Genomic DNA, 288,358 nt, shown 5'->3' on the forward strand with positions numbered 1-288,358 from the left:
ACATCCAAAACAGAGTATTGACTGGTCGAGTAACATCTACTCAAGTCACCTTTGTAAAGTATTATGATTGACGATTTACGATTTTGAGCTAGCCCATTATACCTTACCCAGTTTATTCAAAAGAAGAGACATAGAAGAAAAGGGTACATTTATTTTGGTTTCATTGTGATTTTACCCGAAAATGTCTTATCTACCATGTTACTTAAACAGTATCCTAAGTAGTGGTATTGATACTGGATTGAATTCCTTCCAGGTATTGGGCCGACGGATACCACTCCAGCTCCCCCTTCTATCTAGAAGTTTGTCTCTGATAGATTCCATCGCTCTGGTCCAATTCACCTTGGTTATCAGTATTTGCTGATCTGGAATTTGTGGTCTTTTCCAGTTTGTTGCTAAAAGCGTTCTTGCTGCTGTCAGGATATGTGTGGCTAGTTTACTGGATTGTTTGGAATTTATGGTCCTAATTTTCATGCCTAAGAGAAATGTGTGGGGGTTCGTTTGGATAGTACAGCGTAGAACCTCGGAGAGCAGAGTCGCTACCATCTTCCAAAACTCCTGGGCAACTGTGTGTAGGAAGGATCCTTGCTCCCCAAATCCTCTAAAGCAAGTGGCATGGTGAGGGTTACCGCTAAATCTGCTGATAGGTTTAGGAGTATAGTAGTATTGTATTTTGTTATAAAATTACTTGTTCTTACTCCATTCACAGTGCCTCTGCAATTGTGAATCAAAAGAATATGGCATGCCGCAATATTATCTATTATATACAATTTACCAGCAATCTCATTATGCAACATATCCAAGGCTATTGTGATACTTAAATCTATAATTAGTATAGATGTGGGTATATATCATTTATGTGAGGGAATGGAGGGGTCATTGTCAGTGTGTGTGTGTGTGTATATAGATGCTGGGTTTCATTTGGAGGGGTTGAACTTGATGGACTTTGGTCTTTTTAACTGTGTATATATATATTATATAAAATATAATACCTCAGAAATGTAGGAAATGTAGGAATACCTCTAGCAATGTTAGCAGAAAACAGTGTTTCTTTGCTATCAATAAATATGTATACAGGTATAGTTTCTTTCACTTAGGGGCATATTTATTATGCTTTGTAAAATGAAATTCACTGTAAAAAATGATAAAAGCTGTGTAAAATAAATAGCAAGTTCAAGGTGTGTTTTATTTTACACCATGAGAATGGCAGATTTGTCGCCATTATTTTACATTGCTTATGATGGACTTCACTCTAAGAGGCATATTCATTATGTTGTGTAAAAAACAGTGGGATAATACACCACACATCGCCAGGCTTTTCTGTGTAAAATTGACATTCCAGAAGGAATGTAGATTAACGGTGGCAAACTGACATTCGTATGGTGTAAAATTTCACACACCTTGATAAATTTGCCATTTTTTTTGCACAGCTTTTTACACAGTTTTCTCAGCGAATTTCGTTTTAAACAGCATAATTAATGTTCCCCTAAGAGGCAGAAAAAATCATGCATTTTCAAAGCTGTTTTTTACATGGTGAAGTCTGGTGATGTGCGGTGAATTATCCCGCCAGATAATACATCTGGCCCTTAAGCTCCCCATAGACGCGACGATTCTTCTTGCCGAACGACCGATTTTAGGGAAGCTCGACCAATCCTTCGAAATTATCGTGCGGTTAGTGGGATTCGAACGATCGTACATCTTATGATTTTTCGGCCGACATCTGTCAGGAAATTGATCGGCCAGGTCAAAAAATCTTTGTCGGCCCCAGTGCAATCTATCTATGTTTGCAGGGCCAAGCAGGCAGCTCCACTTTGTTTTCCTGGCAAATTGGTCTTTTTAGTTGATGATTAATTCGTACGATTGTACGATCGTTGAGAAGATTGTGGTCTCACGATCAGGATCTGATCTTTTAAAAATCTCAACATCTATGTCCAGCTTTAGACTGGATGGGCCCTTGTATTTACATATGTAAGACTTGTTCACCTCAATTGCAACCCATTGTTCTATTATTTCAAACAATTATACTGTTTAATTAAATAATAGTCTCTGTAGTGACATTGCCATTTTTCAAAGCATTCTGAAAAGGTTTAAGGATAATTAATCGTATGGCTTTACTGTGATGAAGCCTCTGTCGTCCCTGTATTGTATTGAAGTTGCATTTCTCTTAATAAAGCCTAATAAATAATGACTAATTCTATATTATATTCTACATTTTTATAGGTTCAGCAAGTCTCATAATTGAATTTCTGGGTGTCTGCTTCATGATTAAAGAATGAGTTAGACATATGCGCCATTTTTTATTATAGAAAACAATTGCTGTATTTAGATAATGTAGACCCACCCTAAACAACTTAGGAATCAGTTTTGTGTCCCAATTCATAATTCTGATTTCCTGCTGTGTGTCTATGGAATACACTATAGACAAAAATATCCAACTTATATGTTGAAATGTGCAGAAAAGCTAAAGTGCACCTAATAAGAACTGTGCACCTAGTAAGAACTGTGCTCCCAATGTATTTTCTGTTTATGCTAATATAACTGAAAATCAATTCAGATAAATACTGGGTATTTGCACAACAATAATGAGCAATTTCCAGAATAACTTTATTTTTGTGTTTCTACTTTAAGAACCCTGTTCTGCTTTAGCTTAAGGAACAGAAGTCTGGAGCACAGGACAATGCAAGCATTTGAAACTTCCTTGGCAAGATATGCTGCATGCTGATATTCTGATACATGACTTTCTCCAGCAGACTCAGCCAGTAATTCAGCAGAGTCCAAGAAAGCTTAGTCTAGAATGAAGTGAGGCATTAATTTATTTGCAAATATAAAAATTATATATCCTGGTTGTATAAAAAACTTAACAGAAATATCAATGTATTCACCAGATTGCTCTGTGGTATATTTCTATATTGTGCATGGAAGAACAAACTTATAAAAACATGAGGTTCTACAACCGGATTTTATAAACAGTTTTATTTTTAAAATGAATGAGTTTGGTTATCTCCATACAAGACTGCAAAAAAATTGCAGGCACATTTAGGTAGAAATCACCTATTTTCTGGAGGATTTTGGAGACTTACCTACATTCACACCACATTACTGTCATCAGACTGTGTTGTGCAGCCTCTATTCTCCCATTAAGTTGCAAGGTTACTAACCTACAGGAATCTTTGCAACTACAATTCCAGCTGGAAAATCTGTTTTTAAAATCCACCACATCACATCATTCTGGATTGCATACAAGATAAATATTGCTGTGCTTCAAGGTTTCCAGAATCCTTCACCTATTTCCCACAGACTGTAAGCTTACAGAATAGGTATTTTCTAGCAATTAGGCTAGATGATAGCTAGTTCTGCTAAGAAGCCAGTTACACTGTAATCCATAGATTATAGTGGCATAGGAGACAACCATCTACACAAGATCCTTAGATTATTCACAGCTATTTGTGGCTCTACCAGGTAATCTATCAAAACAAAAGTGCATTTCCTGCACATATCTGTCCATTTTTTAGTAACTGTGTGTTGCCTGGTAAATGCCACCTACAACATTTTCTTGTTAAAGTCGCTGGTGAAACTTCCCATCTGGATACAGAGTAGCTACAACAAACAAGGGAAAGTTGTGCTCACCACTAATTTTTAAAACCATTAGGCGGGGGTGCAATGAGGCTGTGACCACAAAATACATATAGACAAATACAAGAGTCCTCTGCACTCAACCCATTATCAATATATTTAAGACAGAGACATTTTGTGCATACTGCTACTGAAAAATGCCTTACCTTTTAAACAAAACAAGGATTGTTTGTCCATATATTGCAATATATTTAAGATGGCCAACTACGTCAAAGTCATCTCATATCTGGCCAGTCCTATGCTCAATTTTCATCTGATTCATTAAGAATTCCATTCTTCATTATACATTTTACAAAGGGACTAAGTTTTACCTGCAACTTACTCGCTGCTTTCAAAGTAAAACTCCCAAACTTGGTTGCCCTTTTATTAGACACCAGTGGGATCACCTGACTATAGCTGGGAAGGGTGGGAGCTACAACAAGGAGCTGGTCACTGCTCCTGTTTAACTATAACAAACAAGGGAAAGTTGTGCTCACCACTAATTTTTAAAATCATTAGGCGGGGGTGCAATGAGGCTGTGACCACAAAATACATATAGACACATACAAGAGTCCTCTGCACTCAACCTATTATCAATATATTTATATTTGAGTGCAGAGGACTCTTGTATGTGTCTACAGAGTAGCTACAGTTATTGCAGAAAATTCTAGGATATAGCTAAACCACCATTTGAAAGTCTTTCATCTGGGCCTGGCTTAAGTGATAACTCCAGATGTGCCTGTGATAGTGTAGGTAATGGTTTATATTAAACTTGACCCATTACCATGCTTCTTCATTAAAGGCATCTCTTTCTTAGTTTGTATAACTTTTTCAGTCCAACTTATCCACAGGGATGCTACTTAAAGGGATACTGTCATGGGAAAAAATGTTTTTTTCAAAATGAATCAGTTAATAGTGCTGCTCCAGCAGAATTCTGCACTGAAATCCATTTCTCAAAAGAGCAAACATATTTTTTTATATTACATTTTGAAATCTGACATGGGGCTAGACATTTTGTTAATTTCCCAGCTGCCCCAAGTCATGTGACTTGTGCTCTGATAAACTTAAATCACTCTTTACTGCTGTACTGCAAGTTGGAGTGATATCACCCCCTCCCCTTTCCCCCCCCAGCAGACAAACAAAAGAACAATTGGAAGGTAACCAGATAACAGCTCCCTAACACAAGATAACAGCTGCCTGGTAGATCTAAGAACAGCACTCAATAGTAAAAACCCATGTCCCACTGAGACACATTCAGTTACATTGAGAAGGAAAAACAGCAGCCTGCCAGAAAGCATTTCTCTCCTAAAGTGCAGGCACAAGTCACATGACATGGGGCAGCTGGGAAATTGACAAAATGTCTAGCCCCATGTCAGATTTCAAAATTGAATATAAAAAAATCTGTTTGCTCTTTTGAGAAACGGATTTCAGTGCAGAATTCTGCTGGAGCAGCACTATTAACTGATTCATTTTGAAAAAAATTTTTGTCCCATGACAGTATCCCTTTAAAGTATATAACCTAACCTATATAAATGTATCTCCCTTTTATTAGATTAGCATGGGGCTTCAATCAATCAGGGACTATAAGGGAGCTGCATGACCCCCAACCCTGCTTCATTCACTTTCTCAGTTCATATTAACAGAGCCCCTGTATTACTTCTGCTTCAATTTGAAGCATAATTTACTGTGTATTTTTATTGGAATTTTCTACAGTATTTAGAATACATGAGCAAAGCACTTAATAGGATTCCCTAGTACAATATTTAATAAGTTTACTCCTTAGGGCCACTACCCAAGAACTTTTTGTGCACAGTGATACAAGCTCAAGTGACAATATTTAAAATGTATATACAGTATAGCTAGGTATTAACTGGTTAGTAAATAAGCCGAGAATGGATTTTTGTAATTTTTTGTTGTTTAAAAGGAATTGTGTATCTGTGTTTGCAAATATGGAGAATTAATTTACACCTATATTAAAAACATAGTAACTCTAATAAATGTACTTTTATGAATGCTGCCATTAGTTTCCATGCATATTTTGTATTGTCATCATTTATGTGTCTAATATTCCATACTGAGATTGCACCACATTGCACCTCAGTAAACCTTTGTTATCCATTGAGTCATTGTTCAGATTGTTCTGAATTATGAAAAAGGGTGTCTCCCATATACTCCATTTAACCAAATAATCCACAATTTTTAACATTCATTTCCTTTTGTCTGTAATAATAAAACAGTACTTTGTCCTTGATCCATGCTAACATATAATTAATCCTTTTTGGAAGCAAAACCAGCCAATTGGGTTTATTTCATGTTCTAGTAGACTGAACCTTTTCCCTGCCATCGATCATAACATTTACGATCACATCAAAAGTGCACCACCACGAAATTTAGTAATTCTGATTCCGACCTAGAATCTGACTCATCATCTGTCAGAAGGTAGCGGTAGCAGTAGCAGTCTGGCTTCCCCAGAAGTCCCCTTGGAGACAGATGAGGTGAAGGAGGAGGCTCTGCCCCCCTATTACTGGAGTCCCTGCCGTAAAGGTCAATATGACTAACTTTGACCTTCTCGATTTCTTCCATATATTTGTTACAGAGGCAATCCCTGAGGATATGGTTCTCTACACCAATTTCTGTGCTGAGTAGTTTATTGCCAAAAATACCTTAGGCAAACATTATAGAGCTCAGCGGTGGTGTCCCACAAATATCCATGAAATTAAAAGGTTCTGGGCACTCACCTTAGCAATGGGGCTTGTAAAAGCCAACACCATAGAAGCCTACTGAGACACCACAACAGTACTTACCATCCCTCTCTTCTCGGCCGTCATGCCCTGAAACCGTTACCAAATTTTACTGCCGTTTCTTCACTTCAACGAAAATGCCACGGCTGCCCCCCACAACAAGCCCGGTTATGACAGGCTGCATAAAGTGAAGCCCCTTATCAATAGTCTCTCCCAGCACTTTGCAGAGCTTTACACCCCCTCCCAAAACATATGCATACATGAGTCCCTAATGCTTTCCAAAGGGGAATTTCGCCAGTACATCCCGAGTAAGTGTTCTTGCTACGGGATGAAACTCTGCAAAAGCAGAACTGGGTACACCCAAGCGTTTTCATTTATAAAGGCAAGGACTTCAGTTTAGACTCCTCAGGCTGTCCACTTGGATTGACTGTAAGTGGCAAAATTGTCTGGGAGCTAATCACTCCACATCTGGGCCAAGGTTACCACTTATACGTGGATAACTTTTATAACTGTATAGCCTTGTTTAGAGCCCTCCACTCTTGTGGCACCCTGGCATGCGACACAGACAGGGGTAACCGAAAAGGCTTGCCCAGGGAACTAGTAACCGAAAACCTAAAGTGCGGGGATACATATGCTCTAAGAAGCAATGAGCTCCTGGCAACAAAATATCACAACACCAAAAATGTGCTGATGCTTACTAACATTCACCAGGCCTGGATTTGTGAAGGCCCGGGCCTAGGGCGGCATGCTGCCCAACCACACCCACATTGGTTCAGAAACACTGTGGATTCGCAGGAGATAAAATAGTTTTTTAAATTTCCTGTGCACCAATCCCCATTGCTCCGTTCCAGACAATGGAAATTTCCATGAATTAAAGGGAGGGGACGGGGGCGGCGAACGTCAGAGGGCCTAGGGGTGCCTGGTATGTAAATCCGTCCCTGTCATTCACAAAGACAGCATCGTTGTGCAACACAGAAGCGGCAGTAGGTCCCCTAAATCTAAGCCGCTGTGTAGCCAACAGTAAAGCAAACATATGGGTTGTGTGGATAAAATGGATCAAATGAAACACTAATATAATGCCACGCGACAAACAAAATCCTGATATAAAAAAATGGCAATTTACATGATCCAAATGGCCCTTTACAATTCATACGTTGTCTACAAGGCAACAGCACCAGGTGCCAAATAGTCATGTTATAACTGCCAGCTGCAGCTGCTCCCTGCCCTGCTGTTTGGAGATGGGGAGGAGGCCCAAGAGATTGTTGCTAGTGAGAATGGCCCTAGGCTGACGGATAAATATTTAAATGACCACATCCCACCCACACCCAATAAGCAGTATCCCCAAAAAACCTGTAAGGTGTGCTGGAGAAAGGGGAGTTAGACAAGATGTCTGCTACTACTGCCCAAGTGCCCCAGCCGGCCGGCCTTATGTTTCAAGCCGTGCTTTGAGCTGTACCACACACGGGTCCACTACGAGAAGGATTGAGGCTAGTTATAGAGTACATATTTGGTTTTTGTTCCCTCCCATGAGCCACCGGGAAAGCAGTGTTGGAAGCCTGGCAGAGACGCACATTAAACCGCCTAACCGCCCGCCCGCTGCCAAAACCCCACACCATTGCCAATGCTTTCCTTAGGGACTTCCAGGTGCAAGCAATCCCACCCTCCATCCACTGAATAGGAGCATCTGCCTACGGTTGTGAACACCTCTACCTGAATGCTCTCCATCCAATTCACAGACTTCCATTCAGCCCGGGGAAGGAAACTTTCTACCTAACAACACATGCTCCCTGTCAGTGGGACTGTCCTATGCCACCACTCAGCCCAGCCATGAAACCCCATGGAGCAGCCATTAAGTCCTTTGAAGCGAATATTAAGCCCGGCTGGTGAGCCTTAGGAAGCAAACATTAAGCCTGGCCATTAAGCCACGTGGAGAGAGCATTAAGCCCGGCCCCAGAGCCCTGGGGAGTGACCATTAAGCCCGGCAATTAAGCCCCAGGGAGCAACCATTAAGCACGGCCATTAAGCCCCATGGAGCGGCCATTAAGCTCAGCCCCCGAGCCCCAGGAAGCGACCATTAAGCACGGCCATTAAGCCTAGAGGATCGACCATTAAGCCCGGGCGCTGAGCCCAAGGGAGCCACCGTTAAGCCCGGCAGCTGAGCCCCAGGGAGCGACCATTTAGCCCGACCATTAAGCCCTGCGGCCGAGCCTCGGGGATGGACCATTAAGCCCGACCATTAAGCCGCCGAGCCCCGGGGAGGGTCCATTAAGCCGAGCCAATAAGCCCCGGGGAGTGACCATTAAGCCCGTGCCTGAGCCCCAGGGAGTGACCATTAAGCCCTGGGGAGCGGCCATCAGCAGAGGCTAGCGTGGCCTTCCATGCTAGGAAACCTAACCACCAAATTGCACAAGTTACAATGGCCTGCTAAACAACTTGCAGGGGATGATGGTCACCCGGCTTGGAGGCCCCCGTAACTACTTGCACAGAGGATGCTCTCTCTATTTCTCCACATGCGCCACACCCCAAATGGCCCCTGCACTGGGAGGTGCAGGAGAAGCAGGTTAAATTTTCACAATATGACTGGACATGAAACATAACAAGTCCCTCTGGGGGAAAGAAAAAAAAGGTCAGGGGAGAAGACACCTTCAACCCCCAAACAGTGATAGAATCACCCTACCAGGCACCAACCTCTCCCCCCACGGAAAAGGAGAGGAGAGAAAGAGAATGGACCCCTGTCAGGGGTTCTTACCGCTATTGCTATAAGCAGGGTGGGAAAACCCTCTGCTAGGCACACACATCTCCCTTACCTCTCCCCCCACTGAAAGGAAGAGAGGAGGGATGAAGCTTATACTCCCAGCAGGGGGTTCCACTCACTTCTGACAAAAGCATCTAGAGACACTTTACCAGGCACACATCTCTCCCAAACCTCCACCCCCCTCACCCACAGAAAGGAATAGGAGGGAAGAAGCATGCAATAAGGCCCACAACCATTGCCAGGCAGAGGCTAAAGGACAGAGTAGATAGATAGTGTGTTAAGTAGGGCCAAAGAAGAGAGATAAGCGACTACAGGCCTTACTCCAATCAGACACCTGCTCAGGGGAAACAACAGCACAGGGCACTCACACACAAGACAGAAACCCACCTCCCATAGCAAAGGAGAGGGAGTCCAGGACCTGTCCCAACACATGGCAGGGGCCAGTAGCACTACAGGAGTGATTCAGGAGCATCCACTCCATCCATTTACAGCATCCCTGCCAGGAGATAGCAAGGCAGAGTGCTTTCCCCCCACAGGAGCAGTGTACCAAACCCAGACATGGTACAGAAGTGCTGCAAGGTGTGTTGGAAGAAGCCATTATGCCCATTTACAGCAGTCCCGCCAGGAGGTCAGCAAGGCAAAGGGATCTCCCCACCAAGAGCACAATGCCAGATCAATCTGAGGGACTGAGACTTGCAGAGTCTTCCAGGCCAGCCGGGGGCTCTCACACCACGGCTCTGGGCTCAGGTGTCGAGAGTCAGCCTCCCCCTACCTTCCTGCCCACACATGGCTGAAAAACATAGCATGGTGGCACCGTGCAGGGGGCCCAAGAGGCAAATTTATCCTCATCAGGACTTCCGCAGGAGGGCATCCAGGGGCGCCAGCCCAAGAGGACCAGGGCCCGCCATGCAAGTCAGCTGAAGCGCAACACTTTGAGAAATTTTCCTCAGAGCCCTGACGTACCCCAGGAAGGGCCTGTTGCCACGACAAAGAAGGCCCAACACTTTGAGAGTGTCCCCTGGGAACTTCCAGGAAAGGGCATCAGCTGGCGACAATGGGAAAACCTTCTTCCCCTGCACAGGCTCCTGAAACTCATGGTCAGGCTCCCGCATGTCCCCCGGAGGACTTCCCGGAAAGGGCATCAGATGGCTGCTCCCTACTATCCTGCTGGCACATGCTTGGAAAGAGTAGCCTGTGGCAGGGGCCTAAGAGGCCAGGCTGCTGGCTCCTCTCCCCAGGCTCCTGGAACTCCGGCCTGGTCGCCCGCAGGCGCTTCATCCTCATCCAGACTTCCATGAAAGGCCATCTGCTGGGGATGGGGGGAAAGCCAATCTGCTTACCAAGGAACGGTGCACTTGCAGCTGGACACATTTTGAACCTGGCCCCATGGGGGACTTCCATGAAAGGTCATCTGCTGGGGACAAGGGGGAAAGCCACTCTGCTTGCCCAGGAACAGTACACTTGCGGCTGGACACATTTTTCATCTGCCCCCCTGGGGGACTTTCATGAAAGGGCATCTGCTCGGGACAGGGGGGAAAGCCACTCTGCTTACCCAGGAACAGTGCACTTGCGGCTGGACACCAGCTCCTGGAATTGTTGCTGCTTTTGAATATGCAAATTCATTCTCACCCACTGGGATGTGATATCACTATCCCTCTCTGCAAGGACAGCATGGCTGTGCTTGTTCCAAGGGTTGGGCCTGGCAGTGTCAGAAGAGCTGGCAGTGTTTGGCAATAAAAGGATTATGGTATGAAGATCCAAATTACGGATCAATCTGTCCCATGCCTGTATAGAAATATGGATCTTAATATATGGTTCCTGGGGGAAAGACAATGTTTCGAGCCCTTGGTCATTGGTTGGGGAAAGTGTACCTAAACAGAGTCCCAACCTGTAACTATTGGCTCAAGAATGTCCCCATTTCTGCTGTATAGGAGCTGATTTTGAAAGCAACAGCAGTATGTCAGAAGCAGCAATTGGTTGGGAGCCATTATTATAACATGTTGTCATATTTATTTTCTGTTTTTTATTCAAGTCTGGAAAAGTCTGGGGGAACAATAAAAAACAATACTTTAGACTTATAATTAAACTTTTATAGCTGTCCCCATATGACATGTTGAATATCTGGTCACCTTATCTTAATAGTCCCAGAATGATAAATTATTTAGTTTAAAGGGGAAAAAAATGAATGTTTGTTTTTGATACCTGTGAAAAGTATCAAATAGTTAGAATAATTATTTGGACATGGTATGGCGGCATGCCAGTTTTATGATGTAACTAAAAACCTATTATTTATTCACTTGGAGAGAATAAATTACCAATTTAACATGGGGCCATGGAATGTGCATTGACCAATCCCCTCCTATACTGTATGCATAATTGTCTTTTTCTCACTAAAAAATGCTTGAATTTTATCAGTATAGAGAGCTCATACTATGCTATTCTAGTTTAATTTAATAATTTCTCATCACATCATCATTCACATCAGTCCCTGATGCAGTGGAGCTTACAATCTTAGGTCATCCGATCATATTCACTAGGGATGTAGCGAACGTCGGAAAAAAAGTTCGCGAACATATTCGCGAACTTGCGCAAAAATGCGAGCGGTTCGCGAACGGTTCGCGAACCCCATAGACTTCAATGGGAAGGCGAACTTTAACATCTAGAAAAGACATTTCTGGCCAGAAAAATGATTTTAAAGTTGTTTAAAGGGTGCAACGACCTGGACAGTGGCATGCCAGAGGGGGATCAAGGGCAAAAATGTATCTGAAAAATCTGCCTGTGTGTGCTTGGAAGAGATAGTGTAGGGGGAGAGCTGTTAGTGATTTCAGGGACAGATGATAGTAAGTTTGCTGGCTAGTAATCTGCTTGATACTGCTCTGTATTGGAGGGACAGAAGTCTGCAGGGATTTGAGGGACATTTTAGCTTAGGTAGCTTTGCTGGCTAGTAATCTACTGTTCTCTTTAAACAACTGCCATACGTTGACCTTGTAGGCATTGTTTGCCCAGTTTTTTTGGACGCAGCCACTGAAGCACAGTTGCCATAAAAAATATGCCATATAAATGCTGAAAATAGTAATTTTTCGCCATACGTTGACCTTGTAGACATTGTTTGCCCAGTTTTTTTGGTTGCAGCCACTGAAGCACAGTTGCCAGAAAAAATATGCCATATAAATGCTGAAAATAGTCATTTTTTGCCATACGTTGACCTTGTAGGCATTGTTTGCCCAGTTTTTTTGGTCGCAGCCACTGAAGCACAGTTGCCAGAAAAAATATGCCATATAAATGCTGAAAATAGTCATTTTTTGCCATATACGTTGAGTCAACGTATGGCAAAAAATGACTATTTTCAGCATTTATATGGCATATTTTTTCTGGCCTCTGTGCTTCAGTGGCTGCGGCCAAAAAAACTGGGCAAACAATGCCTACAAGGTCAACGTATACACTACTACAGCGGTGGATACGGATTACGTAAAATATATGAATGCTGCTTGAAAAAAGTCACTCCGGTGTTTTTTCTGGAGACGGTAATATTATGGATATTTAGACAGAATGGGAACAAGGTCACACAGCTCGATGGCGGGTTGAAGAAAACAGTGTGCAAATAATGCCTACAAGGCCAACGTATACACTACTACAGCGGTGGATACGGATTACGTAAAATATATGAATGCTGCTTGAAAAAAGTGACTCCGGTGTTTTTTCTGGAGACGGTAATATTATGGATATTTAGACAGAATGGGAACAAGGTCACACAGCTCGATGGCGGGTTGAAGAAAACAGTGTGCAAATAATGCCTACAGGGCAAATAATGCCTAAAAGGTCAACTTATACACTACTACAGCGGTAGTAAAATAAAAAAAGTAAAATAAAAAAAAAATGAATATTAAAAAAAAAAATTAAAGTTGGTGCTGCTGAACTACTAGGAGCAGCAGATTAGCACACCAGTCCCACTCCCCAACACTGCTAGACTAATAGCACTGGGCTCTTATAGTAGTAGTAGTAGTAGTAGTAGTAAAACAACAAAAAAATAAATAAAAGCAGTCCTTACAAGGACTACTGTTATTGCAGCAGTCAGCAGATGAGATCAGAAGCAGGACAGCTGCCCACTGCAGCTACATACAGAGCACTGCAGTAGAAGGTAGATTACTAGCCAGCAAAGCTACCTAAGCTAAAATGTCCCTCAAACCCCTGCAGACTTCTGTCCCTCCAATAACAGAGCAGTATCAAAACGATTACTAGCCAGCAAACTTTCAACTGTCCCTGAAATCACTAACAGGCAGCAGCTCTCTCCCTACACTATCTCTTCAGCACACACAGGCAGAGTGAAAAAACGCTGCAGGGCTTCGGTTTTTATAGGGAAGGGGAGTGGTCCAGGGGAGAGCTTCCTGATTGGCTGCCATGTACCTGCTGGTCTGGGGTGAGAGGGCAAAAAAAAGCGCCAACAATGGCGAACCCAAAATGGCGAACGTCGCGCGACGTTCGCGAACTTCCGGCGAGCGCGAACACCCGATGTTCGCGCGAACAAGTTCGCCGGCGAACAGTTCGCGACATCTCTAATATTCACACACACAAAATAGGGTCAGTTTTATCAGGAGGCAAGAAACTTGCCTGTATGTTATTTGGAGTCTGAGAGAAAACCTCAGGCCTCAGTACCAAGAGTAAATAGACAGGGGAACACATACAAACTTCCTACTAATAGTGTAAGCTTCGGATTCAGGACCCCAGCACTGCTAACCACTGAGCCACCTTTTTATGTATGTCATCTAAGGACACTGTTAAAGTTTCCTTCATTGGTTCTATGCTACAAGTGTTCATATTTTTTTGTTGTTTGCACTGATTTAATTCTGAATGCAAACTGATTTATAACTGTACAGTATGTCTCTGTTCAGACATTTCCTTTCCATGTCCTGTAATCTAAGGTTCCTCTTCATTTGCATTATACAAAATGGAAGAAGAGAGTTCACTTTTTTTATTTATTTATTTTTTTTTGCTCCCAGGCCCCATTACCTGTGTTGGCCCTTGTGGATTTACCTTCATGCATCTGCATCCAAAATCTCCATTCAGATTTAATGGCACAGGCAATTTCCCAGTTGGCACAAATGAATAACTGGCTCAGACTGTTATTTACCATGCCAGCTTGAGGATGAGTTGCATCAACAAACCCATTCAGCTTCTATTAAAGTGACGGCAGATGGTAAGAGTAAAATATGCAAAGAGCTTGAAAGTATGTTTCTTGTCTTATCTTTCAGACACAAGCTCATGGAGCCCCTAAACAGTCATTATAAACAATTATTATACAAAAGGATAGAAAACAGTTTAATTCAAAATATAACTAGTAAAGAACTGTTCTTCACCACTCTGAATATAAATAACATCCATTTAACATTGAAGTTATTGTTAGAATAATAACTTCCAAATGCTGAACAAAACATACTGTACTTCTGTAAAAGCGCTTTGGGTAGAAGCAAGACATTCCTCTATACATTACACACAACTTACAGTATGTTGGATGCTACTTAGTAGACACAATGACCTTGGAATTCAGATCTAAGCAGTACTGTAGCAGAGATCTGTAATGGATATGAAACTTTAAGCACAGCTTTAAGCACTGATGTGCATACCAGGTGCCTATGCCACTCATTTGCATAGTATTAAAGGGAAAGTGTACCCCCCTTTTCAAGGCTTGTGCTGAACATACTTGTTTGCCTATTCTTTTAATTAGTAAATATTTATATGATTTTGATTATTTCCTGCTCTAAAAAGGGCAAAATTAGAAAATGAAACTAAAACCACATTTTGTTTCTTGATCCCAAAGAGCAAAGTTAAAAAAAAAACAGCAGCCCGCTGTAAAGTCTCTACATAAATAAAATCCTCCCTTCCCCAGTTGCAGCCTGTTCTCTCTTTAGATCTTCATTTCACAATTGCAGAAATAAATCAAAATAAATTAGTAAATTAGCCAGCTATGGATATCTGTGATCCAATAGTAAGAAGGATAAAGCATAGATTACTATAGCACAGTAGTGGAGATTAGGAGTCCTGTAGGATATATGATGAGTCCCTGCCATATCTAATGCAAAATGGAGAGATTTTTATGTTGTTATTTTGTTTTTGTTCATGTTACCTATGAAATAGGCTGTCTCTTAGTAATCTAATTATATTTCATAAGTAAAAAAAAACGCAGAAGGCATTTTAGGAGCTCTGGATTTGACACCCAACAGCCTCCAGTGGGAAAATATAAATATCCATCTAGTCTCAACTTTGTCTGTATGTGCTCCTCATATTTAGGATAGACCTGTAGGGTTCAGAATTAATTAGTTTGGTTCAGAAATTTAGGTGGGCATATTTACAGCACAGAAGCATTTTTTAAAGTGATAAAGCACAACTATACTATTGTATATCAGTTGATATAGCATAAGCAATCAAAGAATGGTGGCATATAATTCTGTTCTGTGCATTTCCATTATAAATAAGAAAATTTGAACTGAAGTTTGATCAGAACTAAGCAGTTAAAAAAAATGTAAATTAAAAAGTGTTGGTTTTATAAAAGAAAGTATGTCTCTATAAATGATTTACATTTGCAATATCTTTATGTAGTATCTAGGACTGTACAACAAAATGGCATACACAAAATAAAAAAAACATACCCCATTCCCCTTCTCTGTACTGCTTTCCTTTAAAATGCTCTTTTTCTAGAACATGCCTTCAGTTTTTACAGCCCCTATGTCTTTCTTCACCAACTGCATTCAATATTAGCAAGGGCTTTTTTTTGTCTTTTTTTTTTACATCAGATTTTTATATATATATATATATATATATATTATTTACATCCTTCAGGGAATAATGTGTAGTCCAAGTTAGAAACATATCATTTTGTTTGGTTTGTTATTCAACTTTTTTCACCTGTCAAAATGTTCTCCTTTATCACTCATTAACTAAACCAGTTCTGTTCTTTGGGCCCTAACAACATTTTCCAATTGCCAACAAACCAGGCTCACACCCCACAGGCAGAGTACGGCACACACAGGCAGCTTAGGCTAGGCAGAGTAGGGCACACACAGGCTGCAAAGGGAAGGAGAGTTTGGCACACACAGGGTGATGATACCTTTTTTTTTTACTCAAAATTTTTTTATTGAGTTTTCAAATGAAATAAATAAAAATAAAATAAAGGCACAATCACAAACTTTACATTGCTCCATACAAAGCCTCATATATTCTGTATGCAATACAATATAATTGGCATAAGCAATCCTATATTTAACATAAGTTTAAGCAATGTAGCAATAATCTCCAATTAGAAGAGAAATGCAGACATAGAACAGATAAGAAAAGGAAGAATAAGAAGGAGAAAAAAGGATCAGAGAGTAGGGTCCCCCACATTCGCTGTTGGAAAATACTGCAATACCCATTGAACACCCAACACAAACCAATTTAGCATACAATTCTATAAAACAAACTGCTTGTTTGCCATATAACTGATCCACAGAGCCCAAGTTTCCATAAATCTGTCCAAAGTTCCCTGAACTCGAGCTGATAACTGCTCTATTGTATAGATAACCTGTATTTTTTTCAAAGTCCGTTGCCATGTTATGTCTGGTGACAACCAACTAATGGCTAGACTCCATTTTGCAGCCGAAAGAATATGCTTGGCTAACTGCCTGGATTGTTTATGTAAATCCTTGATTGAAAAATTATGCAATAGTTCCCAGGGGTTCAATGGGAATGACACAGAAAATATCTCTTGCAGCAACATATGTACTTTAGTCCAGTGAGCTTTTGCAGTAGGGCAATCCCACCAAATGTGTACTGTGATGATACCTTTTAAGGCTTACACAAGGTAAGCAATCACAGCTGCCAAACTTTCATGTGGAGGGTCACACAAGGGGGGGGGGTCACGGACCTGAGTTGGACAGCACTGCCTTAAATCAATCTTAATAACTTGTGCCTTAGCTGAGTTATGATCTTTGTGCTCTAAATCTGTAGACCTAAACACAAAATTAAGTATTTCCCAATTCAGACAAAAATACTTATTGGGTTGCATCATAAAACATTAGCTCAGCAAGGAGAAAGTCAACATTGCATGACAGCAATGTGCGATCGAGACAGCAGCAAAAAACAAACAGCAAAGTAGACAGGAACAGGAAGTGTCAGGAAGTAGAAACTTCCTTAAAATGAACACGTCTAAGCAGAAACCGAGCTAATACTTGAAGACCTTGACAGTTGAGATATAATGTAAATTTAGATCTTTAAGTACCCTGTCCTTGTTTTGAACAGTGTTTTTCCCCAAAATTAAATCGTTTTTGCACAGTCCAAATAAGATTGCTATATATTCACAAACCAGTCTTCAATCCTTATTAAAGCTGCATGTGTATATCCAGACAGCAGCACAATGCCACATTTTACATTAATATTTTTAATGAATGTTTATTCTAATTGCTGATTCTTCCCCATTGGTTACTGCATTTGGGAAAGCTTGTTTCTGTTGTAACATATTACCATGTGTTACAGGGTGGGGGTATACATGATCTTTACTTGCTTACCCATTACTACCATTTTATAATAAATAACTCTTAATACTAAAATATTATTTGTCAAAGATTTTTTATCACATATAAGTTATGTGTATAGACACATAAATGCCATATAAACACTAAATAGCTACTGAAGTAATAGAATTATGGGTAAATCCCAACATTTTACAAAGCTATTTAAATATGAGGGGCCTATTTGTTAAACCTCAAATTTATTTGTTGGAGGTTTTAAAGGGGAAAACTCAAATTTTAAAGGGGAAAACAAACTCGAATTTTTAGAGATTTATTATACTCCAAAGCTGCTAAAAATCTAATTCCGAAAATACTCCACCTTAAACCTGTCTCGGTCATGTAAAAGTCAATGGCAGATGTCCCTGAAGTTGTTTCTTGACATTGTGATCTGTGCTGGATAATCCGATAAAGTCAGGGTTTTGTCCGATAATCCAATAGAATCGAGTTTCCCAAGCAACAATTTAAGTTTTCGGATCATCAATCATACTATTTGAATTGACATTGAATTTTGTTGTGACATTTTTTCAAGGAGAATTATTGATAAATGAGTTCAATTCATGAAACTTTGTTTTAATAAAAACATGAAATAAACTAGTTTTAGTAAATTACCCCCTTAGACTATACTGCCTGTACTGTAATGTGATTCTATATTGTATAAAATAATATTTTATATAATAATATTTTTATAGAAGATCACTTACATTATCACATTTTCAAGTAAAAGATAAATGTTGGGTTGATTGCTCCAACCCAAAACGACATTTATTAGGTAAGAAAAGTCATGCATTGTGAAAATAAAAAAGAAGCAGAAAAAATATTTCTAACCTTTTAACCTAGACACTTTCCCAAATACAGAGGAGGTAAATGTAGAAGAAAAACGGTCTTTCCCTTGTTACTTAGAAACTTTCCTATATAAATAGGGGGTAAACTTAGAAGAAAAACTATGTCTTGACCGTGTAATTTAGACACTTTTCCATATGTACTGTATATACACTGTAGGAGATAAAGGTGAACATTTAGATCAGAGAATAACAATAAATAATTTTACCAAGAATTTCATTTGAAATGTGTTTTTAGATTACAAATCAAGTTAGACCTTATCGGACAATGCCTACTGGAAAAAAAATCCAAAAAAACTCTAAAAGTCCAAATTGATTTCAAGCGGTCCAATAGCATCAGCGCAGCTCCCACTGACTTCTATAGGACAATTTTTACCTGGCAACGTTTTGTATTAGTGTTTTTCATGTTTTTTACACTTCCTAAATCTTGAATTTTTAAAGCTTTTTTACAAAATTGAGAAAACCACAAATGTTTAAAGATTCATAGAAAAATTTTAAATTTCATTGTTAGTAAATGGACCCCTAACTGTAATAAAATGAAAAATGTTTATATGATGCAAACAGGCAGTGGTTTAGGTAAGGGACTATAATAAAATTAGGGATTAGGGATGCACAGAATCCACTATTTTGGATTCAGCCGAACCCTCAAATTCTTTGCGAAAGATTCAGCCGAATACCGAACCAAATCCTAATTTGCAGATGCAAATTAGGGGTGGGAAGAGGAAAACATTTTTTACTTCCTTGTTTTGTGACATAAAGTCATGTGATTTCCCTCCCCACCCCTAATTTGCATTTGCAAATTAGAATTTGGATTCGGTTCGGCTGGGCAGAAGGATTCGGCTGAATCCTAATCCTGCTGAAAAAGGCAGAATCCTGGATTCGGTGCATACCTAAAAATAATAAGAGGACAGAAATATAAAGATATATAATAAATGTACCAATAACAATATTGTAGCAAGAGCAATAACATTTATCATAGTCCTTATCAAAAGTAGCCATCCACAATCAGTTATCTGTTCCTTTTCTCAATGGCTCACATATATGCTTTACCCTGAATGGTTGACACATCAAATAATTCTGGTAGATTTATGTAGTCTTGTTCAGTCTGAAAAAACATATGGACCTAAAAGTGGGGTAAGGAAAAAATGGGGACTCCAATATGTATACAATGACACCTTACAAAGTTTGACAATTACAGCATATATATAATACATATTAAAAATAAACTTTATCAGTAATTTCTTGCCACATCTATGCCCTCTTTAAATTACCCAATTTGGCCCTTTCCTGGCCAAAAATAAGATAAAAGATAAAACTAGATTTTATTAAAAGTGAATTGGTGGCCCCTTTGTCTACTTCGACGACTGAGTTGTTGATTCAAGATTCATGTGTTCACGAGGCTTGTTGGTTTATGTTTGAGTGGCTCATCAAAAAGTACAAAGATTTACTGGTTAAAACATTGTTGCATCTATATCTTACATTTTTATCTTATTATTATTTACTTATTTTTTTTTTCAGCAGGTATTTCTTGGTATAGCCACGCAGGCAATTTTTTTGGTGCACTGAAAGCTAGTGAACTCTTTGGGGCAAATTTACTAAAAGGTGAAGTGATGTCATTTCGGAACTTTGCCGATTTAATAATGCCGGCGCAACTTCACTAGCGAAGAGGCTGCAAAAGAGTGCAATTTATTTTTTTGGGGTAACTGGCTCCCCCCTTCATTTCCTAAAATATGGCACATAAACTATACACTGGGCTCATGTGTAGGGCAATATAACAAATCTATTTTCTTTTATTAAGGTTTCCCGGACTTGTGTAGTGTAATTTATTTGCTTGACTGCTTATTAATATTCAAAATAAATTACTAATATGTATTCCCCTACAGTTAACTAGTTATAAGGTCTCTGAATATGTTAGGACTCTAAGGTGACTTCTTATATCCAAACAGTTTACAGATAAAGTCATCTTTATACCTGCTTAGAAACTCTTCTAAAAATATTCAGTTCAGCTATCAGAAAAGTTCTGCTTAGAAATATTTCTAAATGTTTGTTCCAGCCATAATTTTGCAGTTGGATAACTCTATCATGATATGTCACACATAATTCACACTTGTATCAATAAATACATTTATGCTTTTCAGTCAATGGAGGAACACATTCTTACTGTCTAGATATGATGTGCCTAGCTTACAACCTATTTATACTGGTAAACCCCAGCTCCCAGTATCCACTGACTGCCTTGTATTTTTAATGTTAAAGAGGCAGAGCTGGCTGCACGTTGAACATGAGGTCACTACAATCACTGCATATGACAGCCCATGACACCAGTTGATGAACCTTCATTGGAATCCTTGAGCTATTGTTCCCCTTATGAGCCCCTCACATAGATGCAATTTCGTAGCTGAAGACAACACACACAAAGTAATATTTATTTCATTTTTTTACAGTGATTCCTTTGTGGTATTCACTTTGGCTTAACTTTCAGGCAGTTGTAAATACTCTTGTTGTAGTTGTGTGGCCATCTTACTTGACACCTTAGTTTCTTTTCTTGCTACTGTGATCGCACCATGTTTATGTAGTCATCACTGGTGCACCTTATAGTTGACTTAACCCCAGCAGTAAGAAGGGGAAACCTAATTTAACAAAACCTGGGTCATGTTTATGCACATGACTAATAGGAGCAATCAGACTTAGCTTTCTTTCACACACCAAATCGGTATGTATGAACACAGGCCACTGAGACTACTGTGCTTCACTATGAATTGAGACAGGTCGCCCATTCATAAAACTACTTCAAAAGACCCATTTTCTCATCTGTTCCTATTTACACTGCAGATTCTTGTTCTTTGGCATACTGTTTGTATAAACCTACTTACAAAGTATAATATAAAAGTAGACATTGCTCGTTACTCTAAATGCTACAAATTTAAGCTATCCATGTTAGGTAAGAGGTTTTATGTTTAAAAACAAGCCCCTGTTGTGCTCATGGAAATAATAAAATATTCACAGATGTGCATGTAACACAGATCACACACATATTATATATGTATTTTAGAAGTAGACTAGGGAAAACATTATTCCTACAAAATGTGGTGATGCTAATTTTCATTGCTAGCAATGAATTCCAATTTTCATAAAATCTTTGTTTCACTTACATTTCTGACAAGTTGTGCAGGTGTTTGTTCTGATAAAACATGGCTACTTTAGTAAAACAGTAAAACAGTATGTTTTTAATATACCTGTGAATTGGAAAACATAAGGAGAGAAAATGTATTTTGATTGAATTTTATGCAGTTTACTAAAAAGTGAAAATTATTCTAAAAAATATTGTTCATTTACTAACCCAAAGTACAGTCCCAAAAAATGGTGTCTATCCAAATGTTATGCATCAAGATATTTATATAAATGAATGCACCTATATACTATGTGCAGTATACAGTAGAATTGTTTATGACCCATGTCCTGTGTGTTCAGTTCACATTCTAGAGATCCTCATATCTACATATAAGTGGCACCTTTAAAGGTACATAGAAAATGTCTCATATATGTTTACCATGTGCCTAATAAAAAATATACCAAGGTGGTAGGTAGTTGTTCTCTGTCAGCTACAGCAGCAGGACCTGACTAATACTGATTGTAGACCGTGCTGTCAATGAAGCTCTGTACATGGCAGCTTAATTTTGTGTAGAGTACTCAGTTTGCAAAGAATCATTCAGTGTTCCAGTGGTTTTCAGGTTTTTTTTTAGTTCAAACCCCCTATGTAGTTCAACACTTTGTACTATAACTAGATTACAGATATCTGAAAATGCCATGTGTCCACAGTTCCTAAAATATCTGGGACAGATGGAATTTCCGTATTTACAGTAGAAGAGCAGGAAGACATTGTGCCCAAATCTTGCCATAATTTATATTCAGTCTAGGCCCTCCAGTAACAGGGCTGTATCAACTGAAGGAAGGGCTTCTCTACACCAGTATCAATAGCCATATCAGCCATATCAATACCTGTATTTACATGTAGTTGTAGTTATCCAAAGTGAATAGATCTACTATTGAGTGAAATAGAAGGCAGGAAAAAACAATTTGCACACTAAGGGGCAGATTTATCAAGGGTCGAATTTCGAAGTGTAAAAAACTTCGAAATTGGACCATCAAATTGCATTACTTCGATATTCGAAGTCGAAGTCAAAGTTTTTTTTAATCGAATTTGGCCATATTTGGTCAAAGTAAAATCGTTCGATCATACGATGAAATCCTTCGAAACGAACGATTCGAACGATTTAATCGATCGGTCGAACGATTTTACTTTGACTTCTAAAAACTTAGCCAAATGTTGACTATGGGTTCTAGGAGGTCCCCATAGGCTGACATAGGTTTGAGGTGGCAAAATGAAGTCGAACTTTTTTAAAAAGACAGTACTCCGATTTTCGAAGTTGAACTTTTTTACTTTGAAACGTAAAAAAGGACTATTCGATGGTCGAAGTGCCCAAAGAATAGTTAGAAATTCAAAGTTTTTAAATTCCAAAATTCACTTCGACCCTTAGTAAATGTGCCCCTTAGTATGATGTATTCAGTTTATGAGAAAATTTCTCAAGCAACTCAGCACTCATTTTTTTTTAATTTGTTATTCTTTCCCAAAAAATATGTTGGCTGCACAATATATTTTTAACACCGCAGGAGGATGAAGCAAACATGCAAATGCAAGCAGGAAACAAGACATTTTTCTAAGAAACAGACTGCAATTTGGAAGTGCTTTTCAGTAGATTCTAAAATTCTAATTTTACGTTTCTGTCACCTTTTTGAAAATTACACATTTTTTGTTACTGAAAGCTTTTAAGGCTTGTGCTCTTTAGTCCTCCTGGGGTCAGAAGACCACAGCTAATGTGTGTGCACTGAACTGGTTGCCTCAAAGTCAAGACTAAAGCTTCGATTTGACTTATCATGCTCTGCTGAAAAAGTAAAGTAAATATTAATGAAACAGAAGACTACCAACTGAGATATTTCTACAGAGAAGCTAGTTATTCATCATTATTATGGCTGGCGATGAGCTGAAATGCAAAAGGCAATTTTAGATTTTCTGTTAAATAAATTTGTCATTATTAACTATATATATATATATATATATATATATATATATATATATATATATATATATATATATATATATATATATATATTTACCTTACATTGCTGTTTAGCATAGGTATAACTTATTTCAAATTCTATAATGAAAAACTGAACTATGCAATATCTATAAAAACATTTCTCATTTCCCCTTATCCCAAAATGTTGAGTTAATAATAAGGAGGTAGAAATTAATGGGGCATACTGCACAGATCTAGCACATCAGAGCTTCATACACCTTCTTGTAGTAAGTATTTTATACACAGGGTCATGATATTAATAGCTACTTAGTGACTAGCGATAATATGGTTTTCTATCTGTGCATAGCAAGAAGGTCAAGTTTAGAGCTACTAGAACAAGAAGCAGACCAAATGTACAAAGGGTTCATCAAAGTGAAAACCATTCCTACACTTCAACATATTTAAACCCTATTACCTTACTTTATGTTACTATACCACTATCTATAAAAATGCCAGAACAAAACTCATACATTTCACCAAAACAACAAAAAGAGAATTAATGTAGAACTTTTCACTCCTTTTTTACTAGCTTGAACATAAAAATGAATGGCATTCCTTTCTTGCTGGATTTATTGTTGTTCGGAAGCCACTAAATTTATATAGCGTTTATGTTTATTAAGCTCGGCATTCAAAACATTTCATGGGGTAACAGAATATGTTAAATTGTTGCAGTTCAATATAAATGTATTTATTTATGTTAGATTTGATGAACTGGCAAAAACATGTTAAGGAACAATTGCTCTTTTGAAAAATACTGGATTGTTCGTAATCTTATTATTTTACCTTCACTTTTTTTTGGAACGGGGCAATTTTACACATTTGGAAGCAACATAAAATAAAATGGCAGTATTTTAAAGTGCAAATACACTGAAAACAGTATTCTGTGCACAACAAACTATTCTTATAAGGAAGGAACTACTTATAAACTAAAAAGACGTAGTAAACAAAAAATTAACTTTTTTTGCATTCTTTCTTTTTACAGTCATTATCCGATTCACTAATTTTATACAGTATGAGCAAACAGAGCCCAACATGTGCTTTATATATTAAATAAATGTACTACGCTTTCAAATTGTTTTGAAAACTTTTATATGTTGATTGGCATGATGATTTACAGATGTTACTCAGTGTGGCTAATAATGACTTCCATACCTTGCACACTAAACACAAATTGTAACTGCTACCTTTAAAGAAACATTCACTGCTGTAGCAGTGTGTGATTTGGGTTCAGTAGCTAAGTAAACAAAATGGCATACAATGAGTTCCACATGATTAGAATCCAGTAAAATAGGCACCAAGTAACTGGAAAGCCCTGTCTGTCTTGGTTGGATTTTGTATAAGTAAAATAATTAAATACATGGAAAATAATTGTGAAAATGGTAGGAAAATGTTAGTGGCCACAATTGTCCTAGTTCTGAAGTAACTGGTTAGTTGCTATGAGTTACAGAGCAAACTTTGTCTGTGTTTGTGCATAGCTTTGTACTTGCCTAGAGTGCAGTAATGCAAAGGTGGCAGATCACTGAAAGACCTGGACAGGGTCAAAAATGGTAAAGTCACAGAGTCACAATCACCAATAACCCATGAGCCAAAATCAAATGTTAAATGAGTTGGTGAGCAACGCAAGCATGAAAAAAATTCATGGGTGGTACCAAATAAGGGCTGTTATTGGCTATTTGGTAGCCCCTATGTGAACTGGCAACCTACAGGAAGCTCTGTTTGACAGTATTTTTTACAACCAAAATTTGCCAAAAATAAGCACCTGGTTTGAGGCCACGCGGAGCAACATCCAAGGGGTTGGTGAACAAAAGGTTACTCATGAGTCACTGGTTGGGGATCACTGAGATCACTGACCTAGAGAATCCCCTGCCAAAGTTCACTTTCCTCATTCCTAGACCAGAAGACCTGTCAAAAGCAGTGATTGCATTGGTTGTCTTTTTTTTCCAGTTTGAACCTGGGGGTTGGCTTTCTGCTTGATGAATCAACATTGCCATAATGAAGTGGAGCACTGCTTGCCCTTGAACATAGTCTATATAATAAGACAGATTCACACATTAAAAGAGTAATTATTGTGTTCCTCGTGAGAAGTAAATTAAACAGTTATCATGTATTATTTAAGCATGAAGTACTTTAATTGCTGATGACAAAATGAAAAGAAAACTGACTTTTTTTTGGTAATATGTATGTGATGACATTAAGTATCATTTCTGCTGTCAGTAGTCATGTCATATGTATTGCCAGAATAACATAGCTGATGACTTCTGAAAATCTTCTGAAGGATGTAAAGTTAATACTGTGTTTCAACTAATTCCCTGTGTTTTTGCTATTTTTGCTCTAAAATCGAATATTTCAGCAAAGTTTGTTTTCATGGAATATAATTTAAGGTTTAATGTTCAGTATGTGCTTCATATGTTTTTTTTTCCAACCACAATAATCTCAATAACTTTCTCTAGAGTTTCATTTTTGTATATTACAGTGTTTTGGTGTAACTAGCTTATAGTAGATTTTTGCTTATACTGAATCAGTTGATATTCCCTTAAGGTACAACACTACAAGAGAAGGGTAACCTTACGTTAAGCCTTTAAAGTGAAGCAGAAGAAAACCAAATCGCAAAACCAAAACTAGATCACTCACCACAGAAGAAGACAAGAACAGCCATAAAATCAGGCTTGAGCAATAATCAGCAACTGAGGAGACAAAATACACAGAAATATTGCACACAGCAATGTAGGAGTAGTGAACTAATTCTAACCAGCAGCAACAGGTTGGTGTAGCAACCATGCATTGTTTGTTTTGTAAAAAACACATCACAACAACAAAGATAAGGATGGAAAAGGACATCATGGTAAAAGTCAATATGCTTCAGTTCGTTGGTATTCTTGCACGGTAATCCTAAATACATGCAGTTATGCCACGTACGCTAATAATTTTGTGTAACATTGTTTTCTTAATTAACAAAAAATATGATGTATATATACAAAGTAGAAGCCCAGTATTATAGGAAGGGTTCATATATGATTTGGCTTTGTTCACTAGGATCTCAGAACTGCTAAATCCTTTTATTTGCTTCACTGGCTTTGAAGTAACTTATAAATCTTTCACTCACCTAGACTTCAGCCAGTAAATTTATTTTCCACGTGCATGCGTAAGTATGTTTTTAACCGTGCTGCTTTTTAACCATAGCCTTTTTCATCAGAAAGACTTTCTCAGTCCTTCCCAATAATAACTTGTTATTTATCTCATCGGCTATATGGGAAATGACTTTGTCTTGTGTAACTGCAAATCAGCTACAGTCTATCTGCTGCTTCATATATATTCTCAAGCGTGACTGACGAAATGCAGCTCTTTAAATTGGCTTCATTTACTGACACTAAGAACAGTCACTGTGTAGGAGCGTGAAATGTTCTGCACTTAAATGATTTTAGCTGGCTTTCAACAGTCACATTTTTCATATGTCCTTTCATCTGTTCCAGCCAATAGTACAAACAAAATGCAAAAATAAACTATTCAAGATGAAATACAGCACCCTTAATGTGCTATACACTAAGTTCGTGTTTCCAGAAGTTTGATTTTTCAGTGCAGCAAGAATTGCTGTATACTACACAGTAGCATTGTATTTCCAATCCCTTAAATGCCCTGTTGATTGGTTGATTGATTTACCAAAATGTAATGATTTGTGAAAAATGACTAGCTACATAGAATTTCCTCAAAAGGTTTGTTGGTTTTGGAGAACTTCAAATATTTTAGCAGGATTTTTAGCAGAAGTTTTATGGAGTTGTCTTCAAAAGTTATAAATTAGGTAGAATTTTTTTTTTGTAACTTCTGTAAGGAAATAGTATCATACAATTTTAATGTATATTTTTAAAGCAAAAAAAGGGACAGATTTATCAAAGTGTGAAATTAGAGGTCACCACAGCAAAACCCACTTTCTTATTAGTCTTATGGGATTTTTAGAAAAATGTATTTATTAAATGGTGAACTGTAACACCCATTAATAAATACACTTCTAAAAATCCCATTGCAATGAATACTTAAAGCATATATAGTGTATATGCAACTCCGAAGAATAAAATCTTTACGACTAAAATAGGATGATATAGTTCTATACTGGGTAGATTTCCCTTTTAGCAACTATAAAGCACTGTGCATGGAAAAATATTGAGGCATTACGGATAAACTGCACAGCTTCATGTATATGGTCTGTGACCAATTGCTTTTCACTGATTCCCATTCAATTGTTGGCCAAGAGCCAGACATTCAGATCAACCTGATACATAGTCAGATTAGACAGAGCCACTCATTTGCCAAGTTGGTCTTAAATGTAGAGCCAGCTTAAGTTTTAAAGGGAAATAATATCCCCCTTTTTGACACAAGCTCATTTAGTTGGGTAAAACAAAGCATTTCCATAATCTTCTCAGCACAAGATTGATAAAAAGCTTGGAGAAGCCCTGAAACATTACTTGAAAGCACTATACACCCACTGTGTTTCACAAAAAGTCCATTTGTGGAACTGACCTGGCTGCCACTCTTGCACTGAGGAGCATAAGGCATATGCATAGCTTCAGAGCTTAAAGAGAGTGTGGTTTTATACTGGGGTGTTTAGAGTAAAACAACACATAACCTGAAAGGAGAAACCTTTGGGAAGATGGTTACTGTGTTATAACATCTCCCAGGCAAAGGGGTAAATGTGACTAGGGATTGAAAGAAGGATTTGGCTCTAAATTCTGCTGAAACCCAGTGCTTTTCTACAAGATTCCCATTTTGCTTGTGTACATAAAAAAAAACATTACTACATTTTGGCGGTTATTTACTATACAGATATATAGAGCCCAATATAGTGAAGTGCATTTATTAAAAACTATATTTGGCTCGATATTTCTTATTAATGATGGCATGGATGAACATCTGAACAATCCTACAAGTTTGGGTGAGAGAAGGCAGCGAAATAGACTTTCCGATCTACATTCAATTGCATATCATTTGCTGAAATCAGGTGAGTAGGCTGGCTCACCGAATCAGTTGGTGGAGGAAAGTCACAATCAACCTTTTATTGCATCTGTGTTTCCCACAAAAAACACACATCTTTTATGTGGTTTTATCATGTTGTTCCTTTATTACCTTCCATTTGACATTTTTTTGGGATATATACAGTACACGTACTTGTTGCACTTGTTGCTAATCTTTCATTCAATTTACTACACCATGAGTTTTATATGCGCTTCCTTGAAGTTTTACTACACCTGTTTTGAATTTCGAATTCCTACACATAGGGGAAAATTTAGGGAATCTGCAATTTTTTTCATACTGAGCAATTCACACGAGAAGATCCAGATTAAGCACTAAACACAAATTGACCTGCAAGTAAGTACAGTTTGCTAACAGCTTTGGTTAACAGAACTTGATATCATTGTATTTAAAATGTAAATTGTATTGTGGTATTTCTGCAATTCCGCCTGGCTTCTGTTGCACAACTCCAGGAAATATACTTTCTAAAATAATGAAAAGCAACTGTAAACAATCAAGTATGGAAGTAAATCCCTTTATTCATTATAACAGTGAATCTTGCACATTGCTTTGGAATACAAATTAAAAATGTCTATATTAATGTTATGGTTTCATTAAGCTACTTCTTAGAGGTGCACCTTTACTTTCTAGGATCATTCCCGAACGTGTCATTAGCAATGCATTCTCACTGGTCAAATTTTAATTAGTTCATGTTTCACAAAATGCTTTTGCTTTTAACATATCATTTGCGGTTGAATTTTTACTGAAGTCTGTTGATTTAAGATTTACAAGGGAAAAAAATGACCTTTGTTAAGTGTTTGTTCTAGCACGTAGACAAAGAGATATTGTGAAAAAGAAATACAAGTAACTATCTGAGAGCTGAAATATAATATGAGGTGCAAAACTGCTAGGAGTTAAGAGTGTTACATGAATGCTATTTTAGCCATGACTAAAATAATACCATTTAAAAGTGGAGTGATGAATTGGACATATTGCATTCAAAGGACTTGGTGATAGTATGCATTAATAATTTCTCTCCATGTTTTCTAGTTTTTACAGTATGTCTGTTATAACAAGTCCGTATCATCACCTGGAATCTTGAAAACATTTTGTAAATTAACCTTTGTTTGCAATATTCTAGAACAGCAGGGTTTTTCAAGTCGGTATGTACAGTATATTTATAAAGCAAATTCCTTATTGACTACAATGACATATAATTGCAAGTGGTTCTTATAAGGTTGTGTGTAATGTGAGAAATGTTTTTCCTGGTCAAGCAAGCCAGAGCACCAATCAGCTTCAATCTGGTCAAGCGTAGTTACAATAATGATTTGCTGCAGTGGATCAGTGGACACATGGTAAACTTTTACAAGTGATCTGGAAGCTCAGGGATTAGTGCTAATTCCCAAAGCACTTGCTTAGAAATTAATAAATAGGGGGGACGCGCAGATTGCAGCACTGTTAGGCATCATGCAGCCCTATCATTACCGAATGCCTAAAATTGCAAACATGGCAACTTGCACCCTTTTTGAAGTTTCCAATTTGAGTAATACATGAGCATAAAATTAAATATCTATTCCAAACTAAACTTTATACATTCAGTGCACAAAAAAAACCGAGGGCTAATACATACTTGTCATATTTGTGATTTTTGTTTCTTGCATGTTTGTCCTTCTGCAAAGTAAATAGTAGATAGGCATGTTAGAATGACCTGGGCATTTACTTCTAGGTTTCCCCATTTTAAATTATTGCAAGTGGTATTATTTGATAAGCAATATATAATCCAAGAGGAAATACATCTAACAGATATAACACAGTTCCATGCATATAGCACACAATGCATAACATTGGTTAGCCAGTTTGGAATGAACATGACCTGTGTCTATTTAGTTCATTAAAATCTAATTCAAAAAATACTGTCAGCCTTTTTAAAAGTTATAAAAAACCTAAGCTGTTTACTCTAGTGAATTCAACTGATGTTGATATACATGTTTGGATTAATACGTCCTAAAATAAGATAACAGAGTTAGGTACTTAATCCTGGTGAGCGACTGTTTATTGCTGAATTACTTTTTGTTTTTTTCTTGGAATAATTCCAAAAACCCCAAGAGGAGGAAATAGTATTGTTTCAAAGTAACAGCACTTTAAAACCAAACAGCACTTTTAATTCTCTTTTTATATCCACGCATCTTATCACATGCATGTTTACAATGAATTTAGAGTGTATAGTAATACTCAATGCTTTATTACAGCATTAGGCGGATTGTGGTTATTGTGTTCTGTAGAGTATTAGTCAGCTGAAGTAAGCAATTTGGCAGTTGTTCCCATTCATAGATAAACTTTCCAATTTGTACAAAAGTATGACAACAGAACTTTGACAGAAAAGAATCCATGTTCTGTATGCAATAGTATACAGTTACAGTAACTGATTTTAACAAACAAAGAAATCATACATAGGGGGTTATTTAGTAAACATGAATTTATCTGGTCAGGCTTTTTGGGGCAAAAACTTGATTTTTTCAGGGGAATTATTAAACTTGAATTTTTCAAGATTTATTATACCACAGTGCTGCAAAAAAGCCCAAATCTGAAAATACACCATCTCAGACCTGTTGAGGTTCTGTATATATCAATGGGAGTGGCACTTATCTCAGTTTGTAATCTAAGTTATTGTGGTTTGCGCCGATTTTAGCTTTATAATCTGAAAAAATTGGGGTTTTGGCAAAAACAGAAAAATTCTGGAAAAAAGCCAGATATATTCGTACAATTCGAATTTTTGCTTGATTGTATCTGTTTTTTTCACATTCCTATTAAATCGTGTTTTTTTTTATAACAAATAAGCTAAAATCGGTCATGGGAGTTTGGTTGTGTTTTTTTTTTAATAAAATATGAAAAAAATTCAGATTTTAGTGAAAAAAAACATTTATCTCTCTCAGAACAGGTCAATACTTAGTACATAGCCATATGGGAATGATAAAAAGCATGTGACCACCATATTTATGTAAATAGGCAATCCAGATAACAGTTCTTATCTAAAACCTATATTGATATTAAACTTTGCCTAAATGGTTCATTATAGTTTAATTGACACATGCATTTCCTCACTCGTCAGCCATCGTAGCTTAATATCTGAACACTAGTATATTAACACGGACAAAATCTTCTGAAAGTAACTAGTATATGTGCTCTGTGAGCCAAATACCTAATACACTGTGGGAAAATAACCATAGATATTCCAGAATATGTAGAATCCTGTTACAGTTTATTTTTAATTTTATAGGCTCAATGTGATACCAGGTCTGAATATATATATATATATATATATATATATATATATATATATATATATATATATATATATATATATATATATATATATCTAAGGACAGTCATTTATGGAAATGGACAAGTAGAATTTCCATCCTCCAATGACTGCTTGAGGTTGTGGGGCTTTGGCTCATAGTTCTAATTGGTCTACCCATGCATTTCATGAGATTCAGTGGTCTGAAATTTCTCCAGTCTCAGTCTCAGACCAATCCCAATTTGGATAACCTGAGATAATATAATACTGATTTGGGAACCTAATAGGTAAGGCCATCTGAAAACATTTATGTGGCATTTATCTTCTACTCTAGTTACTGTCCCCTACTACTCTTTGGCTGAGCTAAGGCTGTTTAGCTACATAACCTCTCTCTCATGACCTACAATACACCAATTCATTTCTTATGACCACATAGTTATGGGCATATCTGTCCTGTTTTGCATTGCTGAAAATTCATGAAACACGAAAATTTGTGAAATGCATTGAAGTCTATGGGCGACAACATTTTTTGATGCTCAACAATTTTTTTTACCCATTGAAATCTACAGGCATAATTTTTGCTGCAAAACATTGCGAAAAATTTCGCTCATCACTCCATGGCACCCTGAGCAAATTCTAGACCTCAAAGGGAAGCCTGAACAAAAACATCTGAAATCCACTAACAAAGAGAAAGTGACATAATAATATCAGGGCTTGCACAATGACAGCCTATCATAAGATAGCATGCCCTTACCTTTTTACTCTATTCCTTTTCCTCTATTGGACTTTTGGTTTATTTATTAAGGTTTGACGAGTACTTATTTTCCTTTGATCAACACTGTATTTAACTATATTTTTAACGATATCCTTTGTTTAACATTTTAGACTGTTTCAATAAAAGTTATGTTTTAACCTTTTACAACTCTTAAACGTGGATAATGCACTCTTTGTTGGAATTTATTTTCTTTTTCTTCTATATATATGTGATGTTTTTTATGCAAAACATTCAGTGGACCCTTTTCTTAAAGGATGTTTTGTTGTGGCTGTATGCCATATTTTTCTCTCTTTAGTTCTTATTCTCTATTCTTTATATATTTTATGATTAAAATCAACCAACAACAAATGCAGATGATATCCCATGCCTCCAGGTTGTTCTGGCCTGACCTGTCACAGTGGTCTGAAAAAAACAAGGTCTGGTATATTGGAGGATAGTCAAACACAATCAAATCCCTGTATGTCTCCCATGTTTGTAGTCATGCTCCAAAATACAGAATAGACATCTTCTACAGTGTGCATTTTAAATAATTATTTTAAAACATTTACTTGTTGATGTTAATAGGTTACATAAATTCCTGTTGGTGGCAAAACAATCCTATTTTTTATATTTTAGTTAACACAAGGTATATTGATGTCAATTAAGAAAAATAAACCCCTTATAATAGAAAATACTCAATCCCTGTATTGTATTGCATTTATTTATATAGCATTAAAAATATAGAGTGCTTTACAAGGCATAAACATTAAAGGGTACACACTTTGTATTAAATAGTGAGCATAAACACAGAGTAGAGTAGAGTAGAGCTGAAAGAGATAAAGGGGTAGCTCAAGAGAAAAGGAGGAGCCTAAAATGTAGTGGATGGAGAGGGCAATGACCTTTCAGGCAAAAGAAAAGAAGCAATTAGAGACACTAAATTAAGGTGAAAAGAAAAGGGAAGAAATGAAGAAGAGGAAAAGAAAATGAAAGGGACAGAGAAGGGAATTAAAAGAAAAAGGGAACAGGAGTGTAGAAAAAAACTAGACAAAGAGAGGGTAAAAGAGAAACACATGGGAGATAAGATAATAAGAAGAGAAAGCGAGGCAAGCAAGAAGAAGCTAGTAAAATAGAAAATATTTTGATGCACTACAACAGCGCAGTCCAAATTTTTATACATCACAATATAAGGTTCTCTGCAAGGCTCAGGTGCAGTAATGCATAGAAACCAATATGTTGTTTATGCCTAAAGAGCTGAGATATAATTTCAGCCTACAGTCATTTGCAGGAAAAATCCCATTTATTAAAGGTACTTGCATCAACATGTGCCTTGCACCTTATAGCTGTGCTCAGCATTGCTGCTTGTCATCTGCTTCTCACCCAGCAAACACAATCATTGGAAAAGCACTGTGGGTAAGAACATAGAGATTGCATCCAGAATTGCACTTTGCACACTGCGTCAGCAGCAATGAAATCACTAATTATCAATTATTACACAACCCCAGAATCTAAATAATTATACAACACTACAAGAAAAACAACAAATAAAAGATTGCATCATAGTCCTGTGTTGTTGTGTTGCTCCCTCCATTGCTCGTGATTTTGGTATAATTATGGTCTTCATGGTGTGACTGTGTGGAGGTTGAGCTTCTTTGAATTACAAATAATTGGAGTATGCTGAAAAGTATTTTCATTTCTTAAACACATTACAAGTCATTTCAATGGAATTATAATGTTGTGGGGATTATTTCTTTTCTCTTCTGCTTTACATAAAGGGGCACATTTATTAAAAGGGTGGTTCACCTTTAAGTTAGCTTGTAGTATGTTACAGAACGGACATTTCTAAACAACTTTTCAAGTGTTTTTCATTATTTACTTTTAATAGTTTTTTTTAATTATTTGGCTTTTTCTTCTGAATCTGTCAACCTTTCAACTGGGGGTCACTGACCCCATCTAAAAACAAATGCTCTGTAAGGCTACAAATGTATTGCTATTGATACTTTTTATTGCTCATCTTTCTATTCAGGCTCTCTCCTATACATATTCCAGCCTATTATTGAAATCAATGCATGGTTACTAAGGTAATTTGGACCCTGGTAACCAGACAGCTAAAATGGCAAACTGGAGAGGTGCTTAATAAAAAGCCAAATAATACAAAAACTACAAATAATAAATAATGAAAACTAATTGCAAATTGTCTCAGAATTTCGCTCTCTATCATACTGAAAGTTAACTCAAAAGGTGAACAACACCTTTAAAGGTCAAATTTTTCTGGTTGGGCTTACTGTCTGAAAAAGTTTTTTTTGCTGCCATTTTTTTTTCGACAATAATCCCGACAAAAAAAATTATTTATTGATTTTTTTTTTTTTTTATGGATATGATTTATTTTGCAACAAAAATGCAGAAATGTAAAAGTCAATGGCAGATATCCCTTTTACAATTGGAAGATGTTTCTTGCCTTCATCATCTTCGAGGGTTTCTGGCATTTTGACAATGGTTTTTGTGTGACAATCCGAAAAAGTTGTGGTAGTCGAGCAACGATTCAATAAAGTCACACGATTTGAAAAACACAATTTTCCTGCATGTGCTTTTTTTCATTCTGATTTTTTAGTAAAGAAAGTCCATTTGTGGTTGGGAGTTTGGTCAAATTTTTTGTTTATAAAAATTAGAAAACAGTTTTAATAAATACCCCCCTAAGTTTGTGACATTTTGGCTGTACATCATCTACTGCTTCATACTCTTGGTGCCTCTGTACCTTAATAGTCTTTCTTTGTAGTATTTCTTATTATTTCATATATCTTACTCTGACCTTTACATTTCAAGAGTCAAGACGATTAGATACATCAGCAAGTCCATGGCGGGAAATAAATTAATTGTTGCTGCTGTGGGTAGAAGAGTTGCTAGTCATATAATCTGTGACAGTTGCATAGAAAGCAACAACAGGCTAAAACAAAGGCACAAAAATGATGTTTGTGATATATGGTTGCATTATTTTTATTTCTATCCCTTGAATGAAAAACCACCAAAACAAAATTGTCTGCAATTTGTAGAAAAAAAATTAAAAGGTCATATGAACAGTAAGAAGTAAACAACATTTTCCGAGTGAATTGTTTGCTAACTCTGCAAAGAACACGAATAATATAACAAACGTAAAATGAAAAAAGCCGTGCAGTCCTTATTTTCTAGAGCTAGAACTTATCAACCATGGCTGAGGGTAGAAACAGGCATTAATACAGCATCTGACAACCAGGGAACAAACTCAGTAGTCGTGATAACCATCAGAATTCTTGCTATTTGTAGTTTTCTTCTTTTTTTTATTTGTTCTCAGTTCCATTTAATCAGCAGGACAACTTGCCTTTGTAGCAAAACCTCTTAGTACCCTCCCACCACATGGGTATATTCAGGCCAAAGTATGTGCAAATCGTAAGAAACAGGTGGTGGCTTGGCAAAGATTTACCATTTTGATACCCATTAGTTATTTTTGAAGGCCTCAGAACGCTAACCAAAGGCAGTGCTAAATGATATTCCTTTAAGCACTTAAGGGCAGAGTTCTGCACAAGTATCAGAGATATGCATCAACTCTTTTGGAACTCAAAAAGCAGCACAGTCCTATGCAAAGTAAAATGAAATTATAGTTTTCCAGTAAACAATGCTGTCATCATTTTTATATTGCTTCAGTGACTGAATCTACAAAATCAAAATCTCAGACTGGCACAGTTAGGGTAGATACAGCCAATTTCCTATTCCAGTGTAATTTTTTCTCAACGTTATCATTTCCTTTGTTTTCATGATGCAGTCTTGATCTGAGCACTGTTTTACAACTTACCAGAAGAAGGCGGGTTTTGATGAACATTAAGAATAATGGAAACAGACTATAATTTGGGTTAATTAGGGCAAGAACAATAGTGCTCAGCAAAAAGACGGTCTGAAGATAAAACAAGAAACCCCATATTGTGTAATTTGTAGATGAGTTGTTATTGTGCACTCCTTTTTTCACCGCCTGTATGTGGCCGCTGTGATGCATATCTTGTGATATCCTGCCCTGAATAATGCAAATGGTCTTGTACAGTTTGAAGACCTCCATAGAGTCCAAGAAAAGAGGGTTTTACTGCCTGTTCAGTTGCAGATAGGCAAGAGCAAAACAAACTGGAAAGAAAATGAGTTGAATATATCTCTTCAAAGTCTATTTTTCCATTCCTTTCACAAACAACTCCCTAAAAAATCAAAAGCTGTTAAAAAGATAACTGAAAATATGTTTTTGCCAAACCAAGACTCCAGGGTCACTTATCAGTGAAAAAGAAATAAACGAAGCATAGGTTTCTCAGCTCATACATCACATTGCCACAGTCATGCTAACTGTTCTAATTTATTGTACACTTGTAAAGGAAAGGTACACTATATATTACCCTATTCTGACAGAAGTATAAATCATGTTGCTGTTCAGTGGCTGGCTTGTTTTGTATGTATAGACTTGACAATTATTTCTTAACTCCCGCTCATGAACAGGAATGGGCAGAATAGGATTTTAACCCGTTGCAACGTTTCAAAATTATCTTTCTGGGATGTTAGTCCTGGCAAAAATGGCAAAATTACTTTGTTGTCAAATACATGTTTTGTTCTTGTTTTTAATGAATTCAAATAACTGTCGGGGGGAAGTGATACAACTGTATGGATCTGTTACACTATCCTGGAAGGCTTGTAATGTAACAGAAATAGGTAGTCTTATAAATACATTAAAATGCAATTGTTTGTATGCAAAATCCAAATATATTACCTCCACAACAAGTAATAGACAATAGCTATTTAGTCCCATGGTACCCAGGCCAGAATCTGGCATAAAGCACACTCCTTTACCTATACCCACAATACTTAATCCACACCACCTTATGAATCCATAATCATAATGGATTTTGCATTGTGGTCTTCACATTAGAGGTTATTATTAGTGTCCAACAAAAAAGTCTTTGTTTCAATAACTCCACCAGTGTCCTCAGGGCACTGGTGTATTCACACATAGTAGACAGAGAAGAGAGAAGGGAGACCCTGCCTCACAACAGGCCACAAAAATAAATGTCACTCAGATTTCTTCTTTTAATCGTTTTTCTTTATATAACTGTTTATATTGGTTCAGTAAAATATTCCAAAAAGTATACATTTTAAATAAAATGAATTCTGCATATTAATATTTTAATGGTAAATTTATTTTGGTAAAATATTTAATTCAGAATGTATAATCAGATGGACACATCCTTATGCCACCTGCTGCCAGTATGTGGTCACTGCATGGGTTACCATTCTGCAGGTATCTTTATCAGTTGTAATCCCATAACTTTGAAGGAATCATGACTTAAAATAAAAGTTCAGATCAAAGCACAGACACTGCAGGTATAACAAGTATAGCTCGAGCGTATTTTTTTTAAGATCATGGAAATAGTTTATGGCATAGCCTGTTCTAATTTCTTTACAAGGTAGATAATGATAGGTATGGTGTAATCACCATAATTATTGTAATTCCAGAAGCATTCAGAACTTACATTGACAAAGGCCTTTCTGTGCAAGTGAGAAAGGTCAGGCTGTATTTGAAGGATTGATTGTCTTTGAAGTCACTTTATGACATCTTCCATCTTTTTCAACTTTACAGATATTTCTGGTCACTACACTTAATATATGGTATTTAAGGACAATGCTTAGGCAAAATGCTTATTACTAAGAATATATTTTCGTTAAATTAATTACATATCAATTTCGATACAATGTCTAGTGCATAATAGTACACATTTTCAACTGCACTAAATAAGAATAGGTAAATGTCCTTTAAAGGGCATGTCAAACAAACTTTGTCTAATAAAAGAAAACATAATTCTATGCAACTTTCAAATATGCATTCACTAAAAAATGTCAGTGCTTTTAAAATTATTTGTACATATTTGTTTGTTTACTTTTCAAAAAACTTAAATTGTGTTTTTTTGTGGAGTTCCCCTTTACCAGTCTGAGCCATCAGGGCAGAGAATAAAATAATATAATATGTGTTTATTAAAATGATTATTATTATCAGAGAATGCCTCTGAAACCTTTCCAATTTGCCTAAGAGGGGGAAAAACAATCTTGGATTTATTTAATGTATACATTATTTTTATCAGACTTAAGGCATGGTGATTCAAATAATGGCAAGATCCCTTATCCGGAAAACCCAAGGTCCCAAGCATTCCTAGTAATATATCCTATACCTGTATTAGCAAGGAACAGCATGCAGTAGCAACAGTAGTGAAGACCCCAGGATTCCTAGCTATAGCGCTCACAAGTAATACTTTATTTCTCAACCATCCAGACTAGCTTACCAGTGCTGCTAAAAAAACAAAAACATTTTAGCTCCAAACATGATACATGAGAGACAACATTATTTATACACACTACCTATGAAATTGCAAGAATCTCTTGCAAAGAAATCTTCTGTGGCCCTAACTGTGTTTACTGCTCACATAACTTGTCAATAAACATGAGACTCAAGTTCTTCAAATTACACAATTCAATATTTTAGCATCTTGCAGAAATTGAATAGAACGAGCCCATTTGCCCAAAAATTCTCTTCACTTAGGGGCAGATTAACTAAAACTCAAATTAATATATTTTTTTTTTGTTTATAATCGTTTTAATGGAAAGAAATCCGACCAAACTCCCTTACACAATTTTAACTCATTTATCAATATTTTTTCTCAAAAAGATTGGAGTGACAAAACATCATGACAAACTCGCTTCTTTCGGATTATTGGAAGAAACTCCCACATTTTTCAGATTAACCGGCGCAGTTCAAAATGTAAAGAGACAACTTCAGGGACATCTGCCAATGACTTTTACATGATCGTTTCAGGTTTGAGATGGCGTATTTTCAGATTCAGATTTTTAGCAGCATATGATTTTTCCCCCTAAAAACCTTGACCAGAAAAAATTGAGGTTTAATAAAAGGGCCCCTTAGTGTACTGCTGCATTTGTGGATGTTTTATCATTCTATGGCATGGGGTCCTTTATCCAACCCTGTTATCTCCACCAAAGTGAGACAAAAGTACCCTAAATCCACTTGTGCTCACAATAGGACCAAACATTTTATATGACCCTTACAGGTCAAAAGACTTTGCCAAAGTAGAAAAAAAATTAGGCTTACAAACAGAATCCAGCTGTTTCATTTGTTTTGTCTGCAATGGCATGTTTACATTACGTTTCATGTCATTTGAATCCCAATGGCCCTATTCTGTATGAATAAGAGCATACCGGAGAGGTTAGACAAGAAGTTGGACAGGAGAAAGAATCAGGAAGAATCCAATTGAATACTGAATAATTTAATATCCAAAGTGAATTGCTTCATTTCAAATGAACAATTTAAAGAAGACTTTTTTTTTAAAAAGAAAAACAGGAGAAAATACAAACAGATATTTGCTTGTACAAAGACTTTAATATTTTTTCCTTAAGCATTCTTAAGCAAAAGAACAATTTACATTTTTTAAGGTAGAGACAAGCAAGCAAAAAATGTTGAACCTTTTGGCCAATTCTGCCTAAACCGGCCAATGTCTGAATGTTTACTTCAAATTAATCAGAATTCAGATCAAAATCTGTATACAGTCTGATTCCTGATCTGGTTTTTGACTACAAAAGAGACTGTATCTGGACCTATACTATACATTTGTGTAGGCAAATGATTGGTACATGCATTCAAAAGTTTAAACTAACAGTTTTCAAACGTATTTTATATATTTGTGAGAATTTACTCGCTGCTGCATATTAGAAGTCACATCAGAGTTCCATGACCTGTATGAAAACATTTGGCCTTTGCCCTCATGTTTTTATATAATCATGGAAGTCCTTGTAGCTTATAATATCCTTATATTTTACAATACAGGCTACATAATTCACTATATTATTAATAGTTGCTGTTTATTCTACATTTACAATGATCCATTAAATGGACACAAAGAATTCAAATGTGGCTTTATATTAAAGGGAGCCAGTAACATCATACATGTCATGAATTAAGGGTCTTGGCTAAGGTACACAAGTATTGTCCAAAACAACAGCAGAGATTGGTGTTTTTGGACAAAATTATTGTAGTCATATTTGTAATATGGGCTAGGGTAGAGTTTCTGACATTAAGGCAATGACACACGGAATTTCCAAGAGTTTTGTCAACTGATCTTTTTTTAGCTTTGCAGGCGGGTGGCAAAATGCTTTGAATAGTCCTTCATTCATTAGGATGAGAATTTCCTGCACATGCAGGTGCATGCATGGGTCAGGCAATTATCTCTCAAAAATTAGCCAATGGTTTAGACTGGACCAATCATCTAATATTTAACTAACCTTTCTACAGAAGAATATTTTTAAAATAGTAACTGTCTTGTAGAGGACAAATAAAATGATTCTTGTTTAAATAGCAAAGGAATATAAGGAATAAGGAATATTTAAAACACTAGACATACGGTAGCTTGATGAAAACTTTTAAGGTTCACATCAGCTCCAACGTTACAGGATAAAGTCTGATGAACAAATGTATTTCTTTTATCTATAAGTGTTACATACATTGTATAGGTGTCACTAATTAATAGGTAACAACGGAAATAAGGTTTCAGACTCAACCAATGGATGAGTTATATCCTGAAAAAGACTAAGGGCCATGGCCCTTTAATACTTTTACATCAATGATGGTGGGAAAAGCATTTTGAGAAGATTCGTTTCCTTTGGTAGAGAAGATTACTGTGGGCAACAACTCTCCTCAAAAAAAAAGGAAAGTTATGTTCCCACTAATTTTTAAACCATTAACCAGGGGACAATGAGGCTGTGATCATAAAATCCATGCAGACAAATAAAAGCACTCAACCCATTATTAATACAGGTATGGGACCTGTTATCCAGAATGCTCGAGACCTGGGGTTTTTCGGATAACGGATCTTTCCGTAAATTGGGTCTTCATGCCTTATTTCTATTTCAATTTAAACATTAAATAAACCCAATAGGCTGGTTTTGCTTCCAATAAGGATTAATTATATCTTAGTTGGGATCAAGTACAAGCTACGGTTTTATTATTACAGAGAAAAAGGAAATACTTTTTTTAAAATTTGGATTATTTGGATAAAATGGAGTCTATGGGAGATATCCATTCCGTAATTCGGAGCTTTCTGGATATCGGGTTTCCGGATAAGGGATCCTATACCTGTATATTAAGGACATTTTGTGCCTTACGCTACTAAAAAATGCCTTACCATTTAAACAAAGCTGGTATGTATGTTCATGTGATGCAATATATTTAAGATGACCAACTACATCAGTCATCCCTGGTTTGACAAGTCATGTTACATCACCAGTAGGATAGTAATGATAGACTTGTGTTGTGTTGATAGTAAAAATGGTGTATAATTAAAGTAAAAGTGTATAATTACCCACAGAAAAAGCCCTAAGCCTTGTAAAATGTATCAAATCTAGATTAAAAGGCACCAATCTGTACTGGGTCACCACTCTCAAAGACTGAAAAGAAAGTTACCAGAAAAAAAATGATAACTTCTATAAAGTTACATTGGGTTGAAAAAGACAAATGTCCAAGTTTAAAATGACCCCCACTGCATAAAGCATTGAACTGGGGGGGGGGGTCCGTGCCCACAGCATTAGGTGCCTGCAACCCCCCCCCAGCGTATTCATTCGCAGACAGCCATAAGGAGCGGGTCTGGGTATAAATATATACAGTATATATATATATATATATATATATATATATATATATATATATATATATATATATATATATATATATATATATATATAATATAGTTCACAAGAAGAAAGCACTCACGACTCAATTTTCATAAAGATAAAAGACCTTTATTCCATTAACCACATGTCTACGTGTTTCGATCCCAGAAACGCGTAGACATGTGGTTAATGGAAATTTAAAGGGATACTGTCATCGGAAAACATGTTTTTTTCAAAACGCTTCAGTTAATACATTTCTCAAAAGAGCAAACAGATTTTTTTATATTCAATTTTGAAATCTGACATGGGGCTAGACATTTTGTCAATTTCCCAGCTGCCCCCGGTCATGTGACTTGTGCCTGCACTTTAGGGGGCAAATTCACTAAGATTCGAAGTTGCGCCAGGCACAACTTCGCCGCACTTCGCCAGGCGCAGTTTCGCCAGCGCTCCGCAAATTCACTAAAATCCGAAGTTGCGCACAGGGGTAGTGTAAGGTTGCGAAGTTGCGCTAGCGTTGATTCGCTATGTAAAGCGAAGTTACGCTAGCGAAGGCTAATTTGCATAAGGCGCCAAATTCTAATTTCAATGGAGGAATACGTATCAGCACTTCAAATGCCTAGAAAACCTTCAAATCATCAAATAAAATTTTTTATTTTGCCCTACACATGTGCCCACTGTCTAGGTAAGTTGCCATGAGTCAGGAAATGTAGGGGGGAAGGAGGGGAGCCCCAAAAAAATTTTGATCTTTTTCAGCCTATCACCCATAATGTAGAAAACACGCCAGCGTTTTTTGGGACTTAGAAAAAATTTGGACTTTTTTTGAAACAATCCCTATCTACTCTATTGCGCTTCGCCAGGTCTGAGGTGGCGAAGGAAGTCTAGCGTAAAAGGTAGCGTTCAGTACACTGCGCAAGTTAGTGAATTTGCGTAGTTACGTCGCAAAGGGAAAATTCGCCTGGTGAAGCGTGCGAAGTAACACTAGCGAAACTACGCCAGCGTTCGTTAGTGAATTTGCGCAGTAACGAAAATGCCAAACGCTAGAGAATTAACGCTAGCGTTCGGCGCTTAGTGAATTTGCCCCCTAGGAGAGAAATGCTTTCTGGCAGGCTGCTGTTTTTCCTTCCCAATGTAACTGAATGTGTCTCAGTGGGATTTGGGTTTTTACTATTGAGTGTTCTTCTTAGATCTAACAGGCAGCTGTTATCTTGTGTTAGGGAGCTGTTATCTGGTTACCATACCATTGTTCTTTTGTTTGGCTGCTGGGGGGGGGGGTGATATCACTCCAACTTGCAGTACAGCAGTAAAGAGTGATTGAAGTTTATCAGAGCACAAGTCACATGACTGGGGGCAGCTGGGAAACTGACAATATGTCTAGCCCCGTGTCAGATTTCAAAATTAAATATAAAAAAATCTGTTTGCTCTTTTGAGAAATGGATTTCAGTGCAGAAACATTTTTTTTTCCCATGACAGTATCCCTTTAAGTTAATGGTTAAAGTCTTTTATCTTTTATGAAAATTAAGCCGTGAGTGTTTTCTTCTTGTGAACTGTAAATACATTGGTGAGCACCCGGCACTTGCTATCTCGATTGGTATGTGCAGATAGATGGAGGTATATATATATATATATATATATATATATATATATATATATATATATATATATATATATATATATATATATCTATATATATATATATATCTATATATATATATATATATATATATATATAAATAATACCCAAAATTATACAGGATACAGGTGACTAGTGATGTCATCATTTATAAATGGTGAGCAGTGATGTCATTTTTGTCACATGACACTAATACTTGTGTACTATAATAAAGTACCCCTCTGAGTTCCATGACTGTATAAAAGCACTCGGCCTACGGCCTCATGCTTTTATATGGTCTTGGAACTCAGAGGTTACTTCTAATATCCTTATATTTTACAATAGGGTACTCTATTCACTATATATATATATATATATATATATATATATATATATATATATATATATATATATATATATGTAGTATACATCTGTATAATGGAAGCCTTCCCTACCTATAATCTCACCCTCCTCCCCTGATAAAGGATGAATCATACTAAAGATTAAGAGATGAACTGAATGTTATATTCAAGACAGTTGCATTGTAAAATTTGCAACAAATATTTATTGTTGTTTTTTTTGCCATTTTTGAATTATTTAAATGTTTTTGTTCTGCAGCTCTCTTGTCTGGAATTCAAAATACTATCTGATAGCTAGGGTCCTAAATAGCTTGGTAGCAAGGCCATAGTTTATATCGTACACTGAAAGAAATACACGAGAGGGCTTCATTACAATAATAGCATTACTATATGGTCGATATTTGGCCAGTCTTTATTGGCCTTGCAAAAATACATAGGCTGGTAATTTTACCACAAAAGGTGGCAACCTGTGCAGACACCAGTGGCCCTGCTTGACACTGCCAGTCCAGTCTGCCTATGATGACTGATAAAAGAATAACGAGCAGTAAGAAGTAATGGCGATATAGTCGCTGTCTTGGAATTTCAAACATGTATTCAGCGTCTCTGTGTTTTGACATAAAACTCAGACAGACTGGCTAGATATAGCGAGTGAGGAGAGAGTAATGGAGGAAGATGAGAGCTGTAAACACTACAGAACATAACCATATTTATTCACTTCCTGGTCGGAGCGTGTAGCAGCCCTATTAACAATACCGGCGCTTGGACAAGACCACTATTGTTCAAGGGGGTCGGACTGTCATTCTACATACACTGCTGTTATGCATTTCATCGTACAGCTACTTCTGGGATCACGTTACGCTTACCATTACACGCACCCCCTGTTGCTGGTGATTTATTTCGCTTTACATAAGGAGGAACAGAAGCTTTTGACGTGGGAGGCGGGCAACATAGATTTCCCTCCTCCCCCATTGTTCCGAGGGCTGCTGGTGTCTCGCCAACATGCAGAGGGCGGAAAGACCAGTCAATGAATGAGTGGGAAGTCCTCACTAAACCATCTCGGCGTAACCGTGGGACTAATGAGTTCATTTCACTTACTTGATCCAGCCTAAGGGAGGGGGCGGATCACAGCACATCAAGGCAGGTCTAGAGAAAGGGTCAGCCTAGCAGACTGTCTCGTCTGCATTAGTCTCTCATCACTGTCTTTATCTGACCCTGATCAGGTCACAGCACAGAAAGGAGCAGCCTGTCGCCGCTGCCTGCTGATCGCTTGGTTACTCGCCTGTCACGGTGTTATGTGGGTTCTGGATGCCCGTATTACACAGTCCCCAGCGCCTCCCCTGCTCTCTGGCCCCTCATAGATTTCACAGCCCCCCCTTTCCCCTTGATGCTGATGCTTGTAGTGATATTACATGGCATACACATAGATATAGCATACAGACCATAGTGAGTACACCAGAATTATGGAGCTGAAATTAACCCCATCAGTCCTGGTGATATTGGAGTTTTGCTCTCACGTGCTGTTTCAATGAAACATTTGCTCATTGGTAATGAAACATCTCTGAGTCTTTATTAGCCATTATTCAGTAAGGCAAGCATAGGAATAAGGTGTACACGAGCGGTTTCATTGGCTCAGAGTACTGGGAGTTGTTAGAGTCGGCTGGGAGTTGTTAGAGTCTGCTGGGAGTCCGAGATACTGGACCAGGACAGGGAGTTGCCAGGGAATGACTGAGCAATGGGAAGTCACAAAGGCTGTTTGGGCACATTAACCAGAGCTGACCTGGAGTTAAAGGGTCCCTGTGAGAGATTCATGGGATTAGGAGGCAGAAAGAATTGAGTGGAGTGAGAAAAGCTTTCTGTAGGACTGGAACAGGTAAGGAGTCCAATGAGAAATGAATGTGATTACAAGAGAATTGCTACAAGTGAGAAACACACAAGGGCACATAAGGTTAGAAGAAATCCCAGCATGGGACATGCTAATCAGATCCAGACACCGGTCAGTTGGAGAGATGGTTAGGAAACACGGGGCAAGCTAAGAGAATGAAACACTAGTAGTACAGAAAGTTTGTTATAGGATACTGGCATTGAGGAAAAAACGAAAACACTTAAAGCACTAATTCTGAGAATAGTTCGGGGGGCAGGTTTGGGGCAGTACTACAAAGGGAGAAGGGGATACACTGAATACATTTTGGATGAATAATAAAAAGGAAAGGGTTGTAGTTCGAGTAGAAGGAAGGTAAATCAGGGGCAGTTGAAGAAACCGAGTACATAGTGATGCAAGGATTGCAGAGTCCATTAGTCCAAGGCAGTATGGCAACATGCAGGACAGAAAGCACTACCAGCTGCAATAGATAATAGGTTTCATAAACTGGCATATGGACCAGGGGTTCGCAGTGCTGAGTCAATCACTGTCGGTCACCCAGGAGTGGGAATTATAGCCAGACCCTAGCATAGGCATATGGAGATGGGGGTGGGGTTGAGGCAAAGGAGGCCACTTGTCCCCGTTTTCCTCAGGGAAAGAGCAAGAGCCCCACATCCCCATGATGGTTGGTGTTTGAGATCATAGCAACTGCCGAGTCTGCTAATGTTTCTGGAGCTGCTGCCTGGTTAGGATGCAATGAAAAGCAAAGCACTCTACAGCAGGAAAATAAATTAATAGAAAAATCAGGGGGCCATTAAAATAATAAATGTAAATAAGTACAATATACAATACAAATAAATATATGCAATCTGATTCAGTGTGCTAAATTAGCTTTTTTTTCTCTCTGTTTGTGTATATTAGTGCCTGCGATTTTGTGCATTATGTGGAGCATGGCTGTGGCTGCTGCACCAAGGAAAATCCCCAAATAACAGTTTGAACTGTTTATTAAATCTTAACCAAAGAAGTGGGCTAGAAATGTTGTACATTATGTTTTGTGCTTTTGTACCAGCCCAAGGCAACCACAGCCCTTTAGCAGGGAAGATCTGTGTCTCCAAAGATGCCCCAGTAGCTCCCCACCTTCTTTTCTGTTGATTCACTGCACATGCTCTGTGCTGATGTTACTTACTGAGCTTAGGGACTGACAAAATATACAGTACACATACAATATAAATGTTACGATATAAGGCTGATTAGTAATTAATATAGATAATTACTACATGGCAGCAAAGAAACCAGTGCAACTAGCACCAGAATTTAATAATCAGCCTTGTAGCTTCAGCTAATATTATAGATCAGCCTAATTTTCTGATGGATAATTTGTGATGACCCCTAAGCTTAGCTTCTCAACAGCTGCTCAGAGCCCACTGTGCATGTGAGCGTCATAGTCACTTTCCAATATGGAGACCCCCTGTGACAAGTTTGAAGTCCTGGATCATTGCTTCTATTGAGAAGGTGGAACTTTAGGCTGGTGCAATAAGTTCATTATATAAAATATGGCATTTTTAACCATATTCATTTTTAGGGTTTAGTTCTCCTAAGGCAATAACACACAGTGGGGACATTGCACATCCTGCAGGCAAAATGCCTGAAAGTACATTTCAGTCATGGCTTGGATAGCTGCATAAGATACAGTTTGCTTCTGTTTTAATGTATGGGGTGGGTCCATACCAACTATAGCCCCCCCCCCCCAAACACACACACACATGGTCTCAGGTTCTGTTGTATAGTAGTTACGTCACTGGTTACACCCATAGCGCTTACATTAATACAGGTTTTGAATTTGTGCAGCCAGGAATAACTGGACTGAGGCATAATGATGAACCCTTTCTTCCAAAATGATGACACCTATTATTGTGTTATGTATAGGACAACTCATTTCTTTTTTATTTATACACTTTACTTGAGCAGCACTTAATATCTAGTGATTGTATAGCTTAGGAAAATAGTTTGCTTTTAGTTAATAACTTTGCTGCACAATGGAAAATGTCCTGTGGATTCCTAAGCTACAGTGCTAGTGTGAGATCAGTGGAGGTGCCACTCTCTGTCTTTTATCTAAGATCAGTGACCTCCCCTCCCATGATAGGATCAGTGAAAATCAACGCAGGCTGTCTGCACACACCCCCGACACAAGCAGCAGAAGCAGCAGCAGCAGGCTCACTGGAATCAGAATCGGGATGATTAAGGCACGCTTGTGTGTTGGGTTAAAACACTGGAGGAGGGGTACAGAGGAAGAAAATATAGGAAACGGAAGCCAACCAAAAGTGTAATAGTAGCAGCAGTCTGTCCAACAGCAGCACCAGCACAGGGACCCTCCTCTGATCAGCCCCCCCTACTTGTCCTCAGCCCCAGCAGTAATCATACTAGTTAACACTAGGTGAATCGCAGCCTGCTCTCTGTTCTTGACTCCTCACTCTAAAACCTGCAACAGTCTGGATGCTATAGGACCATGCACAGCTGCTTCTCCACTGGCAAGTGCCTGCTGCCAATGTGCCTCACCTTTCCTGGAATTTCCATCACATTTACTGGCTGGATTCTTGTTCTCTCTTCTCTGGTTCAAATGTCTCTGGCATCCTCATTCTTGACAGGTAAAGGATTTGTTTTAGGGGGGTATTAATAGTGGCAGACATTGAATATATGTTTTTATGTAATGTACTGAATATACTCTTTTAATGAGCCATTTGGCTCATTTAAACATGTTTTTTTTTTATTCTGACTGGTCCTTATGATGATGATCTTGCTTTATTTGGCCATGTGGACAATAGACAACTCTGTGCTACTGCTCTTCTCTCATGGGGATTTGCATGTTTCTGTACATCCCATACAGAGAATCAGAAACGGGTTTGTGTGTAATGATACTTTCTGGCAGTTAAACAAATAAATATGTTTTTAAAGCAAATGTCCCTGTGACACTATAGGCATCCAGAGGGACAGGGGGCAAGGTGGGGGTGACGTACCCCCTGGTTTCTCTTCTCAAGCAGGACAAGAGCAAGGGCCCCAGGTCCCCATAATGGTATTTGAGAAGTTGAGCAGTTGCTGATTCTCTCATTTTCTCTTGATAACATTTCAGGATCTCTATAACAGCTTGATACTTGTTACATTGTTTCTTTTCATCCAGATACTGGATACAGGATGCTGAGTGCAAGAGAGAGTGTTAGAAAATGTTTGTGCTAAATCTTTTTTGTTTCTGTGTGTGTGATTGTGTGAATTGGTGTGCAGTCTGCAAAACTTTTTGAGTGTGAATGTTTGTGGTTGCAATGTCAAGGGAACCCACCAATTCCCAGTCTTGGTTGCTCTTTATTCTGTTAGTAGAAGGTAGACTGTATTATTTGTATATCATTTCCCATGAAGTCAGAAGTCCTGCTTCTAAAGTTACCAATAAGACTGAATATAAAATAGTGACTATTACATGCACCTTTTCATATAACACATGTAGTGGAGTCTTTTGACTTATATACTATATAAGTTACAGCTGGGATAGCAACATAAGTGACTGTTTGCTTCTGGTTAAATGCTTTTAAAAGAGATTAATATCAGGTGATGAAAGAAGGACTTTTATGTGTTATTTTAAAAAAGCCCTTTTTCTTGCAAAGGATAGTTTTGATTGTTGTAGTTCAGCGGTAGCCTAAGGGATGCAGGTGGGCCTTTAAGGTCTTATTTTTTAAGTGGCATAATGTATTTATACTGACTTAGGAACCCTCTGGCTGCAATGTGTACCGTGGTACAGTTGGGCTGCGTGCAAATAATCTCATTTATTCAGCTTTCTGTGGATCTGGAAGTCCTGCCTGCTTCCACTGGAAGTCTTTCCCTTCTGGAAGCTGTAGCTCAGCTAATTCTTGGGCCCTTTTACTATGCTGTGTACCTTGTCAAGTATGCTAAAGTACAGGGAATGTAATGTGATTATTTTTGCTTTTTGTAGGTGCAATATATATTTATTTCTAATTAAATGCTTATAATTATGTAGGGTATCTTTAAATTGATCATGCAGAAGCCTGAACTTTATTGTGGCTGCACTAGCATGCCCTTTATAGTTAGTGTGGCTACCAAAGGTTTGTTGTGGCCACAGAGATGAGATATTGGTATTCTAGCTTACTGAAATATATTTATGTATTCATGAGTAGTATACAGGACCATACTTGCTTTTGAGATGTCACTGTTTTCTACTGAAAGTTGAACTATTTCATTTTCTCCTGCATCTGAAGAATTGAAATCTGTAGAATGTTTTCCCCTGCTGCCTAAACACAACGAGGGAGGTTTCTAAAGGCTTTTCTCTCATCAATTATTTGTATTTAGTTCTTCTGATTTTGTAGATGCTGGCTCAGCATCCATAAGGATATGATATAGGTCTTGAACTTGGGCACCCACGAATAACAGAACTGTGGCATATGGATAGAGCCTTTCTTCCCAAATGATATCACTCACTGTGTTATGTATACTGAAACACGTTGTTTTAATTTACATACTCTACCCAAAGAGCACCCCCAGTTAGATAATTATTGAAACTGTGTACTGCTTGCTGGGTTTTAACAAGAAATTGATTTCTTACAAATCATCTCTCAAATATGGCGTACCATAACAGTTAATTATTGTATACAGGCTTAGTCTAGGAAAACAATTTGCTTTTGGTTAATGATTCCCCCCACCCCTTACCCTGAAAAATTTCCTGCGGACGCCCATGCAGGCACCTAGGGCTATAGTGCAAGTGTGAGATCAGTTGAGGTGCCACTCTCTGTCTTTTATCTAGGATCAGTGACCTCCCCTCCCATGATAAGATCAGGGCAAATCATCGCTGGCTGTCTGCACACACCCAGACACCAGCAGCAGGCTCACTGGATTCACAATCGGGATGATTAAGGCACATTTGTGTGTTGGGTTAAATCACTGGAGGAGGGGTACAGGGGAAGAAAATATAGGAAACGGAAGCCAGCCCAAAGTGTAATAGTAGCAGCAGTCTGTCCAACAGCAGCACCAGCACAGAGACTGTCCTCTACTCTTATCAACCCCCCCCCCCCTTGTCCTCAGCCCCAGCAGTAATCATTCTAGTCAGCTTTAGGTGACTCGCAGCCTGCTCTGTTTTTGATTCCTCAATCTAAACCTGCTACAGCCTGGATGCTATAGGACCATGCACAGCTGCCCATCCACTGGCAAGTGCCTGTTGCAAATGAGTCTCAACTTTTCTGAAATTCTCATCACATTTACTGGCTGGATTCTTGTGCTCTCTGCTCTTGCTCAGATGTCTCTGGCATCCTCATTCTTGACAGGTAAAAGCTTTGCATTAGGGGCATATTTATGTATTATTTATGTATTTTGTATTATATGCATGTACTGTAGAGTAATGTACCGAATTTACCTATATGCCATTGTGTTTACGATTTTAAAGTACCAGTATAAAGCAGGACTGGTATTTGTTTTGATCATAACCCTGCATATTGCCATACCACATGCTTGGAGAATTAGATATCTTTGCACTAATGCTCTTATCAGTCTTTCCCATTTATGTATATTCCATACATGATGGGTTTGGGTATCAGGCAGTTGCAGAATTAAGTTCTTTTTGAAGGACATTATTCCTGTGGCACTTGGTGCACAAGAAAAAGAAAGAAAACCTACGTTTAAGCTAAGTAAGTAGTGCTGAGTTTCAAAATGCGATTGCAGAGTGAGATAACACTAAGTTGATCATAGGCAAGGTCAGGAGAGCTAAAGAGCTCTTGATGGAGTGCAAACTGGTCATTGATCATGAAACGTTTCAGGTTCAGAGCCAGTGTCCTGAGAGCCCTGTCTTCTTCTAAAAACTTCACTGTGCCTAAAAAAGAAACACAACAAAAAGAAGCATGTCATAACTACACACACTTTTTTTTCTAGACAGGATGTGTTTTGTTAACTAATTGAAAGCTACCATAGATCAGTCAGCTTGGCACAGTTATTAAAGATGTGTCTCTGAGCACCAGATGCCGTGTAGACATCCTGCTAAAATAGATATGTTTGGGGCATGTAATAGTAGATTCAAATATTTTGGTACAGAAGTTTACAGCTCAATTACTAATTTATGCTAAACTGTCTCAGTTCATTTTAGGCATTACATACATAATGCTACAAAAGTGATAAGAAAACTCTTTCTTGCTGTCTGACTAGGAGATAGATGCCTATTATTTCCCCATACACATTCTTTACTGATATTGTAAAAGTTGTGCTGTATACTAACAGGTTCTCTCCAACCTGCATAAGTCTGTGGTATAAAGAAGAACTACTTTTAACCTCTGCATTGCCAGTGGGTGTATAAATGCATTTCAATTATTGCTATCCTTTCTGCTGAGAATTGTATCCACCATGGGTACTGTCTCAGCTTGAATACTTTACTGGTCTTTGTGTAATTTGTTGTCTTTCTGTTATTCTCCAAGGATCGATCGCCAAATGCGAAAATGAGGGAGAAGCCCTACAAATTCCATTTATCACTGATAATCCTTGTATCTCTTGTGTGTGCCTGGTAAGTTTGGACATTATTATATTATTGGAATTCACAGCTGAAGCCATAACGTATAAGAGCTAGTGTACAAAACTCTAGCTGATTGATGCTTTGATGTACTATGTTTCTGCAATGAACTCACTGCCTTTTCGTGTGAAAGAGTTAATGCATGCCTTACAAAAGCCCTTCCATTCAAGGCAGAATGGAGTTAGTATAAGTTGTTTGCACTGCAGCAGATATCCGATCCATGGGAAGATATGACATAAAGTCTCCTACTTACAACCTTGGAATAGGAAAGCAACAGTGAAGCTATGTAAGCTCTGTCTAAAGAAAGACAATGCTTTAGGAAGAATTTGCTTTAAAGTATACATTCATAATTCAGTGCAAGTGTTTTCACTACCTTTTCCTGAAAAAAAATATATTTATATAAAATGCTTTTGCAAATGAATATGACTTTTTTTTTCTCTCCTTCTCTGTATATCTTAATCTGCAAAATAGCAAATAAAGGCAATGGAAACTTAAATAAATTACTGCATTGATTTCTACCTTGACCTTTGTATCCAAGGCTGTCTTTTTGTTTTACTGTTTTATATGCCTCTGCTTTTTAGTTTATGTGTACCTTTAGCCTTACATTGTTTTCATACTGATTTTGTGACGTACACCTTTTATATGCTGTGTATGTAAATGCAGAGGATGCAATATAACTTGGTCTTACACACAGGTGTTTTGTGTGTGTGTTTGATGCATGTTTTAGATGCAGGTTTGAGCTCACCGAAACACATGATTCTATTTTAGGGGTCTTACATAAGGGTGTTTTGTGTGTTTGACATGCTGGTTAGAGTACACATAAATGCATTAGCTAATTGATTCCATTATTTCCTGCCTGTTTGTACTCCTGTACATTTATAGCTGTATTACTGCAATCAAGTTTCATTGCGCTTTTTTTAACACAATGTGCTGCATTTCTTATATTTATCATTTTAGTGTTATTTAATCTGTAGACTTTGACAATAATATTCTTACTGTTGATGTTTAATCCGTAGCTCCCAAATCGGCAGCAGACAATGTGGGCTAATATAGATGTGAGTTAATTTATCTGGAAACCTGGTATACAGTACATATAGTTCTGAAATACAGTAATGCCAGTAACAGTGAAGCCCTATTTAAGCAAATAATTCTAATTTTTAGACTGATTTCCTTTTTTCTCTTTAATAATACACTACACTTGACTTAATGTGGACTAAACTGTCATAAGATTGTGGCACACCAGGCATGGTGATCAAAATTACTGAAAGACCCCTTATCTGGAAAACCCAAAGATCCCATGTCTGTAGTGAGTAATACTGGAGCTTTTTATGGAAAAGTATTGTTTTTTTTTATATTTTTCAGTTATGATGTTGTGAATCTTAGGGGAAAGTGTGGACTTAGTCACAGGGGTACATTTACTTACGTGCAAATTTTCACTTTGGAAGTCTCCCCCAGACTTCAGACAGCTACATCAGACGTTATTTTGTGATGAATATGCGTATTCATCAAAATACGCAATTATGTATCAGTAAGAGAACATTGGGCTACTTTCATCAGCGATGATTCGTTGGTGCGAAAATTGTTCTTCCTAGCGAAACTACGTAACGTAAATTTAAATTCAATGTGTACAGTATATAAAGGACATATGTATGTATTTATAAGTGATGTTGGTGAAATTGCTGGAAGTGGACACTTTTTATTAAAAATGTCCAAGGAAGCAAAATGAAGACAGAGATCCTCTATTGTCCTAGGCCATGAGCTCACCCTAAAACAAATGTGGCATGAGGTTCCAATGTTTAAAAAAGTGTAAACATGTTATTTTTAACAGTTACAAACATAATCCCACTTTAAATATGAAAAAAGGCCAGCTTTTTTACTTTTGCTTATGACTTTTTTTGGAATACAGGATATGATGTCACTGATATAATAATGTTGAGGATTTAGCTTCATTGTATTATTTTGCCAGTCAGAACCTGGTGATAGATTAGCGGATTTACGATCGTTTGCCTCAGCGAAAATTCGCCTGGAGAAATGCAGCGAAAGTTTTCCAGCAGCAGGGTAATTCGCTAGCGAAGTGTGTCACTCATCTTTTAGTAAACAGGCAATATCGCCACAAGTTTTTAGCGAGAATTTGCTCTGCTAGTTATTGGAGACTATTAGAATAATTTACAAAGAGAATGCTGAAAGGTGTAGTTCTGCCGTACATTTTTATGCCTTGTCTGATAATTAACTTCTAATCTCAACCATACACTCACTAAATGAAACATTTTATTGACTACCCCTGATATTGTGAATGACACTCCCATTGTCTAACTGCAGAACAATTTTAAATCAAACTGTACTTAAAAGAAATGTTTACAGAAGTTTTATCGGATGTTTCAATATGTGCTTGCTTGTGTGTATAACTTTAAGCAAACACTGTATTAATTATCCCTAATACTCATAGTATGGCTCATTTCTTATTTTTCCACTGCAGTTTATACAAACACCCAATAGAAGATAAAAGTAAACTATGCTAGTTATCCACCGTGCAGCCAAGTTTATTGGTTTATTAACATGTGTTAATGAGTAAGAGTCTAATTTTTACAAGTCATAAAAAGCTTTATTTTTTTTATTCTTTTCAACACAGTATAAATCTTTATAAAGACTTGTTAGGTAGGGAACACTAAAGCCAAAATGTTTATTGTTTAAATAATCTAGTTTTTGGAGTTAACAGCTAAAAAATAGACTGCAAAGAATTATGGTTACCAAAGACTTCTTGCTGGCATGCAACTTATACTCGTCAAAGGAAATGCACTCTCTTCGGTGTAGTGGAACTCTTTATTTCCCATTTTCCCATTTTACACTGACCAGCAAAGGGGACATATGCTTGTAATTTCTGTTCAGATTCATTCTTTTCAGATTCAGGTACTTTGAAAACACCTTTGTGCCACCTCAATGATCACAGAGGTTCTCTCCCTACAGAAAATCTGTTCTGCCTCCCTTTAGTATCTGGGGGAACCAACCCAAATGTGAAAGGTGTTGCAACTTTCTCCCACTACCCTTACAGTCAATTTTCATTGTAAATCGCTCTTTCAGCCAATGAATTGAATTAATGATTCAGAACAGATAAGCGGATTAGAGACAGTTAGCCATTGCCTCTGAGATCTCATCACACACTACTGTTCATTTTGCTGATGAGCCTAGCAAGCATATCCAGAGGCAATCAGCCAATGTGTGTCTAGGCTATGACAGAACAGTAGTATATCTCCCAGCATCCTCTAAAAACAAACAAACTCAAAGAGTCATAGTTTCACAGTAGTTACAGTGCCACAGGTTAGCAGTTGTTGATTGTAAATCATTTATCAGAATCTCTGTGGCTTATAAAAACCTTTGTTTTAACCAATAAAATATCCTTAACGTTATTCTACTGGTGTAAAAAATATTTCGATTTGTGTTTGTATTATAATAAGAACAAATGTGACTCCATATAATTAGCTTGTTTCTGAATAATGCAGCTCTGATGGGAGTGAATAAGAGAAGTTAGTTATAGACCTTTAGATGCAAAAAAATGTATTTTCTTGCTGCTCATAATTTGTCTGACAATCAGACCTGATGTTATGGCAGGAAAGGTAGCTTAGAGTCTTTGTGGCAACAGTAGAAAATGTCTTAGTGATTCAGTTACTCTGAATCACTAACATGTGTCTCAGTTAGTACATTCTTGTATATATGGTCTCATAGGGGCTTTGGATAACATTTTTAAACCACATGAATGTTGCACATCTGTCCCAAGCCAAGAAAAAAGAGACAAAACCATCAGGTTCTTCCTACTTCTCATTATCCTATGGTTGGAAATGGCAATTTTGCATAAATAAGCTGGCTGTAATTGTTGTCCGACATGTGAAAATGAGGTTGTAATACCTGATCAGAAGACCATGTTGCAAGGATCACTTTGACCACAAAACAGAACTTGTGGGTCAACGAGAACCCCAGGCAGTTTGCATTATGATTGCTACACACATGGCAGTTTAAACATCAACCATGCTCCAAGCAGATTTTTATGGGGAAAAAAACTTGGGTCTACATTTAGAGTTTTTAGTGTTCGATGTAAACAACTGAAAAAAAACCTGCATGAAAAAAGCAAAATTAACTTTACAGTAGCATCTTTTTTATATTACAGTCACCCCACAATATCCTGGACTGCCTTGGCACTTAATGAGTTAAGAGGGGAAAGACATTTGTAAATTGATTCATATCTTGAAGGTGTTGCTGCCCCCGCCTGAAGCAATTGCATTATTACAACACACAGATGCAGAGAAGAGCTGTTCTGTCATTTAAATTGCATAAATTGCATATCCCCTGGCAAAATGGTCAGGACCTCATTATATCACAATCCACAATTTTTTAATTTTACTGTATTCATCTTTTGGAAAGGAATCAATTATTCTTTTTAAAATTAAAGTGGAAGCCTGAAGGGAAAACATGGGACCTTCGGAATAATATAAAATATTAAAATGTATAATTACTTCCTTACTGTCTAAGGCTCAACATGACATCTCTGTCTTATATTAGATGAAAAATTAGCATTTTGTACTTTAAGGAGGACCTGGGCTGTTTTCAGATTCCATTTTACATTTTTTGCAGTTTTCAGTTGTTTTAAATATCTAGTTTTCATAAAATGTTGTTTCAAAATTGCTGTGGTTTTGGTTTACTTTCTGTTTCTCACGTTTCTTATCTAAACAATTAGTGCTATGGACATTTGTATTGCAAATGTCAGTTGCTGAGATTATCCACATGCTTTTGACTGCAGTGGGAAGTAACAAGATCACAGCTTCCCATAACTGCACAAAAATGACCCCCACATTATGCGGGGAGCAACCTGTTCAATGGCCACGGGTACACTAGATCTTCGAGGTTCTAAAGACTGCAATATTATGAATCATATATGTTCACATAGGATCTGTGAAGCTTATGGGTGAAGGATTTGCTATGTAGCTAAAATTTCATGTCAAGTATAAGAGGATTGCACAGAAATAACAATAGACATCCAATCTAAAGGCACCCTGGCACCTAATCTGGAAGAAAAAAGCAGCTGGAAATTTGGTGTACGTTGAAATATCTTGTCCTCTGCAAGCTAAAAGCAGCAAGCACATACTGTCTGATATGATTTATATTCATTTCTGCCAGTGGATATTTTGCAGAAAGGTTCCTGCAGTGTTGTTGAGGCAAACCCAGTCCAACTATTGCAATGCTGACAGCATATACTGACATGCTATCAGGCTACATAATTTGATGAAGTCATATATAAAATATAGAGAAGTTACTCACTATTCTAAACCATATATTATACTTGGATGGCTACATTAATCCCCTTGACCTCTTGTTGGACAGCCATAGACTTGGTGGCACAAAACTGTGCACCTTCGAAAAACAATTCTTTCAAAATGTTTAACATGTATGAAGCTCTTTCGTGAAATTATTTCTTCTATTTGCTTCTGTATAAATTGATTTCATGTATTCAACTAAGGCATGCATCACAATGTGACCAGATTGCCCAGTGTGGTCCTGTTTTTTTTTTAACAAGTTACACTTAGTAGTGCTTATCTACTCGTGTGCTATATTAAAGCCCTTTGTACATAGTGTGAGTATCTCTTTCCAGTGCAGACAAAGGCTTCAACAATGAGACACATGCTGAATTTGATTTTAACAAATTGATTTCTTCTATGTTGAATCTCTTTGAGAATATAAATTAACATTTCTGAACCTTTAATACAGTCTAACATAAATTGTGTTTTTGGTTTACTTATATTTCACTTATTTATTCTAGCTTAGTTAAAATATCCAAATCCCTTTTATCTTACAATTTTGTTTCTCCACATTCTGCCAAAGAGTGATGTAATTGCTGGCTCTCCATGTGGTCATCATGTTACAGGTACCATATGATTTGTTCTTTGGAACTTTAACACCTAAAATGTTTTATGAACATATATATATATATATATATATATATATATATATATATATATATATATATATATATATATATATATATATATATATATATATATAGCGCGTCAGGGCTCAGTTAAGAGTACCCAGCACTGATGTCACCCTGGAGAGAGAAGGGGGTAAATAGCAAACAAAAATAAGTAAATAAGTTAAAACATCTGCTTGTGTGAATACATATGTCACACTAAACCACAGTCTTTCAGAGTTCTGTCAGAAGACCACGTGAATGGAATGTTTTGTATAAAGCAAGTACCTCAAAAGTGGAAAGTTCTTGGGAGCAGCTACAAATTGAGAAAAACGTTTACAATGTCAAAGTGTATTTCGTAATAATTAATGGGTTTATGTATGAAACACGGTGCCTATTTTCTATTGCACCAAGGGACATTTGTAAAATATTACTACATCTCAAAATATAATCAGAAAATCTTCATTTTGCTGAGTATTGTTTTCCTATATTTAAAATCTTTTTTTCTTCCAAAATGTTGGTCGAAATACTACCTGAGTCATGTAAGGAGTTTCAGTGATTATAAAGTATTGGTGAATTACAAGTTAATACAGTATTTTATCACTGGCTAATCTTAGAAAGTATATTAACCAATGAGTATGACAGCATAGTATCTGTAGATGTGACTGGCAATAATTGGCCACAACCAGGCAATTATATTTATTGTACATTAAAGCACAAATCATCTTGTTCTTTAATGTAATAATATAAATAGAGTAGTTGAGGGGTGAAAGAGGAAAGGGAAATCGAATTAGAATTTTTTAAAAAAATTTAATAGAATTTGGATAATTCACCAGTCGAATTTAACAGTATAGACAATAAAAAAATTTGAAAATTCGAATTCTTATTTTTAATTCAACCCTTAAAGGGATAATGTCATGGGAAAACATGTTTTTTTAAAAATGCATCAGTTAATAGTGCTGCTCCAGCAGAATTCTGCACTGAAATCCATTTTTCAAAAGAGCAAACAAATTTATATTCAGTTTTGAAATCTGACATGGGGCTAGACATACTGTCAGTTTCCCAGCTGCCCTCAGTCATGTGACTTGTGCGCTGATAAACTTTAGTCACTCTAGTCTTCACTGCTGTACTGCAAGTTGGAGTGATATCACCCCCTCCCTTCACCAGCAGCCTAACAAAAGAACAATGGGAAGGTAACCAGATAGCAGCTCCCTAACACAAGATAACACCTCCCTGGTAGTTCTAAGAAAAACACTCAATAGTAAAAGGCCCATTGAGACTCCTTCAGTTACATTAAGTAGGAGAGATAACAACCTGTCAGAAAGTAGTTCCATCCTAAAGTGCAGGCACAAGTCACATCACTGGGGGCAGCTGGGAAACTGACAATATGTCTAGCCCCATGTCAGATTTCAAAATTGAATATAAAAAAATCTGTTTGCTCCTTTGAGAATTGGATTTCAGTGCAGAAGTCTGCTGGAGTAGCACTATTAACTGACGTGTTTTGAAAGAAAACACGTTTTCCCATGACAGCATCCCTTTAATAAATTTGCCCTTAAGTATTTAGTTTTTTTGGCAGGGTTGAAAAATAAACAAATAAATAAAATACATATATACATACAAGTACAAGAGCACAGCTTATTGTGTGCACATAACCTTTAATAACATTACACTTTATGGGGCACATTTACTTAACTCGAGTGAAGGATTAGAATAAAAAATACTTCAAATTTCGAAGTATTTTTTTGGCTACTTCGACCTTCGACTTCGAATCGAACTAAAAATCGTTTGACTATTCGACCATTTGATAGTCGAAGTACTGTCTCTTTAAAAAAAACTTCGACCATCTACTTCGCCACCTAAAACCTACCGAGCATCAATGTTAGCCTATGGGGAAGTCCCCATAGGCTTTGTAGCCAATTTGGGATCGAAGGAAAATCGTTTGATCGATGGATTAAAATCCTTAGAATCGTTCGATAACAGGAAATGCGGTAAATCCTTCGACTTTGATCGAAGGATTTTACTTCAACGGTCGAATATCGAGGGTTAATTAGAGTTTGCCTCTGCTTTGACATCCTCTATGAACTACAGAACTGCATCATTTACTGGGCATAAATTCTATCTGAGAATACCACAAAACTTGCAAGCAATATAGTAGCACAGTACTGTTTGCCATGTTTAGATGAAGAGACTATTTTTTTGTTGTACTATGTCCTTCTTTGACTGTCCTATGTCTGATTATTTATGCAATATGATCATAAATCATAGCCCAAATCCGTTGTGTCCAGCTTTGTTCTGGTTATCTGAAAATACACAGTGAAAATGTAATTATTATTGGATTAAATAGCAACACTGCACATCTACAGTCATTCACATCCCGGGAAGATTAACAGAATTGTGATATATAGGTTGATATATGAGCTTTTGTAATATCTGATTGGTAGGCTGCTTTGTTTTCATTAAGACAAAAGTTACCGTTTACAATAAATGCAGGAAATTGCTGTTACTTTGACTCTGAACTCTATGTGCATAAGTCTGCAAAATAGCAGAGCAAACTACCCATTATAAAATGAACGAATTGTTTTTGAAAACAGTGTAGGCCTCCGATTGTTTAGAACTCTCAGTACCTTTTTCCAGACAAGACATAATTGTTGCAATTATTTAAACATCGCCCTTCATTATAAACTCAAGTTTAATTGAAAACATATTGCTGGTTTTGCCCTGAAGATTCTGTGTGCCACACTGTTATTCCAAGATCCTATTTCCAGTTGTCTGTTTTACAGCACAGTTAAAAAGGTCTGTTACAGTTCCCAGATAACTATGCACAGATTCACTAAACAGTACCCTTCAGCTCTCATTTATTTCACTGAAAGTTGGGTAATGCAAAACCACTAACTTCTTACCTGACAGTCTGAAAGAGAGATCAGACTAATTTGCCAAATGTAGGGTTCTAGTTCCCCAGCACAAAAAGTATTTGTTTTTATTTCTTTTTAAAATTAATTATAACTATATTTGTCATAAGGGAAGTACACAAATTAGCTTTTTAGTAAAACAGATATTATTTTACTTCTAATAATCTATTTACTTATGAGTGGAAGATTGTATACTGCTTACTATGACTTATAAAATAAAATATCTCTTGAAATTATCACAAAAAGATGGGAGAATGCTTGTAACATCATTAGTCGTTTTTCCCTTCTTGACCAAACTGGCCTACTGACGTTCAATTTATCAATGTATGGGACCAAAGCAATATGATTTTTCTGTTCAGTATCCATTCAAAATTGGACATATGGCAGGGTGGATATTCTGATGGCTATGTATTAAGTATGGTATTGTAACCGCACAGGTCCATGTCATTCAAATTGTGTACCAAACATATCCAGTTTAGATCCCCTCATTTTTGACCAAACCAGCCCCAGTGCTACTCATTCATCTGCCAATCTAGTTTAGTGGATCTCATAGAGCATCATAGAGCATTGTCATCTTAGAACCAGCTTATTGAACAGTACCATACCAGTCGGACTGGGATGCCAGGGGCCCACCAGAAAACCTTAGACCACGGGCCCACTTTCCAAACTATTATTCCCCCTCTCCTCACTCAACCTCTTTATTCTCCTAGTCTTTTATCTCTACATACTATACTCAATTCTTCCATTATTAAGCCTCTTAAAGATTTAGGCAAGGACCATGAAATAGGCCAAATGATTAGAAGCAAAAGGGCCCACCGGACGTTTTCGTGGTATCCCAGTGGGCCAGTCCGACACTGGTACCATATAATTTTCAAATTTCAATTTACTTCTCAAAGGCAAAAGATTACGAGATCCAAAATATGTTTATCCCTGCTCCTGATGGCTGTGACTTCGTGCAACGTGGTTCCTTACAGCTGCATTACATTCAGCTTGTGAGCAGCAAAGTAGGGCACTGTTCTGGGGTTCTTGGTTTGTTTACAGCTAGGCTACTGTCTGCAAGAAATGTATATATTCTCTCTATGTCTGTGGGTCGGTTTCCTCCAGGTACCCTGGTTTCCTCCCACTCTCCAAGTAACATTCAAGAAGGTTAATTGGCTCCTGCTAAATATTATATGATATTGACCATAGTATTGGCCAGATTCAGTTCAGAAAAAGCTTTCTCATGAATAAGATTCAATTTGAGGAGAAAAAACTTTTCACCTAATTCAGTTCCAATTTTTTCATAAACCGTGAGATGTTTTTCTGAATTGATTTGCATCTCAAATTGAATTGCGTCCATGAGTTTTTTCATGATAAACCTTTTTCTCACTGAATTTAATTTGGCCCTATGTGTGAGAATGTGATAATGACCTTAGATAGTAAACTCAACTTGGGTCTGATATCAATGATGCATAATCTCAGTAAAGCACTGTGTGTTGGTGCTATATCAATAGAACATAATAATCTGAGCAGCTGCTAAAGGTTTTCTATACAAGGCAGAGGGCATGTAGGCTGATCTACAATGTCTGGTCCAGACACTGTTAGACTTTACCATAAGGACCATACATTTTTGTGAATTAAATTGTAATGAACTGTGTAATATTTTAAAATTGGAGTGAATGTTTACAAATATCTATGCCCTGTTTGTTTAGCAAACAAGGTTAAAAAAAGGTAAAAAATAAGGACCAAAACATTCACCTATTTTTGCCCGATTTTGCTTGCATTGCTCACTTCTTCTGCATGATGATGTAGTTTATTACAATTTTCCTTACAGTTTCAAGTGCATCACTGAACTTTTAAAAATACGTTTGCTTGATAGTCTCTTAAAATGTGCCAGAGGCGATTACATAATCATCTGGAGGGAAAGATGCACTTTCTGCTGCTACTATATTTGTCTGTGGCTAAACAAAGTTCATCTTTTTTCTCTGTCCAAGTGTAGCATTTTAATGTTTAGGTTAAAACTGTTCTTAAAGTAGAGAAAAAAGATCTTATTTGTCCACTCTTATTTTATTGTCTTCTTAATCTGGGTCTTATATTAGCACTGCATGCCATTTACTTCAGCTCAGATTCGGTTTCATGCAAAAGATGACATAACAATACTTGGCAGACTGATGCTGATTTCTGTGTGCCTTATGTTTATTATAAAAACGAGTGCACAGCCTATTCTACATCAGTGAGAAAAGCAATGCAAGTGATGTCCAACAATATCCTTAAGGTTAAGACACCTACTTATTAAAATGTGTTTTTTGTGGAAGAGCCAACTGTTAAATTTAATTTTATTAGACGACACCAAGTAATTACATCATTTGATGGAAATAACCTTTTGATTGTAAAAATTAAACTGTAAAATCTATTCCTACAAGCTGTTGTGGTGTCATTGTCTATATTCCAAGCTTAGTGATGTTACTTATGTCTCATGGCTCTTTGAGACATAATTCAAACTTGTGGATGATAGGAATTCAGTTTGCCCTGCTATAAAATATAAAGAAATTAGAAGTCACCTTGGAATCCCATCACCTGTAAAAAGAAACATGGGCTTAAGCCTTATGCTTTATATTCCTTAATAAACTACACTGTAACTCTTTATCTGCCCATCTACATTTTAAATAACATTGATGTTCAGAAGGTTAAAGTAAATGACCATTGGTGTGCGTTCATGTGTCACCACTGTTCCTCCTCTAGGTATAGGTATATTGCCAGTACACTCATAGATCCCAACCACAGTTTTTCACTAAAAGAAACCTCTTTCTTTAGGGGTAAAATCTGCACCTTCCAAGATTCTATAGTAAGGGAACAGTACAGCCATACCATACATGGACCAAAAATTAGGCAAAACTGTTTTAGAATACCGTACATATAAGGTATACAGTACTACAGTGAATTCAGCTTTTATAAAAAAAAAAAGTGCGAGAGCATTCATTAAAATCTAACTGTAGAAAAAAATGGAAAGCCCTAAAATACTTTTTACATTTCATAAATTACAGAAGAATGCTGGCAATATATTTTCATAAGTGACTGGGCTTTTGTGCACCTGATGTGCCAGTGGTATCATTAACTGTAATCTAGTGCCTGATGGTTATTCATGGGTCAGGAATCACATAAAAAGCAGGTACACTGGATTGGCATTATTGATTCATGGTGAGTTCAGTTCTGCCAAATACTATCACAGAATTGAAGCTCAGTTACTCACAAATAAAGCCCAATTCCATTCATAATAAGTCTAAAAAGAATCCAAACGCCATATGCCACACATCAAGATTTCACCTTCCCTGTTGTTGCAACAAGATGACTATGGGTTAAAAGCACAGATGAAAGAGTATCCAGTATAAAAATGCTATATATATATATATATATATATATATATATATATATATATATATATATATATACACACACCCCATCTGTACATACTGTACCACATTAAATTCATTAAATATTAAAAGTAAAACTATACCTTCAGAATGAATACTTAACCAACAGATACAAGTGACATATTAAACATAGATAGATTAGAGTAACCCATTAAATTGGCTTATATATGTCCTTTAACATCTTTTACCATGAAGTATGTGTTCTCCCCCAGAGATCACCTGACGGGAAATAATGCAGCTCTAACTGTAACAGGAAGAAGTGTGGCAGTAATAGCGCAGCTCTGACTATTCATTAGCTGATGTAACCTAGCATGTATATGTGCTCTTGGCTTGTGTGAGAGCACAGTAAGTCATTTGAGCTTGGGTCTCCTTTACCCGGGCCCGGATTTCCTAGAGCCCGCCATCTATGTCATGCACCCCTGTATGTGTGCCAGATTGCTGCAGCTCCCCAGTGCTAATTATGATGTGGCTGGGCCTGCCACTACCAGTTTAGTTTAACATCTGCATTCTTTCCAGCTGATTCATATCATTATTAAGGACTCGGGCCCAAAACTGCCAGCATACTCCAGGTGAGTTTACCAAGGACCTATTAACAGGCAAAATTACATTTTCATCCCATGTCCTTTTTAATGCAAGACAGCACTTCAATTACTTTAATAGCCACAGAATGACAGTGACTAGAGTTACACAGTTTGTTACCCACAAAAATATCCAAATTGTTTTCAATTAAGGAGGACAATTCAATACCATTTAGCATATAACTTATCTAGGATCATGTAGAAAGTACTATTTTATTTTTACTGAAAAATAAATTATGTATTTACAGTCACGATCATATGAATTACCTGGTCTATAATTAGTCAATTTATCTGCTTTATTATCTTCTTACCAATCTGCTTAAAATGGACTTTATGGGACATTGCTTTCCTGAAATAAAGTTGAACCATAATAAACAGCCCCTACATGTCCAGAAAATCTGTTTTTATCGCTAACTCCTTTTTTACTTTTCATTTTTGACCTTTCATAAATCTGCACAAAGATTTTAATTTGTATAAAGCGGGAAAGTCTTCATATCTTTGCTTTTTATCTAGTTATACTGTTAACAGCTGCAAAGAATTCAAAGAAAACTGTTCTGTAGTGATGGATCTATTTATAAAATGAGGGCACTGTGGGGAGAAATATAAGCATGGCAGCCTTCAGTTCAAAGGGATAGGCGTGGAGTAACTCTTTTGTCTGTAATTACAATGCAGAGTGTAAGCAAAACCACTGCAAGTAGACAAGTAATGACAGTGTTGTGTAAAAGATTATTTTTCACTTAGTCGACCAGCAGCCAGAAAGGGAACCTCTTCTGTTATCATGCATGGATAACTGTTGTTTTTCTTGTTTGTGTTTTTGTATGTACTGATGACTTAATTTCTAAGCACATAAAAATCACAAATGCGGTCATATTTATTATGGGTTTCATTTTGCATCCTACTGAATACATTTTAATGAAAGTAAGAAGCATGATAAGCTAAGGCTGAAAAGGAATAGTAAAGGAATAGTAAAATATACAATAATGATGCTGTAATTATAACATATAAAATTTACAGTTACATGAAATGGATGTTCTTGATAAAAGTTAATGTATTACCATAGGTACCAGATTACCATCAGTTATACAGCATTTTCTTGCTGTATAAAAAACTAGGTCCCTGACATATCTGAAAAACAACATAACACATGAACATATGTTTTGATGACCTTTACAAAACACCGTTTATTGGGTATGCTTTGTATACCGCCTCATTAAACATATTTATGGAAACTGAAGCTGCCCATACCAAATGGAAATAAAAACTTGTTGGTAGGATTAGGAATGTATATTCCATATTTGGTTTCTTTGGAAAAAGTTCTCTGTACCCTGCAGTTATTCTTTGAAAGAAACAAGAGTCCCAGTTAACATTTAACAACAAATGTCCTGCTTGCCTTGGGACAACATATTCATATCCATTACAAAGAGCATATTTAAGATAATATTACAGTGTCAATTCACAAGGTCAAAAGCTAATACTTGATTCTTTATCATTTTTATCCTGCCAGGTTTTCCATGTCATTATCCCTAGTCAATAATATGTAAAGTTATCCACTTTATTGAGTAAAAGATCTTGTAACATTGAAAATGTTTATAATTAAGACCATCTGTCTATTCACCTTGTGTTTTTGTATTCGAAAATTTATGTTGTCACACTGTCAACTTTTCTGTATAATCCCATTTAACCTAGGGTTGTGCAGCCCTCAGCTCTCCAGCTATTGTTGAATACTGGCGGAGGAAGCGCAGAACAGCTGCAGGTTTACTTCCCTTGAGTTCTAGAATTAAATTTGCATTCCCGTGTGGATATTTGGTGCCTTTCCTTACTTCTAATTTACTTTCTACTGCACTCTAAAAATGTGCTTCATTTTACAGTATCTTCACTACATTGGCAATAGGCACCCTATTAAAGCACAATGGATATTTTTAAAAAAAATAAGACTGTGACCATTCCATTTTCTTTGTTATGGCAGAAATCATTCCAAACTATTCCGAACTGAGAAACATGTTTCCAGTGAAAAGGATGGGCGGAAGAAGGGCATGACTAGGAGGCAAGGGGAAGGTTATACAGTTGGGTAAGGGGAAGCGGGAATATGATGTCAGGGAAAAGGAGGGGGTAAGGCAATAAAAGGAAAAGAGTGGGAGAATGGTACTTCCTTTTATGACCTGTAACTGTTGGAGCAGGAATGCATAGGAGGGTGTGAAGAACTGGTCTCCGGGGTGGTGCTTCCAAGAGTCTAGGGGTGCCCTAAGGGGGGTAACCAGTTGTCGCAGCGTATGGTAGCAAAATCAGGGAGTGAAGGGTGGAACTATGATGGGTTCTGGAGAGATGGATGAACAGTGTATAACGAGCCAACTCGGGCATGGCGTCCCTTGGTGGCAGAAGGGTAAATGCCATTGAGTTGATGTACTGCGGCTGATAGGTAAACAAAGTCATGATGAGTGCAGCTGTATGGAGGTGCAATTCACAGGATGGTAATCCAAGGACCATTTGCCCGAGGGAATAGGTAGGGTTAAAACAGGTCTGGATGTTATGGATGTCACAATGTCAATTCTGGGTTGTAAAAGGTTAATAATTACTACACATTCTTGGTGGTTTACTGTTGAACGTGTTAAATGCTAATAAAGAAGCTGCAGCCGTCATTATCCAACAGAACTTTTGGCATTTATTGGGGGAGAGGCTGTTGGAAGGGGGCAAGGCCGCAACTGGGTAGATGTGATGAAGGTTGAGTAAAGGGTTCTCCTGTCCCCTCCACTACTAGCCTTTCACAGTCATGGCTTACAAGTGATAGTGGAGCAGGATTCCATAGTGCTATGTCACACACTGTATTCAAAATTTCAACATGATGTTAAAACGCTAGACAAGCATTATTATAGAAAATGCTGTAATACATATACATTGCACTTGCTGATATCTGCCAAAAAAATCAAATCAATATCTATTAAAGCAAATGAATATAACTGGATTGCTGGTACATGGGGCATATAAACATATTAAGATGGTTGCTAAAATTAGTTAATATTGTTCTGCAACATTATGTGGTGTCATTATGTAATGTTATGTTGCTTTTTTACAAAATTGCTGATCTACCACTATTTAAAGCTCATTCTTCAGGTCCCTGTATTAATTGTAAGCATTTTACTGTGAGACATTTCTGTTATGAACATGGAGTGCTCAATTACACATTGCTACAAATGGTTTGTTGATATTGCATATTATGTTATTATGTGAAGCAATGCACCTGACAAAGCTCAGATTGACAAAATCCTGGTTGGGGGGGAGCTTGAATTAGTGTAGTGGTTTGTGGGATAGTATAACAAAATATGCCTGGATGATATACTTTTGTGTTTTCCACAGGCATCATTACTATAATAATGTAGCTTAAAATCTCAATATGTGACATAGTCCTTAGGGAGTGGTTAAAACCCTGCAGAGAAAAAAGTGCTGTCCTTAGTAATTTTGCTAATCACTTTTTCAAATGAATGGGATGTTGCTGGCCGAAAAAAAATTGCAGCAAAGTTTGCTGGGGGCATGGGGTGATTCTCAAATAGGATGTGTTGAACTGTGAAAGAAAAACTGCCTCGCCCATGTTTTAAAGTAGCAACTGCCTCGCTAATGTTTTAAAGTAGCAATCAGAAATTCCTATATTAATATCAGCTTTGAATATCGCCAACTATTTATAGCAAATAATCATGTATAAAACAACCTACTGACAATGGTTAAATGTCAATTTATATGTATTGAACTGAAAATATGAAATAGATGCCACATAGAGAAATAGCAGCCGCATACACGTTGTCTACCCATTTTATTGACAAGTGTGCCACTCATTTCTCTTTCTTTCTGACTTGATACCCGCCAGGTATCTAGGGGGCATCTGCACCACCATTGCGTTTGTTGTATGGGAACCAGTCAAGGCCCAAACAATACTTGGGCCTTTTTGTATCATTTTCTCAAGACATTTATTTCATGGTCTAAAGTAAATTATGTAATCATCATTGACCAAAATATATAACTGACCCCACTGCACCAAAAACACATTTGTGGCTAAACTACAAAGGAGATTTTGATCAGATTTTGTGATCCAAAAAAATCTAATGACCCATGCTGTAATGTAGGATGGAACAGATAAAGCTGGGTGGGTTGTTTTGTTTATGCATCCAACAATGTGTTTCAGTTTTTAGACGCAAACGCTGTATGCAGCATTCCCAATGATATATGTGTGGCGTCAAATGTCAAATCTTCCATGTAATTCACAAATCAGATTTTTATATCAGCCCCATTGTTTTTTGACCCATGCAACTATTTTTTGACCCTTGGGCAATTTAGTCCTTACACTGTTAAAAATTCTATGGTATAATGTTTACATTGATCAAAAAAAAAAAGGTTCACCCAGTGGTGTAATTTGGATATTACAGGGCCCCACAGCAAATTCAATTGAGCGTCACAAAAAATTGATAGATGGCCTTATTTTACCAAGATATATTAAAATTGCTTATTATTAAGGGCCTCACTGGGCCCTCTACACTTCAGGCCCCCCCTGCGGGGTCTACATCCTCTGTAGTTTAGACCCTGGGTTTTTCATGTGAAAAGTCATGGATGAGATTCAATTTGAGATGCAATTCAATTCAGAAAAACTTATCTCACAGTTTAACATGTGAAAACTCTATTGAATTCTATGACAAAAAAACTGTAACTGCATTAGGAGAAAAAGTTTTTTCTCCTTGAATTAAATGTCGTCCATGAGTTTTCATGTGATATATCATGAGATTACTTTTTCTCACTGAATTGAATCTGGCCCTACATTTCTTATCTTGCCTGTAAGTGGCAATCATAGTTCCCAGGCAAATAGTACTTTTATTAATTGTACGTATGGGTGCTATCTTTTAACGTATGACAAGGAAGGCAATTTTACAGCCATCACCTCGTAAATGTTCATTTAGAGAATAATAAAACAGAGAATCAGCATGTTTGGAGTGGAGTTTAGCACCCATGACAGAAGAATGTCAGAAGCAGCAGAGTCCATCATTGCTAGAGATACTGAGTATAAGGACATCAGAAAAGATTTTAAATATACATTTTTAACACATTTGACAGTGTGCTGGTGTGTGGGTGGACCCTCAAACCAGAGTGAGATAAACTGCATTTTAAAAAGAATTCAAAAAAACAAATTCTGTGTAAAGTTGTACAGCTGTGTTGTGCTTAGAACTGTTGATTTTGTAGGTGTATTTGTATACACGTTTCCATGGCATTGACTGCAGTTTCAACACCGTAACTGAATATGTAATACTGTATAAATGAAATAATAGGGTGATCGAAAAGTGAGATTATGATAGCTTTACATTTTATACACTCTCTGTTATGTCTTATGTTATGTATTATGTAATAAGCAACAGGTGGTCACAAGTGAATATATGATTTAAAGGAAAAAAGTTATAGTAACAACCATGTCCAAGTCTAATTTACCAAATACAACAGGGACGGATTGAGTTTTCGTATAATCAACATTCATCTTCAGTATAGTGTAATTGTATGGTTAAATAGAACTAGATTTGTTTCCTGCCTCAGTGACCCTTTCAAATCTAAGCCCAGATTGTGTCATGTCACAGATAAGCCTAAACTTTTCTTAATTCTTTTGAAAGTTAGCTGTTTTATTGCACAGGAAAACTGGGGTGGTGACTGGTTTAGGTGTTTTTTTTAAAAATATGTATTCCCATCTTTATTCCAACACTTAGGGGCACATTTACTTAGCTCGTGTGAAGGAATAGAATAAAAAATACTTCGAATTTTGAAGTATTTTTTTGGCTACTTCGACCATCGAACTGGCTACTTTGACCTTTGACTACGACTTCGAATCGAACGATTCGAACTAAAAATCGTTCGACCATTCGACCATTCGATGGTCAAAGTACTGTCTCTTCGACCACCTACTTCGCCACCTAAAACCTACCGAGCATCAATGTTATGGGGAAGGTCCCCATAGGCTTTCTAGCCAATTTCTGATTGAAGAAAAATTGTTTGATCGATGGATTAAAATCCTTCGAATTGTTCGATTCGAAGGATTTAATCGTTCGATCGAACGATTATTCCTTTGATCGTTTGAACGAACGAATATCGCTAAATCCTTCAACTTCGATATTCGAACTCGAAGGATTTAACTCGAACATTGAGGGTTCATTAACAAGCAGGCAGGGGCCATTTTTATAGACACTGTTATTAAGGCAAGCTTTGCATCATCTCAGAATCTTGTTTGTGCACCAGAATGGGGGACCCGATGTCCATCCCCATGCACTGGCTACACAATTAAATGGTTAAGAGAACTGGGGGAATGTGGGGAGTGCAGTGACATCTAGGAAGTGCTGAATGGAAAGTAAAAGTAATTGTCTGCCCCACCTCTATGCCTAAGGCATAGAGGAGGGGCAGGAAATATTTGATTGACAGCTAAGATTTTTAAATGAGTTTATGAACGCTTTACTAAAAAAAAATTTGGATTTCATGTTTAATTTGAAAAGGACTTTTATTATACAGCTTTTTATGTCTGGGTGACACGTCCACTTTAAAACAAACTCGACCAAATTCCCATCCACAAATTTAACTCATTTATAAAATAATCAACTCGAAAAAGTCAGTGTGGGAAAAGTCTAGACAAAATCGAATGTAAATTTGAATCTTACGACTTTTCCGAGTTCGACACCCCAAATCTATTTTTTTTTTGAGTTGTAGCCCGAAAACCCCAAAGTTTTCTGATTATTGCACAAAAACCCAGTGCAGATCATGACCTCTTCAAATTGTTAAAGGTACCTCTGCCATTGAATTCTACATGACCTTGAGAGGTTTTAGCTGGAGTATTTTTGGATTCGGATTTTTAGCAGCTTTGGGGGTATAATAAATCTCTAAAAATGTGAGTTTCTTTTTTTCATCTAAAAAGGTGAGTTTTCCCCATTAAAAACTAGACCATGAAAAATTTAGGTTTTATAAATAGGCCCCTTAAAATGAAATGCTGAAAAATTGCTCTCTTCCTAGGTGTTACTCTTTTATTTTATAGATTATTCCAATATGCAGGAAAAATTACATTCTCACTTTATTATCCTTAAAGGGAACCTGTCACCAGGCATATAAAGCTATATAATAAAAGTCCTTTTCAAATTAAACATGAGACCCCAATTCTTTTTTTTATAAAAACATCCCTACCTGTTCTAGACATATTTAAAAAGCTTGGTTTAATAACATATCCTCAAAATGGCTGCTGTCTGCTTGCTGTGATTGTGAATTCCAAGACTGAAGGTAACAAATATTTAAATAATTTACATAGTGTAAGTAAAGTTTATTTTGCTTAAGGGCATAGACACACACTCAGATTCGGGGAGATTTAGTCGCCTGGCGATAAATCACATCTTCTTCAGGGCGACTATTCTCTCCGAACTGCCTCCAGCTAGAATCTAAATTGCTGCGGGATGGCACTTGGAGCGATTCGTCTTCCAAAGTTGCCCGAAGTTTCCTTGTGAGGCAACTTTGGGTCGACTTCAGAAAACAAAGCGCACAAATTGCCATCCCATCGGCGATTTACATTCTAGCTGGCAGGAGGCAGTTTGGAGAGATTAGTTGGCCCGAAGAAGAGGAGATTTGTTGCTGGGCGACTAATCTCCCCGAATCTGAGCGTGTGTCTCTGCCCTTACAAACACACTAGGAAAGAATTAGGTAATATTTTTTAGGATGACAGGTCCACTTTAACTTTATTCTGTTGGCATTTCTACTTACTAACCTTCTTGTCCATATCCTTCAAAATGTGTCATGTGGTTAAACTTTAAGTCAACTTTTAGTATGTTATTGGATGGCCAATTCTTAATAGCAATGTTTAAATTGATCTTCATTTTCATGTTAGGAGTTATTCATGACCTCCAAGGCAGTATGTGAAAGAACAAAAGGCAAGTTACAGAAAACACCAGATTTTTCATTATTCACATTAGTCCTTGATCCAATGCAGTTTACAATCTAAGGACTATCACACCACTGGTTCAATTGTATCCAGTATAATGCACCCTTTTTAATATGTACCCCACATATGCAAAATACAGGACATATTATCAGCTATTAATGCTGCAATGGATGACAGTTAAGGCGTAAAAGCAGACCTGTATCACTCTCTTTTTTTGGTTTTTGCCAACATTTACTCTCCTGGTGGCTTCCTTTACATGGAACTGCCTAAATTTTATTGAGTTTCTAAGCAATAAATTTGCAAGGGAGAGGGTGTCACAGTGATTTTATTTAATTAATTAATGTTCAGTTCTCTACAGAGCTCATAAGAAGAGTTCAGTTAATGATGAGAGTTGCTGGGACTTAGTGATGTCTTTGGCAAGTGCCTCTTTTAACAAGAATTGTTAGGCAGATTCAATTCAGTGAGAAAAAGTTATCTCCTGTTTTATCATGTGAAAACTCATGGAAGGGACTCAATTCAAGGAGAAAAAACTTCAAGTAGAAACAACTAATTCAGTTCCATTTTTTACCCATAGACTTCAACCTTGAGATAAGTTTTGCTGAACTGAATTGCATCTCAAATTGAATTTCGTCCATGAGTTTTGACATGATAAACTGTTTTCTCACTGAATTGAATCTGGCCCAATATATGTTATTTTTTGTTCTGTACTACCTAGTAACTAAAAAGCCCAGCCTCAAAATTATAATAGTCATTAAGTACATAATTTGTCCACTTACTGGCACAGTAACAGAAATAAGTTGCAAAAATCAGCAAATAACATTGTAAAACTTTTGCTGTTTGAAAAGTGATAATGACCTACTGCAACACTACTGGCAATGCTATGTGTATATTTTTAAAATATAAGCACTCATATGGATACGAAATGTATGTATAGTTTTTAACATCATCTATATCAGATTGACAGTAATGATGATTTTGGAATTTTCTGTACGAATGTGTTTGAGTTTCCTCATTCTCACACTATACAAATGCCTATTATTCCCATAAGGGAAATGTGAGAATAGTAAACTACAGTTTGCAAACAAAAGAGTTTTATTACTTTTCATTGCTTCTAAGTTTTGCCATACGATTCCTCATTACAGATTCTTTCTAATTGCTCTTTACTTGTGCTGTCAAGCTGTACATGATTAGAATACAGCTACCATATGGTTGTGCATAACATAAACCCAACAGATTTAATCACTCATAACATTTTTTTAACAAAAGACATATATAAGAGACTTTGCAATCCTGTTAATTCCATAAAATATGTGTGCAACTTCTCGTTTGTGGCACATCCGTATGCAAAATTCTGCACATCAGCTGTTGCAAAGCTACTACAAAAAATATATTTGATAAAATCAGGGGGTGCTAATGAGAGTCCATCTATGCATTAGATTATAGGGAACAAAACAGTAGGGATCATTTACCTCTGCTTGCGCTTAAAATGTGCTCTTCATATATTGTGTTTGATGCCACTCAGACCTTCCTGACTAATGCTCTGATGTGGCTATTGATGCAGATGAATGTTGGAACTACCCTCACTTCCTGACTAGGTGGAAGCTCCAGGGTTCCCTTTGCAGTTGTCGCTTGCACGGCAAACACCAGAGATTACACCAACGAACACCAGCAATTTCACCTGACAGACTTTGAAAATAGTTTGCAAAGCTGTGCCCAGTTTGTGGCGAAGCGGATGTGCAGTTGCGTCCATTTTGGCATATTATCTGCAATTGTGTCAAGAGAATCACCCTAATCAGATGAAGTGTTTGCCGATTATTATTACTATAGTTGTTTGCTGCAACTATGTTGCTTGTTTCTACATCTTGACAGATCTATTTAAATCTTGTTAGTGAACCTTTTTATCACTATTTGTATTGTCTTTCAAATACTTGTCAGTATGTTTGTAATTTTACTCCAGACTTCAAATCATTGTGGAAATTGTTGACAGATTTGAGAAAAATACATAATGTGAAGAGTAATTTGAAAAATGAAAACTGTATCCTAAATAAACTTTTAAAATAATGAAGGAAGTAGTAAAATACACAGCCAAAGAATGTGTGTCCCCACTTGTGTGTCCCTAGTGACATTGTTTCAGGAGCTCCACAGAGGATCAAATTTTGACTACCAGCTCAATGACATGGAGGGGGTTATTTATTTTATACCTCGAGTCAGGATGAAAAACTGTAATACTCTAATTGATCGAATTCTTGGTTTAAAAAAAACAAATTAATCAAATTAATCGAGTTTTCGAGCAAAACCCACTAAAAAAACCTCAAACATCATAAAGGCTACAAACATCTTCAGATGGTTCAAGGGACCTCTGCCATTGACTTCTGCATGGCCTCAACAGGTTTCAGCTGGAGTATTTTTGGATTTGAGCTATTTCCAGCTTTGGGGTAAAATAAATTTAGAAAAATGTGAATTTTTTTTTTTTTCAACCTGAAAATTTGAATTTTGACTGAAAAATATACCCTCAATAAAAAACCAACTTGACTTAATTAAATGACCCCCTGAATGTTGCTGAACTATTGCTTTGCCTGACTGATAAAGGACTTTATATGCATTAAATGTATAATGTACTGTTACACTGTGCCAAAAAAATGGTATGTTTGCTACAAAAGTTAAGATGTATCAACACTCTATTTGATATGCAGCACTTTGAAGGAGTATTGTTTATGTGTTCTTTGGAAATAAATTAACTTATTTTGTAAGGAAAGTTACTGCTGCTTTACAGTCTGCATTTCCAAAGCTGTACAGTGAGTTGTTTTCAGTCTGACTTGCCCTTTGCCACTTTAGCCAAGTCCCAAGATACACGTGCTAATTTAGAATAATGTGTTTAAATTGATTTATTGCAGTAATGCATAGCGAGCAAATGTACATTTCATTATTTTAGCTTAAAGGGATCCTGTCATCGGAAAACATGTTTTTTTTCAAAATGCATCAGTTAATGCTATTCCAGCAGAATTCTGCACTGAAATCCGTTTCTCAAAAGAGCAAACAGATTTTTTTATATTCAATTTTGAAATCTGACATTTTGTCAATTTCCGAGCTGCCCCATGTCATGTGACTTGTGCCTGCACTTTAGGAGAGAAATGCTTTCTGGCAGGCTGCTGTTTTTCCTTCTCAATGTAATTGAATGTGTCTCAGTGAGACATGGGTTTTTACTATTGAGTGTTGTTGTTAGATCTACCAGGCAGCTGTTATCTTGTGTTAGGGAGCTGTTATCTGGTTACCTTCCAATTGTTCTTTTGTCTGGCTGCTGGGGGGGGGGAAGGGAGGGGGTTGATATCACTCCAACTTGCAGTACAGCAGTAAAGAGTGATTGAAGTTTATCAGAGCACAAGTCACATGACTTGGGGCAGCTGGGAAATTGACAATATATCTAGCCCCATGTCAGATTTCAAAATTGAATATAAAAAAATCTGTTTGCACTTTTGAGAAATGGATTTCAGTGCAGAATTCTGCTGAAGCACCACTATTAATTCATTTTGAATTTTTTTTTTCCCATGACAGTATCCCTTTAACTAGACCATCTAGATTGTTATATTAATTGTTATATTAATTGATGTTCAGGTGTAATATTACAACCCATACAAAAATAATCCACTGAGAGTTGAAAAGATGTATGGTGGGTAATCTTGGAACTACATTCTAAAGCACAAGGACCTAGTCTTTCCACTTAAATAAATCTGTGCCTGTGTATAGTAGACTTGGATTCATGAGTGGCAGGCTGGGGGAGGCACATAGTCCCCCTGCAGGAGGACTACCTTTCCCCCACTAGTGCTATACTCTGTGCCTTACACAGCAATGTCCCAGGTGCAAATGCTGGCTACATGAACACTTAGGCAGTTATTCACCAGATTTTTTCAGGTCAGCTTTTTGGGGCAAAAAGTCAAATTTTTTGTGGAAAAGGAAGAACTCGAATTTTTCTAGATTTATTATACCCCAATGCTGCAAAAAGCCCAAATCCGAAAACCTGGCATCTCAAACCTGTCAATGTCATGTATAAGTCAATGGCAGATGTCCCTATCCCAATTTGAAGATATCATGGAACTTTTAATGTACATTCATATTTTTAAAAGTAGTTTTTTAGTGTCAGTATCACTTTAAGTATTCTTGCATTTGCATCTGAGGCATTGGTTAATTACCCCTCCTGTATCTCATTTCCTTTTATTCTTTTAAATTATAAGGCATATCATGTACTGGCCAATATTTGTATGTAAACTATATGTTTCATATGCACCCATACAGTGCTGTGAAACAGCATTTCTTGTAATATATATATATATATATATATATATATATATATATATATATTTTTTTTTTTACAAGAAATGCTGTTGAACTCTAGGGACTTTTGCAGTAAAAAAAAAGCTTTATTAGAATCGACGTTTCGACCTTCGATGGGGACTTTGTAAAGATGACAAAGACCCCATTTGATTCTAATAAAGCTTTTTTTTTTTACTGCAAAAGTCCCTAGAGTGTAACAGCATATCTTGTAAACAATATAAATAATACTGTTAGCACCAGGGCATTATCTCCTTTCAAGTGTGTGTAGCAGCCTCACGGACTATGTATCTCTTCTCATCTACACCCAGTGAAGCACCAATCTTGAAAATGCTTCAAAAGCAAGCAAACGACATGGAGCATAATGACATGATCTACTTACTTGCCAAAACCTTGCTAGGAAGGCCTCAGAATGGAAATTGTCCATGGGCCGATTCTGTAAGACATATAAACTGCAAAAAAAACAGGTCTACAGTGTCAGTGGTGAAAAAGTAGGGAATACCATTCATGTCATATGAACCAAAATATAGCTTGCAATTTTTTAAGGTTAATATAATAATTTCACCCTACTAGCATAATGAAAATTAGGATTCTCACTAAAGTATGTAAGCTCACCAAGCTTTAGAAGGATAGTCTGGACTAAATTTCTTTTGTAGACTGTAAGCTCTAATGATCGCCTGTATCTGTATTCAAATTTAATCCATATCTTTAATGTATACACCCTTCTCTGGTTCAATGCTGAGATGTATTACTGCTTTATAAATTCTAATTAATTATAAAAATAATATTAATAATAATAATAATAATGGTGACATCTACTTCTATAAACTAAGGGTGATTGTGCTGAAAAGAAAGTGAAGTCCAGCTGCACAGCTGGTATCACACAATAAAATAATCCCGTACTTTTTGGAAACATGCAGCTGCTAAAACCCTACACTACTTTGCTTGTATTCTCTAGGATGATTTCCAAGTAAATATATTACATGTACGAAAACACTGTCCACCTGGTTACAAACAACTTGCACCATACAAATTTAGCTTTTTTCCTTCAGACTCTCGGTTTGATCACACAGAAAATTATGAAAATAAACAAATGTAAATTTTTAATTTTCCCTACTTTTTTTTGCAGATTTAGGAATGCACAGATGAAACAATAGGTTAGTTGTTTGATTCATATAATAAAAAAAGACCTCACAGATTTTATGTAACTAACCAAGGGTGCCAATGATAATAAGCACATTTACAGTGAGAAGTATTGAAGCTTAGATACTGTAGTGTTGAAGAAAAACTGTATAGCATTATTTCTGTGTCTCTATATTCAGAATTTAAGCAAGGAAAAGGCCTAGTAAAAAGCAGAGGTGTGTCCTTTCTCTGTGAGCTTTAAAAATAAAATAATTTAAATTAATTGTGCAAATAAAGTTCTGTGTCCTGAATGAAATGCTCCAATTATATTGAATATCAATACCATATTCTTTTGTTTTGTGGCCCTATGTACCCCTAGTAATCTCCCCCCCCCCATTGAAATGGATAGTGTGTTCCAAGCTGACTGTCTGTCATATTACCAGGTAAGAGGTAGGTAGGGCTTGGACCCTATTAAAGGGGTTTCTAACCTTTATTTCATTTTTTTTAATTTGTGGTTTTTGAATTATTCACCTTTTTTCAGCAGCTCTTCAGTTTGCAATTTCAGCTGTCTGGTTGCTATGGTCCAAACTACCCTAGCAACCATGCAGTGCTAGGAAAGGCCCTAAACAGAAAATTATGTGTTGCCTTAAAGTCCATTTGTTTTTAGATGGGGTCAGTGTCCCCCAATTTGAAACCTGAAAAGAATCCTAAGAAGAAGGCAAAACTTTAAAAAAGGAAAAATGTAGGTAAATTTAAAAGTTGCTTAGAAATAGCCATTCAATAACATACTAAAAGTTAATTGAAAGGTGAACCACCTCTTTAAGAGAGTGAATGCAATTTCCTTTACTGCATTGACCTCTACGGGGAGCAGAAGTCATCCTAGAGGTCCTTCTAAACTACATTGGAAAAACTGTTGAATTGGTTCTCAGTCTGATCTAATGCCCATCCACTGCCATACAATGTAAATGAAAAACAGCCCAGAAGCAGAAAGTATAGACAGCCAAAGCCAGCGATCTGGTTAAAAAATGGCAGGCTTGCTCGGACTCGTTTACCTCGAGTTATCTTATTAACAGTGGCCTAATGCAAACTTTTGTTTGCAGCAGGGCCTTCATAGAGCACCTCCTATCATCAAACTATTTTTTTTTGTTAAGAATAGCAAGGAAGAAGTCATCCAAAGTTGCACTGTGTTTGCCAATTAACTATACAAATATACAAATGTATATTTAAAAAACCACAAAGCCCAATTAAAGAAAATGTGTCTGAATGAAGCAAATTTCTCTCCCTGTTATTAAAGATCCTCCTGAATGTTAAGGTGCCAGTAGGAGAACTAGTATGAACCTAGTAGTGAGCGCATGGGACTAAAATACAACACTGCACTTGCAAACTACACTGCAAAGCTAAACCCACTTGATGTACCTGTGTCTAAGCGGCATTTAGTTGAAGCTTATTTTTTTAAGATATTTTATTTTATACCAGATTTAGCCACAAGTAGAGCAAACTGAGTGCGACCGGCAGTCCATTTCTGCTGCACAAACAACCAACTTGAAATTGTGATTTAGTTTTGGTAGAAATCATCTCACAAAAAAATACTGAAACAAATATTTTGTTTAAATCTAGATTCCATTTTAACACATTACAGTAGTGATTATGGATGAGTTCTTACCAGCTTCCAAGCCATTAGCCGCATTAAATAAAGTGATGTAGTTTTTTTATTATGTTTAATAATGTGCAGTATGCTGTCCATTGCCAGCTAAACTTTCTCTGTTTCAGCTGAGTATGTTACAAACCAGTTTGTTTTTTAGTTAAAGCATAAATACAAGCATTGTAGTCTGGGCCTTGCTGATGTAAAAAAAATATTTTTTAGTAGATTAGAGTTTATGACTTGCAGTCTGGACAGAGCCAGGCGTTATTTGCCCACATACATGTAAAACACAGCTCTATTCAGTGCATGCTACAGTTAGTGAATGAGTGCCAGGGGTGCAACTAAACAAAGCTCATTAAAGGAATTTTTCAGAGAGCTACAGCTTAAACTATTCCGTTAGTTTTAATTTCCCCAGGTGACCAATCCTCCAAATATTTCCGTTTTTTATATAAGGAAGAAAAACAGAAACACAAATAAGAGAGAGGATATGTAATGAAATTTAAGTTGGTGCAAAATGTGTACATGAAAAATGTTTGCATTTACTGCGTGTGTAGAGCTGCATTATAAATCTCTAAAGCTGGTGCTATTAACTGACAGTCTTCCTGTGGTAGCCACTAAAACTGAAATGAGGAAGGTGATACATCTATATCTCACATGCTATTTCATTAGTTATGTGAAAGTCAAGTACAATTTGATAAAAATGCCCACCGAATAACTTATTGTTTGTGTTTTAGTTCCGAATAAGAATTTACGAATTGAAGATAATGCTGAACGATTAAAAAAAAACCACAAAAACCTCTAAAAGTCCTAACTGATTTAAATGGTCCAATAGGATCAGTGCAACTCCCATTGCCTTCTATAGGACCTTGACTACTTTGAACAGGCAAAATTTTGTATCAAAGGTTTTTCGTGGTTTTTACACTTAATAAATCTCACATTTTTAGAGCTTTTAATGAAATAGGAAAACCACACATTTTTAGAATCTAAATTCTTTTGTTAATAAGTCAGCCCCTAAAAATCTTCTCTTCAATTTATTAATATACGTTTGCAAGTTACCTATAGGTAATGTTGATAATTTTTCACTGATAGGTCTGCTTTTGTAATGTTACTTGAAGTCAGACGTTCTAATTAAGTTCTGGATAAATGCAAAACAAATATGCAGCAACCCTTATACAGTAACATAGGGAATTGGATAGGTATAAGCATCGGGTGAAAACTGTTAAGGTGAAATTATAAAGTGCACACAAAGACAGGGTTGTAAAAAAAGGTTTCATCTCTGGTTTCAGTATTTAGTTAAGCACACAAATAACTTTATCCTGATGATGATAATGGAAGCAGGGATGAGTTTGACAAGAGGAGGTCCCTGGCAATTCAAAAATACAGAGACCAAAGATTGAACTACAACAGTGCTGTCCAAGTTCTGTGGTATCGAGGGCCAAAATTTTACTGGCCTGTGTGAAGGAGGGCCGATAATGGAAGTCAGTGTTGGTCACTCCCCCTTTTAAACCACACCCACTGTAAACCACACCCATATTACCACAAGAACTTTTAAGATCATATCCACATTAACGGGGGTAGTACACCAAAAAACCAAATGGTTGGTGCTCACTGCAGGGAAATCCCTCCTCACTCATATGTGAAAAATTGAAGTCATATTAAAAACATACCCTTAAATCCATATGCCTCATCCTCCCCTGTGGATAATACAACAACCCCCCCAACACATGATTAAACATCTTAGGGGTCCTTAACAACAATTTCCAAATGCTAATAACCCCAAGAACAAACCCCTAACAGGCTTACATTCTGCAGGTAGCATAGGGCAAGCAGTGAATGACACACACAAGCAGCACTGGGCAAGCAGAGAATGGCACACACAGGGAGGCAGGGCCGGGCAAAGGTATTTTTGCACCCTAGGCAAAGGCTTCAATCAGTGCCCCCCCACCCAGTCCTGCATTACCATTTCCCACCTTACCAGTCAAATAGCCCCCTGTACCTGTGCCAGCACCTATCATATTGCCTCCATTTGCACCTATGCCAATGGCAGTCAATCTCTCAGATTGCCCCCAGGCCCCAATCTGTACCTGTGCCAGCATAAGACAAAACATCCATCATATTTTTACCCCCAATCTGTACCTATGCCAGGGGCAACCAAAGGAATCCATCATATTGCCACAATATGCATCTGTTCCAGCAGTAGCCAAAAATTCCATCATATTGCCCTCAAACATCTGTGTACCTGTGCCAGCAGCAACAATATTGCCCTATGTACCTGAGCCAGCAGCAGCCAATCCCTTATATTGCCCCCAATCTGTACCCGTGCCAGCATCTGCCAAGAAATACACACTATTGCCTCCATATATGTATTTGTGCCAGCAGCAGACAAATATCCATCATATCATCCGTTTACCTGTGCAAGTAGCAGCCAAGATATTGCCCACAAATATGTACCTGTGACAGCAGCTGCCAAAAGGGAGCTGGGAGTGATTCTGTCTGGAATGGGGGGTTTATAAAGTTGAAAAACTATTGAAGGTCAAGCAAATCAGGGTTTAAAAAAGAAAGGAAATTCCCTTTAAAAGTGTGCCCCCCCCATGATTGCGCCCTAGGTGGGCGCCTACTCTGCCTGACCCTAGTTCCAGCCTTGCAGGGAGGGAAGGCAGAACAGAGCAGCAGACAAGGAAAGCTCTCAGTCTAATATGTACTACATACAGTGACACAGTGCTGGTGCCCCATTAGCATTTTGAATAAACTGTGAACAGGTGAACAATGTGGGCAGTTTCAGTCTGGATCTCAAGTGTGAACAGTACAGGCCTTTAGGGTATAAACAATAGAGGTGTTACAGGTGTGAACAATACAGGGAGATCACAGGTGTGAACAATACAGGGGATAAGAGTCTGAATTTGAGGTTTAAACAATGCAGGGTGCAGTTTATCTCTACAGTGATACCTTTTAAAGTTTACATATGGTAAACAGACACAGCATCTGGGGGGCCAAAGAAGGGGGGGTCGCGGGCCGCATGCGGGCCGCGGGCCACCAGTTGGACAGCCCTGAACTACAACTTCCCAGCATCACCCAACAGTGGGATACTGGTAGAGTTAACAGCAACTGGAGAGTGTGTTTCCTTTAAGCTAGATCTTCCTAAACGCAGAGGTGGGCTGGCACATAGACACCCCCTGGATCTTCCACCTGTTTTGTGCCATATATATGTGTAGGCTAGGGAACAACAGGTGACAAGTACATGGCTTCCTTGAGTCTAGTATTGAAATGCTCAGCAAAGATCCATTGCTTCAGATACAAGTGCTAAATCTTAATGCCAGTGGTGTAACTAGATATTACTGGGCCCCACAACAACTTATTTTTTTGTCAGGCACCCAAAATGTCTAGGGATTGACCTGTTTTACCAATATTTATTGAAATGGTACATTAATTAGTGTCTCATGAGGCCCCTATACCTCCTGCCCCTCCCCCCCCATCCTCTGTATTTACACCCCTGCATAGTGCTCTTGCACCATGGGCAGTGGTAAATGAGCTGTACTACAAATACATTCAAGGGTAATATACAAGGGTATTTTTTTATCTGGGATTAAACCCCACCTCTTTTTTAACCCTGGCCTTATATTGCCTAATATTGCAAATAATTACTGCATAGGCTTATATTTACATATGTAATTGATATACCATGCCTTAAGTCTACTAAAATATTTAACATTTAAAAAAACAATAGTAATGTAGTATAGGAGTAGTTAGCCTAAACACTACTTACACGTTTCTCAATTATTAATTATAAATGTTTTGGTTTAAATGCTAAATGTCATTTCTGTATATCTGGGCAGTAGATATCTGGACTATAAATCCCAAACCTGTACAGTAAAAAAAGTATCTAACATACACACTATCTAAAGTATATACCCTCCATTGTATCTGGGAAATATACATTTGGCAGATTTGGGCATTGGACTCTATCTTGCGTCTGTTACTGTTTAACCTAGCTGTTCATCTGCTGTCTAAGTTGTGTTGGAAAGCTGCTAACATGCTTCATAATGCTACGACATAAGTTCATCCTGCAGAACAATATTTCCTATTGAATGTATCAGCTACCACACAGCAGATTTCTGTTCCAGGAAATCTGCACCCCATGTTTAGTTCTCCCTGAGGTGGCAACAGGAAGTTAAGATGATTTCATGAAAAATACAGATGTGTCAAAGCACTAATCTGTCCATAGTAAGAATTTGAAGTGAAAAAAAGGCACACATCTGCTCTACTTGCCTCAAACGAGCCAGAAGACTGCTGGTCTCAAAAACGGTGGCTGATATAATACACCCGACAGAATAAGGAGTTAATTAAAAAACGTGACACGTTGTTTTTGAAATGTGTTTGAAATTAAAATTAATAAGAAATAAAGGGATGTTTTTTTACAAAATATTTATTGACAGCAGTTTCCAATGTTACAAATTATTGTAGCTTTCAGAAAAAGTGTCTTCTGAGTATTAACGAATGCTACATTGTAGGAGGCTATAATAATAAACTCCTTAACTATCCACATATGATTTATATGATTTGTTAAAAGCAATTACAGATGTATGATGAATGAAGATAAAGGAAGACATTACAGCCATAAACATAAAATATCGGATACTTGCTAGTTACTGTAACAAACATATCAGAGCACAGATTTGTAATCAACTGAACAGGTGTCAGGACATACAGATGGAGACCAAATTATTTTTTAAAACATTAATTCACATACATACACACCTCCCTCCTCCTGTCTCTTAAAGGGGTGGTTCACCCTATAGTTAACTTTTACAATGTTATAAAATGGGCAATTCTAAGCATTTTTTCAATTGGTCTTCATTATTTATTTTTATAGTTTTTAAATTAATTGCCACCTTCTCCTGAATCTTTCCAGCTTTCAAATGGGGGGTCATTGGCCCCTACTAAAAACAAATGCTCTGTAAGGCTACAAATGTATAGTTATTGCTACGTTTTATTACTCATATTTCTATTCAGGCCCTCTCCTATTCATATTCCAGTCTCTTATTTAAATCAGTGCATGGTTGCAAGGGGAATTTGGACCCTAGCTACCAGATTGCTTGAAATGCAAATTGAAGAGCTGCTGAATAAAAAGCTAAACAACTCAAAAACCTTTAAAAATTAAAACCAATTGCAGCCTTGCAAAGTCTTGAATGCAAGCATGTGAGGAGGTAATAAGAGAAGAGTTGAGGAGCAGGTCAGTAGAGAAGCGTAGTATGCGGTTGGGTGAGTATATAGAGATGTAGGGTGGGACAGAGTTATGAAGTGCTTTGAATGGTGATGGTTAAACACCTTCTATATTGACAAGATTCACATAACTTTACCATGCATATTTATTGAATACATTGCATATGACTAATTGTACAGTTACAATTTTTTAAAAAGTAAAGAGTTGTAAATTTTTTTCCACATGAAGGGTGAGGATTGTGCCATCACTGGTATCAGCTGGAAATCAGCAACTATTATTATGACTTACCATAGTAATCTATGTGGAAAATGTGGTGCCGTGTATGCAATCAATACAATGATAAAGAAATTGCTGCTGTTTTCCACCTGTAACAGTGGTGGTCAAAATACCCTTTGTGATATGAACCTAATGCTCATACCACCATGTCACTGCCTATGCTGCTTGCATTAACTTAACATCCTGTGCTGATAGGTAAATTTCATTCCCACATTGTTCATATTTCTGAGCCAAAATCCAAGTTAGTGAAAATATTACATGTGCCATTAGCCTAAGAGGAAGTAAAGATTTTTTTACAGGTATGGGACCTGTTATCCAGAATGCTCAGGACCTGGGGTCTTCCAGATAATGGAGTCTTTCTGTAATTTGGATCTCCATACCTTAAGTCTACAAAAAAACATTTCAACTTTAATTTAGGAATGCACCGAATCCACTATTTTGGATTAGGTCAAACCCCCAAATCCTTTGCGAAAGATTCTGCCGAAAACCAAACCTGAATTTGAATCCTAATTTGCATATGCAAATTAGGGGTGGGAAGGAGAAACATTTTTTACTTCCTTGTTTTGTGATAAAAAGTCACGCAATATCCCTCCCGCCCCTAATTTGCGTATGCAAATTAGGATTTGGTTCAGTCGGGCAGAAGGATTCGGCTGAATCTGAATCCTGCGGAAAATAGCCGAAAACTGCTGAATCCCGAACTGAATCCTAGATTATTATTATTATTATTAACATGTATTTATATAGCGCCAACATATTGCGTAGCACTGTAAAGTAACTGTGATTATACAACTACATCACATGAATTACATACATAGAATATATGGAGTAACAAACATCACAATCAATACAGGTACAAAGAGGTGAGGAAGGCCCTATGCCCTAAAGGGAAGGGAGTAATACACATTCAGTGTATCCCTACTTAAATTAAATCCAAAAGGATTGTGTTGCCTCCAATAAGGATTAATCATATCTTATCAGACACAAGGTACTCTTTTATTGGTACAGAGAAAAAAAAAAATAATTTTCTCAACTAGGTCAAGTTGTTATTATGGGTGACTTTGATTATACAGACATTGATTGGAGTAATGGGGTTGCCCAGAAAACGCCAGCAGGTTTGTAAATATGCTAAATGGCAACTTTTAATTTTGGGTAGTTAATAACCTGCTAGGAATGATTCTCTTTTGGACCTGGTAACAGCTAATAATATTAATAATACAGAACTTTAATTTGAAGCAGTGTAGGTCGTTCTCCACGGTGAGGACAGTGAGGTTGTTGAATGACCTGCGGGATGATGTTGTAAGGCAAATTCTATAAATGTCTAGTGGCTTGGATGATTTCTTGGACAAGCATAATATCATAGGCTCTTGTTATACTAAAATCTACAATTAGTATAGATATTGGTATATATATGTTTATGTGATTGTATGGAAGGGTTGGTGTGAGTGTGTGTGTGTGTATGTTTGTAGGTGCGCCGGGGTTTACTTGGAGGAGTTGAACTTCATGGACTTTTGTCTTTTTTCAACCCAACTTAACAATTTAACTATGTAATATAAAAACTGTGAATTGTTTGATTAAAATGGAGTCTATGGGAGATGTTTCTGGATAATGGGTTTCCAGATAACGGATCCCATACCTATATTGTATTGGATTGTCTGTTACCTCATGACAGAGGTAATTTTGGGGGTAATTTACAAACTACATGTCAGGGTGTAAATATAAAAAATATGGATGTAAACCGAGAAACCAATCTGCTGTGAAATAGTGGTAAAATAATTGACCCAGGTGCTACTGTGCAAAGTTGCATACAATAAATTCCTAAAAAGGCAAAATGCACACTGGGTACCTTTTTTAAAAAATATCAACTTTTATTAACCACATGTTAAAAAGGTCAATGTTTCGGTCTTAGGGGGTAAATTCGCCAGTGATGGCTTCACAGCCATCGCAACACTTCACCAGGTGAAAATTCACTCAGACAACGCAAATTTACTAAGGTGCAAAGTTTCGTCTTGGCCGACGAACACTGGCAAATCTTCTCTAGCGTTACTTTAGCAGTGCGAGCAAATCAAAGCGAAAATGCACTTGTTCAATTCTGCCTTGCGCAACTTCGTCTTGTGCTCAGGCTAATTTGCATACGGCAGGAAATTTAAGGTTGAATGCACCTTTTTATGTTACATGGTGCATCTAATACATTACATTTACACTAACTACACATGCCAAGAGAACCTTAATAAAGTCAAAAGAGTTGTTATAATTCCCTACACATAAGCATACTGTAAAATAATGTTCCCATTTGTCACCCTGACAAAAAGGAAAAGACACCAGCATTTTTGAACTTAGAAGTTTTTGCACTCAAAAAATATGATGTAAGTAACTGAAGATTGAGGAAGTTCTATACACTCCATTGCACTTTGCCTGGTCTGAGTTGGTGAAGGCAAGTCTGGTCGAAAGAGGTAACTTTCAGTAAAATCCGCATCTTACTGAATTTGCGGAGGAACGTCCATTCACCAGAGCGAAAATTCGTCTGGCGATAGAGCGTGGATCAACATTAGCATCTATCTCCTTTGCTAGTGAAGTAACGCTTGTGCCCGCTAATAAATCGGCAAAGTCCCTGAAAGTGCCATCGTAAGAGTTGGCGAAGGCAAGTCTGGTCGAAAGAGGTAACTTTCAGTAAAATCTGCATCTTGCTGAATTTGCGGGGGAACGTCCATTCACCAGAGCGAAAATTCGTCTGGCGATAGATTGTGAATCAACACTAGCATCTATCTCCTTTGCTAGTGAAGTAACTCAACTAGTAAATAGGCAAAGTCCCTGAAAGTGCCAGCGTAAGTCACTTCGCCCTTTAGTAAATCTGCCCCATGGTCTTGAAAAAGGTCTTAGGAAAAGACCGAAATGTTTACCTTTTTAACATGTGGTAAATAAAAGTTGATATTTAAAAAAAAAAAAAATATATATATATATATACAGTATATATACATATGTATTTCAAAATGTGTAGACAGTCTATTTTCTGTATGATTCTTTCCCTGGTCATTCTGTTTCTTCAGAAGTTTAAAGTTGACAGGCACTCCAACTCTTGACAACTATGGCTCCAACATTCCCCAGAAGAACTGCCCTCCAGTATGGGGGGGTGGGGTCAAAGGCTTTTGATGCATAAAGACCACTGTAGTTCACAACATCTGTGGAGGCTTCAGTCTTACATCCCTGTATTAATCAAAACTAATTATAATATAATTCTTCCATCCATAATTTACCTATGTGCATGTATATCTATCTGTATGTCTAGCACCTGTCTCTGTCTACTGTTTTAAACTATTGGGGCATAGGGTGCTTTGCATTTTTAAGTAGCCCAAAATGTGACACAAAATAGACATAAACTGTTACCAGTCTTGCATGAGATTTGTCTTGAGGTGCTGGTCAGTAATAGCTATGTTTCCAGATATTGGTAGTCTGAGCTCTAAAATACCAAACATTTTATTGTAAAAAATCCTAATTTTTTTGTCGTTCTAGAACAAAGAAGTTACCTGCAAACGAGAGAAGTGCCCAATACTGTCCAAGGATTGCGCTTTGGTTATAAAGCAGAGAGGAGCTTGCTGTGAACGCTGTAAAGGTGAAATTTAATATGTGACTTAGTTTTCACTGTGTTAGAGTATTTAATATACTTAGCAAACCAGTAAGAAACTGTGAATTTTATTTAAATATTTTAAATTATTACTACATGATGTGACTACTAAAATATTGTCCATTGTCATGTGGAGCAAGTTCCAGGTAGGTGAACACTAAGGGGAAGGCTCTTACTCCCCTTAGCGATTTAGTAATTGCTCCCCAGCTGAAGCACACAGATATGGTGTTTAGCAATGTTTCTTTAATAATTTAAAACCTGGATGATTTGTAACCTTATCATGGACATAGCCATTTAATTAATAATGATCCATGCAACTGTCATTAGCAAAATGTGACAACACTAAATGCTATATACAAAGTATCACAAGAGTTGCCCAGAAATAACCAAATTGTATGAAGCTTTGTATGAAGCGTTCTGTCAAACTTTTAGGTGTGGTTAAAGAAGGCAATGAACACTTGTTGATTATGATTTATAGTTTGCTGAGTAGCTAATGTCCTCACGTAACAAAGTGCCCATAAGCAAGTTAGGAGAAGATTAAATAAATGCTATTTATTAGCTGGGGTCATTAAAGATACTTTCTACATCTTTTATTATACAGAGGTTGTATCGGGTTTTAAAAGGGTCAAATGTGTTTTCCCAAAAATTCCCAAATACTTGTAATACTAACATATATCAGTAAATTATATCTGTAGAAATAAGTAAAGTCAACTGAACTTGTGTCTTTTCTTTGAAGACATTTCACTAGTCATCCAACTGGCTTTCTCAATTCTGAATTGATGCCCAGTGGTGTTTTATACCTAATGAGCAATCATTCTGTATAAGCAGTTGTGCAATGTTGATCTTTTGATAGCAATTACGAGTCTTAAGGGACAATTTATCAAGTCTGAAAGTATCAACAGATTTGTTCTAGCATGGACAATAATTGTCTTATTCCTTTTGTATGAATACATAAAATTAATTAAGCCATTTTTTATTACATGAAAACTGAACCAAATCAAATCAAACGGGAAAAAGTGAATTAGGAGAAAAGTTTATCTCATTGAATTGAATATGGCCCAATATATCTATGCTCTCCTTTTCCCTACTGCTCCCTGCATCGCACCCTCCTACTATCTCTTCTCTTCACAAGACGTTCCAACTTTATTCCTTATATATCATAGTTTCACCTGCATTCACCAAAACCTGAATTCATCAAAAAAGGATTGAGTTATAGCAGTGATCCCCAACCAGTAGCTCATGAGCAACATTTTGCTCTCCAACCCCTTGGATGTTGTTCTCAGTGGCCTCAAAGCACATGCTTATTTTTGAATCCCAGGCTTGGAGGCAAGTTTTAGTTGCTTAAAAACCAGATGTACTGCCAAACAGACCGTCCATATAGCCAACACAACCCTTATTTGGCACCACCTTATGGTGGAGTGTTACAAATGTTACATAAATATCAAAGAGAGATGTGTTGAAATTACTAATATTTGTATTTGGCCTTATTATTATTTGCAAAGCACGAATGGTAACATAAAAAGCCACCTTTACACAATAAAGTTAGCTTTTCGGTAATTACATTTGACATACATAAATGAATTTATTCCTTTAGATGAACTAAATTGCTTAACTGCAATAATTACTTACTTCCCCAATACAAAAGCACAAGGCAATATATTTCTATATAAAGTGTGTGGTTTGTAATATGAGAAGAAATTTGAAACTGATTGTGTTCGAAATAAATATGGTTTAAATGATTTGCATTCTGTAATGGTGTCCTTTTTCCCATTAGTTTCCTGTATTGTTGTGACCCTGTTAAGTAACTAATATAGACTTAGATCAAGTTACTACATCAAAGCATATGTATCTGCAGTATCCATCAAGTGGCTTTAAAACTGCTGTTGTAATTAAAGCTTGGTACACTAAAAATAGAAAATAATAATGATGTAGACCCTGGTTACAAATCAATCAAATCAAATTAAGGACACCTATGAGTAGATGTTATCTGTGTGATGTACAAACAGTGAACATATACACCACAGTGTCACATATCAACATTCACTATTAGTCAGACTCATAAACACATGTTAATCTTGGCATACGCAAACTCAGTAATTGCCAAAGTGAAATCCAGGTACAGTGATGTAATCAACTAAAATATGGCTGACTGAAGTCAGACTTGGACCATGACTGGTCCCATAATTAACCCACAAAACATGCGCTGCTTATTCAGTGAGCTGAGTAAGTGAGTAAGCTGTCATTAAATATACATTTATACTGGGATTAGGTTAGTTTTGTGGTAGAAGGCAAGATAAATTAAGCTCTGGTGTCCAAAGACAGAGTTGCATTAGGTTATTCATTTACATAGGTATGCACATGGGACTTCAGTATCATATATAACCGGAGGCTTTAACATACTAAAGTGAAACCTACATCTTCAGTAATGGTTCTGGAGTCTGAAAATGTTAATCAATTTCATAAGTCACTTCCATGAACTAAATGTAACCCCCCTTCTACTAGATAAACTCTGCAATATTATATATATATATATATATATATATATATATATATATATATATATATATATATATATATATATATATATATATATATATATATATATATTATATTGTTTATTCTTGTTCCATTGTTTCTTCTTGATTTGTTTCTGTTTGTCATTATCACCCTATTCGCTGAATAGTACCAGAGGCATGTGGTATTTTTTTTTTTGGAAAGCCCACATGCCTCTGGTACTATTCAGCGAATTGGGTGAAAATACAAACAGTATGACAAACAGAAACAAATCAAGAAGAAACAATTGAACAAGAATAAACAAATAAGGCCTGTGGCTAGAGGGCCTTGTCAGTCAAGTTTACAATCTAGGGGCAGAAGTTATAAATATGTTGCAATCATTATATTTATAATAGTTTGCTCCTAAAGGGCCATTTTTAAGGACCATTCAATATGAATGATTTTTTAAATATATGGGAGCTACAAGGGAATCGGTTACACACTGTAATAGACAGAAATCAAGAATATGAAAGCAAATCTGCACACAGTAGATTTCACATTGTTTTTGTCTAATAAATATATTGAGATCCCCCCATGCATCAATGATGTCTGACTGTATTTCTGCACAGTTTTAGAAAATAATGAAATAAGTGGTCTTGAGTTTCTGCTTGTCTGATAGTAACCCATATCAACCAATCAGTAGGTAGCATTTACTGATCAGCTGTTTGAAAACACATACAGTATTTTATTAGTAGCATGGCTTACTAGATGTGGGCAAACTTAACACTTTTATTACATCAGATACTATAACATTCAGGTTGAGTAGGGACAGTCAGGCTGTCAAAACAGGTTTAGGCACGTCAAGTAACAATTACTTACAAGCAGCCCTATCAGCGAAAAAATTATCAACATGTCTTACTTTTAGGGAGTTGTTTATCAAAGGTCAAGTTTGGGAGGTTTTTGAGGTTTTTCTTACCTCAAATAAACTTACAACTCAAATGTTTTCTAATTTATGAAAAAACTGGAATGGAAAAAACTTCAATCAGTGAGTTCAGAGTGAAAAACGTGAATACTCCAATCGATCGAGTTGTAGCCAAAAAAAAACTTGAATCGTTCAAATTAATCAAGTTTTCGAGCGAAACCCACTGAAAAAAACCCAGAACATTATGAAGGCTAAAAAACAACTCAGCCTTTAAAAGCCCCTTTAATGTACATTGATATTTTGATAAGTAGTTTTTTTTTGTGTCAGTATCATGTTAGACTAACTTTACAAATCCTGCCTTGTCACTTACCATTGAATTTCTACTGTTTTATAGTTTCTAAGGAACTCCTTTATAGAAAGCTTGGCTCCTTGCATATACAGTATATATATATATATATATATATATATATATATATATATATTATAAAACTATGGAAACATTAGTATTTTCCAGTACCCAGTTAAAAAGGTAAATGCTATCAGTTGTTTCAATAGGATGAGGTTAAACAGCTTTATTTGCATATGGCTGCTAAGGTCACAATGTAACAATGTGTGGCAAATGAGCATGCTCTAAGCTAAATATTCAAGGTGTGAACTGAACACATGTCTAGTTTAGTTTTTATAGAAAAGTTGGTGTTTGGTACATGTATGGGGTTATCAGCTGATCTGAAAAACATTCCCCCTCGCCCCAGTCATCCCTGATGCCGATCACTCTGATAGACAGTAGACATTTCCCATAGCATTAGTCTGCAAATTGCTCAGTGCTTGACTAATCAACCAATTTGTCAACTTGTTGAGTACTGCGAAAATCAGCCCATGAACTATAAATTGCAGGAGGGATTGCAGGTTTCGGGATTTAAATCAAGCTCTTGCCTGACTTTTAGTCCCAAAAGAAACATTGACTGGTTATATTGTTCTGTCAGGAAAAGTGTGTAAATACAAAAAATCTCTGTTGTTTTGTTTCATCAAGAAAAAAAACGAATCCAGCTGATATACTGGAAAGATAAAAGTTTACATTTTAGTATGTTATAGAATGCAATTTTCCTTGTAATTTGGTCTTCATTATTTTTACAGTTTTTGAATTATTTGCCTCCCTCTTCTGACTCTTTCCATCTTTCAAATGGGGGGGGGGCACTGACCCCTACAGCCATAAAATTATTGCTCTGTGATTCTGCAATTATATTGTTATTGTTACTTATCTTCACATTTAGTCCCTCTCCTATTCATATTCCAACCTCTATGAATCTCCAAGTACTTCTTTACAAGTGCATAGGACCAGGGATTATTCTTGTGATGCATTCAGAGATGCTGTGTAATGGTTTTGTTAAATGTGTTTTTTATATTTCGTTATTATATTGAAGGAAAGATACTGCTTTAAAAACACATGACATACAGTACTAGACACATTTAGAATGTTTTTGCAGTATACTGTTTGCGCCAGGGATGCACCAAATTCTGGATTCTGTTGAATCCAAGTAACTGGATGAACTCTAAAAACCATGTGACTTGGATTCAGTTCAGAATTCAGCTGAATATTGTGTTCAGGATTCTTTCAAACGATTTTTTTTAAAAAATGCACAGTTTGCTTAGTACATTTTTTTTTTACCTGTGATTAAACTCTTCAGTCACTATTAAGATTGGGCATGCTTACAAACTTTTTATGTCTTTCTTAAAGGTTGCAACTACCAAGGCAACCACTACAACAGCTCAATGAAATGGAGAGACTCCACACAGCCTTGCATTACTCATCAGTGTCAGGTAATAAGAAGGGATGAGATTATTTATACTAATATGCTTAAAACATCTATTGCTGCTGTGATTACAAATAAGTAGGAATAGTTTGTTTTAACATGAAGTGATACTGGGGGCTAAGGACAAGGGCAGACAGAGTTCTGGAGTTCTATTTCACTGCTCTCAGCCTGCATATTTTGTTTTCAGGCTGAGAGAAGCTGATTTTCTTTGTGCCCCATCTCCACTGATCTGCATAAGATCCACTTGATGTGGATCAGCAGTCTGCCTGAAAAAGCCTGATTTCAAGTGTTTGGGCTGACTCACTCACACACTGGTTCAGTTGTATGGACTAGGGCATGGAGTAGATCTGCTTCTCTCAGGCTAAGAGCAGTGGAGCCAACAATCCATCTGCCTTTGGCCTAAGGATCTAGGTACTCAGAATATGTTTATACACAAGAATCCTTGAACTTGTAGGTAAAGGTGGCCATACACGGGCCGATAAAAGCTGCCGACAGACCGAGTCGGCAGCTTATTGGCTGTGTATAGGGGCCCCCGACGGGCTTCACCGATCGAGATCTGGCCGAAAGTCGGCCAAATCTCGATTGGATGGGATTAAAAATCCCGTCGGATCGCGGCCGCATCTGTTCGTTGATGCGGTCCCGCGATCCGACCGCCCGTTTGCGTTCGCTAGGATCCGATCGTTGGGCCCTAGGGCCCACGATCGGATCAGCCCGATATTGCCCACCTCAAGGTGGGCATATCGGAGGGAGATCCGCTCGTTTGGCGACATCGCCAAACGAGCGGATCTCTCCATGTATGGGCACCTTAAATCATTGACTTGCCATACAACAAATGTCCAATGTGAATCAAACAACCCATGCTGAGCTATTAAATCCTCTTTACACCCTTAGAGCAATGGGAGGTCAAATGTATAGTTTTCTACCAAAATATATACGAGAAAAGGGCAAATGTGTATATCCATCATTTACCATGTAGATATATATTATGTAGATATGTTAAAACACCTTACCGGTATATATTTTTCTCTGCTTGGATGGGATTGCCTTGCTCTCACTTTCATTCTGCTGCCATATATGCCTTCATATCAGATTATGAAGTCTTGCCTCATGAGGGAACTTCGGGCAACTTTGCCAAAGAAATCCGAGTGCCATCCTGCCGGCGATATACAGTACATTCTAGCTGGTCGGGAAGGCATTTAGGTGAGATTAGTCATCCAAAGAATAGGTGATTTGTCGCTGGGCGACTAATCTCCCCCAGTAGCCTCATCTGTCACCACTCTTATAGAGGCAAACTGCTACATGGTGTTGTTTATTTAGAATGAGGTCACAAGAATGCTGAGTGTGCTGCTTTCAGTGATGTCTGGAGCCTCTGAGGAAATGCCCTTTCAATGGGGATTTTAGCAGAGTTTTTTCTTATGCTAATTTTTCACAGCATTATTTTATTATATTTTAAAATTGATAAGAAATAGCATTTTGACCACCATGGAAGTCAAAACACCTTTCCATGTCTATAGAAGATTCTGACTGAACTGCAAAAACAGCTACAGGTATATGCATGTATGTCATAGGGCTTAAAAGAACCATTAACTATTATCATACCAGCACAATGAATCCGGTATTAGGCCACACAGTTTTCTAACAGCAGTTTAATGTTCTTGATTGACAAACACAAAAATGTCCAAATTTACAGCTCACAAAATACCAACAATAATTAAATCAGACATAAAAACTTTCTCCAGTGAAGCAGTGCTTCCATTCAGGACAGGCCCAGGCAGAAAACTCACTTTTCCTAATGGTGTATACTTGTTATGGTATAATACAAGCTCACGACTCCTGCAAACATACAACTAGTAGCTCAGGAACTAATCATTTGCAGGACTATCAAGATTGGAATCACAGATAAAAGACTCCACTCTGAGAAATAACACAGTATTATCAGGTCTCATTTTGTCTCCTGCCAGTGGAGTGAGGAGGGAGTATGTTTGTGTCTGCTCATTTTACTTCAGAATGTAAGGTGTGTGAAAGGCAATCTGTTCAAGCAATCAGACAATATGCTGATAAATTGTAATCTCTGTTGTAAGTCAAAACACAAACTTCACTCCCATTTAAATCTCCATCTGTAAAGACACATGTCTGCATACAAATAAACAATAAACAATGGTTCCAATTCAGGGAATTCCATGCCACAGGCCTTTATTTTCTGAAGTGACTGGCTGGCACCATTTCGGTAAAAAGCAAGCATATAAAACTTTATATAAGCTTTTGTTTGACACATTGTCTGAGTCTGTTCATATTAAAAGTAGAATGTTGTGTTTTGATGGAAAAAGAGAAGCCAATAACGTTTTTCAGACTAGGGGACAGGGGAGGGGGTCTTGAAGCAATGGGAAGGTTGCCAGTCCAAAAGGCAGTCATGATGAGATTTGGTCTAAATGACAATTTCTTCTGTTACATGCTTTTGGAATATTATAGGCAGGGACTGTTATAATATTTCATATATCACTAATTGTTTTACCAGCCAAGACAAGGGTGTGGGGTGGGACCCTGCAAAATGTTTGTGGGGTGGGACCCTGCAAAATGTTTTTTGGTCTTGAACCCAAACAAATATAAATCTGTGATGTGCCATTTTTGAGTAGCCACCAAAATTAAAATGTTAACTAAATCACATTTGTTTTTCTTGACAGGAGGGTGTTATTACGGAATCTGAAGTTCAGTGCCTAGTCCACTGTAAGAATCCACTTAGACAGTCAGGATTGTGTTGCCCAACATGTCCAGGTGATGCATCTCTGTGGTATCCCTCTCACCTTTGTTATTTTACATATTTTTATTATTATTTTGGGAATAACTTGCAGTGGGTCACCTATTACATGTAGTACAGTAGTATACGTTTTTTTTCTGTGTACTTTGGTCTCCTCTCAGACTCAAAAAACATACAGGCAGATTATTTGGCTCTTGACAAAATTGTAGTGTGTGTGAATGTGATAGGATCTTAGTCTGTAAAATCAACTAGGGCTGGGACTTATGTGAATGATATAAAATCTTTGTAAACGCAGCTGCAGAAATGTTTCAGTGATATATATATATATATATATATATATATATATATATATATATATATATATATATATATATATATATACTGTATATATATATATATATATATACTGTATATATATATATATTCCATGAAATAAATAAAATAAAAGATTAGCTTAAAATGAAACCGTAACCATGCCCATGAATGGTACTACATAATATGGTCAAGAGCAGGTTAAAATCCACTTTCCGATTCGGGTTTTGGCCCATCCAATTTATTAGAGTTATTTTCATGATAAAGAAGGCAAAATCATGGATGGGAGTTTGGTCGAGCTTTGTTTAATAGCTTTGTTTAATAAAAAAATTAGATTAATTCGGATTTTAGTAAATAACCCCCAAAGATATCATGATCTTTATTGGGTTTTGTCTGATAATCTGAAAAATGTGGGGGTTTATTGTGATAAACTGAAAAAAACATGCCATTTGGATGTCAAATTTGAAAAAATTCATACGATTCGTGCTTTCGCTTAATTTTACTGAGTTTTTTCCCAACCCGACTTTTTTAAGTTATTTTGGTTTAGCTTGGAGATAAATTAAAGTTTTAGTAAATAACCCCCTAAATGTAACAAAGATCAAAGATTCTGTTTATGGCTTTTGTGCTGAAAAAAACTTGAATGATTCTTTCTCTAACCACTTCCTCTGTCTCTTTCAGGTTGCATATATGAGGGCCGACAGTATAAAGAAGGAGACGAATTTCGTCCAGAAGGGAATAAATGCCTTAAATGTTTTTGCATCGTAAGTGGTTACATAACAATGCAATGTAATTGAGTTCTAATTGCATATGTGCTAAGTAAAAAAATGGGATTTCTATCCAGTTAATTAAGATCTCGATTAGCAATTCCAGACAAAAAGGATTACGATTTGCATACTGATACTCTGCAAGCTGTGGCTTCCAAATCAAAATTTGAATCATGTACTGTCTCTTTTAAAATTTGACTTTGACCATTCGCCATCTAAAACATGCCGAATTGCTGTTTTAGCCTATGGGGACCTTCTAGAACCTATTTGGAGTCAATTGATGGACTTGAAGTTTTTTTTGGGAAAAACTTTGAATCAAATTCGATCTAATGCGCTATTCCTTCGATCTGTACAATTTGAATTTGGCCGAATACGGACCTATTCGATCGAAAATTGACCTATTCGTCCAAAAAAACTTTGACTTAATTTCGGTTGGTCTTTTTCAATTCGAAATTCCACCCTTGATAAATATGCCCCGTAATGTCATTATGCATTTTGCACTAATCCGCTTCTGTACACAGTGTAAACATTGGACAGATTTTGCCATGCACGCTTGAGCAGGGTAGGTTGGGGTGGATAGATGGAGAATGGTTTGTGGTTAAAGGTCAAATAAAGGGAAATGGATATTAGGCAAGCATTTAAACTGGTCCATCGTCTTAATTTAGTTTTTTCTATGGCCATTAAGTTTATGGTATATGTTTTAAAACCCTTTTTTTATTTTAAAAATTTAATTTTAATTTTGTGATCCTTCTACACCCAAGTTATTTGGTTTTGCATGACATAGCATAACATTTTTTGCATATTTTTTGTAAATGAATGTAGGATAAACCTACAAATTTGGTGAACAGTCCTTTCAAACTTTGAAAAATACCTCTAAATACTGTAATAACCCCTGTGTAGTTTGTAGTACAGTATTCAGGTTGGGGTGGACTGTGCCTGTGGGGGCTATTGACTAATTTGACTGCTTTTTTATTATAGATACTTATATTTCTTTTGCAGATCCGGCCACATGAACAGAAAGTTGTTGGTTTTCTGTTTTGTATGGGATCATAACATTCTTGGGCTGATAGCATGAGTTTACCACACATCTCTTTAGATGTTTATTTCAACTTCATGTTGCCTGTTATAAATATATGTTTTTTTTTACAAGACAAGCCATGTAAATATTGTATGTCTAATGTATTCCGTAGATATTGGTCCAGTCATAAAAAGAGTAGATAGGAAACATTACACATTTTTTCATTTGCCTGGGTTCTGTCATTGCTCTTATCTGCTGGTGCTGGTTTTACAGAGAATTCTTACTAGTTCTCCAGAATGCAGGGCCTTTGACTGACCTTTCCTAACACCCTCTTAAACATGACACAGTTATTAACTTAATGTACATCTTAGTCCACTAAATATTACAGCTTTAGTTATTTTTTATAGAGAGTCAAGTGCAGGCTTCTGATAAGAGTGGTTTACAAGAACGTATTTTCACTAGTGTTCCGTTTAAACAAAGGCACCAAATATAATGGTACCTGTTCTATATCACACTGATTTGATCAACCAGTCAAGTGACTTTTTTTTTTATTATAAGACATGAAGGCTTAATATGAGAAAAGCTGTTTACAACATGTTGCCTGTACTGTATATACCTTCTATATATGGATAACATGTATATTATTCTCTGTAATGAGCACTTCAGCTAACCTTTCAGCTTGACAGAACTGACAAAAGCATTATTATACTGCTGTAATACAGAAAATGAAATTTTGTACAAATGCAAATAAACCCTGCAGATGGTGATAAAGGGGAACACTGAAATTATTACTGCTTCAAGTGGTGCTGAAAACTGAAATACTTTACGAGACAGAATGACACATGGCAAATAGCTTTGTAACTGCCAGCAATTTTTTTACTCTGATATTTCTTGACACTTTCTTTATTCCTTTTAATTTTGTTGATTATATATTTTTAGCCTACTCTTTTTTACAGCATTCCCTGTTCACATTTCTGTTGTTACAGTGTCAATAGGCTATCAGCAGACTCGGTTACACATGGACCACACAGGCTTTACTTCTCTGCAAGTACATTGCACCATGCTATAGTGTGATTTCAGTCTTCCAAGCTCTCAGAATATTTGCTTTTTGCTAAAGTGCAAAGAATAACAAACTTAAAGCAATGCAATGCACTGAGACATCTATGAAATGATGTTGTTACTTTATTTGCAGTTTCGTATTTTTCTACACACTGGCACTGTTACTTTTGCAGGTTGTTTTATCTCAGTATATTTTTAATTGGAAAAGTGACTATGGTTGAGAAAACAGGCTAAATACAGTATGGATATCTGACGTCTTAACTGAATTATACTTGAAATATGGCAGGCATTTCATGAACATTTGGGGCACTTTTCTATGCATGAAAAATTGTGTGCAGTTCTGTGCTGGAATGGTCCATGTGAGATTTTAGGAAGTTTTCCTGGAAATTGGATTACTGATTATGTTTTTATGTGATTTAATAGTTTCTGATCTCTTCAACGCCAGGCTTCAAAGGGCTTCACAAGTTATAAGTCAGGTTTACATTTTTGTTTGTAGCAAAAAAAGTTTACTTTCCATTTAGGACAGATTTACAAACTCTTACAAACCAGGGAATTTTAAAGCACTTCCAACAGTTCTTTTTCACAGTATTTGTCCATATACCTTTCTGGCTCCTTGGAGTAAATATCAAGCACTGGTTAAGTTTCTATGATTCAGAAGCTCCGTTTTTCAATTTATTTTTTCAACCTCAAGGTATGTAGGCTGCTTTACTGCCTCATCCACTCTGTTGCATATTCTCCATCGAGGGGAACACACATCCTGACGCATTTTGTCTTGAATACTTCCTCAAACCCTCTGAGAAAAATCTCAGTATGAAAGGCATAAGGCAATCATCATACAGTGTGCCCCCACTGGAGAACTCCTTGCAGAATGGAATACACCAGCAATCTACAACCACATATTAGGAATGTGGTGAAAACAGATAATTGGACAAATATTTTATACATAAATTGTTTTAAATAAATACAAATTTACACTATGAGCATTTTATATGTCCTATAGCTGAAATGCATAAGAAAAGGGGTTTCTCTACATGGGATCTATACAGATTTAAGTGATCAAAGTGTGACCTTCTGTAAAAGTACCCATTTATGACCATAATCACACAATGAGATAATTAGAAATCAAACCTTCTGTGTATCCTTAAAATTAAGGAAAACACTATACCATATACATATCTATTGTCTGTTTCCTTCCAGAGAGTTGGCTTTGGGTATGGTGATTTATCTTCCAGTGATTAGGTTGAAGTTTTTACTTTCTAGAAGCCTTAAGGAGGCCATACATGCACAGGTATTATTGTACAAAATGAACAATATTGTACCATATTTGGTGTGTGTATGGCAGGAGACAAGCTGACCAATTTGACCAATAATACTTGGATTGGCTCGTCTGTTGGCCAATTTTTGATAGGCAGTTGAGCATCGGCCAGTGGAAACTGCTGAATCGTCAGACAGAGATAGAATTCTAATGTTTCTACCTGTTTATCTGACAATTCAGCTCTTATTGTTTGTAATGAAAATAAACAATGCCCTCGGTAATTTAGTGTGGCATTTCTTAGATCCTCATCCTTTAAGTTCCACCTTGAGCTTTAGGCAGTAAACTCTCAACAATGCAAGGCAGATCCAGCAAAAGACACATAAAGGCTTGATCTATATGATGAGGGTCAAACATTGCTTCAAACTAATACTCACATATATAACAGAAAATTATGTGCATTCCATTAGTGAAAAACATCCTTGAGGAGTAAAGGTTATTCTCTGGACTTGGTATGCTTGGTCTGCAAAAACGAAATAGAAAATATCCTGCGACTCAAAACTTATTTATAAAACCAAAAAAAGTTTATTCAAAGCATAATGATAAAAAAATACATACAAAGCCATGCTATTCTACTTTGCGCATTTCACATGCGTTGGCCTAGGTATGATCAGTCTGCAGCTCCCCAGCTTGAAACTCTGCATTGTGTAACATAAATCACTTGTTTTGTAGATACAGCTACATGGCTCTTCACTTTGCATATTGGAGCCTGTAATAAAGGATTCTCAGGCACCTAAATTTGTAACACAAATCTTGATCTGCTTTCCCATGTTTAACTAGCCCCAAGGGCAAACCACAGGCTGGCATCCTATAGAGTAAGTCACAAAAGTTCTTTCACACTCAATATATCATTATAAAAGATTTAAATTGTAATAACCATAAATATTCTCTTTTGAAGTTTCCTAAACCAAAGAAAATCCTGACAAGAAAATGACATATTGATAGCCGTAACCATGGAAAAGAATACGCTAAAAGGCAGCATTTAAACTCATAACTAAGCTCCTTGAATTACAAAACAGATTTTGTGCTCCATTGTTTCATGGACCATAGGCCTTGGGAAGTCTGGCATGCAAAGCATTTAGAGAGTTACATGGCATCATGCAGAGTGAATACTTAGGTCTATTCAACATTTGCAGACAATGCTCACCAAAACTCACCGCTCATGTTTATTGACCTTACATGAAACTTCCCCAGTGGGAGCACAATCACAATAGGGAGAGATTCATTGTTTGGATTATTATGTGACTAAACCATCAAAAGGAATTTTGTATAAATTATAATATAAAAGATACATTATTGTATTTAAACTGAAATTTAATGGGCAGGAAATGTCAGCAGCAATTGTACATATGTCTAAAACCAATATATATATATATATATATATATATATATATATATATATATATATATATATATATATATATATATATATATATATTTATTTATATTTAATACAAGTGTTCGAACTTTGCTTATTTCCTGAGTGCACGGTAAATCTGTGTTATAGATGTTATTTCAACATGCTATATAACTTTATTTGAAGAAAACTGGAGTGCTGGTCCATATCAAATTTATCTCAATATTTTCTTAAAAAACTCAGACCAAATCTGCAAGGGTTTTTTTCGGCTTATTAATTAATACACTTTACCGAAAATTTTGTTTGCAGGAAAAAATCTGAAAATTTTTTTTTTGCTGGTTTTTCGGAATTTCCAACTGAAAACTCAGATTTTTTCATATTTATGAATGAAACCCAGCGCAGATCAAAAAAATCTTTGGGACTTCTCCCATTGACTTATATGCAACCCCGATTTTCGGATTTTCCATCCTTGGATAATAAATTCTGAAAAATTTGTGGTTTTTTTTAAATTCTGATTTTATACTAAAAAAACACAAATTTTTCAGATTTTCGGCTACGGAGTAAATAACCCTAAGTGTTGCAATCCAAATTATGGTGAGGTACCTTATCCAGAAATTCCTTGTCCCAAGCATTCCGAATAATAGATCCTATACCTGTATGAATAGAGGGAGCAAAGAAAAAGAGGAAGAGGGAGCAAGAGATGGTTAATACTTGTTTAATTCTTTTATTTATTTACAATATTCTGTACATTCCGGCAAAAATGGCATGCAGAATTATGTCCCCCCATGATGCAGTGCAACTAGTGGTGGAAACTAGAACCAGCCTGGAGGGACTTTATGCAGCTGTAAAACATTAGATGGGATTTAGTGATGTAGACTATTCACACTTCCTACTGTGAGAGCCATGGAGCTACTGACACCTTCAATTTTCCGGTAGCTCCAGGGTTTCACAACATGAATAGGTAAGTGCAACTGTGTGTAAAGTGCAACATTAATATTGTTGTGTATTTTCTTAAATATAACTTCATTGAACTGTTAAATATATCAGAGAAGGCTTTATTTAAAAAAAACACAATTTGTATTGGCAAGGCAGCTATTTTCCAAGTATAATGCAAAGCATCCTTCGCATTCAGCAGCTACAGTATTTGTACTGTATTCTAGCACTTGTCTTTTGTGAAAATGAAAAAGTTAGACAACCAGCATGTTAAAGATTTTAATTAAGCTAAAACAATAACATATTACAAGATTCTTTTAAATATTATTGCTTTGAAAAATAAATACCACAAGTTTAGTGTAGGCTTTGTTATTTGATAAAATGAGAGAATTCGCCAATGGTCTGAATACTTTTACACTTTTAAAAGGCATTGAACTTCCAACTATCTTAGAAACAAGTCTATGTAAGCAAGTTTTTTTTTACTAAGGTTTTTTATAATGACCAAACACAACATTTTTTTTAAATTGTATTCAATAGCTCATTAGTTAATGTGAAAATCCATCTTAAATCCGTAGGAATTACCTTGCAGAAACACAAAGTACCTGTAGTCTGTAAGGAATAAACACAAACAGAATGATTGTCTGGATTGATAACTATTTTGAAATGCATCACAAATTGCTTATTTTTGTTTTAAGACAAAAATCAAAATATAAAGGGACTTGTATATATGCCACAAGTACAGTTTACAGATGAGACAAACACTTTCATAACTCTCCTGTGTATGCATGTTAATAATATACGTAAAGGATACTGTGCCAGTTATGTTTTGCAAATGAAATGCTTTTTCTGAAATGATCCAGTATGATATTATACAGTAAATAACTATAAATATGCAGTAATCAACATATGGTTGAAATTGCAAAGCTTTCGAATTTCACATGGTTCTTCTCTAGGCAAATATGCAAAATTTGCTCTTAATGGTCGACAGAATTTTATTTCAACCATATGTTGGTAGATTGAATTTATGGAAACCTCCTATACTATCTGTATATGACTTCAATACATCAGAGAGGACCTACTTATTTGCACATACTATATTTTTTCCTCAAGAGTAAAAAGATATTTACAATGGTTAGTATACTTTTTAAATAAATAAATATTAAAATTGCTTAACTGTTTTTGTAAACGAAGTAGAAGAACACTGTTTACTTATGGTTAGCAACAGGGAGGGATGGTATTTACAGTTCGAAATTCACTTTACAAGGACCCTAGAAATGAATTAACTGACCTATTTATTTCCTTCCTTTTTGTTTTTTTTCTTTATTTCTCCTTCTATGTCTGCTTCCCGTCTGTCTCTAACCAAACTGCCTCTTAATGTATTACCAACTGGGAAAGGAAAACATACCAACTAAGTAGAAAAAGGGATCTTTGGTTTGTTCAGTGCACTTCTACAAACATTGCAATTAATAAGGGATCATTCATTATTTGCCACTCATTTAAAGTTTTCTTTTCGTTTTGCATTATATGATTGTGCTTTGAAGGGACACATTTATACAGGAAGCTTTGTTAAAAAGTTAAAACAAATCTCTTTGGAAAAATATACTGTTAGAGCGTTGGCAATCCTATACATTTTTTGAGAGAAGTCTCAAAATGTCTTAAACTGTAACTGTGATAATTATACAGATTCTTGAGTTATACTTTTATACTAGATAAAAACTGGAAGAATTTGTTTTATAAAAGCTTTAAGACATATTTATTTGTACAGGTATGGAATCTGTTATCCAGAATACTCAGGACCTGGGGATTTCCAGATAATAAGGGGTCTTTCCATAATTTGGATCTATATGTCTTAAAGGACAAGGAATAGCTTTTTATAATTGGGGTGCCCAAAATTTAGGCACCCCCAAGTGACTTTTTTTACTTACCTGACACCCTGGGCCAGTGCTCCGATCAGCAGAAAACCGCACCGGCCCGAGGTTTTTCTAGCAAGCACCATGTAGAGATCCTCTTCCTGCTTCATCAGTTTTTCAAATTTAACGAAATAGCCATCTTTTTCATTAAAGTACGGCTTTCCTCTCTACTGCACATGCGCAACTACGAAAAGACCCGAAGAAGCAGGAAGAGGATCTCTCCATGTTGGTCGATAGAAGGGGTGTCAGGTAAGTAAAAGTAGTCACTTGGGAGTGCCCCTAAGTGTAAAATGCGATTCCTTCTCCTTTAAGTCTACTAAAAAATCATGTTAATATTAAGTGAGGTTTTGCTTCTTATAAGGATTAATTATATCTTAGTTTGGATCAAGTACAAGTTACAGTTTTATTATTACAAAGAAAAAGGAAATCGTTTTAAAAATGTTGGATTATTTGAAGGCTCGAGTTTGAGATGAAATGTTGGATAAAAGGTTTCATTTTTATTTTTCACAAAAGTCCTGTGTGTGTAGAACTTGTTTTATAATATGAATATGTAATATTCTAAGCACCCAGGATGTTTTTATTATATAGATATACAGTATATAGATATATATACACAACATATATAGGTGATTTAAATTCATGCTTTATCAGTGTACAAGGGATCATACACTGCATTGGCACATCTCGATTCTCTGTAACTGATTTTTTTATTCCCTGTAGCTGGCATTTTTCTACATTTTTGCAGATACAGTCAGCCTCTGTGCAGACACTCACAGCAGATATTTTTCGCACCGATATCTGCTCCATGCGTCTGTACACAGGCCAACATTTGGTGTATACGGTAAACATACAAGAACACATGCAAAAATGAACAATAACCAATACAAGAGTTATAGAGGGCCCTTCTCAAAAGAGCTTACAATCTGGAACAATAACATTCGGGGAGCTAAATCTTTGTTTTAATGTATGTGTGAGTATGCCTAAACAGTACTGCAGTTAATTTTATAAATGTATTTCCTTACACAAAATATCTTTATCTAATTTATAGATAATTGAATGTATGTTACAAGTTGTTATTAGTCACTGTCGCCATCTAGTGTCCAGAAGGCATTGCTGTCTTCATCCTATGGGAAATAATTTGGCAGCTGGCCTAATCCTGCTAAGAGTCAAGCAAATAGAGCTGTTATAACCAAAACTAACAGTTTAAAACATATTCCTGTAATCCATGAACATTATCTTGGAAATATGATTGACTTAACTTGCCTTAATTGTGGAAATAACAAATTCTTAAGAAAAAGTTTTAGAGATGCACACTTGAGAAAATAAACAGTCCCTAAAAGTTTGATAGTTTAGAGTATGTAAATTGCAACTGGAAAAGCTCAGATTTGGATCTTATACTATATGCTATTAAGAATGCATTCCCTTTGGTGTAAATTGCAAGCTTGTCAGAGTAACAGTAACAGAGTGTTAACACTTCAAAAGCTAGGAAGCATTTTTAGTTTTTGTTTTCTTTTGTACAACATGGGGCTGTAGTGGGTTGTACTAGGCAATGCAAGGAAAAAGAGTCTTTCCCACCCTTACTTCCTCTCTTCTTCCAATTCCTCACTGGATCAGTTTCCCCAACTACCCACTAAAGCTGTCAGCTGCACTCTCAAGTCGCTACGGCTGATGGAGCCCATACTCTTTTTTTTATTACACCACTTCTTTCTTATGGTTACCAATTACCATTTTAAACCAATTCCATTGTGCAGTACACTAGGCCACTCTAAATAAGTACTTAAAGGGGTGGTTCAACTTTAAGTAAACTTTTAGTATGTAATAGAAAGTCCAATTCTTACCACCCTTTCCATTGGTTTTCATTATTTATTTCTTATAGTTTTATAATTATTTGCCTTTTTCTTCTGACACTTTCCAGTTTTCAAATGGACGTCACTGGCCCCATCTAAAAACACAAATGCTCTGTAAGGCTACAAATATATAGTTATTGTTACTTTTTATTCCTCTTCTTTCTATTCAGACCTCTCCTATTCATATACCAGTCTCTTATTTAAATCAATGCATGGTTGCTAAGGGAACTTAGACCCTAACAACTGCAACTGAAGAACTGGCTGAAACTGCAACATGAGAATAAAAAGCTGAATAACTCATAAACCACAAATAATAAAAAGTGAAAAGCAATTGCAAATTGTCTCAGAATATCACTCTCTAGTCTCTCCTAAAAGTTAACTCACAGATGAACAACCCCTTTAAAGAACCAGTATGTCCCCCTTTTCAACTTCAGTTTAATAATGAACTATAACGACTTGTGCTGAACATACTTTTTGCCTGTTGTGTGGTTTTTGAAATTTCTTGCACTAAGCAGGACATCTGAAATTGAAAGTAAAGTACAAGCACAATCAAAACAAATCAGCAGTCCACTAAGAAGCTGTTTTATCTCATAGTCTAACAAGGGCTGAAACTGGGGAAGGGGCGGAGTTGTTTATACAGAGGTCTTTTTTGTGGACTGTTGATATGAAAATGTCAGATTTTAACATGTTTAGTGTAAGAAATATAAAAATATGTAGATATTCTAATTAAAACAGTAGGCACAAAGAATGTTAAGTACAATCCATATCATTGAACTAATGTTCAAAAAGGAGGTCCACAGCCCCTTTGAGAGATCTTCATTAATCTAATCCTGATGGTCATAATAAGTTTTATATACATAGACATGATTATCCTACCATTAAAATAGCTCAAGGGAAAAAGGCTGAGGGGAATATAAAATGATTAAAAATGTATGAAAGGTCTCAGCAGGGTTCTCAAAGAGACAAATGACAAATGGAGATTTGCACCCCAAGTTTTGAATCCAGTGGCTGTACTCACTGCCTCTCCCCTCCAATTACCAGTTCAGGTATAGGAACCATAATCTGGAAACCTGTTATACAGAAAGCTCCAAATTACGGAAAGGCCGTCTTCCAAAGACCTAATTTTTTATTCAAATAATTCACATTTTTTAAATGATTTTCTTTGTAATAATAAAACAGTACCTTGTACTTAATCCAAACTAAGATATAATTAATCCTTATTGGAAGCAAAATCAGCCTGTTAGGTTATATAATGTTTACATGCTCTTATACTAGACTTTAAGGTATGAAGATCCAAATTACATAACAATCCATTATCTGGAAAACCCCAGGTCCCTGGCATTCTGGATAACAGGTCCCATATCTGTACATCTTTCCTTCTGGGTTTAGTTTTAAACAATTCTGGTGCATTCACACACAAAACCTCCACCTATTGATTGTAAATAATGGATCCCTATTGTCTGGTTTAAAATAGAGCTGAATAATAGCAATGGTAACTAAGGTCAACAATTTCGCTCATCACTAATAACATTAGTAACAAGAGTTCTGTGGAGCCCCATATGGTAATGAAATGAAAATGATGAGTGTATTCCAGCTGTGACAAAATGTATTTGAACCAGTTGAGCACCACCTGTAGACCAGACCAGTAGAGACAGAAACCAGATAAAGGGCTAGATTCAATTCACAGACAAAATTCAATTTGAGACTCAATTCAGAAAAAGTTATCTCACGGTTTATTAAGTGAACAATCTACTGAAATTTATGTTAGAAAAATGGAACTGAATTTGGAGAAAAGTTTTTTTCCCCTCAAATGGAATCTCTTCCATGAATTTTCATGTGATAAACTGAACTGAATCTAGCCCAAAGTATGGCTATCTGTTCAGATTTTAAATGTGCTTGGTATGTATGGTTGTTATGCGAATTGTTCCTAGGCTGTTCAAGACATGATTCTGGTCTGCCTTTTAAAACAAGTATTTATACGCCAAGTTGCTGGGTAGTTCAGCAACTATAGCCTGAACCTCAAGAATTTTCACAGCTTTAACAATGCTTTTTAAATGAACAATCAAAACTTACAGTTTCTTGCATTACATTATAGAAATCCCATTATTTAAAGCAGAACAGCTGTTCTTGATTATTCTTTTATGATGTCAGCCTTGTAAGACTTTCTTCTTTATAAGCAGAAATGTTCTGGTCCCTACAGAAAACATCTTCAGTTGTCCTGTGGGTTGTAGACACTACTTAGATGCAAGCCTTGAGTTTTTATTACATGTATATCCAATAAATCACTGCACATCACGTCTCTATGGTAAACACTTTTTAATTTATGCATTTGAAAACTTTTAAAAATCCTGGGAATTTGTTTTGTTTATTTCAAGAGAAACTCTTGGACACACCTTTAGTCTCTTTCTTTTGTTATGGGAAATGAAGACCGTTTTTACTGTTGCCAAGTTACATAGAGCACGGCAGACAGCTTTCGGCATTTCATCAGGAGATATTGTTTATGTTGCAGAATCAGTCTTAGCACTATTACTAACATATAAATGCATGTACACATTGGCAGTACTGCATAATAATCAGCAAAGCAGATGTTTTCATTCTGCAGAATTAAATATAGAGCTTATAATAAGAGATTTGCAGTTACTATACCGAAGTGCGGATTAGAAGCAACCCACAAATAATGAAATGGGTAACATAAATGTATATTTTCCCAGTGACAGCACTCCAGATAGTTTTCATTAAAATTGACTTTAATTATCAATTATCGGCAGCAGGCTTTATGACAGTGACGGAACTAGGTGGGGGCGGGCCGTGCAGCCGGGCCCAGCCCCCCACCGTCATCCGTGCGACGCTGCAGCCGACTCCAGCCAGCGTGACTGCCGGGGGGCCCTGCGGGGGTGCGGGCCCTGGCCCAATTGCACCCCCTGCTCCCCCAGTAGTTACGCCACTGCTTTATGACGTGTACCCAAATAGAAAAGTGAGTTGAGGAGCAAGTGCAGATTGTTTGGAATTATTAACATAATAAGGGTCAAATTTACTTATAGTCGAATATCGAGGGTTAATTAAAACTCGATATTTGACTGTCGAAGTTAAATCCTTTGACTTCGAATATCGAAGTCAAAGGATTTACCGCAATTCGTCCGATCGAATGATCGAACAAAAAAACGTTTGATCGAACGATTTAATCCTTTGAATCGTTCGAACGATTTTTCTTCGACCAAAAAAAGATTGCAAAGCCTATGGGGACCTTCCCCATAGGCTAACATTGACTTCGGTAGGTTTTGGATGGTGAACTAGGTGGTCGAAGTTTTTTTTTAAAGAGACAATACTTCGACTATCGAATGGTCAAATAGTCGAACGATTTTTAGTTCGAAACGTTCGATTCGAAGTTGAAGTCATAGTCGAAGGTCGAAGTAGCCCATTCGATGGTCGAAGTAGCCAAAAAAAAACATTCAAAATTCGAAGTTTTTTTTATTCTATTCCTTCACTCAAGCTAAGTAAATGGGCCCTTAAATGTCTCAAACCTTGCAATAGGTCTAATAACTTTTAGCAACTGGTGATGGGCGGAATATTTTGCCAGTTTTTATAGCAAAGAAATTCTATTGATTTCCATGTATTTTGCAGGTTTTTGCTGTTTCATGGCTTTTTCAGCAAACAGGACAGATTCATCCACCGCTATTACCAACCAGTCAGATGCTTGATTTCAGCTTGCTACCAGCTTATTGGTTACTATTGGTTAGAATTTTTTCCAGCCTTAATAATAATCTTATTTATAATCTTTATTTTTCCCATTAAGATTTTAAAATGGGAGGGTGAATGCATGAAGTGGCTAGTTTTTTAAAGCACAGACATAGTTCAAAGAGTAAAGGATGAATGCAAAGCAGCCAGATTTTTTAACATGTCCTACAGGTTGTGCCTCAAGGAAAACCTCTTTGCACACCTAGAATAAAGCACGGTGACTTGTGCCACACTCTGTATGTGCACTGCCTGTATTCACCATGGAGGCATTTTGCCCCACTAGGTTGTACATCATTCATAATGTGCAATACAGGAGAACCAGGGATGTAAGGGAGCCCAATCTTACTGCATACTTATGACATACATTACATACAAGGTTCCCTTATACCTGTGAGCACTGTGGTGTGTGTTTTTTTTTCTGACAACTTTTCTTCAGCACTGCATCCTTAGAAGGCAGAAGAGGTCCACTGGAATGCCCTAAACTTGCACATCATTCAGAAATAAGTTAGCAAGGATTATTTGCACTTGACAATCCTGAGCTGTGCCCTTTGTTCCACATTTTAAAAAGGTTTGTCACTAGGATGTTAGTAATACATGACAAGAACTTGATATGATAAGGGCAGTGCCAAGCGCATCAGGAAAATACACCACCAAATATTACAATCAAATTTAGCCATTGTGCCTGTATTCTTTTTTGTGGTCCATTCCCCCAAGAAGACACAATCATGAAGACACAATCACGATATCCAGGTTTTTGGGATTTAAAAGGCCACATATTTTTATCTACATTTTAAGATATAGATACATAAATAACAACATATTAACCTATAAAACTAATAGTTATACAAACTTAAAACATAAAGAAGAAAAAACTCTTTTTCTAAGAACTGCTTGCCAAGTATCAACCACTATACACTTTCCTGGGTAAATGACATAGGGTCGGTGGGCAAGTGAAACCAGGCAACCAACTGTCACAACTCTTGCGGGACCCAGCCCGTCAAGAGCCTGCATTACTACCAGTCGGCTACTTAGCCATAACAAGCCGGGCCATAGATGTACTGAATTACTGAAGATGTGCAGCATTGTGCAGCTGTTTAGGGGAGAAACGTGACCCCTGCTTCACACCTATCATAAGGCTGTGCAGGTCTTTTCCTACCCACAGTCAAAAGAAATACAGGCATAGATCCAGCTAGAGGACAGAAAAATAAATCTTCAGCTGGAACACTTAATCTCCTCACATTCTCCAATGAAGCATTTCCCCCACTTTGAGTTGCAGATGAGAGCCCATTAATCCAGGAGACTTCCTATACTTACAACTAGCCGTTCATAGAAATTAAGGGCACATTTTGATCTGAAATCTCCATGAAACTGATTCATTTTTTTCTTTAATACTAGTGTGTGTTGGTCTTGGACATATGAAGATCGGTTATAGTTGCTGAATATATTAGAAGCCCAATGAATTAGGTCTGCCTCTTACAGTTCAGCTGTGATGCCATAAACTAAGCACATTTATCTTTCTTGTTAATTTGAAACACATACTGTAAATTCTTTATAATTCTCACCAGATGATGATGTGTGTCTAAGCACTGCTGTATAAACAGAATGCTGAGAGAGCTAAAAGCTGAAATTTTAAAATAACTGTGCCTGCGTGTGTAACTGTAAGTTTTCTAAAGAAGGAGATAGATAGCTTGGCCAGTTTTGTCAGACTAGCATCTGTGTGGCTGTAAAAGGATGAAAAACACAAAAGAAACAAAGGGAAAATATATGCATCCATGCTGAATCTCACACTGCAAAAATAACCCACCAACACTTACATTAGTTCCCAAGAATTATCTGTCTGCTTCTAGAGGATGTAGTCATCAATAAAATATTATTTATGTGTTAAATTTTGGCTTTCCCATAGATTATGCTGACTTGTTAGAGAAAAATGTAGTGACAACATCTCCACTTTGTACGTTGTATTCATTTATCTGTTCTCGTGAAGCGCTACTATTTATACACAATATAAACATACAGTTCTGTGATGAGTGAGGAAGAGAGTGAACTGAATCTTTATTTCATGTTAATAGGGCTTATTTACAAAAGCAGCATTATGTTGTAGAACAAACTTCTGAAGAAAGATGCTATGTTTTACCCACAACTGAGCATTAGTTGAAAAGTAGAAGTGGTTCAACATACTTATCTGTTGCTATGGTTTACTTGACATACACTAAGGAGGGTTCCAGCCTACTCTTTTAAACAGAGGTTTATCAAACCCCAACTTTCCCATGGAATACTGTAAAATATGTCGAAAGAGAAAGCATAAATACATACACTGACCTTAGCTAAATGGAACAGGAGTCAATACACTGGTGTGACCTTATAAAGACCTCCAATTAATCCTCCATCTACTGAAAGTTTGTTTTGGAGGCAATGGCTATTATCTTACTCTTATAAACACTTCACTAGGGATGCTACTCAATTCCTAGCCTAGTAGGGGCCTCTGATACATCTTATAATTAGGTGGTATCATGCCTTTGACCCCACTTATCCAACCTCATATGCAGCGAAGTGGAGAGTAATTAAACATACTGTGTGTGCTGTTAGGGACTCCCTATTGTCACCATGTACTATGTGTGGGAGGGTCTAGCTGAAAGAAGTATCACTTTTCCAGAATCATCTCAAATGGTTTTGTACACATATTCATCTACTCACTCTAAAACCCAGAGATTTTATTTTATGCAGGAAAGCACAAACAGCTCAACAAGATTCATGGAAGGATTTAAATACCATGGCTTTATTGCATTTAACTCGTTTCAGATTTACTGATTGGGTTACTTCATTTTAATCTAAGAAAATTGTTCATTATGTTACATGCTCATTTTGGCAATAAAAGAGTATACATTACAGTAAACTATTTTACTTTTTAATATGTCAGCCACTGCTCATGTCTATTAGGATTACTATTTAACATGAATACAATCCAACACTTTCCAGAAAACCAAAGTTATGTCAGCTATGTACTAAAGTACATAAAGCTGTCATAACTTTGCTGAAATGTCAGAAAGTTACATTCTCATTGTATGATGGAGCTTGTTTACCACAGGATTTGGATATTTTATAGGCTTGCTACCACCTGCTGTTCTACTCAATGAGAATGCTAGAGACTTTAATGAGCAGTAAGCTCAGGAGAGAGCTCAAATTCTTCCTCATCATAATGCAGGCTACTGGAAGTTGATGCCATGTGGTATATATCAAATAAGGATAGTGTTTCAGGTCATCCTATTTAAAATATTTTCTGTGTTGTATGAAGAATTGAACAAAATGCTGCTGCCAAGATATGCTCCAGTAAAACAAACTGGTAAAGGAAATATCTGGTGGCCTGTTGTGTTTCGGCTAAGAGCACCTGTGGAATGTTAGCTGAGAATAAGTCTTCAGTGCTAATTGTAGGAAGCACATTGGGTGTTCTCTATGAATTAAAGATGGTTAGATCTGTTGAAGATGTGCCATTTCTTATTATGTATCCCCTGTATTGAGTACTTCTCTTAAAAATAGATTTATTTTACACAAGGCAACAGACAATATTTTATTTTGTTTTTATTTGCACCATGACACTTTTGGCCTAGCTTATATACTTTGTTTGAAAAGGCCCTCTCTCCACAAATAGCCAAAAAACAAGATGCTATATTAAATAAATAGCTATGTTTATTTGCCTTTTTCCAAATGCACATATTTTTCATACTCGTCCATCCTGTAATAGCACCCAGGTCACCCTTCCATTACCATACACACTATATTTGTGTCAGGCCTAGGCTATAATGCTAATGAGTTCCTATCTGACAGCTTCTCAGAAATATACAAAGTGGTCACTGTAAAAAAATTAAAAAATATTCGGCCTTCACTTCATGAATACTGCATTGCCTAATATGGGCAGCACTGTATTCCTTATGTAATTGCAGGTCCTATCATTGTATTTTAGAGCAAAAGGACCTGCACCTATGGGTGCTAATGGCAGGCCAGGGTAGAACATACAATAACTTTGCAGCCTTCCTTGATGTTGATTAGTGATTCACTAGGGGCCATTTATCAACACGGGGCAAATTTGCCCATGGACAGTAACCCATAGCAACAAATCAAATTACTGCATTCATTGTTCTACTTGCAGCTGGCTTTAAAAAGCTAATCACTGATTGGCTGCTGTAAGTAACCGCCCATGGACAAATTTGCCCAGTGTTGATAAATGAGACCCACTGTGTTTCTAAATGGTGTAAAAATATGTTGTGCTCAATTAAGAAATGGAGTACCATTATAGTGTCAAAGAATTCTGCAGGAAACTGTAGACACTTGCAAAACTCACATTGTAGAGTGTAACAGAGGGTTTTCTTTTGGACGGAGCTGCCTGTCAGTTAGATGCAAAATAAAGATTAAAGAGAGTGTGGATGAGAGAGCTTGTTGAAGAGAGGTTATTATGTTTTTCTCTGTCTAATTAATCTAGCCAGCAGCATATGGTACATTGCAGGCTAAGTTTTATGTCAAAACATTAGCAATATTTACCCCCCCCATGAAATCTTGACTGTTCCAGTTTATTTCTGCTCATATGGGGATTGTTTATTCTCCTAAATAAAATGGCTAGGAGCCTGATTTAATATTGCCAGGTCTTCGTGGGAGAGGAACACAGGAAGCATCTGTAAGATATAAAGTAAGTGGGGGAACTTGATAATTTTTATAAAATTGTTTCTGGAACTATTTATAGTCTGGAACTGTAAGTATTGGCCCATCTTTGATGATGCGAGAGGCCTAAAATTGTCATCAACCTGCTGCTGTAAAAGTGCTGGAACTGAATTATTGTAAGGCTGCCTGTAATGCCATCTTACCTTTCGCTTTCCAGCATAACAATGGGCACCCAATAAGTTGAATGAATCACAACCTCCACACAGTCGGCTTATCGAATGCAAATTAATGTCTTTTTCATTTTGCATTAGCATTCAAATAATGTAAATTTCAGGACTAAGCGTCAGTAATGGAATTTGTGTACGATACTTAGCACAAATCAGTTCTGACATAACCCACCAAGGCAACCCTGGAATTAATACTTGAAATATTCTCACAGCAATTCAAGGGTCCCGTTGTGCCAATACATAATTCATCAGAGCAGGCTGATGGTGTAAAGGAGCATGGAAGCAAGTAGGTTTCTGAATTTAGAACTTTGCAGTTGTGCTTGGCTCCATAAACAAGCCCTTTTGCAAAACTATCATACTACTTCTTGTGGGAAGTTGCAGATAAAACTGCAGAGATCGATTCCAGGGTTTGGTTCAGAATCTGGTGAAATCTCAGCTCTATTTGAAAGATCTATATTTGGTAGAATTCTGTTTATTGGTCTGTTCCCAAATTTTAATGCTGCACGCAGGGGTGCTTCACCAATGAGGCAAGTTGAGGCTGTTGCCTCAGGCGGCAGCGCCCCACTAGGTGCCAGGGGCAGCAAAAATGCTGCTCCTGGTACTTTAAGAGCAAATTTCCAGGGGAGGGGGGGGCAGCAGCAACTGCTGCTGCCTCAGGCGCTGGAGGGGCCAGGATCGCCCCAGGCTGCACGCAGCTCATACCTGTACATCTTGCTGGGACAATTAATTGTGCCAGAGTAAAACTGTTATTTCTTGTTTTGAATGCCTGGCTACCAAACAACATATATTAGTTATTTGCAGGTATGAAAATATTAGGTAAAGATGGTACACTAATAATCTATTTAATAAGGCAAACTCAAAAAACAAATACAATAACCCCCTATTTGTAAAACAAATGTTAATGGAGGAGTTTTATATCTACAACTGTTTAAATGTAGCATATAGGGGAGGTTAGTAGTGATGGGCGAATTTGCGCAGTTTCGCCAAAAAATTCGCGAATTTCGTGCGAAATTCACGAAATGTCGAAAAATTAGCGAAACTGCGCCGGTGTCTCGTTTTTGACGCCGGCGCCCGTTTTGGCGCCGGCGCCGTTTTTTCTAAAAAAAAAAAAAATTTGGACACCGGCGAATTTTTGCAGAGAATTTTCGCGGGCGTTTCGCGAATTTATTCGCTGGCGGAGAAACGCGCAAATTCGCGCCTGCCGAATAAATTCGCCCATCACTAGAGATTAGAACAGATCCATGAGGAGCCTAATATGGGGAAGGTACAAATCAGAAATTTGTTAAGAATTGGAAAGGGAATGAGATTGGAAGAGTGCCAAAAGTATCTAGAAATTAGATGTTTTCCATGAAAAAATACCTGCTTATTTCAACAGGTCGACTATAGCTTTTTGTTTGTCGCTACATACTGTGTCTTTGCAGTATGACATATGAGTATGTACATTTATGAAATTCCAGGCCTATTTTCCCCTTGGCTTTTCTCTATAAGGTCATGTTTCAGTGGTTTACAGAGACTTTCCATGGCTTAAGTTATTCTCAATCGGAAGTGAGGTTATGTCCCAACTGAGCTTTTCCCAGGATAACCTCTAGATTCGTAGTACTGTCATCCAATGCCAATGCCTGAATTTGGCCCAGAAGTGTAGGGTTACTTCTGCACAGATAATATAGATAACACACTAAACATAATAGCAGATGGGGATTTAGATATTACATTTATATGATTCCATCATTGTAACTCTTTTCCAACAAGCATTTAGAAAACTACAAGTAATCCAAATGCAATATGCAGTCAATAGAGGTCTTTATGACTTCACTGTTTTAATAGATTCCAGCTATCCATAATACATATGGAGACATACATGACATATGCTCTTTCTCATGTCTTTGAGTCTATTCACAAAATAAGTAGAGATTCCTTGGCTCTTCAATTTCACTTAACCCTACCATGTTTATAGAGGAAATATCTTTCTGAGAGGCATAAACAACAGTCAACCTTATTTAGACTAAGTTTGTCCCAACAGCACCAATGTTTATTGTGAAAAAGTTTGTAGGTGTCATCCTAATTTATTTTAGGTCAACTCTTGGTTAGTTCACACAGATGTAAACCATATTGTGGAGATAACTATTTCATCCCAGTAAAATGAATGGGCTATGTACAGAAAAAAATAACGAAGACAAAAAGTCATGGGCAGATTGCATGAAGCAGCTGCTGTATTAATTTCGATAAGTGTTTGTTGCATTTCAAAGTGAAGTTCTAATGACAGGAATGTTCAGATTATTAACTCTTGATTTCATCAGCATCTGGTATTTTTCAGCTATGCCTTCTAAATCTCACCTCATTTTTCATCAATTCAATGAAAGTTCAATGTTGATTCATGACAGCTTTATGAGTGCTTTGCTGAGACTCCGTGTATTACATTTAGGTAGTTGTGGAAATACCGCTAGCTTTGGTTAAAGTTCCAACTCTTCTAAATTATTGACATTAGAAACTTGTCGTATGTTTCTCATTATCCATTCTGGGTTAGTTACTTGACTTTTTGCTAACATTTAAGTCAGTGTTGAATACTCTATGATGTAATGCCACACACTGCAACATAAAACACAGATGCTGTAAAACGATATAATAGGTTATACAACTATAGTAGAAGCTCCAGCTGGAGGGTCCAAAGAATGTAAGGACACATTTAAACAAAACATCTATCAGATCTTATGGTATAAGGAGGCATACAATACAAATCTGAGACATAGCTCAACAAATATTGATTATTAGGAGAAGTATGTTATACTGTATTATAAAAGTTATTACAGTCACCATGGGAAATGCAAAGGAAAATATAATTTAAATATTTTTGTGGGCAGGCAGTTGTCATGTTGACTTTCATTGTATATAGATTTCTTGAACTATTAATTGAATTGTTATATTTGTGCTTTTCTGTGTTGAGCACCATTTCCTCTGTTTGTGGATTCTGTTCAGATCTGGACTGGCAATTTGTGGATTCTGGCAAATGCCAGAGGGGCCAAAAGGGTTTCCAATAATATGGATACTATTATTTAGCTGTGATAACTTGCAAAGGAATTCCAAGATTAATAGTACAAGAGACTAAAACTTGGCTTGCTGAAAAATTGAGGCCAAGAATTAGCCCTACACTGGAATCAGCCATTTAGCTTGCCTGCATCTGGATAAATTGCATCGGCCTATGTACAGGCACACACCAAATTGTGTGCAGCCAATATAAGGGGCTGATCCCAGTGTAGGGGCTGATACTCTGCCTGCGTTTCCCAGAAGGCCAAGTTTTCTAATAAAAACACATTCTAAAATATTGTGACAATAATAATTCCTCTTATTTTTCCCTAGGGAGGCAGGACAGAGTGCATAAAGGAGGTATGTCCAATTCTGTCATGTCCCCAGCATCTTAGTCACATCCCTACAGGACAGTGCTGCCCTAAATGTATAGGTGAGTAAACTTAATTTACAATGGATGTTTGTCTAAAATGTATTTATGTTAGTGTGAAAATAATGGAAGGGGAAGATAAGCATATTTGCCTGGGCTTTGGTGTTAAAACTATCATAATACAATGTATAGGGGGTTATTTATCAAACTCCGAATACCCAAAACCTGAAAAATCACGAATTTTTCGGGATTTATTAAACCCTGAGGGCTAAAAAGCCACAATATAAAAACACGGCATCTGAAACCTGTCGAGGTTGCATAAAAGTCAGTGGGAACAGTGCCATTGAATTTTGGTTGTGTCACCGGTTTCGGGCAATTCCACAATGTTTTCGGAGCTTTCGGATGTAAACTCCAAAAAATTCTAAGGTTTTGGGAAAATTCCCCAAAAAATCGTGAAAATCTGAGCTTTTCCGACAAAGGTAATTTTCGGGAAAATGTAATAATAAATAAGCGTTAAAATCCCGAGCGTCTTAGATCGGAGTTTGTAGCAGCCGATATTGAGATAAGTTCGGACCTTGATTATTAACCCCCCTAGTATAGGTATATAGATATATATATATATATATATATAGCTATATATATATATATATATATATATATATATATATATATATATATATATATCTCTATCTATCTATCTATCTATCTATCTATCTATCTATCTATCTATCTATCTATCTATATATATATATATATATATATATATATATATAGATATAGATATATATGTGTGTGTTAATGGAAGGACCAGCATTCCATTTCTTGTGAATAATCAATGTGTTTATTTATGCTTATCCGATGTTTCGGCCCTCATTAGGGCCTTTTTCAAGGACAGTTAGCATGTGAATGAATACAGAGTTAAATACACCTCAATTTGGCGCCATTCATGATGTCATCAGCAGTGCAAAAAAAACTTACAAACAATTACCTCATTGATATAAACTTTGATGCAGTTAGAAAAACTCCAGTACAGTATTTTAATATTTAGTATTTTAGTACCATGATTCACTTTCATTCCCACCTTTTAATTGGATTTATGTTATGCCTAGAACAAAAATTTATAACTACCCCCGTTTACAAAATTGAGTGGAAGTTGCTTAGGTTCCGTATAAGAACGGCTGTGATTTCACTGATAAGTTTGTCAAGGTTTGTGGAAGACACCCTGCACTGCAGAGGTAGAAAATGTGACAGCTGCAAAAGCACAAGGGGCCAGATTCAATTGGAAAAATAAACTTTTTTCCTAATTCAATTTAATTACAAAATCATAATGATATAAACCATTTGTTTTTATTTCCATTGTGTGCTTGGTATAAATGTGTGTTTATATTAACTGGTAACAACTGGAAAAGCCCTCAGGACCCCCTCTCCCAAGCCTTTTTCCAAGACACCTGCCTTGCACTCTTATCTGTTCTGGTGCCTGTTTGTACCTACTTTGTCTAACCTGCCTGTGTCTCAATAAAGTGTATCCTGTTTGCCAAGTTTCTGTCTGTGCTCCAGTTTCTCCTTTATTTTTTGTCAGCACTCCAACCTGACATTTACTATTAACAGTTGTACCCCCAAATGTAATATTTGGCGTTATCGCAGCACGCATTCGCACTTTTGCGGGTATATTTGCGCTAAGCGGAATGCAATATTTTTCGCACAGATATATTACATAAGCACAAAACAGTAGCAAACGCAATGAAAAGATGTTTTCACTGGAAAAAAACTAATAACCATATACCTTTACCACATATAAAAAAAAATGCTGACATATATCTTTACCACATATAACTTGACCACATTTTTAAATTACATGAAGAATAGCGAAAAACTTACACAACGCGAATGGTGGAATTGCTCCACGAATATCTTTCTGCAAAAGTTGTACATACACCTTCTTCTCACAGCACTGATAGAAAAGTCACGTGAACACAATTACATTGTGAATAACATTTGCACTGAACAGTGACTACAGACACGACTCATTAAAAAACCAAGTGCAATATAAGCAATTTGCGATAAGAAGTTTTATTACATTGATAGCGCAACAGCGCAATAGAGCGCAATAACAAAAGTTCGCAAAGTGGAGGGAAACGGCGGAAACAGTCGCAAATGTAGCAGAACAGTCGCAAAGCGAATTATTACATACCCACTCTCGTGCGCAAACTACTCGCAATTCGATTTGCAAACAGTTTATGCGATTGCGCGTGATATTACATTCCCCCGATTGATTTTCTGTGATTGCTGAATTTTAGCCAACTGGAGTAACCCTATTATGCTGAGCTCTAATCTCATTGGTTTTTAACCGTCTGACCCCTGTATGCCATACATTTAAGGGTTGTGTGACTTGCTTGTACTGTATAAATGGTGATGATGAGGTAGCACTGACCTTATTGATATCATTCATTGATTTCTTCCATGGTCCAACTGTATCTCCAGCAAAGCAGGGGTTGTGAAATTAAATTTTAAATTAGCCGTAATCCCTTGCTCAGTGTATAGCATAGCTATGGGTATCCAGCACAACAATTTAGGCAAACATTCATTTCTCAAAATATTATGGCATAAGGCTTTATTCTTATAACTGCACCAAACATATGTGGCAACATACTGCATACAATAAAGGGTTATTTATAGGTTCAGTGAGGATGGCCATTTTAATGAACTGTATATTCTATATTGCAGAGTGCCTAATTATTGGGTGAGCAACAAAATGCATGAAATGTAAATGCTGCCCACAAGCCTGTGTCAACATTTGTCCCCCCCACCCCCCAGTGTCTGATTCTGTTTAACAGCAGTCACCAATTAACATTATTAAATATCTGACTTCCATATATCCACTTGACATTTATAGAATTTCTTATTGTTTAAAGTTACTTCTTTTTTTACCCATGGTCAGTAAATTGCTGTTTACACTGTACTGGAAAATGTTTAAGATTTGTGGACTTATCTACTCAGTTACTCTGAATTGTTAGCAGAAATTATATTTTATTAGTTTACTGCCCCTTTGTATATAATTAGAATAATAAAATAGAAGTAAAATAAAGTAAAAGGAAAGCGTAACACTGTTAATTACAGGTGTGTCCATTTTGGAAATACTATACCATTTTATTTTAGGGTTCAGATTACTGAAGTTACATTTTTTTCCAAAGAAAATAAACGATCTGTATGTCTTAAACAATCCTGGTCATATGCTTCTTGTAAACATTGGGAAATATATTGTCCTTTCTATCTGTTTGCTTTTGTCATTTACAGCATGCTAAGAAATACAAATAAAATGTACATTGTAGTACTGAAACATATTTGGAATTCTTTTCTTGTTAAATGGACCAGAAGTAAAGACTTAGGGGGTTATTTACTAAACTCTGAATACCAAAAACCCCAAAAATGTGTGATTTTTGTAAGTATTAAAATCCGAATTTTTAAAAAAAAAAAAACACAAATTTTTTAAGATTTATTATACCCTGAAGATGGAAAAAGTCAGAATCCGGCATCTCAGACCTGTTATATGGTAACATATAAGTCAATGGGATTTTTCGATCTGTAATAAGATTCAGGGTTTTTGGGCAAACATCCGAAAAATTTGTATGATTCGTAATTTTCAGGTTTTTCCCACAAACAAAAATTTTGAATAAATGTATTAATAAATAAGGCGAAAAAAATCCATGCAGATCTGGTCTGAGTTTTTTTCAGATAAATTCGAACTTATAAATAACCCCCTTTCAGTGTCAATATGTGGTACTTACTAGAAGTTATGAGAAACAGCATGGTACTTTAGTTTGTTTTGTCTAAAGGAACGCTGTCTTGCACTGACACAGGCAGAAGGTTTAGCCTAGTCCTTGACATACTGGGAGCAGAAGAAACTAAAGTTTTCTTTACCTTAAACAAAGTCAAGCTACGACCTATAAATGGATCACTATTATGCTGTATATAATTTAAATAGAGATAGGTATGGGACCTGAGGTTTTTCTGATAAGGTGTATTTCCCTAATTGGATCTCTATCCCTTAAGTCTACTAAAGAATAATTTAAACATTTAATGGGTTATTTACTAAAATCTGAATTTATCTCATAATTAGAATAAAAAAGCTTAACCAAACTCCCATGCCTGATTTGAACGTATTTGTTAATAAAACAACTCGATTCAATCAGATCATGAAAAAACTCAATAAAATCGAGTGAAACCCCAAATTGCTCTAATTTTTTGGGCTTTTTTCCCGAATCACTCATGTTTTTGAGTTTTTACCCGAAAACCCCAAAAAGGTTGAATTTTCGGGCAAAACCCAGCACAGACCACGATAACGTCAGATTGGGATAGGTGCCTCTCCTATTGAATTATACAGGACCTTGACAGGTCTGAGATGGCGGATTTTCAGATTCGACTTATTGCAGCATCAGGGTATAATTAATCGCAAATAATTTGAAGGTTTTTTTAATGAAAAAATTTGAGTTTTTGCCCCAAAAAGCCCTCTTAATAAACCTAATAGGAAAATTTTGCCTCACACAAAGATTAATTATATCTTAGTTGAGATCAAGTACAAGGTACTGTTTTATTATTACAGAGAAAAATATTATTTGGATAAAATAGAGTCTATGGAAGAGGGCCTTCCAGAAATTTGGAACTTTCTGGATAACAGATTTCTGGATAATGGATCACATACCTGTACAACCATTTTATTTGCTTTACTGCAGGCATGTTCAAAGTCTGGCCCTAGGGCCAATTGTGGCCCATTTTCAAATTTACACTGGCCGGCAGCCTCTGTTATTAAATGAATAATAATGTGGCCCTCCGGCACAGTGCATTTAGGAATCATGTAGCTGTAATATTTGGGCATATTAGTGAAATGATCTGCCACTATACTGCTGCCTGTGTGCTGAAGGTGTTAGCAATATACACGTAGTAACGCGCCGCTCTCACATACTTCTTTAGGGCTGAAGATGTCAATAGACGTATTGACGTGCCAGTACAGTAAACTAAAAAAGAATGCGAGAGCGGCGGAACCTTCAGCACACAGGCAGCAGTATAGACTAATTGGCAGATTATTTCACTAATGACTAATGTGCCCAAATATTACTGCTATGGCTACGCGATTCCTTGTTGGAATGAGGCACGGAGAGTAAGTCCAAACAGACTCCACTTCCTAAACGCAGTGTACACGTCCAACTCCAGGAGTGAATGATCCTGATTGCAAGCTAGCTACCTCGGAATGGATGTCAGGCTGAATGGTCGCCCCTCACACATTTTCACCTCACCAAATCTGGCCCTTGTTGCAAAAAGTTTGGACACCCCTGCTTTACTGTATATCAGTCTATATATATTAGAAAATTGTACATATTTTTATTGTCTTGTTGTAGGCCAACGAAAGGTTTTTGACCTACCATCAGGCAGTTGCCTTTTCCGAAGTGATGTCTATGACAATCATTCCACTTTTATGTATGATCACTGCACTACATGTACCTGCAAGGTAACTGTTTCTATTTTGCTCCCTGGGGAAGAGAAATAGTCATCTTTTTTATTCTCATTGCCTTCTAATGAGAATTTAAATGTCTATGGTAAATGGCTGCAAGTTCAAGGCCTCACTATTTTTATTTATATTTTTGCACTTGGGCTATGGGTTATGCCACTAATGTAATAAACTCATCATCATGGGGGAATATTAGTATACCCTGCAAAATGTAAATTATTTATATTTTCTTGGTTATGATAAAGTATATTGATGCTGCTAGGTATGAAACATGTAATAATGGATTTAGCCTGACAGTTAATGAAATAGATATAAAGAGCCCTGGAATGCTATGCTATAATCTTCCTTTTTATCCAGGACTCAACTGTTGTTTGCAAGAAGAAATGCTCTCCTGTGGGTGCATGTAACAGAGATAAGGAACAATGCTGTGAAGATTGTGTATCCTATGTAACTGCCGAAGAAGTCAAAATATGCAAGTCTGGGAGCAAAATATTTAGGGTATAGTCAAAAATTAATAGAATCACTTCTATAATTATTTTATTCCAGAGGTACATAGTCTGTATTTTGAATTTTATTCCAGAGCTACATAGTCTGTATTTTGAATTTTATTCCAGAGCTACATAGTCTGTATTTTGAATATTATTTTATTTTAAGATCTGCTATTTGGTTCTGTGTAAGAGCTGCTGTCCCCATGTGAGCCTTCCTGCAAGTCATCAATAGTACCTTGTGCTGGCTTCCACTGTTAACCCCCCACCCAATGTCAGTGATATAGTATTTATTAGTGGACTACATTGTACAGACATGTACAATATTTTACTTGAGGAAAGCAAGCTGCTTCATCTTCCTCCACTTCGATTTAACTATTAACTAGGCAATATGTTTAGAACTGTATTGCCTGATGCATGGCTTGAGAGCTATAAGTAAATTCTAAAAGATTTCTTATTCTTCTGCCAAGCAACCAAACATGAATGAGTTATACATTTGTTTGTAATCTTTTTAAAGATTTGAGTTCTATATGGCCTGTATAGTGAAAAATGATTTCACCCATCTTCTGGGTTTTTTTTCAGGATGGGGAGATGTGGTCTTCTGTAAACTGCACTATCTGTTCTTGTGTGAAAGGCAAGACTGAGTGTCACAAAAAACAATGCATTCCAGTGAACAGCTGCCCACAAGTAAGTATATTTCTTTTTTCCATTATGCCATAACCTACAGCGAGCGTTGCACATTCTAAAGTGTTTGTGTAGTATAGTTAACAATGTTTCATAGTCAAGCTATGTAATCTTGTATATCAAAGTCCACGGTATGTCCTCTTTGCGTCTATGTGGGTTTCCTCTAGGTACTCTGGTTTCCTTATACACTACAAAAACATACCGGAAGGTTATTTGGCACCTGATAAAAGTGTCCCTACAGTGTGTGAAATTGATCGGACCATAGACTGTAAACTCCATTGGGCAGGGACTGGTGCAAATGATGTATAAACTCTGTACTATATAACACATAACCGTGATGATAATGATGCATTTGGCTACATTAAGATAAAATATACTTTTAAAAGTCAGCTAGGTTCACCACTCTCAAATTACACGAATTGGTGTGACTTGCAATATAGGAGGCAGAGCACTCACTAAAAAACATTGTCATGATTTGGTGTCAAGAACAAACGTCTCTGCAGAAAGGCTTTTTTCAAGTCCTGAGTGTGCAGTGCTTTGCTCTCTTCTTAATGTAAATGCCCATGTGCTGCTCCATTAGTTCAGAAAAATTGTACAAAACTGTACAGGGTGCACATTGGTTCTTGCATATGCTTGGACTTTCTTTAGGTCCCAGAACCATATCTTAATATTAAAGGAAAACTATACCCCCAAAATGAACACTTAAGCAACAGATAGTTCATATAATATTAAGTGACATATTAAAGAATCTTACCAAACTGGAATATATATTTAAGTAGATATTCCCTTTTACATCTCTTGCCTTGAGCCACCATTTCGTTATGGTCTCTGTGCTGTCTCAGAGATCACCTGACCAGAAATACTACATCTCTAACTACTACAACTCTAACTGTAACAGGAAGAAGCGTGGAAGCAAAAGACACAACTCTGTCTGTTAATTGGCTCATGTGACCTAACATGTATGGTTTGTTGGTATGTTTGTGAGTACAGTGAATCCTACGATCCCAGGGGGCGGCCCTTATTTTTTAAAATGGCAATTTTCTATTTATGATTACCCAATGGCACATACTACTAGAAAAGTATATTATTATGCAAATGGTTTATTTACATGAAGCAGGATTTTACATATGAGCTGTTTTAAGCAATATCTTTTTATAGAGACCTACATTGTTTGGGGGGTATAGTTTTCCTTTAATAAATGGTTGAATATCAAGTTTTGTATGTAGTAGTTCAAGACGGGACACTCTGCTTCTTATGTCTTCACTTTTGACTAATATGCTTTTTTATCTGTCATAATGTCAGCACCATCTAAACTAGCCTAAATCCATGTTTTTTAAGTTTCAGTGTTTTTTAGCAGCCATAAGTATTTTTATGGGCAATTTAATGTAAATGACTGAATGAGTAGCTGGAAAATCAGCAATGACACATGCTGCAGTAAGAAATGCATTCCTCTGCATCTATAAAATCGAATCTATCTGGTTGCACTTATCAGATAAGACCAAGCGCTCTAAACATTCCATTTTAACTGAGTTCAGAGTGTCTAAATAATGTAGCAAAAGTAAACTAGGTAAAGTGAGAGACACTCAGTGTATTTTTTGGCCCCGAAATACTAAATTTCCACAGTACTACTTTTTCCTCATCAACTTCAGAAATGGAAACCTCATAAAAAGAAGCAGACTGATTGAAAGCATTTACTGAATGAAAAGGGACGCTATCACTTATTATTTAGGGTTTGACCTACCTAGTGTTTATTTTACAACAAAAGAGGTAACTATTCCTAGCGTCAGATAGAAAAAACATTAATGTCATTGTACAGATTTGCAGTGCACAAGTTGGTTATAAATTTCTGTTAGGTTTTCTCAAGACATGGTGTAGAAAGGATTTAATTTCATACACATCTGTATTTTGTTACAAATCAAAAGTTGCCTTTTTAGTTTGGTGCCAAATGAGGCACAAAAACAACAGCTGTTTCTGTTGCACAACTAAACAAAAGCCTAATTAGTCGTGCTTGAAATATTTTCAACCTAAAGCCTAATAAAACTAAGAAGACTAAAGCATGCCCATATCAGAAAGAGTCTTTGGAAAAATGGATTAGATCATTATCATGCTCAAAAGGGAGTTCTTAGAAATGATTTGCAACATTTATGTGTTATAATGAGACACCTATTGTTTTTATTTGAGGTAAAATTAGAACCTGTTGCTTTCCGTATACAGAAACTTCATTACGGAAAATTGTACTTAGTTTCCAGCCCTTCTTGACCTATGCCTGTGGTTTATCTGAACAGTATTTCATTACACCAGGCCAAACCCCTTCAAAACTACTCTAAAATCCCTTAATAGCTATCATTAAGTGAAACTGCTGTCATTAAGTGATGGGATTAGGATGTACCAAATCATTTAGAGATAAATCCTATTACCTGCTCTCTGTGTTCTGTTCTCTAAACTGCTTTTATAAACATTTCAAAGAGAAAATAATCAAAGGTTTTCATAACAACATTTTTTTAATTGTACATGATAAGGTGGGGCAAAAGGACATAGATTAAAGTGAACAAGGACATACATGTAATGTGATATTACACAACCTAATGAATCTAATGACATATTTAAAGGGGACCTGTCACCCTAAGAAAAAATTTCAAATTCTTTTCTATCATGTTAGTCGAGCAAAATAAACTTTACTTACACTGCATTTATTATTTAAGTTTTGTTTCCTTCTGTTTTGGAATTATACAATCACAGCAAGCAGGCAGCTGCCATTTTGTGGACACGGTTATTAAGGGAAATTGTGTATCACCCCAAAATCTTGTGTATGAACCAGAATGAGGGACCTAATGTCCATGTGCAGTGCCCTACACAATTATAGAGCCTGAGGAGGGAAGGAGGAATGTGGGGAGAGCAGTGACATGTAGGAAGTGCTGAATGGAAAGTGAAAGTAATTGACTGCCCCTCCTCTATGCCACGGGCATAGAGGTGGGTCAGGTAATATTTGATTGACACTTTAGATATTTAAACATCTTTATAACAGGTTTGGATGTTTTGATGAAATAAAAAATTGGGGTTCCATATTTAATTTGGAAAGGACTTTCATTATGCAGTTTTTTATGTGTAGGTGACAGGTCCACTTTAAACTGATTTCAGTGCAATAATTTTCTTATTACACCTACATAAATATAGGAGTCTAATGTCAAACTTGGTTAATCACAAGCATCTCTAGCGAATGCTAATATTGAAGGTCAATTGGCTTCTCATGATGAAATGTAGGTTTTCCACTAGTGATGAGTGAATTTTTTGACCAGGCATAGATTCGCTGGGAAATTATGCACTTCGCCATCTGCAAATTTTTTTGTGAACCTTTGGCAATAATGCTCCGTGAAAAATTTTGCCACAACAAAAAAGTTGCCATAAGAAAAATTCCCCATTGACTTTAACGTATTTTGACAAAAAAGTTTGCGAGACAAAAAATTCACCACAAGAAAAAACACCCATTGACTTCAATGCATTTGAAGTGAGAAAAAATGGTTGGGTGTAAAAAAAATGTTTGACTCCTATTGACTTATCCCTATTCAATTGAATGGGACTAGATTGCTTTCAAAAATAGGTTGCTTTTGACCACTGAGATTTCCACAGAATCCATACATTACTGATTGTTCATTCTACAATTGAGATACATTTGGTATCCACATTTTTAAAAAAATTATCTTAATCTTTAAAAGAGAGAGCAAGTGGGTAATGTATTGAAAATCAAGTTTGAACTAGGTCAAAGAAACCGTTCAGATCTGTGTTTTCATAGAGGTGGCCTTTAATTTGATTAGTTGCTAGACTTGGTGCAAATGGGATCCTGATATTACATTAAATTATACCTCTTTATTTGAGTGTGACACTAACTACTCTTTGGCACAAGTAGTTTATGCCAACTAGAATTTTAACAAGCTTTAGCCTTTGTTTAGTTTCTGGGCAACTATTATTATAAAGCTGTCAGAAAGAATAAAACTAATAAATATACATACATAATTTTTTATTTCATGCAGAAGAATGAATTGATGAGAACACTAGCAATATTAAAATAGGTTATGCTTTAAAGTGGACCTGTCATCCAGACACAAAAATCTGTATAGTAAAAGTCCTTTTCAAATTAAACATAAAATCCAATTTCTGTTTTTTATTAAAGCATTCATAGTTGTCTTAAGCTCATTTAAAAATCTCAGCTGTCAAATCAAATATTGGCATAGGCATAGAGGCGGGCAGACAATTGCTTTCACTTTCCATTCAGCACTACCTAGAAATCGCTGCTCTTCCCACATTCCCCCGTTCTCTTCACCGTTTAATTTTGTAGCCAGGGCATGGGGATGGACATTGGGTCCCCCAATCTGGTGCACAAACAAGATTCTGAGATGATTCAAGGCTTGTGCACACAACAGTGTGCACAAAATGGCTGCTGCCTGCTTGCTATTATGAAATCCCAGACTGAAGGAAGCAAGGTTCAAATAATTTATATAGTGTAATTAAAGTTTATTTTGCTAATGTGATAAAATAGGATTTTGAATATTTTTTTTTTGGTGACGGGTCCCCTTCAATATTGTTTATCTACTTTTATTATCTGATATGTTCACCTTTTTCATACTGATAAATCATTTAGAATATGTTGGTTGGAAAATCAACAACAAATTTTCTGAGCCCAGCAAAGAACTTTCATTTGGTGTTTGTACTGAACAATGAAGAATTTGGGGCAGATTTACTAAGGGGCTTAAAGATGCATTACAGTGTGGAAAAGAACCTTGTAACTCTTAAGTCATGTGTATTTTTCCAAGCAGTTAACATCATTACTGAATGGAAAACAAAATACCAAAGGTTAATAAATCTGCCCCTAATCTTGATTTGTAGTTAAATCTCAGAAAGAGCAGAAGTCAGAAATCAATTCCTTTGGTAGACCACCATTAGCATTTATTGTCATTGCTGGTTTTAAATGGCTTTAATTACTTTAATGTGTTTTTGGATATAATGACTTCTGACATGACCTATTGGGGAATGCTTAATAGCATTAGAAGCACAGCAAAATCAAGTGACTAAATCACATTTCCTTTATTCTTTATAGGGCAAAATACTAAATAGAAAAGGATGCTGTCCTATTTGCACTGAAAGTGAGTAAGTCGTTTTTTTTTAAATTTGTAATCATTCTAATTGTAAGTAAAATGTATGCAAATTGGATGCAACAGGAGAAACAGGTGGCTGTTAAATCAATATTTCCTAGTAGTTATATAAATTGGGAAGAGAGGTTTAAAGGGAAACCAGCCAAAATAATAAACAAAGATATGATTTATTGATGACAGCAAAAATTGGAGGCCTATTTATCAAAATCAAATTTATGAATTGTGTGTGCTTATTTATGAAAATAAAACTTCAATATAAAAAACTGACCTGAATAAAAAAGGTGAAAAAAAATCTTTCAATGGGTCTGCCAACTCTCACCTCTACCAACTGTCACCAAACTCAAATTGAAAAAAAAATTGCTTACATTTTGCCTAGGACTACTCCCATTGACTTCAACATGAACTTGGGAGCTATTAGATACCAAATTTTTACATTTAAGTTTTTCTAGTTTTTTGGAGATAAATCTCTAAAATTCGAGTTTTGGAAATTCTAATTCCAATTTGTGAGCTTTAACTCAAAAAACTTTGTGTCTGCGATGGTAAATCACAAGCAAGTTGCTTCCATGTTTTGTTGGTGTCAGCTGGGGGGTGACTAACTGAACTTTGCATTCAACAGAACCTGGAGTATGCACTGTATTTGGGGACCCCCACTACAATACTTTTGATGGGAGAACCTTCAACTTTCAAGGAACCTGCCAGTATGTTTTAACTAAAGACTGCTCCTCTTCTACCTCATCCTTTCAAGTGCTAGTAAAAAATGATGCACGAAGGACCCATTCTTTTTCATGGACAAAATCAGTTGACCTAATTATGGGAGAGAGCAGTATTAGCCTTCAGCAACATCTTACAGTTAAATGGAATGGAACGCGAATATCATTACCTTATGAAACACCACAGTTTCATATTGACCTTGATGGCTACCTTTTGAAAGTTACAACAAAAGCAGGTGAGTGCGTTTTGTAAAATAATGGGGAAAAAATAGCTGGCTGAATGTTTATTGACATGGTGAATGAACAACCACAACTGCAAGTAGGACAGATATGATGTTTGTGTTTGCATACCTATAGTTTTTGTGTTAATTTTATATATATATATATATATATATATATATATATATATATATATATATATATATATATATATATATATATATATAAATATATATATATATATATATATATATATATATAAACAAGGTAATTCATATTTAAATATTTGTGTCTTTACATGCCTTCAGGCAAAGCCAAAAGAGTTAGTTGATGTATATGTCATCATATACAGTGTATAGCTGTATTATTATCTTATAATAATGCCCCTTAATTAGAGAACGAATGTAAGATGGATTAAGTCCAAGCTTGAAGAATTGCTGCCACTATTACAGGGCCTCCCCTTGCTCTTTATAGACTGTATGCACTATACACTGACAGCCACTACATTCATTATTTTTTCTTTCCCATCAAGATTATATTAGCCACCTTCTTTAAAAACTCTCCTGTTACCTCACTTATATGTACACCATGAATAAGGAATTTGTATGACATGAACAATATGACATAATCAAAGAACTGAATATACAGGCACAGTTTAGTGCTTGATGCAGGTCAGCATTAAGGGCTAGTCCACACGGGGAGATAACGACGCGTTTGTGGTCGCGGCGACAAAGCGCTGCGACAGTCGCCGCGACCGGCGCAGGCGACAGTTTTGTATGGGCGCCTATGTAAAAACGCCTGTGCTAACCACACGAGGCGATGCGCTTTTCAACAGTCGCCTGAAAATGCCTCGCATTTGACTGTTGAAAAGCGCATCGCCTCGTGTGGTTAGCAAACGCGTCGCTATCTCCCCGTGTGGACTAGCCCTAAGCATAAAGCTTTATGGGATGCATAGTCATGACATGGCATTGGTGGCAACAAAAAAACAAATGCTACAGATAAGATAGATAAGCTCTGTAGCATATAATGGATTTAGCTTCCTGTGTAAGGACTAAACTGATTGCATTTTATAAAATCTATCTGTTATCTGCTACTGTGACTTTTCTAATTTTTAACATTGGTAAAGGTGTTTTCTGATGGCTACACAAAAGTATATATATAACCTCCATGTTGCCGGCATTCTCGAAAATGCCTATAGATATACAGTGGTGTGAAAAACTATTTGCCCCCTTCCTGATTTCTTATTCTTTTGCATGTTTGTCACACTTAAATGTTTCTGCTCATCAAAAACCGTTAACTATTAGTCAAAGATAACATAATTGAACACAAAATGCAGTTTTTAAATGAAGGTTTACGTTATTAAGGGAGAAAAAAAACTCCAAATCTACATGGGCCTGTGTGAAAAAGTGATTGCCCCCCTTGTTAAAAAATAACTTAACTGTGGTTTATCACACCTGAGTTCAATTTCAAAGGTTATAAAGCCATTTCTAAAGCTTTGGGACTCCAGCGAACCACAGTGAGAGCCATTATCCACAAATGGCAAAAACATGGAACAGTGGTGAACCTTCCCAGGAGTGGCCGGCCGACCAAAATTACCCCAAGAGCGCAGAGACAACTCATCCGAGAGGCCACAAAAGACCCCAGGACAACATCTAAAGAACTGCAGGCCTCACTTGCCTCAATTAAGGTCAGTGTTCACAACTCCACCATAAGAAAGAGACTGGGCAAAAACACCCTGCATGGCAGATTTCCAAGGCGCAAACCACTTTTAAGCAAAAAGAACATTAAGGCTCGTCTCAATTTTGCTAAAAAACATCTCAATGATTGACAAGACTTTTGGGAAAATACCTTGTGGACCGACGAGACAAAAGTTGAACTTTTTGGAAGGTGCGCGTCCCGTTACATCTGGCGTAAAAGTAACACAGCATTTCAGAAAAAGAACATCATACCAACAGTAAAATATGGTGGTGGTAGTGTGATGGTCTGGGGTTGTTTTGCTGCTTCAGGACCTGGAAGACTTGCTGTGATAGATGGAACCATGAATTCTACTGTCTACCAAAAAATCCTGAAGGAGAATGTCCGGCCATCTGTTCGTCAACTCAAGCTGAAGCGATCTTGGGTGCTGCAGCAGGACAATGACCCAAAACACACCAGCAAATCCACCTCTGAATGGCTGAAGAAAAACAAAATGAAGACTTTGGAGTGGCCTAGTCAAAGTCCTGACCTGAATCCTATTGAGATGTTGTGGCATGACCTTAAAAAGGCGGTTCATGCTAGAAAACCCTCAAATAAAGCTGAATTACAATAATTCTGCAAAGATGAGTGGGCCAAAATTCCTCCAGAGCGCTGTAAAAGACTCGTTGCAAGTTATCGCAAACGCTTGATTGCAGTTATTGCTGCTAAGGGTGGCCCAACCAGTTATTAGGTTCAGGGGGCAATTACTTTTTCACACAGGTTTGGATTCTTTTCTCCCTAAATAATAAAAACCCTCATTTAAAAACTGCATTTTGTGTTTACTTGTGTTATCTTTGACTAATAGTTAAATGTGTTTGATGATCAGAAACATTTTGTGTGACAAACATGCAAAAGAATAAGAAATCAGGAAGGGGGCAAATAGTTTTTCACACCACAGTATATATATATATATATATATATATATATATATATATATATATATATATATATATATATATATATATATATATATATATATATATATATATATATATATATATATATATATATATATATATATATATATATATATATATATAAATAAAAATATATATATATACATATAAAATAGTTTTCTGAAGCAAAGACACCAGCTTTACCAGTGCAGGGCAACAGCATATTACTTTTTAATTACTTTAATACTTGAATTTTTTACTGTTCCTTTAATGTATTCGCCCATCACTAGTCATGGTATGTAGCACAGTATGTTTATCAGAGTGATGAACATACTGTGTGTGCCATACTCTGCCTGCCCTACACTCCCTGTGTGTGCCATACTCTGCCTGCCGTATGCTACCTGTGGGACGTGAGCCTGGTAGGATGTAAGAATTTGGATTGGAAGTTTTAATATGACTTACATTTTTCATATACAGTATGAGTGATTAGTGATATCCCTGCAGTACACAACAACAATTTTTTTTGTACGCTACCTCCAATAATGTACATATTGTCTTAAAAGTTCCTGTAGTAACATAGTTGTGGTTTAAAGTGTGTGTGGTTTAAAAACATGGACTGGCCAACACTGGCTTCTATTATTTTCCCTGCCCCACGTAGGCCAGAAAAATTTCGGCGCTCGGTACCACAGAAATTGGACAGCATTGCTTTCAGCTATTAATTAACTGCTAGTGATGGGTGAATTTGCGCCGTTTCGCTTCGCCAAAAAATTTGCGAATTTTGCGCGAAATTCGCGAAACAGCGAAAAATTCGCGAAACGGCACCGGCGTCTCGTTTTTGACGCCGGCGCCTGTTTTTTTTCCGCTAATTTTTGCGGGCGTTTCGCGAATTTATTCGCCTGCCGCGAATCGAGCAAATTCGCCGCGAATTCGCGCCTGCTGAATAAATTCGCCCATCACTATTAACTGCTAATATAATGAATTTGTAACAACATCACCACCTGCTGGTCAGTGCCTCTGTGTGATTGGAGAGAAACCTCAGGTGACCTTTTTCATGTCTTTCCTGAGCAAAGCAAAGTTTTTTGTTTTCCTTCTGACCATATATCTCTTCTCTCTCACTGACTGTACTTTTAGAGGAACTGACCAGCAGGGGGTGCTGTAGTTGTCATTATATTAGCAGTTAATAATTCGGTTAATAGTGTTGGAATGCAAAAAACTGAATTTAAATGTCAAAATTGCTTAGAAAAGAACCCTGAGCATTTTTTTTCAAGGTTTACATGTCCTTTAAAGAATAGGGCTTGTGCTAAACATTTATTCATTCACCACTGTGTGGATAAATGCAAATAAAATATATTTCAGATGCTGCTTACCTTATTTGGGGGCCAACCAAAACCTTTTGCATTCAGTAAACACAATAAAAAGGGGGGAGAGGGAGTTCATACTTGTTCAGAAACTGTACTGACCATATCAACTAAAGGCACAACTGCGGGAGTGGGTACACTAGGTCAATACATTTTTTTTATACTGCAATCATTTTGTGAGGTAGAACAGGACCTTTGTGCTTCAGTGCTCTAAAATAGGTTATAACAAATAATTCAATGACTAGACAGGATTTAAATGTCATATTTTATATACTTTACAACTACAAGCTGTAGAATGTAGCTGATATAAATGAACGCAGTGACTGACTGCCAAAAACATACCTAAAAAGTGTTTTGTTGGCTCGACTATGGAGAAGTTAATGTCTAGTTGAATTTGGAACAGCATCCACAAGAAAAACAAAAATTTTTTCTCAGGGACAGAAAATTATACCATGCATATGTATGCTGTGGTCCTCTAGTTCTTGCAACAAGCAGTGTTTTTGTAGACTGTTGATATTTTTAGTTTAGGTACAGCAATGAATTGAACTCTTGTCTTAATCGTAATTCTTTTGCCCTTTTATACTGTTTCACACGCACAGACAGTTACAGATACATGCATCCATCCAGTGCATTGCTATTGTTTTCATAGAATAACAGAAACCAGCACCTGAGTTTAGTGTGAATTGTTGGTGTCACTCTATCCAATACCCCCAGGACAGGTATAAGGTGCAATCGCTCCGGGCACTTTGAGGTTGAGGTTATGCGCTAAGATGCTTACTATTTGGTCCTAAAGAATCAGCTACTAGGGCAGAGATCGTCAGCTTGTGGCCCATTTTTTGAACTTGGGCTATGTAGAGATGGTGTAGAGTTTTATACTGTATCAATCTGTCTTTAAGTGAAATAAGGCATGTGTAGGTATTATCTGTTGCTTCTTCCCAGGTCAAGATTTTTGTAGACCAACATTCATTAGCATTCTGAAATGGTTTGGAACCAGATAAGAGTTATGGTATAGCCTATGTATCAGCTTGGTTGCACTGATGTTGTAGAGGATTTCCTTAATGGTAAGACAAGTATTGGTACATTGGGTAGGGGTATAAAAAGCAGGTCTGAGATGTAGATTTTTTAAAAAATAGAGGTGATTGGCATTTGTTTTGCAGTTGAAGGGATGCAGGGTGTCCTAAGTGTTTAAGGGTCATTGACCAAGCTTTGTGGTAAGGGGTAGAAAGTTGTGGGCAAATATCCTGTGTAGGGTGATGACGCAGGAAGCTACAAAGACTCTCAAGAGAGGCCAGGAGTAATGCCTGGAGTCGGGTATTGACATTTTACTGGTCAGGGGTAACACACCAATGGAGGTAATATATTTGTGAGGTCAAGTAATATAGGTGGATGTTTAGGAAAGCCAATCCGCCTTCTGCACACAGGGCACACAAGTTCCTGGCAGTTCTGAGGGGTTCTGTTGTTCCATAGGAGCATTATGAAGGAGATACAGAAACTTTCAAAGGTCATTTTAATTCATTCAATATCATTTTAGTCATGCTGACTGGGCCCCATAGGAATATTGGGAGTTTGGTCCAGTGGGTTACGTTATGTATTAGGGAAGACTTGGTCCAAATTTAGGGAGATACATTTGGTCAATGCCAGAATGAATTGTGACTCTGCGATATTTGAACTGGCCTAACCAGACTAGGGGAGGACTAGGGGAGTGAGTGAGTTATAATGGTCAGCAAAGCAAAGACTTGAAGATCGTCCGAAAAAAGGGTTAGATCTGGAGGGAATACACAAGTGAACCTATTAACCAGGGGGGTGGGGGAGCCTTGCTGCTCCTGCCACCATGGACATGGTGATAATTGCAGGATTTCCACAGCAGGTTGTGTCAATAGGTGCTTCAGAAATGTGCACTTTGCACACTGCACCTGGGAAATAAATGCACCTTCAAATATTTTGCTGCCTCACATTTACAAGCCTTTAAATACATATTTTTTTTAACATGATCCTAATTCTAACAAATCTTTAGTGGGTTAGCTCCTTTATACAGTAAAACAGGGACAACTATTTGAAAAGGGAGTGCAGTAAAAAAAAAAAAAAAATATATATATATATATAATCATATGATAAAATGTGTTAAACATATGCTTATAAGAAAATATTTACATTTAATATATTTACCTTAGAAATAATATGTAACAGACTCAATTCTCTACTGGGCAAAAATAAATATAAATAATTTATTTTTCACATTTAAGAGTCTTGCAATGGTTCTTAGAAATTGGCATTTTGATGAGGCTAATGGAGAAACGACTGTGAATGGCTGGAGCTAGCTAGTTTTTGTTGGAGAGTGCATTGGACAAAGCGGTTAGAGTAACATTAAGAACATCTGGTATATTTCCTGGATCAACCCATGACTGAAAATGCAAGTAGGTCCACAAAATCCTAAAAGATGTGTTAAAGGGCTTAAATTTGTTTTGACAAACTGATTTGGGAGCGTAATATCCTGGTTGTAGATAAACACCGGGTGAACGCTGAGATATCTTATTAACATGTGTCAAATTCATAGTGAGGACTCCAGCGAGATTTGGTCTGGACAGTGCAGCACTGTTCCAGTGAAAACATTATTTACTGTTAAATGAATTAAACAGCATGTAAAATTAATGAGGCAAATTTCTTATGTAATGTGATCATTTTCAAGTCACAAGGAACAATTATATGACATTATTGTGCCATAACAAAATATAGCGGTTCCTTGCTGTGGTATTGCCTGGACATTCCTAAAGCAATGAACATCTGACAGAAGGACCATGGGTTAAATTACATTTGTATAGAAAGAAAAATAAATTTTTAAACAAGATTCCACAATTGTGATGACTTTAACATAAAGGTTTTTGGTAAAAAGCAATTGGCAAGATATAGCATAGCTACTTGTACTTTTCAGTTGTATATGACTAAAAGGTTCCACATGGCAGAACTGAAAGTATTGATAGAGGTACTATTGTGTTTCCAGTAGATGTGTTGATGTGATTGTATACAGGAAAAGGTTGCATCTCAGCTAGAAGCTTTCTCTAAAACTTTTATTGCCTTGAATTAGACCAGAAATAGAAAAAAAAATAGACTTAGTTAAACCACAAGATTTATGGGCCACATGGAAAGGACATTTCCATCAAGCTTAGACAGTTTGCATCTGTTTTAGGGTTAAGGAAGAAGCTAAATTCAGCTAAACAACAGCTGGTGTGTGTGTGAGTGTGTGTGTCTGGGGGAGAGCACAAAATATGACCATAAATGTATCTTTAAATCTAAATAAATATATTCATTTTCTGAGGGGAAAAAATGTCGATTTCCAATTCTGGAAGTAGTTAAGCATGCCTTGACTGTACTGTATTTACATATAAAAAGGTAACTCTAAATAAACAAAGATCTTTTATCAGACATGTGCCTGCACTCTGAATAGATAATTTTCTTTATGTTTTCTACTAAAACACAGTGAGGACTGGTTCCCGATGCTTTATTTTTAATCTTTTGACCTATACTGTGGATACAAACTGTTAAAGACAGTGTTAAATTGATATAGCAGATGTGAGAGAAAGCAGGGCCTATAATGAATACAAAGAAACCTTTTTAAGCTGTGGCAATAAAATCCTTTCATTTCCCAAGCACTTTGTGCTAGATCTTCATTCCAAGTATAGGTCAGAGTGAAAGTTATCGGTCATGTAGATTTGGGTATTTGTCCAAAAAAAAGGGGGAGGGGGGCATTTATTAATACATTTGCTGTTCTGAAAGCAGAGTCTAGCAGTTTAAATATAAAATAAACTATAGCTCTGCAAAAAAAGGCTTGCAGACAGCAGGCATCTTTTAGTGAAGGCTCTGGAACTGTCTGGAATTTTAGAATATTCCCAGCTGATTACTAATTAAAGAAGCCCATCCATGATCAGTGAATATGTCGTTTCTCTTTGCCTAAAAATTTGCGAAACATTTGTGAAACACATTGGGGCATTTTTTCTTGTCGCAACTTTTTCTTGTCTCTGCAACTTTTTTGTTAAAATCAATGGGGTTTTTTTTCTGGTGGCGACTTTTTTTTATCTCAACGTCAGTCTTGGTCACTTTTTGTCGCTACAAGTTTTTCTGCGACAAAAATACCCGCAAATGGCGAAATACAGAATTTTGCTGCGAATCCATGGCTGGCGAAAAAATTCGCTTTTCACTAAAGCCCATCCATGGTCTTATTCGTGGTTAGTAAATATTCTCTTCGGGTCAGTTTGAAACATTTTAATAAATGTGCCTTATCTGAGCTGACAAACAAACTCATTGATCTCTATAAATACATGTATCTATTTGTCAAAACTCTTTCCTGACTGTCACAAAAAAAATTCCTGACAGGAAAGTGTTAATTACAGCAAAAATGTTTGAACTGTTTTGGAATCCTTCTCCCTGGATCTATGGCTAAGGAAAGTTAATTAACAATGCTCACAGTGCTTGCTGTTTGACAGTTGTTTGTGAGCTTACTGAGATGCTACTGTTATTTAAGGTAGAAGAAAGATATCCATTATGCTCTCTTGTGACATATGGATAATTCATGAGTTACTTTAGGACCAATTTCAGCATTTATTCATTGGCAACTAAAAATGTTATGTTCCTTTTCCACTATCCATCAAGGGCACCTAAATATTCAGAAGGAGTTTTTTACAGAGCTGTGAAGATGTGGAATTCTCTCCCTGAATCAGTTGTACAGGCTGATACATTAGATAGCTTTAAAAAGGGGTTGAATGGCTTTTTAGCAAGTGAGGGAATACAGGGTTATGGGAAATAGCTCATAGTACAAGTTGATCCAGGGACTAGTCCGATTGCCATGTTGGAGTCAGGAAGGAATTTTTCCCCCTCTGAGGCAAAATTGGAGAGGTTACAGATGGGGTGAATTTAACAAGATCAAGAACTCACATGTGTATAATACTGGACTACTGTATTTTAAATAGCGATGGGCGAATCAGACCCATTTTGCTTCACCATAAATTCGCCAAAACTGCAAAGATTCGTCAAAATATATTGAAGTCTATGGACAAGACCATTTTTTTCACCTATTGAAGTAAATGGATGTCATTTTCACTGCAAAACTTGGCGAAAAATTCTGCTCAACACTATATATAATGTGTACCATGCCCACTGAGATAGAAAAAAAGGAAAACAGGTTTTCTAGTTTTCTTGGATATTTAAAGGGGAACTAATTGAAAAATGAAAATGTAATATGAGTTATCATTCTGAAATTTTCTAAATATAATCAATTAAAACTTCTGAATCATTTATGATATAATCAAGTTAGGGTCCATTATTCACCTCTCAGCATCTGTCCCTATTCTCCATTCATGCAAGAGTTAGGAGCCTGATTCGAATGACAGTTAAATCCAATATTTCTTTTGCCTCAAAGTTGTATTAGAGCTCACTCTTTTAAAATTACCAGGAATCCTATCTCTGTACATGCAGAATTTGTGCCAAAGTCAGTTATTTGTTTGTACTGGTATCAGTTATTTGGGTTATCTCTAATACATCTGCTAGGAAAGGGAGCCCCAATGTAAGATTTATTGGATCTAACTGTCTATGAAAATCAAACTTAGAACTCTTGCAAGAAGACAGAGTGAAGAGGAACAGATGCTGAGAGGGGAATAGTGAAGATGAACTTGATTATTTTAGAAATGGTACAGGATTTGAATTGATTGTATTTAGAAAGTTTCTTATTTCAGTATGCTGAAGCTTATATAAAATCTCAATTTTTGCGATAGTTCCTCTTTAAGTCTTGCAGCAGGATCAGTGTTAAGGGATAACTTGCTTCAGCCAAGACTGTACAATATGATGTCTACTATTTCTTTGTCAACATGGAAATATGGATATTTTGAGACTTGAATTGTTTCAGTTATCTCCTCCCGCATATCAGAGGGAAAGGGGGTTATTGGTGTACTTTGGTTAGCTTGTTGCGTCTTAGACTTTGAGCTTATGCAAAATATTAATATACAGATCCATCAACTGATGATTCTATTGAAATATTCAATTACATACATACAAGTGCAGCAACATTCTAAAAGGAACAAATTATTTATGAAATTGTGATGAAGTTCATGGGTGGAAGTACATGTAGAAGGTCATTTATCAACATTCTCATTTTAGTGGTTTTAGAGGCATTGGAAACCACAAATAAACTAATTTGCCATGAAAGTTATCAATATAAACGAATATATAAGTATAACCAAAACTTCTAAAATTTCTAGTTATTCAGACAATTACTAGTGAAAACCCCCCAAAATCCTCTAAAAGACTAAATGGCTAAAAAAGTTCCAATAGGATCAGCGTTGCTCCCATTGACTTTCTATAGGACCAAAACTACTTTTATTCCTGAAGTTTTGTATTAGAGATTTTTATAGTTTTTAAACTTCATAAATCTTGAATTTTTAGAGTTTTTGAGAAATAAAACAAATTTAAAGAAAAAAATTAGATTTTGTGAAAAAATAGAAACTCAAATGTTAGTAAAAATGCCAAGATTCACTCTATAAAACACATTTTTATAACTACTGTATATGTTGCCTGTGTAGTTATTAAACATACTTGTCATCTGTAATTTATTATTATGGCCATTTATAGTAGCTTTGCCAAAGAAGTTAAACCATATTTATTTCATAATGAAATTAATTCAACAGTAGCTGAGAAAATTGTTACTAATGAATAACCATGCCAAACTGGGCTTAATCTTTATTGAATTACATTTTCATTCCAATTAGTGATGTATTTGCAAACATTCCTTACTTATAATGTGTAATTATTATTAAAAATATGGATTTAATTTAAAAATACTGCAGAGCAAAAGTGCTATCCAAATGGAAAGGTCAAAATTAGTTTTGGCAGCTACTGGAGAACTGCTTATTTTTTCCTTTGTTTATTTGTTTTTAATTGCCAGGTTTTATTTCAGTGAAATCATAAAAGGACAGTCTGAATGTGTAAAATCAAAATATGAAAAAATAAATGTTTCTTGATAAGTGATCTCTATTAATCACAACACACAAAGCAAGATATAAGAAATTGAGGTATGGGCATGGATCAGAGACTACATATTGTATATGATTTCCTATGGTGATATGGAACCAATTAAGGCATAAATATTTTTTGAGGCTATTTTCTCTGATACATTTGGATAATGCATTACAGTAGTTGTTTTTGCCTTTTTACAGGACGACTTCACCAAAAAAAATAATTCTTTGTAGAACACTGAGGGGCTGATCTATCATGCCTTGAGGATCATTGTTAGCCAAACAATTGCTGAATAGGTAAAAAAGTGTGTTTTCCCCACAAACTGTTAAAAAAAATTAAAAGCTCACTAGTTTTCAGGTGGGAGCTTTTTTTTTTTTTGCAGTTTGTTAGGAAAGAATAAATTGATTGTAAAAACATGAGTGGGTTCAGGAATAGCGATGAGCACATTTTTTTTGCCATGCATGGATTTGTGGCAAAATTACGCACTTTGCCATCTGCAATTTTTTTTTTTGCAAAACTTTGCCGAGAAAAATCACCAAGACAATATTGTCGTAGAGACAAAAAAAGTCACCATAAGAAAAAACGCCCATTGACTTTAATGCATTTGGAGTTAGAAAAAAAAATTTGCTGCCTATTGACAGTTTTGCCACAAACCAAGAAAAAAAGAGACAGGGAATGTAGAAGTGTCTTAGTATGTGGACACACCCTCCTCCCTCTCTAATGCTAACCAGTTCAGGCAAGGATACAATGTAAGTAAGTTAATAGCATAACATTAAAACTTCACCTTTAATACAGACAATTAAAAATTAGTACACACTGCACTGGGCCATGCCCACACACCACAGACCAAACACCGTTTAGACAGATTCACTACTCCACAACCTGTGGATAGTGCTGGACAGTCGCCATAAAAACATATATTAAAAACTGATGCAAAAGGTGGCAGGTGGGGGAAACATCAAGCAAAAAATATATAGCTCAATGGTCATGTGCACCAAAGTTTTGCACAAATGGGGATAATGCAAATAAATATCCCATAGCCTTTAAGCCAAAAAGAACCCCCCTCTCCTCTGTGCCCAATTCTGCCTGTCTACGTGGGGAGCAGATAGGGGCTATATCCCCCACCGTCCACCTATGCTGCCCTACGCATTTCGCTGTTGCCAGCTTCTTCAGGGGCGTAGGTGCTGACTGTGTGGCCAGGACTGTCTTAAATAGACTCCCATGGGCGTCCCTCGTGGCCGCGCTGTATGATGACGCCCTTAGTTGCGCAAATGCGTCAATGCGCATCTGTATTGTCCCTAATAGGACATTCACAGAAGTAGAAACAAAAAGTAAAATTTCAAGTGTATGAACTTAATATTTTAAAGCTACCACCATTATCAAGTTAATAACGATTTGTTTGCAATCTTTTCTCAGATCCCAAGATAATGTTAGTACAAAACTAAGTATATAATATTGAAAAAGGAGGGGGGGTGTTTACTTAGTAACCAGATTTCATAAAAAAGGCGCAAAAGTGAAGCCTTCATTTAGTCCATGAGGTGACTTAGTTCCCATGGAATAAATCCACTCGGCTTCTTTTTGTAAGAGTTTCCTATCAAGATCACCTATACGGGTAGTGCTCAATACTTGTTCAACACCAATACAATGCATCATATTGGTGTTGCCATTATGACATATATTGATGTGATTAGCTATTGAGGTATTCCGTTTATGCCTGACATCTCCCACATGCTCCATTATTCTTCGTCGGAATTCTCTAATGGTTTTACCGACATATTCGATACCACAAGCACATTGCATCACATAAATGACACCTTGTGTCTTACATTGATAAAGTGTGCTAGATTGTGATGTATATTGTCCATTTTTCGAAAGATCAAAGTACTTTTAAGTACAAACAGACAAGCAACACAGTCACCACATTTATAACAGCCTTTATATTTGTTACTCAGCCACATGTCATTGTTGGACTGGACAAAGTGGCTTTGTGTTAGTTGGTCACGTAGATTGCGACTTCGTCGATATGTTACCTGGGGTCTCACTCCCAATACTTTTGAGAGGTCGGTATCCTGTTGTAAAATATGCCAGTGCTTATTAAGAATGTCAGTAATTTCATTATGTTGTTTGCTATGGTCACCTATAAGTCTAATTGTATTTTCTACTTGTTTCACTTGATGTGGGGATGATAATTTTTTCTTAGCCGTGAGGAGTGATTTCCTTTCCGTGCTCTATTGTATGCCTTTTTTAATGAGTTGTGGCTGTAACCCCTTTCTTTAAACCTCCAGTACAGTTTCTTTGCTTCTAACTTAAACTCATTAGCTGAGCTGCATAATCTTTTGACTCTCAAATACTGACCCACAGGGATACCCAAAATGGTGTTTCTAGGGTGTTGACTCTTTGCGTGCAAGAGGCTATTGGTTGCTGTTTCTTTGCGATAAACTGTGGTTGATAAATTGTCATTAGTGGGAATACGGTATATGCGAATGTCGAGCAAATTAATGGTGTTTTTGTCAATTACCAATGTGACCTTAAGATTTATGTCATTGGTGTTCAGTAAATTAACAAATGACTCAAATTTGCTGGCCGTACTAATCCAAATCAGGACTATGTCATCGATATACCGGGCGCAGGTACTTCCCATCGCGGTTCCTTGCTGTTGATGGTAATACTTATTGTTAAAGGTGAAATAATTATGCGTGGGGACAGTTTTGCTAATTTTTCAGTTTTTTAGGGTGTTATTTATCAAAGGTCGAGTTTGTGAGTTTTTTTCTACACCGAATAATTTGAATGTTTGCTTATTTATGAAAAAACAGGAATGTAAAATACTCGATTGGGGAAAAAATTGGGGAAATTGGGGAAATTGGGGAAAAAAATGGGGAAATTGGGGCAAAACTCAAATACCTTCAATTTATTGAGTTTATAGGCTAAAAAAAACTTGAATACCTTGAATTTAGTGAGTTATAGCCTAAAAAAATCTTGAATACCTCGAATTTATCAGGTTTTTGAGTGCAAGCCACTGTAAAAAAAACCCCTGAAAAACATGAAGGCAAAAAACATCTTAAAATGGTAAAAGGGACCTCTGCCATTGACTGCTACATGAACTCGACAGGATCTAGCTTATAGCAGCTTCGGGGCATAATAAATCTCGAAAAATTATAGTTTTTTTTTTCCCCAGAAAAAAAAAGTGTTTTCGTACCCTCAAAAGATGTGAATTTTTTGTGAAAACACAACTCGACCTTTGATAAATAACCCCCTTAGTGTAGGATTCTACTGCAGTGAAATGGTCACGTTATATAATAATAAAACAATACCTTGTACTTGATACCAATTAAGATATAAGTAATCCTTATTTAATATTTAAATGATTTTCTAGTCAACTTAAAGCATGGCAATATCCCTTATCTGGAATACCCCAGGTCTTGAGCATTCTGGATAACATACCTGTACTACATTCTGCACTTTTATTGGTGAGCCCAGGTGTATTTAGAGAGTAATACACATTGCCATATTACAGTATAAAATATATATACCTTACAGTATATTTCACCTGGGCTGAGTGTGTTATACGTATCCATTCATTATTAATTTAGGGCGTTTAACAAAATTATTAATTGCTTTCATCCACCCTGTACTATTTAGGAACAACGTTTATATGAAAATTCCAGGCAAACCGCACATGCTTGATAAAGAGTGGAGTGCCACTCGAAACGTTGCATACCTATGCTGCCCTAAGATGGAATAAATAAAGGCGAATTTTAATCAAGAACTTGGAGTGCTGTCTGTAGAGAGAAATCTATTTAGGAACAACTACAGACATGGAAAGAAGAACACTGGCTGTGGAAGATTTAGCTACCAAAATTAAGGGGCAGACTTATCAAGGGTCGAATTTCGAAGTTGAAAATACTTCGAAATTCGACCATCGAATTGAATTACTTTGACTTCGAATATCGAAGTCTAAGTTTTTTTTTCATCGAATTTGGCCATTTTTTTTTTCCACTTCAACCCTTGATAAATCTGCCCCTAAATTAAATTACATTTAATTTAAGAACCAATTACTATATAAAAAAAGTAATTTTGAATACCTTTCAAAAATATTTACAAAGACACCAATCATTAAGTCATATCTCTTACATATATTTGGAGAGATAAGGACTCTAAAAGGCTAATTTATTAAGCTGACAATAATAAATTCATAGCCTAACATGTTAATATTCATCTTTGTGGGGGTTCTTACATTTATGAAGACCATTTCTAACAATTAAATCACTTACAACTAGTTTGTTTGCAAAATGTAACCTAGGATTTGTTGAAAATCTACCACTGCTTGCCTGTCATATACCAGAGTATCATTATTATCATGTATTTTTAGATACATATTGCACATTGCTGAGTAGAAGTCCTAATAATTTACAATAATTTCCAATGCAACTAAACAACATATGTCAATGTGTATCTCATAATTTATATCAGCCATTGAGGGGCAGATTTATCAAGGGTTGAATTTTGAAGTCAAAAATACTTCGAAATTCAACCATCGAATTTAAATACTTCAACTTCGAATATCGAAGTCAAAGTTTTTTTCATCGAATTTGGGTATCCTGCGGTTGAATAAAAATCGCTCGATTGAACAATTAAATCCTTTTCGAAGGATTTCAGCCATCGATTGAACAATTTTTCTTTGACTTCAAAAAACGTAGAAAAATGCTCTAGAAGTTCCCCATAGGCTAACATAGCACTTCGGTAGGTTTAATTTGGCGAAGTATTGAAGTCAAAGTTTTTTTAAAGAGACAATGGTCGAACATTCAAAGTATTTTACTATGAAGTCGAAGGAAGTTGTAGTATCCTATTCGACGGTTGAAGTATCCAAAAAATTACTTAAAATTTTGAATTTTTTTACTTCGAAATTCCCTCGAATTCACTTCGACCCTTGATAAATCTGCCCCTGAATGTTATTTAAGTCTGCATCATTTTATTTTGGAACAATCCTCCTTGTTATGCATGGTAAACATCTGTGTATAATGGCTCCATAAATGTACTATATGTTCTTATAGTTCAAAGAAAAGTCTGTTATAGTCTAAAATAAACCCCATACTTTCATGTCTTGTGTAGAAACATTAGTGAATATTATTATTATACTTTGGCAATATTAGATATATTATTTTAAATAATATAATTGTTTATGCTGGAAGGAATGTAAACTAATGAAAACACATTTTTTTTTTAGCTCACATTGGAATTACTAATTCTAATATAGGTAATAAAAGAAACTTCCTGGGGGAAATTGAATAAATGGTATGTTTGCTGCCCGTCTAGTAACTCTTAGCAACCATTAGAGATGTCGCGAACTGTTCGCCGGCGAACTTGTTCGCGCGAACATCGGGTGTTCGCGCTCGCCGGAAGTTCGCGAACGTCGCGCGACGTTCGCCATTTTGGGTTCGCCATTGTTGGCGCTTTTTTTTGCCCTCTCACCCCAGACCAGCAGGTACATGGCAGCCAATCAGGAAGCTCTCCCCTGGACCACTCCCCTTCCCTATAAAAACCGAAGCCCTGCAGCGTTTTTTCACTCTGCCTGTGTGTGCTGAAGAGATAGTGTAGGGAGAGAGCTGCTGCCTGTTAGTGATTTCAGGGACAGTTGAAAGTTTGCTGGCTAGTAATCGTTTTGATACTGCTCTGTTATTGGAGGGACAGAAGTCTGCAGGGGTTTGAGGGACATTTAAGCTTAGGTAGCTTTGCTGGCTAGTAATCTACCTTCTACTGCAGTGCTCTGTATGTAGCTGCAGTGGGCAGCTGTCCTGCTTCTGATCTCATCTGCTGACTGCTGCAATAACAGTAGTCCTTGTAAGGACTGCTTTTATTTATTTTTTTGTTGTTTTACTACTACTACTACTACTACTACTATAAGAGCCCAGTGCTATTAGTCTAGCAGTGTTGGGGAGTGGGACTGGTGTGCTAATCTGCTGCTCCTAGTAGTTCAGCAGCACCAACTTTAATTTTTTTTTTTAATATTCATTTTTTTTTTATTTTACTTTTTTTATTTTACTACCGCTGTAGTAGTGTATAAGTTGACCTTTTAGGCATTATTTGCCCTGTAGGCATTATTTGCACACTGTTTTCTTCAACCCGCCATCGAGCTGTGTGACCTTGTTCCCATTCTGTCTAAATATCCATAATATTACCGTCTCCAGAAAAAACACCGGAGTCACTTTTTTCAAGCAGCCATAATATATTTTACGTAATCCGTATCCACCGCTGTAGTAGTGTATACGTTGGCCTTGTAGGCATTATTTGCACACTGTTTTCTTCAACCCGCCATCGAGCTGTGTGACCTTGTTCCCATTCTGTCTAAATATCCATAATATTACCGTCTCCAGAAAAAACACCGGAGTCACTTTTTTCAAGCAGCATTCATATATTTTACGTAATCCGTATCCACCGCTGTAGTAGTGTATACGTTGGCCTTGTAGGCATTATTTGCACACTGTTTTCTTCAACCCGCCATCGAGCTGTGTGACCTTGTTCCCATTCTGTCTAAATATCCATAATATTACCGTCTCCAGAAAAAACACCGGAGTCACTTTTTTCAAGCAGCATTCATATATTTTACGTAATCCGTATCCACCGCTGTAGTAGTGTATACGTTGGCCTTGTAGGCATTATTTGCACACTGTTTTCTTCAACCCGCCATCGAGCTGTGTGACCTTGTTCCCATTCTGTCTAAATATCCATAATATTACCGTCTCCAGAAAAAACACCGGAGTCACTTTTTTCAAGCAGCATTCATATATTTTACGTAATCCGTATCCACCGCTGTAGTAGTGTATACGTTGGCCTTGTAGGCATTATTTGCACACTGTTTTCTTCAACCCGCCATCGAGCTGTGTGACCTTGTTCCCATTCTGTCTAAATATCCATAATATTACCGTCTCCAGAAAAAACACCGGAGTCACTTTTTTCAAGCAGCATTCATATATTTTACGTAATCCGTATCCACCGCTGTAGTAGTGTATACGTTGGCCTTGTAGGCATTATTTGCACACTGTTTTCTTCAACCCGCCATCGAGCTGTGTGAGCTTGTTCACATTTTGTCTAAATATTGATAATATTATCGTCTCTAGAAAAACCACTTGAGTTACTTTTTTTCAAGCAGCATTCATATATTTTACGTAATCCGTATCCACCGCTGTAGTAGTGTATACGTTGGCCTTGTAGGCATTATTTGCACACTGTTTTCTTCAACCCGCCATCGAGCTGTGTGACCTTGTTCCCATTCTGTCTAAATATCCATAATATTACCGTCTCCAGAAAAAACACCGGAGTCACTTTTTTCAAGCAGCATTCATATATTTTACGTAATCCGTATCCACCGCTGTAGTAGTGTATACGTTGGCCTTGTAGGCATTATTTGCACACTGTTTTCTTCAACCCGCCATCGAGCTGTGTGACCTTGTTCCCATTCTGTCTAAATATCCATAATATTACCGTCTCCAGAAAAAACACCGGAGTCACTTTTTTCAAGCAGCATTCATATATTTTACGGAATCCGTATCCACCGCTGTAGTAGTGTATACGTTGGCCTTGTAGGCATTATTTGCACACTGTTTTCTTCAACCCGCCATCGAGCTGTGTGACCTTGTTCCCATTCTGTCTAAATATCCATAATATTACCGTCTCCAGAAAAAACACCGGAGTCACTTTTTTCAAGCAGCATTCATATATTTTACGTAATCCGTATCCACCGCTGTAGTAGTGTATACGTTGACCTTGTAGGCATTATTTGCACACTGTTTTCTTCAACCCGCCATCGAGCTGTGTGAGCTTGTTCACATTTTGTCTAAATATTGATAATATTATCGTCTCTAGAAAAACCACTTGAGTTACTTTTTTTCAAGCAGCATTCAGATATTTTACGTAATCCGTATCCACCGCTGTAGTAGTGTATACGTTGACCTTGTAGGCATTATTTGCACACTGTTTTCTTCAACCCGCCATCGAGCTGTGTGACCTTGTTCACATTTTGTCTAAATATTGATAATATTATCGTCTCTAGAAAAACCACTTGAGTTACTTTTTTTCAAGCAGCATTCATATATTTTACGTAATCCGTATCCACCGCTGTAGTAGTGTATACGTTGACTTTGTAGGCATTATTTGCACAGTGTTTTCTTCAACCCGCCATCTAGCTGTGTGTATTATCGTTTCCAGAAAAACCAACTGAGTTTTTGTTGTTGTTGTTGTTTTTTTAAAAATAATGCCAGGCAAAGGCAGGCCGCCACGCAGAGGCCGTGCTAGGGGCCGTGCTGCTATGCAATCCTGTGGCCCTAGCAAATTGCCCAGTTTTAAAAAGCCAATGACCCTGAACTCCCAAAATGCTGAAGAGGTAGTTGACTGGCTTACACAGCACACCCCATCCTCTACCGTTTCTAACTTTACCACAACATCCTCCTCATCCTCCACTGCTATGGCCACCCCACGTAACACTTCCTCCACCACCCCTTCTTCACTGGGGTCAGAGGAGTTATTTTCCAATGAGTTTCTTGAACTGAGTAATGCGCAACCATTATTGCCAGAAGAAGATGAAGGAGATGAGGACCTTACACCAGATTTAATTCTGGCAGAGAACACGATAGAGATGGACATAATGAGTGATGAGGAGGAGGTCCCCGCTGCTGCTTCCTTCTGTGATGTGTCAGAAGAAATTGATGCATCTGAGGAGAATGATGATGAGGAGATTGATGTTTTGTGGGTGCCTAGTAGAAGAGAGCAAGAGGAGGGTAGTTCAGATGGAGAGACGGAGAGTCAGAGAGGCAGTAGGAGAATAAGACTTAGAAGAAGCAGGGAGGACAGCCCGCAGGGATCAGCAGGGCAACAACATGTATCGGCACCTGTGTTCAGCCGGCCAACGCACCCGCCATTGCCGCCAATACCGCCAACTCCGCCAACTTCTACTGTTACCCGCCAGATCGCACACTTCCAAAAAGTCAGCAGTGTGGGATTTTTTTAATGTGTGTGCCTCTGACAAAAGCATTGTAATTTGCAATGAGTGCAGTCAGAAACTGAGCCTTGGTAAGCCCAACAGCCACATAGGTACAACTTCTATGCGAAGGCACATGAGCGGCAAGCACAAAGCACTTTGGGAGCAACACCTCAAAGGCAACAGGCAAACTAAAAGCCACACTCCTTCTGGTCCAGCATCTTACTGCTCTACCTCTGCTCTCCTTGACCCGTCTGAACCACCCTCCACTCCGCCTTCCACCTTGACCACCTGTTCCCATTCCCAGTCATCTGCCACCAGCCAAGTTTCTGTGAAGGCCATGTTTGAGCGTAAGAAGCCAATGTCTGACTGTCACCCCCTTGCCCGGCGTCTGACAGCTGGCTTGTCTGCACTCTTAGCCCGCCAGCTTTTACCATACCAGCTGGTGGACTCTGAGGCCTTCCGCAAATTTGTAGCAATTGGGACACCGCAGTGGAAGGTACCCAGCCGCAATTTTTTTTCTAAAAAGGGAATACCACACCTGTACCAACATGTGCAGAGCCAAGTTACCGCATCTCTGTCACTTAGTGTTGGGCCAAAGGTCCATATGACTACTGACGCATGGTCCTCCAAGCATGGTCAGGGCAGGTATGTCACCTACACTGCCCACTGGGTGAACTTGGTAATGGCTGGGAAGCAGGGAATGGGTAGCTCAACAACAACAGTGGAGTTGGTGTCACCGCCACGGATTGCACGCGGTTCTGCCACCACCTCTACTCCTCCATCGCTCTCTACCTCGTCTTCTTCTTCTTCTTACTCTGCTGCTGGGTCCTCCTTCTCCTCCTCCACACCTGTGCACCCCCAGCTCCCCCTAGGCTATTCGACGTGCCAGGTACGCCGTTGTCACGCTGTCTTGGGGATGACGTGCCTGGAAAGCAAAAACCATACCGGATCTGTACTCCTGTCATCTCTGCAGTCACAGGCCGATCGGTGGCTGACCCCACACCAACTGCAGATCGGAAAAGTGGTGTGTGACAATGGAAGCAATCTGTTGGCAGCGTTGAGACTAGGCAATTTAACACATGTGCCCTGCATGGCACATGTGTTAAATTTAATAGTCCAACGTTTTGTCTCCAAGTACCCAGGATTCCAGGACGTTCTCACCCAGTCCAGAAAGGTGTCGGCCCATTTCAGACGTTCCTACACAGCCATGGCACGCCTTGCTGACATTCAGCAGCGCTACAACATGCCAGTCAGGCGTTTGATTTCTGACAGCCAGACTCGCTGGAATTCAACGCTCCTTATGTTGGAACGTCTGCTGCAACAACAAAGGGCCGTCAACGAGTACCTTTTTGAACTGGGTGGTAGGACTGGATCTGCACAGCTGGGGATTTTTTTCCCCCGTTACTGGGTGCTTATGCGCGATGCCTGCAGGCTCATGCGACCTTTTGAAGAGGTGACAAATATGGTCAGTCGCACCGAAGGCACCATCAGCGACCTAATACCCTTCGCTTTCTTCCTGGAGCGTGCCGTGCGACGAGTGACAGATGAGGCTGTAGACCAGCGTGACGAGGAGCTGGAAGCGCACGATTTCTGGTCGGAATCACCAGAACGAACCCAGGCACCTGCTGCAACGCAGGGAGAGGTGCCAGAAGTGGAGTCAGAGGAGGAAGGTGGCTTTGTGGAGGAGGAGGAGGAGGACCAACAGGAGCAGGCTTCCCAGGGGGCTAGTGGTGACCTTTTGGGGACCCCTGGTCTTGTACGTGGCTGGGGGGAGGAGACTGTGGATGATGCAGTCCTTGATAATGAGGAAGCGGAGATGGATAGCTCTGCATCCAACCTTGTGAGAATGGGGTCTTTCATGCTGTCATGCCTGTTGAAGGACCCCCGTATCAAGAGGCTTAAGGAGAAGGACCTGTACTGGGTCGCAACGCTACTAGACCCTCGGTACAAGCATAAAGTGTCAGAAATGTTACCAACATACCACAAGTCCGAAAAGATGCGGCATTTACAAACCAGCCTGCAAAACATGTTGTACAATGCTTTTAAGGGTGATGTCACTTCAGGAACTCATCAACATTCCAGGGGCAGAGGTGCCAGTAATCCTGCCACGAGCACACCTGCAAGGACAAAGCCCTTTGGCCAGTCTGTAACGTCAGACATGCAAATGTTTTTCTGTCCAAGGCAGCGCCACAACCCTTCTGGATCCACCCTCAAAGAACGCCTCGACCGGCAGGTAGCGGACTACCTGGCATTAACTGCAGATATCGACACTCTGAGGAGCGATGAACCCCTGGACTACTGGGTGCGCAGGCTTGATCTGTGGCCAGAGCTGTCACAATTTGCCATGAACCTCTTGTCTTGCCCAGCCTCAAGTGTGCTCTCAGAAAGGACCTTCAGTGCAGCAGGAGGGATTGTAACTGAGAAGAGAACTCGCCTAGGTCACAAAAGTGTCGATTACCTGACCTTTATTAAAATGAATGAGGGGTGGATCTCGGAGGGTTACTGCACGCCGGAAGACTTGTTCTGACTTCTATGCAGCTGTCCTTCTCTTCAAGCCTCATGACTCCACACACAGCTGTCCTTTAGCGTCCTCCTCCTCCCTCCGCCACCGTTACAAACTAGGGTGCAAACCCTACTGGTTTAATTTTTTCTGGCCTCTGTGCTTCAGTGGCTGCAACCAAAAAAACTGGGCAAACAATGTCTACAAGGTCAACGTATGGCAAAAAATGACTATTTTCAGCATTTATATGGCATATTTTTTCTGGCAACTGTGCTTCAGTGGCTGCATCCAAAAAAATGCATATTTTCTGCATTTATATGGCATAATTTTTCTGGCCTCTGTGCTTCAGTGGCTGCAACCAAAAAAATGCATATTTTCTGCATTTATATGGCATAATTTTTCTGGCCTCTGTGCTTCAGTGGCTGCAACCAAAAAAATTTATGTTTTCAGCATTTATATGGCATAATTTTTCTGGCAACTGTGCTTCAGTGGCTGCGACCAAAAAAATGACTATTTTCAGCATTTATATGGCATATTTTTTCTGGCCTCTGTGCTTCAGTGGCTGCGGCCAAAAAAACTGGGCAAACAATGCCTACAAGGTCAACGACGTTGACCTTGTAGGCATTGTTTGCCCAGTTTTTTTGGCCGCAGCCACTGAAGCACAGAGGCCAGAAAAAATATGCCATATAAATGCTGAAAATAGTCATTTTTTGCCATACGTTGACTCAACGTATATGGCAAAAAATGACTATTTTCAGCATTTATATGGCATATTTTTTCTGGCAACTGTGCTTCAGTGGCTGCGACCAAAAAAATGCATATTTTCTGCATTTATATGGCATAATTTTTCTGGCCTCTGTGCTTCAGTGGCTGCAACCAAAAAAATTTATATTTTCAGCATTTATATGGCATAATTTTTCTGTCAACTGTGCTTCAGTGGCTGCGACCAAAAAAATGCATGTTTTCTGCATTTATATGGCATAATTTTTCTGGCCTCTGTGCTTCAGTGGCTGCAACCAAAAAAGTTTATATTTTCAGCATTTATATGGCATAATTTTTCTGTCAACTGTGCTTCAGTGGCTGCGACCAAAAAAATGCATATTTTCTGCATTTATATGGCATAATTTTTCTGGCCTCTGTGCTTCAGTGGCTGCAACCAAAAAAATTTATATTTTCAGCATTTATATGGCATAATTTTTCTGGCAACTGTGCTTCAGTGGCTGCGTCCAAAAAAACTGGGCAAACAATGTCTACAAGGTCAACGTATGGCGAAAAATGACTATTTTCAGCATTTATATGGCATATTTTTTCTGGCAACTGTGCTTCAGTGGCTGCGTCCAAAAAAACTGGGCAAACAATGCCTACAAGGTCAACGTATGGCAGTTGTTTAAAGAGAACAGTAGATTACTAGCCAGCAAAGCTACCTAAGCTAAAATGTCCCTCAAATCCCTGCAGACTTCTGTCCCTCCAATACAGAGCAGTATCAAGCAGATTACTAGCCAGCAAACTTACTATCATCTGTCCCTGAAATCACTAACAGCTCTCCCCCTACACTATCTCTTCCAAGCACACACAGGCAGATTTTTCAGATACATTTTTGCCCTTGATCCCCCTCTGGCATGCCACTGTCCAGGTCGTTGCACCCTTTAAACAACTTTAAAATCATTTTTCTGGCCAGAAATGTCTTTTCTAGATGTTAAAGTTCGCCTTCCCATTGAAGTCTATGGGGTTCGCGAACCGTTCGCGAACCGCTCGCGTTTTTGCGCAAGTTCGCGAATATGTTCGCGAACTTTTTTTCCGACGTTCGCTACATCCCTAGCAACCATTCGTCAGGCAGCATTTTCTGGTCAGTTGTTTAAAAACTATTTGTGAGTTACTAGACATGGGCAAACTATAGTACAGTTATGGGACCTGTTATCCAGAGTGCCTGGAACCTGGAGTTTTCCAGATAAGGGGCCTTTTCAAACCCTTTTAATCCCGCTAAAAATCATTTAAACATTAAATAAAACCAACAGAATAGTTTTCTCACCAATATGGATTAATTATATCCTATTTGGCATCAAATACAAAGTACTGTTTTGTTATTACAGAGAAAAACATTTTTAATTATTTAATTAAAAAAGAGCCTACAAGAGATGACTTTCTACAATTCAGAGCTTCCTGGATAATAATTCCTTCAACCATCTATTGAATATCTATATTTTCTTTTATTCAACTCAAACACCATATTTTAAATATTATGTTACACCACCTCATAACTTACATAAGCCATTAAAGACAATGGGAAATATTCAGAAGGTTGCTATTCTAAACAATAGTAAAAATTAGTTATGATAGGATAGAAATCACTGAGAACAGTTTAAATATATATGCACATTCTTTACAAAAAACTTTTTTTTTTTTCTCAATTCAGGTCTAGAAATTTCATGGGATGGAGATAGTTTTGTTGAAGTAATGGCTGCCCCACATCTAAAGGGAAAGCTCTGTGGCTTGTGTGGTAACTACAATGGGCATAAACGGGATGATCTGATAGGAAGTGATGGAAATTTTAAGTTTGATGTTGATGACTTTGGAGACTCCTGGAGAGTAGAGTCCAATGAATTCTGCAGTCGCCCACAAAGGAAAACCATACCTGAACTATGCCAAGGAACTGTGAAAGTGAAACTCAGAGCTCACAGAGAATGCCAAAAACTAAAATCTAGGGACTTTCAGAACTGTCACTCCACAGTGGATTATGCATTGTTCTACAGGTAAGTGTCAGACTGATATTTAGAGTCACTTAAGAAGCAAATCAGTGGTTTCTATGATAAATACAAATATATATACTATATAGAGAGTCCTACTGTTTACTTTTAAAGTCAAGTCAGGTTAATAGTCATGTCAACTATATACAAACACACAGACAAATTAACATTTCAGGACCTACTAAACTCAACGGTATAAAGCACATTTTTCAACAAACAATATACAAAAAAACAACTTTAGGAGCAGTGTACACAACAGCAAAGACTGTGCGAAACAGCAATCCAATATAAATTACAGTGATCAGTATAATACTTTGAGCATAAAACAGTGACAAATACTGCAATAGATAATAAATCAGCATGTTATTTCTATATATATTGTGCAATAGAAACATACATATTGTTGACAAAGGAATGCAAATGATGTTGCCACTGCCTAGTGAAACCTTGTTAGTACACTTACATTCAGTTCAATTTGAATAGGGCGGGTTCATATAAGTCAAACATATAACTTTATTACATAGTTACATAGTAACATAGTTAAATTGGGTTGAAAAAAGACAAAGTCTATCAAGTTCAACCCCTCCAAAGGAAAACCCAGCATCTACACACACACCCCTCCCCACTCCCACACAAACCATATACACCCATATCTATACTAACTATAGAGTTTAGAATCACAAGAGCCTTTGATATTATGTCTGTCCAAAAAATCATCCAAGCCATTCTTAAAGGCATTAACTGAATCAGCCATCACAACATCACCCGGCAGTGCATTCCACAACCTCACTGTGAAGAACCCCCTACGTACTTCAAATGAAAGTTCTTTTCTTCTAATCTAAAGGGGTGGCCTCTGGTATGGTGATCCCCTTTATGGGTAAAAAGGTCCCCTGCTATTTGTCTATAATATCCTCTAATGTACTTGTAAAGTGTAATCATGTCCCCTCGCAAGCACCTTTTTTCCAGAGAAAACAACCCCAATGTTGACAGTCTACTCTCATAATTTAAGTCTTCCATCCCGCTAACCAATTTATTTGCACGTCTCTGCACTCTCTCCAGCTCATTTATATCCCTCTTAAGTACTGGAGTCCAAAACTGCACTGCATACTCCAGATGAGGCCTCAACAAGGACCTATAAAGCGGCATAATTATGTTTTCATCCCTTGAGTTAATGCCCTTTTTTTATGCAAGACAGAACTTTATTTGCTTTAGTAGCCACAGAATGACACTGCCCAGAATTAGACAACTTGTTATCTACAAAAACCCCTAGATCCTTCTCATTTAAAGGAGAAGGAAAGGTTAAAACTAAGTAAGCCTTATCAGAAAGGTCCATCTAAATATACCAGTAAACCCCCCAAGTAATGTTGCTCTGAGTCCCCTGTCAAAAGAAATACTGCATTTCTTTCCTTCTATTGTGTACACAAGGGCTTCTGTATCAGACTTCCTGCCTTCAGCTTAAACCTCATTGCCCTGGGCAAGAGCATGCTCAGTTTGCTCCTCTTCCCCCTGCCCCTCCCTTCTCTGCTGTAATCTGAGCTCAGAGCAGGGAGAGACTCAGGCAGGAAGTGATGTCACACCACATTAATCCTGCAGCTCCTATTCTAAACAAACAGAGAGTTTCTAGAGCTTTTTACTCAGGTATGGTAAAACATTCTACAGAATAAATATAGCATTCTAGCTTGCACTATTGCAGCTAATCTATTGGCAATAAAATGCCTCCGTAGCTTTCCTTCTCCTTTAAGGAAACTCCCAACACACTGTCATTTAGTGTATAACTTGCATTTATATTATTTTTGCCGAAGTGCATAACCTTGCATTTATCAACATTGAACCTCATTTTCCAGTTTGCTGCCCAGTTTCCCAACTTAGACAAATCACTCTGCAAAGTGGCAGCATCCTGCATGGAACCTATAGTTCTGCACATTTAGTATCATCTGCAAAAATAGAAACAGTACTTTCAATGCCCACCTCCAGGTCATTAATAAACAAGTTGAAAAGCAAGGGACTTAGTACAGAGCCTTGTTCCATTTACCACCACTCTTTGTAGTTTATCTTTTAGCCAGTTCTCTATCCAGGTACAAATACTATGATTTGAAGTCCAGTATATTATCCTTTATTAACCGTTCGAAAAGCTTTCCTACCACTGACTTCAGACTAACTGGCCTTTAGTTTTGGGGCTGAGAACGGGATCCTTTTTTGAATAGAGGCACCACATTAGCAAGTCGCCAGTCTCTCGGCACTATGCCAGATCTCAATGAATCCGGAAAAATTAATTAAAGAGTTTGGCAATCACAGAGCTAAGCTCGCTAAGTATCCTGGGATGAATACCATCTGGGCCCGGATCTTTGTTAATCTTAACATGTTCTAGTCTCTTTTGAATTTCCTCATGTGTGAACCATGCATCATTAGTTGTATTACTAGAACTGGAACTATTAAGAAGGAAACCTTCATTAACTGGTTCCTCATTTGTGTATCTCTTTTATTAGAGATGTTGGTGCAAATGCTTGAAGTGACCACTTATTATTACAAGGAAAGAAAGACAAAAGAGATCCTCTAATGCCCTAGACATGAGTCCACCCTAAAACAAATGTGGCATGCCCCTCAAATGGGAAAAAAAAATGTTAAAATAACATTTTTTAATAGTTACAAATTTAAAATGTGAAAAAACACCAGTGTTTTTAAATATTTTATGAGTTTTCTGCATAAAGGATATGATGTCACTGACATAAGATTGAGGAGGATGTAGCTTCTACTTATCAGTTTGCCAGGTCTAAGCTGTTCGAAGGAAACTCCAGCGAATTCACTTTAGTGAATTTGCAGATTAACGCCCAGGTGTATTTTAACATGAGCGATAATACATCTGGTGAATGGCTGGGAAACTGTTCTAGCGACAGTCTATTTTGCTAACAAATTGTCCTCTAAGCCTGTTAGTAAACTGGCGATATCCCTGCGGATGGGATTTCTGGCGAATTTCCGCTTATGACGGCCACCTTGCCCTTTTGTAACTAACTGTTAGTTTATGCTGAGGAAGCCAAAAAAACCTTCTGAAGCCTATCCAAATTGTCTCAGAAGGGGAAAAATTCCTTCCTGACTTCATAGGACCAGTCCCTGGAAGAACTTGGTACTAAGAACTATTTTCAATAACTCAGCATTTTCTCACTTTCTAAAAACCCATCCAGACCCTTCTTGAATCATCTCTCACTGATTCAGAGAGAGAATTTCACAACTTCACAAATGTTGCTGTAAAAAAACCACAAAAACCGTTTCCAATTATTAAGATAGAAATCTCTCTTCTGCTAATCAGAATGGATGCTTTTGTGTCTACTGAAGGATCTACCGGTAAATAAAGCATTGGAGTGTTTATTATATGTTCCTCATATATTTATACATAGTTATAATGCTACCCCCCTCTTAAAGAGATACTGACATCAGAAAATAATTATTTTTATTATCTATCATAGCATTGTCTTTTAATGCTGTTTATGATTTTGAAATAAAAGTATTTGCCTGATGCTTTTACATTGCCTTTCTTACTACCCCTTTCCTCTATGAGGGGGCTGCCATATTTGTGCAGCAGTAGTCGGTTAGAGTTAGAAACTCTAACTGAAAGGTTGAGAAGGGACAGTCAGGTTGGCAAAACAGTCAGGTTTAGGAACTTCAAGTTACAATTACTTACAAAAGCAGAACTATCAGTGAAAATTATCAACATGACCTATAGGTAACTTTTAATATAGATTAATATTTTGAAAAGAAAATGTTTAATGTCTTTTCTCGAGCCTAATTAATTTAACTTGGGTTGTGTAACTGGAGATCAAAACTGCACTGCATATGCTGCATATCTAAGCCCCTTTTAATACAGCTCAAACCTTAAGGCCATGTTCTTAAAATAACTTTTAACTGTGCCTACAAACATTAATGCAGATAAAAAGAATTTTCTGCATTTCATTTGGTGCTTTTATAGTTCTGTTATGTCTGTCAACTTATAATACATTTTTGTTCAACATTTACCTTTGCAAATGAAACCATATTAAAAGTTACAATACTTGCTCTCAGTAGCAGTTTGTTTTGCTGAGTATCATATTTCTTCTATGTCTACAATATTGCATCAGTTTCCATATGAATATTTTCTTATTTTGCCAAACATTAATCTTTCGAGTCTAAAAATTTGTAGGGCCTCGTCAGTGACACCATCTCATTTTGCCGTTATTTCTATTAACAGTTTATGAAGAAAGAACATCCTCTACCTTCTTTTCATAAAATATTTATAGATACACCACTTTATAAAAACAGTTAATCCCTCCTTTTAGAACCATCCACCCGACGTTATTGGAAACTTGCTGTTGGCAAGCGGACAACTGAAGGGGACGCTCTCACTTTGTATTAATTAATACTATCCCAAAACTCCGACACCCCACTAAAATATATGATGGACTGGGAAAGAGATGTGGGATGAACGATTCCACAAACTGAGTGGAATCAAATATGGGATACTATATCTATGATTTCCCCTAACACAGCTATTAAACAATCAGCTTATAAAGTAATGACAAAATGGTATATCACTTCTGAAAGGAAGTATAGAATCAACCCCTCTGACTTGCTTTCAGGGAATGCAAGTCCCTTTTCACAAAAGACTTCTTCAACAGAATATTTATATTAGATACTCAAGAAGACATGATGGCCAGGGGCACCTTGTGTGAATCCCCATAGTCAATAAGCCCTATTTCTGATATTGTTAATCTGTTTACTGGAGATTCATTCCACTATGTATCAATGACTGTCAAAAAAATATTCTTATTTAATATGAGAAGCCTTGGACTGGAAATCAAAGTGACAGGACCTCATTCTAAATCTAAACCTGGTTCTGTGTAGGGCCCCTTGACCTAAGCAAATCTTAAATCCCCAGAACTCCACACATTTGTGTGTGTTTAGAATATTTCCTCTAGCAGCTTGGGACTGAATTTAAAACACATAATTCTTTTTGTATCAAGAGTTATCACAGCTGTAACAAACTGACCCGTTGCCAAAGGAATCACAGATGTGTCTTCTCCCCTTTGGATTGGGGATAAGAAGGAAAAAATAAGGTTAGAGGTACAATTTAACAAGAATTTGACCATACTTTTGCCTTTGATGAATAAGTATTCACCTGGGATAGCAAGTGGCCTCTTTCCAACTCAAAGTGTATATTTTGAGTATTTTTATATTCAGACCCCTTTTTTCACTTTCCTGATAATATGTTAATGATGTTACTTTTATAATGTTAATAGGAAAACCACATGAGTTGGCAAATAAACATTTAGATATGGTCAAACAATTAAATTTTCAGTAGCATCCATGGAATGCTATTAACATGTTTCTTTTTCAGCTTTTGCAGAATATTTTACATTTAAATTCATAAATGTATGAATGTGAGTGATCCAGAGTTGTTTGCCAAAAAGAAATTGGGCTGCATTGTGCATTCTACATTTTTGGCTACTTTAAGAAACTGCACCTGCACCAAAATATTGAAATTTAGACTGATCTAAAGCAACATCTGCCAGATGGCATAAAATTATGTCTGGTTAAATAAGCCATGGTGTGTCTTAAAATATATATATTTACTAGGTTGAAAGAAAATTCAATTTGGTCATGATTTAAATGCTATATTTTTCCTTCAGTCAATTTACATTGATTCTGGTAATTTTATATGTTTTTAGTCTCCTGCCACAACAGACAGATTCTCAGCCTGTGGGTAAATGTAGTCCAGCCCGAATACTCCTATCAGCTTTCTGAGAGTCACACCCACCCAGAGCCACAGTGTTGGCATAGGTGCAGGCCCACAGAGTAGATTTTGGCATCAAAATGTGTACTTGTGTATTTCAACAATGAAATCTGCTCAGTTTGTTTGTTCTGTAATTATCCACAGGCCCTGAATCCATATAAATGTGGCACGAGCCTTAGCTGCAAGGTCCTGTTTATTTTACAGCAGTCTAATCATTAGTCTAGTAATATTAGATTATTGACAGTGGTAGTTTGTGAATTATGAATGGCAAACTACCTAGTGGCCTATATTTAAGCATTTTGCAACCTTAAATCATAAGTAAAAATGCAGACTTCTGCTATGTGGTAAGGACTGTAGTGAACCACCTTATAGCTGGCAATAATGTTTAGCCTAAGACAGGAAATTAAATCTTGGTGTTCATCCATGGGCTGAGAGGGAGTTGTATATATGTTGAGTAATCAAATGATTAATTTCATAAAGGCATATTTTTATGTTATTTAACAAATTAAATAATATGAATAATGTTATCAATATATTGACTAAAAGGGAATATAGTGGAAATTGCTCAATATATATTTTACACAAGAACCATTAATATCCTGTAAATTATTTTATATGGTAATGGAACTCCTCTGTGACTTATAATAACTCATAACTTATAATAAATCATTTACAGCAGAGGGTACATTATACACTATATACTGTAAATATAGATGCTGGCAGTGTTTACATTCGTTTCTTAGGACAAGAGCACACAAAGCAAATCAACAAGTGCACACAAAAGAAATTCACTGTAATTGTGTTCCTTCCATTTAGATATAAGTGTAAAAATTCATGCTTTCTCAATATCCGCTTTTGCCTGTCAATGCAGCTATATGAAGGAGTGCATTACAGCAGATCCGCTTTCCTCTGCCTACGTACAAAATGCAGGCGGAGGAAAGTGGAGGATCCATTGTGTGCCCTTGTCCTTATTTGTTGTAATCAATACAAGAAAACAATGAAACAATGCCTTGTCTTTATGCGTTGTCATGGGTGTTATTTCATACTTTATTTAGAAAAGGCCATTAGGGATAATGTAATTGCAGTTTCCTTCACATATTTCCTTCATTTCAAATTGCCCTTGTACCAATTAACCCAATACAACAATAGTGTTCACTTTTTTATTTATGGCCAGAGTGACATGGTGAATATGCAATATGCTGCGCATAACCTTAAACTTAACCAACTAGTAATTGAGCATCAAAAGGCAAAGTTTTTCTAGAAAGTTTTTTCAGATTTGAAAAATCTTGAATGTGCGCTTTAGAAAATTTAAAACTCAGAAACTTGATCACTTACAAATGTAAAAAAAAAAACTGGAATGCAGTGAAATCACATTTACCCTTGAAAAGGTGAATTGAAAAATAGCTTAAAATTTTTAAAATACATTTTGTCTTCTACTTGAACTCACCAGCTTTTAGATGCTGGATCTCATTATTTTAGTTTGAGATTTTTTGTGCTTAATAAATCAAATATCAAGTTAGTCTTGAACACGTGAATGAAAAAATAGCTTTTTGTCTTCTGCTTGAAATCACCAGCATAGATGCCTAATCTCTTTATTTGAGTTTGAGATTTTTGTGCTTAAAGGGGTTGTTTACCTTCCAAACACTTTTTTACAATTCAGTTTATTTCAGATAGTTCACCAGATTGTTTCGAATTTTCAATTACAGTGTACTTCCATGTTTTATTCTTTACTATTTTCCCAACATTGAAGCTTAAAGTTTAATGTTCCTCTTTCTGGTGTTTCAGTCTGACAGCTCAGTGATCCAGGTGCAGACTCTGAACTGTTTGCTACATTAGTTGATACATTTCTCAGCAGCATCTGTGGAACATTAGCAACTATTGTATCAATTCTAACAGCTGCCTTTAATGAAACTCAGGAGGGCCAAAGATAAGAGATGCATCAACTAATGTATCAATTTAGAACAGTTACAGAGTTGGTGACCCCCCAGCTGCTTCAGAAAGGCATAAGAAGGTGAGAAATGAAATTATAAATTTCAGTAATAGAAAAACAGTCACTAATAGTAAATAGAAAGTAATTGAAAAAGGTCTTTATTTCTGGTGAATTTCTGGTGAACTATCTGAAAACTGAACTGAAACAAAGTGGTGGAAAATGGTTCCCTTTAATAAGTCCCAGAAATCTGAGTTTTGGAAACTCAAATTCAAAGGTTTTACCACAACTTGATTCCAGTGTTGATAAATCTACCCCCAATAATTATTATTAGAACTGTGGTATTTTCTTTTACATTAATATAGTTGTACTTAATCTTTGTTTGTAAAGAAAATCCTGCCAAGAATAAAAAGAATCATGCATAATTGACCATACAGTGATTTAAATATTATGGTTTCTATAAATAAAATACATTGGGCTGAATCATCTGCATGCTTACTATACATTTCTTTAACAATCTCCTGCTGGTCTTACATTTTACAAGAAAGCTTTCCATCTTTAATTTGCAAGCTTAATCCATTTTGTACACTTAGATCTAAAGAGGCATATTTTTACATGCAATACATTTTTGTGTGTTTGCTTTCATCGTACAGCGCATGCTGTATTTTGAAATATTACAGAATGGAAAAACACGTACCATTATGAAATTTCTGTAGGAATGAAGAATTGTTTATTCTTTACAAGCATAAAAACTGTTTTCCTTTGGTTATGCAATAACATTGGGATATTAAGAATAAACTAGTATTTTACTGTACTTTCTAAATGCCTTGGATTTATCTTAAATAATGGTCAGAAAACATTTTGTGGTCATAAAATTGTGTGATTTACCAGAAAAAAAGCAAAACATCAAGAATAACAGTAAATTATGGTACTAAAAACCTTTTATGGTACTAAAAACTTTTACCATAATAGAATCTTTTTCTGTGACTATTAACTATCATGATTAATCATGATGTTATTGAATCATGAAAAAAAGTCGTGATTTATTGGAGGTCTCTAAAGGTCTCCTCATGATACAGTGATGAATTTATTTAATTAATTTATTTAAATAGAACATACAGTATATTAAAATTACTTATCAGTCATGGCCCAATTTGGACATCTATTTCTCCTGGGATCCCCAGAAGTCAAAGGCTCTGCTTCCAGATGATTAACAGAAAGTAACTGATTTCTGTTACACTGAATCAGAACCAGGGAACAAAAATCACAATTTATACAATTATAAATAACTTTAGAAACTTTAAAAGGGTTTAGAATTATATTATGCAAAAATAAAACATAGTTTGGGTGGGTATATACTTTAACCAGAACCCAGAAATATAGGAGACATTAAATAAAACTACACAATTAAACTACAGGTATGAGATCCATTATCCAGAAACCCATTATCCAGAAAGCTCTGAATTAAGGGAAAGCCATCTCCCATAGACTCCATTTTATTAAAAATAATCCAAAAATGTAAAATTCCTTTTTCTCTGTAAAAATAAAATAGTACCTTGTACGTAATCCAAACTTAATATACATTCCTAATATTTATATCTGAGAAACAGAGACATGCACAAGAAACATGCACAACATTCTGTAAACTTTCACCAGGCAAATATATATCCAATCAAAGCCTACTAAGTAGTAAACGGCAGGTGTATTAGCATACGTACAGTATCAAGGATGAACTAAATCGATTTCCCACCTTAAAGAATTTGAATATCTGCAGTTATACAAAATGCACAAGGATCCATCCAAAGGTCAATGGTGTCCCAAGGGTTTTTACTTGTTAGTTGTGTGCAGCTGTGTTGACATTTAAGTGTCCCATGAGGGATTTAGTTGTTGTGTACAAAATATGAACTATGTGAGGTGAGCATTCATTGCTTCTCAAAAAATTATTTATATTGATTCTCAGAGTAAAATTATAAATGGACCCTCCGTCCGTGGTGCTCACTGGAAGAACCCCCAGACTGGTGCAGTTTTCTCCTTATAGGAACACTGGCCAGGGGTGTGAGGTAAGTATCTATAATCATTTGGGGGTACCTAACTTTTGGCACCCCCAATTAAATAGGCCTTTCCTTCTCCTTTAAAAACAGGGCCAGAGATACAAGTGAGGGTATTTGTATTTGCAAAAACTACACGTTTGTATTGTCATAGCCCATTGCTTTGCAAATTTCTTTCCATACTGGCAGTTTCGGTCCAACACCACTTTGTAGTTAAGTAATGTGCCTAGCAGAAAGCAAGTATATGTATGGCATCCATTATCCAGAGACCCATTATCCAGAAAACTCCAGAAAAATTATGGAAAGGCTCATTTTTTCCTAATAATCCACAAATTTTCTTATTTATTTCCTTTTTCTTTGTAATAATATAACAGTGCCTTGTACTTGATTCAACCTAATATATAATTAATCCTTATTTGAAGCAAAACCAGCCTATTAGGTTTATTTAATGTTTACATGATTTTCTAGTTGACTTAAACTGGCCATAGACACAAAGATATAGTGTTATGAAATGTAGTTTCTGTCACGGTACTCACTTTTAGCTGGAACCTATAGATGAAGAGAAGCCTCTCCTGCACCTCCCACAATGAAGCAGAACCCGAAGTTAGAACAGGACTGGTCACGCGGAGGAGTGGCAGAAGTGTTGTAGCAGGAACACTTCCAGGAAACGTAGTACAGAATCGTCAGGCAGGGTCAGGAACAGGCCAAAGTCAAAAGGCTCCAGGAATCACAGTACAGAATCATCAGGCAAAGCAGGGTCAGGAACAGGCCGAAGTCAAAGGCACGCAGTGTAGAATTGAATAATCAGTGTCAGGCAGATGTCAGCAAGGAGAATAGCCGGCAGGAAATCCAAATATCAGGCAGGGTCAAAAACGAGTAATTCAGGCAGATTGGTGAGGCTCATAGTCACGCTAGTAGGCAATGATCCCTTCGCAAGGAAATGCAGGCCTCAGTGTCCTTTTAAGCATTTTAAGAGCATTGCCTGTGCACCGTGAGCGTCATGATGCACGTGTGTATGACGCGACAGACGCACAAACGGATGGCTCCTTCGCGCCCATGACGTGGAGGACCGCGGCCACCAGCGCATTATAGTTTCATATGATTTTCAGACCATGTGTGGAGTCAGAATAATCATCCCAAGACTTTTCGTACCATGGTGATCGCCGTTTAGTTAGAAGATTTCTGGGGGTTAATGATAATTTCTTTGTATGTATTGCCTATCTGACGATATCAATGGTTGACTGTCACTACTATTTCTCAAACTTAACTTTTGTCAATTATTGGCCAGAACATCATCTGATTTATTTTTCCTAAGTGATTGGTTGGTTGTTGATCTTTACATTGACATGAACAATCTTCCGTGGGTTTCTGTAGCTTTAAGGTATGAAGATCGATATTCCCGAAAGACCCATTATCCAGAAAACGCCAGGTCCCAAGCATTCTTGATAACAGGACCCATACCTGTAGCACCATTAATGACATGATATTATGTGTCAAAATAGTAGCATACTTTGCTTATGGAACCTTATACTGATGCTGTTGGAGTGATGCACTATATTTGTAGCAGTTCAATATGAGTTTCATGTAAAGGTGCTGCTTTCATTCATTATAAAGTTAAAGTTGTGGTTTATGAAGGGCACTATTGTTTATTTATAATGGGTTATGTAATGACAGGCACAAGATCTATTTAGAACTAAAAAAAGATATGTCATGCTAATTAATCAGCTATGATTTTATGGTAAACCATACACACTTTTGTTAGTTTTACAACTTTTTAAGTAGACTTCAAATTTGTTCAACCTTATTTATTATTGCTTTTGCAGTTTCCCATTCATCAGAGTGATGTGAATGCTAGGAAGCAGTTCTTAGTTTAGGTACATTAGTCAGTAATATTTCTATACAATGTTTGGTTTAAATCAAAGCATCCCGACCACAATATGTACATATGATCCCTATGTACAAGGAGCATCATCATTCTGAAAAGTTCTATTCCTGTCACAATAAGAATTCTTTACCATAGCATAAGTTTATAGAATGAATTAAGTTTATAGAAATGGATATTGCAATAGCCTTTGGACAGATAAGGGGAATGGAATTGTATCTAAAATATGCCAAAAAATGAATAATATAGTTTGCAGGATTCATAGGAAATATTCCATTGTCATCTATGTTTACAGTCAACAATGATGCTTCTTTACAAATCGCTAATGCTGGCATAGATACAAATTTACAAAATTTAATTTTGTATGATTAACTGTGAACTTATGCAGTGTAGTGGGGATATTAGTATGGGGATCAGGCATGTTTTAAAATTCCATCTGCTGATGTATCAAGTTGGCCAGTTTGTGGTGCATTGGCAGATGAGCGTGTAGATGATTGGACTGTGTGTATGGCTGCCTTAATTCCACCTCTGAACTTTGAACCACTGTTCTGACAACACTTTAAAGGGCATGTAAAGGCAAAAAAATAAAATCCCATTTTTACTTTCTTTAATGAAAAATAAACCTATCTCCAATATACTTTAATTAAAAAATATGTACTGTTTTTATAAAAAACCTGACTGTATGCAGTGAAACTCTCACTTCATTTACTGCTATGAATAGGAATTGTCAGACGGTCCCTAAATGCTCTTCAGGGAAACAATCATACTTGTGAACAGCAGGGGGAGCCCCCGCCTTACTTCCCAGCCATGCAAAACTCAAGCAGCTTTGTTTTTTCCCCTGTAGAGTAGTCTGCGAAAGTGTAGAGATTTGTATTGTATTTTATTTTTGCCTTTACATACCCTTTACTGTTTCCAACTCCAGCTGCAGGGACAAAGATCATGGAGACAGATTTAAACAGATAAACTGGGATTCTATTTGGAGGATTATTTTGCTGCAGCCATGGGAGAAAGTTTGTATTAAACAATACAAAAACTATAAAATCGATATTAGATTACATGACAACACAGGGCCCAGTGCAGTCTGTATATTCTGATTATTAATCAGTCTTGCTGTATCGGCTTCTGGCAGATATTATTTGACTTGTGATGTTTTGATAATTTATGACGATCCCTAAGCAGCCCAGACCACACTGCGCAGTCTTGCTCTTGCAAAGATGTTTAACAAAGTTACAAGATGGTGACCCCCCTGTGGCCAACTTTGAAAGCATAAATCATTTGTTTGATTAGGCTTGTGGTGCAGCAAGTTCATGTTTATGTTTAATATACAAAATACAGCATTTCTAGCCTCATTCTATTTTAGACTTTCCTTCCCCTTTAACACAAGCTTATCAACTTCCCCCTTAATGATTAGTTTGCTGATCGATGTGGTTTTATTTTTTAATTTTTTTTTAAAATTTATTATACAATTATAAAACCGTTATCAAGGAACCCGATATCCAGAAAGCTCCTTGTTATGGGAAGGCCATCTCCCATAGACTCAATTATTAACAAATAAATCAAATTTTTGGTTTTTCCTTGAATCAATCAAGTTTTCATCTTTTCCGTTCAGAGACACCACAGAAATCCACGAGAACCGCATATTTCATTTTTGGGATTTGGATATTCAATTTTTAGTTTCTTAAAAACTTTAATATTCAAGGTTTTTAGAGATAAGTTGTGAAATGGCTAGAGTTTACCATGTATGCAGTTGGTAGAAATTGACACGGGGGACTATTTCATCAAAAATAAAAAGAGTGCCATGAAACTAGAATCCACAATTGGACCTTATGTATTATTAAAAAACAGTATTATTTAATCGGATCGGGGACAAACACAAATAATTAAAATTCGCAATGCAATAACAGTTTAAGGAACAATATTACATTGCGAGATGTGGATTTTTAGTCTTATTGGTGCGAATTGTTTTGCTCTTTGCGACTTTTATTATATTCCCCTGTACATGTGTTATAGCAGTATTGTCTATGGCAGGGTATTTTTTGGCATTTTGTAGCCACAACAAGTAGCCGTTACTAGTAGTTTTGTATGTCATTCCCCTTATGGTACCAAAAATATTTCTCAGGTGGGCATACTATCTGTTTTTATATTTGAACTTAAGAATTTTGACTAACAACCAAGTGTTATATGGAAGCGTTTGCTTTAAAATTCTTTGCATCACTTTTTTTTACTAATATCCTTGCCAGATAAGTTCATAAAACGAAAACCTTGCCCCACTTCAAAAAACCTTGTTCTGTTTCTTCTAAAATAACTCTATTAAAATAGCTGGCACCATGTTTTTCAGTGTTTGGCTCTCTCTGGCTCATTTAGTAACAAGCTGATTATGTTTCCACATGTGTTTTGAAATTTGGTGAGAAACTATTTTAGTGTGGCTTTTGTGGTAAATTAAGTTCTGTTTTAAGTCACATGATAGAATCTAGACTGTAAGGTCTACCAAATGCAAACTGCAGTCTTGCTTAAAAGGCAATCTAGCAAATAAGCAGCAATAATAAGTTATAGGAGTTGTTTTCTAAACTCACATATGAACAACAGACAAATGCTGTATTATTACAGTTGCATTGCCTGTTTAAAAGTTGCATGTTCTTTTTACAGATATTACATAATTTAGGTTAGGATCATTTTTAGACAGTATAATTAAGAATATCCCCAGTGTTTTAACTAGAATTCCTGCCAAATTACTATGTGCTATGTAGACATAGGTCCTTCAGGAGCTGCGCCTAAGCACAGACAACAGACCTCAAGTAATTCATGTGTTATGTAATTTGGATATGGATTTAGGTCTTAAGGAAGTTAAGTGGAAACATGATACTATTCCAGGTGTTTTCTTTCCTCTTGTTAAATAAAATTGTGTTGGTAGTGGCAGTTCCTCATTGTTAGAAAAATATACATCTAAGATCATATGTTCCTGACAGAGTTGCAATATATTAACTTAAAATAATGATTGCCTCTTCTTACTTGAGAAGAAACACTTGCTGTTTTCTGCCATTCATAGACACATCTGGATCCTCTTTCCCAATTACTCAGTGTTAAAAAGCAACCATTATATTGACTTCAATGATAATGATATAGTCAGCTGTAATCTCATTTTAATTCAGTTATAGATTACATCTATAAAATATGATGGGATGGAAAATATTTAACTTTATTTCAATCTAAAATATTTCATCAAAAGTGAAGGCTTAATATGAGAATATGGTTTATATTATCAGTTGATTTTTTTTTCTCCTATATTAAAAGGCCCATACATAGAAGGGTGTTATTTATCAAAGGTTGAGATTTAGAGCTTTGTGAGATTTTTTTAAAGCTCAAATTAACTCACAACTCGAATGGTTTCATTTAAGAAAAAAATCGAATATAAAAAACTCGAATCAGTGAATTTGAGTTGAGAAACCCTAAAACTGAAATTGATCAAGTTTTCGGTGGGAAAAACTCTAATTGATCAAGGTTTTTGAGTGAAACCTACTGAAAAAAACCCACAAACATCATTAAGGCTACAAGCATCTTTAACTGATTTACGGTAACTCTGCCTTTAACTTGTACATGACCTTGATAGGTTTTAGAAGGAGTGTTTTCAGATTCAAGCTATTATGAGGTTCAGCTCTCCCTGAGCTTTGCAGAAAAGGCATTATCATTTGGAAATTTATAATCAACTGTTATTAAGCCTCATTTTGGTTCTGTTACAGTGTTTTATTTATATTGTTACTTCAATAGTTCCAACATAATGCCAGCCAGTGCTATATCCATCAAGCTGGGAAGGATTGGTTATTGTTGGGTCTGGACCTTGGTGAGTATCTTTTCCAATCTCTAATGCCCTTTCAAAGTTTAAATCAGAGAAGGAAGTTTATGCAAGCACAGAATACAATAGCATTTAGTAACTCGGGAGAATTCTCTACCCCAACTCTAACTGTTACACATATCTTTATAATATTACATAAGCACAGAAAATATTAGCAATACATGACTGGTTAAATTACATCAGCATAAAGGCGTAATTACCTTTTTTTTCAAAATAAGTTTAGTTCTCAAGTAACCTCGAGCCCAAGGTTGTAATGTAAAACAACATATTGCTTATAAAACCATCTTCCACCTTATCTAAAGTCTGGCCTTAAGACTCATTATGTGCCTGTGCAATCATAATAATCAGCTAGCTACATGTTGGCCATTAGATTCCACTTTCATTGCACATAGCTTGATTACTGTAAAAAAAGCTATGCTTTAGAAATAGAAAATGGCATGGAAATGAATCAGAGTTCAGAGGTTATATAGGCCTCAGAGACCTCAGGCTAATTAGGATTCAACAGTTCCCCCTTTGAACATTTTTATTTTCACTAACTTAAGTAGTAGTGAATCATATGAAAATACTGATGGTCATTGGGAAGAATGGTGGGGAACTCATTTATTTGCCCAGTCTCGTCCGGGTAATGGGGTAGGATATCACATGATTATCTTTAATAATGAGTACTTCTTTAGGGGTCTCAATTTCAGACATTACCATTACCAGGACATACTGACTATTTGGGATATTGTTAGTTTTGTTATTGCTGGACATTACTTTCAGATATCACTTATTTAGGCTACATTGATTGGTCATATTTTTGGGGCTTTTGAATGTCTGGAGAATGGAGAGAGCATGCAAAGCTTGGCCTGAATACAGTATATTCTTTGTCTATTGTTTTAATCATAAAGAAATCTATTTCTTGAGCTAAACAGGGAAACTGAAGCTACTCCATGTTTTTGTGATTGAAACAACAGACAAAAATTTATGGGCTGAACAAATTCTATTCATTAAAATCATGTCAAAATGGGGATTAACTGCCACTTTAGTATGGGTCCCCTACAACAAGAGTGTTTAAGTAATCACTTTTGAAGGTTCATTTATGACCACAAGCACAAGTGTGGGCTTTCTAAAATGAATAAATGAACAATGTTGTGTCCAAAATGCTCTATGTATGGATTGACAAACATGTGCATGTTCCTGTTTTGATAGAGATTATCCTATTTGACATTATGAATGTCCATATAGAATAATGTGTGTCCCATCCCTAGATTTTACCTATTATTGCATATTTGTCTAAATACTAAATGGCATCTGATTTTTAAACCAAATGTAATGTTAACTATAACACATAACTTAGTTTTGCACCTGCAGTTCTCTGGATGTTCTTCTAGGATGTCTTGTGATTTCTTGGAATAGTTGTGTCCTTGCAGTAAGCTTGTCAAATTGCCTACTCCTGGGAAGAATCACTGCTGTTCCAAGTCCAATTGTAGATAATGGCTCTTGGTGTGATTTAGTGAATATCCAGAGGCTTTGTAACCCTTTCCACGGTGATATATTTAAACAACTTTTTTCCAAAATTTCCTTTAATCATAGATAGTTAGATTCCTTTATTTGTCCTTATTGGAAGCAAAACCAGCCTATTGTGTTTATTTAATGTTTACATGATTTTCTAGTAGACTAAGGGGCAGATTTATCAAGGGTCAAATTGAAAATTCGAATTTTCAATTTTTTTATGGTCAAATCTCTCAATTTCAACTAGGGAGTTATTCAAATTAGATTCGAGTTTATAAAAAAAATTATTTGATTTTCGAGATTTATCATACTCTGGCTCTTTAAGAACTCAAGTTTGACTATTCTCTGCCTAAAACCAACTGAATTGCTGTTTAAGTCAATGGGAGAGGTCCAGGGACCTATTTGGAATTGTTTGCAGCCTTCCCGACATTCGAATTTGATTCAAGATTTCTGGTTGATTCAATTCATCTGAGTTTTAAAAATTAAATTTTATGAATAAATTTCGATTAGTTTAATTTCGAATTTATCGGAGTTTAGGGCAGTTTTTAAAAACTCACATGAATTCGAAATTTGACCTTTGATAAATGTGCCTCCCAAAGTATGAAGATCCAAATTATGGACAGATCCATTAAGGAAAACCCTAGGTCCCAACCATTCTGGATAACAGGTCCAATACCTATACCATAGTTTTAAAACCACAGCTGCATCATGCTTATAATTTGAATACCTTTCTTGTAGATATTTTGCGGTAAGTAGCGATGGGCGAATAAATTTGGCAGGCATGGATTTGCGGCGGATTTCTGTGTTTCGTAAAAAATCCGCAGCCACAAAAAACATCAAAAAGTCAAAATTGTCAAACACATAAAATCAACGCGCATCAAAATTATTTGGACACCCATTGACTTTAATGCATTTGGATAAAATAGTCATGCGTATGAAAATTGTCACGCCTCAAAATTATTTTAACAAATATTGACAATGTGTTTCGCAAATTTTTTGCTGTTTCACAAATGTTTCAGTTTGCAAATTTTTCGGCTAAGCGAAAAGCCACAGATTCGCCCATCACTATTGGTAAGTGCAGGTAAGGTTAAATTTATAGTAAGAATTAGATTAACAGAGCTGACTGCAATTAAGCCCAGTTGTGTTCAACCAACTGAATAAAGTTATCAATTAAAATTTAGTCAATTGGTTAATATGGGTGCTGCACTAATAATTATAATACTGTTCTATGTGTTTACTCGGGTTCTCTGTATCTAATACTACATTTTGTTTAAAGAGAAGAATCCATTTAGTGTAACAAATGTGTAATAATATGGGAAATCAGGAAGGGGCAAATACTTTTTCACATTATTGTATGCAATATATAGAGAGTGTGAGAGAGACTATGCCAATACACTGTATATAAATTATACAGAAAAAAGATTAATGCTCTTTAAAAGGAATGTCAAATAATGATAGAGACCCACTGCGATCATCTCAGTGTGAGTGTATACTGCTGTCTCCTATGTTTCATTGACCTTATCTCTTAGTTTATTATTATACTGCAAGACTCCCAAGTAGATGCACACAATGAAAAATCATCAAAACTTTTAGAGTTGAAGAACAGTCATTCTTTCCTTTTCATGTGTGGATGTACAATATCCTTGTTACGTTATTCCAAGTTCTGATCCTTTGATAACCGGCAATGAGTAAGGGAAGATCTCAGGCATTACATTTCCTGCAGAGCACCTTCCAGATGCTTGAAAATTCATTCTCAGGTCTGACATGTTAAACGTAATATATATATCTCATGGGGTATACAAACCAATATGAATTTGAGTGTGGTCTAAATTTTAAATAAATGTCCATGCATATTTCTTGGTAAAGTTCAATGGTGTATTTTAAGGATATAAAGTTTCATAACTAAAGATGGCCCACACAGGTCAATCACTGTTTTCTGTATGAACCCCTTAAATCAGTGCTGTCCAATTTGTGACCCGCAATCCCCCTTCTATGGCCCTTACATGCATGTCTGCCTGCTGTGACTGCTTACCTTGTTAACGCTTTAAAAGATATCAGTACTGAGATTACCTGGCCCCTGCATTGTTTACCCCTCAAGATCCTGCATTTTTTCACATCCTAACCCCCCTGCATTGTTCACACCTGTAACATCTCTTTTGTTCACACATCTAAAGCCCTGTACTGTTCACATCTCAGATCCAGACTGAAAGTGTCCACATTGTTCACTCTGCCTGCCCTATGCACTGTGTGTGTGCCATACTCTGCCTGCCCTATGCTCTTTATGTGTGCCATACTCTGCCTGCCCTATGCTAACTGTGTGTGCCATACTCTGCCTGTTCTATGCTCCCTGTCAGGGCCGGAACTAGGGGTAGGCAGAGTAGGCACGTGCATAGGGCACAAAGTTGGGGGGGCACCAGGCATGTACCTGCTCTGTCGCCTACCCCATGTCCGGTCCGGTCCCCTCTCTCCCAGACTAATTGTGGAATTTCAGCATCTACTTGCGCTACCACGCATGCGGGTAATCCGATTCGCGCATCTGCGCATTGCGATCTGCGCTTCCATACGCTGATGTGCACGAGCGTGAACATGCGCATGCGCACAAGGTCACAAATTCGCGCATGCACGCACTCACTCAGCCGGTGCTGTCCCTGGGCAGGTTGCCTAGGGCGCCTGCCTGGTCTGGCCCGGCTCTGCTCCATGTGTGTGCCATACTATGCCGGCCCTATGCTAACTGTGTGTGCCATACTCTGCCTGTTCTATGCTCCCTGTGTGTGTCATACTCTGTCTGCCCTATGCTCCCTGTATGTGCTATACTCTGCTTGTGGGAGGTGAACCTGTTGGAGGTTTGTTAGCATTTGGAAATACTTGTCAAGGTGTTTAATCATGTGCTGGGGGTGCTGTGTTATCCACAGGGGATGAGGAGGCATATGTATTTAAGGGTATGTCTTAATATGACTTACTGTTGTTTCACATATGAGTGATAAGTGATATCAGTGATAGTGAGCACCAACCATTTGTTTTTTTGGTGTGCTACCACCATTAATGTGGATATTGTGTTAAAAGTTATTGTAGTAACATGGATGTGGTTTAAAGTAGGTGTGGTTTAAAAACAGGGAGTGGTCAACAGTGGCTTCCATCATCTGCCCTGTATTATGTAGGATAGAAAAATTCTGGCCCTCAGTACAACAGAAGTTGGACAACAAATGGGGAATCAATAAGAGTTAATTTTCAGTAATTTAGTATTTTCAAACTTCCTAAATAGGTATCCAACCATTTTTGAAAACGAATCTAATGTCTTTAAATCTGGGATATCTGCCAGTACAACTGTTCAGAAAGAGAATTCCACAACTTTGCATCTCTCACTCTAAAAAACATTTTCACATTTTAAGATGGAACCTTCTTTCTTCTTATCTTAATGGATGGTCCATATTACTGTTGAATGTCATTGCATGCTAGAGTTAAGTTTATTATGAATTACCCTAGACCACAGCAGTATTGTTCAGGATATACACCACTGTGGTGCTATTCTCCAACTGAGACATGCCATAGAGGCCTGATTTGGACATTTAGCAATAGACACAAAATCGAAAGTGCTGCAGATGGGAGTGCATACTGAGGACTTAAAAAAATATCTATCACAATTTTATACACAGCTGAGATAGGTAGGGAGTATTTCTCTAAGCAAACAGTGCACACAATGGCAACAAGATATACATAGATTACAGCAGAGCACTGTGAGGACATTCTGGACTTTTAAAAAGGATCAGCCGTGAAGATAAAACAATGCAACTAAACTACTTCCATAGGGTGAACCTTACCTCCCAAAGATTACATAAACCAGTATCCCAGGTGCCAACACTCCCTAGCAGACTTCCTACACATGGTGTGGACTTGCTTCTTAGTCTAGTCATTCTGGGAACAGGTAACGCAGCTGGTCTGGGTAAAAACAGACATCCCACTCCCGATGGACTCTAGGGTATTATTGCTCAGTTAGGCGGAGGAACTATCACCCAAAAGGACACAGCATACTCCAGACTCTAAGATACGGATTGCAATACACTGAAAATCCAGGGGTGGGTCTGCTATAAGTCTTGGGAACATCTAATTGAGAAATCTGTTCTTCTCTATAAATTTACATTCATGAGAAGAGGCTGTCCTGTCATTTGTTCACTTTGGTCTTGGAAGCAGCTACTAAAAACACCTTCAAATGTTTAATTTAATTCAGTAAAGTCCAGTAATATATCTGAAAAATATTAATAACATAGCTTACACTAAAAACTAAGTCTTAATAGTAGATATAGCATAACATCTTGTTGGAATTTCAGCCTTGCTGTTTCTCCTAACATATCTGTGACACTAGTGAAGAGACCCACAGAGAGAGGAACAATCCCTCATTAACTATATAGGCACTTAAGGGCCTGTATGATGAAATGTAAGAATTTCATATCCCTCTGGGAGTGTGGAGTTGGGAAATGTTGGCAGTCGTATAGGCAAAATGAAACTAAGGGCTATGTGGGTGGCCTCACAGACATTTTAAATGGACTTTTGCTGCTCCAGCTTTACATATGGACATGTATTGTCCATAGCTCATTCTATTTTAATGCACTCACCAAAATGTTCATATGTTATTGTTGTTTTTTTAATCCTTTCAATGCAGCAATTCATTTTTCATCTAATATTGTGTTAGGGAAATTAAAATCTTGCTAAAAATGCCTCACACTACCACCGTCACTAATTACCTATTCCATTGTTAGTTAGCATATTTAGCCATCCAATTTGACTTTTTCACATCTGCAATGCTCTTAGCATGTTTTGTTTCTTATTGTTATGTTTTAAATAAATGGTACTTCTAAATTAGAATCCCTGAAGTGCAGCCAACTCCGATGTAGAATGCACACCTGCATGCTCCACATATCCTAATTGCACAAACAGAGGCAAATTTGGCAGATATTGACCAACTTAAACAGGAAGGGATAGGAAAGACATGATGTTGTCATTGATAGTTACATTGGATTCAGACAATAAAATCACAATAAGCATTTTTTGCAATTCCCAAAAAGGTTGCACATCTGCTGCCTGTCCCTAGTTCCAGCCCTGTGCAAAAATGTACTGTACTATATGTACAGTGATATCTTGTAACTTTACAATAAACCACAAAAATACTACTGTTCCTATACCACAGCTCCTTATTTATATTGGTGAAACTCAATAATAAACCCATACAATTTGCAGAGAATACACATGCAAACTGTTCTCAGTGATTACATGCAAACTGCAATTTATGGAACCTAGGTTCAAGAAGCAAAAACAAGTCAGAATTTTGCTAGGCAACTCAAGAAAAAAAAAACCATACACTGATCATAATAAAGTTGTCCAAATGTGACCTCAATTCAGACAGAAAGTGGGTTCATTGTATTGGTTAGATCTGGCAGAAGGAGCCACAATATGTTAACAGTTATGTCCTGTCAGTGATTGGTCACTTATTGATAACTTCTAAAACTATGGACTATGTAAAAAATTATTATTCTTCAAGACTTGTTTTTCACCCCTTTAATTACTTCATATATCTGTTGTGTGAAAGAGAGCCTAAAAGCCTACAGCATATATAGGGGGAAACATCAAAAATGACAAGCAAACTTCACAGATGCCAATGTTTAGTACTTGTCTGTTTTTATCACCTGCATTGAGGCAGGCCATTGGTGCGGTTGCTGAATGGTAATAGCTGATTGTTTAACAAAAGTTCTGTAAAGAAAATGTTCAATGCTACATCTAAGCTATATTATATGATTATTAACACAAACATTTCATCCTATATGGGTCCTATATGAGTCGGTGCTGTAATTACACCCCATTTTAAAAAATCGCTCACCTGTATATTTGATTTTTTATTGCTACAGATCATGCGTGACAGATATGTGTGAATGCCCAGTGCATAAAAACTGTTACTGTGAATCCCTAATTGCCTATGCCAGAGCATGTTTACGGGAAGGAGTGAATGTACACTGGAAGCCAGAACACAGTTGTGCAGGTATGTATCTGCCATCTTTAACAATGGCTTTAAGATTATAATAACAAAATTAAATATTTTATCAAATATTGCCAACATAATCTGTTACTGCACTATGTAAGTATACTATGCCCATAATAAACACATTCAATAAAAGAAGTAAACTATTATTTATGAGTAAGCATAAGCAATGGGTTGGTATTTTTCACTTCATTTCTTGGTCGCTAAAGTCTTAATAAATACATAATAAATAATTGAATGTGGCCTAAAGAGCACTTACCCCCCTTCTTACCCCCTGCATGTGGGATTGCCCATTATTCCCTTCTTAAAATTATTTATTTTATTTTGTAGTGAAAGTTTTGATTATTGGTGTACGTGAGGCCCCAGAGATCATAGGGCCCAGCCATAGTTTGGACCTCTGAAACCACATAGTCAATTAATACACTATTATTATTAACATGTATTTATATAGCACCAACATATTGCGCAGCGCTGTAGCATATTTAGCTTGGAAATGCAATATCAATTACTAATAATTAATATTACACTTGTGCTGAGGACCTATATCAAATTTCACTTGACATGCTATGTCATAGCATCCATGCCACCATGTAAAAACAGAAATTAAGAACAGTGGTATTATGTATAACCATTTATCAAGAATTAACTTGTGGTAAAAGAATGCACACCAAAAATAAATTAGCAAAGTAGTGGAAAATTTAACCATCAAAATATTCTGTAGGTAAAACTCAAGCAGCTTGCTCTAGTGACCATAAAAAGCAATTTTTTGCTTGCAGCGGAAACTTGTACAGTCAGGAAATATTACTTTTTGCTTCAGGGATCATTACATGTTTCACCAGCTCTGTATAATCTGTATACTTTTATTTGTTTATTTTGTTGTCTTTATCTAGGACACTAGTAACCTTTAAATTAGATGACATACTGCATTTCTGAGATTTAGGGGCCTATTTATTAAACCTCACATTTATCTGGTTAAGGTTTTTAAGGGGAAAACTCACAAAAAAAATAATTTAGAGATTTATTATACCCAAAAGCTGCAGATCTGAATCTGAAAATACTCCATCTCAAACCTGTCGAGATCATGTAGAAGTCAATGGCAGATGCTCGAAAATCGACAGGATAATTCACCACATATAACCAGGCTTCGACGTGTAAAAAACGGGGTTAATTTTTTAAAATAACAGTGGAAAATCTGGCATTCACATGACATAAAATAAAACACACCTTGATTAATTTGCCACCATTTTTTTCAGTGATTTTAGTTTTACACAGCATAATATGCCCCTAAGGTTGCCAGATTTTAAAAGTGAAATCTGAGCCGGACTGCTCCCCTTTGACCACATCCATTCAAGTTCAAAGACAGAAAGGTTCATTTAATAAAAAAAACAGAAATTAAATATATTATCATGTATACTATGTGGTTGATTTTGCAGTGCTGCTGCTGTCAATCCAATTGCAGCTTCCCATGGAAGAATCATGGGGTGGGTCAGAAAAAGGGGATATTATTGAGCTACTTACTCTGTCGGACTCTGTATTGGGACATTTTCTGGAGACCAAGGTCCTGAAAGTGGAACTGATGGGAACCCTACATTATTCTGTATAATCTGTTCTCAATTATCTGAAATGTGCAGCCCTTTACGTAGCCAACTTGACTTAGCTCTCATAAAGAAACACTCAAATTAGCAACAATAAGTCACATCTTTGACTGGCACATTAACGTTTGTGTTTTATTTATTAGTGATTTAGTGATTTTTCCTCTTAAAGTTAGCTTCCATCTGAACAGATTTGACAATGGGTTTTGAGCTGTAGCCATAATAACCTGAACTGTTTTTTTCATGTCAGATTTCACTGATAAAGAGGCACATTTATCAAAGGTCAAATTTCGAATTCCCCTAAACTCCCATACATTTGAAATGTATTAATACATTTACATTTTTATGCTCAGAAGAATGGAATAGACCCTAAAACTCAAATCAAATTAAAATCAAAATTAAAAAAACTCCAAATTGATCCATGGGACTCTCCCAATGACTTAAACAGCAATTCGGCAGGTTTTAGGTGGCAAATAGTCAAATTCGAGTTCTTAAAGGGCCATAGTATGATAAATTTTGAAAATCTGATTTTATTTAAAAACTTGAATTTGAATAACTCCCTAGTCGAATTCGATCATAAAATTTTTTGAACATTTGAATTTTCAATTTGACCCTTGATAAATCTGCTCCATTAAGTGTGTTGTATTCTTTAGTTTCATTGGGTGCATCTTTTCTAAAAGCACAGGTAACTGCAACACATGATGTGCAGCCAAATAGAAATGCATGCAACATTTTTCTCTTTGAGAGCACTAGGCATTTAAGGAACAATATTAGGGAACAGGGAACAATATTAGTTTAAATGGCCTTTATATGTTTTAAGAATATTAAGGCGTTCAAGAACTGAATGGCAAGCGCATTCATGACCATCTTGCACTGCTCAAGAAGTCCTGTGCATAGGGACAAGTGCTGCATAGAACTTCTGTAGCTGATATGTTCAACAAAGGCTATATTTATTTTACAGTTGCAGACTATGTTGGTGTTTTATACATAGGATTAATAATAATAATAATAATAATAATAATAATCAGTGTAATAAGCTGTGTGAGCTGGGGCTAGTAGATCATATTTTTAATATATTTTAAATATATTTTTAATATATAAAACATCTAGCACCATTATAAACATGTGCCACCGTAGCAAAAATTATTACAAAAATGACCAGCTAGAGAAATTATGTTTACTATCAGGCTTAGTAGAACCAGGGATTTATGCTTCCCAATCCCACTTTGACATGTGGAGAGGCAGGTGAACTCAAATTCAATACTGGGAATGGCTTCAGATTAAAATGTATACAAATGTCAGTGAGGCATAAATTGAATGAAAAGGTGGTATTGGTCAATTAAACGTTGCATGGTCTCAACTTTTAATAGTAATAGTCACTATTAAATTGTGGATCTCAGAATGACTATTTAGGTTTCAGAGTGCTAAAACTAAACAGGATCATCTGGTGACACGTGATATATTGTATTAAAACTTATGGCTCGCCAGAGGCTGCAACGACCCCTGCTAAAATTTCTGTACAAGGTTTATATACTGTAATTAAAAACATTCATATAACACATTTGTGTTTTATTTTTAAGCAACTGAAAATAATTGCATTTTGATTATAGCCTTTTTTCATTGCACATCCCTAAATAAAAGCAACCACCAAATCACATGTATGATTTATTTATGTAAACACCATCAAAGCACTGCATTACTATTTAAAATATTCTGCTTCAGAGCATTTTATTATGCAGACGAATAAGCATGGAAACTTTGATTTGCCAAAATCCCAATATAAAAATAAGCTTTTGTTTTCTAAAGTAAAGCTGCAGCATAAGCAAATGTAATTTACCCACTGTGAAATACTTTAAAAGTCATTTACTGGTTGTCAGTCCAGTGCCAAAATATAATTTATCGAAAGTAACCAAAGACATTGGAATATCAACAAGCAAAATGGATTAGCATTTTTATATCTAGTTATGTGGATGTTTGTTTTCTTGTGGAAGTTCAAGGGGCATTATGTTAACTGGATTTGGATCCAAAAAAACAATAAAAGTAGATTTTGGTGTTCATAACTGATTAAATCAATGGCACTCACGTTTGAGAAATGTTTTATTTAAATGTATTTGCTTGGTGAAAACACTGTGACTAAAATTCAGCAGGAATAGAAAATAAAGCTGGAAGAATGGTTAGTTTAACCAAACAAAACCCCTTGAAACTTGTTCTTGAAACATGGTAGTTACATTATTTAAGGAATTGTTCATTGTAAAAATAAAAACAGAGTAAATAGATATATAGTTGGCTAGCCAAAAATGTAATCTATAAAGACTGGAGTGACCAGATATCTAACGTAATAAATAGAACCCAACTTCTTTCTTTGCAGCTCTCTCATTGGTTAGCAGTCAGTAACCAATCAGTGACTTGAAGGGGGCATTTGGGTCATAAATGTTTGTGTTTGAATCTGACCTACATGCTGAGGATCAAAAGCAAACTAAATGAACTGATATGTCCCATTTGGCCCTCCTTAAAGTCGCTGACTAAGTAAGAGTTGGAGAGATGCAAAACAAGAAGTTGGGTTCTGGCTATTATGTTAGAAATCCATTCACTCAAGCCTTTGTAGATTACATTTTTGGCTAACTATAGTGGAAACATTTTTTATTTTGCACAGCCTATTTACCCAGTTTTTATTTTTTACACTGCACTGTTCCTTCAAAGAATTTTGCTAAATTTCTAGATTATTTATAGAATGTGCCTTTAATTTACTTAAATAATTGTTAAATGGTTATTTTTTTTTTTATAAAATTGAATGCCAAAAATAAGCACTTGCCAATATGTTAATCACCTCCCCAGAGACTAAAGTTGCTAACCATGAATCCCAAACCAGTGCCTCCTTCTTTGCAAAAGAAGGCTGATATTGGTTCTTTTTTTGAGGTGACATCTTGCCTGCACTTTCAAGTATTCAAAGCAATGTTGGCTCACACATTCACATTGCAGTACCGCTTGCAGTAACACTTAGTAGTTGCCACAGAATAGTAGGTAAGATAGTGGAGCCACACCTCAGTCAGTAAAGAACTCGGTCAGAACTCGGTCAGTACAGCTTTAAAGATCAGGGGCACCAGTCTGGAAAGTTAACAACTGGGGTCATTGTGAGGTATCATTGGCTTCACTGGAGTATAATTGGCCTCTCATTGTCCTTTGAATAGCTCTGTTATACAAAACTGTTACAGCCCTATGTTGATATATGTTTGCTAATGAAATGTTGGTAACCAGACACCTGTTTTTATGGCAGGATCCATGCCCTAACTAATATTTCACAAATTTAACCTTCAAGGCAGGTCACAATGTAATAAATCATTCTTTACATGCTTGGGAGCAGATTTGGATGATATCACACTTGAACAGTACTGAACAGTTATATTGATAGCAGTCTCCAGCTTAATTATGTTATTAATATGGAAGTGGCAAATGTATGAAATAACCGTTTCCATTTAACAATCAGTAAATGAAAAAGGAAAAATCCATCTGAGCATTCATTAAAATATTTCCCTAAAATAGCCATCACGTTCCTTTCTTCTAGATCTTTGATAATTCTGATTTTAATATTCTGAACACCAAGTCTTTAGCATACGAAACAAAAAATATCTATTCTATTAATATATAAATCATCAGTCATCATGTACTAAGCAAGCAGCTTCATGCTGATTGATAGATACATTTATTTACCTTGGAAATTAAAGAATACTGGTGAGCTGGTTATTGAAATAGATGCAAAGAGTTGTATGACTTTGATTTAACATTATAAGTATTTTGGGGGTCAGGTAAATAATACAAACATAAGTGAAAGGTATTTAGATGTTTTATGTAACAGCTTGCTAGTCAAGAGTACATATCTCAAGGTCGACTGAGGAGAAGCTGAATAAATATCTTTGCAGATCGGGTCTTCCACTGAGTTGAGGAATAGTCTTGGCCATTTGAGAGTTACATGAACATTTCTCAAGAAGTTTTATGATTTGTTTTACTTGGCTCCGTAATGGCATTTTTCATTGCTGGAAGGTGTTAATTTTAGTAGAATTGAATAACAGCTCATGCTTAAGTGTGCCAGTGGTCCTTTTTGTCTCCTCTTCTAATGGGACCAAATGCTTCTTTTCCCATCTGTCAGATCGCATATGCACAGCTAAAAACATCTGTCTTCTTGAAGCCTCTATTTCCTTTTTCAACCACATCCGACTTTCTTCTGACAGCTAAAACACAGCAGCCTGAAGGATCCCTATTACTATGGAAAAAAGAGCCACAATTGGGTGATGCATATAAATGATGGATTCAAGATTTCCATTATTTTTCCCATTCTAGTTTTCAAACATTTTCAACACATTATTCTTCTTGGCACCATGCAACAATTCACTGGCAAAATCCTGGTACTAATTTAAATAGTTACACATGTTCATGTTCCTTACACATTGGATCCAGAAGCTGGTTTTATCCTCATCATTTTAAGTGTATAGCCATTTACCTCTGGCATTAAAATGTCTTAGACTCTAATATTAAAGTCTTTTGGACAAATACACAGCAGGAAAAGAAAGCACATATTACTCCCAGTTCAGGATTTTGAGAGCAGGCTGTTCAGCATCTAGATAACTTGTATATATGCAGCTGTTATTTCCATACTGAACTTTTATCAAAATCAGTTTTAAAGAAATGATCTTCTTATATGTTATGTTGGTAGTTAATTTTCCAAAGGTGATACACAATAAAATAGTGCAGTTTTCCATTACTAAAGCTATTAATAGCTGAAAGGCTAATAGCATTATCGGAGAAGGCACTGGAAAAAAATTCAAAGAGAAAAGTTAAGATCAATTGCCTTCCTCATAACACGTGAATGGATATCGACATAGGACAATTATCTCAGAGGAATATTAATTTTCCTAGACTTTTTGCAATGCCAGTTTTTGGCATTTTGTTTCAGTAACATTTTCCTGGGAAAGGTTACCATTAACATAAAGCATACAGTAAAAACAAGGATCCATATTTTACAAATACTCTATTAAAAACATAGTTAGACCATAAAGCTTGAAATTTGTGGCGGTCATCAGATAAAAAAGTAGACCCAGTCACAGGGGTTAGGCACTATACCTGTTATAATATGTTGGGCAGTATATAGGATTCAATCAACAAATGATTACTAAATTAATGTGGATGTTAACAAGGTTATTTATCAATATTCATAATTTTCCCTCCAATTTTTCATGAATGTTTCTCTATTAAGCAATAAAAAAAAACACGAATAACTGCAAGAAAGCTTGCAAGGTCATGTAGAAGTCAATGGGAGCTGTCCTAGGCAAAATGTAAATTATTAATTCAATTCAACTTTTTCATGTTTTTCAAAATTTTGAGCTTGTCGACCCATTAAACAGTCATGAATGAGATATTTGTATCTTTATCATGGTTTTATTTGACCTCTTTTTTTATATTTGAATTCTTTAATAAATACATACTTATTTGAAGTAGAAAAAAAATCTCAAAAATGACACAAATTTGAATCTTGAAAAACGGGCTTCTACGTGGTTTTCCATGTAAACACAGTTGGTCATAGTATAATTAGCCATTCTCAACTTCTGTGGATTCTCAACTTCTGTGAAACATGAAAGTGAGGCTAAAAAAAAGATTTGCCATTTGGTTCAATATTTGCAATCCCTTCTTTCTCAGTCCAGCAGAAAGCAAACTAAGGTATATAAAATATATTTTACTATACATAAATGTATTTTATTTTTTGAAAAAGACAGTTTTTTGCTATTTTATAAAGTTTCCTAACCCTGTACTCCTTCTAGCTTACTGCCATGCTAACAATCATTTTCCTTTTTTATACATCTATTAAAAATTCTCAATACTTTTTAAGTATAAATGGGGGAATGTAATAAAAGTCCGTAATGGAAAAAATATTTGCAATGCGAAAAGTTATGCCTTTGTGTGAACAAATTTGCCTTTGCGCAAATATAAAATAGCTTTTATGAACCCGGAAACTGTTTAGTGACCACTTCCAGAGAGGCGGGCCCTCACTTCCCCCATTGCGTGCTCACGCATGCGCAGTGACGCGGTGCACTTCCCGGCATGAAGAGGGCGTTCACGCATGCAAAGGGTGTTCACACATGACGTGGTTCGCGCATACGCGGCATTCGTTTGCGATCAATGCTAGGTGAGTCTGGTCTAGGGGTAAGCAGAAGAGGTAGCTGCCCAGCGCCCCCTAATCGTTGCACCCTAGGCAGCTGCTTCTTCTGCCTACTCCTAGTTCTGGCCCTGACCACTTCCGACAGTGGAAGAAGGTTTGCAAATTTTATAGTTTTCTCCAGTGCGCAGTGAATGTAAAACTTCTTCTTGAAAAAGTTGTTACGTTTGCTCCAAATGATTACGACACCTTCAAGCACTTCTTAAAAGTGGGCAATGCACAATTAAAATTTGCAATGCAATAACAGTTTAAAGGGGAACTCCGGCTTCCAAACCAAAATTTGATAAAGAGGCCCACATAACACAAGAGACCCCTAATATACCCATCACAGTTACCTGTTTCTTCCAAAAGTATGAATAAATGCCATTTTCTATGCTGAAATCCAGCTGTTTAACAGTTCTTCTTTTTCTGCATCATTTGAAATGCTGGCAGGGAAGGCGGGACTAAACACTGATGTTACAAATTGTAACAATTACTCCACAGCTTACAGACAGCATGCAGGAACTGCATAACCCACAATGCATTGCACTGGGATGTTCTGTTCCTTATTGAAATCACATGTGCAGGGAATTGTGGGGTTTCGAGGATGCTGAGGACAGCTGGCTGTTGATATAAAGTAGTCAGACAGCTCAGCAAAGTAGTCAGACAGATCAGCAGGAGAGCAGGGGGTTAGGCTTAGGGAACTGTTCCAAACCATTAAAAATCATGAAAAGTCTGCATATTTTTTAATTGATGTATATCGCAAAGTTGCTTGAAATTATGTTTATTTTTCAAAAAGCTCAAGTTATGTTTTTGTGGAGTTCCCCTTTAAGGAAGAGTATTATATTGAGAATTGCAAATTTTTATTCTTATTTGTGCAAATTGTTTTGATCTTTGTGACTTTTATTACATCCCCCAAAGTATCTGTAGTTCATGAAAGTCCCTTAACTTCTGGTTTGCGCGCATCCCCAGTGACCCTAGATGACTGCATGTTTCTCCTGCTTGTTCTGGCCACTGAACAAGCAGGCTGCATTGCAAAACATTTTCTTTGCTGAGAAGTTTGGAAAGCTATGGAATGCTGTGATGTCATTGATTAGTTAGGCATGTACCAGCATTGGCTAAGATTTTTATGCAAATAGACCATAACCAAGCTCAGCACCCTTGAAAACCTTTACATGTATGGTTTTTTTTGCATTCATCACGGAAGTTTTCAAATACTGTGCAATGGCACCTTAGTCAGATGGGCAGGCTTGTGATTTAGAACCTTTAAAATACCCCATGCAAGTAATATCCTTTACTATAACGATCTGCTGAGTACTTCGCAAGTGCTATAGAATGGTGCAATCTCACTAGTCAGATGGATAGGCATTGAAACTTTTGTTATTGGTCACAATGTTCTTCTGTTTTCCCTCCAAAATATGAAGTGTCGCAATCTGATTGGTCAGACGGGAGGCAGATGTAAACTGATGGCACTTTAAGCTCAACGTACCACCTAGGTACCTTTGTCACAATGCACTACAGAGTCAGTCTCTTATACTTCACTATGGAGTAGCGCAGTCTGATTGGTTAGATGGTGGGCGTTGGGATTTTTTTTGTAAAAGCATGGCCAATAGAAGCTTAATACCTCTGAAAAACCCTAGGTACATGTTTTGACCTGTGGAGTAGCTTGGCAATACTATGAAATAGCACAATCTGAACAAACAATGGCAAAATCTAAACAGGTTGAACAATAAGGCTTAGGGGGTTATTTATCAAAGGTCAAATTTTAGAGTAATGTGAATGTTTTTTTTAAACTCTAATTAATTAAATTGTATTCACAATTGGAATGGTATGTTGTTTATGAAAAAATTCAAACATCTAAAATTAGATCGAATAATCCTGACTCAAAAACGCGAATCAAATTGGAATCCAATGCGAATCTAGTTTTTTTCCCCATTGGAGTCTATGGGGCATCATGTTCTCTACTAACATCTTCAAATAGTTCAAGGGACCTCTGCCATTGACTTCTACATTCTACATTCTTCTTAAGTGGAGAATAGTCAAATTAGAACTGTTTCCAGGGTCGAGGTGTGATACATCTCATATTCAAACTAAAATTTGAGTTAGTATTGAGGGGTGTGTGTATGGTTGCTGGGTTTTCATTTGCAGCAGTTGAACTTGATGGACATTTGTCTTTTTTCAACCCGATTTGTAACTATGGTGGTTTTTAAATTCGAATGTGTGAGTTTTGACTAAAAAAATTCAATATGAATTTACCATTTCAACCATAGTAAATCTGCCCCATAGTGTTCTTAGGTAAAGTACATGTTTTGCTGAAGCTGGTTTTGCCCTATGGCATGTTGAAATCTGAGTATTGCTCCAATTTTCCCTGAAAATGCAAAAGCAGTTTTTCTAGATTGGAAAACAGTATTTTTTTTTAATAACTCACAATTTTGCATAATTGAAGAATATCTTCTACATTCTACTTCAATTCTAAATGTAGTTTATTGCAAAAGCAGCATGCTTGGTATCATGTTTATTTATACTTAACCCAAACATCTCTTCAGCTCAGTTATTTGGATTCTAAAGCTACACAAAGCAAAAATAGAGAGTTTTGCAATAACGTTATGGATCATGTTGCACGCATCATTTGACTTATTTCTATCTGCCAAAAACAGAGGGCAGATATATCTGCATTTAATAGGGTTGCTGGTTCAAGGTAGAACAGGCAAAATAAATGTCTAAATAAAGAAAAAGATTGAGAAACCTGTTTATAGGATGGGGTTTCTAGCCCAAGTGTAATATTAAACATTTTGTCCAAACTGTAACCAGCCCCACTTTGTAAACTTCTTCCTGCCAACTTTGGATGATAGATCATCCCACAGTGATTATATTACAACTGTTATCCAGCAATCGGCACATAAATTATTGCCTTTTAACTGACTTTGAAACTGGATCACTTTATGTTTCACCTATTTTCAGAAATATAATACCTGGTATTTTATTCCTGTTTAATTACAGTCATTTACATTTTTTTATAATTAACAACTGAAAAATCTTTTGCAAATAACCTCGTTGCCAAGATACACCTCAGAGTTAGAGTCAAGAAAACATTAAAATTGACAATGATTAATTGCAGTTTTGTATGTGTATATACAGTACATTCCATATCAAGTGATAAGTTAAGAGAGGATGCTAAGATTAGGGTTGTAGGGGAAAAAAGTGTCAAAACTACTGTTTTTCACTTTATATATATATTGTTTATAAATAAGAAGTAAAATTCATTATTATCACGTGTGCACCTTGTGGGTTTTTGTGCACTTAATACACTTTGGCACAGGTAGCATATATCCCATACATTATAAATGAAAGCAGTCCAGGGTGTTTAACCAAATGTTTAACCGAATGTCTGGTGTATTTAGCTTTACACTTGAATTAACCCCATGAATCTCAGTTAATACTAATTGACATATTATACAGGTATGGGACCTTTTATGCAGAATGCTTGGGAATGGATCTGTAATTTGAATATTCATACCTTAAGTACAAGAAAATCATTTCATGGGTTATTTATCAAAACCTGAATTTTTCAGATTTTTGTAAATAAAAAAAGTCTGACCAAACTAGAATCCACAATTTGACCTTATTTATTATTAAAAAAGCTTGATTTAATCGGTGTGGGTAAAAACTCAATAAAATGGAGCAAAAACCTGAATTGCTCAATTTTCCCGAATTTTGCCGGAAAAACACCAAATGGTTTAATTTTCGTGGCTAATTCCAGAGCAGTCCAAATACGATTTTTTCTTCAGCACACCACTTACTTTTTCCAGGGTGCATCCACTCCCAAACTGCCTCCAAGTCAATGCACCCGAGGAAGGGGTTTTCCCCCAAAAGCTTGTGTGTGAATTCCACTGAAATAAAATGTTTTAAAGGCAAAGCCTGAGGATGGTGTGCTTCATATCCTGTTATTCAAGATCATTCCAGAGCAGACCACAGAAACTTTAAAATAGAATAGGGACCTCTGCTGGTATACACAACCTTGGCAGGTCTGAGATGGCGGATTTTTGGATTCAGGCTTTTTGCTGCATCGATCTTTAATAAATCAAAAAATTTGAGTTTAAAAAAAAAAAAAAAAAAAGCCCAACTGGAGTTTAGTAAATAACTCCCTTAAACATTAGGGGGACTGATTTATTAAGTTGCAACTTTTTTCAGATTGGGCTTTTTGATGTCGAAAATCAAAAAAAGTTGCAGGAAATTATCGGGATTTATAATGCAACAAAACTGCAACAATTCTGAATACGAAAATACACAATAATGAAAATATTGAACATTTTTAGTCATCTGTAAAAATGATGCACATGTAGACCAAGCGCAACAATATTGCAAGTCAGAAGTAAAACAAATTGCTCCAGGATGATCATAGAGTAAAGGAAAGGACCATGATTGCTGAATGTGTGTAGGACAAAATGTCCACTTACACCATTAAAGCTTTACACATAAATTAAATCCCATAAGTGCTCTTCATACTGATATAACTTTTTGCTGTTTTTTTTGCATTTTTAGGGGTAAGTGTGCTGCCCTTCAGACTATATATATAATTTGAAATCTATCATCCTATGGAAATGACGCATATGACAGTATTCATTTCTGAACCATTACAACCTCTGCCCTACGTAAATTATATTACAGAGTTTTTAATTAGGCACTTTAGATATTAACCTCTTGCAGCTATTTTAACTGCTCTCTGTGTTTTTCTCTGGAACTCCTGTGCTCTTTGGCTGGCCGCCTAAATAACAATTCACACTTTATGATACTCCAGTGACTCCTAAATTTAGTCTGAAATTTGGAAAACTCAAATGTTCAGAACATGTTGACATAGATTTAGTTGCAAATAATGTAATATTTCATCATGAAATGCAGGTTTTTTTTTCTGTATGTGGATATGAGGTCATTAGCATAAATTACAAAGTGTCACTCAAATGTGCCTACAGCCTAAAAGGGGGGGGGGTAGAGAAGAATCTGTTTTAACCACAGAAGCAATTGAGATTTGTTTTCGTGTATGCATAGACAAAGATAAAAACCTTATTTTTTTGCCAGAATAAAATTATTCACCAATCATATTTAGAATATTTCAACTGCAAAACAAATGCAATCCACAGATAGATATCTTCATGTGATTACTACAATGTCAAGCAAACATGTCCTATCTATAGAATTTAAAAACTTCATTATTGATTTTATTAATCATAATCTTGTCATGCAACAGGACAAGATTTGTAGGATGCTGCAAAATCTGATCATGCACGCTGTAATGTAAAGTCTGAACAAAAGGTTTCTTGATTTTATCCACAGACAATGAATTTCAATGAGAAGCAATTGTCAGACTTTATCTTGTGAAAAGCCTTCTTAAACAGAATGTATTCACATGCCTCATGTTACACACATAGGACTGCCTTACTACTAAAAATAAAAAAGTTTTAACCTTCACTTAAAGGAAAAATTCACAGCCAAAATGAATACTTAAGCAACAGATAGTTTATAACATAAAGAATCTTACACAAATAGAATATAGATATCTGTATATATTGCCCTTTTACATCTCTTACCTTGGGCCGCCATTTCGTGATGGTCTGTGTGCTGCCTCAGAAATCACCTGACCAGAAATTCTGCAGCTCTAACTGTAACAGGAAGAAGTGTGGAAGCAAAAGACACAACTTTGTCCATGAATTGGCTCATGTAACCTAACATGTATGGTTTGTTTGTGTGCACCGTTTATCGTAGAATCCCTGGGGACAGCCCATAGAGTTCTTAAAATTTTCTATTCCGGATTAGCCAATGGCACATCCTACTAAAAAAGTATATTATTATGAAAATGGTTGTTTACATGAAGGGTTTCTATGCAATATATTTTTACAGAGACCTACATAGGTATAGTTTTTCTTTAAGGCATTGTGGGCAGAGGTATGTAAATGAATCCTTAATATCCCTGTGGCCAACTATGCATCCAAAGCATTGGTTTGCTACCGCAGATACAGCCTAGTAATGCAAAACCATAAACCAAACTTGCAGAAAACCTGTTTCTATCTTCTAATAGTTCATTAGTGCAAGATATTGAATCATGAGACTTCTGAGTGGGTAGGACTCGGAGAGCAGTGAAACAATGGAACCATCATAATTAGGGTTAGAAGGGCTAAAAGAAAATATAATTTTAATTTGAACTACCCCTTCAGTGTTTAATGGGGTTATTTATCAATGGTCAAATTTTGATTTCATGTATTTTTTTTTACTCTAATAAACTCAAATGTACTCACAACTCGAATGGGAGGTTATTTATGAAAAAACTCAAATGTCTAATATTTGATCGAATAGTCCCGACCCGAAAATTCAAATCAAATTCTAAACAAATTCAAATAGAGTTTTCCTCTGAAAAAAAACTTGAATGTCAGGAAGGCAATTAACATATTCTAATGGACCTCTGCCATTGACTTGTAAATGAACTCGGCAGGTTTTAGGTGGCGAATATTCAAATTAGAACTTTAAATTCGAATTTGTGAGTTTTAACTCAGAAAAAATTGAAAAAATTCAAATTTACCATTCAAATCTAAATAAATCTGCCCTTAATTAGATTATTGTAAATTTACCTCTGGTCTTAATTATTCACCTGCTGTCATTTTGTACAGCACACAATAGGGGGTTATTCATCAAAGGTCGAATGTTAGAGTTTTTTATACTTCTAATGAACTCAAATGGTATCTTATTTAAGAAAAAAACTGATTCAGCGAGTTTGAGTTGCGAAACTCAAATTTATAGAGTTTTCCATGGGAAAAAACGTGAAATGTTGGAATTGATTGAGTTTATCACTGGAAAAAATTTGAATTGCTAGAATTGATCGTGTTTTCTGTCAAACCACTCGAACATCATGCAGGCTATTAACATCTTCAAATGGTTCATGGGACTTCTGCCATGGACTTCTGCATAACCTCTACAGGTTTTAGATGGTGTATTTTTGGATTCAAGCTATTTGCAGGTTCAGGATTTTGACCAAAAAAAAAAAAATAGAATTTTCATGGAAAACACAACTCGAACCACAATAAATAATACCCGTATTATATGGAAAACCCAGTTGCTTATGTTGCCACAATACCTGTACATATTTTTTTAGACAATTCTGTTTTTTTTATTTTTACAGCAGTCCAGTGTAAAAATGGAGCCGTATATGATACCTGTGGACCTGGGTGCCTCAAGACTTGTGACAACTGGAATGAAATTGGTCCGTGCAATAGACCTTGTGTGGCGGGATGCCACTGCCCTGCCAACTTTGTGCTTCACAAAGGAAAATGTATTAAACCAGCTCTTTGCCCGCAGCGGTGACAATAAGCATCCATCAAAGACTTCTGAAGTTATTTTTAAAGCTCTCTCCCAATGAAGGACTCAACTGTTTAAACTTGTAAATATATTTCATGTTGATACAGCCACACAGAAACAATTAATATAAATATATATATAAATACAAATTATACAGCCTTTATATAAGCAAAGAAGGAAATTATGTATATTTTTTGCTATGAGGATTATGTATTTTTTTGCTAGGATTCTATCCATTAAGCTATTTGAGCAATTGTAAAAATAAAACAGATGTTTTTAATTTAATATAGTGGCATGAGAAAACAATATTGGATGGCTTTGCCATAGCTAAAGATCTACTATATCTTTCTATTTTTTCTTTAACGATGAATTTTTGTGGCAGTAAATTTGCCAGACTGGATTATTTTAAGCATAAAACATGAATTGACATTTCAATGGGAAACAAGGGATCTCTGGAGATCGAGGATTTGCTGACATATGAGAGAAAATGATTCCTTTTCTGAAACTTGAGTGACGAACCACTGACGAACCACATAAGCCTTTAGAAAACTGAAGATATTCTCATTTAAGAAAAAAAAGTTTTTGGGGCTTTTAGGGCTTTATGCTTTCTCTTATATGGCAAATAACTACAAAGAAAAATGTAATCTAAAATTTCAATTATCAGTTTGAGAAAACAACCACTCATGTACTTAACATGAGCAGCACTTTAAAAGTGATCTAAAGCAAGGGTTTAAATGCTGCTGGGTGGAAGAGAACAGATATTTATGAATCCATTATACTAGCTGCCATGTAAATGCTTTTTAGGTGGAAAAAAGAAGTGAAATATCTCTTTTGAATTTGCTTTTGTGGTTATCTAATCCCCTATCCTTCATTCATGAAGAACTGTAATTTACAGCTATTTCTATGTCTATAGACAGGTTCTCAGAATTTGAGGAGGCTCATTTGGGACAGAGGCCTGGGAAATGTGGGTGGTGTTTAATGATAGCCTTTGAATTATAACAGGGTGATTGCTACTACCATGTTTTAATCCCTTTGTAACCTTTATTGAATTAAGGTAGTGTGACCACATGTACCACAAATATGGACATGAACCAAGTCTGAAAGCCTCTATTACACAAAGGTGGTAAATCAACTAAAGATACTGGGGCTCATTTATCAACACTGGGCAAATTTGCACATGGGCAGTTACCTATAGCAACCAATCAGTGATTCGCTTTTTGAAACCAGCTGCAAGTAGAACAATAAATGCAGCAATCTTTCTCCACACTTATTCCTGAGAAACACATGTGATACTTAGATTGCACCACCTATAATGATCTATCAACGGGCTTCTGCAGGACATTTAAAGGAAGTCATCAGTAATTAGAAACCTGTTTTCCTAAGCATTTATATAATAACTCTATAGTAAGGTCTGAGATATGGCTCATTGCAAATGAATTTCATGACAAAGCCCAGTTTTTGCCTGGGGAAGCCGATGGGAACATGTTGCAGAGTGTAAAAAACCGTGCCCACTTTTAAAGGCCACACTCACTTTTAAAGGACAAGGAAAGGTTAAAATTAAGTCTGTTTTATTTTAACATGATTTTCAAACAGTGTTCTAAGCACTCACTGTTTCCCCTTACTTTGCTTCCTTTCTCTCTGCACGCTCCAGTCTTCCAAAGCTCTCCGTAGAAGTACAGTGATGTCACTGCGTTGCTAGCATTCCACACCCCCACTGCCACGGGTAGTATCTCCATTGTCTCTCATTATGGCGCATGCTCCTTTTGATCCTTCATGCTCCTTCTGTAGAAGGGACTTTGGCGCATGCGCAAAGGGATCTGCAATCAGTCATGATTTATGGGTAGCTGAATGCCTTTACAGCATTAAAACTTAGCGATTCAGGACACTATCAGGAGGTCTTGCATTCCAGCAAACTATGTCGGGTAAGCTTTCATTCTCCTTTAAGGGAACATCCTTCAAAAACCCTTGTTAAAATGTGTTCTAAGGTTTTATGAGAAAATAATGCAACAAAAGCCATGTTTGTTCCAGATCTAAAATCCAACAACAACCAGATGCTATAAATTGTCAAAGTGAGGCAAATGAATAGATAATTAGTTGCTATGAATGGGCTATTGAACATGGGGCAAACTCTGCTCTTTACTCTCAAACACTGAGTGCACTAAAGTATAAATTGACGGAGCATGTATAATCCTAGGTAAATTAATCCTATTCTTTCTTTAAATCTAAAAATACATTTCTGGTTTTAGAATCATTTTAGAATGCACTTATAGCAAGGACATGCCACATCAGTTGGTGTTGGGACCCACTCTTTACATTTGGTTATGTTATGTAGGAGTTAATTACCAGGTAGACAACTGGTGCACATTCTCATCTCCAGCACATTTTACTGTTAGACAGATGAGTAATAGCATCACCAACATATAATATAATGAAAGCAGTAGGTCCTGCAGCACAAGAACAATATACAATGAAAAGCACACCCAAGTAAATGATACAGTGAAAGGTTCTGACACCCCATATGAATTTTATATTGATAAACAATGGCTAATTGCTTCCCAAGTATGTCTATATGTATACATTTATTTGTAAGAGCTTTTAATGAACCGTAGCGCCAGGGAGGACAAGTCACATAATAAATACAATAAATAGAAAGAGTACACAGAGCGTATAACAGCACAGACATTAAGTGCTATGTGGTAAAAAAAAAAAAACACAGTAGAAGAACATGAGATACACAGAGAACTGTGCAAATAAGTGCCCAAAGCACATTATGACTAGTGAGAGGCCATGGGTACTGACACCCCAACCATATTATAAATAGTGAGAGGCTAAGGACGTTGATAGCAAAACACATTACACAGTAATACATAATAGGGCGAATGTAATAAAAATTCACAAGCAATGTTTAAAATTGGAATTTTGAAAATGTATAGCGCTGCTCGCAATGTAAAAGCATTCACAGGTAAATATTACATCACTAAACAAAGGTTAGCGTTAACACCTGCTCGGGAGTTTTGGTAAATATTTAATTGCAAAATATGCTTTGCGGTTGCAACATTTTATTACATACACTGCAGTGTTCACAAAAGCCATTTGGTTGCAAACTTTGCAAGGAAGTCATTGAGGTCTGTAATTTGTCAAAAACATCCTAGCTAACATTTGCAATGGTCTTTGCAAATGTTTTTTTTTTGCGAAAATGAAACATATTACATTCCCCCAAATGGGTGCATACATAAAGTGGCAACATTCTGTTCATCTTTAGTTGTTTATTGTTTTCTGCTTTATTTGTTCCTTCCCTTTAAGACAAGGAAAATTAAAGGCACTAGTGGCATAACTCTTTGGAAAAGTTAAAGGAGAACTAAACTCAAAAAATGAATATAGCTAGAAATGCCTATTTTATATACAGAACTTATTAAACCAGCCGAAAGCTTCAGCATCTCTATAGTAGTAATGATCCAGGGCTTAAAATTTAGTTTCCCATTTTGAATTTTGTTAGGAGTGGCTGCAACACTCACGTGCTCTGTGTGCTCTGAGCAGCAGTTAAGCTTTGGGCAAATAGTCAAGCAACAAATGAGGTTTCCCTGCTATATAAGCTGATGCTACTGGCTGATTATTAAATTAGGATGCTAACTAAAGCTCTAGTTTTCCTTTAAGGTCTATGCATAAACCAAGCCTGAGCTGCTGTAAAGTATTGTTAGGAACAAGGAGACAGATTATGGTATGGGTAAACAAGGTACTGGTGATGCCTTCAGGGGATGTTGCCCCCCTTCACCCACTTGGCACTTAAGGTCAAGATGGGGGGCATCGCTAGTCCGAGAGCACTATTGCAGTCTCTGCACTAGAAGAGCTGAATTTTTGTTTGTAAAAGTTACTAGAGGGATCTTTTTCTGCCTCCGGTAACTGGCTGCTCACTGCTGCCTGAGAAAAGGTTGTCACTGTTCCTCATAGAACTAGCAACACTGGATGCCAAGCAAGTTAGCCCCCACCCCCTCCAGTGACTATACCTTTTCTTGCCCACCTACTTTTTCACATCTAACATGTTATTTCCAGTCCCATCCTAAATCGTTCCTTTTTCCATATGTCCCCTTCCGTTCACTATTTGTTGCTGTTTGTAGTATAGGCTGGAGGGTGACTGAACATTCCCCAAAAATGTCAGATAGCCATGTTACTGAGCTGGGTCTTAATAACTAAATAGTAGATAGAGGTGCAACAGAGCAAAGTATTCAAATGGCCCACACTGCCTTTTCTTTGTGTTCTGCTGCCCCTTTCCACCTATGATTATAGGGCTCATTTATGAGAGCAAGGGCACTGTGCAAAGTGCAATACTTGGTTGCATGCTTTACACAATTCCTGCATAATAGTAGATACTAGGTGCACCTGTTTCAATTACACTGCTTGTTAAAATGCATGAAATTGTGCATGCGCTTTGACATCTGCAATTATGCTGATCTTGGTGTCGGAATGTCATTTCTGGTTCTATAGGGATCCCATGTATCAATAAACGCACTGTGCCTGTTTAATCCTCTCCTCTGCTTTTTTATCTTTAATATCTGCTTTCTGCGCCCTTTTTAGCCACCCTTATTCACCATTTTGCTTTTCTGCTATCCCTATTTTATTTTCTCCTATACAATTTTCTAATCTCCCTATTTCTGCTGCCCCATTCTCTTATGCTCCTCTCCTCCTCTTTGCCCTTTTATCCCACCTTTATTTAATGCTGTCCCAACCCTCTTCTGTCCCACTTCTATCCAGCATTGAAAAAAGCAGAGCAACCCTACAAATTCCAATGATTAAAGTGAAACCCCTGCTGATCCTGCTTCCCCTGCACCAGTAATGACAAATCTTTCTGCATCAGCTGATTCAGTAAATACTTTAACTCCTAACTCTCCTGCAAACCTTAGAAAGGTGTTTTTTAATTACTGGTTTGGTGGAAGCAGGATCAAATATTACAATTATTCATTGTAGTTTGTACAATTTGCACTGCTTGCGACAGTATTTAAAACAGGAAATGGGGAGAGAAATTTGGGGTGTTTTGGCAGGAATGGAACTAAAAAATCAATGGACAGTGCTACCAGTCACAAATCTATTGTTATATATATTCGTTTATAAAGCATCCTTCTAACAGAATAAATTAATTGGAACTTAGATTTGCTGCATTTACTGTACTTTGCAGAGCAGCCACTGGTAGCCATGATCCCACTTACTGAAACTGTTGTTGCTAGCACATCTGGATGGAATGTAAGCTAGGGGTGTGTGCAGGGTGCCCATGTACTGCACCCAGCTCACCACATATGAATGCAACACTGTGTAATGCAGGAAGCACTATATTCATGGGAGAGCTGCAGGTCTTTGTTCTTCATTCTGGAATGATCTGGAGGGAAGCAGCTTATTTCATGACTTGATCAGAACAAATCAGAACAAATAATTATGCAATAATACCCCATGTAGGGATGTAGCGAACTGTTCGCCGGCGAACTAGTTCGCGCGAACTTCGACTGTTCGCGTCCGCCGCAAGTTCGCGAACGTCGCGCGACGTTCGCCAATAGGCGTTCGCGTCAAAATCGGTCGCCCATTCGACCATTCGATCGCTAAAATCGAACGATTTTCGTTCGATTCGAACGAAAATCGTTCGATCGAACGATTAAAATCCTTCGATCGTTCGAATCGAACGATTTTCGGATGATCGAAGTTCGCGAACAGTTCGCGAACAGTTCGCAAATTTTGCCGGTGTTCGCGAACGGCGTTCGCGAACACATCGGCGGCGGTTCGCTACATCCCTACCCATGTTCAAGCTCTTTGGAAGGACCACAAGTAGATATACATCTTTAAACTTTATAGACATCATAAAAAGGAATAACTGAATTAGTTCATTGTTTTATCTCCTATACATCTTTTTATACAGAAATTGCTCTTTCTATAAAATGTCTTAGTGTGGCATACTTATCAAAGAGTGAAAAGAGAGCTAGCCATTTTATTTCTATTCAATTATCAGAGGTGAGGTGTATATAACAAAGGATGAATTCTCACTTCTCACACACACACTGGGACACGCTCTTATTCAGTCTTTTATAGATATGCACCATTGTGTCAGTTGCTTCTGAGGGATTGTGGCCTTTTGATGAATCAGGAAATACTAAAATCCAGACAGCAAAGCCTTAGGCAGAATCCATTTATATTGGTTATAGCTATTATATTAGGCTGTGTGATTGCTGGGGCAGCTATGAATGCCCTTTTAGCATGAAACGTTTTTAAAATATAAAAAAATTCAATATTATAATTTAGGTAACGCTAAAGGCAGTAAATGTGGGAACTGCAGTTCAGTTTAAAATAACATACATGTATAATGTTTTCACAATCAACAAAACTGTCTGGCAGATCCACAGCAAAAAAAAACTGTTTCTAATATTTATAAAGCCTGTATAGAATGATCTCCTCCTTTAAAAAATGTTTTCCCAAATGACAGTCATCACTAGCCTCTTTTAGTGAGCATATGTGGGCAATAGCAACATCTACAAGTTTCTTATGTCAGTGCAGGATCAATATTACTTCGCCTTATAATACTACAGCAATTAGTTGTAGGTGTGGTTCCTCAAATGCAAAAAAAAAAAGGTATTATCCGGAAATGCATTATCCAGAAAGATCAGAATTAAGGGAAGCCCATCCCCCATAGACTTCATTTTATTGAAATAATCCACATTGTTATAAATGATTTCCTTTTTCTCTCTAATAATAAAACAGTACCTTGTACTTGATCCCAACTAAGATATAATTAATCCTTATTAGAGGCAAACCAATCCTATTGGTTTTAATTCAGTTTTAATGTATTTTCATTAGACTTAAGGTATCAGCAATTATGGAAAGATTCCTTATCCAAAAAACCCCAGGCCCTCAGCATTCTGCATAACAAGTTGTATACCTGTAGGGACCTATAGGATATCCTATCCCTATAGAGTTAATCCCCTACCTTTTGTATGTAGTTCTCTTTTCCCTTGTTATTGGGCCAAGCCCTTGTAACTGGCAAAGTGTAACACCCACACCTATTGGACAAAGAGTGTAATGACACTCCCCTGCCACACTGCTATATAGTGTGTGTAGGGAGTGTCCTCTTCCTCTTTGGCTCCTGGTGCTGCTGCTAGGTGAATCTCCATTGAGCCTGGGATCACCATAGGCCCCAGTAAAGCCTTTACCCTAAAGGGACCTGACACCTTTAGTGCTAAGTCGGGGACCAGGTAAACCCCGTGAACGAGGACCAGCTAAAATAGTAAGATACTGTTATAGTTCTCTCTAGGAGAGAAAGACAGAGAGGTGTAGCAGAAAGAGCAGCTGTCGCTCCAACGAGGATTTGTAGTAGGGAGTAGCTTCCCACAAGGCCTGTTTGCCTTTAGAGCAGGGAACTCAGTTGTTAGGGCAGTAGGTGAGCAAAGGACTACCTGACCCCTACCTGATTGATCCCGATCCCCTCACTGTGCAACGTCGGTTGAACTGGGATTTGATATACACCTATCTGCAATATCCTTTGGGAGTCGCATCTGTTTGACTGTGAACCTTTGCTGTCCAAAGTGATTCCATCTGCTGTGTCCTCAGAACTGTTGTAAGTAAACCTGTGGTCATTTGCCTCTGGCATAATAAATCTGCTCCTGTTTAACCTTTCAAAAGAACCTCCTGGCGTCCATTCTTCTATTTGCACTTATATGCCTGTGAGTTGTAGTTCAACTATAGTTTAAAGGGGAAGCTTCCAATTGGCGAAGGCTCTGCCCTGGGTGAAGATTCGCATTGTAACCCATGCTCACTATCTAGCTGGTCACCCTTAACTCCTAATTGGCAGATTAGGCCAGAAAAGCGTTACATACCTGTATTTGTAAATACAAAAATGATAATTAGGATATGGGGCTATCCCTAATAATTTTTAAGTGGTCTAATCCTCAGAAGCTTGTTTTCTTTGAGCAGCTAAATGAGTTCAATTAAAGATTTGGAAAGAGTCATGATGTGAGTCAGAAAATCCTTGACTCACACCCAACCCTAACATGTTCTTAGTCAACTTGCACTGATCCAAGTTTTCATACTCTTACATTTCACTCAGCAGGGACGTAATAAAGGGAGGGGACTGCTACTGATGTCAGTCAGGAGGAGCACTCGCTAGGAATTGCCATTGCTGCAGTGAAGGAAAGGCACTGGGGCTGAAGGTGACAGGACTAACAATACTGGCAGCTGGACCTGCCACCCACCCAAACAGATAACAGCAACCCTGTTTTTTCACCTGAACCAATTCGACCCAAAGGTTACCTGTAGGTCCCACGAGTTTCTGTTACACCCACACATAACATGTGTTACACCCACACATAATCAAATTGCATACATGCCAATTTGATAGGGAGCATTGATTTTCACTGATGCAAATTCAACAACTTTATTTATATGAAATACATATTGCAGGCAAAACAATCCTTTAATTAATTTTTAAATTAGTAAACACAAGTAGACATTAGTAGATATAAGGGGGCAAATTCACTAACTGGCGAAAATTCACCAGCACTGGCTTCACGCACGTCGCAACAATTAGCCTGGACAACACTAATTCACGAAGATCCGAAGTTGCACACAGGGTAATGAACACTGGCAAAGTTGCGCTAGCGCAAATACACCAGCAGTTCGAAGTTACACTAACGTTTACTAATTTGCATACAGCGTGCAGTTAAAGTACAATGGCCGTATATGCTGCAGCAAATATTTACACTACCCAAGGCCAGGGTACCTTAATAAAATAAAATAGAGTTGTTATAATGCCCACATTATAGTTTAGGTGCCATATGTTATCTAACCTTGTTTTGATCCAAATTATGAATCCCTTATTTTGAAACAAATTACAAATCCCTTCTCTGAAAACCCCCAGGTCCAGATCTTTCTGGATAACAGGTCCCATACCTGTACATTCATATAAATGTAATAAAGTTGTATTCAAATACTCTTTTATCCGGAAAGCTATTATCCAGAGATCATTAAATTACAGATGGCCATCTCCAACATATGTTATTGTCTTATGATTTGCTTTTCCTTTGGAACAATAAAAGAGTACCTTGAACTTGATGGTAACTAAGCTGCATTGTGAGAATCTTCACAAACATACTGCATAAATGGGCTTTTTAAAAATGTTTATTTTTAGATCAAGGTATGGAGATCCTAGTCACAGAAAAACACCTTATTCGGAAAACCCCAGGTCCCAAGCTTTCTATATAATAGATCCCATGCCTTTACCATCCGGTTATTTTTCAGTTATACAATGTCAGATGAAACTGTTATACATAGCGCTGTAACATACAACTAATTCTCTGTGCTGTTGTATTGTGTATCTACAGTGACATCTAGTGGTGTTTTTGAGTATATCAGCAAGAAAATATCAGCAAGAAAACCTTCAATGAAAATGATTAATGCCATTAAAAAGACGACAAGAATGACAATGAAGACAGACAATGTAATTAAAGTTGTAACATTTTAGGTAAAATCTGTTTAAATCAAATATTATTTAGCACCTACTACCCCAACGTGCTGTATACAAAGTGCAATTTAGATTGCAAATTTGCCACGTTTTAATCCAGCATTTGTCCCACAATTGTAACATAATTGCACCTGTGCCATGTAGTTGTGTCTGACTTTAACAAACACAAAGTGGAATTAAAAGTTAATATCTTTTAATTTATATACACACTGTGAGCTTCCGGTAGCGAAAACCACAGCCATGACACGGTTTTCAGCACAGAAAATGGAGTCTGACACCACCTTTACATTTAAATGCAGCTTGGCTGGCTTTTATTTGCAACAAAAGCAATGCTTCAGCATGTAAGGGGGTGTGAAGTCATGAAGAGTGTTATGTGTGGGAATGTTTTAATCTTTTTTTGTGACAAAATGTGCATGTATGTAAAATGAATATATGTTTGTATGTGGGATGTAATTTCTGGGAATCAATATTAGATGGCAGCAGAGTTCTTAATTTAATTTTAGGTATAGTTTTTACCCCAGCCACCAGTGGGACAGAGAAGGGTATAAAAGGAGATGCACCTCCCAAGTGAAGCCACTTGATAGGAGGGTGTGGCATAACATCTCCTGGCAGGGTAAGTGAGACCCAACGGCTTAGTTTAGGAGAAGTTAGAGCAGGAAAGATTTAAAGTGAGTGAGCACTAGGTGCACGAGGCAGTGAGGGTATTTAGTAAGGGCAGTTGTGGCCCCATCAAGGAAAAAGTGGAGTTAGTTTCCTACGGGCACTCCAAGTGAGGGAACCAGTGAAAGTTTTGGACTAGGTAGGAAGGACATCAAGGGTTCATTCCTGCCAGGATTTGAATGAAAAGGTTTAACCTGGAAGAGTGGAGGGGTATCACCCTGATCCTCTCTGGAGCTCACTTTAAACACTCTTGTCTCCTGGGAGGGATTTCTCTCTCCCTTTCTCCAGTCCTATTGGAGCTCTCTCCAATTCTCTTTAACATCTCCTTCTCTTCACTCAAGGAGCTTTACACGGCCCCTCACCCTCCTACAATCAAGGAGGTCTCTAGGGAGAAGCTCTGAGGTGTAGTCTCATGCCTCCTTTTAACTACAACTGAATTAGCTAACAACCTCAAGCTTAGGCATCTGCAAAACACCTAATGGAGCAAGGAATGGAAGCCCACGCTGCTCTCTTCCATTCACTCCAGGGACCCATTACCCAGCTTTTCCTAAGCAGGTACATAATTACACAGCTTTAGCAACACAGACTTTTCCTGGAGTTTTCATTTCACCAGTCTAACACTGGTGAAATATACACATGATTGTGCCCTTTTGACACACATATCTTACAAAACATACTGTAACGTAATCAGTGACTGTCAGAAAAACACTTGAAAATCAGTAAATAGTTAAATAAATCAAGAGACCCTTAAAATTTATATACACTTCTGACCAAAATTCCCTCACAATTCATATCATTCAATACAAAAACAGAAAATAATGTGAGTTAAAAATCAAAAAATCAAAACAGATTCTTTTCCCTTTTCAGTTATTAGTTTCAAAAAAACATCCAATGTTAGGTGGAAACGTTGCTTCTGCAGACTCAAGGATATACAGTATATAAATGTAAACTTCCAGCACACTTTTTGCAGATCTAGTTGTGTCTGAGACATGATTACACGTGTGAGATTTGGCTGATCAGATATAAATGCACAATTTTCAGCAAGCTGTGAAAGGCGCATATCTGCAGTGCCTATTGACGCAGTCCAAAGCGGGAATCCGGAAATTACCGCCAGCTTGAAGGTGGTGGTTAGCTGCAGGTTTCACCTACATCAGAACTACTCTTGCAAATACTTTATTAACCAGTGCAAAATCACATACAAGCTGTAATCAATGTGAGCCACCTTCAACACCAGTGCATCCGTCCCACCTCCACTACTGAAGTGTCCTATTGATGCAAGGAATCCCTGGAGTTTCCATCGCCTTCCAACTGGGTCTTATCTATGGGCAGCATTGTTATTATTAATAATAATATTACTAGTTTTACTGTTAAATATTACTGTTTTTTTAAAGCCCTTAAATTTGCTCTGTGTATATTCCAGTGGTGTTTCAGTTACTTTAATGAACTAGTTCCCACTCTACCTGCTAAGAAGCTATTCTGTCCATATATCACCCAGAATTTCAGCTTTTCTCTTTTTAGCTTAAAGCTGTATCTATTGGTACTAGCCTTTATTTCTGCTTCTGGAAAATGCTTCATTCCTTATTTCTTAATTTTCTTATAGGGTAAGCATTTTAATTTAGGCCAATTACAAATATGTTAACTCACACACTATGTGGATATTTGATTTTTGTGATAGTTTGCCATTAAATAACTGATGACTAATTTTCCCTGTCAACATTCAGCAGATTTTTAATGGATCATTGAAAAAAACATGGTCCAAAGGAATATTTGATTAATCATGCAGTGAAAATGTTAAACCACAAGAGGGTAGTTACAACAGATTATTCATTCAAATTAAAATAATATAGTAGTAAGGGTAGCTTGGTAAAATGAAACTATGACTTGACAACCATATAAATTTGTACAATGTGTGAAGTGTATAAGATTAGAAAGCCTGTCATGTTTCCAGAGTATAAATAGGATTATCTTTCAATGCAAGTTTGAATACTCTTGTGTATCTATAATGAACAGGTGCAAATATATCTAAAGTTAAAATAGGTATCCATTAGGTAAGGGATATGTGTCACTTTGCTACTTTTAGTTACACTTTTACAGTATGATTGCTAAATGCAGCATCCATATACATTTACACACCAGGTTACTTTTTTGTATTGCATACAAAATAGTAATGCTTGGCAGGATTAAGAGGGTTATTTACTAAACTCCGAATGCAAAAATCCCAAAAAATGTGTGATTTTTTTTATAAAATCGGACTTTTAAAAAAATCACATATTTTTCGGAATTTACTAAACCCACAGGATCGAAAAGTCCAAATCAGAAAATCCAGCATCTCAGACCTGTCGAGGGTGCATATAAGTCAATGGGAGAAGTGCCAATGATTTTTTGATGCGCACTGGGTTTAGTGCAATACCCTGAAGTTTTCGGGTGAAAAATCCAAAATATCTGAGTTTTCCAGTGAAAAATCAGAAAAAAACATTTTCTTGTTTGTGCTCGTTTGTCCATAGAATCCTTCAGGCATGGGTGGTTGAAGCGAGCACTGCATTTATACCACTATATTATATGTTCTGGGGCATTATAGTTATTTCCATAATTATTTTGACAAAGACAACTTTTTTCATCATTTTGGTTAAAAAACTGAAAATAAAAAACACTTCAGAATTCATTCGACTGCTTCTGTCCTGTGTCACATCATAGATAAACACTAGTGTCCCAGTGCCACTGGCAGCCATGCATGCCCAAGCCATCACACTGCCTCCGCCATGTTTTATAGAGATGTGGTATGCTTTGGATCATGAGCTGTTCCACGCCTTCTCCATACTTTTTTCTTGCCATCATTCTGGTAGAGGTTGATCTTGGTTTCATCTGTCCAAAGAATGTTTTTCCAGAACTGTGCTGCCTTTTATAGATGTTTTTTTTTTTTTTTTAGCAAAGTCCAATCTAGCCTTTCTATTCTTGATGCTTATGAGTGACTTGCACCTTGCAGTGCACCCTCTGTATTTACTTTCATGCAGTCTTCTCTTTATGGTGGACCTGGATATCGATACACCTACCTCCTGGAGAGTGTTGTTCACTTGTTTGGCTTTTGTGAAGGGGTTTCTCTTCACCATGGAAATGATTCTGCAATCATCCACCAATGTTGCCTTCCATGGATGTCCAGGTCTTTCTGCATTGCTATGTTCACCGGTGCTTTCTTTCTTACCAAACTGTAGATTTTGCCACTCCTAATATTGTAGCAATTTCTCGGATGGGTTTTTTCTGTTTTTGTAGCTTAAGGATGGCTTGTTTCACCTGCATGGAGAGCTATATATATATATGAAGAGCATTTTATGTACCTGTCCTTGATAAGTATTACTGTACACATGTAGAATTATGCAATTTCTACATTTTGGAGGAACCTCCCATTGTGTGGTGATGTGAGAATATGTTTCTAGATGACTGTATCTATATATGTTAGTATATCTACTATGTATATATGGTAAACTAAATATTATAAAGAAAGTCTGGTTAAATAAGTGTTTGGCTTAAAGACAGTAATAGGGTTTTTATTTGCACAGTTCAATTTTTAAATAATGGTGATACTAGCAGGAAGTACATTGCCTATGGTATGTTTCTCTAAGGTACACAGCGTGGGCATATTGTCAAGGTTGTAGTCTAAGAGCTAGTTAACTGTCTTGGATATATTTGAATGTAGTTCATTATTCTTATCACTTTCATGAATATGGAACAAACATGAAGCAAATGAAAACATAAATTTTTTTTTAACAAAAAGTACATGATTAATTAATGTTGGCAGATTTTTATTAATTGGCTTTGAAATGATATTAGCACTATCTTAATGTTAAATTCATCTGTACATGATGCTCAGGAAGTAATGCGAAAAGGCATTCAAATTTAAGGCAATTTCATTGAGATTTTGACATTTTCATTGTAGCCTTTTAATTTCCCAAGATCTTAATTACTTAAGATTCCAGCAATGCATTAATTTACTCTTTTGTAAAACATCATGGATATGTCAGCATATAATTTAAAAGTTTAGTCAAAAGTCTTGTGTGAAAGTATTTTATGAATTAAATTAATTAAGAAAATACCATGCATGGAAAAGCAATTTGAAAATAGAAATCTATATCTGTCAATACAACCTAATCAGTTGAGTGCAGAATATCATGTATTTGATTTAGGATGCTCATTGTAGGGAGCTATAGGTAAATGTGGCTTATTCCATCAAAAATATTAAAAGCCAAACATTTTTCATCCCTTAAAAATATGGGGCCTCTATTATCATGATTTACTCACAAGAGTTTACAATCTAAAGGGATTACAAGAGGTCCTCTGCACTCAACCCATTATCAATATATTTAAGACAGCGACATTTTGTGCATACTGCTACTAAAAAATGCCTTACCCTTTAAACAACACAGGGATTGTTTGTCCATATATTGCAATATATTTAAGCTGGCCAACTACGTCAAAGTCATCCCATATCTGGCCAGTCCTACGCTCAATTTTCATCTGATTCATTAAGAATTCAATTGCTTAATTATACATTTTACAAAGGGACTAAGTTTTACCTGCAACTTACTAGCTGCTTTCAAAGTAAACCTCCATACTTGGCTGCCCTTTTATTAGACACCAGTGGGATCACCTGACTATAGCTGGGAAGGGTGGGAGCTACAACATGGAGCTGGTCACTGCTCCTGTATAACTATAACAAACAAGGCAAAGTTGTGCTCACCACTATTTTTTAAAACCATTAGGCGGGGGTGCAATGAGGCTGTGACCACAAAATACATATAGTCAACTACAAGATTCCTCTGCACTCAACCCATTATCAATATATTTAAGACAGCGACATTTTGTGCATACTGCTACTAAAAAATGCCTTACCCTTTAAACAACACAGGGATTGTTTGTCCATATATTGCAATATATTTAAGCTGGCCAACTACGTCAAAGTCATCCCATATCTGGCCAGTCCTACGCTTAATTTTCATCTGATTCATTAAGAATGGTTAATGGTTTTAAATGGTTTTAAAAAATAGTGGTGAGCACAACTTTCCCTTGTTTGTTATAGTTATACAGGAGCAGTGACCAGCTCCATGTTGTAGCTCCCACCCTTCCCAGCTATAGTCAGGTGATCCCACTGGTGTCTAATAAAAGGGCAGCCAAGTATGGAGGTTTACTTTGTAAGCAGCTAGTAAGTTGCAGGTAAAACTTAGTCCCTTTGTAAAATGTATAATTAAGCAATTGAATTCTTAATGAATCAGATGAAAATTAAGCGTAGGACTGGCCAGATATGGGATGACTTTGACGTAGTTGGCCAGCTTAAATATATTGCAATATATGGACAAACAATCCCTGTGTTGTTTAAAGGGTAAGGCATTTTTTAGTAGCAGTATGCACAAAATGTCGCTGTCTTAAATATATTGATAATGGGTTGAGTGCAGAGGACTCTTGTAGTTGACTATATGTATTTTGTGGTCACAGCCTCATTGCACCCCCGCCTAATGGTTTTAAAAAATAGTGGTGAGCACAACTTTCCCTTGTTTGTTATAATCTAAAGGGATTGCAGCAGACATGAATGTTTATTGTTAGAGTAAGGCTTAGCACACACAGGGCCGCCATTAGAAATCACGGGGCCCCGTACAACAAAATTTTTGGGGCCCCCTGGGCCCCGCCCACACTGACGACCAAGCTCCACCCCATATCCCACCCACTCCACATCGCAGTTAAAAGACTACACAGACATCAGCGCTAAAAAAGTAACCCCCCCACACAAGTTGTAAAAAGCTATTGATGATCAGGGCCCCCTTATAAAAAATTGGGGCCCCAAAAAAAAAAATGTAAAAAAAAAAACCAAACACTGGTGGCAGGGGCCCCCTTATAAGTTAAAAACAAATTGGGGCCCCAAAAAAAAACTGGTGGTAGGGGCCCCCTTACAAGTTAAAAAAAATTGGGGCCGCCAAAAAAAAAAAAATATTTTTTTAAAAAAAAAAACAATGGTGGCAAGTGGCCCCTTACGAAAAAAAATTGGGGCCCCAAAAAAAAATGTTTTAAAAAAAAGATTGGTGGCAGGGGCCTATAGAATATTAAAATAATACATTGGTGGCCAGGGGATTAAAAAAACAAAAAAACACAAACTGATGTTCAGTAGAATTGAACTCATGGCTTCAGTACTTCAACTTCGCCTCCTTTCGTGACTTCGGGTCTTTTCACCGATTCAGGACTTAAATTTCGGCTGTTTTCGTGACTTCGGGTCTTTGCGCTGCTTCAGGACTTCGGCTTCGGCTGTTTTCGTGACTTCGGGTCTTTTCGGCGCTTCGGGACTTCGGGTCTTTTCGGCGCTTCGGCTTTTTCCGTGACTTCGGGTCTTTTCGGCGCATCGGCTTCGGCTTTTCGGCACTTCCGCATTCGGCAAGACGTACGGCTCGGGCGCTCGTAAGGGGGGCCCGGATCTTCAAAAAATGCAGCGCTGCCGGGCCCCCCTTATTAATATAAACTGAGATACTATATATTCCTTACCACCCATTATGTCGAGGTACCACCCAGTTAATTATCAGGTTTCCCAGTTTCTTCTGTCAAAACCAGAGAGTTCTCAGCTTTGCCAGCAGTAAAGTGCCTTGTAGTGTGATCATATTTTAGAAGGGTGTGCTAGAAAAGGGTTAAATAGACTAAGAAATAGACAGGGCCTATTAAGCTTTTATTTTTGCATCTCAGCAAGAACCAACTGAGTTATTTCATATTAAATTATTAGTATTACAATAATGCTTAAACTCTACATTTATTTTCCTTATGTAACAAGTTCCAGAATAGCATTTACGTGTTTGTTGTATCGTACTATTTTCTGAATGAACTTTAAGAGCTTAGCTGCTCACTTGCTGTGATTAAGCATAGCCAAGTTCTTATTAATTAGTTTGCAATTTTTACTGGAAATTAATTCCTAACAACCATGCTTTCTATTTAAAAGGCAAATAGTTAATTTTTTTCCACAAGCAGATGTATTATGCATTTATTTATTTATTTCATAAAAGCTTTAGCGGTGTTACTACTGCTCATTTATTTTCTTTAAAGTCACTGAAAAATAATTTAAACTCTGGTTAATTTATTTAGGTGTCACTGTATAATTGGATCAAACAATGCTGCTGTTAATAGAATTATAGCAGTGAAACAAAGTTTTTAAAGTGGGAACTCACCTGTTCTAACCTTTTTCCTTTTCTGCCTCTATTGGCAAAATACCAATTTAGAAAATAGGAACCTTTAAAGGGGCAGTGTAACCCTTTTCTAAGACAAGATGAATTAATAGGGCTCATTTAAACTTAATATTTGTCTATGGTTTTTGTTATGTCTTGAGCTAGACAAGGCAAACAGGGCAAGCTACTTTAGGCTTTATTCTTGCTAGGTAGATAATTATTCAATAATTAATCAATGGGTAAAGGGATTTCATTGTGAAACCTTTATCTTGTTATAATGAGCAATACTTCCTTAAATAGCCAAAGATTTAATCTGGGCCATTTCACAGGAGAACTAAACCCTAAAAATGAGTGTGGCTAAAAATGCCATATTTTATATACTGGACTTATTGCACCAGCGTGAAGCTTCAGCTTCTCAATAGCAGCCCGGGACAGTGAAGCCCAGGACAATGCATGCTGTCTGAGAGTACCATGACAAAGCTGCCAGGCAGGGGATAAGTTGTGGGGTTTAGTTACGCAGTTGGAAGTGGAGTTTAGTGGAAGTAATGGCTAAGGGAGGGCATACATTTTGGAAAGAGAAAAAGGAGTCCCACCCTCCCTCCGTTGGATTAACCCTTTGTGCTAGTTGTCACAATTGTGACCTGGGTAGTGGGGCACATGGAATGGTGAGTATTGGGGCTGAATGATTAGGATTTGATATGAGCGGTTACCTTGTACTTGAGAATAGCGTAGCTGCATGAATCTATATGAATCCAATTGAGTTTATTTAATGTTTGAATACCTTTTAGCAGATAAAATATGGTGATCGAAATTCTAGAAAAATACTAGAAAAACCCTTTATCTGGATAACCACAAGAATTCCATACATGTACATTTACATTTTAGACTGCCCTTTAGCAAGCAATGCCAGTCTTAAGTAATATAATTGTGGTCTTTATTAAAACAGAGATGGATATTATAAATGAAAATATAACTGTGTTCCTCTATAAAATGCCTAGAATTTCTTTGAATATGAAGTTATGGGATCTGTTATCCAGAATGCTTGGGAGCTATAGTTTTTTTGGATAAGGGATCTTTTCATAATCATTTAAACATTAAATAAATAATAAACATTAAATAAACCCAATAGGATTGTTTGGTCACCAACATGAATTCATGCAGCTTAGTTACCATCAAGTACAAGGTTGTGTTTTATTAATACTGAGAAAAAGGACATTTTTAAAATTTTGAATTATTTTGTTAAAATAGAGTCTAATAGGGGCAAATTCACTAAGATGCGAAGTAGCGCCAGGCGCAACTTCGCCGCACTTCGCCGCACTTCGCCAGGCGTAGTTTCGCCAGGGCTCCGCAAATTCACTAAAATCCGAAGTTGCGCACAGGGGTAGCGTAAGGTTGCGGAGTTGCGCTAGCGTTGATTCGCTATATAAAGCAAAGTTACGCTAGCGAAGGCTAATTTGCATACGGCGCGAAATTCAAATTTCAATGGAGGAACACGTATCTGCACTACAAATGCCTAGAAAACCTTCAAATCAGCAAATAAAAATTTTATTTTGCCCTACACATGTGCCCACTGTATAGGTAAGTTGCCATGAGTCAGGAAATGTAGGGGGGAGGAAGGGGAGCCCCAAAAAATTTTGATCTTTTTCAGCCATCATGCATCATCCATCATGTAGAAAACACGCCAGCGTTTTTTGGGACTTAGAAAAAAAATTGACTTTTTTTTAAACAATCCCTATCTACTCTATTGCGCTTCGCCAGGTCTGAGGTGGCGAAGGAAGTCTAGCGTAAAAGGTAGCGTTCAGTACACTGCGCAAGTTAGTGAATTTGCGTAGTTTCGTCGCTAGCGAAAATTCGCCTGGCGTAAGGTTGCGAAGTAACACTAGCAAAACTACGCCAGCGTTCGTTAGTGAATTTGCGCAGTAGCGAAAATGCCAAACGCTAGCGAATTAACGCTAGCGTTCGGCGCTTCGCGGCTTAGTGAATTTGCCCCTATGGGCGATGGCTTTTCTGTACAGCAAAATCATAAAGGTAAGGGTTGCATAATAAATGGGGTCAAGTGTAAACTGAAAATAAAGCCACGTTCCACATTAGGTTCATATGAGCAAAATCAAAACTAATCAGCAGCCCAATGTGAATCTTTTGTATAATGAGATACTTTTTAAGTCTAACAGGCTAAATATGGGAGAAGGGAGGAGTTGTTTATACAGAGGGCTTCTCAGGGGAATTCTCATTTTTTTACACGGAGCTTACAAACTAAAAATAGAATCTAAATTAAATTTCAAATTGCCTTGCATAGTGCAAGAATTAACAATATTAGATGACAGAACCCAGCTTCAAACAGCTGGGGAATTTAGGAAATGTGGATGTAAATGTCTTCAAAATAAAACTCTAAGCACGTTGAATTTAAATTCAATTCACAGGACATGTGCTGAACATTTCCTAGTTTTAGAGCAGTTTTGTTCATTTTAGTGCTCATTCGTGTAGTGTAGGTTTTGTAATCAGCAAAAATGAAGCCTTTTGAATGGTTCCACACAGACTGCGTTTATTTTAAAGGATACTATGCAGTGAAATAATTCCTCCTGCTTCATGCACAAAGGAGAAAAGCAATAATATACTTTTGTCTTTCATTCACTGTGAGATGCAGTGATTAGTACAGTCTAACAGACAATCAGAGTTTACAATACCAATCACACCACCATTCTTTACAAAGATTTTAAAACTGAAACTCAATAAAATTAGATTAATCAAATAGCCCAACGATTTTGTGAGTTTAATCAAACGGATGTGATTCACAATTTGTAATTTGACCAGTCTAAAACTATTTCTTAATTGTTGTAAATGTACATTATTTTATGTATTTTATGGATTATAACTATATTTATATCACTATATTACAGAAGAGGGTTCCTAAATGAATCTAAAATATGCTAAAAGAATTTCGTTTCTGTATTGAAAACAACATTACGAATTAGATAGTTCTTTGTAAATCATTGTAAGTAAAATCAACAGAGCTCATTATTCCTATTTTCCTCAAGCTCTGACAATGCAAATTTCAATGAAACATTTATTTTGCACAGTTTGTGCTAATGGCTTGATTCTGTAATAGATGAACATCCCTTTTTCTGCTACTTTCCATTTCCCAGCAGGTGTTGCTTTCCTTGAGATTTTTTTTATATAAATCATAGCGCTAATAAGATGTATTGTTCATTTGATGGATGATGGACTGCAAAAGTATTTGATAAACAAAACCCTTCAACACCTCTCAAATGTTAACACAAGTAAAAGTTTTAGCAGTCATTAACAAGAATTAATTCTCTGTGCTGGGTAAATCATTGAAGAAAGCCTGAACAAGTACAACTAAGATACAGAACTATTTGCAAATCCCAATGGGAGAGAAAGTTACTGCTGTCAGTTCTTGCCATGTATTATATGCAAATCCTTATATTCAAAAATTACAATATAACTGCAATACACGTGAGTGCATCATGCTTTCATTTAACAGTAAACAGTACTTTGTACTGTGCAATTTTACACAATAAACTGCAATTTCTATTGTCTAACATTTCAAGATGGGGTAGTGATAGCACTGCAGTTAAATAGAACTAATGTTTAAAGAAACAGTCTGTAAATTCTACTGTTTTGGACTATGTTATTGGTGGCAGGGATGGTCATTAGATATCTTATTTGTTTACATTGTGCTTCTACAAACCAAAAATAGAATATCAGTTAAACATAAAATCGCCTTGCATAGTGCAAGAATTGACAATATTAGATATGTGACAGGACCTAGATGCAAATAGCTGGGGAATTTATATGCACATTACTAACTACAATTTTTACACTGTTTTTTTTTACGCAACGATGTGTGGCATTTTATTGTAACATTTTTTACACCACCTAATGTTTTGCACCAGCCCTAGGCAACCACAACTCCTTAGCATTACAGTTACCGCCAGCGACTTCTCATCTTCATTTTCTGCTGCTTTCCATCACATGTTCTGGACTGCTGTCAGCTGCCTGGGCTTATTAGAGGCTGATTAGAAATAAATTAATATTCATGCATAATTATTGTTATAGGGCTGCTGGTACAGTATAATTAGCATATATGATATGATAGCATTTCTAGCCAGACTTATTTTAAGAGATTAGTTTCCTTTAACGTAAGCATTTCCATCTGCATTCCACATAAACTTTTTGTTGCCAATGAGACGGAAAATAACCATTGACTGTATTAAAGAAAGCACACAGAACAGGGAAAATGCTGCCATAGCTTACCTCTGAGAATTACAGAACCCCATACTGTTAAAATCTGTTGTTATTTGCCATTTACATAATATGCAGCAGAAAGTAAAAGCATGTCATATGTTGTTCATTAATTCATGATCTTAAATAAAACAGCAACATCTAAACACAACTGTTTAGCACTGCAATTGCAGTTGCATAAAAATAAACAATTATTACACATATTAACACCATTTTTAAAGGTACTTGTGCCTAAACATGTTCCTTGCAGTTGCCATTGAGCCCAACCAGTCTAGAATAATTTTAATGGCAAACACTGGAACACTGGACATACTGTAACCCCCACCATCACAATTGCATCTAATTAATCAAAATGGCAATTACTAATATTTCAATGCACTGAACACAAGTACAAGATCTACCTCTGGATGCAAATACCTGGAATTGGTCAGGGGGGGGCGGAATTACGCGTTGGGTAAAAAAAAAAATATGTGTAAAATACATTTTGAATATTGTCAAAATTGCACATTGCATTTATAAATGAGCCCTGTGACCACTCTCCTCACTGTCCATATAAACAGAAAATAAAGGATACGTTCACTGATAAGTATATTTTCTATTTCGCTGCACAGTTTTCTGTATTGTATACGATACTGCTTATATTCATTTTCAAAATGGACATGTTCAACATGATTATTGATCTATAACTCCAACAGTATCCCATGACAGCTGAAGTATGTACACATGGTGCAGTTTTGGTGCTAGCAAGAGGGTTGGAGACCAGCATCAACTGGTAACAAAGGCCAAGGAATCAGTTCATGGCTTTGAGTGCAGAGCAGAACAGGTAAGTGCTAGTATCCATTTAAAAACAAGCTTACACCTTATGTACAACTAAGTAAGTCACAACTAAATGTTCAGTTATGAATAAACCATAACAGTGAACTATGCATAAGTATCTATTGCAAAGCCCAGTTTTGCCAAACTGATCTGCAATATGCTATGTTGAATTCAGCTAAAGCAGTTACACAGTAGCTGTTTCACTGTAGAGGGGGCTAAATTAATATTTGTCAGTTAATACATACCAAACAATACCTCTCAAAAATTGATTAACAGTCTGCTACATTAGGGGCTCAGAAGACAATGTACCAGCTGTTATAAACAAAGCAAATAGAATGGGAACAAACCCTTCTAGTGTAATTCTGAAAAATATATAACCTTAAACAGTCAACTCCACTTGTGTAAACACCAGTGAAATGGATGTAGGAAATAGAAATGGCATTAAGAGATCCATTGAATATGCAAAACAGATCTCGAGCTGTAGAGAAACGTAGGCTGAAAATCTGTTCTCCTACTGCTCCACCGCTGCTGGTCTCTGTTTCTCCCAAGCTAAGATCTGTATTGTGTGACCCTAGCCTTAGTGTGATTTATCACACACGGATATTCATGAGAAGACAAACATGTGGCTGTAGACATAACAGACTGCTTTTTTAACAGGTCACAAGAAATTCCTATTAGACCTATTCAGGATGAAAATATGGCATTGTGGGTCCTAATCCAATTCCAGCTTATGCACTGCAAGACATTTATATGTTCTTGCTGTGTCTGTTTAGGTATACTCATCAGTTTCCTCCCACAGATCAAGAACAGTTTAGTTGTCAAGAACAAACAGTGCCCAAAGGCATAAGACTTCAGAGGAACCTGGCCCAGAAGCCACAACCACAGTAAGACTTTGGGCATCATATCCTGTCACCTGTGTGAATGAGTACAAAGACACTGAACCATAAAATCAAGGGTAACAAATAGAGCCACGAATGTGTGCACTAAAAAAGTTAGCAACATTTTTGGTGTTCACTGTGAGAGTGACATGTGTGGACAATTCTTTACAGTTAAACTGTGCTGCGTCAATATACATAGGCCACTATGAGAACCCTGGAGCTACCACCCGGTTTGGAGCTGGTTGTATACATATTTATAAGGGACAATGGCTACAATAAAATCTAATAAAACAACTGGAAAACTACAGGAAAATATAAATAGCTTACTTAAAGGGATCCTGTCATCAGAAAACATGTTTTTTTCAAAACGCATCAGTTAATAGTGCTACTCCAGTAGACTTCTGCACTGAAATCCATTACTTAAAAGAGTAAACAGATTTTTTTATATTCAATTTTGAAATCTGACATGGGGCTAGACATTTTGTCAATTTCCCAGCTGTCCCTGATCATGTGACTTGTGCCTGCACTATATGTATGTTGATCCACTTTATGGGTAAAAAGGTCCCCTGCTATTTGTCTATAATGTCCTCTAATGTACTTGTAAAGTGTAATCATGTCCCCTTGCAAGCGCCTTTTTTCCAGAGAAAATAACCCCAACCTTGACAGTCTACCCTCATAATTTAAGTCTTTCGTCCCTCTAACCAATTTAGTTGCACGTCTCTGCACTCTCTCCAGCTCATTTATATCCCTCTTAAGGACTGGAGTCCAAAACTGCACTGCATACTCCAGATGAGGCCTTACTAGGGACCTATAAAGAGGCATAATTATGTTTTCATCCCTTGAGTTAATGCCCTTTTTTATGCAAGACAGAACTTTATTTGCTTTAGTAGCCACAGAATGACACTGCCCAGAATTAGACATTGTTATCTACAAAGACCCCTAGATCCTTCTCATTTAAGGAAACTCCCAACACACTGCCATTTAGTGTATAACTTTCATTTATATTATTTTTGCCAAAGTGCATAACCTTGCATTTATCAACACTGAACCTCATTTTCCAGTTTGCTGCCCAGTTTTCAGTTTAGACAAATCACTCTGCAAAGTGGCAGCATCCTGCATGGAACCTATAGTTCTGCACAATTTAGTATCATCTGCAAAAATAGAAACAGTACTTTCAATGCCCACCTTCAGGTCATTAATAAACAAGTTGAAAAGCAAGGGACCTAGTACAGAGCCCTGCGGTACTCCACTAACAACACTGGTCCAATTAGAAAATGTTTCATTTACCACCACTTTTTGTAGTCTATCTTTTAGCCAGTTCTCTATCCAGGTACAAATACTATGTTCCAGGCCAACATTCCTTAATTTAACCAGTAACCTTTTGTGTGGCACTGTATCAAATGCTTTAGCAAAGTCTAAGTAAATCACATCCACTGCCATCCCAGAATCAAAGTTTCTACTTACATTCTCATAAAAAGTATTAAGTTAGTCTGGCAAGATCTATTACGCATAAAACTATTGGCAATCACAGAGCTAAACTTGCTAATTACCCTGGGATGAATACCATCTGACCCCAGACCTTTGTTAATCTTAACATGTTCTAGTCTCTTTTGAATTTCTTCATGTGTGAACCATGCATCATTAGTTGTATTACTAGAATTGGCACTGTTAAGAAGGAAACCTTCACTTACTGGTTCCTCATTTGTGTAGACAGATGAAAAATATGAGTTCAGAATCTGCGCTTTTATTTTGTTTTCATCAACCAGCTGACCACCCTCTGATAGTAAGGGTCCCACCCCTTCTTGCTTCATTTTTTTTTTGATTTTTTTTTACTGCTTGCTGCAATATCCTTTTCTATATCAATTTTAGCTTGCCTTATAGCTTCTTTGCATGATTTATTGGCCTCCTTGTACCTTATAAATGTTTCGGCTGTACCAGCTAACTTGAAAGCCTTAAAAGCATGTCTTTTCTTACCCACCTCAACACCAACGCTTCTATTGAATCAAAAAGGTTTTGCTTTGCAACGACGTTCCTTGCTTACAAGTGGAATATACTGACAACTATATTTATTAAGACTTCCCATTTTTGTTCTGTGTTTAACCCTGTGAAAAGCATTTCCCATTTAATATGTTGCAGAGATGCCCTTATACTGTCAAAGTTTGCATGTCTGAAATTTAGTGTTTTAGTTACTCCCTTATAGAATTGCTTCTGCAACAGAATCTCAAAGGAGACCATGCTATGATCACTATTCCCTAAATGCTCACCCACACAAATGTTAGAGATGAGTTCAGTATTGTTAGTTATTAGTGATGGGTGAATTTATTCGCCAGATGCGAATTCTTGGCGAATTTGCGCGCTTCGCCGCCAGCGAATAAATTCGCGAAACGCCCGTGAAAATTCGCGGCAAAAATTCGTCGGCGGCAAAAAAAATTTTTTTCCGAAAAAACGAGACGTCGATACTTAGTGGAGAATTATACGTTAAGTTAGTATTATTCTGTTTTCCTTGTAACAGAGGGACCTCCTTAGCTGGTAAACTGGGGCAGCTGGGAAATTGACAATATGTCTAGCCCCATGTCAGATTTCAAAATTGAATTTAAAAAAATCAGTTTGCTCTTTTAAGAAATAGATTTTAGTGCAGAATTCTGCTGGAGCAGCACCATTAACTGATTCATTTTGAAAAAAACATTTTTTTCCCATGACAGTATCCCTTTAACTCTCACAGAGGGACCTGCAATATACAATCTCTAATTGAAAATATGATGATGCAGAAAAAGGCAAGAGCTACAACAGATGACCTTGAAAATTAGTCAAGGCAAAACAACTTAGGACTCGCTCAAATCTTACAAAACAGCTGCATTTTTTACCAAGATTTACCTAACATTAAAATAGAAAGAGTCAAATGTCTTTTTTTTTAGAAAAATAAAACGTCATTCAAACCTAAAGCAGTCATATTAACATTTATTAACATTTATGTATCACTCCAAAAAAAGATAATATTTCAAGTCTATAAGAAGCCAAACAATTTCAACATAGATTTAAAAACTCCTTTTATTCAATAACTACTCAATCTTACTGTCAAAAAAGTAAAGAATTAACCAATATATGTCAATCTTTGTTCAGTATTAATGTAACATTTTTACTCAATTATCCAGCTAAACTAAAACTTTTTCTTCCTTCAGGCAGTGCAGCAATTTGTCGATCAACTTGTGAAACAAGGTTCATCTCCTGTATCTAACCAAACTAGAGAATTAATTCATGATTTTAAGCCTTTCCCCCAAAAATAACTAAATTACAAAGATTACTCATGTAAACCTCAAAACAACAAGGGAACAGTATCTATAGAAGAAACTGATCCAAATCTCTTCACCAAGTGAGTCTAAAGAGGATGATGTGATCCATTAATTACAAGACTTTACATTCATATGAGTATGATTTAATTTTAAGCTTTTAGATTTTTTGCAACTTTTTTTTAGATGTTGCCTTTGGCTTTGCCTGGTACCTTTTCTCAGTAACGAAGTTTTTGGAGGCAAAACAAGGGTGATTTGAACAAGACAGAAGATAAAATATTCTATAAATATAAATATCATGCGATATTACTAAATTTACTTTACCATAATTGTATTGGACTGAGACTGCAGATATCTGTCAACCCTTGTGCCATCCTTCCAGGCAGACCCCCCCCCCCACCTCCCCATCTCAGGCTGCACACTCCATTGACACAAACTTTTAAACTAGCCATAGACGCAAAGGTCCGATAGTACGAATCATCGTACGATCGGACTTTCCCATCTCCCAAAATGCCATTAACCATTCCAATCAAATAAAGTACAAAAGAACAGATGAGCCGATGTTCTGCCCCTGATAGCAATCGTACAAAAGTTATGTCCAACACATAGGGATAAGACAAGCACATTGTCCCCCATCCCACTCCCTAAGCCCATTAACTACTAATGGGGCAGACACTGAATGCTCTAAAGCATGCAGAAAACAAACTTCCGGTTGGTACTAATAATATTCTGCATGATACATGTGTTAATAAAAGTATTTAGAAGGGTTATTTCAATATGAAATACTGTTCATTTAAGAGTTTTCTAATATATAGATGTGAAAAATGTATTGTAAAGATGAAAAACTCCAAATATTTGGAGGTGTCAAACTTAGCTTCAAAAATATAGATACATAAGAATAATTGTGTGGATCTCTGTTGTTTTCCTGTAAATAGAAAAGATATAGTAAGAAATAGGTGAACTGTTTCTATAAACCATTCATTTTATTTAAAGTGAGGTGAACATCATGTATCTGAAACATTTTAACAGATAATTAGCTCTAACTAAATTTCTGCTTGCATTTTTTAACTTATCTCTTCTCTACCAGAATTGGATAGATCAACAATATAAGTGAATATGAGTAAAAAATCTTGATATTAAAAAATATCTGAGTCTTCAACTCAATCTACTGGTCCTAAATATAAAGAACAGAACATAAATACTTACCATTATTTATGATCTTGCCCAAAAATATTTTCTATGTGAAAAGAACTGGAAGACTACATAACAAAGAAAACAAAAGTCAGTGTTAACACCACAGTATATTCGCCCCACATAATACTATGTGGGGCAAATACACCCAAGAATATTTTTTGGAAAACTTGAATAGCCATGGTTTATTAAAGGAAAAATAAACATAAAAATGTAGCCTCATGCCAATTTTTTAAAAAACGAAATATTGTTTCCTGGCCATCCCCTGGCAGCATAACAATTTGGGTTTTATCCCTGTACTGGTCGGACACAGAAGGGTTAACAAGCAACCTTACAAATACCCACCCCCTTCCCGCCCTCACCAGTCTTTTTTCCTTCTGTCCTGGCCGGACCGGGGATTTGTATGCTCTACCCACTTGGTTCTTCGGGACCAGATTCCAGGCACAGTTTTTCATGCACTTTCTCTGCCTGAAGCCCCTCCGTTGTGATCGCCATAGCGCCTTCTCAGGAGTGGGTCCCTGTACAGCCGGGGGGAGGTTGCGTCTGTAGTGGCGCAAGAAAGCATATACGTCATCAAAGGGCGCCTTATTTTGCCTCCGAACGGGTGCAGTTTTGCCTTTGCACCCGCATTGACGCATCTGTGATGGATCCGGCTGCCGAGAAAGCTGCTACCTCGAAGGCTTCACGGTGGGTTTAGAGCTACTGAGTGTTTTTGCGTCGAAAAAAGTGCATTACTAATTGGGTGTTTGTCACTCTAGGCTTACTTCACCTGTTGAAGATACTGCCAGGAAAAGGCAAAGATCTCAGGATAAGGACATTAGAGCCTGTAAAGCTTGCAAAAAGCCTACATTACCAGGCAAGAGATTATGTGGTGACTGTATTGCAGAGATTTTGGAAGGTGACGCTGATATTCCACCTGCTCAGAAGCGTATACCTGCTCAAGACATTCCTTCACAGGAAATTTGGAGCAATCCTCCAACAGTTGATGCTCCAGTAGCTAGATTGTCCAGAAAGACTGCACTACCAATAGACGATGTTTCCGCCCTGAAACAGCCAATGGAGAGAAGGATGGAAACAGAATTAAAAAAGTTATACATGATGACTGGAGCCATGTTGAGACCGGCAGTATCATTAGTTTCAGTGATCAAGGCCCTGTCAATGTGGATAGAGGATTTAGTGCAGAGGACCAGAGAAGGGGAGCCTCGTGAGAAGATTTTGGCAGCTCTGGAGGATCTGAGACTGGCGACATCTTTTTGCCTGGGGGCCGCTGGCGATTTAACAAGATTGTCTGCGAGATCTATGGCCTCATCAGTAGTGGCTCGTAGAGCCCTTTGGCTTAAGTACTGGTTTGCAGACACTGCCTCAAAGAATGCATTATGCAGGCTACCATTTGAGGGCAAGATGTTATTTGGCAAAGCTTTGGAGGATATAATATCCAAATCATCTGGAGGAAAGAGCACATTCCTTCCACAGGCTCCAAGGAGATTTAAAGATCCCCCAAAACGTCAATCAGACAGGTATTTTTCAAAGAAAAAGGACGACTTTAAAGCTTATAGGCCTGGTAGGGAGACTTTTAGGTCATCATCTTGGAAGACAGGGCAGTCTGGTTTTTTTCAAGGTGGAAAGGCCAAGGCCCCAAGATCTCCCAAGTCCCAGCAGAAGTCACAATGACGGGAGGCCTGTCCAGCTTCCAAGAGTAGGAGCAAGGCTTCTTCAATTTCAGGAAGTCTGGGCGAGACATTTTCAGGACTCCTGGGTTCTGTCCATTGTGAGAAGGGGTTACCGGCTGGAATTCATACAGAAGCCAATCCCTCACAATTTTTTTGTTACCCCTTGGCCACGATCTGTGGCGAGCAGGGAAATTATGAAGGGGACTAAAGATCCAAAGCTTCAAAATGGAGACGATTCAGACTATAAAGGCAGCCATACACAGGGGAGACTGGCTTTGTACAATCGATTTGAAGGACGCCTATTTGCATGTGCCGGTGGCCTTAGAACATCAAAGGTTTCTTCGTTTTGCAATAGGTTGTCATCATCTACAGTTCACTTGCCTGCCCTTCGGGGCTGGCCACATCTCCCAGAACATTTACCAAGGTGCTGGTGCTGGTTATTGCAAAGCTTCGAGAAGAGGGTCTAGAATTATATCACTATCTAGACGACCTCTTATTAGTGGCAAGACAAAAAGACATCTTAATACAGCACAGAGACAAGGTCAAAGCAACTCTCCAAGAGTTCGGATGGATTCTCAACGAGACCAAAAGTCATTTGAGTCCAGTCCAAAGATTAACATACTTAGGAGCTTCTATAGACACAGTCTTAGGAATGATATCTCTTCCTCAGGCAAGAATCTCCAAGGTCAGGGAGATGACTTTGACCATGCTGGAACTAGACTATCTATCTGCCAGACAATTAATGAAATATTTGAGCTCCGTGACATCAACAATAGGACTGGTCAAATGGGCAAGATGGCAAATGCGCCCAATCCAGCGTGTATTCTTGGACCAATGGAAGCATCAAGAGTTGAACTGGAATCAGACAATATGGTTGCCTTGGAAGCTGAAGCATCATCTGCAGTGGTGGGCAACTCTGTTCAACCTAAGGAGAGGAATGCCTCTGCAGGAGCCGGAATATGTAGAGCTGTTCACCGATGCTTCAGGTCAAGGATGGGGAGCCCACATAGCAGATCTGTCAGTCCAAGGGACTTGGGCCAGGGAGCTGTCCTATCTTCCATCAAATATCCTCGAGCTGAGGGCAGTGGCATGTGCACTTCAGGCTTTCAGGAAAGAGCTACAAGGTCACTCTGTCAGAGTCCGCTCGGACAATGTGGCAGCAGTCACATATATAAAGAGACAGGGAGGCACAGGGAGCCTCAGTATGATGACAGAATTACTTCCGATCATGGAGTTTGCTCAAAATCATTTACTACACATCACTGCTCTTCATATACCGGGAGTAATGAATGTACAGGCAGATCTCCTCAGCAGGAGGCGGATCGACGGTGGAGAGTGGAGTCTTCACCCAGAAGTATTCACTATGATCATAATCAGGTGGGGATGCCCGAAGGTAGACCTGATGGCTACAGCCTTGAACCGGAAAGTGAGGAACTTCTTCTCCAGGTTCCCTTGTCCCCAGTCGACAGCAGTGGATGCGCTAGTCCAGGATTGGACAGGTCTATGTGCATATGTCTTTCCCCCCTTTCCATTGATATTCAGAGTTCTACAGAAGATCTTTTTCACCAGGATGGAAGCAGTGGTGGTACTTCCAGACTGGCCACGTCGCCCGTGGTATCCATTGTTGAGGAGGATGGCGGCAGACAATCCCTTTCGCCTACCAGACAGGGAGGATCTTCTGTCTCAGGGGTCTCTGTGGTATCCGAACCCCGCCAGGTTGAACCTGATGGCTTGGAAGCTGAGAGGGGAAGGTTAAGACAACAAGGCTGTTCTGAGGCTGTGATTAACACATTGTTGAGGTCAAGGAAGGCAAATACGTCTCACCGGTATTACATGATCTGGGAAGTGTTTCAGGCATGGGCAAGTGAGAATTTTGTGGATTTGTGGAACCCATCAGTGCCAAACATTCTTGAGTTCCTACAGTCAGGCCTAGAGAAGGGTCTGAGCCTGAGTACACTCAGAGTACAATTGTCAGCATTATCCGCGATTCTGGGAAGAAGATGGATAGTGGAACCCTTGGTTTCCAGATTCTTTCAAGCAGCAATCAGGATTGTTCCACCACTTAAGCCACTCACTCCGGTTTGGGACTTGCCTTTAGTCCTGAATGCTCTTGTGGATAGCCCTTTTGAACCTCTTGAACAGGCCACACTATGGAATGCCACCCTAAAAACTGTCCTATTAGTAGCTCTGACATCAGCCAGGAGAGCATGTGAGCTACAAGCTTTATCATCTAAGCCTCCTTATACTATCTTCAAAGCGGATTCAGTGGTCCTTAGACCAATATTACAATTCCTGCCTAAGGTAGTCTCTTCTCTGCACATGAATGAGCCGATTGTTTTACCAGCCTTCATTCCGGAGGTTGGGACACAAGAGGAATCGAGATGGAGATCTCTAGATGTGCATGCCTGTCTACGGATGTACCTCCAAAGGACTGAGGGCATCAGGAAGACTGATAGGCTGTTTATAGTCCCAGCAGGGGCTAGGAAGGGAGAGGCAGCCAAAACGGCAACATTGAGGAGATGGATAGTGACGGCAATACAGAAATCCTATAAAGAACAGGGTAAGCCGGTGCCTGAGGGGATCAAAGCACATTCTACAAGGGCCGTTGCATCGTCATGGGCAGCAGAAGCAGGAGCACAACCTGAGTCAATTTGCAGGGCTGCAACATGGGCTACTCCAAACACATTTATTAAACATTACAAATTAGATATTAGATCTGCGTCTTTGGCGCAGTTTGGACGTTCAGTGCTGCAGGCCGCAGCTGTAACCTAATTAAATTCTGTTATCAAGCATCATTCAGTTGCCCTCCCATTTAATTGCTAGGGTACTAACCCAAATTGTTATGCTGCCAGGGGATGGCCAGGAAAAGAGAAAATTAATTAATACTTACCGAGATTTTCTTTTCCTGGCCATACCCCCTGGCAGCATGCCCACCCTTTTCATTGTCCGTCCAGTACATCAGGTAAAGACTGGTGAGGGCGGGAAGGGGGTGGGTATTTGTAAGGTTGCTTGTTAACCCTTCTGTGTCCGACCAGTACAGGGATAAAACCCAAATTGTTATGCTGCCAGGGGGTATGGCCAGGAAAAGAAAATCTCGGTAAGTATTAATTAATTTTCTCTTTTCCTTCGGTCTGGGAATTCATAATTATACAAAGCAGACAGGAGCCATTTTGTGGACACTGTTATTAAGGAAATCCTTGCATCATCTCAAAATCTTGTTTGTGCACCAGAATGGAGGACCTGATGTCCATCCCCATGCACTGGTTACACAATTAAATGGTAAAGAGAGCAGGGGAATGTGGGGAGTGCAGTGACATCTAGTAAGTGGTGAACGGAACGTGAAAGTAATTGCTTGCCCCGCCTCTATGTCTAAGGCATAGAGGAAGGGCAGGCAATATTTGATTGACAGCTAAGATTTTTAAATGAGTTTACAACAGCTATGTATACTTTAATAAAAAAAAAGAATTTGGATTTCATGTTTAATTTGAAAAGGGCTTTTATTATACAGATTTTTATGTCTGGATGACAGGTCCGCTTTAATGGTTTAGAAATATACACTTCAATTTTATTTATTTATTTTTTTATGACTTTCACACAACATTCTACTAAAAATTATACTGAGCTTTTAATTTCTTACTCCAAGCAGAGACTTTCTTGTTGTTTATATTTGATATAGCTTATAAGTGTTTTTAAATGTTTTAATTTTTCCTTTAGTAAAAGTAGTTTACTTGTATTCTGTTATGTGACAATGCACATAAAAAAACAATAAAAATAAGCAAAAAGAGCAGGTACCTTATGACAAATGACATGATTTTGAAAAGAGTAAGATTTATCAAAAATGTGAGATTAGAGCTCACCACAGAAAAATTTACTCACTTTCTATTCGTACCTATGGCAATTTTAGAATAAAATTTATCAGTGGGTGAAAGCACCTTGTTGGAAATGGAATTTTGACTGAAAGAGAGTTGACTACTGCAACATTCTTTCAATGCTATTTACAATCTATTAATAAAATTCTGTTCATGAACTTTTCCCATATGAAGCATGCAATCTCTTTAGACTTACCAGTGCTCCAATAATTTCAAATTGATATGTTCTAATGGAGAAAAAAGTATTATGAGGTGAGGTTTAGTTTGGAGGAAAATAAACAAGAAATGTATTGTAATACAAAAATAATTTATTTAAACAAGAAAAAATAAAGGTCGTCTTTAAGAAAACACACATACAGTACTAACAATAAATCAGGAACAGCATGCCTTGGTACATTGGCAGTCACGATTCATTTGTTACTTTGGCTTATAACAGATACATTAATTGTAACAGATGTTCCCAACCAGACCATGTCTCTGAGACAATACAAAAAATAAAAATTCTTATATGTTCACGAACCATAGTGGTGGTTTAAAAAGTTAAAATGGATTTAAGGCTAATGGAATTAAGGGTATTCTCTAACAATCTTAGGCATGTAATTGTCATTTTTCCCTTTTAATCGTTGGTGACGAGCTAGGGCTTTAACAGAGTGAAGTCACAGAAAAGGATAGGGGTACCTTTGTTTTTTTTTAAATTTTGTACCTCCAAGGGGTTGTGTAGTGGTGGTAGTATTGTAGAATGGGGGTTGGGGGTTGACGACTGGGTGTAAGATACCTTCCTACAGTACATTGCCTCTAGTGGTATCTCCCCATTATTTATTATGTATTACTCCACCTTAATATCTTACCTTGAGAGGAGATTTAACCAGAAAAATCACATATAAGAGGTTATTTCTAAAGAATTATATTAACAAATAGAATTTGTCCAGAGGAGGGCAACAAAATACACATAAAATCAACATGGACTTTTTGAATAAAAAAATCAAGTGCCAAAGTAAAAAAAGTGAGAAAAGTGAATGTGTAATTCTGTGTGTTTTTCAACATTTTCACATTCCGTTATCGTGAGGAATAGACAAATAAAGAGACTTGACATAATGGGTTGCCCATTAGTGATGGGCAAATTTATTCGCCGGGCGCGGATTCGCAACTCAAAAAAAACGGACGCCAGCGTGAAAAACGAGATGCCGCCGCCGTTTTTGTTTTTGACATTTCGCGAATTTGGCTAATTTTTCAGCGAAGCGAAATGCCCCATATTTGCCCATCTCTATTGCCCATAGGTTGCCTTCTTGCCAAGATAAAGTGTTAAGTAAGGTAAGTAGGTCTCCAGTATCTTTAAGATAAGCTGGTTGTTGTAAAACAGCATCAACCCAGTCAGATAGTCCACTGTTAAGTGACCCCACTGAGGCAACAAATTATCCAAATTAAGATCATTATAATTCTCGCTTGCTTAACTCACTACTTAAACACATTTGTGTTTGCTAAAAGTTTTAACACACATGTATACTGTAGTAGAACAATATAGGTAAATCTAAAACAACTTGACTTGCTGAGTAATCACTGAAGACTACTCATCCAAGCAGCTCCTTCAGTTCAACTGACTGGTGTGGGAAGTTCTTGGCATATAAACTCTTCCACTGATCCAATCACAATAACAAATTGTAACTCTTCAAAGAGGTGACCAGGCGGTCTTTTTTATCCACGATTTGGACCTTACTATCCACAAAGGAGTGTCCCTTGTCTTTTAGGTCTAGAAAGACAGCTGTCTTGCCCTGTAGAGTTTGCCCTCCTATGCTGAGCCATTCGCTTGGCGAGCAGTTGTTTTGTCTCTCCAATGTATAGATCTGTGCACTCCTCACTACACTGGACTCCGTATACCACATTTCTTTGTTTTTCTTTAGGCATTAGATCCTTTGGGTGTACCAGTTTTTGTCTCAGTGTGTTGCTAGGTATGAAAAACACAGGGACATGGCGTTTGTTAAAAATCCTCCTGAGTTTCTCAGACACTCCAGCTACATATGGGATGACTATGTTTCGCCTACTATGTGTCTCCGGGTGGTTATTTCTATTGGTGTTCCTGTAGGGCTTGGTTGCTGCTGTTTTGACAAATGCCCAAGATTCAGCTGACTTTCTACAATACAATGTGCTATTGTGAATGGATTAGTGGAAGAGTTTATATGCCGAGAATTTCCCACACCAGTCACTTGAACTGAAGAAGCTGCTCAGATGAGTAGTGAAATGTCTTCAATGATTACTGAGCAAGTCCAGTTATTTTAGATTTACCTATACTAGATATACCATGACCTGGATGAATGAAAATCTTCATTCATCTTCAGTCATATTGCAAAGTATTGTACTACAGCTCTAAACATTTGTAACTCACATTTACATGACAATTAGTTTTCCTTACACAGCAAAGTAATACAGTATGGTATACTGTAGAATCAAAGACAAAATGAAAAATGTAACTACAGCATGCAGTATAGCACACCATGAATTAAACAAACAAGTACATATTGTACCTGTAGTATAGTACAGTGTTCCAAGAAAAGTTAAGCTTTATAAAACTTTAACAGTAGTTATTGTGCATAAAATACAGTTTACACAGTGCTGTGCTGAACTGTACATTTAGGGGCAGATTTATCAAGGGTAGAATTTCGAAGTAAAAAATACTTCGAAATTCGACCATCGAATTAAAATACTTTGACTTAGAATATTGAAGTCGAAGGATTTTTCACCAAATATGGCCATTGAACGATCGAAGTAAAATCGAACGATTCGAACGATTTTAGCGTACGATCGAACGATTTTACTTTCATGTGTAAAGACTTAGAAAAATGGTCTAGAAGGTCCCCATAGGCTAACATAGCACTTCGGCAGGTTTAATTTGGCGAAGTATTGAAGTCGAAGTTTTTTTAAAGAGTCAGTACTTTGATTATCGAATATTCAAACTATTTTACTTCGAATCGAATTCGAAGTAAATTCAAAGTCGTAGTATCCTATTCGATGATCAAAGTATCCAAAAAATTACTTCAAATTTCAAAATTCCCTCGAATTCACTTCCACCCTTGATAAGTCTGGCCCTTACTGTATTTAACATTGTGCACACTTACAACTTTGCAATGTCAAATTGGTATAACCTGGTACATTACTTTTACAGCACTTTAAGGGGTACATTTATCAAGGGTTGAATTTCAAATTCATGTGAGTTTTTTTTAACGCACATGAATTCGATTATACTCGAAATTCGGATATTCGACTATTTATGAATAAAATAAAATACAGTATGTAAAACTCAGACAAATTTTACAGACTCGAAAGCTCGAATTGAATTCGAATCAAATTTGACCAAACTGGATTTAAGTTTTTTCTCCGAAAAAAATTCAAATGTCAGGAAGGCTATAGACAACTCCAAATTGGTCACTGCACCTCTCCCATTGACTTATACAGTAATTCGCAGGTTTTAGGTGGCGAATAGTAGAATTTGAATTCTTAAAGGGCTAGAGTATGATAAATCTTGAAAATCAAATTCAAATTTTTTTAAAAAAAACTAATCGAGTTTGGATAATTCCCTAGTGGAATTTAACAGTTTTGACCATAAAAAAAAATTTGAAAATTCAAATTCGAATTTTCAATTGGACCTTAATAAATCTGCACCTAACTGTACATATACTGTAAATCACTTTCACCTGACAAAAAAATCTGATATTTTGCACTGCTTTGTCATTTTTTGCCTGCTAAATTGCTCAGTTTGTTTTTGCACCTTGTAAAAGTTGATTAATTACTTTCTACAGTGGAGAGGTGATTTCTGAGTGCAACAATTGCGTACAGTGCTTCAGAACTTGTGGAGATTTCTTCTACTGGCTCAGATATCTCATCCTCATCATCTTGATCGGTGTCATTAATTTGATCATCCAAGATTTCATCAGTGTTATGGACATCAAAAGATGGAACGTCATTGTTAACTACCACAAGGTTGCTGAATGTTGTTCCTGTTTGCAATTGCTCCCGAGCATCATTCAGTTCATCATTCTCTTCTTCCAGGCTGTCTTCAGCCATTTCTTCAGTTTCACCATGAAAGCCAGCTTTCTGGAAGCAGTTAACAATGGTAGGTTTCTTAATATGATTCCACGCTTGACTGAGTTACATACATTCACTCTTTTTCCTGTGGACCACACTTATCTGCACTTTCTTTAATTGATGTTCTGTGCTTTATTATTGTGCTCAGGGTTGAGACAGGGATACCAAGCTCATTCGCCAAAGAGACTCAAGTGCCATATGACTCTGCATGGTCTGGAATGGCAATCTTTTCTTCTAGAGATAGAGATTTTCTTTTTCTCTTCTTAGGCTTGCTCTTTTTACATATTGCTCTGTACCTAGAAATGTTCAAAAACATTACTTTATGTACTGCATGCAGTGTTCTTGTACCTCCCACTCATGCGCCACTGCACAAACACACACAACATGTACAGTACACATTATACTAGCACACACACAAATGTTAACACAGCATCACACAACCAAATGCATGAAAACCAACTGTAATCACATTTACAACATTCATTACTGTATTCATGAGTGCTGAACTTACCAAAAGTATTCAAGTGATCTCTGATTTGCTCTAGGGGTCAAGAAAGGAGACACTAAGAATGTTTGTAGTTTATTCACATGATTATACAGTACACACTTCTGTTGTTCCGAACTTACCTTAGGTGTTCCTTTATGTCAGAATACTGTGCAGTATAAGTCTTCTTCCTTATGATGTGGCCAACTTTCCTGATGTACTGTAATTTTCTATAAGGGGTCTGTAAAATGTACATCCATCACTCAAAATTAATAAAAAGATGTGGAAAATAATATTTAGCAAAGGGTGAATGTGAAAGTTCATCCTTTGATAAATATTCCTTTAAAAATCCCACAGAAATGAAAGGAGAGAGGCGGCATTTCACACTAGTGGACTGTGGCGATCTCTAGCTTTACTCTTTGATAAATATACCCCAATGTTTCTGAAGTCACACCTTACTCTTAACCATAAAATGTTTACTCTCTCTCTCTCTCTCTGCTTCTAATGTCTATAATAGAGCAAAACTTCCATCTAAAATATTGCTATATGCCTTATTCACAGTTTCTAATGCCATAATTGTAGCTTCCAGAGGTTGGAATGAACTCAGTTATTATAAGCTTTTAAAGAGCACTGCATTTGTTAACATTTTCACCAGTTGCAGTAATTAGTTACTGTTTGAGCTTATGTGCTGAGTGCTCCTTGAATTCCTTAGATATTTCTATCCTCTAATGTTTTCTTTCCAACAATAAAACACACAAGTAGTTTTTTTTACTGTTACATTCATCAGATAGAAATGTTCAAATTGTAAACTGCCATTCAAGTTTTTCGTTTTATCACACACTCCATGTCTTGAATGCCTGTGTGGCCGTCTCTTGTTGGCCCTTTTTATACAAACATGTTGGAGCCTGCAATGCATGATCTCCTAATGGAGCCTGTGAGTCACTGACACTTTGAAAGAATGAATGTTTTAAAAAGTCGCTAAATATACAGGTACATTTGGCAGACTGAAACCAATGATCAAACACAATTAAACAGCTTTCTACTGCAAATGCATCTGCTGAGAAAACTACAAGAGACTAACATGGCATTTCAAAGGTTATGCTATTAAGAATCTTCAGTATATTGTATCTCTAAAAACTGGAATAGGGGCTTGTAGTTTTTATGAGGTTGACTATTTAAAACCTGTGTTTTCATGGAATGAAAGTCCCACTATATGGATCACTCTACTCCTTTATTTTAGATCAGCAAATTTATCAAGATTTGAATTCTAAATTTTTACTTTTTTTTTTCAAATTGAAAACTTGAAAATCTCACAAAATCAACAGCTCAATCACTTAAAAACGTGAAAAAACAACTCAGATGCAATCAAATCATATTCTATGCTTCACTTTTAATGAGTGCCAAATTTCAAATTGAAAAATAGCTTGAATTATGAAAAAATAGCTCCCATTGACTTCTAAATGAACAGCAGATTTTAAGTGTTTGATTTTTTTTACTTTCAGAAAAATGAATTCAAATTGGTGATTTTTGCTGCAAAAATAATCAAAAAGTGGTAGAGACACACTCTTCTTTGGAATTTCAGCTAATATCTGGTTTCTAGGGTCAAATTTACTCTAGACCCATGCTATGGTTTGAAGCAGAGCCTGGAAGACAAATAGGATGGTACAAGGTTTGGAAGATAAGTTATAAAAAGTAGTAATAACAATAAAATTGTTGCCACAAAGAGCAGTGTTATTTTTCGTTGCTAGGATCAGTGACCCCCAGAAATCAAATTTTTTTTAAAACTATATAAAAATTAAGACCAACTAAAAAGTTGTTTATGATAGGTCATTCTACAATATACTAAACATTGGTAAACAACCTATACAGTATATAAAGCAAATAGCATACATCGTTTTCCTGATCGCAGATTCCTATCTCCTTTGTGCCAGGCTTTAGCATGTGGTCAATTAGGTAGATAAATTATGGGGGTGGGGGGGGGGGTCTGGGCATCTTGGTGCTAAATTAAAGGTAGATGGAGGACCTTATAAAGTGAGGTTAGGAATTTAGGATCTAAGATTAAGTAAAGGTCTTTCAATGAAATTTGTATGGACATTTTAACTGTGCCTTATAGAATTTAGGAAGACAGTTGGAGCTGATGGTGCTAAATGTGTGGCTAAAGTCTTGGTGTAGGAAAGCAGAGTTTGGGTTTCTAGATTATTTGGCAGACTTTTCCTTGGAGATCTGCTGTTCTATGGGAAAGAATGACATAGAGCCTGAGAAACTAATGTAGACAGCTGGGATTAGAATGGGGGTATATAGTCAAATAGATCTCACTGTTACAAAAAAACAGTAGGGCTCATTTTTAAACTTTGCGCAGGGCAGATTGGTTCGCACAGTTAAATATGGCAAAAATCACAAATTTCGAATATTTATGTGCACACTCTGCATTTGAATTAGGCCACAACTTTGTTGGTGGAGAAAATATTCGCAAAACAGTTTCGCAAATTGCGAATTAAAGTTACTGTCAACGCTATTTTGGCATACAACATCGCACAACACGCAAACACCCGTCTCATTTGCGAGCCATTCACGAAAATGTATATGCAATGTGAATTCACAAAAACCAGAAAGAGGGTCACAGCAATGCAATATTTTAGCGTTAAGGAAAAAGAATGGGAAATACAAACATTTGCGAATAAATATGCGATGCGCAAACTTTATAAATGACCCCCAGTGAGAGCTAACAGTAACTATAGATCTAACTCTCTAATGAATAATCAGACCAAACCTCCACTGTCTGCTTGCAAATGCATTGGCGTTGTCAGGCAAAGTAGGTGATGTATGCTAGAAGCTACCCAGTATACAGTGAGTGTGGAGAATGGAGCTTGCATACTTTTAAAAATGGTAGTGGCTTCAAAACTTTATGTTATAAGTTATTTTTATGGGTGACTTTGATTATCCAGATATTAGCTAGTGGTATTAGGTAGCCAAGTCAGAAATTAAATATGCTAAATGGCAATTTTTTTAATTTCAGGTAGTTCAGAATGACCAATAATACCAAATTCATGTCCAGCATTTGCGTTGGTCAACATTTAGGCAACAGCATTCATAACTTGGTCTTCTTTGAGATTATTAAGAGCCAACTGTATAAAGGCACCAAGACTCTATCATATATAGATATGCAAATGTTAGCAGTATAAGGGCATCTCTACAATATATTGAGTGGGAAAGAATTTTTACAGGGTTAAACAAAAGAGGACAATAGAATGTCTTTAAAATGCTGCTTAAAAAACATAGACAGAAGCATTAGCATATAATCCTTCAAAGGTTTATAGTGATTGGCTGTTGTAATAGGTGCACAGGCTGCTGATCATTCACTGTGAAACAGAAAATTTTCATTGTCGAGATGTCATCATTTCAGGTGCTTGTGACATCTGTGCATGAATCTTTAACCCTTTCCCTGCCAGCCATTTTGTTCTAAACGTGAACATCTACTGCCAAGCAGTTTTTAGACTTTTTGTACTCTTTCACTTTAAGGGCTTTTTCTGGGAGGAGGGTTTTTAAGTTTACCCAGGAAAACAATATATTGTTTTTTTCAGGACAACAGAAGTGTGGTGTAATTCCACTTCTGTAAAAAGATATAGGCTTCTAAGTGTCTAATAAAATTAAAACAATCATGTTTCACATAGTACAATCACATATCAGAAACATAATTTATTTTATGTATGAGAACACAGGCGATTTGGAAAGTTCTTCATCTCCTGAACGCGCTAATACCAAATATATATATATTTTTATAGAGATTTCTCATTTGTATAGATCAAAATCTCCAGGCAGTACATTACCAAATTTCCAAAGCACCGCTCCACAAAACTGCATACTTTTGATTTCAAGGTGAAACACTCCACTTACAGTATGTTTAACCTAGAAAACTATGCATTATTAGAAAGAGCACATTCTGGCAAATCAAAAATGGATAAATATATCTATGTACACCTAAATACTAAGTTGCAATTCTTTCCTAAATTTATAATTTTTTAAAGAAATTGGTGATTTTTTTGAAAAATTATCTCAAAGCTTCCAATCTACAGCATCATATCTCCCACACATTATTAGGTATCAATGTAAAACACCACAACAGAACAGTTTGATACCAACTATGTATAGGTTTACCTAAGCATGTGGCATATAGGGGCCCCAAAATGTAGACACTCCATTTGCGCTATCAGTTTTGTAATTCCAGTTACTGCAAAATAAAATACTGCATAGATTTGGGGGGGGGCAAAGGTAGAAAAAAGTACGTTCACCCCAGAAAACCATATATTTTTGGAATGTACACATTCCGCTGAATCCAAATTGGGTATGCAATTTTGGCGACATTCCCAAAAATCACCTCAAAATTTCCACCCGGCAACATCGTATTTCCCACATACTATTAGGTATCAAGATAAATCACCCCAAATATGAAAGTCTGCGGTCCTCTGAACAGTTTCATGCCCAATATGTATAGGTGTACCCAAGCATGTGGCATATAGGGGCCCCAAAATGAAGACCCCCTCATATAGTCGGTCATATGCACTTATCTCACCCAGTTTCTTACATACAACTGGAAAACACCCTAAATATTGACACCAAGGGTCTAATGAACAGTTTGATGCCCAATATGCATAGATATACCAAGGCAGCTGGCATGTGTGGACCCCAAATAAAAATAGTGAATACAAATTTTCTCCGCTGCCAATTCACCTTCTGTGAACATAGAACCTTGAATTCATATTATGTGCCTCAAGACCCTCCTAACAGCAAAGACCCCCCCAAAAACATATTTTTGGAAAGCATACATTCTGATGAATCCAACAAAGATAAAGATGTCTTTCTACACCAAACTACCAAGCTGCAAAGCTTTTCTATAAGTAGAGGTTTTTACAACATTTCTGTAAATCGCCTAAAAATGTTGCAGTTTCCCGCATTTATCTAACACAATGTTTTACGTACAAAGAAAAATCACTCTAAATATGGACTTCAAAGGTCTACTAAATAATTTGATGCCCAATATGCATAGATTTACCAAAGTATGTGGAAAGTACGGAGGGACCCCAAAGGAAAAACGTGCATATGAATTTTCACGCTGGCCAACTGAGCTGCTGAAAAAAGAGCCCCAACTGTGCGTTATGTGCTGTAAGACCCCCAAACTATAAAAAGACCCCCATAAAACCATATATTTTGGAAAGCACATATTCTGGTGGATCAAACTAAGTACAATATATCTTTCTATAGCAAAGCACCAAACAGAAAAACTATACTAAAGATACATTAGGAACAATAATGCAGGGATAAAATTGCAATAAAACAACAAAAATAGTGCTAATCAATGAAATAACAAAATAACTAATCCAACAGCATAATTAGTGGCCAAAATCGATTATCCAATAGTCATGCTGCCTAAGTAAACAGTTTTTAGGCAAAAAAACAAAAGATACAATGAATAAGTAAAAAAAGAAAAAAGACCAAATGTTTATGCACTTCTAAAAGTTGTCTGAGTGTGTAAATATATGTAAATAAGTATAAATAAGTGTACAAAAGGTAGCAAGTGTGCTAAATAAAAAATACCAATCTTTACTAAAATGTGTGTGTAAGTGTATAGATGTACTGTAAGTGCATGTAAGTGTGTAAAAAACATGCACTTTCCATTTTTGGAGCAGGAAGATCGCTGACATCCCTGGAGGTCCCTGGACAGCATGTCTGCAGAGTCGTTGCGCAGCAGGAAGTGTAAGGGCGGTTCTGCAGGGAAGGAGGAGGTAAGTGAAGTAGCAGATGCTCCATGTGATCCGTCTGCTACTTTGAAGCCGGATCTGCAATAATCGTGTTATTGCCTAGGGGACTGTCTTCCCTCTTGACTCTATGCGGAGGCAGCAAAAGCATTTGCCTGCCAGCACATACACCTTATGTGCTTGGCAGGCAAAGGGTTAAGTGCAAGTGCTCTGCGAATTTTGACACAGGCTGCTATGGGAACCCTTCAAGGGGCCAGAAGTTCCAGGGTTCATCTGCATCAATATACAGTTTACAGTGATACTGACACTAAAATTTTTCTTTTGAAAATATTAATCTACATTAAAAGTTACCTACAGGTCATCAGCGAAACAGGTCATGTTTCGCTGATAGTTCTGCTTTTGTTAGTAATTGTTATTTGAAGTTTCTAAACCTGACTGTTTTGTCAACCTGACTGTTCCTTCTTAATCTGTCAGTTAGAGTTTCTAATGCTAACAGACTCCTGTTGCACAAAAATGGCAGCCCCCTCATAGAGGAACAGGGTAGTAAGAAAGGTAATATAAAAGCATCAGGCAAAAACTTTTATGGCAAAATTATAAATAGCATTCAAAGACAATGTTATGATAGATAATAAAAAAAGAGTATTTTCTGAGAGTATTTTCTCAGTATCTCTTTAAGCATACTTAAAACAGGAGGTGGCATATGGCAGTGCAAGGGGCAGCTTTAGTAAGAAGTACCTATGATGAGCGGCCTTTTAAACGACCCATTGTGTGTTATTTTTCAATGTTTGAAAGTCTCAGCACTATAGAAACTACTTGTTTAAAGTTTATGCTTGTAAATTAAATCATTTAATGGGTAACATATATTAAATTGTTAAATTGTAAAAAATTGTAAAATTGTTAAATTGTTAAATATATTAAATTGTTTTTGCCCTCCTTCATTAATAAGCACTGTCATGTGGCCTCCTGGCCTGATATGAATAGTACTTTTCCAGAATTTGTGGCACAATGTTGAGTGATTGGCTGTTGTAATAAGTGCAAGGGACAGCTGATCATTTACTGTCCAACAATACTACAAAAATGGCTCATGGGTTGTGCATGTTGTACATTCCCTGTAAAATGTTAATACTGCCTGCCAATTTCAAACACTTTCTATTATTAGTTTCAGGAAGATGGTATATTGGAGCCTCTTAGGATTTACTTCCTCAACTCAATTGTAAAGGTTATGATAAGATTTATTGCAGTGGACCTTTGTGTTCAACCTATGAAGTTCTTAAAAAATATTCAAATTTTAACTCAAATTTTAACTCTTATATTTCAGCTTCAACATAAACCACACACAGACAATGGAACTTGGCTTCTACAGCAGCTCAAATTGTAATTTAAAATTTTAAAATATCTACAGATATAATTTGGGACATATTGAATTACAAACTGGACACTGGCCCACTTACTGAAGGGCATAGTGTGTTGGTTTTGTTTTTAATTCATAGATTTTGTCTTATAAACACTGCAAGTACAATGATTAAGGTCAACGGAGGCATGATCTGTGGACATTAAACTACATTATTATTATAAGTTTTCACTGACAGTTACACCTTCCTTATTGTATTATTATTTTGTATATGAACTATATTTTAGATTGTATGCTCTTTGGAGCAGGAACCTACCAACTCCTATACATCTTGCCATATCTTGCAAATTGTTTGCATATTTACTGAATTGTTTTTCCTTACTGTTGCACATTCCCTGTATTTTAAAAATGTAAACTGCTGGGTATAGGACTATACAATATATATACAGTTAAACATACATATATAATTTATTATGGACATGAACAAGAAGGGTAAGATGGAAGTGTATTTTCTGCCCTTCCACACTAGTGTATGGATTAAACCCATTAGTTGCCCACTTCCATGTGGTTGTAACAGAAAGGTGTCGGAGGCTAAAAACATTTAGGGAACTCCAACGCTCGCTTACTTGTTTTGAACTTGTAATTTGTGACACGTGGACAAGTGGGTCCACACATATACCATTTGTGCTGCTCAGAGACATTTTTACTGGACTTAGCACAGTCCTTTATCTTATTGTAACCTACTCTAAAAACATATCTATCATTGAATAAAAATAGCATTGCTTATTTCAAGAGCCTACATGGGACACACACTATATAGCCAAAAGTATCAGTATGGTAAACAGGAAGATTTGGAGAAGAGAAAAATCACCGGCACAACAGGATATTTCTAGCAGGGAAACCCTTGCTCGTTTATTTGCGGATGCAACGTTTCGGGGCGTAACCCCTTTGTCAAGCCCCGAAACGTTGCATCCACAAATAAACGAGCAAGGGTTTCCCTGCTAGAAATATCCTGTTGTGCCGGTGATTTTTCTCTTCTCTGACTGTTGTGGAGGTTGCCAATACCTCCTTCATCGAGCACCAGGTGTCACGAGATTCGGACGGCCAGGGTGTGCGAGGTGACTCCTCTTTTCTTCAAACAGGAAGATTTTACATGTAAGAACCAATCTTAATACATTGCTTTTCATTTTTGCTATATATTCAGAAGCCTTAACTCCTGTACTCCTAAATTTGTACATTATATTTGTGTTGGAAATTAATTATCACCGGTTCCATTACAGTTCTGCAAGTTAGAAAGGCTGGAATACGTTTGCTTCAGGCTTAGTGCCATATACAGGAGTTAATTTTGCTTCTAAAAACTTGCAAACTGAAGCCTTCTGAAATCAGAAGGCATTTACTTGTCTCATGCCATACATACAGCACTGTTAGATTCCAAAAATGAGAGTTTTAAAGGTGGCCATACAAGTGCAGATAAAGTTGCCCATATTTTTCATGGGCAGATAAAGTTGCCGATATTCGTCCTTTAGACCAATTGTGCAATTTATGTGCCCGTGTATGGGGATTTCCAACAGGTCTTCCCGATCAACATCTGGCCAAGATATAGATCGGGAAGGTTTCATTTTTCCTGCGACCGACCCGTCGGAGCCCATTGCTCCTCATTGTAATCAGATTGTTGGGCCCTAGGGCTGAATGTTTGGATTACGCCGATATAGCCCTGCCGTTGGTGAGCATATCAGGGAAAGATATGCTCGTTTGGCAATATTGCCAGAGAGTGGATCTCTTTATGTATTGCCAGCTTTATTCTCCAATAAGGCATCATGGGCTGAGACATGCTTCTAATAACTGTTTCACAAATAGGCTCCTTCTCCATTTCTGAGAGATCAGTACTGTATATGTTATACGACAGTGTAACCAAAAGAGATCTCATAGAACATTAAGGGAACTTAAGTGTGAAAAATGTATTGAGTAATACAATGAAAACTGGAAAAAGGAGAAAATGCACAGGTTACATAGCAGACAACAGATAGATACAAAGCATATATAGCAGATAAAACACCATTGTATTGGACAGGGTGTATTGGTTAACTGCTATGTAATGGCTTTTTTCATTTTTTCCAGCTTGAATGGCTGCCCCCATGTCTACACAGCAGCTTGTTTATATAAACTATCGTAGTTTTTCTGAAGCAAACACATAGATTTTACCAGTACATGCTAACAGTACATATATGAATATATATGTTGATTACTTTAAAACACTTTCATTTTTTTGGTGTTACTGTTACTGCAATACAGACAATTTCTGGGCTTATTTTGAGTTGCAGAATTCTATACCTACCCTCAGATAACCAGGATTTTGAAAGGGTAAGTGTAAATTTGAAGTTTCAGTACAATTTACTTTTTTTTGGCACTGAAGTTTCCACAATCTCTTAATAGGGCAAATTTTTATGAAAATCTTAAAACCTCTTAAAGTCAGAATGGTTAAAAAAAAGGTCCAATAGAATCAGTACAGCTCTCATTGACTTCTATGGGATATTCTTGTAGGAATTCAATGTACGATTAAATGCATGCATGGGCTCTAGGACTATTCTAAACTGTAAAAATTTTCTGTAGGTGAAAAAAGGAAAATACAGACCAAAATCACTCAGTTTGTGTGAGCATCGACAGGAGTTAAATCTGTCTATCACTGCACAAACAGGACAAACTTTGGCAGAAGATTCACACTTCAGCTTTTTTCTGGTCAATATCTCCCCAAATCTGCCTGTACAATATATCATGGGCCTTACTGTACAAGCTGATTCAGTCTTTAGTCTTTATTCAATGACATACAGGGTGCAGATTTTCAGTGTATTTTAGCTGACAGAAATATCTAAATAACCCATCATAAATCCTATTAATATAAATTGAATCTGTGAGACACAGTACATACATTTCTCGACCTTAAAAATGCACATTAGAGCATTTCAATAACTACCTGCACTCGCAAAGTTGTGCTTAATGTCTAAGCAGAAAATGAGGAGTATCTGATGGTCAAAATAATGGGTGGTGCAGTGATGGATTCAAATTAATTGCAGCTCTATAAAAAAATATAGCCCATCCATAAAGAATTTACTGTTTATAAGGTATTTATTATCTTTAATTCTCTGAGGTGTGGCATTCTGTTCCTCAAAGATAGCATAACTCGGAATTAAATCATCCTTGATAGGTCCTCTTCTTACTAATTAAATTGAAAATGCATGATACCGTAAGTACAGATGGTTCATATCCTAAAAATACACATTAGAGCATATGATAAATCCTTTAATGGCCACCTGTATTAGCAGTGTTTCCATTAGCGCTATGACACATAGAGGGGTTTGTTCACTAGCAGTCAGTGGCAGATAAAATGCCTCCGTTACCACTTCTGATTGCATGAAAAAAACCTTCAGTAACGCATAGCAAACAGTGAAGATGCACCTCTGTGCAATAATACTTCTGCAGTCTATATGCCAGTCTCATCACTTCTCATTCATATCAGTGGTCACTGTGGCATTATGACCACCACTGCTTTTACACAGCAGCAACAATCAAACACCCCCATGTGCCATAGCCTTTAAAGGAATAATTACATCACTTGGTGTGCCGATTAATTAGGCACTCCCTAGTGATTATGATTGCTAACCTTGGACTCCATTCTAGTCTTCCTCCCATGCAACTAGCCTGGAATATAGCACCGTATTGTACTTTCTTCAGTTTCTAGCAATTTCTAAATCTATGATTTTGCTATATCAAATAAACACATGGTCTTGGACTAGCACAAGGGCCATGGGAAGTGGGAACTCTTTAATTAACGCTGTAGCCATGCTTAATTTATTTATTAAAGAAGAAAGAACTTTTCAGAATGTGCTATGATAATGAAATTCTAGCCTAGGGTATAACAATTAAGATATATGAAGGCATGATTTAAATAAAAAATATCAGCACTATTGTATCTGTGATGTCCACTGTTCTTTTATTGGAGCATATTTTATACTGTTTCACTGGCAGGTACATTTAAAATTAATGAATTTTGAATGCAGGATGTGGTTTATAGATAGGAGCACTCTTTGTCCAGTTTCAAGCTGAGCATGCACATATTGATTTGGGAATGTGAAATTGCTGAATCAATAGAAGTATGTCCCAAATAACAGCACATTACACTGCCAAATCTACCCCTTTACTCAAGGACGTAAGTGAAGTTACTGCAAGAGGAGGTCTTGGAGGCAGGTCATTCATTATTGCTATTTTTAATGTGAGTATTGGCAGCTATAATTCTTCTTCTTATCACTGCAGTTTCAGGAACCATATGTAAACCATATCCTTAGAGCAATCCTATACCCACAAGATAAAAGAGAGATTTATTATATTCAGATCAGGGGTATTTTAAAGTACCAGTAACACAAACACACACACAGCTTCCAAATCTAGAATGCACACAAAGGAGCTCATAAACTAACAATGGGCAAGATTGCACTTGGGCAATAATCCATAGCAACCAATCAGTGATTAGTCATGTGTATCTAGTTTTAAAAATAATTGGATAAACCCAGTGACAATTCTGGGGCTGCTGCCGCCCTCCCTCCCACTCCGTGCTTGAAAATCTGCGTCGGAGATGTATTTGGACCCTTGTGACAAGGACAGCAATGAATCTGAACCCCCATTGACTAGGGTAGACACGTTTAAATATCTAGGAATCCATATCCACCCACAGATAAGCAAATTTGTAGAATTGAACCTTGACCCACTAATGTTACAATTGCTCAAGGCCATCGATAGATGGCTTAAACTCCCACTCTCGTTAATTGGCAGGATAAACTTATTCAAAATGAAATTTCTCCCAAAATTTTTATATCTGTTCCGACAATCCCACATTTGGATCTCGACTAAATTCTTTAAAATCCTTCAGAGCCACCTCAATCGCCTATACTGGTCCCCGGGCCCGATACGGATTAAATATAATTTATTAACCTTGCCTATTTCATTAGGGGGCTTGGCTGCTCCGGGTATGGGGGCTTACTTTCTAGCCTCCCAGTTGACTACTGTACAAAGGTGGCTGGATCCTCTCCCGGGGGACCCAATTACCATGTTAGAAGCCCACTTGGTAGGTTCCATGGAAGGCCTGAGGAATCTGATATATAGAAAGCCACCTTCCATGACCACTATCACCCGAATGAGGACTAACACACTTAAAGCTTGGCGGGTGGGATCCGCAAGGGTGGGGAGAATGAATAACGTATTTTCACCGCATGTACCACTTTGGCATAATCCTGCCCTTCATAGTCTGACCACGGTGCCGGAACCACAGTTGTGGGCCAAATATAATGTAAAGTATCTTGGGGATATTTATAAGGATAACATTCTGCTATCTTTTCAACAAGTTAAGGATAACTTTAATGTACCTAACAAGCTGCTATTCCGTTACCTGCAACTCCGGCATGCCATTAACCACCAATTTCGTTCTGGCCCACCTACCATAGAGGTACCCCCCCTTGAAAAGCTGCTTAGGAAAGAAAAGCTAGTCAAACCACTCTCTGCTTTATACCACCAGATTGGATCGTGTACTTTGATTCCCAATGGTGACCTTTATAATAAATGGCTTGCTAATATTCCTGACCTCACGGTCGATCAATGGGAAGTTATCCTCGCCGAATCCATTCAGCCCCTTATTAGATCCAGGGATAGGCTTATACAATTCAAGTATCTCCATAGAGCCTACTACACGCCTCACATTTTGCACAGAATTAACCCCACATTTCCGGATGTGTGTAGCAAGTGTAAAAGTGGTCATGCTGACTTTTTCCACCTAGCCTGGAGCTGTCCCGTTATACGAAATTTTTGGTCTGATGTGGCAGCGTGCATCTCTCAGCTAATGGCATTGCCGGTAGAACTACACCCTTCAGTCTTGTTACTTAACTACCTAGATGACACTGTTACTTCACGGACGGAAAAAACACTGCTCACTTTTCTACTATTTTTTTGCTAAAAAGGCAATTGCCATGAAATGGAAGGATGACCTCCCACCTACAACCATTCTTTGGAAAATATTGGTTGAGCAAACTCTACCGACCTTGGAACAAATTTATGCAGCTCGTGGGTGTCCCACGAAATTCTCCAAAATCTGGACTCTTTGGATACTGCAGTATGAATCCTATTCTAACAGGATACAGTCCTCCCCTCAACCTACTCTGGACTGGCTTAACGATTTGGACTTGACCTGATGTTGCTTGTGTAGAGCCTTTGCCTTATCTGTCTAGGAAGTCAGCCCCCTTCTTGGTAACTAGATTCCCCCCGAAGCCATATGGTCGGTCTTGACTTGTACTTAGTAACTATGTGTGAGGTAGGGATCCTACCCCCTTGGTCATTGATAGAGATGTCGCGAACTGTTCGCCGGCGAACTTGTTCGCGCGAACATCGGGTGTTCGCGCTCGCCGGAAGTTCGCGAACGTCGCGCGACGTTCGCCATTTTGGGTTCGCCATTGTTGGCGCTTTTTTTTGCCCTCTCACCCCAGACCAGCAGGTACATGGCAGCCAATCAGGAAGCTCTCCCCTGGACCACTCCCCTTCCCTATAAAAACCGAAGCCCTGCAGCGTTTTTTCACTCTGCCTGTGTGTGCTGAAGAGATAGTGTAGGGAGAGAGCTGCTGCCTGTTAGTGATTTCAGGGACAGTTGAAAGTTTGCTGGCTAGTAATCGTTTTGATACTGCTCTGTTATTGGAGGGACAGAAGTCTGCAGGGGTTTGAGGGACATTTAAGCTTAGGTAGCTTTGCTGGCTAGTAATCTACCTTCTACTGCAGTGCTCTGTATGTAGCTGCAGTGGGCAGCTGTCCTGCTTCTGATCTCATCTGCTGACTGCTGCAATAACAGTAGTCCTTGTAAGGACTGCTTTTATTTATTTTTTTGTTGTTTTACTACTACTACTACTACTACTACTATAAGAGCCCAGTGCTATTAGTCTAGCAGTGTTGGGGAGTGGGACTGGTGTGCTAATCTGCTGCTCCTAGTAGTTCAGCAGCACCAACTTTAATTTTTTTTTTTAATATTCATTTTTTTTTTATTTTACTTTTTTTTATTTTACTACCGCTGTAGTAGTGTATAAGTTGACCTTTTAGGCATTATTTGCCCTGTAGGCATTATTTGCACACTGTTTTCTTCAACCCGCCATCGAGCTGTGTGACCTTGTTCCCATTCTGTCTAAATATCCATAATATTACCGTCTCCAGAAAAAACACCGGAGTCACTTTTTTCAAGCAGCCATAATATATTTTACGTAATCCGTATCCACCGCTGTAGTAGTGTATACGTTGGCCTTGTAGGCATTATTTGCACACTGTTTTCTTCAACCCGCCATCGAGCTGTGTGACCTTGTTCCCATTCTGTCTAAATATCCATAATATTACCGTCTCCAGAAAAAACACCGGAGTCACTTTTTTCAAGCAGCATTCATATATTTTACGTAATCCGTATCCACCGCTGTAGTAGTGTATACGTTGGCCTTGTAGGCATTATTTGCACAGTGTTTTCTTCAACCCGCCATCGAGCTGTGTGACCTTGTTCCCATTCTGTCTAAATATCCATAATATTACCGTCTCCAGAAAAAACACCGGAGTCACTTTTTTCAAGCAGCATTCATATATTTTACGTAATCCGTATCCACCGCTGTAGTAGTGTATACGTTGGCCTTGTAGGCATTATTTGCACACTGTTTTCTTCAACCCGCCATCGAGCTGTGTGACCTTGTTCCCATTCTGTCTAAATATCCATAATATTACCGTCTCCAGAAAAAACACCGGAGTCACTTTTTTCAAGCAGCATTCATATATTTTACGTAATCCGTATCCACCGCTGTAGTAGTGTATACGTTGGCCTTGTAGGCATTATTTGCACAGTGTTTTCTTCAACCCGCCATCGAGCTGTGTGAGCTTGTTCACATTTTGTCTAAATATTGATAATATTATCGTCTCTAGAAAAACCACTTGAGTTACTTTTTTTCAAGCAGCATTCATATATTTTACGTAATCCGTATCCACCGCTGTAGTAGTGTATACGTTGACCTTGTAGGCATTATTTGCACACTGTTTTCTTCAACCCGCCATCGAGCTGTGTGAGCTTGTTCACATTTTGTCTAAATATTGATAATATTATCGTCTCTAGAAAAACCACTTGAGTTACTTTTTTTCAAGCAGCATTCATATATTTTACGTAATCCGTATCCACCGCTGTAGTAGTGTATACGTTGACCTTGTAGGCATTATTTGCACACTGTTTTCTTCAACCCGCCATCGAGCTGTGTGACCTTGTTCACATTTTGTCTAAATATTGATAATATTATCGTCTCTAGAAAAACCACTTGAGTTACTTTTTTTCAAGCAGCATTCATATATTTTACGTAATCCGTATCCACCGCTGTAGTAGTGTATACGTTGACTTTGTAGGCATTATTTGCACAGTGTTTTCTTCAACCCGCCATCTAGCTGTGTGTATTATCGTTTCCAGAAAAACCAACTGAGTTTTTGTTGTTGTTGTTGTTTTTTTTAAAAATAATGCCAGGCAAAGGCAGGCCGCCACGCAGAGGCCGTGCTAGGGGCCGTGCTGCTATGCAATCCTGTGGCCCTAGCAAATTGCCCAGTTTTAAAAAGCCAATGACCCTGAACTCCCAAAATGCTGAAGAGGTAGTTGACTGGCTTACACAGCACACCCCATCCTCTACCGTTTCTAACTTTACCACAACATCCTCCTCATCCTCCACTGCTATGGCCACCCCACGTAACACTTCCTCCACCACCGGTGCCCCTTCTTCACTGGGGTCAGAGGAGTTATTTTCCAATGAGTTTCTTGAACTGAGTAATGCGCAACCATTATTGCCAGAAGAAGATGAAGGAGATGAGGACCTTACACCAGATTTAATTCTGGCAGAGAACACGATAGAGATGGACATAATGAGTGATGAGGAGGAGGTCCCCGCTGCTGCTTCCTTCTGTGATGTGTCAGAAGAAATTGATGCATCTGAGGAGAATGATGATGAGGAGATTGATGTTTTGTGGGTGCCTAGTAGAAGAGAGCAAGAGGAGGGTAGCTCAGATGGAGAGACGGAGAGTCAGAGAGGCAGTAGGAGAATAAGACTTAGAAGAAGCAGGGAGGACAGCCCGCAGGGATCAGCAGGGCAACAACATGTATCGGCACCTGTGTTCAGCCGGCCAACGCACCCGCCATTGCCGCCAATACCGCCAACTCCGCCAACTTCTACTGTTACCGCCAGATCGCACACTTCCAAAAAGTCAGCAGTGTGGGATTTTTTTAATGTGTGTGCCTCTGACAAAAGCATTGTAATTTGCAATGAGTGCAGTCAGAAACTGAGCCTTGGTAAGCCCAACAGCCACATAGGTACAACTTCTATGCGAAGGCACATGAGCGGCAAGCACAAAGCACTTTGGGAGCAACACCTCAAAGGCAACAGGCAAACTAAAAGCCACACTCCTTCTGGTCCAGCATCTTACTGCTCTACCTCTGCTCTCCTTGACCCGTCTGAACCACCCTCCACTCCGCCTTCCACCTTGACCACCTGTTCCCATTCCCAGTCATCTGCCACCAGCCAAGTTTCTGTGAAGGCCATGTTTGAGCGTAAGAAGCCAATGTCTGACTGTCACCCCCTTGCCCGGCGTCTGACAGCTGGCTTGTCTGCACTCTTAGCCCGCCAGCTTTTACCATACCAGCTGGTGGACTCTGAGGCCTTCCGCAAATTTGTAGCAATTGGGACACCGCAGTGGAAGGTACCCAGCCGCAATTTTTTTTCTAAAAAGGGAATACCACACCTGTACCAACATGTGCAGAGCCAAGTTACCGCATCTCTGTCACTTAGTGTTGGGCCAAAGGTCCATATGACTACTGACGCATGGTCCTCCAAGCATGGTCAGGGCAGGTATGTCACCTACACTGCCCACTGGGTGAACTTGGTAATGGCTGGGAAGCAGGGAATGGGTAGCTCAACAACAACAGTGGAGTTGGTGTCACCGCCACGGATTGCACGCGGTTCTGCCACCACCTCTACTCCTCCATCGCTCTCTACCTCGTCTTCTTCTTCTTCTTACTCTGCTGCTGGGTCCTCCTTCTCCTCCTCCACACCTGTGCACCCCCAGCTCCCCCTAGGCTATTCGACGTGCCAGGTACGCCGTTGTCACGCTGTCTTGGGGATGACGTGCCTGGAAAGCAAAAACCATACCGGATCTGTACTCCTGTCATCTCTGCAGTCACAGGCCGATCGGTGGCTGACCCCACACCAACTGCAGATCGGAAAAGTGGTGTGTGACAATGGAAGCAATCTGTTGGCAGCGTTGAGACTAGGCAATTTAACACATGTGCCCTGCATGGCACATGTGTTAAATTTAATAGTCCAACGTTTTGTCTCCAAGTACCCAGGATTCCAGGACGTTCTCACCCAGTCCAGAAAGGTGTCGGCCCATTTCAGACGTTCCTACACAGCCATGGCACGCCTTGCTGACATTCAGCAGCGCTACAACATGCCAGTCAGGCGTTTGATTTCTGACAGCCAGACTCGCTGGAATTCAACGCTCCTTATGTTGGAACGTCTGCTGCAACAACAAAGGGCCGTCAACGAGTACCTTTTTGAACTGGGTGGTAGGACTGGATCTGCACAGCTGGGGATTTTTTTCCCCCGTTACTGGGTGCTTATGCGCGATGCCTGCAGGCTCATGCGACCTTTTGAAGAGGTGACAAATATGGTCAGTCGCACCGAAGGCACCATCAGCGACCTAATACCCTTCGCTTTCTTCCTGGAGCGTGCCGTGCGACGAGTGACAGATGAGGCTGTAGACCAGCGTGACGAGGAGCTGGAAGCGCACGATTTCTGGTCGGAATCACCAGAACGAACCCAGGCACCTGCTGCAACGCAGGGAGAGGTGCCAGAAGTGGAGTCAGAGGAGGAAGGTGGCTTTGTGGAGGAGGAGGAGGAGGACCAACAGGAGCAGGCTTCCCAGGGGGCTAGTGGTGACCTTTTGGGGACCCCTGGTCTTGTACGTGGCTGGGGGGAGGAGACCGTGGATGATGCAGTCCTTGATAATGAGGAAGCGGAGATGGATAGCTCTGCATCCAACCTTGTGAGAATGGGGTCTTTCATGCTGTCATGCCTGTTGAAGGACCCCCGTATCAAGAGGCTTAAGGAGAAGGACCTGTACTGGGTCGCAACGCTACTAGACCCTCGGTACAAGCATAAAGTGTCAGAAATGTTACCAACATACCACAAGTCCGAAAAGATGCGGCATTTACAAACCAGCCTGCAAAACATGTTGTACAATGCTTTTAAGGGTGATGTCACTTCAGTAACTCATCAACATTCCAGGGGCAGAGGTGCCAGTAATCCTGCCACGAGCACACCTGCAAGGACAAAGCCCTTTGGCCAGTCTGTAACGTCAGACATGCAAATGTTTTTCTGTCCAAGGCAGCGCCACAACCCTTCTGGATCCACCCTCAAAGAACGCCTCGACCGGCAGGTAGCGGACTACCTGGCATTAACTGCAGATATCGACACTCTGAGGAGCGATGAACCCCTGGACTACTGGGTGCGCAGGCTTGATCTGTGGCCAGAGCTGTCACAATTTGCCATGAACCTCTTGTCTTGCCCAGCCTCAAGTGTGCTCTCAGAAAGGACCTTCAGTGCAGCAGGAGGGATTGTAACTGAGAAGAGAACTCGCCTAGGTCACAAAAGTGTCGATTACCTGACCTTTATTAAAATGAATGAGGGGTGGATCTCGGAGGGTTACTGCACGCCGGAAGACTTGTTCTGACTTCTATGCAGCTGTCCTTCTCTTCAAGCCTCATGACTCCACACACAGCTGTCCTTTAGCGTCCTCCTCCTCCCTCCGCCACCGTTACAAACTAGGGTGCAAACCCTACTGGTTTAATTTTTTCTGGCCGCTGTGCTTCAGTGGCTGCAACCAAAAAAACTGGGCAAACAATGTCTACAAGGTCAACGTATGGCAAAAAATGACTATTTTCAGCATTTATATGGCATATTTTTTCTGGCAACTGTGCTTCAGTGGCTGCATCCAAAAAAATGCATATTTTCTGCATTTATATGGCATAATTTTTCTGGCCTCTGTGCTTCAGTGGCTGCAACCAAAAAAATGCATATTTTCTGCATTTATATGGCATAATTTTTCTGGCCTCTGTGCTTCAGTGGCTGCAACCAAAAAAATTTATATTTTCAGCATTTATATGGCATAATTTTTCTGGCAACTGTGCTTCAGTGGCTGCGACCAAAAAAATGACTATTTTCAGCATTTATATGGCATATTTTTTCTGGCCTCTGTGCTTCAGTGGCTGCGGCCAAAAAAACTGGGCAAACAATGCCTACAAGGTCAACGACGTTGACCTTGTAGGCATTGTTTGCCCAGTTTTTTTGGCCGCAGCCACTGAAGCACAGAGGCCAGAAAAAATATGCCATATAAATGCTGAAAATAGTCATTTTTTGCCATACGTTGACTCAACGTATATGGCAAAAAATGACTATTTTCAGCATTTATATGGCATATTTTTTCTGGCAACTGTGCTTCAGTGGCTGCGACCAAAAAAATGCATATTTTCTGCATTTATATGGCATAATTTTTCTGGCCTCTGTGCTTCAGTGGCTGCAACCAAAAAAATTTATATTTTCAGCATTTATATGGCATAATTTTTCTGTCAACTGTGCTTCAGTGGCTGCGACCAAAAAAATGCATGTTTTCTGCATTTATATGGCATAATTTTTCTGGCCTCTGTGCTTCAGTGGCTGCAACCAAAAAAGTTTATATTTTCAGCATTTATATGGCATAATTTTTCTGTCAACTGTGCTTCAGTGGCTGCGACCAAAAAAATGCATATTTTCTGCATTTATATGGCATAATTTTTCTGGCCTCTCTGCTTCAGTGGCTGCAACCAAAAAAATTTATATTTTCAGCATTTATATGGCATAATTTTTCTGGCAACTGTGCTTCAGTGGCTGCGTCCAAAAAAACTGGGCAAACAATGTCTACAAGGTCAACGTATGGCGAAAAATGACTATTTTCAGCATTTATATGGCATATTTTTTCTGGCAACTGTGCTTCAGTGGCTGCGTCCAAAAAAACTGGGCAAACAATGCCTACAAGGTCAACGTATGGCAGTTGTTTAAAGAGAACAGTAGATTACTAGCCAGCAAAGCTACCTAAGCTAAAATGTCCCTCAAATCCCTGCAGACTTCTGTCCCTCCAATACAGAGCAGTATCAAGCAGATTACTAGCCAGCAAACTTACTATCATCTGTCCCTGAAATCACTAACAGCTCTCCCCCTACACTATCTCTTCCAAGCACACACAGGCAGATTTTTCAGATACATTTTTGCCCTTGATCCCCCTCTGGCATGCCACTGTCCAGGTCGTTGCACCCTTTAAACAACTTTAAAATAATTTTTCTGGCCAGAAATGTCTTTTCTAGATGTTAAAGTTCGCCTTCCCATTGAAGTCTATGGGGTTCGCGAACCGTTCGCGAACCGCTCGCGTTTTTGCGCAAGTTCGCGAATATGTTCGCGAACTTTTTTTCCGACGTTCGCTACATCCCTAGTCATTGATATCCCTCATTTCTCTTCTTGATCTCCCTTTAGCCTGATCTTGCTTTCTTCTTTCTCTCTTTACCTCTTCTCTCTTTTCTTGCTTCTCCCCCCCTCATGCTGTTTTCCTCCGGGGTTTAAAGTTAAAATCTCCAGTACACTGTGGTCTTGGATATTTTGATTGTATGTCATTCTACTGTACAATTCTGTGCTGGTAATAAATAAACGTTTTAAATAAAAAAAAAAATCAGCATCGGATCAGGTCAAAGGGGGGCACAATCACTAGTGCATTGAGTGCAATATTGCTCTCTGCACTAGCGGAGCCGAATTTCCAGGTTAAAACCCGGAAGTTCAGCTCTTAAAGTTACAAGAGGCAGCCACTTGTAACTGCCTGATCGCTGCCGCCTGAGGCAAGGCTCTCAACTTGCCTCATGCCTGGAGCAGCCCTGGATAAACCTCACTGATGGTGGCCATGGGTTTCAGGCAAATTTGCTCACATTTATTTAAATGTACCTCACAGTCTTTTTATAATCCTTTCTGATACTTCATAAGATGAAGTGCAACTAGCCTGGAATAAATAAATACATGCATCTCTCCAAGGTACAGTAGCTACTGTTTGCCTGTTATACACACAGCATTGAGGAACACAATGCTATAACATCCCATATATGCTTTCTTCTTCAAGTGATATTTTATCAGGGGATGTAAACATGTTTTGAATCAGGCTGCTGACAGGTTTAAAGCAACTTAAAGCAAACAAATCATCTGAAAAGGATAAGTATTTCTTAACTGCTTTTTTATATTAAGGTTTATATTTAACTACTGTGGTTTAATTTTTTTTTTAAAAGGTTTTTTTTTTTTCTGTCTTGGGTGCTAAACAGCAAAGTTTGGTGTGCTAGTGTGCTTACAGCAAGTTTGTCACAACCTGCTTTACTTTGCAGTTTTCCCTCCGTTTGAGGGGGTGGGGTTTGATTAGTTGCACCTGAACAGACTGGATAAATAGAACCCCTGGGACTCCAGTGGAGCTTGCTCTAGTGTTAGCTTCTCTTAAGTGTTTGCTCGTTAAGTGGGGGTTCTGTAAGTGGAGTTACAAACACCGGAGTTGAAAACTAAAGGAGGTTCAAACTAGGTCAAAAGTTTTGTTCTAAACCGTCATTTTTATTTTATATATTTATTTATATTTTTTCCTGTTTTGATCTGTAACTGGGATAATGAGTGCTAGCAAGATTGAAGGTCTGACTCAGTGCACAGTCTGCCATATGTATGCAGATTTGGAACAAGAGATCCAAAATGCTTACCTCTGTGGCCACTTTGGAGGCTCAAGTTAGAGCACTAGAGCAACAAATTGCAACACTGCGGTCGATTGACAATCTTGAAAGGAGTCTTTTGCTCACTGAGCAGGACCTAGCGGGGTCAGATAGTTTGGGGGGAACAGAACAACAGCAGGATGTTGAGGCAGCTAGCTGGGTGACAGTTAGAAAATCTAAGGTGGGCAAAAGGAAAATGGAGGCTGATCCGGAGATTATACATCGCAACAAATTTCCCAGATTGTGTGAAGATGATGGGAGTATGAACTCTGGATTGGCAATTCTAGATGGGGCTGATCTCTCTAACAGCCGGGAGACCAGTTTCTCTAGTAGTGGTGGGGGGGAGAGTAGAGTCAGGCCTAAGCAGATTGTGGTTGTAGGGGACTCAATTATTAGGAAAGTGGATAGGGTAATTTGTCGTCCGGATCGCTACAACCGAACAGTTTGCTGTCTACCTGGTGCCAGGGTTCGGCATGTGGTTGATCGGATAGACAAATTATTGGGTGGGGCTGGGCACGACCCAGCTGTCTTAGTGCATATCGGTACTAATGACAAAATAAATGGTAGATGGAAGACCTTAAAGAATGATTTCAGGGATCTAGGCTCTAAGATCAAGGAAAGGTCTTCCAATGTAATCTTTTCTGAAATTTTGCCTGTGCCACGTGCAAGTTTAGGAAAACAGCGGGAGCTTAGGGAGCTTAATGCGTGGCTAAAGTCTTGGTGCAGGAAGGAAGGGTTTGGGTTCATAGAGCACTGGGCTGACTTTTCGTTGGGGTACAACTTATACAGCCGTGACGGTTTGCACCTCAATGGAAGGGGGTCCGCGGTGCTAGGGGAAAGAATGGCTAAGAGGTTGGAGGAGTGTTTAAACTAGGCAAGGGGGGGGGTGGGTGAGAGAAAGGATTATGGGGAAGCTAGTGTAGACGGGGCAGTGGGGTTAGTAAGGGGTCATGGGGGAGGAGTGAGGGGGGCATACAGTTTACCAGCTAAGGAGGTCCCTCTGTTACAAGGAAAACAGAATAATACTAACTTAACGTATAATTCTTTACCAAGTAATGCACATTTCAAAAGTAAAAGTAATAACCTCCGCTGTATGCTGGCAAATGCACGGAGTTTGTCAGGTAAAATGGGAGACCTAGAATTAATTGCATGCTCTAAAAATTATGATATAATTGGTATCACTGAGACCTGGTGGGATGAAACATGTGACTGGATTGTGAATTTAAATGGTTACACCCTTTTTAGGAGGGACAGAGGGATTAAAAAGGGTGGAGGAGTGTGTTTGTATGTAAAGCCTGAATTAAAGCCATGCGCTAAAGAAATAAAAATAGCTGGCACTGGTGAGGGTGTAGAATCACTCTGGGTAGAGATTTCGACTGGGCAAAAGGTATCAAAAAGAATTATCATTGGTGTATGCTATAAACCACCTCGTATAAGTGTCGAGTATGAAGCCGAGCTACTCTTGCAGATACAAGCGGCTTCACAGCTGGGTCAAGTTGTTGCTATGGGTGACTTCAATTATCCAGACATTGACTGGGGTAATGGGGTTGCTAAGACAGAAAAAGCTAGTAGGTTTGTAAATATGCTGAATGACAACTTTTTATTCCAGCTCGTTCAAGAACCTACTAGGAATAACTCTCTTTTGGACCTTGTAATAACTAACAATACTGAACTCATCTCTAACATTTGTGTGGGTGAGCATTTAGGGAATAGTGATCATAACATGGTCTCCTTTGAGATTCTGTTGCAGAAGCAATTCTATAAGGGAGTATCTAAAACACTAAATTTCAGACGTGCAAACTTTGACAGTATAAGGGCATCTCTGCAACATATTAAGTGGGAAATGCTTTTCACAGGGTTAAACACAGAACAAAAATGGGAAGTCTTTAAAATGCTGCTTAATAAATATACTTGTCAGTATATTCCACTTGTAAGCAAGGAACGTCGTTGCAAAGCAAAACCTTTTTGGTTCAATAGAAGCGTTGGTGTTGAGGTGGGTAAGAAAAGACGTGCTTTTAAGGCTTTCAAGTTAGCTGGTACAGCCGAAACATTTATAAGGTACAAGGAGGCCAATAAATCATGCAAAGAAGCTATAAGGCAAGCTAAAATTGCTATAGAAAAGGATATTGCAGCAAGCAGTAAAAAAAATCCAAAATTATTTTTTAAATATGTCAATAGTAAAAAAATGAAGCAGGAAGGGGTGGGACCCTTACTATCAGAGGGGGGTCAGCTGGTTGATGAAAACAAAATAAAAGCGCAGATTCTGAACTCGTATTTTTCATCTGTGTACACAAATGAAGAACCAGTAAGTGAAGGTTTCCTTCTTAACACTCCCAATTCTAGTAATACAACTAATGATGCATGGTTCACACATGAAGAAATTCAAAAGAGACTTGAACATGTTAAGATTAACAAAGGTCCAGGGCCAGATGGTATTCATCCCAGGGTAATTAGCGAGCTTAGCTCTGTGATTGCCAAACCTCTTTACTTAATTTTTCAGGATTCATTGAGATCTGGCATTGTGCCGAGAGACTGGCGAATTGCTAATGTGGTGCCTCTATTCAAAAAAGGATCCCGTTCTCAGCCTCAAAACTATAGGCCAGTTAGTCTGATGTCAGTATTAGGAAAGCTTTTCGAAGGGTTAATAAAGGATAAGATACTGGACTTCATAGCAAATCATAATACTATGAGTTTGTGCCAGCATGGTTTTATGCGTAATAGATCTTGCCAGACTAACTTAATTTCTTTTTACGAGAATGTAAGTAGAGACCTCGATTCTGGGATGGCAGTGGATGTGATTTACTTAGACTTTGCTAAAGCATTTGATACAGTGCCACACAAAAGGTTACTGGTTAAATTAAGGAATGTTGGCCTGGAACATAGTATTTGTACCTGGATAGAGAACTGGCTAAAAGATAGACTACAAAGAGTGGTGGTAAATGGAACATTTTCTAATTGGACCAGTGTTGTTAGTGGAGTACCGCAGGGCTCTGTACTAGGTCCCTTGCTTTTCAACTTGTTTATTAATGACCTGGAGGTGGGCATTGAAAGTACTGTTTCTATTTTTGCAGATGATACTAAATTGTGCAGAACTATAGGTTCCATGCAGGATGCTGCCACTTTGCAAAGTGATCTGTCTAAACTGGAAAACTGGGCAGCAAACTGGAAAATGAGGTTCAACGTTGATAAATGCAAGGTTATGCACTTTGGCAAAAATAATATAAATGCAAGTTATACACTAAATGGCAGTGTGTTGGGAGTTTCCTTAAATGAAAAGGATCTAGGGGTCTTTGTAGTTAACACGTTGTCTAATTCTGGGCAGTGTCATTCTGTGACTACTAAAGCAAATAAAGTTCTGTCTTGCATAAAAAAGGGCATTAACTCAAGGGATGAAAACATAATTATGCCTCTTTATAGGTCCTTGGTGAGGCCTCATCTGGAGTATACAGTTCAGTTTTGGACTCCAGTCCTTAAGAGGGATATAAATGAGCTGGAGAGAGTGCAGAGACGTGCAACTAAATTGGTTAGAGGGACAGAAGACTTAAATTATGAGGGTAGACTGTCAAGGTTGGGGTTGTTTTCTCTGGAAAAAAGGCGCTTGCGAGGGGACATGATTACACTTTACAAGTACATTAGAGGACATTATAGACAAATGGCAGGGGACCTTTTTACCCATAAAGTGGATCACCGTACCAGAGGCCACCCCTTTAGACTAGAAGAAAAGAACTTTCATTTGAAGCAACGTAGAGGGTTCTTCACAGTCAGGACAGTGAGGTTGTGGAATGCACTGCCGGGTGATGTTGTGATGGCTGATTCAGTTAATGCCTTTAAGAATGGCTTGGATGATTTTTTGGACAGACATAATATCCAAGGCTATTGTGATACTAAACTCTATAGTTAGTATAGGTATGGGTATATAGAATTTTAATTAAAAGTAGGGAGGGGTGTGTGTATGGATGATGGGTTTTCATTTGGAGGGGTTGAACTTGATGGACTTTGTCTTTTTTCAACCCAATTTAACTATGTAACTATGTAACTATGTAATAGTGCGGGCAAGCTCAATCATTCTAAGTCTTAGTCAAAGTCTATTATGTAACATATAGAAATTTTCAGCAACTGATGTAGCAGAGGGAGAATGAGAATAGTTGACTTCCAAAGCAAACAGCACGATTGTAACTCCTGTTATTGACACAAACCATCACACATTTCTATAAAGTGATTGCAGTAAGATGACATCCTGGCTGAATTACAGAAAATAATGATCGTATCTTTCCTTTCAGCGATAGAAAAAAGAAAAGAAAATAACAGAAAATACATTAATTTCAACTGCAACCAAATTGCATGTATTTATACAATGAATAAAACCCAAAACAACAGTTTGCGCATCTACACCCTTTCTGCTTTCTGACTACATGGCCTATTTCTCAATTTGAATGACATGATTTATGCCAAAAGAATGGTGTTACAAACGGTTTAAAAATAAATGACATATTTCCAAAGCTTTGTATTTCTCCTTATGTGGACTTTGATACTGTTCATCGCAATCCTTGCCTTTAAAAACTCTAGTTGTGGTGTCTGATTTTTAAAATGCATACAATTATTTCACAACACCACAGACCTGGCATAAGCAATTTGGGGTCTGTTTTTTAAACTTCAATTTCTTCTGGCCGAGTTTCTAGAGGGGATAAGTCGGATTTTAAATGGGTTGTTTTGAGTTATTTAGCTTTTTATTCAGCTGCTCTTCAATTTGCATTTTAGGCAATCTGGTAACTAGGGTCCAAATTACCCTAGCAGCCATGCATACATTTGAATAAGAGTCTGGGATATGAATAGGAGAGAGTCTGTACAGAAGGATCAGTAATAAAAAGTAACAATAGCAATACATTTATAGCCTTACAGAGCATTTGTTTTTTAGAAGGGAGTCAGTAACGCCCATTTGAAAGCTGCAAAGAGTCAGAAGAAAAAGACAAATAACTATAAACTGATTAAAAAATAAATTGAAAAGTTGCGTAGAATTGGCTGTTCTATAACATAATAAAAGTTACCTTAAAGGTGAACTACCCCTTTAAAGGAAAAAAGAAGTACACATTTATTTATTCCCCAAGCTGCTAAAAATCCAAATTTTAAAATACTCTGATCTTAAAGGTCATATAGACGTGCACCATCTTTTTAGAGAAAAATTATTGATAAAAGAGTTAAATTTGTGGATGAGAGTTAGGTCTACTTTGTTTTAATAAAAAATGAGATGTACTCAAGTTTTAGGTGTCAAGGAAATTCTTACTCGCTGTTTAAAAAAAAACCTTCAAAAATTAGGCAGTCATCTATTACTAGTGATTACTAGTGATGAATATCGAGGGTTAATTAACCCTCGATATTCAACTAGGAATTAAAATCCTTCAACTTCGAATATCGAAGTTGAAGGATTTAGCGCAGATAGTTCGATCGAACGATCGAAGGATAATTCCTTCGATCGAACGATTAAATCCTTCGAATCGAACGATTCAAAGGATTTAAATCCAACGATCGAAGGAATATCCTTCGATCAAAAAAAGTTAGCCAAGCCTATGGGGACCTTCCCCATAGGCTAACATTGAGTTCGGTAGCTTTTAGATGGCGAACTAGGGGGTCGAAGTTTTTTTTAAAGAGACAGTACAGTACAGTAGCCCAAAAAAAACTTCGAAATTCGAAGTTTTTTACCTTTGAATCCTTCACTCGAAGTTAGTGAATCGGCCCCTTAATGTGGCACGGATTTGCATCAAAATTCTGCATCTCGCCATCTCTTTTGAACAAAACTGCTGCAAAATGTAATCAGTAAGTGCAGCAGAAAAACACTGACTAAAAACCTATTGACTTCAATGCATTTTATGTGAAAAAATGCAGAGAAAATGGCCAATAACATCAATATATTTTGTGCTAAAAAAAGTAAGAAAAACCACCCACTGACTTCAATGCATTTTGTGTGAAAAATAGGAAAGATTCACTCATAACTACACATAATTAATAAACAGCTTGATAAATATGTGCTTGCAGAAAGAGCCAGAAAGAGCCAGAAAGAGCCAGTGATGTATTATGGAATTGCTTTTTGACAGGCTATTGTTTTATCCTATTCAATGTAACTGAAAGAGTCGCAGTGGGACATAGGTTTTTACTATAAGGGTCAGGGTACACATTCAGGGAGATTAGTCGTCTGGCGGGATGGCACCTCGCACAATTCATTTTTCGAAGTTGCCTCACAAGGAAACTTTGGGCGACTTCGGAAAGTGAATCGCGCCAAGTGCCATCCCACCAGTGATTTATATTTTAGCCGACGGGAAGGCAGGGGAGGCAGTTCGGGGAAATTAGTCGACCCTGAAGAAGAGGAGATTTGTTGCCAGGCGACTAATCTCCCCCAATCTGCCTCTGTGCCCTGACCCTAAAGTGCTGTTCTTATATCTACCAGGGAGCTGTTATCTGGTTACCTTCCCATTGTTCTGCTGGTGGGCTGCTGGCGAGGGGGGGGGGAGGAAGGAGGGTGATATCACTTGCAGTGCAGCAGTAAAGAGTGACTAACATTTTTCAGAGCACAAGTCTGGTGGCCCCTGGGAAACGGACAATATGTCTAGCCCCATGTCAGATTTCAAAATTAAATATAAAAAAATCAGTTTGGACAATAGTAATTTTTTTTCCTAGCAATTCACTATGGGGAAACTATTAAAGTAGACGGAAAGTCTTTTTCTACATGGGGGGTGGGTGCTGAAAGTAAGGACCGCTTCTCACATCAGCAAAAAACGGCCCGGGGATTGTACATTTGTCAGAATCCTCATCAAGACCCTCTATAATTCTGAGCCCCCTCAGAAGCTGCTGGATCTGCTGGTTATTGTAACACCCTTGCAGAGCCGCTCGCCTCAGGACCAGACTAGTTATACTACAAGTGCGAGTAAGCGCAGCTCTTTCCGAGTAACTTTGGGTCCTGGGAATGCCAATCAATATGTTATCCATCAAGCAACAGTTTCTTTCACAGTACTTTGTTGCGTTTTGGCTGTGTCTCTAAATTAGCTGGCTATAGAAGGAAGATAAAGTTACATATATTGCCACATGCCGCTACATTTGTTTCCGATTGGTTTCCAGCTGAAAGGATGAGTGCTTAAAGTGGCAGCATAAACAAATTGGCAAATTCATAAATTCAAAATGAGCAAGAAGACGGAGTAAATGGAACTAGCGTACTTTCAGTGTAATTTCTTAAACTTTCTTAACTGATCACTTGGTAAAATTATGAACTTTTTCTGGGACACTAACAAACTAACCAAAACCAAGGAATCAAAATGTTTCTATTAACTGGTTTATAACAGATGAATTTACTATCAACTAATCATGAACTTTCATATTAATTGACCACCAACTAACCATGAACTTTTATACTAATTGATTAACAGTTCCAGTTTTCTAACCCATTATCAATTCATGCACTTTATTAATAATGTTTAATTGTGTTATTAATTTAAATGTGATTTTTTGCATTAAAGATATTTAATTTGCATATATTTATGTAGTTCTAACTCATTGAATCAGGTGGCTGTGAGGATAATTAAAATAAATTAATATTTAATGATAGACTAAATACCGAGTGCAAGCTTGGAGATACTTTTTCGCATTTAAGTTATTTAAATACATTTTTTATCTCCTGCACCACTCAATTAATTGAGTAGAGTAAGTCTGTATAAAATATATTGGAGAGTGCTGTACCAACCATTATACGTTCTATTGTAACACCCTTGCATGTTATCCATGATTCTATTTATATTTACCCAGCTTTACAATAATTTCAGTGGAAAACACTAGATAATAAATCCAGTCAAAAGCAAGGAAAAATCTCAGTGCCGGAACATACCCCATAAAATCTTCAGTTTAAGACTCATTAATTTTAGGAAACCATTTACTTGAAATTAGTGCTGAATAAAATCTTCACAATAAGTATATATTAATTACAATGAAATAGCTGGCATTAAATTAATAAGGGTCATGTTTCAAGCAGTAATTGCATGTCTAGCATAACATGTCTCGAACTATATTGCTATAAAACCCCATGTGGTTAATTAGACAATATACCAGTCACCACATTGCGTAGGAGATGCAGAATTATGTCCAGTAGCATGAGTAAATGCAATTATTTCCCATCAAATGAGAGTTCAGAAACCCATAATTAGGAAAGGTCATGTGGCATTATTTAGCAATACATTTTTAAAGTGTGAATTACTATATGTACATAAAATATCGGAGTAATGGATTATTTATGGAAGAAAGCAACATAGTACTGCAGGCAAAAGTGCTATCTATAAAAGTGTAATGGAGCAGAAAGAGTTGCTAATGCTATTGTTTCCCAAAGCTATATCTTTCCGGCTCACCATGAGTCATTTCCCCAGCAACTTGGTTGCACTGCATTCTGAGAAGAATATTGGTGATCATAACACATTCATTTAAGTACAGTGTTTCTCCTAGACTGTAGGGGGATACTAGGGACTGGAATAAAATGAGTGTGTTCTGTGGCTATACATACGCTGATAAATACACTGGCAAAAACTATTTAGCATGAACAGAAACAAGTATTGTTATGGCAAAGACAAAGGTTTTGAACTAATGGTGCCAATAATTGCATTTTGTTTGTCCTAAATTGCACAGTACACTGCAGTTTTCCCATTTTCCCATTGTATTCTAAATAGCTTATCTGTTATGTGCTATGAAAACCTGTGCCCTTTCTCCTTTGTTCAGGCTGAATGGCTGCCTCCATGGCTACACAGCAGCTTGTTTATATAAACTACAGTGGTCTTTTGAAGCAAATATGCCAGTTTTTTTTTTTACCAGTGCAGGGCAACAATACATTATATAATAATTACTTTAAAACATGAATTAATTATTTTTTGTGTTAATGCTCCTTTTTATGTGCTTCTGAAAATCGAGGCAAAAAAAGTCCTTTTGAACAAATTCAGTTATTTTTAATGTAATCAACTTGGCGACTTATTCCTCTTTCAGTTTCCAAACCAGGTCCACTTTAAGTTATCAGTCCCCCAGGGCAAAGCTTTCATTGGTGGGCCCCCACTTTAGTTTTCCCAGGTCCTATTTGCAGGTCGATTTTTCTCTGCCATACAGTTGCTCTTTGGAAATTCATCAATTTTCCTCAGAATAACTCCTGAATACAATGTTCTCTATAATTGTTTTGGCTGCATGAGTAAATACAATTTTGCACACTATTAAAAACTGTGTGCACAGAGAAAAGGGTCAGTCAGAATAAATACAAAAATATGTATTACACACATATTTGTGTGCACCGCAATTTGTGTGTGTGTTTCAAAATGTGTGTGTGTGTGCACATGAGTGCATGGCATAGAGGGGACATTGTTTACACTGTAAAACACAAACAAAGCAGGAGCAGATCCTGATTTTTCAATTAAAAAGAACATGCTGCCCAGTGTGCTAGTAAATATATTCCAATAATTTATGACAGGGATAGGAAAAAATCTTCAAAACTTACTTCCACTTAAAAACACAAATGTAGTATCCACTTACAAAACACCAGGGCCAGATGGTTTCTACAATAGATATCACATAGCTTATGCGGGGATCCTAATTCTACATTTTACAAAAATCTTTAATTGTTTTATTCAATCATAAAACCATAAGCTACAGCAACAGCCACTACCCTATTCCCCTTTTAAACACAGATGGAAAATTATATGAAACAATGTTAGCATAAAGTATTCAAGGCCTACTACAATCAAGGGTCAACAAGCCTATCATGATATACAAAAACTAATTTGCCTTATCGTAAAAGTAGGGCACACATTCTCTGTTCCTAGCCTGGATTCGGAGAAGTCACTTCACAGGATAAGTTTAGCGTTCCACTAAAATTTATTTCAGGAATAATGACAATATAGTCAAACCCATAAGTGGGTTCCTTTCCACTCCCTCTCCAATTACTAAGGGGACTAGGCAATGGTTCCTTATCTCCCACACTAATATTTGTTTTTAGTACTGAACTATTAGCACAACTGGTTGTACAAACCCAAGAAATAGAAAGCATTTAAAGTAAAACTCACAACACTTCATTATTTGCAAGCTTTATTGTTATCATAAGAACTAACCCACCAATTGCATCACCAAAATTAGTGTTGTGTGACCTCTGTCTTTTGTGTCAAATAAGATGCATTAAATCTGTCAAGAATTTAGCAAAATTAAGCATTGTAAGTAAACCCCTAGAATTGAATGCAACTGTGGCAATCAATGTGAAGGTGAAATGGCATTGCCTTAAACGAGTTAATTTTTAGTATGACATATAAAGTAATATTCTGAGACAATTTGCAATTGGTCTTCATTTTGTACTGTTTGCGGTTTTTTTTAATGATTTCACTTTTTGTTCAGTAATTCTCCTATTTGGAATTTCAGCAGCCATCTCGTTGCTAGAGTCCAAATGACCTTAGCAACTAGGGAATGAAAGACTGGATATGCATAGGAGAGGACATGAATAAAAAGATGAGTAATAAAAATTAACAAAACAATAGAATAGTAGCAATAGTTCTTTTACTGCTGGGGTCAGTGACCCCCATTTGAAAGCTGGAAAAAGGCAGAAGAGGAAGGCAAATAATTAAAAAAACTATAAAAAAAATAATGAAAACCAATTGAATAGTTGCTTAGAATTGGCCATTCTATAACATACTAAAAGTTAACTCAAAGGTGTTAGAGGAGTTATTTTTCCACTTTTCTTTTTCTAGCTTCCTAGATTAAAAAGGCTCCCATTTTGCCAGATTATTTTCTAAACATGGTGGTGACTCCATCAATATCATACTGTCTACATAACCTTTCTCCCATTTGTTCAAGCAGAAATTTTTAAATTAGATTGACCAAAACCTTATTTGAATCTTTCATCAATTATGCACTATAGTGAATGCAGTTAATACCATCTGCTGACAGTATTACTGGTGAAACTACAGGGAGAAATTCAAGAGCAGATTTGCAGAAAAGTCCACAGCTAGCAGAACTACAAATTGTGCCACAAAATTGTATAAAATTGTAAAAAGAACATTACTCCCTCTCTAGTCAAAATATTTGATTTTCTTAGAAGGTAGGAGAGATAGCCTATTATAATTAAATGTAAATAAAATCCAAACAGCAATAGAGCTATAACTCTAGGTATATTAAATATCTCAAATATTTCAACTAAATTGAAATAGAACATGGGTAAAGGGTGGGAACTAGGGGGTGTGAGATTTAAGGTTAATACTGGTGATGGAATGGCCTCAGCTTCAGAGCTAAATTACTGTACCCTATCATCACATATTATTACTAAATATCAAAATACATGTATAGGCATTAAATGACAAAGAAAAGCTTTTGTTTGCTCAAGATTGTTGTGTGTAAGACCAGCGGGTGATGGAAAATATCCTAGCATTTGTGATCAGTCTGTAGTAGATTCCTGGAAAGGTTCATTAAAGTTTCTCAATGTTCATATATCCCTTTTCCTTTTGTGAAGTGGCAATGTTCTGGGCTTCCTTGTGCATCATATTGCTATCTAGTTCCTTCAGAATTAGTTGTAAGGATGGGAATTGTATAGATTGCCACATTTTATCTAGATGTGGATTTGACAGCAAGTAATAAGTGGTGTAGGCTGTAGATTCTGTTTTTTTCTAGGCTTTTGTTGGGCTGTTTTATGAGTTCCTGGGAGCACTTTATTACTATTGATCTTCTGGTTTGCTGACTCCTGGTCTGTTTCCTCATGATTCGGATTGCTGCTTGTCTTGATCTGTGTCTGTACTTTAGACATGTTTAACCCTTGTTTCCTGCCATCTCCAGCTTCCTTATCAATGTCAAATACGGGTTAATGTAATTTACAGTATATGGCAAAAAAATATCTCCACAAAACAAATGTACAAGTCTAAGCAAGAACATGGCCTAGTGTACCCATTATTAGTATATACTGTACAGTGTATTTATCCCTTCATCTCCTATACTCTTGTTTGAAAGAAAATGTATTCCAAAGTGTTTGATACATTATAAAAAAATTCATGAAGTAGTGGTATGGAGCAGTATTTTATAAATATATCCATACTATTTGTCTACATAAGAGTGGAGTAAGTGCATAAGTTGTACAGATATGAGATCAAATATCTGGAATTCTTAAGGCATGGGGTTTTCTGAGGGTTGTTTCTGTAAATTAGAGTAAAGGCTACTAAAAAAAAAAATATATAATAATTACAAATACAAGAGTGACATTTCCAAATGATTTCAAGTGACTTTGCCCCTAACATGCACTTTAATAATTATGTTGGTACTGTATATCATGAACAATTTGCAGAGAGATAAAGGTTACAGATAAAGCGGTGAGCTGAGATGATTGCACCTTATGTTATTGGCAAAGTTGGAAAAGGCCTACTATGATCTAAGTGGACAGGATGCCAAGGACTATGTTAAACTTAAAGTGGAGATCCTATCACTGCTAGGGGTTGATAACACTCTGCAAGCCCAATGTCTGCATAATTGGTCTTTTTCTAATGATCTTCCAACGAGATCCCAGATCTATGTTCTTCTTCACCTGATAAAAAAATGGCTACAACCCGCCTGAGAATTTGTGGTACAAACAGATGTTTCTGGTGTTGGCTTAGTGGCTGTCCTTTACAGGTAGTTAATGATGAGGAAAACCTAGTGGTGTTTTTGAGCTGAAAACTCACCCAATCTTAGAAAAACTACAGCATTATAGAAATGGAAGACCTGGCTATCACTCACTTACCACTTTGATGAATCAAGATTAACAAAGTGGTTCCTTTATTTGAAGAGCTTCAGTTTCACTGTTGAGTATAGGGCAGGAAAGTGGCAACAGAATGCCGATGTCTTCTCTAGAGTCCACTGCCTGTTGGCTAAAAGTGTCTAACCCCACAGGCTTGAAAAGATGGGGGGATATGTGGCACTGTGTTTGGGAGAACTCTAGAGGGAAGGTACATATCTCCCAGAATGCTCTATGAGACTTAACATGCAAGGAGACTCAACATGTAACTGGTAAAGGGAGAGATATACAGAAGCTCTACCACATGTTTTAGGGGATTTTTTAAACCTTTATGGTCAGCAAAGGCCTTCTGCACATGGAAGGATGTGGGATTTGACTGCTACTGCTGTGAGGAAAAACTGTGTTTAATGGCTTACAAAATTAAATGCTCTGTGGCTGGCACACATAGAGAGGTGTCTATGGCTCTGTGTTTGTTTAAAACTGCCTAGAACTACTAGTATACGTGGTTATTAAAATGGTCTGTTATGCACTTTTGGCATAAAAAACACCTGTACTTTCTAAGCCAGGTAGTTTTATTTTACATCAGTAGAAACTGGCATGGATGGCTTCAGGCACTTCTCTGACACCTAAAAAACACTGCTAATTCATGACCCATGTGCCATTAGCTGCAGACTCTCTGAATTAGCTTGTACAATATAACCTGAAAATTATGTGTATTTATAAAAATGCTTACATATACATAAGTGTATATACAGTATAACTAATGGTAAAGTGGCTTCAACTGAACAATATCTCCAGTCTATAAATATATTATACACGGTGAGAGACAGAGGGAGTTCAAATCCCATATGCATTAAATACTGTGAAAAGCACATAATCTTTAGCTCCAAATACCTTATATGCAGTGTGACACCTAGACCTGTACGGTTACCTGGGTCAGTGTCCTGGGGCCGCTTTCCACAGTCTTTAAGGGTAAATAAAGCAGTCACAGAAGATGCTCTCTTAAAGGCAAGTGTCTGCAGCTTATTCTCTTACACAGTCTTTGGTAACAAGCACACAATTAAATGAAAAACAAGGAAAAATAAACCCTTGCATCAGAGCGCTGGCTAAACACAGTTGGCAACCTAACTACAGTTGGGTGGCCTTCCCAACACCAACTTAACAGCAAAAATAACCAAATATATCACAATCACTGGTAACCAGTACCTTTCCTGTGCAGTGCAGCTCCTTCTCTCTCTCTCTGAAGTTTAAGAGCCCTTCCTTAAATCTCAGTCAGGTACTTCAGCTGCCAGGCCTAGATTTGTGGCGAGGCCACAAAAGACCGGGCCTAGGGCGGCACGATTTGAGGGGCAGCATGCCGTCCAGCTGCACCATCTGCCAATGCACCAAGGACTGTGTGTATGGCAAATTTTCTAGTTACTTAACGGGTGCAGATAGGGACAGGGGAACTGTGTGTGCATGCACGAGAGGTTGCGCTTCAGCATGGGGGGAGTGTGAGCGCATGCACGCATGCTTCGGCACAAGGAATGGGGGGCAGAGCAGAAGGACCATGACCAGCCTAGGGTACCAGAAATAGAAATCTGGCCCTGTCAGCTGCAGCAATTACCTTGCAGATCTGATTATTCCATGATCCAGGGTGTTATATTATGCAACACCCTGGGAGAAATATATATAACCCAGCTGCTTTGTTACAGCAGTGACATGCAAAATGTACTAAGACCAAAACCCTTCCCCCTTAACTTTTTAAAAAGTAATTTACCTGAAGGCTGGAGAAGGTTTTAGCATTGTATAGATCAAAATGAATTCTTCAATCATCTGCATTGATAAAAATGCTCCCTTTAATAGACAATTAGCAAATAATCCTAGAAAAATGAAATATCAACGTATATATTCATATAATATTACTGTTTATGATTTAAAGCATATAAGTAACTTCAAGTGGTCAAATGAAAAATAAACATGCACACAGATACAAAATCCAAGTGCATTTTCCCTAGCACTCCTGGATATATTTGCTGGTATGCTTAGGGGCAGATTTATCAAGGGTCGAAGTGAATTCGAGGGAATTTTCAAAGTAAAAAAATTTGAAATTCAAAGTAATTTTTTGGATACTTCGAGCATCGAATAGGATACTACGACTTCGAATTTACTTTGATTCAAAGTAAAAATCGTTGGACTATTCGACCATTCGATAATCAAAGTACTGTCTCTTTAAAAAAACTTTGACTTCAATAATACGCCAACTTTAACCTGCTGAATTACTGTTTAGCCTATTGGGGACCTCCTGTGTGTTTTGCTAAGTTTTTTTAAGTCAAGGATTTTTTGGGAAAATCATACGATCGTACGATAAAATTGTTCAAATCGTTAGTTTCGAAGTACGATCGTACGATTGGGATACGATCGTGCGATGTATAAAATCCTCCGACTTTGAATTCGAATGTCGGAGAATTCTATTCGATGGTCGAATTTCGATGTTTTTTCTACTTCGAAATTCGACCCTTGAAAAATCTGCCCCTTAATGTTAACTAATTCATGTTGCATGGTATAATGTGTATAAAGTATCAAAGTGGTGTCATAGTGGATTCATACAGTCATGCAGTATATTCTAAGTATGTTCAGTATGCTCTCTTTTTATTTATAGATTAAATTCTGTATTTCTATAAGGGACTTTGTCTCCTTGACAAAGCTGCAAGTTCAGGCATGCCTTTATTTTTTTATGTCCTTGTGTGTCTGAATGAATAGCTGTTGTGTGTCAAAGATGCATACATTTAGGAGAGCTTTTGTCTACAGGTTACTGTTTCTCTATGACAATTCATGTCAAGGTAACATTATATCACCGTCTTTTAAATATCTTATCTGCTTATCTTGTCTGTGCATAGGTTACTGTGGATGACTCTCTGTTAGTGATGGGCAAATAAATCCGCCAGGCATGAATTTAGGGCGAATTTCTATGTTTTGCCATCAGAGAATAAATTAGTGATACAGGGGTGAAAATTCCACGGCGAAAAATCTGCCGGGAAAAAAATCTAAAGCTAATTTTTCACCAATTCGTGAATTTTGTGGTAAATTCACAATATTTTTGGTGAATCAAAATGGGACAAATTTGCCCATCACTACTATCTGTGTTTGTGTTGCAGTATTGGTCATAGATACTGTGTGTCATTATGCAAATGTCTTTTTAAATATTATTAAAATACTATTACTTGGGTCATTTTTTTAAATGTAGCAAAGAAATAAATGTAAATCCCACCCTTTTAAAATTACCATAGAAAAAACTGTCACAAATATATATGAATAAAAAAACAAGTTTATGATGATAGGAAGATGGTATAGTAACAGTATAGTCTGAACCAATAAGTTCTATGGAAATTGTACGTAGTTTGTAGGATATAACAAATCTCAAGTTTCAAGTTTATTATTAAGGGTGACTGCAGAGGATTTTCTCTCTCTCTCTTACACACCCTTAGTACCAAGTTTAATAAACATATTACTCAATAAAATCCACATTTAGCTCATAATTATGCAACATAGTGATATAAGGGTTTAAAAAAGTGGTCCTTAAGTTTCATTCTTAATATATCCTAAAATGGCTGCCTCTAGTGATCATAAATACACACTAACAAATTAGTTTTTTGCTCCAAAAAAGTGCCAGACTACTTAAGAATTAAGTTTAGTTTTCTCAGTGAAATAGTTTTTATGACTTGCTATATAGAGTATCTTTGTGATAGATAAATATCGGGAAGACTGTAATTGCAATGTAACATTTTTTTTATGCATATCCTGTTGTGGAATGGTCTGGCAATACAGAATTAACAATTGGTTGTGGTAAAGTTCGGGATGCTTTGTAATTATTCATTTCAAGCAATGAATACAAAATGATCTGATAGTCAAAGGTGATCCAACCATCTGAATACTTGAAAACTGAAAATTATAAGGTGTTGAAATAAAACTGTCATGAGCTAAAAAGTTAAATACATTACTGGGACTTACACTTCGATGAATGGAGAAAAATGATATGATGGCCATATAAAAATAGATTTAAGTTATCAACTTAAATTATACAGCTAACAAATGGAAAATTGCCCATGGCAAGTAATAACAGTTACATGACTATATTTTACAGGAATTCAGCATTCAAAACTGACCTCACAGTATAATATTGAATATGTTCCATTTTGGCTATATAAATGATAAAATAAAAACAACATAGCAATGATGCTTAAGCTCAGTAGTAAAACATTCATTTGACTGATACGACACTGGAATCAAATAACCTTCCAATGCTCATACCCATAGCTGGTTAATTTTGTTGCTAATGGGTAACATCCTAGGTGCAAATTTGCATAATGCTGGTAAATGTTTCCAGTAGACAACAGTCATGCTAATATATTTTAAAAGATATTCTCAAGTTCAAGCCTCATCCTAGAGTTACTCAAAGATCTGTGAATTGGATAGCCAGCAAATTAAAAATACTATGTACTTTTGACTTATAGGGTAGGTAGGGTGTTGTAGGGGTAAATGATTGTAAGACTCTTGTTTGTTATAAGTTAATATAAAGTTCTGTGTTACTTGATGGTGCAATACAAATAAATGCTAAAGATCATTTCAGTGGTCTTTAATTTGGAATTTTAGGCCAAGGTGTCATTGTGCAGAGGTCCTTAAGAGACAGTTAAGAAACAAAAATATTCTAGCTGTATAACATACTGATTTAAGGTATTTAATAAACAAATTCAAAATCAGAAAATGTACTAAAATAAAATATCCCCGTTGCACCTCTGCAATTCTGTTTATATCTACCTTAAATCAACCTTTTTTTAAGGGGCAGATTTATTATTTTTTTATTTGTGATTTTTGGTTTGGTTGTGCCATTGTGGTTTTTTTTAGATTTAAACAAGTGGAAATATTTGGAAGAGGGGGCTAGAACAAATTTCTGTTTCATTAAATTTCTTCAAAGAAAAAGAAAGACACACTCCAATTGCATCACACGTTGTATGCTTTATTCTGAAAGTGAATAGACTTGAACTTGGATAAAGGATAATTCATCATTTTCATGCTTATATTTTATGTGTTACCAAATGTTAAAAAACAGGCCACTATTAAAGGGGTAACAGGAGAAACACGGGTTGTGAATGTAATGAACGGAGCTCACCCTTCCTTGTGGCGTCTCGGCCGCAGCTCTCGCGATACTCCGGCAACTCCAAGCCGGTATTTACAAGGCAAAATCTGTGTATCGCTGTTCAGCGCTGGCCCGTCCCCATCAAGACTCGCCACACTTAATTCTTTGAAAAGCGGCTTTTATTCAGCTTGCATAAGTGATAACAGGCAGTGGGTAAGTGGTGCGAACTAACGCGTTTCGTGCCCTCTCTTATTGGCACTTCATCAGAGTTCAAAATATGTCACATGATATCCCATTAAATAGAGTGTCAAACACCTGTGTATATAATTAGTATAAGTGTATTCCCTTCAATTATACCAAAGCATCCTATTGGATACTTTCAAATCCCGAATTATAATACTAAATGAAATCATTCTAATAAGTTACCATATAAGTTATAGGGAATAAAACAGTGATTAAAAGTGGATAAATAGTGAAGGTATAAAAAACAATATTAAAATATATAATATAAAAAAGTGAAATAAATGTATTCTAGTTACTCCATGTATTCAATTAGTGATATTCGTGAATAAACACATTTTATACATTAAACCTATGCACTATATTACCAAAGGTTTTTTGTTTACTCATATTACATTTAAGTCAAAAGATCTATTTAATATCTGGAAATCCCAATCTATAAATATATTAAATCTCAATTAGTTTATAAGGGTAAATATGATAAATGTAAACATTAAAACCACTAGACTGTTTAGAAAGGTGTTAAAAAGTATATATATGCATGTAATAGCGTATTTCTTATAGTTAATATTCAATCAAATTAATATAGCTATATCATGTATATATAACCATATAAGTTACTCATTTCTGACACACGTGAAATATAAATAATTTTAGAATGCTATTTAACAACGTTATTCAAGTATATTATTGTAGATGGGAAGGGATATTATATTACGTATTATAATTCTGTTTATGGGCTGGCTGGAGGAATTCCATATACGTAAGACCCTGTTGTTCCATAATGTGAGAAGATATTATCGCTACATTGACGATTTGATACTTGTATGGAAAGGCAGCGAGTTACAGTTGGAACAGTTTGTCACACAATGTAACACTAATGACAAGAATATTGCTTTTACATACGTAAGTGACAGGAAGACTGTTGATTTCCTGGACATACGGTTTGTGCATGACAAACTAATGGTGCACACTGATGTGTATAGGAAATCAATAAGTCGAAATTCTCTTTTGCTAAGACAAAGTAGCCATCCTGAACCCCAATTACGTAGCTTACCGATTGGACAGTTCTTGAGATTAAGACGCAATTGTTCCACATGGGATGCGTTCCAATCGAGAGCAATGGAACTGTGGGACAGACTGATACAGAGAGGTTACAATACTGGGGAGATAAAGATGGCATATGAAAAGGCAGTTTTAAGTGATAGATCAGACTTGCTTGCTAAACAAGGAGAAAAACAAAAAAGCAAAAAACGGGAGAATAACTACAAGTCGAAAAGAATGAGATTTATTACCCAATATAGCTCAGAAGCGAGTGATATACAACGCATTGTTAACAAACACTGAAAGTTCTGAGTTTAGATCCGATATTGGCTAAGTTGGATATGGATAGACCCCAGTTTGTTTATAAGCGAGGATCGAATCTAAGGGATAAATTGTCTCCAAGTATGCTACCAGAAAAGAGAACGAACACAAATTGGCTAAGTGTTAAGGGCACATTCAAATGTGGAGCAAATATTTGTAAATGCTGCAGGTTTATTAAACCTTCGAAGGATATACGGAGCACTAATACAGACAAAATTTATAATATCAATACATATGTTAATTGTCGTACTGAAAATGTTATATATTTGGCCACATGTCGTTGTGGAAAACAATACGTGGGGAAAACAACTAGAAGAATGAAAGACAGGGTATTAGAACACATAGCATGTATAAACAGGAATGATTTAACTTCAGCAATAGCTGCCCATGTAGTTAGTGAACATAATGCTAATGACTACTTTGTCTCATTCCAGGCAATTGAAACTGTCAGTCTGGGAAAAAGAAAAGGAAATATTGATAAACTGCTGTCCAAAAAGGAAATCAAATGGATACTATTATTAGAAACAGTGTCACCTCAAGGACTGAATAGAGAGTGTGATGTCAAGTCATATATAGAATAAAATAGAGATTTATATAGTACTTTGACAGAACATAGATACATTTGGAAGTAGTGATGGGCGAATTTGCGCCGTTTCGCTTCGCCGAAAAATTCGCGAATTTCGCGCGAAATTCGCGAAACGGCGAAAAATTCGCGAAATTGCGCCGGCGTCTCGTTTTTGACGCCGGCGCCCGTTTTTGACGCCGGCGCCCGTTTTTGACGCCGGCGCCCGTTTTTCCGGCGCCCGTTTTTGGCGCCGGCGTCCGTTTTTTCGAAAAAAATTTTTTTGACGCCAGCGAATTTTTGACGCGAATTTTCGCAGGCGTTTCGCGAATTTATTCGCTGGCGGCGAATCGTGCAAATTCGCCGCGAATTCGCGCCTGGCGAATAAATTCGCCCATCACTATTTGGAAGCAGTAAAGATAGTGTTTACAATCACAGCCCCTAAAGATAGCTTTTAACTCTGTGAGTCCTACGGAGATTATGCGTAATATAATATCCCTTCCCATCTACAATAATATACTTGAATAACGTTGTTAAATAGCATTCTAAAATTATTTATATTTCACGTGTGTCAGAAATGAGTAACTTATATGGTTATATATACATGATATAGCTATATTAATTTGATTGAATATTAACTATAAGAAATACGCTATTACATGCATATATATACTTTTTAACACCTTTCTAAACAGTCTAGTGGTTTTAATGTTTACATTTATCATATTTACCCTTATAAACTAATTGAGATTTAATATATTTATAGATTGGGATTTCCAGATATTAAATAGATCTTTTGACTTAAATGTAATATGAGTAAACAAAAAACCTTTGGTAATATAGTGCATAGGTTTAATGTATAAAATGTGTTTATTCACGAATATCACTAATTGAATACATGGAGTAACTAGAATACATTTATTTCACTTTTTTATATTATATATTTTAATATTGTTTTTTATACCTTCACTATTTATCCACTTTTAATCACTGTTTTATTCCCTATAACTTATATGGTAACTTATTAGAATGATTTCATTTAGTATTATAATTCGGGATTCGAAAGTATCCAATAGGATGCTTTGGTATAATTGAAGGGAATACACTTATACTAATTATATACACAGGTGTTTGACACTCTATTTAATGGGATATCATGTGACATATTTTGAACTCTGATGAAGTGCCAATAAGAGAGGGCACGAAACGCGTTAGTTCGCACCACTTACCCACTGCCTGTTATCACTTATGCAAGCTGAATAAAAGCCGCTTTTCAAAGAATTAAGTGTGGCGAGTCTTGATGGGGACGGGCCAGCGCTGAACAGCGATACACAGATTTTGCACTATTAAAGGGGACCTATCACCCAGACATAAAAAAAAAAAATCTGTATAATAAAAGTCCTTTTTAAATAAAACATGAAACCCAAATTGTTTTTTTTCTTAAAACATTAATACCTGTTATAAACTTGTTTAAAAGTCTAAGCTGTCAATCATATATTGCCTGCCCCTCCTCTATGCCTTAGGCATAGGGGCGGGGCAAAAGTCTGAAACAGCAAAAAGTTGTAAGTGCCCCAGTAGGGCAGTCACCTGTATTTCCTAATAAATGATTTGAACTTTTAATTCTAATTTTTGGTCTTTACTTTTGAAGAAAACTCACAACGTTTTGCTGTTTCAGATTTTTGCATCCCCTCACCATCTAATTGTGTAGCCAGTGCATGGGCATGTGCATTAGGTTCCCTACTCTGGTGCATAAACAAGATTTTGTCATGATGCAAAACTTGCCTTAATAACAGTGTCTACAAAATGACAACTGCCTGCTTGCATTGATTGTGAATTCCAAGACTAAACAAAACAAGACTGAAATAATTTTTTTAGTGTAAGTAAAGTTTATTTTACTTGACTAACATCAAAAATAGAATATGGAATAATTTCTTGGGGTGACAGGTCCCCTTTAAAATTGACTTATCATATTATATAAAAAAATTTCTATCCATAATTCTACCTCATATTTAATCTTAGAATATTAATTTACAATATTATACAATGTTTCTCCGTCCGTTATGTAAGATGTCCATATCGCCCCCAATATTTTCAGACAAAGTCTAAGAATTTCTGCAAATCATTATGTAACATTACCATTGCTAGCACAGTCATTTTAAGGATGTATGCTCAAAGCTTTAGATGAATAGTCTATTATTCATAATCAATTAATTTCTGATATTTTATTTACGTCTATGCATATTTCTATCTTTCTCTTTTTACGTAGAGAATAATGAGCATTATGCTTATGATATTATTTATATTTTAATATTTAATATTTAAAAGGTGTATGTGGTTTCAGAATGAAGACCCAACAGTAAAAAGAAAATTGACCCACAATTATAATGTATGCATGAAAACACACCATCATTTGTATCATCATCATTATCCTTAGACAACACAAATAAAATAAGCAGCAAGGACTTGTGGTATATGTGCTCCTTCCTACACTATTTTTTGAATATACATTGCTGGTTGACGAAGGGTGGATGCCACTAATAGGAGGTGGTACTACTACCAAAGAAAGCTTGCGCATGAAGAATTCTGGGTAAATGGAGCTGTATTTGTATCATCATGTGCAAGGAATTAAATATCTTGGAACCAAATAATGTAATTTAGTAAAGTCCACCAAAAATCTGACACTTGATGGTTTCTGCTCGATTCCATTGTTCGCATTTAAACAAAACTAGACTTTTTATATTTTATATAGCAACTCGTTCTTTCTTAAAGACAGTTTTTTAGTATATTATTGTTTTCCATGTAATATGCTGACTATATAGATATATATTTCTATGTACCCTTTTAAAGTCAATTTAAAATGACAAGTTTTCTTTCTTGGCTTTTTTTTTATAGCTGTATGAAAGAAATGTGTACATCTGACTTTGGCTCTAGCATTTTCATTTTCACATCATGATTTCTCAGGTCACTGTACAAAGTAAACATTGATCAAATGTGATGAGCAGATAATTAATTTTGTCTCTATCAAGTCAAAGCTAATATTTCCTAGCTTCTGACCCCTCTGCAAAATGTAAATTATCATTGGCAAGTGAAGAATGTTATGCCTGCAATCAAATAATATTAAAATTGCAGGAGATTTCTTATATCTGTCTATTTACTACCATCTGTTTTTCCTTGTTTTGGGCAGATTTGGGGTTCCATCTCTAAAACAATGAGTGACTTTCTTTTGTTTTTAATATATATAACATTACTATGATTTAGCCTGCAAACTAGAAGCACCCAATTCAGTCAATGCAGTAATTAAATGCTTCATAAAACTATGGTCAAACTTATATTCAATGGTCCAAATCATTGGCAGACATAGCAACATGTAGACATTACAGAGTTTATGCACATATTTCCTCCCTAGTGACCTTTTAATTATTGGTTTAACATAATTTTGGCACCACAAAAATCTGCTCACTACAACAGTGTTACAGGATAAAAAGAGTGCTTTATTGGCCAACTAAGGTGGTAATCACAACTATCCGGTCAGCAGCAACAGGGTTACAATTATTTCCTTATCTTCAAAAACATCAAAACACTCCCAGTTTTAAGCAGCTTAGATATTTCTGTCAATTACACACAATTGCAATTACATCCCACATGAGAAAGAACCCTTTGTAAGATGTTAGGGGTAATTTATGACCGTAAGCAGTTGCAGCAAGTCTGGAAATGAAAACACAAAACATAAGAGCTCAAGCATAGTGACGGGCGAATTTGCGAAACGGCGAAAAATTCGCGAAACGGCGCCGGCGTCTCGTTTTTGACGCCGGCGCCCGTTTTTGACGCCGGCGCCCCGTTTTCGCGGGCGTTTCGCGAATTTATTCGCTAGCGGCGAATCGCGCAAATTCGCTGCGAATTCGCGCCTGGCGAATAAATTCGCCCATCACTACTCAGGCACTAATCAATTTCTCTTTCTTTATGGCTTCAAATCCTCACTACATGTGGGTATTAAAAAGGCACCACTGAGAATTCTTTTACATCTGAAGGAATTAACGCCAACCTAATACTTTCCTTCAGATTCTGAGCTTTATGAATAGTGATGGGTGAATCTGTCCTTTTTCACCAATAATTTGTCAAACGTTGAAAATGTCCTAAAATAAATGGTAGTCTATGGGCATCAAATATTTTTGTCATGCAATGCGGCGCACCATTTTTTTTTTGTTGAGCCACAATTTTTTTTCAGCCATTGGAGTCTATCGGTGTCATTTTTGCAGTGAAACTCAACGGAAAATTTCGCTCATCACTATTTATGAACATATGGAGGAATTACCCTAGCATTTATTTGGCAGCATATACAGTACATTAGCCAGCTCATTATTGGGAGCAAACCTTTACCCAAATTCACTCAACAATCCCACACATTTCTGTAATAAAGAGGTGAGGCAGAGGTATGTAGGGTCAGTACAACTCAAGCTCATTGTTAGGCTGCATGTGATACAGTCTAGTTTTATGTACAGGTATTTAAAGAAATTCTCACACATATTCATATTGTAGGTATCATGTAAATGCATATGATGTATTTTTTTTATAGCAATGAGAGTTTGTAAAAGTATATGACATTTATCAGACATTATTATGTGACTGGCCAAATATTAATATTTAGTTGCTCTTGAATTTCAGAAACGCTATGATATTGTGCACTTTTCACCTCTCATAGGTGAAATATATAATATATAACTCAAAAGCATATTGCAGCTTGCAAACAATGGTTTCATGATTTTATTTTTCAAAGCTGATAATTGAAAACATTTTTCAAGCTATAGCGCATCTCATGCGTATATATATATTTTATATGTAACGTCCAATAATGAAATGATAAGAACCATAGTTCTGAAAGTTGATTGTCAGTACAATTCTCAGGCCAAATTGTAAGCTGTTATTTGTTCAAGGAGGATATGAGGCTCCATGAAAGGGATGATTTGATGCCTGACATTTGATACCATATCAGAGTTATAGGCTGCAAATTTGATATAATGTTAAAAAATGTAAAATGTTTCCCACACTGTTAGCATGTGCAAAAGCTATCCCAGCTGTATTATCCTGTACTTTTCTCCTTAAATTCTGTATATATATTTTTGTGGTCTCAGGGTCTTCAAAATGTGAACAGCTGAAATAATGTGAAGCTGTTATGCAGGCCCATAAAATAAGATGCGCTTGCTATGCATAAAGTTGGAGTGTCCCTTAGGGTAGCAATGTTATGCTGATAAGTTTCTTTTGAAGCACATTAATCTAACTAGCCGGATTCCACCAAGGTCTAAGTTAGAGTATGAAATGCATTTATTAATCATTAGTTCTAGATTACTACTACTACTTGTTTATTTGGCACAGTTATAGAATCCCTCATCTGTAAACTCATTATCCAGAAAGCCGTGAATTACAGAATTACAGGAAGACCATCTCTCATAGGGTCCATTTGGAAGACTAAATAATTCTATTTTATTTATTTTTTTTAAATGTCCTTTTTCTCTGTAATACTGAAACTGTATGGTATGGTGATACAAATTTGGAAAGATCCCTTATGCAGGTCCCAAGCATTCCGTGTTATAGATCATATAGATACTTGAAGAGTAGAGGGTTAATTAATTAATGGGGAAGCATATATGTATATAATAAAAGTCAGAAGAAAAAGTAAAATCAGTAAAGAAAAATATAAAAAATAAATAATGAAGACCAATTGAAAAGTTCCTTAGAATCGCCATTCTATAACATACTAAAAGTTAACTTAAATGTGAACTTTACGTACCTATTACCTTAGATATTGAAGTTTTCCTGGATTTTGCCAAATTACTACTACTCAAGCAGCATTGTATGAATTACCATAATTTAAATAAAATTGGGGATATACTTTATTACTACAATATCTGAATGGATTGTGTGACTTTTCAGAATGTTGAATGATCACTTTTTACATATACACATACTTAACATATAAATTATTACATACTGTATGTATAAACATATTATAGTCAATTATTTTTACATTATTCTTTATCCGTACAGGTATGAGGTCCCTCATCTGGAAACCTTATACCCAGAGAGCTTCAAATTTTGAGAAGGCCAACTCCCATTCATTCTGTTTTTTGTCTATAATACGTCTATAATACGTGAACAGGATCTGTTATCAGGAAACCCATTATCCAGAGAGCTCTTAATTACGGGAAGGATAACTTCCATAGACTCCATTTTAATTAAATAATTCACATTTTTAAAAATGATTTCATTTTTCTCTATTATAATAAACCAGTTCATTGCATCCCAACAAACATATAATGAACCCTTATTGGAGGCAAAACAATCCTAATGGATTTAATTAATCTTTAAATTATTTTTAACAGACTTAAGTTCTAGTGTTCCAAACTACAGAACCCTTATCTGGAAAACCCCAGGTCTAAAGCATCCTGCATAACAGTTCCAATACCTGTAAATTTTAACCATATAGTGTATGCCACTGTAACTAAGCTGCTTTTACATATGAGCTTTTTCTCATGCCTGCCCCGGTGGTAGCTTGTACAGAAAAGTAGCTTGTGCATTCTTTAACAGAGAGCATTCTTTTCAGTATTGGCTGTACATACTGTGCAGAACAGAACCAGCAAATACATGTAGAACACACTTGTTCCGTGTGTTATAGTGATTACAGCCTCTACTGGAAGGAATAGGCTCCGTTAACTCATACTCTCTCTTGCAGTGGAATACATATTGTTGAGAAAATGCTCATGTGTATATGCACATTGGTGGACAAGCAATCCTATTGGATTTATTGAAACGGCATATAAACAACCAACAAAAAAAGTGATCAGTGAACAGCCTCTTTGATATCTTTAAATGCATGATATTCCGGTTGTTCAAAGCTTAAAAGTAAGGCTGCATCATCCACTTAATCACTTAATACCCCCTTCCTTGGGTATTTACTTTGGCTGTTGGCTACTGAGCATGCTCAGTTCTTCTCAACTCAGATTACTCGACACGCCCTCCACTCTAGCCATCAGTGGAGTGAAGTCATTGCTCAAGCTGTCTGCTCCTATTTTCTCCTAACTTCCTCTTCTGAGCTCAGTGTAATCATCACAATCCAAGCAGGACTTTTTATCAAAGTAAGTTCTGCCTATGTAAGCCTGCATTCTTCACTGCATGAACATTAAAGCACACATGTGCTGTTTGCAAATGTATACATCACTGAAGATGTGTCAGAGGGTAAATGGCCACCGGGTGAAAGCTGCTATTTGTTTTAGGAAAATGTTATGGCGCTGGCAAACTGAGGGAATATATGCAGTATAAATGATGTTTGGGTGGGGGGTATGTGCCCAACTTATATACATGGTAGGGAAATGTAGGCTTTACATGTCCTTTAAAGGAAAACTTTACTCCCCAAAATTATTATTTAAGCAACAGATAGTTTATCTCATATTGAGTGACATATTAAAGAATCTTACCAAACTGGAATATAAATGTATGTATATATTGTCCTTTTACATCTCATGCAGCTCTAACGTAAAACAGGAAGAAGTGTGGAAGCAAAAGACAGAAATCTATATTTTAATTGGCTTGTGTATGGTTTGTTTGTGTGCACTGTGAATCCTACAATCTCAGGGGGTGGTCCTTATTTTTTAAAATGGCAATTTTCTATTTGCAATTACCTAATAGCACATACTACTAAAAAAGTATATTATTATGAAAATCTTTTATTTGAGCTGTTTTATGCAATATCTTTATATAGAGGCCTACATTGTTCAGGGTGTATAGTTTTCTTTTAAAGTTTGAATGTTTTTTTTTTTTTTTGTAGCTTTAAGGTATTGCATGAATCAAATCACATCAATCACATCCCTTATCAGAATAAATCATGCCCCAAGCATTCCGTATAACAGGTTTGATACCAGTTCAAATAACAGCCTTAAACATTTTCTACAGTGCTGTGCTGTACATTATAAGAAGCCTTTGGAAAAACATCTTAATGGACATACCTTTACTAGTCTGTACAATGCAAACAATACAATCAGGAAGATAAAAGGACCTTACAGTAAAGGATGTAAAACACATTTTATAATTATGTCACAGGTAAACTATGTCCTTTCATGTAAAGCAAAGCAGCTGTAACCTTTTTTTGCCCAGAAATGAAAATACATTTCTATGGTACCCCATCCATTCCAAGAATGAGATAAAAACAATTATGGTGATGGTGAAGAAAAGGGCATTGTCCATGTTACTGTATGTCCAGCATACATGAATATGTAACAAAATGGTTTATTTAATATAAAATTACTTTTTTCCACTGCTTGCTTGGGCAAAAAAGATTCATACTCTTTTTGGAGAATTCATATTTGACCAAGTAGATAATGATATAGCATCTTAATGTCAGAAAACATGGTAATTATATGAAGATGTAATATTAAATAAAATGTACTATACTATTGATTGGTTTAATGCATTTATTGTTATTCTCTACATGCATATGTGGAGTATGTTTATTTTATTTTTATTAAATAAAAAAATCAATTGCTAAATCAGTCTTTATTTTTTCAGGTTTGTTTTTGAAACTTGAAACATGCTGTTTCTGTGCTCAGACATCGCCTAATGAAATCATTGATGTATTGAGTGATGTTGATGTTGACCTGCTCAATTTCTACTCATTTAGGAAGTTGTTTAGGAAGCAGATGAAAGTCATATATATGTTTTTTTGCATGCTGGCTGTTTGCATGCTCAGCCATGCCTTAAGTAGCTTATCAACTAGTAGGTTTAAATACAAAACACAAAAAGTAGCCATAATAACAAACTTTTCCAGCTGCAAGTTCGTTGGGTTTAAGTTACACAAAAATGCAGGAACATATTTTGCACCAGTTTATAAATGTTGTAGTCATGTCTCGTAGATTCATGTGGGCAAGTTACGGGATTTCCCTTTTATGCCCATCATTTTCATTCAATTTAGTGGGCACAAAAATAGAGAATGGTTGAACTTTGCAGATGTAAAGTATATGGTGCTGCAATTTGCAGTTCTAATATTACTAGAGGCCCCTGGTTTATCTGCTTAGAACTCCCCCCCCCTTAATTACAGAAGTAAAAGATTCTTATTAATTTGATTTTTGCATTGTTTGATGTGTGCCTTGTGTGTATGTGTGTATAAATATATATGTATATATAAATAGTGAGATGATTAGCTTTTATAATGGTAGGTTTCTTATGCAGAAATGTTGATTTTGCCTTTGCTTTATTCAACTGAAGAAACAGATCAGCAAGGTGTTGGCTTCAAAATATAAGTCTCTCTCACAGATGACTAGACTCTGGTCCACCACAAGGTCTGCATAAGGTTACTCACAGTTCAGAGATACAGTAACTTTCCACTGTAGCCAGGCCACACTGTCTACTTCCAAGTCAGCTTCACAGTTGCACTTCCAAAAACACTGGTCCTCTCCAGGAACAGTCACAGGACCCTTTGCACTCACTTTGTCCACACCATCCTTGGTTCTCTCACATATTGGCAACAGCCAGAACCCCCAGGTATCGGAGGAGCACACCCCTTTTTTATAAACACTGTGACTTCACAAAAAACGGAAATATATATATATATATATATATATATATATATATATATATGTATGTCTAAAGGCTTGAGCACACACTTCAAAAAAGCTTTCACCTGGGTGCAAAACAGGACGGCTTATATAACAATAGAATGCTGATGCACACCAGGGTTTTTCTTTCAAAATTTACTTCTTTATTTGATCGACGTTTCGGTCCACGTCTTGATAAAGGTCCCAGACGTGGACCGAAACGTCGATCAAATAAAGAAGTAAATTTTGAAAGAAAAACCCTGGTGTGCATCAGCATTCTATTGTTATATATATATATATATATATATATATATATATATATATATATATATATATATATATACTGAATTGCTGAATTGTCAGTCTTTAGATTAATAAATAGCAATGTGCCTAAAAATCATCAACATTTTCATGAACATCTCTTCCTTCTGTACTTCCATGGCAAATATGAAAATAGCTCTGTTATCCTGACAAAACTCTCTCAAAATGGATTATAGTCACAAAGAGACAAAGTGACACACTCTCCGTGCCAGAAATCATCCCATTGGCAGAGGAATGTAAACAATATGATACACTCAATAATTAGTTTCACCTTCCAGTAGGGATGCTTCATTAGATTTCTCCAACATTAACATACATTTATGCCTCAGTTTCCTAATAGGCCCATTTAGTTGAAAGCAATCGCACTAGGGGGAGATTTATCAAGGGTAGAATTGAAAATTCGAATTCGAAATTAGAACTTTTGAGTTTTTTATGGTCAACACTGTCAAATTCGACTAGGGAGTTATTCAAATTTGATCCGAGTTTTTAAAAAAAATTCTAATTAGATTTTTGAGATTTATGGTCCTTTAAGAACTCAAATGCGAATATTCGCCCACCTAAAACCTGCTGAATTGCTGTTTAAGTCAAGGAGAAGTCCAGGGATCAATTTTGAGTAGTTTGCAGCCTTCCTGACATTCCAGTTTTTTAAATTCGAATCAAATTCGATTCGAGTTTTCGGGTCGATTCTAATCATCCGAGATAAAAAAAATTTGATTTTATTAATACATTTTGATTGGTCAAATTTTCGAGTTCATGGGAGTTTATGGGAGTTTTAATATAACTCACATGAATTCGAAATTCGACCCTTGATAAATGTGCCTCTAGAAGTGTCCTTCTATGGCCTGGACAATCATGGCTTGTCTTATAACAAACATCCTGTTGCACGCAAATGTTAACATTCTGACTGGAATCGAGCAAAAGTGGTGTGAGATAGACAACTGTTGCACGCAAATGTTAACATTCTGACTGTAATCGAGCAAAAGTGGTGTGAGATAGACAACGTAATGTGGAAAAAGGACCTTGAGTAAATGCCACAATTCAGCCAAAGATAAATACATACAAGTTAAATTTGTAAATTTGTAAATAGACCATACCTCACCCCAAACATACTCAAAAGAATGAAAGATATTTAAACCTATTTTTGGCTTCAAAAGTCAAATACCAACTAGTAGAGTAGATCATGGGCTCATGGACCCATGGGATCATTGGACCCTCTTTCAGTAGGATGGGCCTTCGCTAGGTGTAAGGAGCACATGAGGGTGTTGCTGAACCTCTATACTGCCAAAAATTTAAAATAATAGGGTTGCAATATTCACAGCACATGAGGTAGGTAAATAAATAAATGCCAGGTACAGTCAAAGATGAAGCAGACACAGCATAGATGGCACCACTGAAGGAATAGCAGGGGGAGTTGAAAGTATACACCTCCCAGGCTGTCAGTACCTCATGTGGTCCGGATCCCTAAAATAGACATGGTACAGGGATAGAACAATTACCTGTTTACCTTGTCAGTGCTGCAGTCCCATTCACCACAGGTAAGCAGAGCCTGGGTTTGGCTACTGTACTTGCGTCTATCCTCCTTGGTGGAGCTCAAAGTTGCTCTTCCTAGCTAATGTTCACTGACTCACTCCTCCTAGAAAGTGCTATAACAGTGGCTATTCTGTACACTAGCCTAATTCACGGGGTCCATGTTCCCTAACTTCTCTAAAGGGGTTGTCTAACACTTCTGGGGCTTTGTTGACTCCAAGTTCTAACCTGGGCCTAACACTTCTGGGGCTTTGTTGACTCCAGGTTCAATGGACATCCACCCAGATCAACTGCTGCAGGCCAAAGAGGAAGGATATGTTCATCAACCTGAGGGTCAATGAAATATGTAAATAATTACAAATGGTTAGATGGGGGAAATTAGGCACTGGTAGGGGAATGAAGCTGTAAGGGCTATTATACCTATGTGTCCCTACATATATATTAGGCAGGCCCGTAGGCCAACTCTGCTCATAGCCCCCCTCCCCTGCCGTGCATCCCCTCACTTCTCCTGGCAGCTGCCCAGCGCTGCCGCCTCCCCTTCCCCCTGCCAGGTGCCATCCCCTTCCTGCTTTGTATCGATGTCCCCCTCCTACTTGCCAGGAGTCGTCCCCTTCCTCCTGAGCTTCGCTGTTTTCTTCCTACTTGCCAGGCCCTGTCCGCTTCCTCTTCCTGTGCGTGTGCGCGCAGGAGCACATGTGCAAGTT

General features: G+C 37.2%; 1 protein-coding gene across 6 annotated transcripts; it reads left to right on the forward strand.

Annotated features, from left to right (window-relative positions):
* The first annotated feature begins 47,982 nt into the window (after nt 1-47,982).
* Nucleotides 47,983-196,657, forward strand: bmper.L (BMP binding endothelial regulator L homeolog). Of its 6 annotated transcripts, XM_018266679.2 has the most exons (17): nt 47,983-48,872; nt 51,230-51,234; nt 51,389-51,545; nt 52,683-52,768; nt 89,649-89,748; nt 94,911-94,993; nt 97,668-97,758; nt 98,732-98,814; nt 120,220-120,319; nt 125,650-125,759; nt 126,117-126,257; nt 126,827-126,931; nt 132,021-132,066; nt 132,692-133,021; nt 157,879-158,215; nt 181,069-181,199; nt 196,144-196,657. In XM_018266679.2, the coding sequence occupies exons 1-17, from the start codon at nt 48,734-48,736 to the stop codon at nt 196,323-196,325; spliced, it is 2,226 nt and encodes a 741-aa protein (XP_018122168.1). In that variant the 5' UTR covers nt 47,983-48,733; the 3' UTR covers nt 196,326-196,657.
* Nucleotides 196,658-288,358: the final 91,701 nt, after the last annotated feature.

The sequence above is a fragment of the Xenopus laevis genome, chromosome 6L (genome assembly GCF_017654675.1).
Source record: "Xenopus laevis strain J_2021 chromosome 6L, Xenopus_laevis_v10.1, whole genome shotgun sequence".
NCBI lineage: Eukaryota > Metazoa > Chordata > Amphibia > Anura > Pipidae > Xenopus > Xenopus laevis.

Coding starts and splice junctions, on each gene's coding strand:
- bmper.L (XM_018266679.2), top strand. CDS start 48,734: ATGCACAGCTGCTTCTCCACTGGCAAGTGCCTGCTGCCAATGTGCCTC. Junction 98,815..120,219: donor GCCTTAAATGTTTTTGCATC/GTAAGTGGTTAC, acceptor ATTTTTCCCTAG/GGAGGCAGGACAGAGTGCAT. Junction 125,760..126,116: donor GCACTACATGTACCTGCAAG/GTAACTGTTTCT, acceptor CTTTTTATCCAG/GACTCAACTGTTGTTTGCAA.